The 214,561-nt window shown below is 50.9% G+C and overlaps 11 protein-coding genes, 1 long non-coding RNA gene and 9 other non-coding genes across 29 annotated transcripts in view; 8 read left to right on the forward strand and 13 right to left on the reverse strand.

The window, feature by feature from the left end:
- The window catches only part of EPOP (elongin BC and polycomb repressive complex 2 associated protein), a 9,167-nt gene extending 9,135 nt beyond the window's left edge, over positions 1-32 (forward strand). For all 3 annotated transcript variants that reach the window (XM_085561780.1, XM_085561781.1, XM_085561782.1), the window contains one exon: positions 1-32. This exon is cut by the window's left edge. The gene's annotated coding sequence lies outside the window, so the exon portion shown is untranslated.
- Positions 33-5,679: 5,647 nt separating this feature from the next.
- On the forward strand, positions 5,680-54,787 carry MLLT6 (MLLT6, PHD finger containing). 4 transcript variants are annotated; one of them, XM_085561776.1, is made up of 21 exons: positions 5,680-6,210; positions 7,582-9,048; positions 13,766-13,845; positions 14,143-14,197; positions 15,049-15,158; positions 17,123-17,226; positions 19,124-19,217; positions 20,397-20,495; positions 22,199-22,291; positions 25,893-26,061; positions 27,536-28,192; positions 29,401-29,582; positions 30,712-30,829; positions 36,113-36,179; positions 36,882-37,024; positions 38,793-38,984; positions 40,276-40,361; positions 42,154-42,503; positions 43,769-43,868; positions 46,352-46,669; positions 48,096-54,787. In XM_085561776.1, the coding sequence occupies exons 2-21, from the start codon at positions 8,940-8,942 to the stop codon at positions 48,138-48,140; spliced, it is 3,171 nt and encodes a 1,056-aa protein (XP_085417902.1). In that variant the 5' UTR covers positions 5,680-6,210; positions 7,582-8,939; the 3' UTR covers positions 48,141-54,787. The 4 variants fall into 4 exon arrangements, with proteins under 4 accessions (XP_085417902.1, XP_085417905.1, XP_085417903.1 ...); XM_085561779.1 differs by lacking the exons at positions 5,680-6,210; positions 7,582-9,048 and adding an exon at positions 9,395-13,665; XM_085561777.1 differs by lacking the exons at positions 5,680-6,210; positions 7,582-9,048 and adding an exon at positions 9,395-9,698.
- A 1,457-nt stretch (positions 54,788-56,244) lies between these two features.
- On the forward strand, positions 56,245-59,505 carry CISD3 (CDGSH iron sulfur domain 3). Its single transcript, XM_085561810.1, has 2 exons — positions 56,245-56,783; positions 57,964-59,505. The coding sequence occupies exons 1-2, from the start codon at positions 56,571-56,573 to the stop codon at positions 58,129-58,131; spliced, it is 381 nt and encodes a 126-aa protein (XP_085417936.1). The 5' UTR covers positions 56,245-56,570; the 3' UTR covers positions 58,132-59,505.
- A 636-nt stretch (positions 59,506-60,141) lies between these two features.
- On the reverse strand, positions 60,142-75,109 carry PCGF2 (polycomb group ring finger 2). Its single transcript, XM_085561805.1, has 10 exons — positions 75,017-75,109; positions 70,982-71,131; positions 70,683-70,779; positions 69,429-69,484; positions 68,747-68,797; positions 68,330-68,438; positions 67,126-67,174; positions 65,896-66,012; positions 64,851-64,931; positions 60,142-63,127 (listed from the first exon to the last, which is right to left on the reverse strand). Exons 2-10 carry the CDS (start codon positions 71,091-71,093, stop codon positions 62,789-62,791), a joined length of 1,011 nt encoding a protein of 336 aa, XP_085417931.1. The 5' UTR covers positions 71,094-71,131; positions 75,017-75,109; the 3' UTR covers positions 60,142-62,788.
- A 2,985-nt stretch (positions 75,110-78,094) lies between these two features.
- On the forward strand, positions 78,095-78,168 carry TRNAN-GUU (transfer RNA asparagine (anticodon GUU)). Its single transcript has one exon. It is a non-coding gene; the product is annotated as a tRNA-Asn (tRNA).
- Positions 78,169-80,412: 2,244 nt separating this feature from the next.
- PSMB3 (proteasome 20S subunit beta 3) lies at positions 80,413-88,529 on the forward strand. Of its 2 annotated transcripts, none has more exons than XM_085561806.1 (6): positions 80,413-80,694; positions 81,279-81,463; positions 83,456-83,563; positions 84,823-85,000; positions 86,534-86,628; positions 88,349-88,529. In XM_085561806.1, the coding sequence occupies exons 1-6, from the start codon at positions 80,428-80,430 to the stop codon at positions 88,356-88,358; spliced, it is 843 nt and encodes a 280-aa protein (XP_085417932.1). In that variant the 5' UTR covers positions 80,413-80,427; the 3' UTR covers positions 88,359-88,529. The 2 variants fall into 2 exon arrangements, with proteins under 2 accessions (XP_085417932.1, XP_077644447.2); XM_077788321.2 differs by having other exon boundaries at positions 88,405-88,529.
- A 1,276-nt stretch (positions 88,530-89,805) lies between these two features.
- PIP4K2B (phosphatidylinositol-5-phosphate 4-kinase type 2 beta) lies at positions 89,806-128,555 on the reverse strand. Its single transcript, XM_077788320.2, has 10 exons — positions 128,355-128,555; positions 111,489-111,586; positions 110,271-110,367; positions 105,925-106,077; positions 102,096-102,242; positions 101,080-101,118; positions 99,954-100,067; positions 97,753-98,011; positions 96,309-96,412; positions 89,806-95,123 (listed from the first exon to the last, which is right to left on the reverse strand). The coding sequence occupies exons 1-10, from the start codon at positions 128,535-128,537 to the stop codon at positions 95,043-95,045; spliced, it is 1,275 nt and encodes a 424-aa protein (XP_077644446.1). The 5' UTR covers positions 128,538-128,555; the 3' UTR covers positions 89,806-95,042.
- A 724-nt stretch (positions 128,556-129,279) lies between these two features.
- CWC25 (CWC25 spliceosome associated protein) lies at positions 129,280-146,271 on the reverse strand. Of its 2 annotated transcripts, none has more exons than XM_085561803.1 (10): positions 146,217-146,271; positions 144,276-144,448; positions 142,903-143,139; positions 140,644-140,713; positions 139,159-139,283; positions 138,889-138,958; positions 136,091-136,188; positions 134,046-134,132; positions 131,552-131,713; positions 129,280-129,885 (listed from the first exon to the last, which is right to left on the reverse strand). In XM_085561803.1, the coding sequence occupies exons 1-10, from the start codon at positions 146,232-146,234 to the stop codon at positions 129,771-129,773; spliced, it is 1,155 nt and encodes a 384-aa protein (XP_085417929.1). In that variant the 5' UTR covers positions 146,235-146,271; the 3' UTR covers positions 129,280-129,770. The 2 variants fall into 2 exon arrangements, with proteins under 2 accessions (XP_085417929.1, XP_085417928.1); XM_085561802.1 differs by having other exon boundaries at positions 136,091-136,194.
- A 2,503-nt stretch (positions 146,272-148,774) lies between these two features.
- On the reverse strand, positions 148,775-148,846 carry TRNAC-GCA (transfer RNA cysteine (anticodon GCA)). Its single transcript has one exon. It is a non-coding gene; the product is annotated as a tRNA-Cys (tRNA).
- Positions 148,847-149,261: 415 nt separating this feature from the next.
- TRNAC-GCA (transfer RNA cysteine (anticodon GCA)) lies at positions 149,262-149,333 on the reverse strand. The gene has a single exon. It is a non-coding gene; the product is annotated as a tRNA-Cys (tRNA).
- Positions 149,334-149,753: 420 nt separating this feature from the next.
- TRNAC-GCA (transfer RNA cysteine (anticodon GCA)) lies at positions 149,754-149,825 on the reverse strand. The gene has a single exon. It is a non-coding gene; the product is annotated as a tRNA-Cys (tRNA).
- Positions 149,826-150,444: 619 nt separating this feature from the next.
- On the reverse strand, positions 150,445-150,516 carry TRNAC-GCA (transfer RNA cysteine (anticodon GCA)). The gene has a single exon. It is a non-coding gene; the product is annotated as a tRNA-Cys (tRNA).
- A 440-nt stretch (positions 150,517-150,956) lies between these two features.
- On the reverse strand, positions 150,957-151,028 carry TRNAC-GCA (transfer RNA cysteine (anticodon GCA)). Its single transcript has one exon. It is a non-coding gene; the product is annotated as a tRNA-Cys (tRNA).
- A 1,689-nt stretch (positions 151,029-152,717) lies between these two features.
- TRNAC-GCA (transfer RNA cysteine (anticodon GCA)) lies at positions 152,718-152,789 on the reverse strand. The gene has a single exon. It is a non-coding gene; the product is annotated as a tRNA-Cys (tRNA).
- Positions 152,790-154,824: 2,035 nt separating this feature from the next.
- On the reverse strand, positions 154,825-162,172 carry RPL23 (ribosomal protein L23). Its single transcript, XM_021546842.4, has 5 exons — positions 162,144-162,172; positions 161,860-161,943; positions 159,747-159,875; positions 155,214-155,327; positions 154,825-154,947 (listed from the first exon to the last, which is right to left on the reverse strand). Exons 1-5 carry the CDS (start codon positions 162,154-162,156, stop codon positions 154,865-154,867), a joined length of 423 nt encoding a protein of 140 aa, XP_021402517.1. The 5' UTR covers positions 162,157-162,172; the 3' UTR covers positions 154,825-154,864.
- A 189-nt stretch (positions 162,173-162,361) lies between these two features.
- TRNAC-GCA (transfer RNA cysteine (anticodon GCA)) lies at positions 162,362-162,433 on the reverse strand. Its single transcript has one exon. It is a non-coding gene; the product is annotated as a tRNA-Cys (tRNA).
- Positions 162,434-162,655: 222 nt separating this feature from the next.
- Positions 162,656-162,727, reverse strand: TRNAC-GCA (transfer RNA cysteine (anticodon GCA)). Its single transcript has one exon. It is a non-coding gene; the product is annotated as a tRNA-Cys (tRNA).
- Positions 162,728-162,931: 204 nt separating this feature from the next.
- On the forward strand, positions 162,932-184,646 carry LASP1 (LIM and SH3 protein 1). 2 transcript variants are annotated; one of them, XM_085561808.1, is made up of 7 exons: positions 162,942-163,188; positions 168,440-168,534; positions 174,271-174,355; positions 178,185-178,292; positions 179,830-179,980; positions 180,832-180,923; positions 181,883-184,646. In XM_085561808.1, the coding sequence occupies exons 1-7, from the start codon at positions 163,120-163,122 to the stop codon at positions 182,054-182,056; spliced, it is 774 nt and encodes a 257-aa protein (XP_085417934.1). In that variant the 5' UTR covers positions 162,942-163,119; the 3' UTR covers positions 182,057-184,646. The 2 variants fall into 2 exon arrangements, with proteins under 2 accessions (XP_085417935.1, XP_085417934.1); XM_085561809.1 differs by lacking the exon at positions 178,185-178,292 and having other exon boundaries at positions 162,932-163,188; positions 181,883-182,104.
- FBXO47 (F-box protein 47) lies at positions 184,067-208,746 on the reverse strand. Its single transcript, XM_085561811.1, has 11 exons — positions 208,131-208,746; positions 205,856-206,023; positions 201,640-201,716; positions 200,410-200,487; positions 198,770-198,878; positions 197,132-197,308; positions 194,971-195,117; positions 193,987-194,129; positions 192,678-192,837; positions 190,373-191,655; positions 184,067-184,708 (listed from the first exon to the last, which is right to left on the reverse strand). Exons 1-10 carry the CDS (start codon positions 208,381-208,383, stop codon positions 191,546-191,548), a joined length of 1,422 nt encoding a protein of 473 aa, XP_085417937.1. The 5' UTR covers positions 208,384-208,746; the 3' UTR covers positions 184,067-184,708; positions 190,373-191,545.
- On the forward strand, positions 184,865-188,617 carry LOC146765139 (uncharacterized). Its single transcript, XM_085561804.1, has 3 exons — positions 184,865-186,322; positions 187,345-188,069; positions 188,157-188,617. The coding sequence occupies exon 1, from the start codon at positions 185,086-185,088 to the stop codon at positions 186,241-186,243; it is 1,158 nt and encodes a 385-aa protein (XP_085417930.1). The 5' UTR covers positions 184,865-185,085; the 3' UTR covers positions 186,244-186,322; positions 187,345-188,069; positions 188,157-188,617.
- LOC146765140 (uncharacterized) lies at positions 192,731-196,812 on the forward strand. Its single transcript, XR_014950212.1, has 2 exons — positions 192,731-192,868; positions 193,127-196,812. It is a non-coding gene; the product is annotated as an uncharacterized LOC146765140 (long non-coding RNA).
- Positions 208,747-214,561: the final 5,815 nt, after the last annotated feature.

Here is a 214,561-nt window from a genome sequence, read left to right on the forward strand (position 1 = left end):
AATAATCATTAAAATAAGAATTATCATCTTGATGTTAATTATGGTGATTTTCGCTTTGGTTTTTGGGGTGTTGGAGGGAATTTAAGCGACCAAAGAATAAAAAAAAAATCAATTTTAAGTAAGAAATAGATTGAGGGGAGTGGAGCTGCAGTGGGAATAGACAGAATAAAAGAAATATAAATTTAAAAATAAATGAAAATATAAAATTTTGGGCTGGTATCTCTTGGTTTGGGGGGAAAATCAGCAAATTTGGGGCAGTTTGGGGGGAAAATTTCATTTCCGGGAGAGAAATTCCCTTAAAGGGGGAGAAAAATGCAAAAATTTGGATTTTTTTTTTTTTTTTTGGTCATAAAATTCATTTTTTTGGTTGATTTTTGGTTGAGGTCAGAGGAAAGCAAAACAAAAATGGGGAAAAAAAATGGAAAATCCCAATTTTCCTCCTCTGGAGTGGAAATTCCCAATCCTTTGGGGGAAAAAAATATCTCATTTCTTTGGATTACAAATTCCCATTTTTTGAGTTCAAAATTCCCCTCCCTTTGGTTTAAAATTCTTGGGGTTTTTGGTAAAAATATCTCATTTCTTTGAGTTAAAAATTCCAATTTCCTTGAGTTAAAAATCCCTATTTCTCTGGAATAAAAATTCCCCTTTTTTTGAATTAAAAATTCCCATTTCTCTGGTTTTAAAATTCCTTTCTTTTTTGAATCAAAAATTCTCATTTTCTTGAGTTAAAAATCCCAATTCCTTCAAATTAAATATTCCCCTTCCTTTGAGTTAAAAAGTCCCATTTCCGTGAGTTAAAAATCCCTATTCCTCTGGTTTAAAAATTCCCCCCTTTTTTTTTTTTTTTTAATTAAAAATTCCCATTCCTCTGATTTAAAAATTCTCAGTTTTTAAAAATTAAAAATTCCCATTCCTCTGGTTTAACAATTCTCCCTTTTTTAAAAAAAATTAAAAATTCCCATTCCTCTGGTTTAAAAATTCCCATTTCTTTGAGTTAAAATTCCTTATTTCCCTGGATTAAAAATTTCCCCCTTTTTTTTTAATTAAAAATTCCTTCTTTTTTTTTGAGAGAGAGAATTCCCAGCTCCAGCCTGGGATGCAGGGAGGGATCGGGAGGAGCCGCGGGAACGGGAATTTGGGATGTGGGAATGATGATCCCAATGGGATGAACTGCAGGAATGGGAATCCTGGATGAGTTTTGGGAATGATGATCCCAATGGGATGAACTGTGGGATCCCATTGGGTGAACTCCAGGATGGGAATCCCAATGGGATTTACTGGGAAATGGGATCTGGGATGAATTTTGGGAATGATGATCCCAATGGGATGAGCTGGAGAATGGGAATCTGGGATGTGGGAATGATGATCCCAATGGGATGAGGTACAGGATCCCATTGGGGTGAACTCCAGGATGGGAATCCCAATGGGATTTGCTGGGAAATGGGATCTGGGATGAGTTTTGGGAATGATGATCCCAACGGGATGAACTGTGGGAATGATGATCCCAATGGGATGAACTGTGGGATCCCATTGGGATGAGCTCCAGGGTGGGAATCCCAATGGGATTTACTGGGAAATGGGAATCCGGGATGAGTTTTGGGAATGATGATCCCGAAGGGATGAGCTGGAGAATGGGAATCTGGGATGTGGGAATGATGATCCCAATGGGATGAACTGCAGGAATGGGAATCCTGGATGAGTTTTGGGAATGATGATCCCAATGGGATGAGCTGCAGGATCCCATTGGGATGAGCTCCAGGATGGGAATCCCAATGGGATTTACTGGGAAATGGGATCTGGGATGAGTTTTGGGAATGATGATCCCAACGGGATGAACTGTGGGAATGATGATCCCAATGGGATGAACTGTGGGATCCCATTGGGATGAGCTCCAGGGTGGGAATCCCAATGGGATTTACTGGGAAATGGGATCTGGGATGAGTTTTGGGAATGATGATCCCAAAGGGATGAACTGTGGGATCCCATTGGGATGAGCTCCAGGGTGGGAATCCCAATGGGATTTTCTGGGAAATGGGAATCCGGGATGAGCAGCGGGAATGATGATCCCAAAGGGATGATCTGGGAATGATGATCCCAATGGGACGAGGTGTAGGATCCCATTGGGATGAGCTCCAGGGTGGGAATCCCAATGGGATTTACTGGGAAATGGGATCTGGGATGAGTTTTGGGAATGATGATCCCAAAGGGATGAACTGTGGGATCCCATTGGGATGAGCTCCAGGGTGGGAATCCCAATGGGATTTTCTGGGAAATGGGAATCCGGGATGAGCAGCGGGAATGATGATCCCAAAGGGATGATCTGGGAATGATGATCCCAATGGGACGAGGTGTAGGATCCCATTGGGATGAGCTCCAGGATGGGAATCCCAATGGGATGCAGCGGGGCATGGGAATCCAGGATGAGTTTTGGGAATGATGATCCCAAAGGGATGAGTTTTAGGATCAGGATCCCGTTGGGATGAACTGCGGGATCAGGATCCTGTTGGGATGAACTGCGGGATCAGGATCCTGTTGGGATGAGCTGCAGGATTTGTATCCCGTTGGGATGAGCTGCAGGATCTGTATCCCGCTGGGACGAGCTGCAGGATCAGGATCCCACTGGGATGAGCTGTGGGATCAGGATCCCGTTGGGATGAGCTGCGGGATCAGGATCCCACTGGGACGAGCTGCAGGATTTCGATCCCGTTTGGATGAGCTGCAGGATCAGGATCCCACTGGGATGAGCTGTGGGATTTGGATCCTGTTTGGATGAGCTGCAGGATCAGGATCCTGTTGGGATGAGGTGCAGGATTTGGATCCTGTTTGGATGAGCTGCAGGATCAGGATCCCACTGGGATGAGCCGTGGGATCAGGATCCCGTTGGGATGAGCCGTGGGATCAGGATCCCCCTGGGATGAGCTGTGGGATCAGGATCCCGTTGGGATGAGCTGCGGGATCAGGATCCCGTTTGGATGAGCTGCAGGATCAGGATCCCACTGGGATGAGCTGTGGGATCAGGATCCCACTGGGATGAGCTGTAGGATCAGGATCCCGTTGGGATGAGCTGCAGGAACCCCTGGATCTCCTGGGGTTATTCCCAATTCTGGGAGGTTCCTCCCTTCCCCTGCAGCCCTCAGTGCCTGGGGACCCAAGGACATGGTGGGACACTTGGCAGGGACCCGAGGACACCAAGGACACCTGAGGACACTCACCTGGGGACACGAGGACACCAGGGGACACTCACCTGGGGACCCGAGGACACCTGAGGACACTCACCTGGGGACCCAAGGACAGAAGAGGACACTTGCCCGGGGACCAGAGGACATGGTGGGACACTCACCTGTGGACTGGAGACACCAAGGGACACTCACCAGAGAACCAGAGGACACCAAGGGACACTCACCGGCGTGCCAGAAGACACCAGGGGGACACTCGGACCAGAGACACTGAGGGACACTCACCAGGGGACCAGGGAACACAGGACATGGTGGGACACTCACCCAGGAACCCGAGGACACCAAGGACACCTGAGGAACATTCGCCAGGGGACCAAACCAAATTTTGGTGCTGAAAATGTTGTTTTCATTTTCGGGTCCCATCGCCCACCCCAAAACTCGGCGGCAGTAAAGGAGAAAATGTCCCAAAAAACCCCAAAATTCGTCTGGGCAGAGCAAACCCTTCAAAAATCCCTTTAAGCCAAATTTTGGTGCCGAAAATCTCAGTTTCATTTTCAGGTCCCATTGCCCAACCCAACCCCAAAACTCGGCAGCAGAAGAGGAGAAAACACCCCAAAAAACCCCAAAATTTGTCCTGGCTGAGCAAACCCTTCAAAAATCCCTTTAAACCAAATTTTTGTGCCGAAAATCTTGGTTTCATTTTCAGGTCCCATCGCCAACCCCAAAACTCAGTGGCAGTAAAGGACAAAATGCCCCAAAAAAATCCCAAAATTCGTCTGGGCAGAGCAAACCCTTCAAAAATCCCTTTAAACCAAATTTTGGTGCCGAAAATCTCGGTTTCATTTTCGGGTCCCGTCGCTATTTTGGGCGGAAGGGAGGAAGGGGACAGCGGCGAGGGTTCGTCTAAATTTGGAAATCACCCCAAAAATCTGCTGCTGTCGGCAGAGCAGCGGAACTGCTCCACGCCCTGCTGGCGTGGTTTTAATTTAGTCACGGGTTTAATTAATGCGGAGGTTAATTAAAACTGGTTTTAGAGCCCCTGGGGAATACTCAGATCCATCCCAAACTCCTTCACCCACCCCAATTTTGGGCAATTTCATCAAAATTTCCCATTCCTGGGGCTCGCAAAGCCCCCCCCAAAAAAAATATTTCAGCCTCGGGATGGATGTGAGTCAGGGCTGAGCTGATTGGTGCCACTCGTTAATTACTCATTAATTACTCATTAATTAGTTCTGATTCATGCTGGAGCAGTGCCGCTGAATTTTTTTTGGGGGGGAAAACCTCAAAGTTGTCAGAATTTGGCCGATTTTTATCTGCCAAGGGCCTTAGCCGTGATTGATTAATGGATTGATGAATTAATTAATTAATTAATCAATCCATTAATCACTCAGCAGTGATTAATTCCCAGGTCACAGCCACAGAATTCCTGATGAGCAACTGAGGGGGGTGGGAAATTCCAGCTCATCTCGATCCTGTCACTTCCTGTCCCTCCTTGTCCCCCATCCTTGTCCCCTTGTCCCTCTGTCCTTGTCCCCAGACCCTCTCCAGCTCTCCTGAAGGTCCTTGAGATCCTGGAAGGGCTCTGAGATGTCCCTGGAGCTTCTCCTTGCCAGGCTGGAGAATCCCAAGTGTCCAAAGTGTCCTGAGGGATGGATGGAGATCATGGATGGATGATGGATGATGGATGATGGATGGATGGATGATGGATGGATGATGGATGGATGGATGATGGATGGATGGATGGATGGATGATGGATGGATGATGGATGATGGATGATGGATGGATGGATGGATGGATGATGGATGGATGGATGATGGATGGATGGATGGATGGATGGATGGATGGATGGATGGATGGATGATGGATGGATGGAATCCATGGATGGATGGATGATGGATGGATGGATGGATGGATGGATGGATGGATGGATGCTGAAGGATGGAGGGACAGATGGATGGAGATCATAGATGGATGGATGGAGTCCATGGATGGAATTCATGGATGGGCGGATGGATGATGGATGAATGGAATCCATGGATGGATGGATGGAATCCATGGAAGGATGGATGGAATCCATGGATGGATGGATGGAATCCATGGATGGATGGATGGAATCCATGGAAGGATGGATGGAATCCATGGATGGATAGATGGAATCCATGGATGGATGGATGGAATCCATGGAAGGATGGATGGAGGAAGGGATGGATGGACGGATGGAGGTACAGGAGGTGACCCAGACGTGCCCCGGGAGGTTCCCCCGTGTCCCTCCGGTGTCCGGGGCCTCTCCCCCGCTCCCGTGTCCCTCCCCCACCCCCTTCCCCTCCCCTCCCCCCCGTTTCCTCCACCCCCGCAGCCCCGGGCCGGATGCGGCTCCGGGCCCGAGGGGCCGCGGCTGCTTCCTGCCCGCGCCGGGGGCGCGCCCCGGGCCCGGCCCACGCGCACCGGGCACCGGGCACGGCAACGGGCACCGGGCACGGGACAACCGGGCTGGGCAACGGGCAATGGGCATGGGACAACCAGGCTGGGCAATGGGCAATGGGAACAGGGCATGGGGCACCGGGCACGGCAACGGGCACCGGGCACGGCAGCGGGCACCGGGCTGGGCAACGGGCAATGGGAACTGGGCAACTGGGCTAGACAACGGGCAACAGGCACCGGGCATGGGACACCGGGCACCGGGCAATCGGGCTGGGCACCGGGCACCTGGCACGGGGCAACCGGGCATGGCAACGGGCAATGGGAACAGGGCAACCGGGCTGGGCAACGGGCAATGGGAACAGGGCAACTGGGCTGGGCAACGGGCAACAGGCACTGGGCATGGGGCACCGGGCACCGGGCTGGGCAACAGGCACCGGGCACGGGGCAACCAGGCTGGGCAACGGGCAATGGGCACGGGACAACCGGGCTGGGCAACGGGCACCGGGCACCAGGCTAGACAACGGGCAACAGGCACCGGGCATGGGGCACCGGGCACCAGGCAACTGGGCTGGGCAACAGGCAACAGGCACCGGGCACCGAGCACGGCAACAGGTACGGGGCACGGGACAACCGGGCTGGGCAATGGGCAATGGGCACTGGGCACGGGGCAACTGGGCTGGGCAATGGGCAATGGGCACGGGACAACCAGGCTGGGCAACAGGCACCGGGCACCGGGCATGGGGCACTGGGCACCGGGCTGGGCAACGGGCACCGGGCACTGGGCACGGGGCAACCGGGCTGGGCAATGGGCACCAGGCACCGGGAACCAGGCACCGGGCAACCGGGACTGGGGAATGGGCAACGGGCACTGGGCAACTGGGACTGGGGAACGGGCAATGAGGACTGGGCAACTGGGACTGGGGAATGGGCAATGGGCACCGGGCAACTGGGACTGGGGAATGGGCAACCGGGCATGGGGCAACCGGACTGGGCAACCGGCAACGGGCACCAGGCAAGGGGCAACCGGGACTGGGGACCAGGCACTGGGCATTGGTCACTGGTCACTGGGAATTGGGCATTGGGCACTGGGAATTGGGCACTGGGCATTGGGCACTGGGCACTGGGCATTGGGAATTGGGCATTGGGAATTGGGCACTGGACACTGGGCATTGGTCACTGGTCACTGGGAATTGGGCATTGGGCATTGGGCACTGGGAATTGGGCACTGGGCACTGGGCATTGGGCATTGGGCACTGGGCATTGGGCATTGGGCTCCGGGAATTGGGCATTGGGCTCTGGGAATTGGGCACTGGACACTGGGCATTGGGCATTGGGCATTGGGCACTGGGAATTGGGCACTGGGCATTGGGCATTGGGCATTGGGCATTGGGCACTGGGAATTGGGCACTGGGCATTGGGCATTGGGCATTGGGCACTGGGAATTGGGCACTGGGCACTGGGAATTGGGCACTGGGCATTGGGCATTGGGAATTGGGCATTGGGAATTGGGCACTGGGCACTGGGAATTGGGCACTGGGCACTGGGCACTGGGCATTGGGCATTGGGAATTGGGCACTGGGCACTGGGAATTGGGCACTGGGCACTGGGCACTGGGCATTGGGCATTGGGAATTGGGCATTGGGAATTGGGCACTGGGCACTGGGAATTGGGAATTGGGCACTGGGAATTGGGCACTGGACACTGGGCATTGGGCACTGGACACTGGGCACTGGGCATTGGGCACTGGACACTGGGCATTGGGCACTGGGCACTAGGCATTGGGCATTGGGCATTGGGCACTGGGAATTGGGCACTGGGCACTGGGAATTGGGCACTGGACACTGGGCATTGGGCATTGGGCACTGGGAATTGGGCACTGGACACTGGGCATTGGGCATTGGGCACTAGGCATTGGGCATTGCAATCCCATAAATAAATATCCCAAATATTTCAGAATTCTTTCTCTCCACTCCTTTCCTACAGGCAACATTCCAAATATTTCAGGATAATTTCTCCCTACTCCATTCCTGCAGGTGTAATCCCATAAATAAATATTCCCAAAAATTCAGGATTATTCCCCTTCACTCATTTCCTGCAGAGGCAACCCCATAAATAAATATTCCCAAAAATTCAGGATTATTCCCCTTCACTCATTTCCTGCAGAGGCAACCCCATAAATAAATATTCCTAAAAATTGAGGATTATTCTCTCCCCTCCTTTCATACAGGTGCAATCCCATAAATAAATATTCCAGGATAATTTCTCTCCACTCTTTTCCTGCAAGCACAATCCCATAAATACATATTCCCGATATTTCAGGATTTTACTTCTTCACTGCTTTCCTACAGACTCAATCCCGTAAATAAATATTCCAAATATTCCAGGATAATTTCTCTCCGCTCCTCTCCTGCAGGCACAATCCCGTAAATAAATATTCCAAATAATTCAGGATTTTACTTCCTCACTGCTTTCCTACAGACGTAATCCTATAAATAAATATCCCCGATAATTTCTCTCCACTCATTCCCTGCAGGTGTAATCCCATAAATAAATAATCCCATTATTTGAGGATTTAGGAACATTTTTCCTCCTCCCCGGGGCGCAGGGGGTTAAATCCCATTTCCAGGCCCGCTGGCGCTGCCGGATCCGGGAATTTCGGGATAATGCGATTCCCATCGGGAACGCAGCCACAGCGCCATCCAAACCGAGCGCGGCGAGGGGGGAAAAAAAACCCCAAAATCCTCATCCGAAAGCGCTGGGAAAAGGTCCAAAAAAAAAAAAAAATCCAAAAAAAAAATCAAAATATCCTCCTGGCTCAAACCCGCCCGCCCGGCCGCGCCGCGATCCGTGAACCGCAAATTTTACCGGAGCGTGCGGGCGGGCGCCGCCATGATTGTACCGGGATGGGGAGGAGGGGGGGGACACGGGGACAAACCGGGGGACACGGGGACAAACCGGGGGACAGGGACAAGCGGGGGAACGGGGATAACCGCGGGGAACGGGGATAACCGCGGAGAACGGGGATAACCGCGGAGAACGGGGGGGGGACAGACAGACAGACAGAAAGTGGGGGGGTGGATTTTGGTGGCTCGGGGCCACATCCGCCACCCCCCCACGCTGTCCCCGCGTTGTCCCCTCGCTGTCACTTCGCCCCGCCCGCCTGTGGCTTCTCGCTGTCGCCGCTGCCCCACTGTCCCTCCATCCCCGGCGGTCCCCCCGGGAGAGGCGGGGAGGAGGAGGAGGAGGAGGAGGAGGAGGAGCGCACCGAGAGTGGCGGAGGGGTGGTGGTGGTGAGGGGGGGGTTTTAGGGGGTGGGGAGGGCAGGAAACCCTCCTGGAAGTATGAAGGAGATGGTGGGAGGCTGCTGTGTGTGTTCCGACGAGCGCGGCTGGGCGGAGAACCCGCTCGTCTATTGCGACGGCCACGGCTGCAATGTGGCCGTGCACCAAGGTGAGCCCCGAGCCCCCCGAACCCCTCCGGGGGACGCGGCGGGCTGAGGATGGCGGGGCTGGGTGCTGGGGTGCTCCCGCTTTGTTTTAGCGCTATTGTTCCCAATAACGGTGTCGCCGCGGAGAGGAGGGGGACACGGTGGCGACACGGTGGGGACAGCAGCGGAGCCCCCCGCCCCGGGAGTGGCCGCAGCGGGGATTTGTCCGCTGTGCCCCCCGGTTTAACGGGGAGGGGAAGAGGCGCTGTCGCCCCCCCAGCCCGGCCCGGGGGTGTCGGGACCGGGGGGCGAAGCACCGGAGGGGGCGGCGGGGCGCGGAGCTGCGTCCTGCGAGGGTAGGGAGGGAGGAAGGCAGCCTTCCTCCTCCTCCTCCTCCTCCTCCTCCTCCTCCTCCTCCTCCGCCGCCGCCGCTCCCGGCGACACGGGCGATTTGCATTTTAAATGACTCCGAGCCCGCCCCCGCCGGCGCACGGTAACGGGCCCGGAAAGTTTGGCCTGGGCTCGGTGAACAAAACAAATCCGGATTAAAATCGCGATTCCAGGCGGCGGAGGGGCGGCGAATCCCTGCTGGCTTGCTTTGGAATGCGCCGAGGGTTCCCGGCTGCTCGGGCCGCGCTGTTTTCCCGGCCGCTGGTATCCCCTTCTCGTCCCGGTTGTTGTTATCCCGTTCCTGTCCCGGTTGTTGTTATCCTGTGCCTGTCCCGGTTGTTGTTATCCTGTCAGTTTCTCGGTTGTTGTTATCCCATTCTTGTCCCGGTTGTTGTTGTCCCGTCAATTTCCTGGTTGTTGCTTTACCCCGTTCCTGTCCCGGTTGTTATTATCCCATTCCTGTTCCAGTTGTTGTTGTCCCATTCCTGTCCCAATTGTTGTTATCCTGTGCCTGTCCCGGTTGTTGTTCTCCTGTCAGTTTCTCGGTTGTTGTTATCCCATTCCTGTCCCGGTTGTTGTTATCCCGTCAATGTCCCGGTTGCTATTATCCCATTCCTGTCCCAGTTGTTATTTTAGCCTGTGCCTGTTCCAGTTGTTGTTATCCCGTCAATGTCCCGGTTGTTATTATCCTGGGCCTGTCCCCGTTGTTGTTATCTCATCCCTGTCCCGGTTGTTGTTATCCTGTCAGTTTCTCGGTTGTTGTTATCCCATCCCTGTCCCAATTGTTGTTATCCTGTCCCTGTCCCAGTTGTTGTTATCCCGTCAATGTCCCGGTTGTTATTATCCTGTGCCTGTCGCCGTTGTTGTTATCTCATCCCTGTCCCAGTTGTTGTTATCCTGTCAGTTTCTCGGTTGTTGTTATCCCATCCCTGTCCCAGTTGTTGCTATCCCATCAATTTCCTGGTTGTTGCTTTATCCCGTCCCTGTCCCGATTGTTATTATCCCATTCCTGTTCCACTTGTTGTCATCCTGTCCCTGTCCTGGTTGTTGTTATCCTGTCAGTTTCTCGGTTGTTGTTATCCCATCCCTGTCCCAGTTGTTCTTTTAACCTGTCCCAGTTGTTGTTATCCCATCCCTGTCCCAGTTGTTGCTATCCCATCAATTTCCTGGTTGTTGCTTTATCCCGTCCCTGTCCCGATTGTTATTATCCCATTCCTGTTCCACTTGTTGTTATCCTGTCCCTGTCCCGGTTGTTATTATCCTGTGCCTGTCCTGGTTGTTGTTATCCCATCCCTGTCCTGGTTGTTATTATCCTGTGCCTGTCCCGGTTGTTGTTATCCTGTCAGTTTCTCGGTTGTTGTTATCCCATCCCTGTCCCGGTTGTTGTTTTATCCCGTTCCCGTCCTGGTTGTTGTTATCCCATCAGTTTTGTGGTTGTTGTTATCCTGTAAATTTCCCAGTTGTTGTTATCCCATCCCTGTCCCAGTTGTTGTTACCTTGTCCCTGTCCCGGTTGTTTTATCCCATTCCTGTTTTGGTTGTTGCTATCCTATTCCTGACCTGGTTGTTGTTTTATCCTCTTCCTGTCCCGGTTGTTGTTACCCGGTTATTTCCTGGTTGTTGTTATCCTGTCCATTTCCTGGTTGTTTTATCTCATCCTTGTCCCGGTTGTTGTTATCCCATTCCTGACCTGGTTGTTGTTTTATCCTGTTCCTGTCCCGGTTATTTTTTATCCTGTCCCTGTCCCGGCTGTTGTTGTGTCAATTTCCCGGTTGTTGTTTTATCACATCCCTGTCCCGGTTGTTGTTATCCCATTCTTATCCTGGTTATATTTTATCTCATCAATGTCCCAGTTGTTGTTATCCCATCCCTGTACCGGTTGTTGTTATCCTGTGCCTGTCCTGGTTGTTGTTATCCCGTGAATTTCCTGGTTGTTTTTTACCCCGTTCCTGTCCTGGTTGTTGTTTTTATCCCATTCCTGTCCCGGGTGTTTTACCCCGTTCCTGTCCTGGTTGTTGTTTTTATCCCGTTCCTGTCCCGGTTGTTGTTTTTTATCCCGTTCCTGTCCCAGGTGTTGTTTTTTACCCCGTTCCTGTCCCAGTTGTCGTTTTATCCCCTCCCTGTCCCAGTTGTTGTTATCCTGCTCCCGTCCCAGGTGTTTTATCCCGTTCCTGTCCCGGGTGTTGTTTTTTACCCCATTCCTGTCCCGGTTGTTGTTTTTTACCCCGTTCCTGTCCCGGTTGTTGTTTTTACCCCGTTCCTGTCCTGGGTGTTGTTTTTTATCCCGTTCCTGTCCCGGGTGTTGTTTTTATCCCGTTCCTGTCCTGGTTGTTGTTTTTACCCCGTTCCTGTCCCGGTTGTTGTTTTTATCCCGTTCCTGTCCCGGTTGTTGTTTTTTACCCCGTTCCTGTCCCGGTTGTTGTTTTTATCCCGTTCCTGTCCCGGGTGTTGTTTTTTACCCCGTTCCTGTCCCAGTCCATCTCCAGCCCCTTCTGTTCGCTCTCTGTTCCCGGTGCTTGGTCCTGGCTCTGGGTGTCCGTGAGTCCGGCTGTGTCCGTGTGTCCGGCTGTGTCCGTGAGTCCAGCTGTGTCCGTGAGTCCGGATGTGTCCGTGAGTCCGGATGTGTCCGTGAGTCCGGATGTGTCCGTGTGTCCGGCTGTGTCCGTGAGTCCAGCTGTGTCCGTGAGTCCGGATGTGTCCGTGAGTCCGGATGTGTCCATGAGTCCGGCTGTGTCTGTGTGTCCGGCTGTGTCCGTGAGTCCGGATGTGTCTGTGTGTCCGGCTGTGTCCGTGAGTCCGGATGTGTCCATGAGTCCGGCTGTGTCCGTGTGTCCGGCTGTGTCCGTGAGTCCAGCTGTGTCCGTGAGTCCGGATGTGTCCGTGAGTCCGGATGTGTCCATGAGTCCGGCTGTGTCTGTGTGTCCGGCTGTGTCCGTGAGTCCGGATGTGTCCATGAGTCCGGCTGTGTCTGTGTGTCTGGCTGTGTCCGGCTGTGTCCAGCTGTGTCCAGCTGTGTCGTGTGTCCAGCTGTGTCCATGTGTCTGGCTGTGTCCGGCTCTGTCAGTGTGTCCGGCTGTGTCCATGAGTCTGGCTCTGTCAGTGTGTCCAGCTGTGTCCAGCTGTGTCCGTGAGTTCGGCTGTGTCTGGCCATGTCCGTGAGTCCGGCTGTGTCCGGCTCTGTCAGTGTGTCCGGCTGTGTCCATGAGTCTGGCTGTGTCCGTGAGTCCAGGTGTGTCCGGCTCTGTCTGTGTGTCCGGCTGTGTCCAGCTGTGTCCATGAGTCCGGCTGTGTCTGGCTGTATCCGTGTGTCTGGCTGTGTCCGTGATTCCAGCTCTGTTCATGAGTCTGGCTCTGTCCGGCTGTGTCCGTGTGTCCGGCTGTGTCTGTGTGTCCGGCTGTGTCCGGCTCTGTCTGTGTGTCCGGCTGTGTCTGTGTGTCCGGCTGTGTCCGGCTGTGTCCGTGTGTCCGGCTGTGTCCGGCTCTGTCTGTGTGTCCGGCTGTGTCCTGTCCGTGTGTCCAGCTCTGTCCCGTCCGTGTGTCCAGAACAACTCCAGAGCCTCAGGAACAGTTTCAGGGCTCAGGAACATTCCAGAGGCTCGGGCTGGGTATTCCAGAATATTCCAGAACAATTTCTGAGGGACGGGAACCGTTCCGGGTTCCCAAAAACACCCCCAGAGGGGCAGGAGGAGTTTGGGATTTCCAGGAGGAGTTTGGGATTTCCAGGAGGAGTTTGGGATTTCCAGGAGGAATTTGGGATTTCCAGGAGGAGTTTGGGATTTCCAGGAGGAATTTGGGATTTCCAGGAGGAGTTTGGGATTTCCAGGAAGAACTTTGGATTTCCAGGAGGAACTTTGGATTTCCAGGAAGAATTTGGGATTTTCATGAGGAGTTTTGGATTTCCAGGAGGAATTTGGGATTTCCCAGAAGGATTTTGGATTTCCAGGAAGAATTTGGGATTTCCATGAGGAGTTTGAAATTTTCAAGAAGAGTTTGAGATTTCCAGGAGCAATTTTGGATTTCCCAGAAGGATTTTGGATTTCCAGGAGGAATTTTGGATTTCCATGAAGAAATTGGAATTTCCATGAAGAGTTTGGGATTTTCAGGAAAAGTTTTGGATTTCCAGGAGGAGTTTGGGATTTCCAGGAAGAATTTGGAATTTCCAGGAAGAGTTTGGGAAGAATTGGGAAGAATTTTGAGAGCCCAAAAAAGGAACCCTGGGGGAAAAGGAAACCACAGGGGGAGAAACAGGAAGTAAACAGGGAAAATAGGGGGGAAAATGGGAAATAAACAATTAATTTTATTTTTTTTTCCTTTTTCCCAATTTAATTTAAATTTTTTTCCTTTTTTCCAGCCTGTTATGGAATCGTGCAGGTTCCCACGGGCCCCTGGTTCTGCCGGAAATGCGAATCGCAGGAACGAGCCGCCCGGGTGGTGAGTACGGAAATCTTTTGGGGATTTTTGCCCAAATTTTGGGGTTAAATATCTCAATTTTCCCCCCCCCCAAAAAAAATCAATTAAAAAAAAAATTCCAAAATTAAAATCATTCTTCCCAAGAAAAAAATCAAATTTTTTCCAAAATAAGTTTGATTTTCCCCGCAAAAAAAGTCATTTTTAGCAAAAAAAAATTCAGTTTTCCATAAAAAAAAAGGTCATTTTTTCCCCCAAAAAATATTTCCCCAAAAAAGTTCATTTTTTCCCCAAAAAAATTCATTTTTTTCTTCCTTGCAGAGGTGCGAGCTGTGTCCCCACAAGGACGGGGCCCTGAAGCGAACGGACAACGGGGGTGAGGAAATCCCAAATCCCAAATTTCAAATCCCAAAATAAACCCCAAATCCCAAATCCCAAATCCCAAAATAAACCCCAAATCCCAAATTTCAAATCCCAAAACCCAAATCACAAACCCCAAACCCCAAATCCCAAATTTGGGATGGGGTTTTTTTTGGGGATAGAGGTTTTTTGGGATGGATGATTTTTGGGATGCAGATTTTTTGGGATTCATTTTTTTTAGGATGCAGATTTTATGGGATGCGGGTTTTTTGGGATGGAGGGTTTTTTGGGATGCAGTTTTTTTGGGATGCAGGTTTTTTGGGATGCAGTTTTTTTGGGAATGCACGTTTTTGGAGATGCAGGTTTTTTGGGATGGAGGGTTTTTGGGATGCGGGTTTTTTGGGATGCAGATTTTTTGGGATTATTTTTTTTTAGGATGCAGATTTTATGGGATGCAGATATTTTGGGATGGAGGGTTTTTGGGATGCGGGTTTTTTGAGATGGAGGTTTTTTGGGAATGTACATTTTTGGAGATGCAGATTTTTTGGGATGGAGGTTTTTTGGGATGCAGAATTTTTGGGAAGGAGGGATTTTGGGAATACACATATTTGGAGGCACGATTTTTTTGGGATGCAGATTTTTTGGGATGGAAACTTTTCGGGATAAAGTTTTTTTGGGTGGAATAACGTCCCTTTTGACACAGAACCTTTTTTAGGACCGACTTTTTTTTGCCGACAGAACCTTTTCTACCACGCAACTTTTTCAGGATGGACTTTTTCGGGACGGGAAATTTTTTCCCACTGATTTTTTTTTTTTGGGTGGGGGGGAATTTGGGACAAAATTCCCGTTTTTTCCGTATTTTTCCAGGCTGGGCACACGTGGTGTGCGCCCTGTACATCCCCGAGGTGCAGTTCGCCAACGTCCTCACCATGGAACCCATCGTGCTCCAGTACGTCCCCCACGACCGCTTCAACAAGGTAAAAACTCGGGAATTTTGGGGAATTCCGGGAATTCCGGGAATTTTGGGGAATTCTGGGAATTCCGGGATCATCCCGGCCCCTTCCCGGGTTAGCCTGATCCCAGATTCCGTTAAAAACCGAGGAAATTCCCTGGGTTCTGTGTTGGATCCTCCATATCTGGATGGGTTTTGGGGAAAAAATGGGAATTTCAGGAATTTCATGGTGGAATGATCGAATTTGCGGAATTCTGGGTTGGATCCCCCAAATTTGGATGATGTTTTGAGGAAAAAATTGGAATTTCAGGAATTTCATGGTGGAATGATTTGATCTGTGGAATTTCATGTCGGATCCTCCATATTTGGATGGGTTTTGAGGGAAAAAAATGGGAATTTGAGGAATTTCTTGGTGGAATTATTTGATCTGTGGGATTCCACGTTGGATCCCCATTATTTGGATGGGTTTTGGGGGAAAAAGGGGGAATTTCAGGAATTTCTTGGTGGAATGATTGGATCTGTGGAATTCTAAGTTGGATCCTCCATATTTGGATGGGTTTTGAGGGAAAAAATGGGAATTTCAGGAATTTCCTGGTGGAACAACTGGAGCCAGCTGGATCCATGGAATTCTGTGTTGGATCCTCCGTATTTGGATGGGTTTTGAGGGGAAAAAATGGGAATTTGAGGAATTTCTTGGTGGAATTATTTGATCTGTGGAATTCCACGTTGGATCCCCATTATTTGGATGGGTTTTGGGGGAAAAAGGGAGAATTTCAGGAATTTCTTGGTGGAATGATTTGATCTGTGGAATTCCAAGTTGGATCCTCCATATTTGGATGGATTTTTGGGAAAAAATGGGAATTTCAGGAATTTCTTGGTGGAACAACTGGAGCCAGCTGGATCCATGGAATTCCATGTTAGATCCTCCATATTTGAATGGGTTTTGAGGGAGAAAACGGGAATTTCAGGAATTTTTTGGTGGAATGATTTAATCAATGAAATTCCATGTTGGATCTGCCATGTTTGGATGGGTTTTGAGGGAGAAAATGGGAATTTGAGGAATTTCTTGGTGGAACAACTGGAACCAACTGAATCCATGGAATTCTGTGTTGGATCCTCCATATTTGGATGGGTTTTGAGGGAGAAAACGGGAATTTCAGGAATTTTTTGGTGGAATGATTTAATCAATGAAATTCCATGTTGGATCCGCCATATTTGGATGGGTTTTGAGGGAGAAAATGGGAATTTGAGGAATTTTTTTCTGGAACAACTGGAACCAACTGAATCCATGGAATTCCATGTTAGATCCTCCATATTTGAATGGGTTTTGAGGGAGAAAATGGGAATTTCAGGAATTTCTTGGTGGAATGATTTAATCAATGAAATTCCATGTTGGATCTGCCATATTTGGATGGGTTTTGAGGGAGAAAATGGGAATTTGAGGAATTTCTTGGTGGAACAACTGGAACCAACTGAATCCATGGAATTCTGTGTTGGATCCTCCATATTTGGATGGGTTTTGAGGGAGAAAATGGGAATTTCAGGAATTTTTTGGTGGAATGATTTAATCAATGAAATTCCATGTTGGATCCACCATATTTGGATGGGTTTTGAGGGAAAAAATGGAATTTTGAGGGAGAAAATGGGAATTTGAGGAATTTTTTTCTGGAACAACTGGAACCAACTGAATCTATAGAATTCCACGTTTGCTCCGATGGTGCGGTTGGGATTTCGGGGGCAAAAATGTGAAATTTTGCGTATCCCACCGCGGAACATCCCGGAATTTTCCCAGAAATCCCACCAAGTATCTGCGAAATTCCTTCACCATCCCCACACAACCTCGGGGAGGGAACGTGGGGTTGGAACTCGCCGAGCTCCAAAACCCTTCCAGACCCACCAGGAATTCCGTGAAATTTGGGGATTCCCGGTGGGTTTTTTTTTCGGAAAATGTGACTTTTCCCATTTTTTTTTGGTGTCCCTCTGTTCCAGACCTGTTACATCTGCGAGGAGCAGGGCCGGGAGAGCAAAGCGGCCTCGGGGGCCTGCATGGCCTGCAACCGGCACGGCTGCCGCCAGGCCTTCCACGTCACCTGGTGAGATCCCGGGAATTCGCCGCCGGAATCTGCCCCCGGCATTTGGGGGTTGGTCTCGGAAGGTTTTGGGCTTTGGCGTTGATCCCATGGGGTTGACCCCCCATTTTTCCCTGTTTTCCCGCCAATTTCCCCATATTTTCCCTATTTTCCCGCCAGTTTTCCCATTTTCCCCTATTTTCCTGCCAATTTTCCCATTTTTCCGATTTTTCCCCCCATTTCCCCCATTTTTCCCATTTTCTCCCCCCATTTTTCCCATTTTCTCCCCCCATTTTTGCCCAATTTTCCCCTAATTTTCCCATTTTCCCCATTTTTTTCCCATTATCCCCTCAATCTTCCCATTTTTCCCAATTTTTTCCCCATTTCCCCCATTTTTCCCATTTTTCCCCCCATTTTTGCCCAATTTCCCCCTAATTTTCCCATTATCCCCATTTTTTTCCCATTATCCCCTCAATCTTCCCATTTTTCCCAATTTTTTCCCCATTTCCTCCCAATTTTCCCATTTTCCTGACAATTTTTCCCATCTCCCCCCAGTTTTCCCATTTTTCCCTATTTTCATGCCAATTTTCCCATTTTCCACCTTCCCCTCCTCAATTTTCCCATTCTTCCCATTTTTCCCCATTTTCCCCCCATTTCCCCCATTTTCCCCATTTTTTCCCCCCATTTTTGCCCAATTTCCCCCTAATTTTCCCATTTTCCCCATTTTTTTCCATTATCCCCTCAATCTTCCCATTTTTCCCAATTTTTTCCCCATTTCCTCCCAATTTTCCCGTTTTCCACACAATTTTTCCCATCTCCCCACAGTTTTCCCATTTTTCCCTATTTTCATGCCAATTTTCCCATTTTTCACCTTCCCCTCCTCAATTTTCCCATTTTTCCCCATTTTCCCCATTTTCCCCCCATTTTTCCCATTTTCTCCCCCATTTTTGCCCAATTTCCCCCTAATTTTCCCATTTTCCCCATTTTTTTCCATTATCCCCTCAATCTTCCCATTTTTCCCAATTTTTTCCCCATTTCCTCCCTATTTTCCCATTTTCCCCACAATTTTTCCCATCTCCCCCCAGTTTTCCCATTTTTCCCTATTTTCCTGCCAATTTTCCCATTTTTCACCTTCCCCTCCTCAATTTTCCCATTCTTCCCATTTTTCCCCATTTTCCCCCCATTTCCCCCATTTTTCCCATTTTCTCCCCCCATTTTTGCCCATTTGCCCAATTTTCCCCTAATTTTCCCATTTTCCCCATTTTTTTCCCATTATGCCTTCAATCTTCCCATTTTTCCCAATTTTTTCCCCATTTCCTCCCAATTTTCCCATTTTTCCACACAATTTTTCTCATCTCCCCCCATTTTTCCCATTTTTCTCATTTCCCCCACATTTCTCCCATTTCACCCGATTTTCTCCCATTTTTTCCCCACTTCCCCCCATTTTTCCCATTTTCTTCCACCAGTTTTCCCATTTTCTTCCACCAGTTTTCCCATTTTTTCCATTTTCTCCCATTTTTTCCCATTTTCTCCCCCCAATTTTCCCATTTCCCTCCATTTTCCCCCCAATTTCCCCCATTTTTTCCCCTTTTCCCCATTTTCCCCATTTCCCCCAATTTCCCTACTTTTTCCCATTTTTTCCCCACTCTCCCCATTTTCCTTGCTTTTCCATGTTTTCCTACCAATTTCCCATTTTTCCCATTTTCCTCCAATTTTCCCATTTCCCCCCAATTTTCCCATTCTCTCCCCCCAATTGTCCATTTTTCCCCACCAGTTTTTCCCGTTTTCTTCCCCCATTTTTTCCCCATTTATTTCCCTTTTTTTCCCCATTTTTCCCCATTTTCCCCCCCAATTTCCCCATTTTTCCCCATTTCCTCCCAAATTTCCCCAATTTTTCCCAATTTTTCCCATTTTTCCGCAGTGCACAGATGGCTGGGCTCCTGTGTGAGGAGGAGGTGCTGGAGGTCGACAACGTCAAATATTGCGGCTACTGCAAATATCACTTCAGCAAGATGGTGAGCCCAAAATCCCGGGAATTTTGGGGGAATTTCGGGAATTTCGGGAATTTCCCTCGATCCGGGGAATTTCGTTTCCTTCACCAATTTCATTTCCTGCCGGCATTTTTGGTTTGCTTGGAGAATTTTTGATTTATTTTTATTTATTTCGCCTTTTTTTGGGAGTTTTTATTTCATTTGCTGGGTTGGATTTGTTTAGGAAATTTGATTTTTTTAGGGGATTTTTATTTATTTAGGGAATTTGATTCTGCAGGGAATTTCATTATTTAGGGAATTTGATTCTGCAGGGAATTTGATTTCTTTAGGAAATTTGATTCTGCAGGGAATTTTCATTTCTTTAGGGAATTTGATTTCGTTAGGAAATTTCATTTCTTTAAGGAATTTGATTTATTTGGGGAATTTTCATTTATTTAGGTAATTCGATTATTTAAGGAATTTGATTTCTTTAGGGAATTTGATTATTTAGGGAATTTGATTATTTAGGGAATTTGATTATTTTGGGAATTCTTTAGGGAATTTTAATTTCTTTAGGGAATTAGATTACTTAGGTAATTTTCCTTTTTTTTAGGGAATTTGATTTCTTTAGGGAATTTGATTTCTTTAGAGAATATGATTATTTTAGGAATTTTCATTTCTTTAGGGAATTTTCATTTCTTTAGGGAATTTGATTATTTAGGGAATTTTCATTTCTTTAGGGAATTTGATTTCTTTAGAGAATTTGATTTCTTTAGGGAATTTGATTATTTAGGGAATTTGATTATTTATTTAGGGAATTTTCATTGATTTTTCTTCCCCTTTTCTTTCTTTTTTTCCTCTTTTTCCCCCCTTTTTTCCCCTTTTTTCCCCTCCTTTCCCCCTTTTTTCCCCTTTTTTCCCCCTTTTCCCCATTTTTTCCCCCTTTCCCCCTTTTTTCCCCTTTTTTTCCCCTTTTTTTCCCCTTTCCCCCTTTTTCCCCCTTTTCCCCCCTTTTCCCCCATTTTTTCCCCCTTTTTTCCCCTTTTTTCCCCCTTTTCCCCCTTTCCCCCTTTTCTCCCTCTTTTCCCCCCATTTTCCCCCCTTTTCCCCCCTTTTTTCCCCTTTTTCCCCCTTTTTCCCCCATTTTCCCCCCTTTTTCCCCCCTTTTTCCCTCTTTTCCCCCTTTTTCCCCGTTTTTCCCTTTTTCCCCCTTTTTTCCCCCAGACCTCTCGCCATTCCGGCTCCTTCCTCCCGGGCCGCAGGAGCCGCTCGGCCTCGCCCCCCCAGGAAAAGCCCCCGGCCCACCACGAGCGGCCAAAAAAGGTGAGAAAACCCCCAAAATCCCCCAAAATCCCAAAAAAAAAACCCAAATCCCCAAAATCCCCCAAAAATTCCCACCATTCCCTCAACCCGGACCTCAAAATCCAGAATTTTCCCCCTCAAATTCGCAGTTTAATGGGTTAAAAATTCACATTTCGGGCGGATTTTTGGCATGAAAATGAATTTTTGGGAATGGTTTGGGATGGGATTATCTTTATGGGATCTGGTGCTGGAAAAGAATAGGAACAGGGATTTATTTGGGATTATTTATGGGATTTGTGCTGGAAAACAACAAAAATAGGGATTCATTTCTGGGATTTTTTAATGGGATTTGTGCTGGAAAACAAAAGGAAGAGGGGATTATTCCTGGGATTTTTTTATGGGATTCGTGCTGGGAATGGGATTTATTTATTTCTGGGATTTCTTTATGGGATTTTACTGGGGAAAATGGGATTTTTTAATGGGATCTGCCACTGGAAAGCAACAGGAACAGGGATTTATTTCTGGGATTTGCGCTGGAAAAGGGATTTATTTGGATTTATTTATGGGATCTGCCACTGGAAAACAATGGGAACAGGGATTTATTTATGGGATTTTCACTGGAAAAGGGATTTATTTGGATTTATTTATGGGATCTGCCACTGGAAAACAATGGGAACAGGGATTTATTTATGGGATTGTTTTATGGGATTTTCACTGGAAAAGGGATTTATTTGGATTTATTTATGGGATCTGGCACTGAAAAACAATGGGAACGGGGATTTATTTATGGGATTTGCGCTGGAAAAGGGATTTATTTGGATTTATTTATGGGATCTGACACTGGAAAACAACAGGAATGAGGATTTATTTCTGGGATTTGCGCTGGAAAAGGGATTTATTTGGATTTATTTATGGGATCTGACACTGAAAAACAATGGGAACAGGGATTTATTTCTGGGATTTGCGCTGGAAAAGGGATTTATTTGGATTTATTTATGGGATCTGGCACTGAAAAACAATGGGAACGGGGATTTATTTCTGGGATTTGCGCTGGAAAAGGGATTTATTTGGATTTATTTATGGGATCTGGCACTGGAAAGCAACAGGAATGAGGATTTATTTCTGGGATTTATGCTGGAAAAGGGATTTATTTGGATTTATTTATGGGATCTGACACTGGAAAACAACGGGAACGGGGATTTATTTCTGGGATTTGTGCTGGAAAAGGGATTTATTTGGATTTTTTTATGGGATCTGGCACTGAAAAACAATGGGAACAGGGATTTATTTCTGGGATTTTCACTGGAAAAGGGATTTATTTGGATTTATTTATGGGATCTGACACTGGAAAACAACGGGAACAGGGATTTATTTATGGGATTGCTTTATGGGATTTTCACTGGAAAAGGGATTTATTTGGATTTATTTATGGGATCTGGCACTGGAAAACAACAGGAACGGGGATTTATTTATGGGATTTGTGCTGGAAAAGGGATTTATTTGGATTTATTTATGGGATCTGACACTGGAAAACAACGGGAACAGGGATTTATTTCTGGGATTTGTGCTGGAAAAGGGATTTATTTGGATTTATTTATGGGATCTGACACTGGAAAACAATGGGAACAGGGATTTATTTCTGGGATTTCCTTCTGGGCTCCGGCGCTGCTCTTCCCAGCGTTGGGAATTCCGACATTCCCGAGGTTTTGGGGTTTTTTTTCCAGAGCCGGAAGGACAAGGAGAGGCCGAAGCAGAAGCACAAAAAGCGGCCGGAATCCCCCGGGAGCCTCCCCCCGGCGCCCGCGGCTGCCGAGAAGGTACCGGAAAAACGGGAATGGCGGGAAAATCCCGGGAAAATGGGAATGGCGGGAAAATCCCGGGAAAATGGGAATGGCGGGAAATCCAGTGGGAAAATGGGAATGGTGGGAAAATCCAGCGGGAAATGGGACAGGGAAGGGAAATCCACTGGGAAAATGGGAATGGTGGAAAAATCCCGGAAAAAATGGTAATGGCGGGAAAATCCAGCGGGAAATGGGAAAGGAGGGAAAATCCAGGGGGGAATGGGACAGGGAAGGAAAATCCAGCGGGAAAATGGGAATGGTGGGGAAATCCAAGGGGGAAATGGGGAAGGGAAGGAAAATCCAGCGGGAAAATGGGAATGGTGGGAAAATCCCGGAAAAAATGGGAATGGCGGGAAAATCCAGCGGGAAATGGGACAGGGAAGGAAAATTCATAGGGAAAATGGGAATGGTGGGAAAATCCTGGGAAAAATGGGAATGGCGGGGAAATCCAGTGGGAAATGGGAAAGGGAGGGAAATCCACTGGGAAATGTGGAAGAGAGGGAAAATCCACTGGGAAAATGGGAATGGCGGGGAAATCCAGCGGGAAATGGGGAAGGGAAGGGAAATTCATAGGGAAAATGGGAATGGCGGGGAAATCCACTGGGAAATGGGAATGGCGGGGAAATCCAGTGGGAAAATGGGAATGGCGGGGAAATCCACTGGGAAATGGGAATGGCGGGGAAATCCAGCGGGAAATGGGACAGGGAAGAGAAATTCATCAGGAAAATGGGAATGGCGGGGAAATCCAGCGGGAAATGGGGAAGGGTGGGGAAATTCATCAGGAAAATGGGAATGGCGGGAAAATCCAACGGGAAATGGGGAAGGGAAGGAAAATCCACTGGGAAAATGAGAATGGTGGGGAAATCCAGTGGGAAATGGGACAGGGAAGGAAAATTCATAGGGAAAATGGGAATGGTGGGGAAATCCAGGGGGGAAATGGGGAAGGGAATGAAAATTCATCCAGGAAAATGGGAATGGTGGGAAAATCCAACGGGAAATGGGGAAGGGAAGGAAAATCCACTGGGAAAATGGGAATGGTGGAAAAATCCCGGAAAAAATGGGAATGGCAGGGAAATCCAGTTGGGAATGGGGAAGGGAATGAAAATTCATCCAGGAAAATGGGAAAGGGTGGGAAAATCCAGGGAGGAATGGGAAAGGGAAGGAAAATCCACTGGGAAAATGGGAATGGCAGGGAAATCCAGTTGGGAATGGGGAAGGGAATGAAAATTCATCAGGAAAATGGGAAAGGGTGGGAAAATTCATTGGGAAAATGGGGAAGAGTGGGAAAATTCATCCAGGAAAACGGGAAAGGGTGGGAAAATCCGGGGGGGAATGGGAAAGGGAAGGAAAATCCACTGGGAAATGGGAATGGTGGAAAAATCACGGGAAAAATGGGAATGGTGGGGAAATCCAGTGGGAAATGGGGAAAGGAGGGAAAATTCATTGGGAAAATGGGAAAGGGTGGGAAAATTAATCCAGGCAAACGGGAAAGGGAAGGAAAATGCATCCAGGAAATTCAGCCAAAAAAAAACAGGGAAATGGAGCAGGGAAATCCACACAGAAAACTGGGAAAGGGAAGGAAAATCCATCCAGGAAAATGGGGAAGGGTAGGAAAATTCATCCAGGAGAATGGGAAAAGGGCAGGAAAATCCACCCAGAAAAACAGGAAAAATGGTCAGGAAAATCCACCCCAAAAAAATGGGAAAAGGGCTGGAAAATCCACCAAAAAACCGGGAAAAGGGCATTTTCACCAGACCATTCCCACCCCCAGGCCCTGCTCCCCTTCCCAAGGAAAAATCGGGATGAATTTCCACGCTCCCGCCGAGCCCATAAATCCGGGAGGGTTTTAATTCCCACATCTGGGGCTGGCAGGAGAAAATCCCTGGAATTCCCCCGTTCCCATCCCTTCAAATTCCGGGCACATCTGGCGCCTGCAGCTGTCGGGGGATTAAATCCAGGGATTTGGATCCCGGGATTTATCCCAAGGAGGGCTTGGGGGGATGTCAGGAAGGTCCCACATTTTGGGCCGTCCCATAATTACGGGAATATTTTTTAATTTTGGTCGCAGGGCGGATTTGGCGCTCTGGATTTGAGGGGATTTGGGATTTGAAGGGATTCGGGATTTGAGGGATCTGGGTTTGGGTTCATCCCTCTCTCCCTCCCGGCTGAATTCCCACAGTTCTCCCTCTCATCCCGAAATTTTGGATTTCCTGGCATTTTCACCCTCCTGTCTCCCCTGGCTCCTGCAGCTCGGCTGGAATTTGGGAATATCTGCTCCAATCCCTGGGAATATTCCCAGCCAGAGCTTTGGGATGGATGCAGGGATCCAAGGGAATCTCTGGTCCCATCCTGAGGATGAGGAAATTCCCTGGAAATTCCCTGGAAATTCCCATGGGAAACCTCTGATCCCATCCCAAGGATGAGGAAATTCCCATGGGGGATTTTCCAATCCCATCCCAAGGATGAGGAAATTCCCATGAGGAATCTCCAGTCCCATCCCAAGGATGAGGAAATTTCCCAAAAATTCCCATGGAGAATCTCCAATCCCATCCGGATGATGGGGAAATTCCCATGGGGAACCTCTGATCCCATCCCGAGGATGAGGAAATTCCCATGGAAATCTCCAGTCCCATGCTGAGAATGAGGAAATTTCCTGGAAATTCCCATGGGGAGCCTCTGATCCCATCCCAAGGATGAGGAAATTCCCATGGGGAACCTCTGATCCCATCCCGAGGATGAGGAAATTCCCATGGAAATCTCTAGTGCCATACTGAGAATGAGGACATTTCCTGGAAATTCCCATGGGGAACCTCTGATCCCATCCCAAGGATGAGGAAATTCCCATAGGGAACCTCTGATCCCATTCCGAGGATGAGGAAATTTCCTGAAAATTCCTCTGGAGAATCTCCAATCCCATCCCAATGATGAGGAAATTCCCATGAGGAATCTCCAGTGCCATACTGAGAATGAGGAAATTTCCTGGAAATTCCCATGAGGAATCTCCGATCCCATCCCAAAGATGAGGAAATTCCCATGGGGAACCTCTGATCCCATCCCAAAGATGAGGAAATTCCCATGAGGAATCTCCAGTCCCATCCCAAGGATGAGGAAATTCCCATGGGGAACCTCTGATCCCATCCCAAAGATGAGGAAATTCCCACGAAGAATCTCCGATCCCATCCCAAGGATGAGGAAATTCCCATGGGGAACCTCTGATCCCATCCCAAAGGATGAGGAAATTCCCATGGGGAACCTCTGACCCCACCATAAGGATGAGGAAATTCCCATGGAAATCTCCAGTGCCGTGCTGAGAACGAGGAAATTTCCTGGAAATTCCCCGTCCCAAAGATGAGGAAATTCCCACAAGGAATCTCTGACCCCACCATAAGGATGAGGAAATTCCCATGAGGAATCTCCAGTGCCGTGCTGAGAACGAGGAAATTTCCTGGAAATTCCCCATCCCAAAGATGAGGAAATTCCCGCTCCGGAGAGGGAAAAATCAGGAAAATGGGGGAAATCGGGGAAAAGGAGTCCTGTGGGCGGGCAGCTCCGGTGTCACCCGTGCCTGTCCCCCCAGGGCCCCGGTGGCCACCACGAGGCCACCAAGGAGGGCTCGGAGGTGGCCAGGGCGGAGGCCAAGGGCCGGAAATCCTCCAGCCACGGCAGCAGCCACAAGGGGAAGAAGACGGGAAGCGGGAAAAGCTCCGGAGGCTTCGGAGCGGCCGGAGGGAACTTCCAGGCGGCGGGTGAGGGGCAGGAGGAGGAGGAGGAGGAGGGAGGGGGATGGAGGAAGAGGAGAGGGATGAAGGAGGAAGAGGAGGAGGATGGAGGAGGAGGAAGAGGAGGATGGAGGAGGAGGGAGGAAGGAGGGGGATGGAGGAGGAGGAAGAGGAGGAGGAGGAGGGAGGAAGGAGAAAAGGAGAGGGATGGAGGAAGAGGAGAGGGATGAAGGAGAAAAGGAGAGGGATGGAGGAGGAGGAAGAGGAGGATGGAGGAGGAGGAAGAGGAGGAGGAGGAGGGAGAGGGGAGGGATGAAGGAGAAAAGGAGAGCAATGAAGGAGGAGGAGGAGGAGGAGAGGGATGAAGGACAAGGAAGAGGGGAAGGATGAAGGAGGAAGAGGAGAGGGATTAAGGAGGAGGAAGAGGAGGAGGAGGGAGAGGGGAAAGATGAAGGAGGTGGGAGAGGAGAGGAGAGGGATGAAGGAGAAAAGGAGAGCAATGAAGGAGGAGGAGGAGGAGAGGGATGAAGGACAAAGAAGAGGGGAAGGATAAAGGAGGATGAAGAGGAGAGGGATGAAGGGCAAGGAGGAGGAGAGGGATGAAGGAGAAAAGGAAAGGGATGGAGGAGGAGGAAGAGGAGGAGGAGGAGGGAGAGGGGAGGGATGAAGGAGAAAAGGAGAGCAATGAAGGAGGAAGAGGAGAGGGATGAAGGAGAGAGGAGAAAAGGAGAGGGATGGAGGAAGAAGAGGAGAGGGATGAAGAACAGTGAAGAGGAGAGGGATTAAGGAGGAGGAAGAGGAGGAGGAGGAGGGAGAGGGGAGGGATGAAGGAGGAGAAAAGGGGGAAGGATGAAGGGCAGAAGGAGAAGGATGGAGGAGAGGGATGGAGGACAGGGAAGAGGGGAGGGATTGGGAGGGAGGAAGAGGAGAACGATGAAGGAGAAAAGGAGAGCAATGAAGGAGGAGGAAGAGGAAGAGGAGAGCGATGAAGCACAGGGAAGAGGAGAGGGATGAAGGAGAAAAGGAGAGGGATGAACGAGGAGGAGGAGGAGAGCGATGAAGGAGGAGCAAAAGGGGGAGGATGAAGGGGAGAAGAAGAAGGGTGGAGGAGAAGGAAGAGGAGAAAGAGGAAGGAGAAAAGCAGAGCAATGAAGGAGGAGGAGGAGGAGGAGGAGGAGGAGAGCGATGAGGAGGAGGAGAGGGATGAAGGAGGAGCAAAAGAGGAAGGATGAAGGGGAGAAGAAGGGTGGAGGAGAAGGAAGAGGAGAAAGATGAAGGAGAAAAGCAGAGCAATGGAGGAGGAGGAGGAGGAGGAGAAGGAGGAGGAGGAGGAGAGCGATGAAGGAGGAGCAAAAGGGGGAGGATGAGGGGGAGAAGAAGGGTGGAGGAGAAGGAAGAGGAGAAAGATGAAGGAGAAAAGCAGAGCAATGAAGGAGGAGGAGGAGGAGGAGGAGGAGGAGGAGGAGGGCGATGAAGCCCCAGTGACCCCGCGTGTCCCCAGGCTCCTCCTGCGGCCTGCCCGGCTCCCAGGACTTCGCTCCTTTCCCCAAGCTGGAGCAGGAGGAGGAGAAATTCCGCAAAGCCGCCAGCTCCAGCTCGTCCTCGCGCTGCTCGCCGCTCTCCGAGGGCCCCAAGGCCGACGTCTTCGAGCAGAAGGTCATCTTCTCCGGCTTCGGCTCCATCATGCGCTTCTCCACCTCGGCCGTGGGCCCGCCGCGAGCCCGCGACGCCTCCCCCGTGGACTACAAATCCTCCTCGGCCGGCGGCGCCGCGGGTGGCACGGCGGGTGGCACGGTGGGTGGCACGGCGGGTGGCACCGCGGGTGGCACCGCGGGTGGCACCGTGGGTGGCACCGTGGGTGGCACCGTGGGTGGCACCGCGGGCGGCGGGCACAAGCGGACGGGCGCCGAGGAGGGCGAGGTGCTCAAGGAGAAGAAGCACAAGGGCAGCAAGAAGAACAAGCACGGCCCCGGCAGGCCCAAGGCGGGTAAAGGCAAAGAGGTTTTGGGGGCTCAGCTGGCTGGGTCCACCTCCACCTCCTCCTCGCCTTTCTCCGGGGGATCCCTGGTCAGCTCCAGCGTTGGGAATTCATCCCGGAGCTTCGGCCACGCCGGCAGCCTGCCCAGCCTCAGCATGGAGTCGCCGCTGCTGGGCTCAGGTGGGTTTCTCCCTGAGGGATTCGGGTGTGCTCTTTTCCGGAATTTTCCCAAATTTTCACAGAGTTTTCCAGGATTTTCTGGCCTTTTCCAGCACATTTAGCCATGTCCAGATCCAGATATCCAGTTCCATCACCCTGGGATCTCCCCCTGATCAGCTTCCCAAAAGATGAAATCTGGAGTGCAGATCTGAGCTGGGAACATCCCAAATCATTCCCGAATGTTCCCATTCCCGAGTGTTCCCATTCCTGAGTATTCCCAATCCCAAAACAAGGAATCTCCTCTCCCTGAGGATTAATGGGATAAATTGGAATCTCCTCTCCCTGGGGGTTAACGGGATCAATTGGAATCTCTTTCTGGGGATTAGCGGCACAAATTGGAATCTTTCTCCATGGGGATTAGCGGGATCAATTGGAATCTCTCCCTGGGGATATTTGGGATCAATTGGAATCTCTCCCTGGGGATATTTGGGTTCAGAAGGGATCTCTCCTGGGGATATTTGGGTTCAGAAGGGATCTCTCCTGGGGATATTTGGGATCAGAAGAGATCTCTCCCTGGGGATGTCTGGGATCAGAATGAAATCTCTCTCCCTGGGGATTAGCAGGATGAATTGGAATCTCTTCCTGGAGATATTTGGGATCAGAAAGGATCTCTCCCTGGGGATGTTTGGGATCAGAAGGGATCTCTCCCTGGGGTTGTCTGGGATCAGAAGGAATCATTCCCTGGGGATGTTTGGGATCAGAAGGGATCTCTCCCTGGGGATTAGCAGGATCAATTGGGATCTCTCCTGGGGATGTGTGGGATCAGAAGGGATCTCTCCTGGGGATATTTGGGATCAGAAGGGATCTCTCCCTGAGGATGTTTGGGATCAGAAGGGATCTCTCCCTGGGGATTAGCAGGATCAATTGGGATCTCTCCTGAGGATGTCTGGGATCAGAAGGGATCTCTCCCTGAGGATGTTTGGGATCAGAAGGGATCTCTCCCTGGGGATTAGCAGGATCAATTGGGATCTCTCCTGAGGATGTCTGGGATCAGAAGGGATCTCTCCCTGGGGATTAGCAGGATCAATTGGGATCTCTCCCTGAGGATGTTTGGGATCAGAAGGGATCTCTCCCTGGGGATTAGCAGGATCAATTGGGATCTCTCCTGGGGATATCTGGGATCAGAAGGGATCTCTCCCCGGGGATCAGCTGTCACTTCTGCCCCGCAGGGATCTACACCAGCAACAAGGACCCGATCCCGCTGGGCGCGGCGCTGCGGGCGGTCTGCAGCACCCCGCTGCCCTCGGGGCTGCTCCCGCACCAGGGCGGTGCCGCCCTGCCCCAGCTCAGCCGCTCGCCCTTCGGCAGCGCCATCCCCACGGCCTGCTCCTCCTCCGGCTCCACCACCCAGGTGGGGAGAGCGCGAGGGGGTGAGGGAGCGGGGACAGGGGAGTGGGGAAATGGGGGAGTGGGGAAATGTGGGAGTGGGGACAGTGGGAGTGGGGAAATGGGGGAGTGGGGAAATGTGGGAGTGGGGAAAGTGGGAGTGGGGACAGGGGGAGTGGGGAAATGGGGGAGTGGGGAAATGTGGGAGTGGGGAAAGTGGGAGTGGGGACAGGGGGAGTGGGGAAATGGGGGAGCGGGGACAGTGGGAGTGGGGACAGGGGAGTGGGGACAGGGGGAGTGGGGACAGTGGGAGTGGGGAAATGTGGGAGTGGGGAAATGTGGGAGCGGGGACAGTGGGAGTGGGGACAGGGGGAGTGGGGACAGGGGGAGTGGGGACAGGGGGAGTGGGGAAATGTGGGAGTCGGGAAATGTGGGAGTGGGGAAATGTGGGAGTGGGGAAATGTGGGAGTGGGGACAGTGGGAGTGGGGACAGCGGAGTGGGGACAGCGGAGTGGGGACAGGGTGAGTGGGGAAATGTGGGAGTGGGGACAGGGGGAGTGGGGACAGGGGGAGTGGGGACACGTGGGAGTGGGGATATTTTGGACTGGGGACAGTTGGGATTGGGAATACTTGGCATTGGGGACATTCAGGAATGGGTATAATTGGGACTGGGGACAGTCAGGATTGGGGACAGCCAGGATTTGGTAAAATCAGGATTGGGAATAGTTTGGATTGGGGACAGTTGGGAATGGGAATAATTGGAATTGGAGACGCTCAGGAATGGGAATAGTTGGGATTGGGGACAGTTGGGAACGGGGACAGTGGGGATTTGGAACAATCAGGATTGGGAATAGTTGGGACTGGCAACACTCAGGATTGGGAATAGTTGGGACTGGCGACACTCAGGATTGGGAATAACTGGGATTGGGGACAGTGGGAGCAGGGACAGTTGGGACTGGGGATGTCGGAATGGGGACAGCCAGGAATGGGAACAGTCGGGATTGGGGACACCCGGGGCAGGGAACACTCCCACCAGGAGGAGCGATTGCATCCACACCATTCCCAGAGCTCCCGGCTCCAAGCCAGACTCCAGGAGATATTTTTAACGCGGGAACAGCTGCGATAACCAGGATATTTCCCTGATTCCCGTGCAGGTGTTTTCCCTGGCCGGTTCCACCTTCAGCCTCCCTTCCTCGCACATTTTCGGGAGCCCGCTGACATCCGGGCTGTCCCTGAACCCCCTCCTGAGCCAGCCGGAGAGCAGCCGGGCAGGTACGTGAATTCCCAGGTATGTCCGAGTTGGCATTCCCGAGGGATCTCCTGCCAGGACGGGAGGGCACCGCTGCATTCCCGGCTTTTCCAGCTGCTCCGCCTCGGGGTGACAGCCGGGGGGACAGCAACGGCGTGTCTGCCAGCGGCACCTCGGGAGAGGCCCTGGAGGATGGGTGGCCCTGGAGAATGAATGTCCATGGATAATGAGTGTCCCTGGAGAATGGACATCCCTGGAGAATGGATGTCCATGGATAATGAGTGTCCCTGGAGAATGGATATCCCTGGAGAAGGGGTGGCCCTAGAGAATGAATGTCCATGGATAATGAGTGTCCCTGGAAAATTGATATCCTGGGAGAATGGGTGGCCCTGGAGAATGGGTGGCCCTGGAGAATGAATGTCCATGGATAATGAGTGTCCCTGGAGAATGGATATCCCTGGAGAATGGATATCCCTGGAGAAGGGGTGGCCCTGGAGAATGGATGTCCATGGATAATGAGTGTCCCTGGAAAATGGATATCCCTGAAGAATGGATATCCCTGGAGAAGGGGTGGCCCTGGAGAATGAATGTCCATGGATAATGAGTGTCCCTGGAAAATGGATATCCCTGGAGAATGGATATCCCTGGAGAAGGGGTGGCCCTGGAGAATGGATGTCCATGGATAATGAGTGTCCCTGGAAAATGGATATCCCTGGAGAATGGATATCCCTGGAGAAGGGGTGGCCCTGGAGAATGGATGTCCATGGATAATGAGTGTCCCTGGAAAATGGATATCCCTAGAGAATGGATATCCCTGGAGAAGGGGTGGCCCTGGAGAATGGGTGGTCCTGGAGAATGAATGTCCATGGAAAACTAGTGGCCCTGGAAAATTGGTGGCCCTAGAGAATGGATATCTCTGGAGAATGGATATCCCTGGAGAAGGGGTGGCCCTGGAGAATGGATGCTCCCAGAGAATGAATGTCCATGGATAATGAGTGTCCCTGGAAAATGGATATCCCTGGAGAATGGGTGGCCCTGGAAAATGGGTGGCCCTGGAGAATGAATGTCCATGGAAAACGAGTGTCCCTGGAAAACTGGTGGCCCTAGAGAATGGATATCTCTGGAGAATGGATATCCCTGGAGAAGGGGTGGCCCTGGAGAATGGGTGCTCCTGGAGAATGAATGTCCATGGATAATGAGTGGCCCTGGAGAACTGGGTGTCCCAGGACAATTGGATGTCCCTGGATCATGAGTGGCCCTGGATGATGAAGGGTGGCCCTGGAAAATGGGTGGCCATGGAGAATGGATATCCCTGGATAATTGGATATCCCTGGAGAAGGGGCGTCTCAGGAGAATGAATGTCCATGGATAACGAGTGTCCCTGGAAAATGAATGTCCCTTGAGAACTGGGTGTTCCTGGGGAATTGGGTGTTCCTGGAGAACTGGGAGTTCCTGGATAACCGGGCGGCCCTGGAGAATGGATATCCCTGGATAATTGGGCGTTCCAGGAGAATGAATGACCCTGGAAAATGAATGTCCTTGGAGAACTGGGTCTCCCTGGAGAATTGGGTGTCCCTGGAAAACGGGTGCCCATGGTTCGGGTTGGGAGGGACCCTAAAGATCATCCATGGGCAGGGACACCTCCCATTATCCCAGGGTGCTCCAAGCTGGCCTTGGGCACTTCCAGGGATGGATCAGCCACAGCTTCTCCGGGAATTCCTTCCCAGAATCCCATCTATCCCTGCCCTATCCCAGTTTAAACCCACTCCCAGTGTCCCTCCCCTCCATCCCTTGTCCCAGGCCCCTCTCCAGTTTTTCTGGAGCCCAATTCCAGCACTGGGAGCTGCTCCAAGATCTTGTATTGGGAGATTCCGGCCACATCCAGGAATTAATGGATATAATATGGATTATTCCTGCCTGGAAGAGTGTCCCAGTAGGAGATGAGGGAGTTCAGGATCCCCCCGGCTCTGTCTGGAGGAGCTGCCGAGCCCCAGCTGGGTTTGCTTGCTCCCAAATCCCGCTGGGAATTCCGGCATTCCCTGCAGGAGATTCCCGGGATTCCTGCACGCGGGAATGTGTGGAGAAGAAGAGGAAGGGTGGGGAGGCAGCTGGAGCTGGAGCCGCCACATCTGAGACGGCTCCGGGCGAGGGGAGCGAGCGTTCCAGGGATGGGAAGATAAATCTGGGATTTATCCCGGATTACCCTTGGAATGGGAGCTATCCCACACCTGTGCACAGCAGCCCCATCCCAGATTTCCTGGAGGAAAGTTCTGGATGCCAAAGCTGAGCTGGGCACTGCTGAGGCACTGCCTCAGATCCTGGGGGCAGTTTTGGGATCTTCCCAAGAAGGACGTGGAAGGGCTGGAGCGCAGCCAGGGAGGAGTTTGGAATGCCAGGAGCGGCTGAGGGGAGCTGGGAATGTTGATCCTGGAGAAAGGAAGGATCGGGATGGACCTTCTGGATCTCCAAGGGTTTGGAGCTCCAGGAACAGCTGAGGGGAGCTGGGAATGTTGATCCTGGAGAAAGGAGGGATCGGGAGAGATCTTCTGGATCTCCAAGGGTTTGGAGCTCCAGGAGCGGCTGAGAGGAAATGGGAATGTTGATCCTGGAGAAAGGAAGGATCGGGATGAACCTTCTGGATCTCCACGGAAGGGTTTGGAGTGCCAGGAGCGGCTGAGAGGAAATGGGAATGTTGATCCTGGAGAAAGGAGGGATCGGGAAGGATCTTCTGGATCTCCAAGGGTTTGGAGCTCCAGGAGCAGCTGAGGGGAGCTGGGAATGTTGCTCCTGGAGAAAGGAGGGATCGGGAAGGATCTTCTGGATCTCCATGGAAGGATTTGGAGTGCCAGGAGTGGCTGAGGGGAGCTGGGAATGTTGATCCTGGAGAAAGGAAGGATCGGGAGAGACCTTCTGGATCTCCACGGGTTTGGAGTGGCAGGAGCGGCTGAGGGGAAATGGGAATGTTGATCCTGGAGAAAGGAAGGATCGGGATGGACCTTCTGGATCTCCACGGAAGGGTTTGGAGCTCCAGGAGCAGCTGAGAGGAAATGGGAATGTTGATCCTGGAGAAAGGAAGGATCAGGAGAGACCTTCTGGATCTCCAAGGGTTTGGAGCTCCAGGAGCAGCTGAGAGGAAATGGGAATGTTGATCCTGGAGAAAGGAAGGATCGGGATGGACCTTCTGGATCTCCATGGAAGGGTTTGGAGTGCCAGGAGCGGCTGAGAGGAAATGGGAATGTTGATCCTGGAGAAAGGAAGGATCAGGAGAGACCTTCTGGATCTCCAAGGGTTTGGAGCTCCAGGAGCGGCTGAGAGGAAATGGGAATGTTGATCCTGGAGAAAGGAAGGATCGGGATGGACTTTCTGGATCTCCACAAGTCCCTGACAGGAGGGGACAGCCGGGGAAGGGGGGTTGGGCTCTGCTCCCAGAGAACGGCCTCAGGAGGTTTGGGTTGGATTTTTGGGGAATTTCCTCATGGAAAGGGTGCTCAGGCATCGGAACAGGTCCCCGTCCCGTTCCAAACCTCGCGGATGTGTCACGGCAGAGCGGGGACAGGGCCGGGCTGGGTTAATGACCTCCCTCCTGACCTTGGGGGGCTTTTCCAACCCCAACCATTCCATGAATCCCGTGGAGCTCCTTAGGGAGGAGCTCGGCGCCTGGAAACCTCCAGGAACCCGGGTTCCCTCTGGGAACAGGATCCCCAATCCCGGCCGACCTTCAAGCTCCGCTCCAGCCTGCCTCTGGCGCTCCCCGGGATTACCGGGTCCAGCCGGGGCAGGGCTTGGCACGGGATTTGTCCCTCCCCGCGGCCCCCATCTCCCCGGGACAAACCGGCCGGGGGGACCTTGCCGGGGTGACCGCCCCGATCGGGCCGCGGTGCCGGGCGGTGCCGGGTGGTGCCGGGCGGTGCCGGCGGCTCCTCCCCGGGGGACGCACCGGCGGGGCCGCCTTGCGCCACGCTCGGGGTCGGTGCTGCTCGGTGCGGTGCTGCCCGGTTCCATTCGGTGCTGCCCGGTCCAATTCGGTGCTGCCCGGTCCCATTCGGTGCTGCCTGGTCCCGTTCGGTGCTGCCCGGTCCCATTCGGTGCTGCCCGGTCCGATTCGGTGCTGCCCGCTCCCATTCGGTGCTGCCCGGTCCGATTTGGTGCTGCCCGGTCCCATTTGGTGCTGCCCGGTCCCATTCGGTGCTGCCCGGTCCCATTTGGTGCTGCCTGGTCCAATTCGGTGCTGCCCGGTCCGATTCGGTGCTGCCCGGTCCGATTCCGTGCTGCCCGGTTCCGTTCGGTGCTGCCTGGTCCGATTCAGTGCTGCCCGGTTCCGTTCGGTGCTGCCCGGTCCCGTTCGGTGCTGCCCGGTCCCGTTCGGTGCTGCCCAGCTCAGTTTGGTGAGGTTCGGTGCGGTTCGGTTCTCCCGGTACCTCTCGGTTCCGGTGCCGGTCGGTGCCTCTCGGTACCGCTCGGTTCTCCCGGTACCTCTCGGTTCCGGTGCTGCTTGGTGCCTCTCGGTACCGCTCGGTTCTCCCGGTACCGCCCGGTTCCGGTGCCGGTCGGTGCCTCTCGGTACCGCTCGGTTCTCCTGGTACCGCCCGGTTCCGGTGCCGGTCGGTGCCTCTCGGTACCGCTCGGTTCTCCTGGTACCGCCCGGTTCCGGTGCCGGTCGGTGCCTCTCGGTACCGCCCGGTTCCGGTGCCGGTCGGTGCCTCTCGGTACCGCTCGGTTCCGGTGCTGCTCGGTGCCTCTCGGTGCTCCCTGGGACCTCTTGGTGCCGGTGATGCTCGGAACTGCCCGGTGCCCCCCCGGCAGGCACAGACCGGACACAGACCGGGCACACACCGGGCACTCACCGGGCACACACCGGGCACTCACCGGGCACACACCAGGCACACACCAGGAACACACCGGACACACACCGGGCACTCACCGGGCACTCACCGGGCACTCATTGAGCACTCACCAGGCACTCACCGGGCACACACCGGACACACACCGGTCACTCACCAGGCACACACCGGGCACACACCAGGCACACACCGGGCACACACCAGGCACTCACCGGGCACTCACCGGGCACACACCGGGCACACACCGGGCACTCACCGGGCACTCACCGGGCACACACCGGGCACACACCGGGCACACACCGGGCACACACCGGGCACTCATTGAGTACTCACCGGGCACTCACCGGGCACTCACCGGGCACACACCGGGCACTCACCGGGCACTCACCGGACACACACCGGGCACTCACCGGGCACTCACTGGGCACCGCTGAGCCCGTGCCCTCTGTCCCTGTCCCCGCGCAGAGCCCGACCTGGAGGATTGCGGCTTCGGCTGCCGAGGGACGTCCCCGCAGGAGAGCCTGTCCTCCATGTGAGTGACCGGGGACAGCGGGACAGCGGGACAGCGGGATGGAGGGGACAGAGGGACAGTGGGGACAGGGAGGGGACAGAGGGGACAGAGGGGACAGTGGGGACAGAGAGGGGACAATGAGGGGACAGCGGGACAGCGAGGGGACAGAGGGGACAGAGGGGACAGTGGGGACAGGGAGGGGACAGGGAGGGACAGGGAGGGACAGGGAGGGACAGGGGCACAGCCTGGGGATAATGGAGTAGAGATGGAGCGAGAATGGAGTGGGAATGGAGAAGGGATGGAGCAGGAACGGAGCAGGGATGGAGCGGGGATGGAGCAGGAATGAAACAGGGAATGGAGCAGAGATGGAGAGAGAATGGAACAGAGAACGGAGCAGGAACTGAGCTGGACTGGAGCAGGGGTGGATCAGCAATGGAGCAGGGATGGAGTGGGGATGGATCAGCGATGGAGCAGGGATGGAGCAGGGATGGAGCAGGGATGGAGCAGGGATGGATCAGCGATGGAGCAGGGATGGAGTGGGGATGGAGCAGGGATGGATCAGCAATGGAGCAGGGATGGAGTGGGGATGGAGCAGGGATGGATCAGCAATGGAGCAGGGATGGAGTGGGGATGGAGCAGGGATGGATCAGCAATGGAGCAGGGATGGAGTGGGGATGGAGCAGGAACGGACCAGCGTCCCCCTGACGCCCCCGGCCCCCCCAGGTCCCCCATCAGCAGCCTGCCGACCCTCTTCGACCAGACCGTGTCGTGCAGCAGCAGCGGGCAGCTGGACAACGTCCCGCAGGCCACCCCCAACATCGAGCAGCTCCTGGAGAAGCAGGGCAACGGCGAGGCCGGCGTCAACAGTGAGAGCGGCCGGGGGGCGAGGGGCAATCCCGGGGCAGTTCCCGGGGCTCTCGGGGCAGTTCCCGGGGCTCCCGGGGCAGTTCCCGGGGCTCCCGGGGCAGTTCCCGGGGCAATCCCGGGGCAATCCCGGGGCAATCCCGGGGCAGTTCCCGGGGCAATCCCGGGGCAGTTCCCAGGGCTCCCGGGGCAGTTCCCGGGGCAGTTCCCGGGGCAATCCCGGGGCAATCCCGGGGCAGTTCCCGGGGCTCCCGGGGCAGTTCCCGGGGCAGTTCCCGGGGCAGTTCCCGGGGCAATCCCGGGGCAATCCCGGGGCAGTTCCCGGGGCTCCCAGGGCAGTTCCCGGGGCAGTTCCCGGGGCAGTTCCCGGGGCTCCCGGGGCAATCCCGGGGCTCCCGGGGCAGTTCCCGGGGCAGTTCCCGGGGCTCTCGGGGGTGAGGTGCAGCTCCGGGGCAGCTCCCGGGGCTCTCCAGGGTTTGTTTGGGAGCCAGCTGGAATTTTTGGGATTCTGCCCGCGGGCAGCAGAGCTGAGCAGAGCCAAAGCCCCAGTGTGTGCCGGGGGAGGAGCTGGGGCAGCGCTGTGCGGCCGCTCCCTCCCGCTCTGGGGTGCAATTATGAACTTTGTGATCCTTTTTTTCTTTTTTTCCCCCCCATTTTTCCACATCCACACCACTCTGGGATTTGACTGTGAATCCTGTCATCCCTTTTTCTTTTTTCCACCCATTTTTTCACATCCACACCGCTCTGGGTTGCAATTATGAATCCTGTCATCCCTTTTTCTTTTTCCCCCCCATTTTTCACCGCTGTGGGGCCGGTCCCTCCCTCTCTGCGGTGCGATTATGAATTTTGTGATCCTTTTATTTTTCTTTTTCCCCCCATTTTTCCCTGTCCCCACCACTCTGGGGTGTGATCATGAATCCTGTCATCCCCTTTTTTCTTCTTTTCCCCCATTTTTCCCCATCTCCACCACTCTGGGGTGTGATTGTGAATCCTGTGATCCCTTTTTTCTTTTTTTCCCCATTTTTCCACATCCCCACCGCTCTGGGATTTGATTGTGAATCCTGTGATCCCCTTTTCTCTTTTTCCCCCATTTCTCATCGCTGTGGGGCCGGTCCCTCCCTGTCTGCGGTGCAATTATGAATTTTGTCATCCCTTTTCTCTTTTTCCCCCCATTTTTCACCGCTGTGGGGCCGGTCCCTCCCTCTCTGGGCTGCAATGATGAATCCTGTGACCCTTTTTTCTCTTTTTTCCCCCATTTTTCCACATCCCCACCACTCTGGGCTGCGATTATGAATCCTGTGACCCCTTTTTTCTCTTTTTCGCCCATTTTTCCACATCCCCACCACTCTGGGCTGCGATTATGAATTTTGTCATCCCTTTTCTCTTTTTCCCCCATTTTTCCCCATCCCTGCCACTCTGGGGTGTGATCATGAATGCTGTCATCCCCATTTTTCTTCTTTTCCCCCATTTTTCCCCATCCCCACCGCTCTGGGCTGCGATGATGAATCCTGTGACCCCTTTTTTCTCTTTTTCCCCCATTTTTCCCCATCCCCACCGCTCTGGGCTGCGATGATGAATTTTGTCATCCCTTTTCTCTTTTTTCCCCCATTTTTCCCCATTTCCATCACTCTGGGCTGCGATGATGAATCCTGTGACCCTTTTTTCTCTTTTTCCCCCCATTTTTCCCCATCTCCACCGCTCTGGGCTGCGATGATGAATCCTGTGACCCCTTTTTTCCCTTTTTTCCCCCGTTTTCGGGTCCCCCCGCAGTCGTGGAGATGCTGAAGGCGCTGCACTCGCTGCAGAAGGAGAACCAGCGGCTGCAGGAGCAGATCATGACGCTGACGGCCAAGAAGGAGCGGCTGCAGCTGCTCAACGTCCAGCTCTCCGTGCCCTTCCCCGTGGTCACCGCCGGCAGCAACGGCCCCGCCGGCCAGGCCCACTACATCCTGCCCGCCAACGGTGAGCGCACCGGGCACTGGGCACCGGGCACCGGGCACCAGGGTGAGGGCACCGGGCACCGGGCACCAGGCACCGGGCACTGGGCACCAGGGTGAGGGCACCGGGCACCGGGCACCGGGCACCGGGGTGAGGGAACTGGGGTGAGGGCATTGGGCACTGGGGTGAGAGAACCAGGCACTGGGCACCGGGCACTGGGCACCAGGGTGAGGGCACCGGGCACCGGGCACCGGGCACCGGGCACTGGGCACCGGGGTGAGGGAACTGGGGTGAGGGCATTGGGCACTGGGGTGAGAGAACCGGGCACTGGGCACCGGGCACTGGGCACCAGGGTGAGGGCACCGGGCATTGGGCACCGGGCACTCGGGTGAGGGCATTGGGGTGAGGGCACCGGGCACCGGGCACTGGGCACTGGGCACTGGGGTGAGGGCATTGGGCACCGGGATGAGGGCACCGGGCACCGGACACTGGGCACTGGGGTGAGGGCATTGGGCACCGGGGTGAGGGCACCGGGCACCGGGCACTGGGGTGAGGGCACCGGGCACCGGGATGAGGGCACCGGGCACCGGGCACTGGGCACCGAGGTGAGGGCATTGGGCACCGGGGTGAGGGAACCGGGCACCGGGCACCAGGCACCGGGGTGATGGCACCGGGCACTGGGGTGATGGCACCGGGCACCAGGGTGAGGGCACCGGGGTGATGGCACCGGGCACTGGGCACCGGGGTGAGGGCACCGGGGCTGAGGGCATTGGGGATGAGGGCACCGGGACACAGGGCATCGGGGTGGTGGCACCAGGATGAGGGTACCAGGGTGAGGGCACCAGGGGTGAGGGAATGAGGGGTGACAGCACCGGGGATGAGGGCACTGGGGCTGAGGGCACCAGGGATGAGAGTTCCAAGGCTCAGGGCACCGGGGTGAGGGCACCGGGGATGAGGGCACTGGGATGAGGGCACCGGGGAGGGGCAATGGGGGTGAGGGCACCAGGATGAGCACACTGGGCACTGGGATGAGGGCACCGGGGCACCAGGACACTGGGCATTGGGGTGATGGCACCGGGGTGAGGGCACCGGGGTGAGGGTACCGGGGTGAGGGCACCGGGATGAGCACACCGGGCACCGGGATGAGGGCACCGGGGCACCGGGACACTGGGCATTGGGGTGATGGCACCGGGGTGAGGGCACCGGGGTGAGGGCACCCAGGACGTGTCCCCGCGGTGCCCGGGGGTGTCACGGGGGGCGGATCTGTCCCAGGGCCGCCTCCGGGCCCGTCGCTGACTCTGCCGTCCCCTCGCAGCGTGCGCCGGCGACTCGCTGAGCGCCAAGAGCCCCCCGTGCAAGAACAGCTTCGGCATCGAGAACTCGCTCTCCACCTCCTCCGAGGTACCGCGGCCCCGCGGCCACCGGCGCGGGTGGCACCGCGGCCCCGGGGCTCGCTAGCCACCCGGCCAAACCCGCTAGCCCCGGCTCGCTAGCCACCCGGCCAAACCCGCTAGCCCAGGCTCGCTAGCCACCCGGCCAAACCCGCTTTGGTAGCCACCCGGCCAAACCCGCTAGCCCAGGCTCGCTAGCCACCCGGCCAAACCCGCTTTGGTAGCCACCCGGCCAAACCTGCTAGCCCAGGGCTCGGTAGCCACCCGGCCAAACCCGCTAGCCCAGGCTCGGTAGCCACCCGGCCAAACCCGCTAGCCCAGGCTCGGTAGCCACCCGGCCAAACCCGCTAGCCCAGGCTCGGTAGCCACCCGGCCAAACCCGCTTTGGTAGCCACCCGGCCAAACCCACTAGCCCAGAGCTTGGTAGCCACCCGGCCAAACCCGCTAGCCCAGGGTTCAGTAGCCACCCAGCCAAACCCGCTAGCCCAGGGTTCAGTAGCCACCCGGCCAAACCCGCTAGCCCAGACTCGGTAGCCACCCAGCCAAACCCGCTTTGGTAGCCACCCGGCCAAACCCGCTAGCCCAGGCTCGGAGATCAGCTGCTCCCTGTAGCTGGGCAGCAGGAGCGCTCCCAGGGGATCCTGCACATCCAGCAGGGCTCTGAGTTTGGGGACCCCTTGGACTGGAGCCACCGGAGCCACCGGAGCCACCCTGAGCCACCTGAGCCAATCTGAGCCACCCCGAGCCCCCAAACCACCCCAAACCACCCCGAGACACCAAAACCACCCTGAGCCACCCGAGCCACCCCAAGCCACCCTGAGTCCCTCCTTTTCCCGCCCCGAGCCACCCCAAGCCTCCTGAGCCAACCCAAACCACCTGAAGCCACCCCGAGCCCCCAAACCACCCCAAACCCCCCAAACCACCCCAAACCACCCCGAGCCACCCAAACCACCCCGAGCCACCCAAACCACCCCGAGCCACCTGAGCCACCCAAGCCACCCAAGCAAACCCAAACCACCCCAAGACACCCCAAGACACCCTGAGTCCCCCAAACCACTCCAAGACACCCCAAACCACCCCAAGCCACCCCGAGCCACCCAAACCACCCCGAGCCACCCTGAGCCACCCTGAGCCACCCCAAGACACCCAAACCACCCCAAGACACCCCGAGCCACCCTGAGTCCCCCAAAGCACCCCAAGACACCCCAAACCACCCCAAACCACCCCAAACCCCCCAAACCACCCCGAGCCACCCCGAGCCACCCTGAGCCACCCCGAGCCCCCAAACCACCCCAAGACACCCAAGCCACACCAAGCCACCCTGAGCCCCCCAAACCATCCCGAGCCACCCAAACCACTCCAAACCACCCCGAGCCAACCCAAGCCACCCTGAGCCACCCCAAGCCACCCAAACCACCCCAAGCCCCCCAAACCACCCTGAGCCACCCAAACCACCCCAAGCCCCCCAAACCACCCTGAGCCACCCAAACCACCCTAAGCCAGCCTGAGCCACCCTGAGTCCCCCAAACCACCCCGAGCCACCCCGAGCCACACTGCGCCACACTGCGCCACACCAAGCCAACCCAAACCACCCCGAGCCACCCTGAGCCACCCGAGCCAACCCAAACCACCTGAAGCCACCCTTAACTCCCTAAACCACCCTGAGCCCCCCAAACCACCCTGAGCCACCCTGAGCCCCCCAAACCACCCCGAGCCACCCTGAGCCACCCCGACCCCCTCCTTATCCCACCCCGAGCCGCCCTCCGCCCCACCCCGACTCCCCGTGTCCGTCTGTCCCCCAGGAGCCCCCGTCGGGCTGTCCCAGCCGGAGCAGCTCCTCGCTGTCCTTCCACAGCACCCCGCCGCCCCTGCCCCTGCTGCAGCCCAGCCCCGCCGCGCTGCCGCTGCCCGGGGCGCAGCCCCTGAACGGCCTGGCCAGGGGGGCGAGCGGGGGGCTGGCAGCCGCCTCGGGGGCCGGCCACGGCCTCCCGGCGGTGCCCGGCGTGGTGGACGGCTTGTTGGGCAGCTTGGCCGGGGCGCAGCAGGTGCCCCTGAACGGGATCCTGGGCAGCCTGAACGGGGCGCAGGCAGCGCAGGGTGCCCCGCAGCCCGGCGGGACCCCGGCGCTGCAGCTCTCCGGGAGCCTGAGCAGGTGAGCACCCAGGGGTCCCGCAGCTCTGCAGCCTCGGGGGAGGGAGGGCAGGGAGGGACGGAGCAGGTCTGACCCTCCCCAGCCTCAGGTGAGGGAGGGACGGAGAGATCCTGCCCCTCCCCAGCCTCAGGTGAGGGAGGGACGGAGCAGTCCTGCAAGTCTGCAGCCTCAGGGGAGGGAGGGCAGGGAGGGACGGAGAGATTCTGCCCCTCCCCATCCTCAGGTGAGGGAGGGACGGAGCGGTCCTGCCCCTCCCCAGCATCAGGTGAGGGAGGGACGGATTCTGCCCCTCCCCAACATCAGGTGAGGGAGGGACGGAGTGATTCTGCCCCTCCCCATCCTCAGGGAGGGATGGATGGAGCGGTCCTGCCCCTCCCCATCCTCAGGTGAGGGAGGGATGGAGAGATCCGGCCCCTCCCCATCCTCAGGTGAGGGAGGGACGGATCCTGCCCCTCCCCATCCTCAGGTGAGGGAGGGACGGAGCGATCCTGCCCCTCCCCAACATCAGGTGAGGGAGGGATGGAGAGATCCGGCCCCTCCCCATCCTCAGGTGAGGGAGGGACAGGGCGATCCTGCCCCTCCCCATCCTCAGGTGAGGGAGGGACGGATCCTGCCCCTCCCCATCCTCAGGTGAGGGAGGGACGGATCCTGCCCCTCCCCATCCTCAGGTGAGCTGCCAAAACCACCAACGGAATAACCCTTAAAAGCAGCAGCCTGTTGCATATTCATGTAGCTCATACACGATGATAAATTCCTTGGAAAATCAGAATTTTCCTGGGTTTTGTCGGCTCCTTCCCCTTAATCCTGGTGGTTCCATAGGAGAGAAGGTGGGAGGAAATTGGTGTTTTCTGATAAGGAGTTTGTAAATCTTCAGGTTTTGTGTTGCTGTTATCTCTGTGCAAAGAGTTCCTTCATTATCTCACCCCCTTTCTTGTGCTAGTAAAAAAATATCTTACAAAAACGATGTATACATTTAAATATCTCCCAAAAGCTATTTTACCATTGCGTTACAACCTAAAATTCTATTTCGTGCGTTGCTTGGAAGGGATTCACGCAGCAATTACAAAATAACCCTCCGCAATACAGCACAAATTTAAATTGTTGGCGACAAAACACGCATTTTTCACCGAGCTGCTGAGCTCAGGCCAGGCATTTCCCAACTCCTGCTTTTCATAAATACATTTTTTCCTCGCCGCCGCGCCCGGGATGCTGCTGAGCGTGGAAGGGGATAATTTTGGGCGCCGATTTTGTGTGTTTTCCTGCAGCCTGAGCCCCCTGACGGAGCAGCAGCGGCACGTCCTGCAGCAGCACGAGCAGCAGCTGCAGCAGCTGCAGCAGCTCCTGACCTCGCAGCCGCTTAACCCGGTGAGGGAAGGGGGAAATGAGGGAAAAGTGGGAATTTCCTCCCGGCCCTGAAGCCTCGGAGCTTTTCCAGGCCGAGCCCCCGGTGGGAATTGGGAGGTGGTTCGGGAATTTGGGATTGGGGGGAGCTGGGGGCAGCGGGGGTGGCAGAGGTGGGATTTGGGTTGGTTTTGGACCAAAGGGAGGAAGGTTAATTGGAGTTTAGTTGGAGTTTAATTGGAGTTTAATCGGGGTTTAATTGGGGTTTAGTTGGGGTTTAGTCAGAGTATAGTCAGAGTTTAATTGGAGTTTAATTGGGGTTTAATTGGAGTTTAATTGGAGTTTAGTCGGAGTTTAATTGGAGTTGAGTCAGAGTTTAGTTGGAATTTAATTGAAGTTTAATTGGAATTTAGTCAGAGTTTAGTTGGAGTTTAGTCGGAGTTTAGTCGGAGTTCAATTGGAGTTTAATTGGAGTTTAATCGGAGTTTAGTTGGAGTTTAGTCAGTCAGAGTTTAGTCAGAGTTTAATTGAAGTTTAATTGAAGTTTAATTGGAATTTAGTCAGAGTTTAGTTGGAGTTTAGTCGGAGTTTAGTCGGAGTTCAATTGGAGTTTAATTGGAGTTTAATCGGAGTTTAGTTGGAGTTTAGTCAGTCAGAGTTTAGTCAGAGTTTAATTGAAGTTTAATTGAAGTTTAATTGGAATTTAGTCGGAGTTTAGTCAGAGTTTAGTCGGAGTTTAATTGGGGTTTAATTGGGGTTTAGTTGGAGTTTAGTCAGAGTTTAATCGGAGTTTAATTGGGGTTTAATTGGAGTTTAATTGGAGTTTAGTCGGAGTTTAATTGGAGTTTAATCAGAGTTTAGTCGGAGTTTAGTCAAAGTTTAGTCGGAGTTCAATTGGAGTTTAATTGGAGTTTAATCGGAGTTTAATTGGAGTTTAGTCAGAGTTTATTTGGAGTTTAATTGAAGTTTAGTTGGAGTTTAGTCAGAGTTTAGTCGGAGTTTAGTCGGAGTTTAACTGAAGTTTAATTGGAGTTTAATCAGAGTTTAATTGGAGTTTAATCGGAGTTTAGTTGGAGTTTGCCACATCCTGAGGGGGTGAGAAGATGGGAAATCAGGAGGGGGAAATTGGGAGAGCTGTTCCCTCCTGGAATCATCCCGGGATGGAAATCCTGCTGGATCCCGGGATGGAAATCCTGATGGATCCCGGGATGGAAATCCTGATGGATCCCGGGATGGAAATCCTGATGGATCCTGGGATGGAAATCCTGATGGATCCCGGGATGGAAATCCTGCTGGATCCCAGGATGGAAATCCTGATGGATCCTGGGATGGAAATCCTGATGGATCCCGGGATGGAAATCCTGCTGGATCCCAGGTTGGAAATCCTGATGGATCCCGGGATGGAAATCCTGATGGATCCTGGGATGGAAATCCTGATGGATCCCAGGATGGAAATCCTGATGGATCCCGGGATGGAAATCCTGATGGATCCCGGGTTGGGAATCCTGCTGGATCCTGGGATGGAAATCCTGATGGATCCTGGGATGGAAATCCTGCTGGATCCCGGGATGGAAATCCTGATGGATCCTGGGATGGAAATCCTGATGGATCCCAGGATGGAAATCCTGATGGATCCCGGGATGGAAATCCTGATGGATCCTGGGATGGAAATCCTGATGGATCCTGGGATGGAAATCCTGATGGATCCCGGGATGGAAATCCTGCTGGATCCCAGGTTGGAAATCCTGATGGATCCCAGGATGGAAATCCTGATGGATCCCGGGTTGGAAATCTTGATGGATCCTGGGATGGAAATCCTGCTGGATCCCGGGATGGAAATCCTGATGGATCCTGGGATGGAAATCCTGATGGATCCCACAGGTTTTTCTGGATTTCAGGGAAGTTTTCCCAGATTTCAGGGCAATTTTCCCCAGATTTTCAGAGTTCCCTGCTCTGTCCTTGCTCTGTCCCCTCCCTGTCCCTCCGTGTCCCTCCCTGCCCCTCCCTGTCCCTCGCTGTCCCTCCCTCTCCCCTCCCTGTCCCCCGCTGTCCCTCCCTCTCCCCTCCCTGTCCCTCCCTGTCCCTCCCTGTCCCTCCCTGTCCCCTCCCTGTCCCTCCCTCTCCCCTCCCTGTCCCTCCCTCTCCCCTCCCTTTCCCCTCCCTGTCCCTCCCTGTCCCTCCCTCTCCCCTCCCTTTCCCCTCCCCGTCCCTCCCTGTCCCTCCCTCTCCCCTCCCTCTCCCCTCCCTCTCCCCTCCCTGTCCCTCCCTGTCCCTCCCTCTCCCCTCCCTGTCCCTCCCTGTCCCTCCCTGTCCCTCCCTCTCCCCTCCCTGTCCCTCCCTGTCCCTCCCTCTCCCCTCCCTCTCCCCTCCCTGTCCCTCCCTGTCCCTCCCTGTCCCTCCCTGTCCCTCCCTGTCCCTCCCTCTCCCCTCCCTCTCCCCTCCCTGTCCCTCCCTGTCCCCCGCTGTCCCCCCTGTCCCGCTCTGAGCTGTCCCGGCCGTTCCCGCAGGAGCAGCAGGCTCTGGTGTTCCAGATGATGCAGCAGATCCAGCAGAAGCGCGAGCTGCAGCGCCTGCACATCTCGGGCTCGTCGCCGCTGTCGCTGCTGGCCGCCACCTCCGCCCCGCTGGGTGCCAGCCCCGGTGCCCTGCTGACCTCGGTGGCACCCAGCGGTGGCACCCTGCTGGCCTCGCTGTCCCCGCAGCAGCTCAACCCCGGCGGGGCCCTGCTGGCCCCCCAGGCCACCCCACCGCTGGCCTCGGGGCCACCCATGGCCCCCAACCCCTTCCTGAGCCTGCAGCCCGACGGCGGCGCACCCAAAGGAGCGGTGGGTGCCGGGCGCGGGTGGGGACAGAGTGGGACAGAGGGGGGACAGACACAGGGACAGCGTGGGGACAACGGGGACAGACACAGGGACAGCGTGGGGACAGAGGGGGGACAGAGAGGGGACAGAGGGGGACAGGGGGGACAGAGTGAGGACAGACACAGGGACAGCGTGGGGACAAGGGGGACAGATACAGGGACAGCGTGGGGACAGAGTGGGGACAGAGAGGGGACAGAGTGGGAACAGAGAGGGGACAGGGGGGACAGTGAGGGGACAGAGGGGGACAGGGGGGACAGTGAGGGGACAGGGGTGGGGACTGGGGGGACAGTGAGGGGACAGTGAGGGGACAGTGAGGGGACAGGGTGGGGACAGGTGGGGACAGAAGGGGGACAGGGGTGGGGACAAAGGGGACAGTGAGGTGACAGTGAGGGGACAGGGTGGGGACAGAGTGGGGACAGGGGGGGACAGGGGTGGGGACTGGGGGGACAGTGAGGGGACAGGGTGGAGACAGGTGGGGACAGAGGGGGGACAGAGGGGGGACAGGGTGGGGACAGGGGGGACAGCGTGGGGACAGCGTGGGGACAGAGTGGGAACAGAGAGGGGACAGGGGGGACAGTGAGGGGACAGAGTGGGGACAGGGGGGAGAGTGAGGGGACAGGGTGGGACAGCCCCAGGGACAGTGTGGGGACAGAGGGGAGAGTGAGGGGACAGAGAGGGGACAGCCCTGGGGACAACCTGGGGACAGTGAGGGGACAGAGAGGGGACAGCCCTGGGGACAACCTGGGGACAGTGAGGGGACAGAGAGGGGACAGCCCTGGGGACAACCTGGGGACAGTGTGGGGACAGAGAGGGGACAGGCCCAGAAACAGTGTGGGGACAGAGGGGAAAAGGAGACGCAGAGTGGGGACAGTGAGGGGACGGCAGGGGGACAGCCCCAGGGACAACGTGGGGACAGAGGGGACAGCAAGGGGGACAGGAGGGGACAGAGGGGGGACAGTGATGGGAGAGTGAGGGGACAGCTTGGGAACAGAGTGGGGACAGAGAGGGGACAGCCCCAGGGACAGTGAGGGGACAGAGAGGGGAGAGTGAGGAGACAGAGAGGGGACAGCGTGGGGACAGGGTGGGGACAAAAAGGGGACAGAAAGGGAACAAACTGAGGGCAGGAGGGGGACAGCGTGGGGATAGAGGAGGGACAAGGTGGGGACAGTGTGGGGACAGCCCTGGAGGTAGTCTGGGGACAGTGTGGGGATAGCCCTGAGGAGACACCTGGGGACAAGGTGGGGACAGCCCAGGGACAGCTCAGGGACAGTGTGAGGACAGCTGGGGAAGGACACGGTTCCTTCCTCCCCCAGTCCCTGTCCCCAGTCCCTGTCCCCCCGCTCCCTCCGTGTCCCCTCTGACGTGGCCGTGTCCCCGTTTGTCCCCGCAGCCGCTGGGTGACAAGGGCGCTCCGCTGGCGCAGGACAAGGGCTAGGAGCCCCCGGCGCCGCGCCCGCAGCCGACCCCTCCCGAGGAGCGGCCCCGAGGAGCCCGGGGCCACCAGGAGCCCCGCTGGGGCCACCAGGAGCCCCGCTGGGGCCACCAGGAACCTGCTGGGGCCACCAAGAGCCACGCTGGGGCAACGAGGAACCCGCTAGGGCCACCAAGAACCCGCTGGGGCAACGAGGAACCCGCTAGGGCCACCAAGAACCCACTGGGGCCACCAAGAGCCATGCTGGGGCAATGAGGAACCCGCTGGGGCCACCAAGAACCCACTGGGGCCACCAAGAGCCACGCTGGGGCAACGAGGAACCCGCTAGGGCCACCAAGAACCCGCTGGGGCAACGAGGAACCCGCTAGGGCCACCAAGAACCTGCTGGGGCCACCAGGAACCCGCTGGGGCCACCAGGAACCTGCTGGGGCCACCAAGAACCCGCTGGGGCCACCAAGAGCCACGCTGGGGCAACGAGGAACCCGCTAGGGCCACCAAGAACCTGCTGGGGCCACCAGGAACCCGCTGGGGCCACCAAGAGCCCTGCTGGGGCAATGAGGAACCCGCTGGGGCTACCAGGAACCTGCTGGGGCCACCAAGAACCCGCTGGGGTCACCAGGAGCCCGCTGGAGTCACCAGGAACCTGCTGGAGTCACCAGGAGCCCGCTGGAGTCACCAGGAACCTGCTGGGGCCACCAGAAGCCTGCTGTGGTCGCCTGTGCCCTGCTGGGGTCACCAGGAACCCGCTGGGCCACCAGGAACCCCCTGGGGCCACCAGGAACTCACTGAGGTCACTTGTCACCTGCTGGGGTCACCTGTCACCTGTGCCCTGCTCCACCTGCCCCACAGAGCCCCAGTGGATCCTGCCGGGAGCCTGGGGAGCCCCAAGACCCCCAGATCCTTGGGGAGGGACGTGGTGGCACCTGGAGATGTCCCAGGATGTGACCCTGGATGTGGCAGCACTGGGAAAGGACGTGGTGGCACCTGGAGGAGTCCAAGGACGTGACCCTGGATGTGGCACAGCCCAGGGAGGACGTGGTGGCACCTGGAGGTGTCCCAGGATGTGACCCTGGATGTGGCAGCACTGGGAAAGGACGTGGTGGCATCTGGATATGTCCCAAGAGCCAGTGCTGGATGTGGCACTGCTGGAGAAAGGACGTGGTGGCACCTGGAGGAGTCCCAGGATGTGACCCTGGATGTGGCACAGCCCAGGGAGGACGTGGTGGCACCTGGAGGTGTCCCAAGAGCCAGCACTGGATGTGGCACTGCTGGAGAAGGGACATGGTGGCACCTGGAGGTGTCCCAGGATGTGACAGCACTTGGAAAGGACGTGGTGGCACCTGGAGGTGCCCAAGGATGCAAGGACAGATGGATGGGGATGGACAGAGGTGGGCAGGAGGTGGCACCACCCGGGAGGACGTTGTCACCCGTGCCAGCTGCCGGAGGGGCGGGGTTGTCCTTCCCGCCTGGAATTCCCAAAGGTCTCAGCAGGAGAAGGATCCAGGCCGGGGTTGTCCAACATCAGAAGGAGCTCCTGGACCCGGGAGAGGATTCCTGGACCAGAGTTTGGAGATGGAAATTTTTGTGGGGAGGAGAATCCCAAATCCCAAATCTGTGTTTTCCAGCCTGCCAGAAATCATTCCCGCAAAATTCCTTCTTCCGGTGGTGCTGGGAAGAGCCATCTCCAAGGAATGGGACAGCGAGCACCGTCCTGAGCCTGGGATGGCAGAACTTCCATCGTTCTCCACCTTCCAACCGTGGTTCAATCTTCAGCCTGGAATATCCAACGGGAATCGATTTCCATGGATGGATGGATGGATGGATGGATGGATGGATGGATGGATGATGGATGGATGATGGATGGATGGATGGATGGATGGATGGATGGATGGATGATGGATGGATGGATGGATGGAATCCATGGATGGATGGATGGATGGATGGATGGATGGATGGATGATGGATGGATGGATGGATGGATGGATGGATGGATGGATGGAATCCATGGATGGATGGATGGATGGATGGATGGATGGATGGAATCCATGGATGGATGGATGGATGGATGGATGGATGGATGGATGGATGGATGGATGGATGGAATCCATGGATGGATGGATGGATGGATGGATGGATGGATGGATGATGAATGGATGGATGATGGATGGAATCCATGGATGGATGGATGGATGGATGGATGGATGATGGATGGATGGATGGATGGATGGATGATGGAATCCATGGATGGATGGATGGATGGATGGATGGATGGATGGATGGAATCCATGGATGGATGGATGGATGGATGGATGGATGGATGGAATCCATGGATGGATGATGGATGGATGGATGGATGGATGGATGGATGGATGGATGGATGGATGTAATCCATGGATGGATGGATGTAATCCATGGATGGATGGATGGATGGATGATGGATGGATGGATGGATGGATGGATGGATGGATGGATGGATGGATGGAATCCATGGATGGATGGATGGAATCCATGGATGGATGGATGGATGGATGGATGGATGAATGGAATCCATGGATGGATGGATGGATGGATGGATGGATGGATGGAATCCATGGAAGGATGGATGGAATCCATGGATGGATGGATGGATGGATGGATGGATGAATGGAATCCATGGATGGATGGATGGAATCCATGGATGGATGGATGGAACCCATGGATGGAGACATGGATGGATCCATGGATAGAGATCAAGGAAGGAAGGAAGGACAGTCAAGACAACTCGGGGAGGGCGACCACCAACTCCAAACCCACCGATTCCCCTCCTTGCCTCATCCCTGGGTAAATCCGGAGCTCCTGGATGCTCCAGCTGACGGAACCTCCTTTGGAGAGCCCCAGATCCCAAAAGTTGGGAATTTTGTGCCGCGTTCAGCGCGTCCCCGCTGCCCTTCCCGCTTTGCACTATTCCCAGCGGGGCTGCGCTGACGGTGCTGCCAAAATCCTCCGCTGAATTCCCTTTTTTAAATGCTCATTCTATTTTATTTTATTTTATTTTATTTTATTTTATTTTATTTTATTTTATTTTACTTTTATTTTATTTTACTTTTATTTTATTTTATTTTACTTTATTTTATTTTATTTTATTTTACTTTTATTTTATTTTATTTTATTTTATTTTATTTCATTTTATTTCATTTCATTTCATTTCATTTCATTTCATTTTATTTTATTTCACTTTGCTCTATTTTATTTTATTTCATTTTATTTTATTTTATTTTATTTTATTTCATTTTATTTTATTTTATTTTATTTCATTTCATGTCATTTTAATTGTACTTTATTTTATTTTACTTTATTCTATTTTATTTTATTTTATTTCATTTTATTTCATTTTGTTTCATTTTATTTTATTTTATTTCACTTTGCTCTATTTTATTTTATTTCATTTCACTTCATTTCATTTCATTGGCTTTTTTTCCCCTAAGGTTCACACCGCGAGGGTTGTCTAAAAAAAACAAAAAAACAAAAAAATCGGGAAAAGGAAATTTTGACCAAACCTTTTCTCCGAGCTGGGCAGAGCCGCTGGCTCGGGAATAGAACCAGAAATTCAATATTTAATGGGATTTCTCCATCCCGAGGTTTTAAGGAGCTGAGGGAGCTGTTGGGGGAGCCCAAATCCTTTGGGATCCGCGTCCCCAGACCCGCTCCAGCACAATTCCCTTCTTGCACTTTGAAATTCCTTTGGAATTTTCTCTTTTTCCCCCATCCTGAGCTGGGTCCTTCCCCTTCCCTCGGCATCCCTGGAGGTGCTGCCCAAAATCCCCCTGGAAAATCCCAAATCCCTGTTACCCCGGGATCCCAAATCCCGGCAGTGCTCCGGGATCCCAAATCCCTGCGGTATTCCAGGATCCCAAATCCCGGCTGTGCTCCGGGATCCCAAATCCCTGTGGCGCTCTGGGATCCCAAATCCCGGCTGTGCTCTGGGATCCCAAATCTCTGTTACCCCGGGATCCCAAATCCTGGCTGTGCTCCGGGATCCCAAATCCCTGCGGTATTCCAGGATCCCAGATCCCTGTGGTATTCCAGGATCCCAAATCCCGACTGTGCTCCGGGATCCCAAATCCTGGCATTGCTCCAGGATCCCAAATCCCGGCTGTGCTCCGGGATCCCAAATCCCTGTGGCACTCCGGGATCCCAAATCCCTGCGGAATTCCAGGATCCCAAATCCCTGTGGTATTCCAGGATCCCAAATCCCGGCAGTGCTCCGGGATCCCAAATCCCGGCAGTGCTCCGGGATCCCAAATCCCTGCGGTATTCCAGGATCCCAAATCCCAGCAGTGCTCTGGGATCCCAAATCCCTGTGGCACTCCGGGATCCCAAATCCTGGCATTGCTCCGGGATCCCAAATCCCGGCTGTGCTCCGGGATCCCAAATCCCTGTTACCCCGGGATCCCAAATCCCGGCAGTGCTCCAGGATCCCAAATCCCTGTGGCACTCCGGGATCCCAAATCCCGGCTGTGCTCCGGGATCCCAAATCCCTGCGGTATTCCAGGATCCCAAATCCCGGCTGTGCTCCGGGATCCCAAATCCCTGTGATACTCCAGGATCCCAAATCCCGGCAGTGCTCCGGGATCCCAAATCCCTGTGGTATTCCAGGATCCCAAATCCCGGCAGTGCTCCAGGATCCCAAATCCCTGTTACCCCAGGATCCCAAATCCCGGCAGTGCTCCGGGATCCCAAATCCCTGCGGAATTCCAGGATCCCAAATCCCTGTGGTATTCCAGGATCCCAAATCCCGGCAGTGCTGCCCGTGGCCTCCAGCCCCATTTGCAACCCCAAAAACCCCAAATCTGTGCCCAAATCTCCCAATCCTTCCCAAATCCAGCCCGGGGGATCCGGAAGGGCTGGGAAGGGAATGGATCCCCCGGGAGACCCCAAATCCCTTCGGGATCGGCCCCGGCTTGGGGCCGGTGCCCAAATCCCCTGGACAAGGCCAGGACACCAAAGGGAGCCGGATCCAGGAATTCCCAGAGCCGGATCCAGGAATTCCCAGAGCTGGATCCAGGAATTCCCGGAGCCGGATCCAAGAATTCCCAGAACTGTATCCAGGAATTCCCGGAGCTGGATCCAGGAATTCCCAGAACTGTATCCAGGAATTCCCGGAGCCGGATCCAGGAATTCCCAGAACTGGATGCAGGAATTCCTGGAACTGGATCCAGGAATTCCCGGAGCTGGATCCCTGTGATTGTCTGGGAATTCCCGGAGCTGGATGCAGGAATTCCTGGAACTGGATCCCTCTGGATTTCCAGGAATTCCCGGAGCTGGGTCCAGAAATTCCCAGAACTGGATCCAGGAATTCCTGGATCTGGATGCAGGAATTCCCGGAGCTGGATCCAGGAATTCCTGGAGCCGGATCCCTCTGGATCTCTGGGAACTCCTGGATCTGGATGCAGGAATTCCCGGAACTGGATCCCTCTGGATCTCCAGGAATTCCCCGAACTGGATCGTTGTGATTGTCTGGGAATTCCCAGAACTGGATCCAGGAATTCCTGGAGCTAGCTCCAGAAATTCCCGGAGCTGGATGCAGGAATTTCTGGGACTGGATCCCTCCAGATCTGTGGCAATTCCTGGAACAAGATCCAGGAATTCCCGGAGCTGGATCCTTCTGGATCTCTGGGAATTCCCAGAGCTGGATGCAGGAATTCCCGGAGCTGGATGCAGGAATTCCCAGAGCTGGATCCCTCTGGATCTCTGGGAATTCCCAGAGCTGGATGCAGGAATTCCCGGAGCTGGATCCCTCTGGATCTCTGGGAATTCCCAGAGCTGGATGCAGGAATTCCCGGAGCTGGATCCCTCTGGATCTCTGGGAATTCCCAGAGCTGGACCCCTGTGATTGGCAATTCCCGGAGCTGGATTCAGGAATTCCCGGAGCTGGATCCCTCTGGATCTGTGGCAATTCCCGGAGCTGGATCCCTGTGATTGGCAATTCCCGGAGCTGGATGCCTCTGGATCTGTGGCAATTCCCGGAGCTGGATCCCTGTGATTGGCAATTCCCGGAACTGGATTCGGGAATTCCCGGAGCTGGATCCCTCTGGATCTGTGGCAATTCCCGGAGCTGGATCCCTCCTGCTCCCGGGAATTCCGGGATTGGGGGATCAGGGACACAAAGCACTTACACCTCCCCCTGTGCCCGACCTTCCAAAGGCTCCCAAATCCTGGGAATTTTCCAATTCCCAGCGGGAATCCCCAAAAATCCCTTGGGCAGAGCCAGGAGCGGGAGCTGGGAAATTCCAGGTGGGGATTTTGTTTTTCCTGTGGGGAAAAAACAACATAAAAAAAAAATTAAAAAAAGCCAAAACAAAGCAAAAAAAAAGCAACAAAAAACCGGGAGATCGGGGGAAGGAGAAGGAAAAAAAAAAGGAAAAAAAAGGAAAAAAAAGGAAAATCTGGAGATTATCCACATTTCGCTTGCACTGGGGTACGTTTTTCTTTACCCATTTCCACGCTCTCCTTTAGGATGGTTGCATGTCTCCTTTTGGGGTTTTTTCCCTTTATTTTATTCGTTTTTAGGATTTTTTGTTGTTGTTTTTTTAAATATTCAACGAAAGAGAAAAATGTGTATATTTTTGGCAATTCAAGGCGATGTAGCTAAGATATATTTTTTTCACGCTGCTTGACTGGTCTTTATTATAATAAATATTAATATTAATATTATTATTAATTGCGAGGGGGGTTTTTAATGAAGGTGAGGGGGGAGAAGTTAAGTGGGAATGGGAATGAACTGGGATTGGGAACTGGGAATGGGAATTGGGATTGGGCACTGGGAATGGGAATGGGAATGGGAATGGGAATGGGAATGGGATTGGGCACTGGGAACTGGGATTGGGAACTGGGATTGGGCACTGGGAATGGGAATGGGAATTGGAAATGGGATTGGACATTGGGAACTGTGACTGGGAACTGGGATTGGGACTGGGCACTGGGAGTGGGAACTGGGATTGGGAACTGGAAATTGGAACTGGGACTGGGATCGGGGAATGGGAATGGGAACTGTGACTGGGAACTGGGATTGGGACTGGGAATGGGAACTGGAAATGGGAACTGGGACTGGGAACTGGGACTGGGAACTGGGATTGGGACTGGGACTGGGAACTGGGATTGGGACTGGGACTGGGCACCGGGAGTGGGCACTGGGATTGGGAGTGGGCACTGGGATTGGGACTGGGATTGGGAACTGGGATTGGGACTGGGAATGGGAACTGGAAATGGGAACTGGGACTGGGATCGGGGAACTGGGATTGGGAACTGGGAGTGGGAGCGGGCACTGGGATTGGGAACTGGGAACTGGAACCGGTACTGGGAACCGGGACCGGGAACTGGTCCGGCACTGGGAACCGGGACAGGCACTGGGAACCAGACCCGGCACCGGGAACCAGAACCAGTATTGGGAACTGGCACTGGGAACCGGCACCGGGAACCGGCACCAGCACTGGGAACCGGGACCGGCACCGGGAACCGGGACCGGCACCGGGAACCAGGACCGGCACTGGGAACCGGGACCAGTATTGGGAACTGGCACTGGGAACCGGCACCAGGAACCAGAACCAGTATTGGGAACTGGCACTGGGAACCGGCACCGGGAACCGGCACCAGCACTGGGAACCCGGACCCAAACTGGGAACCGGGACCGGCACTGGGAACCCGGACCAGCACTGGGAACCGGGACCGGCACCGGGAACCAGGACCGGCACTGGGAACCGGGACCAGTATTGGGAACTGGCACTGGGAACCGGCACTGGGAACCGGGACCGGCACCGGGAACTGGGACCCGAACTGGGAACCGGGACTAGCAATGGGAACCGGGACCGGCACTGGGAACCGGGACCATCACCGGGAACCGGGACCGGCACCGGGAACCGGCACCGGCACTGGGAACCGGGACCGGCACCGGGAGCGGGTGACGGGGGCGGCAGCGGTACCGAGCCGGGGCGGCAGCGGTACCGAGCCGGGGGCGGCAGCGGTACCGAGCCGGGGCGGCAGCGGTACCGAGCCGGGGCGGCAGCGGTACCGGCACCGGGACCGCAGCGCGGGGGAGCGGCTCCGCACGGAGCAGCCGCGCTCCCGCCGAGCCCGCCCGGTGCGGATCTTCCGGCGGCGGCGGGAGGAGGAGGAGCCGCGCCGGGAAGGTCACCGGGAGAGACAGACACCGGGAGAGACACCGGGAGGGGAACCGGGAGAGACACCGGGAACGACACCGGGAGCGGCACCGGGGGCGACACCGGGAGCGACACTGGGAGCGACACCGGGAGAGACACTGGGAGGGGAACCGGGAGAGACACCGGGAACAGCACCGGGAACGGCACCGGGAGGGGAACCGGGAGAGACACCGGGAACGGCACCGGGAGCGACACCGGGAGCGGCACCGGGAGCGGTACCGGGAGCGGCCCCGGGACCATGCTGTGGCGCAGACCGGCCGCGCTCGTTTCGCTGCTGAGGGCGGCGGGGGGCGGCCGCCGGTACCGGGAGCCCGGGGCGGGGGCGCGGCTCCGGGCGCTCTGCTCCGCGGCCCCGCCGCAGCCGGTGGTCGCCGCCACGGAGCCGTTCCCGGTGGAGCTGCAGGAGGGGAAAACCTACAGCTGGTGCGCCTGCGGGCACAGCAAGAACCAGGTCCGGAGAACCGGGAGAACCGGGGGGGTTCGGGACAACCGGGAGAACCGCGGGGGTTCGGGACAACCGGGAGAACCGGGGGGGTCTGGGAGAACCGGGGAATCCAGGAGAACAGGGGGATCCAGGAGAACCGGGAGAACCAGGGGATGTGGGAGAACGGGGGGATCCAGGAGAACGGGGGGATCCGGGAGAACCGGGAGAACCAGGGGGGTTTGGGACAACCGGGAGAACCGGGGGATGTAGGAGAACCGGGGGGGTCTCGGAGAACGGGGGGATCCGGGAGAACCAGGGGAGTTCGGGACAACCGGGAGAACCGGGAGGGTTTGGGAGAATCGGGAGAACGGGAGAGGCCCGGGAGAACCAGAGGGAGCTGGGAGAACCGGGGGATCCAAGAGAATTGGGGAGCCGGGAGAACCGGGAGGGTTTGGGAGAACCGGGAGAACCGGGGTGGGGCTCGGGAGAACTGGGAGGGTTTGGGAGAACTGGGAGGGTCCAGAAGAACCGGGGGGATCCAAGAGAACCGGGAGGGTTTGGGAGAACCAGAGGAGTTCAGGAGAACCGGGGGATCCAGGAGAACCGGGGGATCCACGGGATCCATGGGATGGGATGAGATGGAACGGGAATGGAACAGGAATGGGGTGGGAGGGGATTTATGGGATCCGTGGGATGGGATGGGATGGGATGGGATGGGATGGGATGGGATGGGATGGGATGGGATGGGATGGGATGGGATGGGATGGGACAGGATTGATGGGATCTCTGGGATGGGATTTATGGGACAGGACAGGATTTATGGGATTTATGGGATTTATGGGATCTCTGGGATGGGATGGGATGGGATGGGATGGGATGGGATGGGATGGGATGGGATGGGATGGGATGGGATGGGTTTTGTGGGATCTCTGGGATGGGATTGATGGGATCTCTGGGGTGGGATTGATGGGATCTCTGGGTTGGGATCTCTGGGATCTCTGTGGTGGGATCTCTGGGATCTCTGGGATCTCTGGGCTGGGATCTCTGTGATCTCTGTGGTGGGATCTCTGTGATCTCTGGGGTGGGATCTCTGTGGTGGGATCTCTGGGATCTCTGGGATCTCTGGGATCTCTGGGGCGGGAGGGGACGGTGGCGGTGGCCCCGGGGCAGCACCGGGCCGCCCGTGACCGCCGCGGTCGCGCCGCAGCCCTTCTGCGACGGCGCGCACCGGGCGGCGGCCCCGGCGCTGTCCCCGCTGCGCTTCCGGCCCGCCCGGGCCGGGCCCGCGCTGCTCTGCGGCTGCAAACGGACCCGCAGCCCCCCGTACTGCGACGGCTCCCACCGGGACCGCGCCGCGCCGCCGCCGCGCGCCTGACACCACCGGGAGAGACGGAGAGCCGGAGAGCCGGAGAACCGGAGAACCGGAGAGCCGGAGAGCCGGAGAACCGGAGAACTGGAGAACTGGGGGCAAGAGGAGAACTGGTGGCACTGGGAGAACAGGAGAACTGGGGACAACGGGAGAACCGGGGACAACGGGAGAACCGGGGGCAACAGGAGAACTGGGAGAATAGGAGAACAGGAGAACCGGGGGCAATGGGAGAACTGGGAGAACCGGGAGAACCAGGAGAACCAGGAGAACCGGGGGCAACAGGAGAACTGGAGAACAGGAGAACCAGGAGAACTGGGGACAATGGGAGAACTGGGGACAATGGGAGAACTGGGAGAACCGGGAGAACTGGGGACAACAGGAGAACCGGGGGCAACAGGAGAACCGGGAGAACAGGAGAACAGGAGAACCGGGGGCAATGGGAGAACTGGGAGAACCGGGAGAACCAGGAGAACCGGGGGCAACAGGAGAACCGGGAGAACTGGGGACAACAGGAGAACCGGGAGAACCAGGAGAACCGGGGGCAACAGGAGAACCGGGAGAACTGGGGCAATGGGAGAACCGGGAGAACCGGGAGAACCAGGGGCAACAGAACTGGGGGCAACAGGAGAACCGGAAGAACTGCAGCAATGGGAGAACCGGGAGAACCAGGAGAACCGGGGGCAACAGGAGAAACGGGAGAACTGGGGGCAATGGGAGAACCGGGAGCACCGGGAGAACCAGGAGCTCGGGGGCACCGGGAATTTGGGAGCACCGGGAACTCAGGAGAGCCGGGAGCTCGGGGGCACCGGGAGAACCGGGAGCTTGGGAACATCAGGGACTTGAGAGCACCGAATGCTCTGGAGCACCGGGAGAACCGGGAGCACCCGGAATTCGGGGGCACCGGGAATTCAGGGGCACCGGGAGCTTGGAAGCACCGGGAGAACCGGGAGCATGGGAACATCGGGAACTCAGAGCATCGGGAACTCGGGAGCACCGAATGCTCGGGAGAACCGGGAGCACCAGGAATTTGGGAGCACCGGGAGAACTGGGAACACCGGGAGCACCGGGAGCACTGGGAGAACCGGGAGCACCGGGAGAACCGGGAACACCGGGAATTCAGGAGCACTGGGAGAACTGGGAACACCGGGAGCACCGGGAATTCGGGAGCACTGGGAGAACTGGGAACACCGGGAGAACCGGGAATTCGGGAGCACCGGGAGAACTGGGAACACCGGGAGAACCGGGAATTCGGGAGCACCGGGAGAACTGGGAACACCGGGAGAACCGGGAGCACCGGGAGCACCGGGAACTGTCGAATTCCCCACAGGAATTGTTGAACTCGCTGTCGGAATTGTTGAATTTCACAGAGAAAATGTTGAATTCTCTGGAGAAATGTTTTCATTCCACGCAGGAATTGTTGAATTCCCCGCAGAAATTTTGGATTTCACACAGGAATTGTTGAATTCCCGACAGGAATTCTTGAATTCCACCCAGGAATTGTTGAATTCCCCGCAGAAATTTTGGATTTCACACAGGAATTGTTGAATTCCACACAAGAATTTTGGATTTCACGCAGGAATTGTTGAATTCCATGGAGAAGTTGTTGAATTCCTGACAGGAATTCTTGAATTTCACGCAGGAATTGTTGAATTTCCTGTAGGAATTGTTGAATTCCATGAGAAATTCTTGAATTCCCCACAGGAATTGTTGAATTCCACGTGGGAATTTTATTGAATTCCACACAGGAATTTGGAATTCCACGCAAGAATTTTGAATTTCACACAGGAATTGTTGAATTCCACACGCGAATTTTGAATTCCCCACAGGAATTTTGAATTTCACACAGGAATTGTTGAATTCCCTGCAGGAATTTTTTCCCTTCCCACACCCTCCCCTCTCCGGACCCTCCTAACCAAAGGCAACAAAATCTGATTTTTATTTTTATTTTCATTTTTATTTTTATTTTAAAATTGTTCTTTTTTTATTTTTATTTTACATTTTTATTTTTATTTTACATTTTTATTTTTATTTTAAACTTTTTTTTTATTTTAAATTTTTCTTTTTAAATTTTTCTTTTTATTTTTATTTTTTATTTCTTTCATTACAAACGCACCCGCAAGGGCAGGAGGAGAGGCTGGGAAAGACGAGACACCAAAAAATAATAAAAAAACCAAAAATTCGGGATTTTGGGAAGCTCCATCCCGACCTTTGGGTGCCCCCCAGATTTCCCTGGAGCCGGCGGGACCTCGGGAAGAGAAAATATTCCGGGGGATTTGTGCTGTCACCACCAAGCTGGAGGAAATTACCCCCCAAAAATCCCCAAAAACTCCAAAAAAAACCCCCAAAAATCCCAAAAAACTCCAAACCCCTCAAAAAAAAAATCCCAAACCCCCCAAAAAACCCCAAAAAAACCAAACCCCCCAAAAATGCCCAAACCCCAGAAAAATAAAAAAAAAAAACTCCCCCCCAAAAAATCCCAAAAATCCAAAACCAAAAAAAAACCAAAAAACCCCCCAAAAAACCCAAAACCCCCCAAAAATGCCCAAACCCCTCCCAAAAAAAAACCAAAAAAAAACCAAACTCCCCCTCTAAAAACCCCAAAAACCCCAAAACTCCCCAAAAATTCCCAAATCCCAAAATGTCCCAAAAAAACCAAACTCCCCCCACAAAAACCCCAAAAAATCCAAAACCCAAAAAAAAACCAAAACTCCCCAAAAATGCCCAAACCCCCCCAAAAAAACCAAATCCCCCATAAAAACCCCAAAACCCCAAAAATCCAAAACCCAAAAAAATCCCAAACCCCAAAAAAACCAAAAAGCCCAAAAAACTCGAAACCCCAAATAAAATCCAAAAACACGAAAACCCAAAAATACGAAACCCAAAAAAATCCAAAAACCCCAAATTTGGAAAAAATCTGAATTGAGGGTTTGGGGTTTGGGGTTTTTTTGGGGGTTTTTGTTTTTTGTTGTTTTTTTGGGTTTTAGTTGGATTATTTGGGGGGCGTTTTTTGGGGTTTTTGGGGATTTTGGGGTTTTTTGGATTTGGGTGTTTTTTGGGTTTTGGGGATTTTGGGGTTTTGGGGTTTTTTTGGGATTTTGGCGTTTTTTGGGTTTTGGGGATTTTGGGGTTTGGGGTTTTTTTGGGATTTTGGGGGTTTTGGGATTTTGGTTGTTTTTGGGGTTTTTTTGGGTTTGGGGCATTTTTGGGGGTTTTGGGGGTTTTTGGGTTTTGGGTTTTTGGGGTTTTGGGGTTTTGTGCTCGGCCTCACCCCCGTGGCCACGGCCCCGGCGGGGAGGGAGGAGGAGGAGAGGGAAAACCTCCGGAAAAAGCGGGAATGGGAAATTTGGGAATGTGGGGATTTGGGAATGTGGGGATTTGGGAATTTATGAATTTGGGAATGTGGAAATTTGGGAATTTATGAATGAGGCAATGTGGGGATTTGGGGATTTGGGAATTTATGAATTTGGGAATTTGGGAAATGGGGATTTGGGGATATGGGAATTTGGGAATTTATGAATTTGGGAATGTGGAAATTTGGGAATTTATGAATGAGGCAATGTGGGGATTTGGGGATTTGGGGATTTATGAATTTGGGAATTTGGGAATTGGGAATTTGGGAATTTGGGAATTTGGGGATGTGGGAATTTGGGGATTTATGAATTTGGGAATGTGGGGGATTTGGAGATTTGGGGATTTATGAATTTGGGAATTGGGGATTTGGGGATGTGGGAATTTGGGGATATGGGATTTTGGGGATTTGGGAATTTATGAATTTGGGAGTGTGGGAATTTGAGAATTTTGGAATTTATGTATTTGGGAATTTGGGGATTGGGGATGTGGGGATTTGGGAATTTGGGGATGTGGGAATTTGGGAATTTGGGGATGTGGGAATTTGGGGATGTGGGAATTTGGGAATTTGGGGATGTGGGGATTTGGGGATTTGGGGATGTGGGGATTTGGGAATTTGGGAATTTGGGGATTTGGAAATTTGGGGATGTGGGAATTTTGGAATTTGGGGATGTGCCAGCTCCCAGCTCCGGGGCAGGATGAGGGAGGGGCTGTGCAGCTCCCACGAGTCAAACCCGGATCTCCCGGAATCCCAGGAGGATTTTCGGAATCCCAGGAAGATTTTTGGAGTCCCAGGATGATTTTTTCGGAATCCCAGGAGGATTTTCAGAATCCCATGAGAATTTTCAGAATCCCAGGAGGATTTGGAGAATCCCAGGAGGATTTTCAGAATCCAAGGAGGATTTTCAGAATCACTGGATGATTTCCCAGAATCCCATGAGAATTTCCCGGAATCCCATGAGAATTTTCAGAATCCCAGGAGGATTTTGGAGAATCCAAGGAGGATTTTCAGAATCCCAGGAGGATTTGGAGAATCCCAGGAGGATTTTCATAATCCAAGGAGGATTTTCAGAATCCCTGGACGATTTCCCGGAATGCCATGAGAATTTCCCGGAATCCCAGGAGGATTTTTCAGAATCCCATGAGAATTTCCTGGAATCCCAGGAGGATTTTCAGAATCCCAGGAGGATTTCCGGAATCCCATGAGAATTTCCCGGAATCCCAGGAGGATTTTCAGAATCCCATGAGAATTTTCAGAATCCCGGGAGGATTTTGGAGAATCCCGGGAGGATTTTTCCAGCATCCCTGGATGTTCTTAGCTCAGGGCCGAGCCCGCGCTGCCGTTCAGGGCGGTTTTGCGGCCGCGGCCGGGTGGCACCGGGTGACATCCGGGTGGCACCGGGTGACAAGCGGGTGGCACCGGGTGACAGTTCGAGGCGGAACCGTTGAGGGCGGCTCCGGGGGTCGATGCCAGCCCGGGGGACGGTGCCAGCCCGGGGGGCGATGCCAGCCCGGGGCTCTGGGCGCTGTCGCTGCCGGACTCGGAGCCCTCGGAGGCGCCGCTGGTGTTGGTGGCCTCGGGTGGCAGCGCCGGGCACAGCCGGAGCCGCTGGCGGGAGGGTTGGACGCGGTACTTGAGCGCCAGGGGACCGCCCTGGGGACACGGGGCACGGCTGGCAGCGTGCGGGGACACCGCGGGGACACCCGGGGACACCGCGGGGACAGTGGCACTGCCACCCCCAATCCCCCAGGAACACCCGGGGACACCGTGAGGACACCACAGGGACACCGTGGGGACACCGCGGGGACACCGCGGGGACAGCGGCACTGCCACCCCCAATCCCCCGGGGACACCCAGGGACACCGTGAGGACACCACAGGGACACCGTGGGGACACCATGGGGACACCATGGGGACAGTGGCACTGCCAGCACCAGAGGGACACTGGCACTGCCACCCCCAATCCCCCGGGGACACCCGGGGACACCGCGGGGACAGCGGCACTGCCACCCCCCGTGCCCCGGGACACCCCCTAAGGACAGGTTTTCCCAGTATTCCCAGCCCAGATATTCCCAGTATTCCCAGAGCGGCATTTCCCAGTACGGATTTTCCCAGTTTCCCCCAGCACAGATATTCCCAGTTTCTCCCAGCCCAGATATTCCCAGTATTCCCAGAGCGGCATTTCCCAGTACAGATTTTCCCAATTTCCCCCAGCCCAGATTTTCCCAGTATTCCTGGAACAGATATTCCCAGTTTCCCCAGAACGGGATTTCCCAGTATGGATTTTCCCAGTTTCCCCCAGCACAGATATTCCCAGTATTCCCAATGCAGATTTTCCCAGTATTCCTGGAACAGATATTCCCAGTTTCCCCAGAACGGGATTTCCCAGTATGGATTTTCCCAGTTTCCCCCAGCACAGATATTCCCAGTTTCTCCCAGCCCAGATATTCCCAGTATTCCCAGAGCGGCATTTCCCAGTACAGATTTTCCCAATTTCCCCCAGCCCAGATTTTCCCAGTATTCCTGGAACAGATATTCCCAGTTTCCCCAGAACGGGATTTCCCAGTATGGATTTTCCCAGTTTCCCCCAGCACAGATATTCCCAGTATTCCCAATGCAGATTTTCCCAGTATTCCTGGAACAGATATTCCCAGTTTCCCCAGAACGGGATTTCCCAGTATGGATTTTCCCAGTTTCCCCCAGCACAGATATTCCCAGTTTCTCCCAGCCCAGATATTCCCAGTTGCCCCAGAACGGGATTTCCCAGTATGGATTTTCCCAGTTTTCCCCCAGCCCAGATATTCCCAGTACTCCCGGAACAGGTTTTCCCAGTTTCCCCAGAACAGGATTTCCCAGTATGGATTTTCCCAGTTTTCCCCCAGCCCAGATATTCCCAGTATTCCCAATGCAGATATTCCCAGTTTCTCCCAGCCCAGATATTCCCAATATTCCCAGCACAGATATTCCCAGTTTCCCCAGCACAGATATTCCCAGTTTCCCCAGAATGGGATTTCCCAGTACGGATTTTCCCAGTTTTCCCCCAGCCCAGATATTCCCAGTTTCTCCCAGCCCAGATATTCCCAGTATTCCCAGCCCAGATATTCCCAGTATTCCCAATGCAGATATTCCCAGTTTCTCCCAGCCCAGATATTCCCAGTATTCCCAGCCCAGATATTCCCAGTATTCCTAAACCCAGATATTCCCCGTTTCTCCAGGGCAGAAATTCCCAGTACAGATATTCCCAGTTTTTTCCCCCCTAAGGACTGGTTTTCCCAGTTTTTTCCCCCTAAGGACTGGTTTTCCCAATTTTTCCCCCTAAGGACAGATATTCCCAGTATTCCCAGCACACATATTCCTGGTTTTCCCCGTTTCCTCACCCTCCTCCAGGGGTAGATGTAGGCGATGTCCATCAGGGTGTAATATTCCTTCAGGGGCTCGTCCTCGTACAGCACCTCCACCTGGAGACGGGAAAGAGGGATCCAAATCCCGGGAAAAACCCTGGGAAAGGAGGGATCCAAATCCCGGGAAAAACCCTGGGAAAAACCCCGGGCAAGGAGGGATCCAAATCCCTGGAAAAACCCTGGGAAAGGAGGGATCCAAATCCTGGGAAAAACCCCGGGAAAGGAGAGATCCAAACCCCAGGATCCATGGATCCAAACTCAGGGATTCCCGACCATTCCCAAACAAACATTCCGGAACATTCCCAAATGAACATTGCAGAACATTCCCGACCATTCCCAACTGCTCCCAGATGAAGGTTCTGGAAGGTTGCAGAATATTCCCAACCATTCCCAGACAAAGGTTCTGGAGGATTCTGGGAGGTTCCAGAAGGTTCCCAACCATCCCCATTGGAACATTCCAGGGAGTTCCAGAATATTCCCAACCATCCCCAGAAGAACATTCCAGGGGGTTCAAGAAGGTTCCCAACCATCCCCAGAGGAACATTCCCAGAGGAACATTCCAGGGTGTTCTGGAATGTTCTCAACCATCCCCATTGGAACATTCCAGGGGGTTCCAGAATATTCCCAACCATCCCCAGAGGAACATTCCAGGGGGTTCAAGAAGGTTCCAGAATATTCCCAACCATCCCCAGAGGAACATTCCCAGAGGAACATTCCGTGAGGTTCCAGAAGGTTCCCGACCATCCCCAGAGGAACATTCCCAGAAGAACATTCCGGGGGGTTCCGGATGGTTCCCGACCATCCCCAGAACATTCCAGGGGGTTCCGGATGGTTCCCGACCATCCCCAGAACATTCCAGGGGGTTCCGGACGGTTCCTGACCATCCCCAGAACATTCCAGGGGGTTCCGGACGGTTCCTGACCATCCCCAGAACATTCCAGGGGGTTCCGGATGGTTCCCGACCATCCCCAGAACATTCTGGGGGGTTCCGGAAGGTTCCGGAAGGTTCCGGGCGGCTCACCCGGTACTTGCTGGGCACGTCCATCTTGTTGCGCAGGAACTTGGCCAGGTGCAGAACCGTCATGGCCGCGGGGCAGCGCAGGAACCGCAGCCCCGGCCCCGGCGGGCGCGGCGCCGCCTGCGAGGGACGGCGCGGGGTCACCGGGATTGGGGTGACCGGGATTGGGGTGACCGGGATTGGGGTCACCGGGATTGGGGTGACCGGGATTGGGGTCACCGGGATTGGGGTGACCGGGATTGGGGTGACACAGGATTGGGGTGACACGGGATTGGGGTCACCGGGATTGGGGTGACACGGGATTGGGGTGACTGGGATTGGGGTCACCGGGATTGGGGTCACTGGGATTGGGGTCACCGGGATTGGGGTGACCGGGATTGGGGTCACTGGGGTTCGGGGTGACCGGGATTGGGGTGACCCGGGACTGGGTGTCTGGGGTTTGGGGTGACTCGGATTTGGGGTGACATGGGTTTGGGGTGACCCAGGATTGGGGTGACACAGGATTGGGGTGACCGGGACTGGGGTGACCCAGGTTTGGGGTGACATGGGTTTGGGGTGACATAGGATTGGGGTGTGTGGAGTTTTGGGTGACCTCGGATTGGGGTGACCCGGGTTTGGGTTGACATGGGATTGAGGTGACCCAGGTTTGGGGTGATTCAGGTTTGGGGTGACCGGGATTGGGGTGACACAGGATTTGGGTGACCCGGGATTAAGTGACAAGGGTTCGGGGTAACAAGGGTTTGGGGTGACCCAGCTTTGGGTTAACTGGGTTTGGGGTGTCCAGGATTTGGGGTGACTCGGGATTGGGGTGACTCAGGTTTGGAGTGACCCGGCTTTGGGGTGTTCTGGCTTTGGGGTGTTCTGGCTTTGGGGTGTTCTGGGTTTGGGGTGTTCTGGGTTTGGGGTGTTCTGGGTTTGGGGTGTCCCCGATGCCCCGCAGGACCCCCCCAGGGCAGCGGGGCACCGAGGGCTCTGCGCCACCACGGTGCCACTACGATGCCAGCATGGTGCCACCACAGTGCCACCACAGAGCCAGCATGGTGCCACCACGGTGCCACCACAGAGCCACCACAGTGCCACCACAGTGCCACCACGGTGCCACCACAGTGCCACCACGGTGCCACCACAGTGCCACCACAGTGCCACCCCGGTGCCACCACAGAGCCAGCATGGTGCCACCCTAATGCCACCCCTCTGCCACCCCGGTGCCACCCCGGTGCCACCGGCGCTCACCTTGTCCTTGTCCAGGTCCCCGTTCTCGGTGGCTCCTCTCAGCTCCTCCCTGGGGAGGGCAGGGGACAGGGGCTGAGGGACAGACCCGGCGGGGGGGACACGCGGGGACACCCGTGGGTGACACCCAGGGCTTCACCCGGCACGTCCGCGGGCATTGCCAGGCTCTGGATCCCGTGGGTCCCCCTGGATCCCTCTGGATCCCCCTGGATCCCCCTGGGTCCCTCTGGATCCCCCTGGGTTCCCCTGGATTCACCTGGATCCCCCTGAGTCCCTCTGGGTCCCCCTGGATCCCCCTGGATCCCTCTGGGTTCCCCTGGATCTCCCTGGATCCTCCTGGATCCCCCTGGATCCCTCTGGAATGCTGCTCCAGGCGCCAGGGACATCCCCGAGGCCACCAGCAGCAGCAGCAGGAGGAACCAGGGATGGCAGAGCTGGGATCAGGGATCACACTGGGATCATGGATCATACTGGGATTTGGGATTTGGGATCAGGGATCACACTGGGATTTGGGATCACACTGGGATCTGGGATCAAGGATCACACTGGGATTTGGGATCAGGGATCCCACTGGGATCAGGGATGGCAGTGCTGGGATCTGGGATCACACTGGGGTCTGGGATCAGAGATCACACTGGGATCATGGATCATACTGGGATTTGGGATTTGGGATCAGGGATCACACTGGGATTTGGGATCAGGGATCACACTGGGATTTGGGATCAGGGATCAGGGATCACACTGGGATCAGGGATCACACTGGGATCTGGGATCTGGGATCACACTGGGCTCTGGGATCAGGGATCACACTGGGATCAGGGATCACACTGGGATCTGGGATCTGGGATCACACTGGGGTCTGGGATCAGGGATCACACTGGGATCACACTGGGATCAGGGATTCAGGGATCACACTGGGATCAGGGATTCAGGGATCAGGGATGGCGCTGCTGGAATTCAGGGGAACTGGGTGGTACTAGAGCCCTGGGCCATACCAGAGCCGGCAGTACCGGAGCCCCTGGTGGTACCGGGCCCGGGCCGTACCGGAGCCCCGGCGGTACCGGAGCTGGTGGTACCGGTGCCCCGGCGGTACCGGGCCCAGGCCGTACCGGAGCTCCGGCGGTACCGGAGCTGGTGGTACCGGTGCCCCGGCGGTACCGGGTCCGGGCCGTACCGGAGCCCCGGCGGTACCGGGCCCGGGCCGTACCTGCAGTCCCGGTGGAACTCGATGGACAGGCTGACGATCTCCTCCTCGGGCCCCGCGCCCTGGTCCCGCTCGGGCACCTCGCCTCGCTCCTCCTGAGAGCCCAGGGCAGCTGTGGGACACGGACACGGGCTGGGAGGGACACCGGGCACCGGACACCGGGACACCGGGACACTGGGACATTGTGACACCAGACACCGGGACACCGGGACACCGGGACATTGTGACACCAGACACCGGGACACCGGGACACCGGGACACTGGGACATTGTGACACTGGGACACTGGGTCCACTTGACACTGGGACACCAGGACATCGTGACACTGTGACATGTGACACTGTCCCTGTGACACTGTGACATTGACCCTGTGACCCTGTGACCCTGTAACCCTGTGACACTGTGACACTGTGACACTCACCCTCGGCCACCGGGTACATGGCGTAGAAGTCACGCCTCCTCTTCATCTCATCTGTGGGGACAGGAACAGGGACAGGGACGGGGACAAGGATAGGACAGGGATGGGACAGGGACAGGGATGGGACAGGGACAGGGATGGGACAGGGACAGGGATGGGACAGGGATGGGACAGGGACAGGGACGGGGACAGGGACAGGGACAGGGATGGGACAGGGACAGGGATGGGACAGGGATGGGACAGGGACAGGGACGGGGACAGGGACAGGGACAGGGATGGGACAGGGACAGGGATGGGACAGGGATGGGACAGGGACAGGGACATGAGCGGGGACAGCGCCACAACCAGGGGGTGACAGCAAGTGGGCCCAGGGGTCACCCAGGGAATTCCCGTGGGAGCTCCCGCCGGAGCGATCCCATAAATCCCAGAGTGACCCCCAGTCCTGAGGGGTTTTGGGTCCCCACACCCCAAATCCTGAACTTTTCCCCCATTCCGAGGAGCTCGGAGCAAATCCACGGCTCCTGCTCCCGGATTGTCCCAAAATTTGGGACGGGCGCGATGTCCGTGTGTCCTGCTGTCCCCGTGGGAATGGGAAATCCCGGGAAGGGTTTCAGCGGGGTGGGAGTGAGTCACCCCAAATTCCTGAATTCCTGAATTCCCAAATTCTCCCCATCCTTGGCTGCACCTTTGAAAAGCCCCGGGACCAGCTTGTAGACGATGTCCTGGAGGGTTTTGTCCGACCTGGAGAGGGGAAAACAGGAAAAGTGGGAAAAATCAGCGGGATTTGGTAGCAGTTCGTGCCCTGCACCTCGGGGTCCCTGCTTCCCCCAGCTCCCGTCTGGAAAATTCACATCCCAAACCCCAAATCCCCAATTCCCAAATCCCCCAAACCCCAAATCCCCAATTCCCCATCCCAAATCCCCCAATTCCCCAATTCCCCAATTCCCAAATCCCCCAAACCCCAAATCCCCAATTTCCCATCCCAAATCCCCCAAACCCCAAATCCCCAATTCCCCATCCCAAATCCTCCAATTCCCAAATCCCCAATTCCCCATCCCAAATCCCCCAATTCCCCAATTCCCCAATTCCCCATCCCACACAGCAACACCACACCCCACAAAGGGTTAAAGGTCCGGAAAAAGGACAAAACCAGCTCAGAAATCCTTGGAAATTGTGGGAATGATTTGGGGCCAGGATTCCTCCCAACAGCCAAAACAATTCCCAAAAAAACCACCCTGGGAATTCCAACAAAGCCAAATCCCAGATCAGCCAAATCTCCACAGGTTTGAATTTGAATACAGGATTATTTGGGGGTGAAAGTTTGTTTTTGGGGTTTTGATGCCCTAAAATGGGAATATCCCAAAGCAGGAACCAGGGAAGCTCCAGCCCTGTTCAAAGGCAGGATTTTCCTGGGAATTTCTGGGAATTTGGATGGATGGATGGATGGATGGATGGATGGATGGATGGATGGATGGATGGATGGATGGATGGATGGATGATGGATGGATGGAATCCATGGATGGATGGATGGATGGATGGATGGATGGACGGATGATGGATGGATGGATGGATGGATGGATGGATGGATGGATGGATGGATGGATGGATGGAATCCATGGATGGATGGATGGATGGATGATGGATGGATGGAATCCATGGATGGATGGATGGATGGATGGAATCCATGGATGGATGGATGGATGGATGGATGAATGGATGGAATCCATGGATGGATGGATGGATGGATGGATGATGGATGGATGGATGGAATCCATGGATGGATGGATGGATGGATGAATCCGTGGACAGATCCATGGATGAAATCCTGAGCCCCTCAAACCCCTCAAACCCCCCAAACCCCCTGAGCCCCCTGAAGCCCCCCGAGGCCCCCCGAGCCCCCCCAAGCCCCCCCGAGCCCTCCGGAGCCCCCCGTGCTCACCGGATGCTGAGCAGGGGCCGCGTTTTGTGCACCTGCGCGTCGCACATGGGGCAGTACTTGTTGGTCTCCAGGTAGCGAACGATGCAGGTCCTGCAGACTGCGGGGACAGGGGGTGGGGGGACACCTGTGAGCGGTGGTGGGGACAAGGAGCCAGCACCCCCGGCACCCCAAAACCAACCTGGGGACAAGCTTGGTGACGAGACCCTGCCCCGTGCAGCCCACCCTGCCCCGCATTGGGCGCCGCGGGGTTTTTGCGACGGCCGCCGGGGTGGCTTTTTGGGGACACGGGTGACACTCACACGAGTGCAGGCACTCCACGATGGTGGCGGCGTCGATGAAGTAGCCGCCGCAGAGGGCGCACATCAGGTGGGGGTTCAGCTCGGTGATCTTCACCCGCGTGGTCCCGTGCATCTTGGAGCAGCCCCAGGGCGGCTCCGCAGCCCCGGCCGCTGGAAGGGGACGCGCCGCCGACTGTCACTTGTCGCCACCCCAGCCCCGCAGCCACCCCCTTTTCACCTGCTCTGCCTCAGCCCCGCTGTCCCCAACAATTTGGAACACCCCCCGAGTGAGGACAATCCCCACCTGCGGCTGTGCACACCCCCAAAAAAACACCCCGGGTTGGGTTGTTTCCATGGAAAAGGCTCCTCCAGCCAGAATTCCATGGGTTTTCCTACACAAGGGCGGGTCGGGCACTTCCCCCGGGCGGGGACACCCCGCGGGGCACGGCGGGGGCACCGGGAGCCGCTGCTCCCGCTCCCGGTGTTTCCCCGGTGTTTCCCCGGTGTTTCCCCGCTGTTTCTCCGGTGTTTCCCCGCTGTTTCCCCGGTGTTTCCCCGGTGTTTCCCCGGTGTTTTCCCGGTTTCCGCGGTTTCCGTGTTGCCGTGGCAACCGCGACACTTGGCAGGGATGTTGGCACTGCCAGCCGAGGGCAGGCAACAGGCGACAGGCGACAGGCAACAGGCAACAGGCGACAGGTGACAGGCGACAGGCAACAGGCGACAGGCGACAGGCGACAGGTGACAGGCGCGGAGCAGCCCCGGGGTCACGGAGATGAGCGGGGCACGGCGGAAGGGACGGGGCAGCGGCGGTGGCACCGCGCGGCCACGGGGACACGCGTGTGACACACAGGGACACGTGTGTGACATGAGGAGACACACACAGGGACACGCGTGTGACACAAAGGGACACACAGGGACCCGCGTGTGAAACAACGGGACACACACAGGGACACGCGTGTGACACAGGGACAGAGGTGTGACACACAGGGACACAGACAGGGACACGCGTGTGACATGCGGGGACACAGAGGGACACAGGGACACGCACACCAGGGATGGGGACACCAGTGGGACTGGGATGGGGACACCACAGGGATGGGGACACCACTGGGCTGGGGACCTCAGGGACACCTCTGGGACCGGGATGGGGACACCGCTGGAACGGAGATGGGGACACTGCTGGAATGGAGATGGGGACACCACAGGGACGGGGACATCACTGGGCTGGGGACCTCGGGGACACCACAGGGATGGGGACACCACAGGGACCAGGATGGGGACATCACTGGCCTGGGGACGTCAGGGACACCATTGGGATTGGGATGCTGCAGGGATGGGGACACTGCTGGGACAGGGACCTCGGGGACACCTCTGGGACGGGGATGGGGACACCACAGAGATGGGGACATCACTGGGACTGGAATGGAGGTGCCACAGGGACGGGGACACCACAGGGACGGGGATGGGGACACCATAGAGACAGGGATGGGGACACCACAGGGACCGGGATGGGGACACTGCTGGGACGGGGATGGGGACACCACAGGGACGGGGATGGGGACACCATGGAGACAGGGATGGGGACACCACAGGAATGGGGACCGGGGGGACACTGCAGGGACCAGGACTGGGGACACCATGGGGACCGGGATGGGGACACCACAGGGACCAGGATTGGGGACACCACGGGGACCGGGATGGGGACCCCGCTGTGCCGAGTGGCAGCAACCGGGGGGGCTCAGGAGCCGCGGGAGGGTTTTGGGGACCCCCGGGACCCCCTCCCATCCCAGCCCCCCCCCGTACCGGGAGTCCCCCGGTGCCGTGTCCCCGTCCCCCCCACCGGGCCCCGGGGACCCCCGGCTGCATTTTGGGGACGATTCCGCCGCTTTCGGTGCAATGGCGGCCCCGGGGCTCGGCGGGAGGGGGGAGCCCGAGCCACCGGCGCAAACCGGCTCTAACAAACCGGGCGACAACGGCCGCGGTTTCCGTACCGGGGAGGGCGGGGGGACAAAGCCTCGGTCCCCCCGGTCCCCCCGGGACTCCCCCCGCCGTCCCGCCGGTGGCTCCTGCACCCCCGGCCGCGACTTTCGGGCTCTTTTGTCTCCGTGGGCGGTGGCCCGGCCCGGTGTCCCCCTCCCCGGTTCCCCGGAGCCCCGCGGGAACGGGCACGGGTGGGGAACGGGCACGGGTGGGGAACGGGCGTTTCAAAGTCACCGCGGGACCCCCGGCGGCGGCGGCGGCGAGCGCGGGGCTCGGGAAACGCCCCGGGACGGCCCCGGGCCCCGCACGGCGCCCGTGGGGACCGGAGCGCCGCGAACACGCGGGGACAGCACCGGGAACACGCGGGGACCGGAGCGCCGCGAACACGCGGGAACAGCACCGGGAACACGCGGGGACCGGAGCGCCGCGAACACGCGGGGACCGGAGCGCCGCTAACACGCGGGGACAGCCCCGGAGCGCGGCCCCGACACCCCCGGTAGTGCCCGCCGGGATCCCCCCCCAACCCCGCCGCCGTTCCCGGCGTGCGGGAGGCGGCACCGGAGCTGCGGGAGCCCCGCTGGACACGCGTGACCGCAAAGCGTGCGGGGGACCAGGACACGGGCACGCGGCACCGGGAGCGGCGGCGGGACGGGAGCGCGGGGCGGGACACCCGGGGGACACGGACACCGGGGGGAACCGGGACACCGGGGGAACCGGGACACACCGGGGACCGGGACACACCGGGGACACGGACACGGGGGGGACCGGGACACCGGGGGAACCGGGACACAGCGGGGACACGGACACCGGGGGGGATCGGGACACCGGGGGAACCGGGACACCGCGGGGACCGGGACACACCGGGGACACGGACACACGGGGGACACGGACACCGGGGGGGATCGGGACACCGGGGGGGGACACGGACACGGGACACGGACACCAGGGGGGACCGGTTCACCGGGGGGGGGACACGGACCCCGGGGGGACCGGGATACCGGGGGGGATCGGGACACCGCGGGGACCGGGACACACCGGGGACACGGACACACGGGGGACACGGACACCGGGGGTGGCCTCGTTCCGCCGGGGTGCCCGGTTGGGATGCCCGGTTGGAGAGCCCGGTTGGGGTGCCCGGTTGGGGTGCCCGGTTGGAGAGCCCGGTTGGGGTGCCCGGTTGTGGTGCCCGGTTGGGGTGCCCGGTTGGGGAGCCCGGTTGGGGTGCCCGGTTGGGGTGCCCGGTTGGGGAGCCCGGTTGGGGTGCCCGGTTGGGGTGCCCGGTTGGGGAGCCCGGTTGGGGTGCCCGGTTGGGGTGCCCGGTTGGGATGCCCGGTTGGGGAGCCCGGTTGCTCCCCCCGGCCGCTCCCGCCGCGATGGGACCGGGGGCGGGGGGATGTGGGTGCCCCGGTAGCCCCGGTGGGGCGTCCCCTCTGTACTCGGCACCGGCTGTCTCCGCCCGCCCCGGGGATGGGGTATGGGGGTCCCGGTCCCGGTGCCGGTCCCGGTGCCGCCGTGCCGGGCGCGGTGCGGGGATGGCGGCGGAGCCCTCCCGGTGCTGCCGGTGCGATCCCGGGGAGGGGTCCCGGGGCACCGAGCGGGTCTGGGGCGGCGGAGCCCTCCCGGTTCCGCCGGTGCAGCCCCGGGGAGGGGTCCCGGTGCCCCTCCCGGTTCCGCCGGTGCGATCCCGGGGACGGGTCCCGGGGAGGGGTCCCGGTGCCCCTCCCGGTTCCGCCGGTGCGATCCCGGGGCACCTCCCGGTGCTGCCGGTGCGATCCCGGGGAGGGATCCCGGGGAGGGGTCCCGGTGCCCCTCCCGGTGCTGCCGGTGCGGTCCCGGGGAGGGGTCCCGGGGCACCGAGCGGGTCTGGGGCGGCGGAGCCCTCCCGGTTCCGCCGGTGCAGCCCCGGGGAGGGGTCCCGGGGCACCTCCCGGTTCCGCCGGTGCGATCCCGGGGCCCCTCCCGGTTCCTCCGGTGCGATCCCGGGGCAGGATCCCGGGGAGGGGTCCCGGTGCCCCTCCCGGTTCCGCCGGTGCGGCCATCGCCATCTTTGGGGGGGCACCGGGGCCCGGTCCCTACCTGGTGGCGGCGGCGGCGGCGGCCCCGGGGCCGCCCCTCCGCTCCCGCGGCTCCGCTCGGCTCGGGCGGCGCTGCGGCCCTTTCTTATTTTCTTTATTTTTTTATTTTTTAATTTTTTTGATTTTTTTTCCCCTCTCTCGCTTTTTTATTTTTTTTTCCCTCCCTCTTTTTTATTTTTTTTTCTCCTTCCTCTTTTTTTTTTTTTTTATTTTTTCCCCTATTTTTTTTTCCTCTTTTTCTTTTTTTTATTTTTATTTTTTTAATTATTTTTTTTCCCACCTCCAAGCCCCGCCCGCCTCACGTGACCTCGTTTTTTTGGGGGGCTGCGGAGGAGGAGCCGAAATTTGGGGACCCCCCCCCAAACCCCCGGACCCCAAAGACCGCCGAGACCGCAGCCCCAAAATCCGCTGGAATAGCCCCAAAATTCGGTGCGCTCCCCCCACCCCACCCCAGGGTTTGGCCCCAAATTTTGACCCGGGACCGGGAAAAGGAGGGGAAAAGGAAGAAAAAAAAATAATTTTAAAAATAGAGGGAATTTCCAGCGGGAAAATGGGAAATTGGAGCGGGAGGGAAGGAAAAAATGAAATGAAATGAAATGAAATGAAATGAAATGAAATGAAATGAAATGAAATGAAATAAATAATAAAATAAAATAAAGTAAAATAAAATAAAATAAAAATAATAAAATAAAATAAAAATAATAAAATAAAATAAAAATAATAAAATAAAATAAAATAAAATAAAAATAATAAAATAAAATAAAATAAAATAAAATAAAATAAAATCAAATAAAATAAAATGGAAAAGCCGGGAAGGAAATTAAGGAGGGGGAGAGGAGGAGGAGCGGGAGGGGCTGAGGGAGCGCGGCTCCCGCATTCCCGGGATTACCGGCGGCTCCCGGGGATTCCCGGTGAGCCGCTGTCCGTGCCGCTGTCTCGGTTCCCGGGATGCCGGGGCTGGTTGTCCCATTCCCGGTGTCCCTGTCCCGTTCCCATTCCCGGTCTGCTGGTCCCGTTCCCGGTGTCCCGTTCCCGGTATCCTGTCCCTGTATCCGCTTCCCGGTGTCCCAGTTCCATTCCTGGTACCATGTTCCCATTCCCGGTCTCCCATTCCCGGTGTCCCGTTCCTGCTGTTCCGGTATTCCCGCTGTCCCATTCCCGTTCCCGGTCTCCCATTCTGGTGTCCCATTCCCATTCCCGGTATTCCCAGTGTCCTGTTCCCAGTATTCCAGTATTCCCACTGTCCCATTCCCATTCCCGGTATTCCCAGTGTCCTGTTCCCAGTATTCCCAGTATTCCCACTGTCCCATTCCCGTTCCCGTTCCCGGTATTCCCAGTGCCCTGTTCCCAGTATTCCCAGTATTCCCACTGTCCCGTTCCCGTTCCCGGTATTCCCAGTGCCCTGTTCCCAGTATTCCCAGTATTCCCACTGTCCCATTCCCGTTCCCGGTATTCCCAGTGCCCTGTTCCCAGTATTCCCAGTATTCCCACTGTCCCGTTCCTGTTCCCGGTATTCCCAGTGCCCTGTTCCCGGTATTCCCATGTTCCCATTCCCACTCCCATTCCCGCTGTCCCATTCCCATTTTGGCTGTCCCATTCCCTTCCCGTTCCCAGTATTCCTGCTCCCGTTCCCATTCCCGGTATTCCCGGTATTCCCAATGTCCCATTCCCATTCCCATTCCTGTTCCCACTGCCTGTATTCCTGTTCCTGCTCCCGGTATTCCAGTTCCTGGTATTTCCATTCCCACTGTCCCGTTCCCGTTCCCAGTATTCCCAGTATTCCCAGTATTCCCAGTATTCCCGGTGTACCATTCCCATTCCCAGTATTTCCTGGATTCCCGCTGTCCCATTCCCATTCCTGCTCCCATTCCCAGTATTCCCATTCCCATTCCCACTGTCCCAGTTCCTGCTCCCATTCCCGGTATTCCTGGTGTCCCATTCCCGTTCCCTGTATTCCCGTTCCCGTTATTCCCTGTATTCCCGCTGTCCTGTTCCCATTCCCAGTCCCGTTCCCATTCCCGGTATTCCCAGTGTCCCATTCCCGGTATTCCCGCTCCCTGTATTCCCGGTATTCCCCCTGTCCCACTCCCTGTATTCCCGGTATTCCCGCTCCCTGTATTCCCGGTATTCCCAGCATTCCCGGTATTCCAGTATTCCCGCTGTCCCGTTCACGGCATTCCTGGCATTCCCGGGATTCCCGGGATTCCCCGTATTCCCGTTCCTGGCATTCCTGCTGTCCCATTTGAGGCATTCCCGGTATTCCCGTTGCCGGTATTCCCGGTATTCCTGACATTCCCAGTGTTCCCGCTCCCGGTATTCCGGAATTCCCGGTATTCCCCTTGTCCCGCTCCCTGTATTCCCGGTATTCCCGGCATTCCGGTATTCCCGGCATTCCCAGTATTCCCGCTGTCCCGCTCCCTATATTCCCGGTATTCCCGGCATTCCCGCTGTCCCGCTCCCGGTATTCCCGGTGTTCCCGGTATTCCCGGCATTCCCGCTGTCCCGCTCCCGGTATTCCCAGTATTCCCGGCATTCCCGCTGTCCCGCTCCCGGTATTCCCGGTGTTCCCGGTATTCCCGGCATTCCCGCTGTCCCGCTCCCGGTATTCCCGGTATTCCCGGCATTCCCGCTGTCCCGCTCCCGGTATTCCCGGTGTTCCCGGTATTCCCGGCATTCCCGCTGTCCCGCTCCCGGTATTCCCGGTGTTCCCGCTGTCCCGCCATCCCGGTATTCCCGGTGTTCCCGGTATTCCCGGCATTCCCGCTGTCCCGCTCCCGGTATTCCCGGTGTTCCCGGTATTCCCGCTGTCCCGCCATCCCGGTATTCCCGGTGTTCCCGGTATTCCCGGCATTCCCGCTGTCCCGCTCCCGGTATTCCCGGTATTCCCGGCATTCCGGTGTGCCCGGCATTCCCGCCATCCCGGTGTTCCCGCCATCCCGGTATTCCCGGTATTCCCGCCATCCCGGCATTCCCGCCATCCCGGTATTCCCGCCATGCCGGTATTCCCGGCGTTCCCGCCATTCCCGGTATCCCGGTATTCCGGCGCCGAGCGTTGGCGGCGCGGCGGGCGGGCAGCGCGGTCTCTGTGGCGCAATCGGTCAGCGCGTTCGGCTGTTAACCGAAAGGTTGGTGGTTCGAGCCCACCCAGGGACGGCCGCTCCTTTTCCCGCTTTTCCCGGCGCTTTTCCCGGCGCTTTTCCCGGCGCCGCCACGGGCGGAACCGGGCACGGAGAACATTCCGGGACACCGGAGCCGCTCCCGGTGCTCCCGGCCGGGCGGAGAAGCCGCTCCCGGTGTGCCCCGGGCCGTCCCCGGGGCTCTGCCGGGAGGGGATTGGATATCCCGGATTCCATCCCGATCCCGGATTCCATCCCGATCCCTGATTCCATCCCGATCCCGGATTCCTGATTCCATCCCGATCCCGGATTCCATCCCAATCCCGAATTCCTGATTCCATCCCGATCCCGGATTCCATCCCAATCCCGAATTCCTGATTCCATCCCGATCCCTGATTCCATCCCAATCCCGATTCCTGATTCTATCCCGTTCCCGGATTCCATCCCAATCCCGAATTCCTGATTCCATCCCGAATTCCTGATTCCATCCCAATCCCACTTTGTCCATCTCAGTTCCTGATTCCATCCCAATCCCTGTTTCCATCCCCATCCCTGATTCCATCCAAATCCCAAATTACTGTTTCCATCCTGATTCCCGATTCCATCCCAAATTCTGATTCCATCCCAATCCCAAATTCCTGTTTCCATCCCAATTCCTGTTTTTCCATCCCAATTCCTGTTTTTCCATCCCAATTCCTGTTTTTCCATCCCAATCCCTGATTCCATCCCAATCCCTGATTCCATCCCAATCCCGAATTCCTGTTTCCATCCGAATTCCTGTTTCCATCCGAATTCCTGTTTCCATCCCAATATCAAATTCCTGTTTCCATCCCGATTCCTGATTCCATCCCGATTCCTGGTTTTCCATCCCAATTCCTGGTTTTCCATCCCAATCCCTGATTCCATCCCAGTTCCTGATTACATCCCAATCCCGAATCCCTGTTTCCATCCCAATTCCAATTCTGGTTTCCATCCCAATTCCTCTTTCCGTCCCAATCCCAAATTCTTGTTTCCATCCCGATTCCCGTTTTTCCACCCCAATCCCGAATTTCTCCCCAAAGTGAAGCTGAAGGATCTCCCAGGGCGAGCGTCCCCCCTCAAATGCCAGAATTCCCAAAATGCTGGAATTCCCGAAATGCCGGAATTCCCGAAATGCCGGAATTCCCGAAATGCCGGAATTCCCGTTTCAACCCGGGGATCAATCCCGGGGTTTCAAATGGAAAACCCCTCAAAAATGCAGCTTAAAAAATGGGATTTAAAAATGGGAATTTAAAAATTGGGATTTAAAATTGGGATTTAAAATTGGGATTTAAAATTGGGATTTAAAATTGGGATTTAAATTGGGATTTAGCAGCAGAGCTAACAGATCCAGACAGATCCAGCTGTTCCCATTTTCCAGCCATTCCCATTTCCAGCTGTTCCCAATTACAGCTGTTCTCCCATTTTCCCAACCCATTCCCAATCCCCACCGTTCCAATTTCCAGCTGTTTCCCCAATTCCAGCTGTTCCCAATTCCAGCTGTTCTCATTTTCCCACCCATTCCCAATTCCGGCTGTTCCCAATCCCAGCCATTCCAGTTTCCACCCGTTCCAAATCCCACCCATTCCCATTTTCCCACCCATTTCCATTTCCAGCTGTTTCCCCAATTCCCAGCCGTTCCCATTTCCAGCTGTTTCCCCAATTCCAGCTGTTCCCATTTCCAGCTGTTTCCCTAATTCTACCCATTTCCATTTCCAGCTGTTTCCCCAATTCCAGCCGTTCCCAATTCCAGCTGTTTCCCCATTTCCAGCTGTTTCCCCAATTCCAGCTGTTTCCATTTCCAGCTGTTTCCCCATTTCCAGCTGTTTCCCCAATTCCAGCTGTTTCCATTTCCAGCTGTTTCCCCATTCCCAGCCGTTCCCATTTCCCCACCCGTTCCCAGCTCCCGCCGTTCCACTTTCCGGCTGTTCCATTTTCCCGCCCATTCCCATTTTCAGCCGTTCCACTTTCCGGCCTTTCCCATTTCCCAGCCGCGGCCCCGCCCCCTCGTCGCTCCCGTCGTGCCTCGCGCGCTCGCTGTGATCGCCATTTCCGCCCCGCCCACCCTCCCCCGCCTCAGCCAATCACCAGCGCCCGTCCCGCCCACCCTCCCCCGCCTCAGCCAATCACCTGCGCGCGCCCCGGGCGGCGGCGGCGACCAATGGGAAGCGCCAAAGTGAGAGCGGCGGTCACAGCGACCAATGGGAAGCATCGCCGTGAGCGAGATGGCGGCAGCCAATAGGAAGCGGTGAGGGCGGGAGTGGCGTAGAATTGACCAATGAAAAGCGGCGGGGGCGGGAGTGGCAGTGGGATTGACCAATGGGAAGCGCCAGAGGCGGGAGTGGCAGTGGGATTGACCAATGGGAAGCGGCGGGGGGCGGGAGCGGCGGCGGCGTGGCGGGGCCGGAGCGGGACCGGGAGCGGTGACACAGCGGGGACGGGACCGGGACAGAACCGGGGCACAACCGGGACAAAACCGGGACAGAACCGGGGCAGAACCGGCACCCAGCGGGGACTGAGGCGTCACCGAGCAGCCGCAGCCATGGTGAGACCCGCGGCGGCGCCTCCGGTACCGGGAGTGTCCCGGGACATGAACCGGGGATGTCCCGGGGATGAATCCCGGTACCGGGGCTGGCCCAGGACGTGAATCCCGGTACTGGGGATGCCCCGGGGATGAATCCCGGTCCCGGGGCTGGCCCGGGAAATCAATCCCGGTGCCGGGGCTGTCCCGGTGATGGTTCCCGGTGGTGCCGGGGTTGCCCCGGTGGTCCCGGTGCTGACCCGGTGCCGCCGGTGCTGACCCGGTGCAGTCCCGATGGGGCTGGGGCTGTCCCGGTGCTGTCCCGGTGTTGACCCGGTGCCGCCGGTGCTGACCCGGTGGTGCTGAGGCTGACCCGGTGATCCCGGTGCTGACCCGGTGCTGACCCGGTGGTGCCGAGGCTGACCCGGTGATCCCGGTGCTGACCCGGTGCCGCCGGTTCTGACCCGGTGCTGTCCCGGGGCTGTCCCGTTTCTGACCCGGTGGTCCCGGTGCCGGTTCTGTCCCAGTGCCGGTGGTCCCGGTGCCGGTTCTGTCCCGGTTCTGTCCCGGTTCTGACCCGGTTCTGACCCGGTACCGGCTCCCCGCAGTCCATCCTGGCGTACAACGGCGGCGCCGTGCTGGCCATGCGGGGCCGGGGCTGCGTCGCCGTCGCCGCCGACCGGCGCTTCGGGATCCAGGCGCAGACCGTGAGCACCGACTGCCGCCGGATCTTCCCCATGGGCCCGCGGCTGCTGCTCGGCCTGGCGGGGCTGGCCACCGACGTGCAGAGCGTGTGAGCACCGGGAACGGGAACCGGGAACGGGAATGGGAATGGGAATGGGAACGGGAACGGGGAACGGGAACGGGAATGGGAACGGGAACGGGGAACGGGAACGGGAACCGGGAACCGGGAATGGGAACCGGGAATGGGAACGGGGAACCGGGAATGGGAACGGGAACCGGGAACGGGGAACCGGGGCTGGCCACGGACGTGCAGAGCGTGTGAGCACCGGGAACGGGAACGGGAACGGGAACGGGGAATGGGAATGGGAACGGGAACCGGGGCTGGCCACCGACGTGCAGAGCGTGTGAGCACCGGGAACGGGAACCGGGAACGGGAACGGGAATGGGAACGGGAACGGGAACGGGAACGGGAACGGGAATGGGAATGGGAACGGGAACCGGGGCTGGCCACCGACGTGCAGAGCGTGTGAGCACCGGGAACGGGAACCGGGAACGGGAACGGGAACTGGGAATGGGAACGGGGAACGGGAACCGGGGCTGGCCACCGACGTGCAGAGCGTGTGAGCACCGGGAACGGGAACGGGAACGGGAACGGGAACAGGAATGGGAACGGGAACGGGGAACGGGAACCGGGCAGGGGGATCGGGAACCGGGGCTGGCCACGGATGTGCAGAGCGTGTGAGCACCGGGAACCGGAACGGGAATGGGAACGGGAACGGGGAATGGGGAACGGGAACGGGGAACGGGAATGGGGAATGGGAACGGGGAATGGGAACTGGGAACGGGGAACCGGGAATGGGGAACGGGAACGGGGAACCGGGAATGGGGAACGGGAACGGGGAACCGGGGCTGGCCACGGACGTGCAGAGCGTGTGAGCACTGGGAACGGGAACGGGAACGGGAACGGGAACGGGAATGGGAACGGGAACGGGGAACGGGAACGGGGAATGGGAACCGGGAACGGGGAACAGGAACGGGGAATGGGAACGGGAACAGGGAATGGGAACGGGAACCGGGGCTGGCCACCGACGTGCAGAGCGTGTGAGCACCGGGAACGGGAACGGGAACAGGGAATGGGAACGGGAATGGGAATGGGAACGGGAACGGGGAACGGGAACGGGAACCGGGAACAGGGAACGGGAACGGGAACTGGGAACGGGGAACGGGAACCGGGAATGGGAACGGGAACGGGGAACGGGAACGGGAACGGGAACCGGGAACAGGGAACGGGAACGGGAACTGGGAACGGGGAACGGGAACCGGGAACGGGAACTGGGAACCGGGAACGGGAACCGGGAACGGGAACAGGGAATGGGAACGGGAACCGGGGCTGGCCACCGACGTGCAGAGCGTGTGAGCACCGGGAACGGGAATGGGAATGGGAACGGGGAATGGGAACGGGAACGGGAATGGGAACGGGGAATGGGAACGGGAACGGGAACCAGGAACCGGGAACGGGAACGGGGAACGGGAATGGGAACGGGAACCGGGAATGGGGAACGGGGAATGGGGAATGGGGAACGGGAACGGGGACCGGGAATGGGAACGGGAACGGGAACGGGAACTGGAAACGGGAATGGGAACGGGGAACGGGAACGGGGACCGGGGAACCAGGGCTGGCCATGGACGTGCAGAGCGTGTGAGCACCGGGAATGGGAACGGGAACCGGGAACGGGAACGGGAACCGGGCGGGGCTGCAGGGCTGGGAAATCCCTGCTAAAACCCAACTTTAACTCCTAAAACCCGACTGTCAAGCCCTAAAATTCAATTTTAACCCCTAAAATTCACTTTTCCCTCCTAAAAATCCAACTTTAACTCCTAAAACCCGACTTTTAACCCCTAAAATTCAACTTTCAACCCCTAAAATTCAACTTTTTACCCCTAAAATTCAACTTTCAACCCCTAAAATTCAATTTTAACCCCTAAAATTCAACTTTCAACCCCTAAAATTCAACTTTTAACCCCTAAAATTCCCCTTCCCCTGCTAAATCCCGACATTAACTCCCAAAATTCCCTTTTCCCCCCGAATTTGGCTCCCCAGGGCGCAGCGGCTGAAGTTCCGGCTGAACCTCTACGAGCTGAAGGAGGGGAGGCAGATCAAGCCCCAGACCTTCATGAGCATGGTGTCCAACCTGCTCTACGAGAGGAGGTGAGGCTGAGAGCGGGGCGAAAACTGCCCAAAAAATGCCAAAAAATGCAAAAATCGGGAAAAAACGGGAAAAGCTGCTGGAAAACGTAAAAAACGGGGGAAAAAACGGGGAAAAAAACGGGGAAATGGCAAAAAAAAAATCGAAGAAATGGAAAAAAGCTGGGGGAAAAAAACGGGGGGAAATGGTAAAAAAGATCTGGAAAAAAGTGGGGAAAAAACTGGGGAAAATGGCAAAAAAAAAAAAAATCGGAAAAATGGAAAAAAACTGGGGAAAAAATTGGGGAAAATGGTAAAAAAAAAATGCAAAAAACTGGGAAAAAAAGGGAAAAAACTGCAGGAAAATGCAAAAAACTGGGAAAAAACCTGAGGAAAAGTGTCAGGGATGGGATCCCCGTGACCCCAGGAGGACTGGGAGGTCCCCGTGACCCCAGGGATGACCCCAGGGATGACCCCTGACCCCAGGGATGACCCCTGACCCCAGGGATGACCCCAGGGATGACCCCTGACCCCAGGGATGACCCCGTAAGGACACAAGTGATCCCTGTGACCCGAGGAGGACAGGGAGATCTCCCTGACCCCAGGGATGACCCCTGACCCCAGGGATGACCCCAGGGATGACCCCGGAAGGACAGGGATGGTCCCCGTGACCCCAGGGATGGTCCCCGTGACCCCAGGGGTGGTCCCTGTGACCCCAGGGGTGGTCCCTGTGACCTCAGGGATGACCCCTGACCCCAGGGATGGTCCCCGTGACCCCAGGGATGACCCCAGGAGGACAGGAACCATCCCTGTGACCCGAGGAGGACAGGGAGGTCCCCGTGACCCCAGGGATGGTTCCCGTGACCCTAGGGATGACCCCAGAGGGACAGGGTGGTCCCTGTGACCCCAGGGATGGTCCCGGTGACCCCAGGGATGACCCCAGAAGGACAGGGATGGTCCCCCTGACCCCAGGGATGACCCCAGGAGGACAGGGACGGTCCCTGTGACCCGAGGAGGACAGGGAGGTCCCTGTGACCCCAGGGATGGTCCCCGTGACCCCAGGGATGGTCCCTGTGACCCGAGGAGGACAGGGACCATCCCTGTGACCCGAGGAGGACAGGGTGGTCCCGGGGATGCCCCCTGACCCCCGGATGCCCCCGGGATGCCCCCGGGATGCCCCCTGACCCCCGGATGCCCCCTGACCCCCGGATGCCCCCTGACCCCCGGATGCCCCCTGACCCCCGGATGCCCCCTGACCCCCGGGATGCCCCCGGCCGTGCCAGGTTCGGGCCGTACTACGCGGAGCCGGTGATCGCGGGGCTGGACCCGCTGAGCCTGGAGCCCTTCATCTGCTCGCTGGACCTCATCGGCTGCCCCATGGTCACCCAGGACTTCGTGCTCAGCGGCACCTGCTCCGAGCAGATGTACGGCATGTGCGAGTCCCTCTGGGAGCCCGACATGGTCAGTGACACCGGGGACACCTGGGGGGACATGGGGACACCTGGGGACACCTGGGGACATGTGGGGACACATGGGGGGACAGCTGGGACAGGCTGGGACAGCCTGGAGACACCTGCTCCGAGCAGATGTACGGCATGTGCAAGTCCCTCTGGGAGCCCGACATGGTCAGTGACACTGGGGACACCTGGGGGGACATGGGGACACCTGGGGACACCTGGGGACACCTGGGGACACCTGGGGGAACATGGGGACACCTGGGGACACCTGGGGACACCTGGGGACACCTGGGGGAACATGGGGACACCTGGGGACACACCTGGGACAGCTGCTCCGAGCAGATGTACGGCATGTGCGAGTCCCTCTGGGAGCCCGACATGGTCAGTGACCCTGGGGACACCTGGGGGGACATGGGGACATGTGGGGACACATGGGGGGACAGCCTGGGACAGCTGGGACAGGCTGGGGACACACCTGGGACACCTGGGGACACGTGGGGACACACCTGGGACACCTGCTCCGAGCAGATGTACGGCATGTGCGAGTCCCTCTGGGAGCCCAACATGGTCAGTGACCCCGGGGACATCTGGGGGGACATGGGGGGACACCTGGGGACACCTGGGGACACACCTGGGACACCTGGGGACACGTGGGGACACACCTGGGACACCTGCTCCGAGCAGATGTACGGCATGTGCGAGTCCCTCTGGGAGCCCGACATGGTCAGTGACACTGGGGACATGTGGGGACATGTGGGGACACATGGGGACACCTGGGGACACATTGAGGTAGATGAGGGGACAGCCTGGGGGACAGCCAGGGTCACCTGGGGTCATCTGGGATAGCCTGGGGACACCTGGAGACACCTGGGGACAGATGGGATAGCCTGGGGACATGTGGGGGGACAGCTGGGACAGGCTGGGGACACATGAGGGGACACACCTGGGACAGGGTGGGGTCATCTGGAATAGCCTGGGGACACCCAGAGACACCTGGGGACACCTGGGATGGCCTGGGGACAGCTGGGGACACCTGGGGACAGCTGGGGACATGTCAGGGGATAGTCTGGGATAGCCTGGGGACACTCGTGGCTTGTGGGGGACACCCAGGGACCTTGGGGACACCTGGGGTGGCCTGGGGACACCTGGGGACACCTTGCTGCACCTGGCAGGGGGAGCCTGCAGGGTTTGGGGGGGTTGGGGTCAGTTTTGGGGGGTTGGGGTCAGTTTTGGGTGGGTTGGGGTCACTTTTGGGGGGTTGGGGTCACTTTTGGGGGGTTGGGTCAGTTTTGGGTGGGTTTGGGTGAGTTTTGGGTGGGTTGGGGTCACTTTTGGGTGCGTTGGGGTCACTTTTGGGTGGGTTTGGGTCAGTTTTGGGTGGGTTGGGTCAGTTTTGGGAGGATTGGGGTCACTTTTGGGTGGGTTGGGTCAGTTTTGGGTGGGTTGGGGTGAGTTTTGGGAGGGTTGGGGTCACTTTTGGGTGGGTTGGGGTGAGTTTTGGGGTCTCTGCAGCCCAGCTGAACCCGTTCCTCCCCAGGAACCCGAGCAGCTCTTTGAGACCATCTCGCAGGCCATGCTCAACGCCGTGGACAGGGACGCCATCTCGGGCATGGGCGTGGTGGTGCACCTGATGTGAGAGCCCCGTCCTCCCCCCCCTTCCTTCCCTTCCCTCCCCTTCCCTTCCCTTCCCTTCCCTTCCCTTCCCTTCCCTTCCCTTCCCTTCCCTTCCCTTCCCTTCCCTTCCCTTCCCTTCCCTTCCCTTCCCTTCCCTTCCCTTCCCTTCCCTTCCCTTCCCTTCCCTTCCCTTCCCTTCCCTTCCCTTCCCTTCCCTTCCCTTTTCCTCTTTCCTTTTCTTTCCCCTTTCCCTTCCCTCTTTTCTTTTCCCTTTTTCCATTTCCCTTTCCTATTTCCCTTTTCCTTTTCCCTTCCCCCAGGGATCCCCAAATCCAGGGCTGGCACTGCCCTGCTTCCCTTCCTTCCAAGGATCTCCCAAATCCAAGGATCTTTTTCCTTTCCTTTCCTTTCCTTTCCTTTCCTTTCCTTTCCTTTCCTTTCCTTTCCTTTCCTTTCCTTTCCTTTCCTTTCCTTTCCTTTCCTTTCCTTTCCTTTCCTTTCCTTTCCTTTCCTTTCCATTCCCTTTTCCCTTTTCCCTTTTCCCTTTTCCTTTTCCATTTCCCGTTTTCCTTTCCTTTTCTTTTCCTCCTTTTCCTTTCCCTTTCCTCTTTTCTTTTTCCCTTTCCCTTTTTCCCTTTCCCATCCCTCATTTCCCTTTCCCTTTTCCTGTTTCCTTTTTTTCCCCTTTCCCTTTTCCTGTTTCCTTTTTTCCCTTTTCCCTTTTCATTTTCCCCTTTTCCTTTCCCCTTTCCCTTTCCCTTTCCTGTTTCCTTTCCCATTTTTCCTTTTCCCTTCCCTCAGGGATCCCCATTTCCTGCCCCTCCTCAGCCGGGCTCTGTCCCTTCCCAGGAATTTTGGAATTCCCAGTCCCCCTGCTCAGGGATTCCATGGCTGCATTCCCATGGGATTGAGATGCAGCACTAATTCCTGGAATTCCCATTGGAACTCCTGGTATTCCCATTTAATTCCTGGAATTCCCATTGGAACTCCTGGTATTCCCATTTAATTCCTGGAATTCCCGTGGAACTCCTGGTATTCCCATTTAACTCCTGGAATTCCCGTTTAAATCCCAAAATTCCCATGGGATTGAGGATCCAGCACTGACTCCTGGAATTCCAGCCCGGTTTAACCCCTTTAATCCCGGATTTAACCCCTTCAAACCCAGTTTTAACCCCTTTAATCCCAGATTTAACCCCTTTAATCCAGGATTTAACCCCTTTAATCCCGGTTTAACCCCTTCCAGCCCGGTTTAACCCCTTTAATCCCACTTTAACCCCTTCAAACCCAGCTTTAACCCCTTTAATCCCAGCTTTAACCCCTTTAATCCCGGGTTTAACCCCTTTAATCCCGGTTTTAACCCCTTCCAGCCCGGTTTAACCCCTTCCAGCCCGGTTTAACCCCTTTAATCCCACTTTAACCCCTTTAAACCCAACTTTAACCCCTTTAATCCCGGATTTAACCCCTTTTATCCCAGTTTTAACCCCTTTAATCCCGGGTTTAACCCCTTTAAACCCAGCTTTAACCCCTTTAATCCCATTTTTAACCCCTTAAATCCCGGTTTTACCCCTTTAATCCCGGTTTTAACCCCTTCCAGCCCAGTTTCACCCCTTTAATCCCACTTTAACCCCTTCAAACCCAGCTTTAACCTCTTTAATCCCAGATTTAACCCCTTTAATCCCAGATTTAACCCCTTTAATCCCAGATTTAACCCCTTTAATCCCGGTTTAACCCCTTCCAGCCCGGTTTAACCCCTTCCAGCCCGCTCTAGCAGGGCCATCCCCTCTGTCCCCGCAGAGAGAAGGACAAGGTCACCACCAGGACGCTCAAGGCCCGCATGGATTAGCCCGGCCCGGCTCTGGACCCGCTCGGGATTTTTGTACAATAAAATAAAATAAAAATAAAATTAAAAAGTACAAAAATGCCCTGGAGTCCCTTTGGGTGCCTCTGAGCAGGGCCAGCGGCCCACCCTGGCTGCCAGGACCCTGGGGTGTCACACAGGGGACCCTGGGGTGCCACCCTGGCTGCCAGGACCCTGGGGTGTCACACAGGGGACACACAGGGGACCCTGGGGTGCCACCCTGGCTGCCAGCACCCTGGGGTATCACACAGGGGACACACAGGGGACCCTGGGGTGCCACTTGGCTGCCAGGACCCAGGGGTGACACACAGGGGACACACAGGGGACCCTGGGGTGCCACCGTGGGTGCTAGGGGACACAGAGGGGACCCTGGGGTGACACACAGGGGACACACAGGGGACCCAGGGGTGCCAGCCTGGCTGCCAGCACCCAGAGGTGACCCCTGAAATGTCACCTGGGTGCCAGGACACGCAGGGGACCCTGAGGTGTCACAGAGGGGACCCTGGGGTGTCACCTGGGTGCCAGGACCCAGGGGTGTCACAGAGGGGACACAGAGGTGCCACCGTGGCTGCCAGGAGACACAGGGGTGCCACCCTGGGGTGCCACCCTGGGTGCCAGGACACAGAGGGGACCCCTGAAATGTCACCCCTGGGTGCCAGGGGACACAGTGACACCCTGGGGTGCCACCCTGGGGTGCCACAGAGGGGACCCTGGGGTGTCACCTGGGTGCCAGGGGACCCAGGGGTGTCACAGAGGGGACACAATTCCCTCCCTAAGGCAGATTTTTTAAGTGACAGCTGAAAATCCAACACATCGTTCTACAAATTAAAACAGAAATAATTAATTTTTTAATTTCATTCCAACAATCTCCGTTCCAAGCCCAGGCTCCTGAAGCCACACACGAAATAAATAAATTTTCTCCACACCTGGGGTATTTACAAGTGGGTTTGTATTGGCAGTACCCACCAAAAAATTAAGATTTTTCCCCCAAAATTTTGCCTCATTCTAACCCAAATCTTTATTTCTAAAGGTACTTACACAACATTTCTCTTTTTGGTATTCCTTATGCCAGGAGCTTCAGTAATTTGAATTTCCTCACGGCCTTTTGTACCAGGGCAGAGGTTTGTTTTTTTTTTTTTTTAAGTGACAGCTTAAAATTCAACCAATTAAAATAGAAATGTTTAATTAATTTTGAGAACTTCATTCCAACGATCTCCAGACTCCAGGGATGGATCAGCCCCCCAACAGCCCACCCCAAAATCCCATTTTTAACCCCAATTTCCCATCCCCCCCAGCCGAGGGGGACCCCTCAAAGAGCACGGCAGGGAGGGCCCAGATGTACACAAAGTTTTAATTTTATTTTATTTTTTTTCTTTTTTTTTTTTTTTGCTCTGGTTGGAGACTCATCTGGTAACATGCATGCATTTCAAAACAGCAACAGTGCCTCAAATTCTCCTAGCAAACAGACAAGCACAGAGGACCTCAAATTCCTATTTAAAAAACAGCAGTGAAAAAAACCTAGAATGTTCCTTTTTTTTACTTTTTTTCTTTTTAAATATTTTTTCTTTTTTTTTTTAATTTTTTTTGGTGTAGTTTTTAGATTAAACTTCATTTATTCACATTTTTTTTTTTTCCTTTTTCAGTTCGTTTGCGCTGATTTTTTTTTTTTTTTTAACCCTGCCCACCCCTCCTGACCTCTGTGTGTGGAATTTGCTCGCTCTGCTCCCACCCAGCTGCAGAAATTTTGGGGTGCTTTTCACTAAAAATGGGAATTTCCACAGCTCTGTCACCCCGAATTTCCATGGGATTCACCCCACGGAGGCAGACGCTGGGAGTGGCCCTGCAGGAATTTTTGGGGAATTTGGGGTTGTTTATCCCCACAGGATAAATTTTGTCCCTTTAATGGGATAAATTCTGTCCCCATGGGGTGAATTTTGTCCCTTTAATGAGGATAAATTTTGTCCCCTTAATGGGATAAATTTTGTCCCTTAATGGGATAAATTTTGTCCCCATGGGGTGAATTTTGTCCCTTTAATGGGATAAATTTTGTCCCTTTAATGGGATAAATTTTGTCCCCATGGGGTGAATTTTGTCCCCATGGGATGAATTCCATCCCCACAGGATAAATTTTGTCCCTCTAATGGGGTGAATTCCCAATTAATTCCATGATTGCGGCTCTGGATGAGCCCAGGCCGAGGTGAGGAGGGTCCGAGGGGGGCTCCGAAAGCTCCCGGGGCTGCTCCCCCAAAATTCCCAAATCCTCTGGAGCTGTTCCCCCAAAATTCCCAAATCCTCTGGAGCTGTTCCCCCAAAATTCCCAAATCCTCTGGAGCTGTTCCCCCAAATCCCCCTGGAGCTGCTCCCCCAAAATTCCCAAATCCTCTGGAGCTGTTCCCCCAAAATTCCCAAATCCTCTGGAGCTGCTCCCCCAAATCCCCCTGGAGCTGTTCCCCCAAAATTCCCAAATCCCCCTGGAGCTGTTCCCCCAAAATTCCCAAATCCCCCTGGAGTTGTTCCCCCAAATCCTCTGGAGCCGTTCCCCCAAAATTCCCAAATCCTCTGGAGCCGTTCCCCCAAAATTCCCAAATCCCCCTGGAGCTGTTCCCCCAAATCCCCCTGGAGCTGTTCCCCCAAAATTCCCAAATCCCCCTGGAGCTGTTCCCCCAAAATTCCCAAACCCCCTGGAGTTGCTCCCCAAATCCCAGCCTTCATCCCAGCCCTGGAACTCCCAGTTCCACCCCAGTTCCTTCCCAGTTACCTCCCAATTCCCTCCCAGTTCTCTCCCAGTTCCAATCTCAGTTCTATCCCAGTTCCCTCCCAGTTCCCATCCCAGTCTAATCTCAGTTCTAATCCCAGTTCTATCCCAGTTACCTCCCAGTTCCCTCCCAGTCCCATCCCAGTTCCCTCCCAGTTCCCATCCCAGTTCCCATCCCAGTTCTCTCCCAGTTCCCATCCCAGTTCTCTCCCAGTTCCCATCCCAGTTCTCTCCCAGTTCCCATCCCAGTTCTATCCCAGTTCCCATCCCAGTTCCCTCCCAGTCCTATCCCAGTTCTATCCCAGTTCCCATCCCAGTTCCCTCCCAGTTCCCATCCCAGTTCCCATCCCAGTTCTCTCCCAGTTCCCATCCCAGTTCTCTCCCAGTTCCCATCCCAGTTCCCTCCCAGTTCCCATCCCAGTTCTCTCCCAGTTCCCATCCCAGTTCTCTCCCAGTTCCCATCCCAGTTCTATCCCAGTTCCCATCCCAGTTCCCTCCCAGTCCTATCCCAGTTCCCATCCCAGTCCTATCCCAGTTCCCATCCCAGTCCTATCCCAGTTCTCTCCCAGTCCTATCCCAGTTCCCTCCCAGTCCTATCCCAGTTCCCATCCCAGTTCCCATCCCAGTTCCCTCCCAGTTCTCTCCCAGTTCCCTCCCAGTCCTATCCCAGTTCCCTCCCAGTTCTCTCCCAGTTCTCTCCCAGTTCCCCCTCTCATTTCGGGGCTGCCCCACCAGCCCGGGTGGGAATTCCCAGCCCAAAGCAGATTTTTGGGGATTTAAATCCCTCAGGAATTCGGCTCCTGCAGCTCCTCCTGCCCTCACAGGCGCTGCTCACTGATTATTTGGGGGTTTTTTGGCCAAAAAACAATTCCTGAATTCTGCTGCAAATCCTGTTCTGCAGCCAAGGAGAGGAACATCAGCAAAAATCAGAATTAAACCCACACCAGAACCAAACAAACCAGCACAAGCAGTTGTTAAACCAGAATTTAAAGGGCTGGGTTTTCCTTTTTTTTTTTTCTTTTAAATACTCGTGTTAAAAAAGTGACCTAAAACAAGATTTTAAAGAAAAAAAATAAAACAAAACAAAACAAAACAAAAACCACAACAAAACAAAGCAAAACAAAAAGAAAATGAACAGAAAGAAAAAGTCCCTTTTAAAAACAAATCAAAACATTTGCAGCTTCTCGTTCTGGAAAAGAAAAAATACTGTCTAGAAACAAAAAAAAAAAAAAAAGAGCATTTTGAAGGTAAATGCTACTTCTCCAAGTGTAAACAATATACAAAAACGCTTCTGTTAAACAAAGTTACATAGCTGGGGAAAACATTATTAGGTGAGAAAATCACATTTAATCACTTTGAACATTAATAGGAAGGGGCAGAATTTTTGTGGGACCCCCCCCCCAGATCACCCCAAATTTAATCCCAGCAGGAGTTTGGAATAAGGAAATTTTCCCTGCTCTCAGTTTTTTGTCAGATCTGTGAGGATTTTCTGGTTTTTGATTCTTTTATTCATTATTTTGCAATTCAATAAAGGAGATTTTTTTGGTTTGTTTTTTTTTTTTTTGCCATTTTCACTCCCTTTTCTCTGGGTTTGCTCTGTGGGGTTCACCCACCTCCTGCTCTCTTCCTCCCCCTTTTTTTTCTCCTCTTTATTTATTTTATTTATTTATTCTTTTTTAAACAGATGATTTCAAGAGAATAAAAATTCCAAGCTGCTTCCCCCAAAGGGAGAAGGGCAAACTTACCAGGTTAAAGTTGCAGATTCAATGCAGATTTTTTTTTTTGTTTTTGTTTTTGTTTTTTTAAAAACTGTCAGGAATAAAAAGTAATTTGTGTTCAATTCCTAATTAGCAGTAAACTTAAGTGCTTATTAAGAGAGGAAAAAACCAATATAATGCCCACAAAACGAAGCTGATGATGCCCTCTAAGTCCTTTTTAAAATATTTTTGAAGTATTTTGATTTTTTTTAAAGTATTTTTTTAGCTGCATTTGGGTTGTGGCTTTTTTCAGCTCCACACCTTAAGACAGCAAAGGGGGAACTGAAATTTGGGCCAAAAACCCTCCAAATCCCATCAGAACCCCTAATTTTTTATTTTTCCATAATTCTATTTACAGTGCACACCCTCGGGGGGGTTCAATTCCAGCCTTTCCTGAGGTGGGATTCACGTTCAGGAAGGGGATGAAAAGGAAATAAAATTAAAAAAAAAAAATTTAAAATCCCATTCAGAATCCAGCCCAAAGGCAGGGTTAATTTAGGGGAAATAAGCACCAAATTATGTCTGAAAAAAAGGACCAAAAAAAAAATTCCACACAGCAAAAAAAAGTGTCACAGCACGGGACTGACATTCCCAAAAAAAAGGCAAGTGTGAAAAACAGTTCCAAGGCAGATGAAGCAACTGCAGAGAGGTTTGTTCAAAACTCTTAAATCCTGCTTAGAAAGAGAAATGAAAATAAAATTTAAAAAAAAAAAAACCAAACAAAACCCACGGTGAGGCTGCCCAGCTTGGCTGTGAAAAGGTTAAAGGAGATAAAATAATAATAATTTTAAAAAAATGAGATTTCAGTCATTTCAAGCAGTCCTAAAATCCTTCAGGGGGGGCTGGAAATGAAATTTGGGTGGAAATTTTGTAATTTTCTCTCCTGGGGGGTTGAGCTCAGCTCTCAGCGCTCCCCCCCGGCAGCCAGGCTGTGCAAAATCACATTTTTAAAAAAAAATAAAACACCAAAAAAACCCAACCCAGTGAGCTCTGTCAGTAGCTGCTGCAGGAAGGAAGACTGGGTGGTTAATTAATTAGCTAATTAACACTGGCAGGATGGTGGTGGTGACCTCAGAGCCACTCCTGCATGAGGAAGTGGCTCAAAATCTGATCTACAGGTACAAAAATGCCTTTTTTTTTTAATTTTTAATTTTTTTTTAACTTTTTAGGAAATTTTCAGGGCTGGCCAAGTGAAATCAGCCCAGCTCTGAGCACATCAGGAGCTGAACCTCTCTCATTTCTCTGCTTGTTTTTAGTTTTTAAGAGTTCCACCTTTTGAATTTTTTTTTTCAGAGATCATCTTTGGTAGATGTTCGTTTCCCTCATCTTTCTTGTAAATCGAGTGCAGTTACAAAAAAAATGGTTTGTGTTATTTTTTCTTTCCCCGTTCCTTAAATTAACAACAACAACAAAAAAATTAATATAAAGTGTCCCAGTCTGAATTTACCTAAAATTCAGCAACTCCTCCTTTTTTTACCAGAGTTCTGTTTGCCCATCCTTGAAATGCTGAGCTGGTTTCCTTCCAATTCCTAGCGAGAGGGAAATAAAAAAAGGGGATTTTTTTGGGGGGGGGTGGGTGGTTTTTTTTGTGGTTTTTCTTTCTTTTTTTTTTTTTTCTGGACGAATCCAGTCCGATAAAACCAAAACCAACAACAACAACAACACAAAAAAACCCCAAAAAACGAGGAGTGGTTGGCGAGTCAGGCACTGCTCCGGCGTCACCCTCGGCGACGGCGTCACCCTTCTGGGGGTGGCGTCGCTGTTTTTGGGGGGACAGTGCTGGAGTTTTTGGGGTGGTGTCACCTTCTGGGGACAGTGCCAGAGTTTTTTGGGGGTGGTGTCACCTTTTGGGGACAGTGCCAGAGTTTTTGGGGTGGTGTCCCTGGGCTGGAAGGAGGCGCTCGGCTCGTTTGGAAAAAGCCCTCGGAGATTCGGGCGCCGGTGCCGCGGCGAGGATGGGTTTGGCACCAGGTGCCACTGCTGCTGCTGCTGCTGCTGCAGCGGTGCAGTCCAGCCATGCAGCCACGCAGCCGTGCAGCCCCTGCAGCCCTGCAGCTCCTCCCTATGCCAGGATGCTGGAGATGAACTCGTTGAAACGCTTCGAGTACTGCTCGGGGTTCACCGTGGAGATCTCGGCCCCGGCCTGGGGGGAGAGAGAAGGGTCAGGGGGGCACGGGGGGCATGGGGGGCATGGGGGGCACAGGGTGGCATGGGGGGCACAGGCACGGGGGTGTCAGCATGGTCAGGGTGGGCAAGGAAGGGTCAGGGGGGCATGGGGGGCACAGGCACGGGGGGGTCAGCATGGTCAGGGTAGGCAAGGAAGGGTCAAGAGGGGCACGGGGGGCATGGGGGGCATGGGGGGCACAGGCACAGGGGGGTCAGCATGGTCAGGGTGGGCAAGGAAAGGTCAGGGGGGCACGGGGGGCATGGGGGGCATGGGGGGATCAGCATGGTCAGGGTGGGCAAGGAAGGGTCAGGGGGGCACGGGGGGCATGGGGGGCACAGGCACGGGGGGATCAGCATGGTCAGGGTGGGCAAGGAAGGGTCAGGGGGGCACGGGGGGCATGGGGGGCACAGGCACGGGGGGGTCAGCATGGTCAGGGTGGGCAAGGAAGGGTCAGGGGGGCACGGGGGGTCACAGGGGGGAACAGGGGGGCAGCAGGGCATAGGAATGGGGGGCATGGAGGGGTCAGCGTGGGCAGGGTGGTGAAGGAGGGGTCAGACTGGACAAAGAGGGGTCAGGGAATTCCCTCCCTGGGAGCTGCAGAATTCCCTCCCTGAGGCTGCAGAATTCCCACCCTGGAGCTGCAGAATTCCCTCCCTGAGGCTGCAGAATTCCCTCCCTGGGAGCTGCAGAATTCCCTCCCTGGAGCTGCAGAATTCCCTCCTTTGGAGCTGCAGAATTCCCTCCCTGGAGCTGCAGAATTCCCTCCCTGAGGCTGCAGAATTCCCTCCCTGAGGCTGCAGAATTCCCTCCCTGGAGCTGCAGAATTCCCTCCTTTGGAGCTGCAGAATTCCCACCCTGGAGCTGCAGAATTCCCTCCTTGGAGGCTGCAGAATTCCCTCCCTGGGGCTGCAGAATTCCCTCCCTGGAGCTGCAGAATTCCCTCCCTGGGGGTGCAGAATTCCCTCCCTGGAGCTGCAGAATTCCCTCCCTGGGGGTGCAGAATTCCCACCCTGGGGGTGCAGAATTCCCTCCCTGGAGCTGCAGAATTCCCTCCCTGGAGCTACAGAATTCCCTCCCTAAGGCAGAGGTTTTTTAAGTAACAGCTCAGATTCAACACACCAAGTTAAAACAGAAATGCTTCATTCACTTTGTTAACCTCACCCCGTGTTTCACTGTCTTGGCAGCGTGTGCAGCTTTCTTCTTGGTGTCGTAGGGCGTGAGGATGTCGATGATGGCCATGAAATAAACTTCCTTCCTGGGGGCACCTGTGGGCACAGGGGGGCTCAGAACCCTGGGCACAGCCAGCTTCATCCCCAACTCACACCTCTCTGCCCTCCACAGCTCCCTCACGCCCTCCCTGCCCTTCTCAGCTCCCCAAAATCTCCCTCACGCCCTCCCTGCCCTGCACAGCTCCCCAAAATCTCCCTCACGCCCTCCCTGCCCTTCTCAGCTCCCCAAAATCTCCCTCACGCCCTCCCTGCCCTTCTCAGCTCCCCACAGCTCCCCAAATTCTCCCTCACACCCTCCCTGCCCTTCTCAGCTCCCCAAAATCTCCCTCACACCTTCCCTGCCCTTCTCAGCTCCCCACAGCTCCCCAAAATCTCCCTCACAGCTCCCCAAAATCTCCCTGACACCTCCCTGCCCTCCATCCTTCCTCTACAGCCCCTCGCAACTCCCCTGCCATCTTCAGCTCCCCAAAATCTCCCTCACACCCTCCCTGCCCTGCACAGCTCCCCAAAATCTCCCTCACAGCTCCCCAAAACCTCCCTCACACCCTCCCTACCCTCCACAGTCCCCAAAAACCTCCCTCACACCCTCCTTGCCCTCCATCCTTCCTCCACACCTCCCCAAAATCTCCCTCACAGCTCCCCAAAATCTCCCTCACACCCTCCCAGCCCTCCAAAACTCCTCTACAGCTCCCCTGCCCTCCCCAGCTCCCCAAAACCTCCCTCACACCCTCCCTGCCCTCCACAGCTCCCCAAAACCTCCCTCACACCTTCCCTGCCCTCCATCCTTCCTCCCCAGCTCCCCAAAACCTCCCTCACATCCTCCCTGCCCTCCACAGCTCCCCAAAACCTCCCTCACACCCTCCCTGCCCTCCCCAGCTCCCCAAAACCTCCCTCACACCCTCCCTGCCCTCCCCAAAACTTCCCTCACACCCTCCCTGCCCTCCACAGCTCCCCAAAACCTCCCTCACACCTTCCCTGCCCTCCATCCTTCCTCCCCAGCTCCCCAAAACCTCCCTCACACCCTCCCTGCCCTCCACAGCTCCCCAAAACCTCCCTCACACCCTCCCTGCCCTCCCCAAAACCTCCCTCACACCCTCCCTGCCCTCCCCAGCTCCCCAAAACCTCCCTCACACCCTCCCTGCCCTCCCCAAAACTTCCCTCACACCCTCCCTGCCCTCCCCAGCTCCCCAAAACCTCCCTGACGCCCTCCCTGCCCTCCCCACAACCTCCCTCACACCCTCCCTGCCCTCCCCAGCTCCCCAAAACCTCCCTCACACCTTCCCTGCCCTCCCCAGCTCCCCAAAACCTCCCTGACGCCCTCCCTGCCCTCCCCACAACCTCCCTGACGCCCTCCCCGCCCCGGCAGCCCCACTCACTCTCGTGGCTCTTCATGGCGTACACGTCCACGGCGGGGTCGAACTCTCCGGGCCCGAAGAAGCGCGGGAAGCTGAGCAGGTTGCCGGGGCTGTCGGGGGGGGTCCCGTAGGAGCACAGGGGGTTCCCCCCGGGGCCGTCGTTCTCGCACTCCTCCTCCTCCGCCCGCTCCTCCACCTCCATCTCCTCCTGCTCGGCCCGGTCCACGTCGTGGATGCCCACCAGCAGGCTGTAGTCCATGATCCGCAGCTGGGCTAGGAACTGCACAGAGGGGGGAATCGGCACGGGGCAGCTGCGGATGGGCACGGCCGGGGGAACTGGAATGGCTTCAGGGCACGGCCAGGGGAAATGCAGGGCATGGCCAGGGGAACCGGCAGGGCACGGCCAGGGAAAATGCAGGGCACAGCCAGGGGAACTGGAATGGCTTCAGGGCACGGCCAGGGGAACGGCAGGGCACGGCCAGGGGAACGGCAGGGCACGGCCAGGGGAACGGCAGGGCACGGCCGGGGGAACTGGAATGGCTTCAGGGCACAGCCAGGGGAATGGCAGGGCACGGCCAGGGGAAATGCAGGGCATGGCCAGGGGAATGGCAGGGCATGGTCAGGGGAACTGGAATGGCTTCAGGGCACGGCCAGGGGAACGGCAGGGCACGGCCAGGGAAACAGCAGGGCACAGCTGGGAGAACTGGCAGGGCACAGCCAGGGGAAAATGCAGGGCACAGTCAGGGAAAATGCAGCCAAGGAACTGGCACGGCCTCAGGGCACGGCCATGGAACCAGCAGGGCACAAACAGGGGAACTGGCACGGCTTCAGGGCACAGCCGGGGAAGCAGCAGGGCACAGCCAGGGAAAATGCAGCCAAGGAACTGGCACAGCCTCAGGAACTGGCACGGCTTCAGGGCACAGCCATGGAACCGGCAGGGCACAAACAGGGGAACTGGCACGGCCTCAGAGCCCAGGGGCTGAGCTGCTGCTTTACTGGAGTGTCCTACAGTACAGCCCACCACTGTTATGTTATATTAAATTTATATTATATTATATTATATTATATTATATTATATTATATTATATTATATTATATTATATTAATTATATTACATTATAGCGCAATTCTATTAAATGACACAAATTATATTATGTCTTATACTATGTTATGTACTTATGTTGTAGTACATAACATAGCATGTATTATGCTATGTTGTGTTATAGTGTAATACTATTATATTCTAATTATATTATGTTTATGTTATGGTTATCGTATTGTTATGTTATGTTTATGTTATGCTATGTTATGTTATAGTGTAATTACATTAATTATATTATGTTTATGGTATGTTATGATATGTTATGTTCTAGTGTAATTATATTACTGTTATGTTATGTTATGTTTATGTCGTGCTATGTTATGTTCTAGTGTAATTATATTATGTTATGTTCTAGTGTAATTCTATTATATATTATGAATATAATTTAATATAATGTAAAATATAATATGATATGAATGTAATATAGTATAATGTAAAATATATTATATAATATAAATATAATATAATGTAAGATATTGTAAGATATCAATGTAATGTAATATAATGAATATAATAAAATGTGATATAACGTGATATAATGTAATGTAATATAATGTCATATGATATATCATATAATATAACATAATATAATGTAAAATATGACAATATAATTATATAAATAAGTAATATAATGTAAAATATTATGTAAGTATAATACAATGTAATATAATGTAAGATATTGTAATGTAATGTACTGTACTGTAATATAATGAAATATAATGTGATATAACATGATGTAATATAATGTGATAGTACATGATATATAACATAACATACCATAGTATCATATAATGTAAAATATATAATATGATATAATATCATGTGTAATGTAATGTAATGTAATGTAATGTAATGTAATATAATATAATATAATATAATATAATATAATATAATATAATATAATATCGATTAATTATTATATTAATATTATATCAATTAATTATATTAATATGATGTAAAATGCAATATGATACGGTATAATACGAATGTAATTTATGTCACGCTATGTGACAGAATGTAAAATGTGCTATCTCTGATATATTGTATGAGCTGGGACACCGAGATTGCTCATGCTGGCGTGGCCAGGGCGGAGGCAGAGCAGGGCTGGCCCGGGAATCACCTCCACATCCCGCTTCAGCTTCTCCAGGAAGTTCTTCTTGCTCTCCTCCCCCACGTGCAGCTTCTGCCCCTCGTTCAGGAAGTCGTTGTCCTTGAACGTTGGCAGATCCTTGGCCTGCAGGAAAAATTCCCCAGGTGAAACTCCCCAGGTGGAAAGGGAATGGAAAAAGAGATACTGAAAAGGAAAAATGGGAAAGGAAAAATGGGAAAGGAAAAATGGAAAAGGGAATGGAAATGGAAAAATGGAAAAGGGAATGGAAAAGGAAAAATGGAAAAGGAAAAATGGAAAAGGGAATGGAAATGGAAAAATGGAAAAGGAAAAATGGAAAAGGGAATGGAAATGGAAAAATGGAAACAGGAATGGAAAAGGAAAAATGGAAAAGGAAAAATGGAAAAGAGAATGGAAACGGAAAAATGGAAACGGGAATGGAAAAGGAGAAATGGAAAAGGGAAAAGGAGAAATGGAAAAGGGAACGGAAAAGGAAAAATGGAAAAGGGAATGGAAACAGAAAAATGGAAAAGGAGAAATGGAAAAGGGAATGGAAACGGAAAAATGGAAACAGGAATGGAAAAGGAAAAATGGAAAAGGAAAAATGGAAAAGGGAATGGAAACGGAAAAATGGAAACAGGAATGGAAAAGGAGAAATGGAAAAGGGAACGGAAAAGGAAAAATGGAAAAGGGAATGGAAACGGAAAAATGGAAAAGGAGAAATGGAAAAGGGAATGGAAACAGAAAAATGGAAACAGGAATGGAAAAGGAAAAATGGAAAAGGAAAAATGGAAAAGGGAATGGAAACGGAAAAGTGGAAACTGGAATGGAAATGGAGAAATGGAAAAGGGAAAAGGAGAAATGGAAAAGGGAACAGAAAAGGAAAAATGGAAAAGGGAATGGAAACGGAAAAATGGAAATGGAAAAGGAAAAGGGAAAATGGAAAATGAGAAACTGAAAAGGGAAAATGGAAAAGGAAAAATGGAAACAGGAATGGAAAAGGAAAAATGGAAAAGGGAATGGAAAAGGAGAGATGGAAAAGGGAATGGAAAAGGAGGAATGGAAAAGGGAACTGAGCTGGATCTGTCTGCCCCCAAGCAGCAGGAGAAAGGAAAGGCTGGCAGGGATGGCTCCATACCTTCTCTTTATCACTTGCTTCCCTGGATACTGTTGAGCCCTGATAAAGAAAACAAAAAAAGAAAAATATCATTACTGCAAAGGGGTCACATTCCCAATGAATCCATTTAATTTCTCCATGCAGGAAAACAAGGAAAGCAAAACAAATAAAGCAAATATCATTAGTGCACTATGGGTCCCACTCCCCACGAATTCAGGAGCAGGAGAGCAGGAGACAAAACAATTCCTGCTCCAGCTGGGGCCAAGGAGAAATGATCCAAATCTCTGCCCCAGGAGCACCAACAGCGCGGGCTGGAGAGAGGAAAACCAGCAGGGTGGGACTGCACGGGTAAAGCCGGGACTGGGCAATTAACTCCAATATGCAAATGAAGGAGAAATTAGCAAAGTGACAGACCCCGTGACCTCGTCCATTTTTGTGACCATTTTGTGACCATTTGGGTCCATTTTGTGATCATTTGGGTCCATTTTTGTGACCATTTTGTGACCATTTTGGTCCATTTTAAACCATTTTTGTTCATCTTGGGTGCAGCCCTGGCTGGGCTCTGGCGCTGCCCAAGGTGGATCCACTGAGGAGATCTTTTAATGAATCCCTGCTTGGTTCTGGAACTGCCTGGACAATCTCTCATTGAGGAGATCTTTAAATAAATTTATTCTCTAACTCTGCCTGGCCAATCTCTCCATGGAGAAGATCCTTTTAATGAATTTATTCCTTAATTCTGCCTAGCCAGTTTCTCCATTGAGGAGATCTTTTAGTGAATCCCTGCTTTATTCTCTGTCTGGCCAATCTCTCATTGAGGAGATCCTATAAATAAATTCATTCTCTGAATCTTCCTGGCCACTCTCTCCATGGAGGAGATCCTTTAAATAAATTTATTCTCTGATTCTGCTTGGCCAGTCTCTCCATGGAGAAGATCCTATAAATAAATTTATTCTCTGAATCTTCCTGGCCACTCTCTCCATGGAGAAGATCCTATAAATAAATTTATTCTCTGAATCTTCCTGGCCAGAGCCGCTCACCTTCAGGTCATATTTCCTGTGCACGGTCAGCCTGTGGCTGAAGACGTTCCTGGTGACCACCATGTAGGTCTCCACACCGTCCACGGTGAGCCGGTACATGCCCAGGAACTGGGGCAGCAGCGTGTTCCCGTGGCACTCCACGATGAACTGGGGCACAGAGGCAGAGGACACAGCTGTCCCTCAGATTTTTGTCCCTCAAGGTTTTTGTCCTTCAGATTTTCATCCCTTAGATTTTTGCCCCACAGGATTTTCATCCTTCAAGATTTTTGCCCCTCAGATTTCCGCCCTCAAGATTTTCATCTCTCAGATTTTTGCCCTCAAGATTTTCATCCCTCAGATTTTTGCCCCTCAGATTTTTGTCCCTCAAGATATTTGTCCTTCAGATTTTCCCCCCTGAAGATTTTCATCCCTCAGATTTTTGCCCCACAAGATTTTCATCCTTCAAGATTTTTGCCCCTCAGATTTTCATCCCAGACTTGTCTCTCAGATTTCTGCCCTCAAGATTTTCATCCCTCAGATTTTTGTCCCTCAGATTTTTGCCCCTCAGATTTTTGTCCCTCAAGATATTTGTCCTTCAGATTTTCCCCCCTGAAGATTTTCATCCCTCAGATTTTTGCCCCACAAGATTTTCATCCTTCAAGATTTTTGCCCCTCAGATTTTCATCCCAGACTTGCCCCTCAGATTTCTGCCCTCAAGATTTTCATCTCTCAGATTTTTGCCCCTCAGATTTTCATCCCTCAGATTTTTGCCCCTCAGATTTTTGTCCCTCAAGATATTTGTCCTTCAGATTTTCCCCCCTGAAGATTTTCATCCCTCAGATTTTTGCCCCACAAGATTTTCATCCTTCAAGATTTTTGCCCCTCAGATTTTCATCCCAGACTTGTCTCTCAGATTTCTGCCCTCAAGATTTTCATCCCTCAGATTTTTGTCCTTCAAATTTTTGCCCCTCAGATTTTCATCCCTCAGATTTGCACCCCAGATTTGTCTCTCAGATTTCCCTCTCTCAGATTTTCATCCCTCAGATTTTTGTCTCTCAAACTCAGATTTTCATGCCTCAAGATTTTCATCTGCAAGATTTTTGTACCTCAAGATTTTTGCCCCTCAGATTTTCCTCCCTCAAGATACTTGTCCTTCAGATTTCCCCCTCAAGATTTTCATCCTTCAAGATTTTTGCCCCTCAGATTTTCGTCGCTGACTTCCGTCTCTCAGATTTCTGCCCTCAAGATTTTCATCCCTCAGATTGTGCCCCTCAGATTTTCATCCCAGATTTTTGCCCATCAGATTTCTGTCTCTCAGATTTCCATCCCTCAGATTTTCAGACCAGATTTCCGCCTCTCAGATTTTCATCCCTCAGATTTTCAGACCAGATTTCTGTCTCTCAGATTTCCATCCCTCAGATTTCTGTCTGTCAGATTTTCCCCCCAGATTTCCATCCCTCAGATTTCCCTCTCAGATTTCCATCCCTCAGATTTCCATCTCTCAGATTTTCCTCCCAGATTTCTGTCCCTCAGATTTCTGTCCCTCAGATTTTTGCCCCAGATTTCCATCCCTCAGATTTTTGCCCCAGATTTGTGTCCCTCAGATTTCCACCTCTCAGATTTCTATTTCTCAGATTTTCCTCCCACATTTCTGTCTCTCAGATTTCCATCTCTCAAGATTTCTGTCCCTCAGATTTTTTGCCCCAGATTTCTGTCCCTCAGATTTCCACCTCTCAGATTTCTATCTCTCAGATTTTCATCACAGATTTCTGACTCCCAGATTTCCACCTCTCAGATTTCCATCACTCCGATTTTCATCACAGATTTCTGTCCCCCAGATTTTCATCTCTCCGATTCCCATCTCTCTAATTTTCCTCCCAGATTTCTGTCCCTCAGATTTCCACCTCTCAGATTTCTATCTCTCAGATTTCATCACAGATTTCTGTCCCCCAGATTTTCATCTCTCCGATTCCCATCTCTCTAATTTTCCTCCCAGATTTCTGTCCCTCAGATTTCCACCTCTCAGATTTCTATCTCTCAGATTTTCATCACAGATTTCTGTCTCCCAGATTTCCATCTCTCAGATTTCCATCTCTCCGATTTTCCTCCCAGATTTCTGTCCCTCAGATTTCCACCTCTCAGATTTCCATCTCTCAGATTTTTATCACAGATTTCTGTCCCCCAGATTTCCATCTCTCCGATTCCCATCTCTCAGATTTTCCTCCCAGATTTCCATCTCTCAGATTTTCATCACAGATTTCTGTCCCCCAGATTTCCATCTCTCCGATTTTCCTCCCAGATTTCCATCCCTCAGATTTCCATCTCTCAGATTTTCCTCCCAGATTTCTGTCCCTCAGATTTCTGTCCCTCAGATTTTTGCCCCAGATTTCCATCCCTCAGATTTTTGCCCCAGATTTGTGTCCCTCAGATTTCCACCTCTCAGATTTCTATTTCTCAGATTTTCCTCCCACATTTCTGTCTCTCAGATTTCCATCTCTCAAGATTTCTGTCCCTCAGATTTTTTGCCCCAGATTTCTGTCCCTCAGATTTCCACCTCTCAGATTTCTATCTCTCAGATTTTCATCACAGATTTCTGACTCCCAGATTTCCACCTCTCAGATTTCCATCACTCCGATTTTCATCACAGATTTCTGTCCCCCAGATTTTCATCTCTCCGATTCCCATCTCTCTAATTTTCCTCCCAGATTTCTGTCCCTCAGATTTCCACCTCTCAGATTTCTATCTCTCAGATTTCATCACAGATTTCTGTCCCCCAGATTTTCATCTCTCCGATTCCCATCTCTCTAATTTTCCTCCCAGATTTCTGTCCCTCAGATTTCCACCTCTCAGATTTCTATCTCTCAGATTTTCATCACAGATTTCTGTCTCCCAGATTTCCATCTCTCAGATTTCCATCTCTCCGATTTTCCTCCCAGATTTCTGTCCCTCAGATTTCCACCTCTCAGATTTCCATCTCTCAGATTTTTATCACAGATTTCTGTCCCCCAGATTTCCATCTCTCCGATTCCCATCTCTCAGATTTTCCTCCCAGATTTCCATCTCTCAGATTTTCATCACAGATTTCTGTCCCCCAGATTTCCATCTCTCCGATTTTCCTCCCAGATTTCCATCTCTCAGATTTCCACCTCTCAGATTTCCATCTCTCAGATTTCCGCCCCAGATTTCCGTCCCCCAGATTTTCATCTCTCCGATTCCCATCTCTCCGATTTTCCTCCCAGATTTCTGTCCCTCAGATTTCCACCTCCCAGATTTTTGCCCCAGATTTCCATCTCTCAGATTTTCATCCCAGATTTCCATCTCTCAGATTTCCGCCCCAGATTTCCGTCCCCCAGATTTTCATCTCTCCGATTCCCATCTCTCCGATTTTCCTCCCAGATTTCTGTCCCTCAGATTTCCACCTCCCAGATTTTTGCCCCAGATTTCCATCTCTCAGATTTTCATCCCAGATTTCCATCTCTCAGATTTTCGCCCCAGATTTCCGTCTCTCAGATTTCCGCCCCAGATTTCCATCTCTCAGATTTCCGCCCCAGATTTCCGTCCCCCAGATTTTCATCTCTCCGATTCCCATCTCTCCGATTTTCCTCCCAGATTTCTGTCCCTCAGATTTCCACCTCTCAGATTTTTGCCCCAGATTTCCGTCTCTCAGATTTTCATCCCAGATTTCCATCTCTCAGATTTCCGCCCCAGATTTCCATCCCCCAGATTTCCATCTCTCCGATTCCCATCTCTCCGATTTCTATCCCACATCTCCACCTCCCACATTTCCATCCCTCACACCCTGAGCACCATTCCCCCGTTCTCCCCGGCGCCGCGGGCGGACGCGCCGTACCTGGTGGTACTTCTTGAGGATGTTGTGCATCTCGGCCACGTCCTCGCTGGACACGGCCTTGATGACGAAGCGCCTGTCGTAGGTGGTGAGGAAGCGCGCGCCGCAGCGGCCCTGGCTGTCGCTGTTCACCGGCGCGCTGCGCGTCACCGAGTTCTGCGGGACACGCGGGCACGTCGGACGGCGCCCCGAGCTGCCACCTCGCCCGGCGGGGCAGGCCCCGAAAAACCCCCGAGCAGATCTGGGAGCAGGGCCAGACCCACAGAAACCCCCGAGCAGATCTGGCAGCAGGGCCAGACCCACAGAAATCCCTGAGGAGATCTGGGAGCAGGGCTAGACCCACAGAAATCCCTGAGCAGATCTGGGAGCAGGACCAGACCCACAGAAATCCCTGAGGAGATCTGGGAGCAGGGCCAGACCCACAGAAATCCCCTGAGAGCAGGGCCAGACCCACAGAAATCCCCTGGGAAGCAGGGCTAGACCCAAAGAAATCCCCTGGGAAGCAGGGCCAGACCCACAGAAATCCCTGAGCAGATCTGGGAGCAGGGCTAGACCTGAATATATCCCCGAGCAGATCTGGCAGCAGGGCCAGCCCCACAGAAATCCCCTGGGAGCAGGGCCAGCCCCACAGAAATCCCCTGAGCAGCTCTGGGAGCAGGGCTAGACCCAAAGAAATCCCTGAGCAGATCTGACAGCAGGGCCAGACCCAAAGAAAGCCCCGAGCAGTTCTGGGAGCAGGGCCAGACCCACAGAAACCCCTGGGAAGCAGGGCCAGACCCACAGAAATCCCTGGGAAGCAGGGCCAGACCCACAGAAATCCCCTGGGAAGCAGGGCTAGACCCACAGAAATCCCTGGGAAGCAGGGCCAGACCCACAGAAATCCCCTGGGAAGCAGGGCCAGACCCACAGAAATCCCCTGGGAAGCAGGGCTAGACCCACAGAAATCCCCTGGGAAGCAGGGCCAGACCCACAGAAATCCCCTGGGAAGCAGGGCTAGACCCAAAGAAATCCCCTGGGAAGCAGGGCCAGACCCACAGAAATCCCTGAGCAGATCTGGGAGCAGGGCTAGACCTGAATATATCCCCGAGCAGATCTGGGAACAGGGCCAGATCCAAAGAAACCAGCTGGGAAGCAGGCTCAGCCCCACAGGAACCCCCTGGGAAGCTCTGAAAGCAGGAAAAGCCCCACAAGAAACCCCTGAGAAGCTCTGGAAGCAGGAAAAGGCCCACAAGAACCCCCTGAACACCTTTGGAAAGCAGGGCCAGTCCCACAGGAACCCCCTGAGAAGTTCTAGAAACAGGGAAAGTCCCACAGGAATCCCTTGGGAAGCAGGAAAAGCCCCACAGGAACCCCCTGAGAAGCTCTGAAAGCAGGAAAAGCCCCACAGGAACCCCCGAGAAGCTCTGGAAACAGAAAAAGCCCCACTGGAATCCCTTGGGAAGCAGGACCAGCCCCACAGGAACCCCCTGAGAAGCTCTGGAAACAGAAAAAGCCCCACTGGAATCCCCTGAGAAGTTCTGGAAGCAGGAAAAGCCCCACAGGAACCCCCTGAGAAGTTCTGGAAACAGGAAAAGTCCCACAGGAATCCCCTGGAAAGCAGGAAAAGCCCCACAGGACCAGCTCAGGGCTCCCACTCTGGCTGTGAACTCCAGGTTTGGCACTGCTGAGGGTAAAACCCAAATATTTAATAGTCTGGATGTGTTTTTAGGATTTCCAGCTGGGCTGTGGTTTGCTGGCAGGTTTTACTCCAACACCTGGGGTGTGATTTTGGAAGGTGATTTTTACTGAATGGTTTTCAGAGGTGTAGGACACACAGGCCAAGAGCTCTCAGTGTTTCCTCTCAGGGATTTAAGAACAGCCAGGATATTCCTAAGGCTTAAGGAAAACCAGACCAAAATGAACTGAAATGACCATCAAAAAAGCAGCTTAATCTGACTAAAATTTCAGTGTTTGGAGATTCTCCACAGGTCACACTCCACCAAAAGCCACCTTCAGGCTCTGCTACTACTCCTGGATTTACAAAATGAGTATAAACAGCTTGGTTGTTCTTTTGATAATCAACAGGTTAAGGAAAACCAGACCAAAATGAATTGAAATGGCCATCAAAAAAGCAGCTTAGTCTGACTTAGATCTCAGTGTTTGGAGATTCTCCACAGGTCATACTCCACCAAAAGCCACCCTCAGGGTCTCCTATTCTTACTCCTGGACCTACAAAATGAGTATAAACAGCTTGGTTATTCTTCTGACAACCAGCAGGTTAAAGAAAACCAGACCAAAACTACTAAAATGGCCTGTTGGCTTTTCCATCAAAAAAGCAGCTTAATCTGGCTAAAATCTCAGTGTTTGGGGATTCTCCACAGGTCACACTCCACCAAAAGCCACCTTCAGGCTCTGCTACTACTCCTGGATTTACAAAATGAGTATAAACAGCTTGGTTGTTCTTCTGACAACCAGCAGCTTAAGACTGAAATGGCCTGTTGGCTTTTCCATCAAAAAAGCAGCTTAATCTGGCAAAAATCTCAGAGTTTGGGGATTCTCCACAGGTCACACTCCACCAAAAGCCACCCTCAGGGTCTGCTACTACTCCTGGATGGACAAGATGAGTATAAACAGCTTGGATGTTCTTCTGACAACCAGCAGCATCTGCCTTTGGATCCCTGTCTCCACCCTTAGCAACCAGGCAGCGCAGCAGGGGCTGGAAAATCCCAGGAAAACTGCAGAGCAGGGATCAGTTCCCTGAGGAACGACAGCAGCTCTTTGTTCTGGTGGCAGCTCCTCCCTCAGCCCCAGCCACTGCTGCTCACACCTCGAGCTGTCCCCTGTCCCCTAGCTGTCCCCTCCACCTGCCACCACTCATTTTATCGACCAAACACCAGAATTTCATCATCAAAATGGGGAGGGCTCTGAAACACAGCAGCACCAACAGCAATCCTTGAATTTTCCAGCATTTCTGGGTTGGATTTACCAGCCCAGATTTTTGTTTCAGGCTGGATTATTTGGATTATTTTTTTTTTTATTGCTGTGTCCCCCTCGCTCAGCTCTGCCAGCACAGCCAGCTCTGAGAGAGATTTACCACGTCATGCTGCAAGTGAGCCCAGAGGTTTCCTTTCAGAATGAAGCATTTAAAGCTTTTAAAACTTTAATGAAGCAGGGAGAAAACTCTGCTGCTGCCAAGTGCTTTAGAGAGCATCAGGAAAATAAAGGCAAACAGAAAAATCCCCTTTGCTGCTCGCTGACATTTCAGAGGGGTCTGTGCCAGGCAGTTTAATCAAGCCCTCACCTCAAAACCACAGAGCTTTTCTTCTGGAGCTGGGAAGCAGAAATTGTGACCACACAGAGCAGTGCCAACCTCACAGCCCTCGGCTCCCTCCTGGCACTGCCACCTCTGGTAAATTCAGCCCCTGGCTCCCTCCCCACTCCAGCCAGCACAGTTTACCCACCTGAATTTAGCTCAATTTATATTTTCTGTTCCAGCTGGGCACTTTTAAAACAGCCTGGAGATGGGGGAAGCAACCCCTCAGAGCAACAGGGGGATGTAAATGATGAACTAAACGCAGAAGTGTAGGAAATGATGAAAAATACAGAAGTGTGGGTCACAGCTGGGGAGGGTGCCACCACACAGGGCTGTGACACGGGCACAGCAGTGTGGGAGCAGCCCTGCTCCAGCTGCTCTCCCCAGCAGGCAGGGAGCACGTGGAGGGAGCAGGGAGGCTGCAGCACTGCCCGGATCTATAGTCTACCTATATATATTGGTATATATATCTATATTCTAGATCTATCTATCTATCTATCTATCTATCTATCTATCTATCTATCTACATATATATATATATATATATATATTCTATCTATATATCTCACTCTGAACGTAATTTATATCCTATCCTTATAGAACTTGGCACGTTATTGTAAATCCAGCACAGGTAGTTTCTGGTGTATAATGCTTGTAACATCCCATTGAGGGATGTTACAACTTAAAATAAATTTACAATTTATATTGTAAATCCAGCCCAGGGAGTTTCTGGTATTTAATGCTTGTAACATCCCATTGAGGGATGTTACAATTTAAAATAAATTTACAATTTATATTGTAAATCCAGCCCAGGGAGTTTCTGGTATTTAATGTTTGTCACATCCCACTGAGGGCAGAGCCCCACACGCTGCCCTGCAGGACAGAGCTGGGCAGGGCAGCAGAACATGCGAGAGATAAACAGAATAAACAACCTGGAAACCAGCACAGATGAAATATGGCTTCTCCTTTGGCAGCGGGGCAGAAAGACAGAATTTCTACAATCTGGGAATCATCAACACCTCAGATTCTGACAGTCCCACAGGAGAAGAGGGGGTACCTGGTAGTCCTGGTCGTCGATCCCGAATCTCTCCCGCAGGTTCCGGAACACCAGCGGACAATACTCCTTGAACTTGAAGCGGCTGGGCAGGTTCTCCCTAGGGCAGGGCACAGATGTCACCGGTGCCACCCCATGCCACGCTGAGCCCCCCGTCCCTGCCAGCCCCTCAGGACATCCCAGCCCTGCTGATGCTTCCTGTGGATGGCCACAAACCCCATCTGTGCCAGGGAACCCCGCAGGAACCCGGGATGGGAGCGTGGAGAAAGCAGCTCTGAGCCCCAGCCACAACCACGACTTCAAAACTGCTCCCAAAACTGGATTTTTTTGGGAAAAGCAGACAGAAGTAACTCCAGAGAGACTCCACAGCTGCAGAGCTGCCTCCTGTGAGCAGTTTAATCCCCCAAAGGATGCAAAGGAACCACCACAGAGAATCCCAGGGACAGAATGACCACACCAGGGCATGGATCCTGACACGGTGGAGAATGCAGCTCTGAGCCCCAGCCACAACCACGACTTCAAAACTGCTCCCAAAACTGGATTTTTTTGGGAAAAGGAGACGGGTAACTCCAGAGAGACTCCACAGCTGCAGAGCTGCCTCCTGTGAGCAGTTTAATCCCCCAAAGGATGCAAAGGAACCACCACAGAGAATCCCAGGGACAGAATGACCACACCATGGAGAACGCAGCCACGACTTCAAAACTGCTCCCAAAACTGGATTTTTTGGGAAAAGCAGACAGGGGTAACTCCAGAGAGTCCACAGCTGCAGAGCTGCCTCCTGTGAGCAGTTTAATCCCCCAAAGAATGCAAAGGATCCACCACAGAGAATCCCAGGGACAGAATGACCACACCAGGGCATGGATCCTGACACGGTGGAGAATGCAGCTCTGAGCCCCAGCCACAACCATGACTTCAAAAACTGGATTTTTTTGGGAAAAGGAGATTGGGAAAAGGAGACAGGGGTAACTCCAGAGAGACTCCACAACTGCAGAGCTGCCTCCTGTGAGCAGTTTAATCCCCCAAAGGATGCAAACAGAATGACCACTCCTATCTGCCTTTTGCAACATGCCCAAAACCCTCTGATTTTAAGGAATCCCACACACACCAGGGGCTGGGCAGGGCACAGGGCACGGATCCTCCTGGCAGTACCAGCTTGGCACAACCCAGAAGGCGTCCCCCAGGCCACTGAGAGCACAGAGAGGCTTGGAAGCTCCTACTTACTTGTTGAAGAGATGATTGTCCACCTTAATCTTGCTGTAGGCTTTAAAGTCGTCGGGCATTAACATGACGGGGACGGGAACATTGCTGAGCTCATTGATCTGCAGGAGAGAGGAAAAGAGACTCAAAGCCCAGCTCCCACTGCCCTGGGGAGCTGCAGGGGTGCCCAAATCCCCAGGGGATGCACTGTGAGCCATGGGGCAGAAGGGTTTGGGATCACTGTGGTGCCAGGCTGCAGCACCAACGCGTGTGGGGAATCCTCCTGAGACAACCTTCCCCCTTCCAGCTGATAGTAAAAGGGTTTTAAAAATCATGGGGATTTAGGGTTAACAGGAAAAATAAGCTTAGCAGGCCCTGGAAAAATAAATAATCTAAGTACATGAAGAACTTGTGCTTGCTAGAGCTGCACCTGTGTAGCTGGTTACATGATAAATGGTGTAATTGTTAGGTGTGATGATTGGTTAGTAATTAAATATAATTACTGTTTAATCGTAAGAATAATCATGAGAAACTGTGGTCAGGGACCTAAGAAAGATCACGAGAAATTCACGCCAATGTATACAATAGAAGAATGTAAGTTTAATAGTGAATATGTAAGTTATATAAGGATAGAATATAAAATACGTTCAGAGTGAGATATATAGATATATAGATAGAATATAGCTATATATATGGATATATATATATATATATATATAGATAGATAGACTATAGATATATAGATAGAATATAAAGATTAAGAGTCAGATTTGGGTCTGCACCCCTGATTCCCAGAGCTCTTAATAAAAGCACCTGCATGGAATCATATCCTGTGATTCTGTGTGCTTCTAAACAATATAAGTTTAATAATTAATATATACGTGATATAAGGATAGAATATAAATTATGTTCAGAGTGAGATATATAGATATATAGATAGAATATAGATATATATATCTATATATATCTATAAATATATATATAGAATATAGATATATATCGATATATATAGATAGACTATAGATATATAGATAGAATATAAATTATGCTAAAACCCCCTTGTATAATATTATTTTTTAACTATTTTTATTATAATATTTAAATTTTTGTGACTCTTCGTTTGACTTTTAAAGTTGGTAACTTACGTTATGGTTTAAACTAAAAATTCCAGTTGTTTCTAGTTGTTTGCTAGGGTTTAAAATGTTTTTGAGTAAGGCTTGGAACTTCTAAAAATGTTTGAGGGACATTTTGAGTTCCAACACCATCCCACCTCCTCTGGAGGGATGAGTCACTCACTAGATTGTTTTAGCTCCTTTAGTCATGCGTGGCAGCCACGGGAACACGGGGAAGCAGAAAAATGAATGTTCAGCTACGGATTGTGCAGGCGGGCTCGTGCTGCAGCACCCAGCAGTGCCAGCATTCTTATTAGTAATAATAATAGTAATAATAATAATAATAATAATAATAATAACTATAATAACTATAATAATAACTATAATAAATTTATTAAATAATACGAATAAAATATTACTAATTTAATAATAATAATAATAATAACACTAATAATAACAACACTAATAATAACTATAACTATAATAATAACTATAATCAATTGATTAAATAATACTAATAAAATAATACTAATTTTATAATAATAATAATTAAATAAGCAAACAAACAAACACACAATAAAATATCCACCTCTGGACTGTGCCTGCCTGCCCTGCTCCAGTCCCTGCACTCGCTGACGAGGCTGGGCCAGAATCAAGAGGTGAATTTTGTGAGCACAGCCACAAAAATCATCCCCTCCCAGGGACTCGCCACAGCCCCAGCTCACTGAATTCCTGTTAACAGCCTGGATTTAGGAAGCAATCCCATTCCAGCTCTGTTCCAACGACAGGGAACAGACCCTGCTGTTCCCATTGTCGGAACTCCAAATGTCCCTCAGACGTTTTTGGAGGTTCCAGGTCAGAAGCATTTGAGACCCTGGCACAGCTGCAAACAGCTGGGATTTTGGATTTAAACCATGGAATGATTTACCAGCCTTGCAGGAAGGATAAGAAGTGACAAAAATTTAGATGTTATAGTAGAAGTAGTCACAAAGTAAAGGGAAGAATTTTTGAGTGCTGTACAGGAGGTTTTGGTTTTGTACATGAAGGTCAGAAGTTTTAAGATGGAAAGATTTGAGCCTATTCTGTCCTTCCTCTCTTCTTCCTCACCTCCCTGTTCTTGGTGATGTTGGCACTCACAGATTGGTTTAGAGTAGAAAGGCACCATTTAATATAGGTAATAGGCATGGGGGAAAAATATAAACATTTAACACGTAATATATCATATAAAAGATAGAAAAGCATCATTTAATATAGGTAATAGGCATTGGGGAAAAACTGTAAACATGTAACACCTAATGTACCATGTAAAAGATAGAAAAGCACCATTTAATATAGGTAATAGGCATTGGGGAAAAACCGTAAACATTTAACCTGTAATGTACCATATAAAAGATAGAAAATCACCATTTAATATAGGTAATAGGCATTGGGGAAAACTGTAAACATGTAACACGTAATGTACCATATAAAAGATAGAAAAGCATCATTTAATATAGGTAATAGGCATTGGGAAAACTGTAACCATGTAACATGTAATGTACCATATAAAAGATAGAAAAGCATAATTTAATATAGGTAATAGGCATTGGGGAAAAAATATAAACATGTAACATGTAATATATCATATAAAAGATAGAAAAGCATCATTTAATATAGGTAATAGGCATTGGGGAAAAACCGTAAACATTTAACACGTAATGTACCATATAAAAGATAGAAAAGCACCATTTAATATAGGTAATAGGCATTGGGGAAAACTGTGAACATGTAACACGTAATGTACCATATAAAAGATAGAAAATCATCATTTAATATAGGTAATAGAGATTGGGAAAAACTGTGAACATGTAACACGTAATGTACCATGTAAAAGATAGAAAATCATCATTTAATATAGGTAATAGAGATTGGGAAAAACTGTGAACATGTAACACGTAATGTACCATATAAAAGATAGAAAAGCACCATTTAATATAGGTAATAGGCATTGGGGAAAAATATAAACATTTAACATGTAATATATCATATAAAAGATAGAAAACACCATTTAATATAGGTAATAGGCATTGGGGAAAAACTGTAAACATGTAACACGTAATGTACCATATAAAAGATAGAAAATCACCATTTAATATAGGTAATAGGCATTGGGGAAAAATATAAACATTTAACACGTAATATATCATATAAAAGATAGAAAACACCATTTAATATAGGTAATAGGCATTGGGGAAAAACTGTAAACATGTAACACGTAATGTACCATGTAAAAGATAGAAAATCACCATTTAATATAGGTAATAGGAATTGGGGAAAACTGTAACCATGTCACACGTAATGTACCATATAAAAGATAGAAAAGCACCATTTAATATAGGTAATAGGCATTGGGGAAAAACCATAAACATTTAACCTGTAATGTACCATATAAAAGAGAGCAGCAGCCCTGGGCAGGGAGAGAAGAGCAGGAGAGACAGAGAGGATGTCAGGGTGTGTGTGTGCCTCTGCCTGAGCTCTGAGCAAACCACAGCAGCCCAAGGAGAAAATCTTTTAGATAATTTACAATAAACTGCCTTGAGACCAGACAACAAGAGTTTTCTTTGGAAGCAGGGTTGGAGGAGGGATTTTTCCACGACACCCATGTCCCTGCTGTGCCAGGCAGGTAGCGCAGGGGAGGGAGGCAGCTCCGGGGGCTGCTCCCCACACCAAAACCTCCAGCAGGTCGAGTGGCTCCCAGCACTTCCAGTGGGGAAAGCTGCTGGAAAAGCTCCCTGCAGGCTCGGGAAAGGGATGCAGCTCTGGGATTGCCCCTTCCCTGGAGCAGCAGGACACACACGGAGCGCTTCCGCAGGGTCCGGGCACCTCGCCGTGAGGCAGGTCCGTGTCCATCCCACCCTTTCTGCGGCGTTGCCAGGGAAATCCAGAGTGAACACACGTCAGACTGGGAAGAAAGGCACAGCCCAGTGCCAGGAGGGAAGGGGGATATTTTCAGAGCCAGCCATCCCACACAACAGACAGCAGCGGGAAGAGAAGCGGCCGCGGATCCGGAGCTCTGCAAAGCTCTGCCCTGCAGCACCCCCAAGTTTTAATTCTATTTTCCACATCCTGTATGGATGAGGGTACAGCTCTGGCTCTGCCCTGCAGCACCCCCAAGTTTTAATTCTATTTTCCACATCCTGTATGGATGAGGGTACAGCTCTGGCTCTGCCCTGCAGCACCCCCAAGTTTTAATTCTATTTTCCACATCCTGTATGGGTGAGGGTACAGCTCTAGCTCTGCCCTGCAGCACCCCCAAGTTTTAATTCTTCTATTTTCCACATCCTGTATGGATGAGGGTACAGCTCTGGCTCTGCCCTGCAGCACCCCCAAGTTTTAATTCTATTTTCCACATCCTGTATGGATGAGGGTACAGCTCTGGCTCTGCCCTGCAGCACCCCCAAGTTTTAATTCTATTTTCCACATCCTGTATGGATGAGGGTACAGCTCTAGCTCTGCCCTGCAGCACCCCCAGGTTTTAATTCTATTTTCCACATCCTGTATGGATGAGGGTACAGCTCTGGCTCTGCCCTGCAGCACCCCCAAGTTTTAATTCTTCTATTTTCCACATCCTTGACTGGGTGAGGGTACAGCTCTAGCTCTGCCCTGCAGCACCCCCAAGTTTTAATTCTATTTTCCACATCCTGTATGGATGAGGGTACAGCTCTGGCTCTGCCCTGCAGCACCCCCAAGTTTTAATTCCTTTATTTTTCACATCCTGTATGGATGAGGGTACAGCTCTGGCTCTGCCCTGCAGCACCCCCAAGTTTTAATTCTATTTTTCACATCCTGTATGGATGAGGGTACAGCTCTGGCTCTACTCTGATATCTAAACTTTTGTGACTTCTTGTCCTTCCTGCAAGGTTGGTAAATCGTTCTATGGTTTAAATCTAAAATCATAGCTGTTTCCAGCTGCCTGCCAGGGTCTCAAATGCTTCTGACCTGGAACATCCAAAAATGTCTGAGGGACATTTTGAGTTCCAACAATGGTATATTACGTGTTAAATGTTTATAGTTTTTTCCCAATGCCTATTACCTATATTAAATGATGCTTTTCTATCTTTTGTATGATATATTACGTGTCAAATGTTTATAGTTTTTCCCAATGCCTATTACTTATATTAAATGGTGCCTTTCTACTCTAAACCAATCTGTGAGTGCCAACATCACCAAGAACATGGAGGTGAGGAAGAAGAGAGGAAGGACAGAATAGGCTCAAATCTTTCCATCTTAAAACTTCTGACCTTCATGTACAAAACCAAAATCCCCTGTACAGCACTCAAAAATTCTTCCCTTTACTTTGTGACTACTTCTACTCTAATACCTAAACTTTTCTGACTTTTTGTTCTTCTTGCGAGGTTGGTAAATCGTTCTATGGTTTAAATCTAAAATCCCAGCTGTTTGCAGCTGTGCCAGGGTCTCCAATGCTTCTGACCTGGAACATCCAAAAATGTCTGCGGGACATTTGGAGCTCCGACAGAAGGGATCTCCCAGCTGGCAGCAAGGAGCTACATCCGAGTCCCACGCAGAGATCTGCAGAGATTTCCCCTCGGGGTGAGGAGAAAACAACTCAATTCTGCACCCAGACAGAGGCGCTGCCTCCAGCCACTAATTCTTGCTGTCTGCCAGGAGGGGAAGGCTGACAGCTCCTGCTCCCAGCCCTCTTCCATGGGGAAGGCACAAACAAGGCGTTAACAGCTCGGAGGAAAGGTGCTGACGGCTGGGAGGGAACAGCGATGCCGAGGCTTCCTCCTCGCTGGCAGCAATTCAGAAACAAAAAAATTCGGAGGCCTCTCTGGGCGCCCTCCATTCTGGTTTGTGCCACACAGCTCGAAGGAGAGTGTGGGGACCTGTGGAGAGGCGCCCGAGTGGCAGAAATGGTGCACCCGGGTCGTTTCGGAGGTGCCAGCCCTCCTCACGAGATGAAACTGCCCAAAAAAATCCTCCCTGTGGAAGGTTTTGCACCCTTCCAGCAGAGCTGGCTGGATCTGACTTTGGAGGAGACACGGAGAAGGATTTGGGTTGTGCTGGGCACCAGGATGTGGATGCAGGGCTGGATTTGGGATTCTGGCTCTGGAGAAGGAATGGGGCTGTGCTAGGTAAGCAGGATGTGGATGCAGGGCTGGATTTGGGATTCTGGCTCTGGAGAACACCCAGAGAAGAATTTGGGTTGTGCTGGGCACCAGGATGTGGATGAAGGGCTGGATTTAGGATTCTGGCTCAGGAGAAGGATTTGGATGTGGATGAGGGGCTGGATTTGGGATTCTGGCTCTGGAGAAGGATTTGGATGTGGATGCAGGGTTGGATTTGGGATTTTGGTTCTGGAGAAGGATTTGGATGTGGATGAAGGGCTGGATTTGGGATTCTGGTTCTGGAGAAGGATTTGGATGTGGGTGAAGGGTTGGATTTGGGATTCTGGCTCTGGAGAAGGATTTGGATGTGGATGAAGGGCTGGATTTGGGATTCTGGCCAAGGGGAACATACAGAGAAGGATTTGGGCTGTGCTGGGCACCAGGATGTGGATGAAGGGCTGGATTTAGGATTCTGGCTCTGGAGAAGGATTTGGATGTGGGTGAAGGGCTGGATTTGGGATTTTGGCCAAGGGGAACATACAGAGAAGAATTTGGGTTGTGCTGGGCACCAGGATGTAGGTGAAGGGCTGGATTTGGGATTCTGGCTCAGAAGGATTTGGATGTGGATGCAGGGCTGGATTTGGGATTCTGGTTAAAGAGAATTATTTGGGTTGTGGATGAAGGGCTGGATTTGGGATTCTGGCTCTGGAGAAGGATTTGGATGTGGATGCAGGGCTGGATTTGGGATTTTGGTTCTGGAGAAGGAATTTGGGCTGTGCTGGGCACCAGGATGTGGATGAAGAGCTGGATTTGGGATTCTGGCTCTGGAGAAGGACTTGGATGTGGATGAAGGGTTGGATTTGGGATTCTGGCTCTGGAGAAGGATTTGGATGTGGATGCAGGGCTGGATTTGGGATTCTGGCTCTGGAGAAGGATTTGGATGTGGATGAAGGGCTGGATTTGGGATTCTGGCTCTGGAGAACACTCAGAGAAAAATTTGGGTTGTGCTGGGCACCAGGATGTGGATGAAGAGCTGGATTTGGGATTCTGGCTCTGGAGAACACTCAGAGAAAAATTTGGGTTGTGCTGGGCACCAGGATGTGGATGAAGAGCTGGATTTGGGATTCTGGCTCTGGAGAAGGATTTGGATGTGGATGAAGGGTTGGATTTGGGATTCTGGCTCAGGAGAAGGATTTGGATGTGGGTGAAGGGTTGGATTTGGGATTCTGGCTAAGGGGAACATACAGAGAAGGATTTGGGCTGTGCTGGGCACCAGGATGTGGATGCAGGGCTGGATTTGGGATTCTGGCTCTGGAGAAGGGAGGGGGTTCTGCTGGATTTGGGATTCTGGCTCTGGAGAAGGGAGGGGGCTGTGCATGATTTGGGATTCTGGCTCAGGAGAAGGATTTGGGTTGTTTTGCCCACTCCTCTCCTGCGCAGAGTGGCACAGACCCCCGAGATGGCCCAGGCCAGGCCGAGGGCACCACCAAAAATTGCTTTTCACCACCAAAAATTGCTTTTCACCACCAAAAAGTGCAGAGATAAGGAATTTGGCAGAGATAAGGAATTTGGCAGACACCGGGGGAAGGGCTGGGACACTCCTGGGGGCTCTCAGCATTTCACACCGAGGCACAATCCCGATTTTCCCTGGTTTTGCCTGGTTTTCCTAAGAACAAAGGAACCATTCCCGATGTCCAGGTCAAAGCTGCCGATCCCACAGGAGCAGAGGGAAAAAGCAGCCGGATGCCAACAAAAAATCAGGGATCAAAAACATGAAGTGAGGGAGGAAAACCTCTTCCACTGCCCAGAGCCTTCATCCTCAGCTCAATCCAGTTTTGAAGCTGCAAAAACATCTCCTCCCTCTCACTTTTCCAAGCTTTTAATTCCTGGTCACTGGAATTCTCCAGCAGCAGCACTCAGAATTTTGGGCTGATGATTTCTCCACCAAAGCCCGTTCCTTCCCCAATAAAAGCCACATCAATATTCCCTGTCATTCAGGGACAGCTGTTGGGATGAACGGGCCAGGCGTAATTTTGTTTCAAAACCTGACTGTAGCCTCAAAAGCGGCAATTAGCATTAGGAAATTGATGGGGAAATGAGATTTGTTTACTAACAAGATGCAGCTGATGGGAGTGTGTGAGCCCCACTCTCAGGAATTTGCTCAGGAAAATAAAGATATTTTGTTCCCCTCCAAGCTTTCCAATCAGGCATCTCGGTGAGTATTAGTTAAAACTTCATTGTGCTCTGGGGAAGGAGGTAAAATACACACGGGAAAATCACTTTAGCATGGAGAAAAACCCACAGCTGCTGCTTAGCACAGAGCAACTGGGTGATGGTTTGAGGGAAAAACCCAGTTTTCCATCAATTAGAGCATGATTAATCAGTATCCAGGCTAACAACCCCACCGTGCAAAGGGAGGGAAGAGGGAATCTCGCAGTCAATAATTCCCCTGGGGAAAAAAAAAAAAAAAAGCATCCCCTAGTGAGAGCAGATCCATTTATTCCAGAAAAAAAAAGTCCTTGGAAAGCTGCTGGAAAGGATTCCTGGGATCAGGCAGTGCCACCCTCCTGTCCACGCTCCCAGTTCTCCCAGTCCTCTCACTGGTGGGCAGAGCTGATGCTTCAAAAAAAAAAAGGTGGGAAAAGGATCCTGGAATGGGGATTTGAATGGGAAAAATGCTCCTGGAATGGGGATTTGAATGGGAAAAATGTTCCTGGAATGGGGATTTGAAAGGAGCTGCTGGAATGGGGATTTGAGCAGGAAAAGGATCCTGGAATGGGGATTTGAGCAGGAAAAAGATCCTGGAATGGGGATTTGATGAGGAAAAGGACTCCTGGAATGGGGATTTGAATGGAAGAATGGATCCTGGAATGGGGATTTGAGCAGGAAAAGGATCCTGGAATGGGGATTTGAGCAGGAAAAGGATCCTGGAATGGGGATTTGAGCAGGAAAAGGATCCTGGAATGGGGATTTGAGCAGGAAAAGGGATCCTGGAATGGGGATTTGAATGGAAGAATGGATCCTGGAATGGGGATTTGAGCAGGAAAATGATCCTGGAATAGGGATTTGAATGGAAAAGGTTCCTGGACTGGGGATTTGAATGGAAAAGGCTCCTGGAATGGGGATTTGAATGGAAAAGGCTCCTGGACTGGGGATTTGAATGGAAAAGGCTCCTGGACTGGGGATTTGAATGGAAAAGGCTCCTGGAATGGGGATTTGAATGGAAAAGGCTCCTGGAATGGGGATTTGAATGGAAAAGGCTCCTGGACTGGGGATTTGAATGGAAAAGGCTCCTGGAATGGGGATTTGCTGAGGAGCTCTGGATGAGCCCTTGGCAGCCAGGCCCTGCCCATCTGCTGCTCTCCCCAGAGGTCAATTAGAGCTGGGTAGGGACAGATCCAGGCTGTCCCCACCGTGCCAGGAGCAATTTCTGGGATGTGAGGCTTTGATTTGTGGCAGATGCTGCTCTGGCAGCACGGAAGGCAAGGCTGCAGAGCTGGGAGCTCCATTCCCAGCTCTGCTGTTTCCCTGGAATACAAACGAGCTGCTGGCACTGCTCCTGAGGGCCTGGGAGATGGAGCTGCCTCGGGCAAGGTCCCTGCAGCCAGCAGATCTCCCCACTGCCACCAGAACGGGTTTGTGCCTTCCCCTGCCAGCAGCCAGAGCCACTGGGATCGTTTCCAGCTGAGGAACTGCCAGCAGGACCACAGCCCTACAGACACAGATCCACAATTTCCTTCCATCCCCACAGACACAAATCCACAATGCCATCTCTGGGATCCCAGAGCCTTCCATCCCCACAGACACAAATCCACAATGCCATCTCTGGGATCCCAGAGCCTTCCATCCCCACAGACACAGACCCACAATCCCATCTCTGGGATCCCAGAGCCTTCCATTCCTACAGACACAGACCCACAATCCCAGAGCCTTCCATCCCCACAATCCCAGAGCCTTCCATCCCCACAGACACAGACCCACAATCCCAGAGCCTTCCATCCCCACAATCCCAGAGCCTTCCATCCCCACAGACACAGACCCACAATCCCAGAACCTTCCATCCCCACAGACACAGATCCACAATCCCAGAGCCTTCCATCCCCACAGACACAAATCCACAATGCCATCTCTGGGATCCCAGAGCCTTCCATCCCCACAGACACAAATCCACAATGCCATCTCTGGGATCCCAGAGCCTTCCATCCCTACAGACACAAATCCACAATGCCATCTCTGGGATCCCAGAGCCTTCCATTCCTACAGACACAAATCCACAATGCCATCTCTGGGATCCCAGAGCCTTCCATCCCCACAGACACAGACCCACAATCACCTCCCTGGGATCCCAGATGGGATCCCAGAGCCTTCCATCCCTAAAGAAACAAATCCACAATCCCAGAACCTTCCATCCCCACAGACACAAATCCACAATGCCATCTCTGGGATCCCAGAGCCTTCCATCCCCACAGACACAGACCCACAATCACCTCCCTAGGATCCCAGATTGGATCCCAGAGCCTTCCATCCCTAAAGAAACAAATCCACAATCCCAGAATCCATCCCCACAGACACAGATCCACAATCCCATCTCTGGAATCCCTGAGCATCCCATCCCCACAGACACAAATCCACAATCCCATCTCTGGAATCCCTGAGCATCCCATCCCCACAGACACAGATCCACAATCCCCTCCCTGGGATCCCAGATGGGATCCCAGAGCCTTCCGTCCCCACAGACACAGATCCACAATCCCCTCCCTGAGATCCACAATCTCCTTCCATTCCCACAGACACAGATCCCAAATCACCTCCCATCCCCAAAGACACAAATCTACAATCCCATCTCTGGGATTTCTGAGCCTGTCATCCCTGCAGACACAGATCCTCAATCCCAGAGCCTTCAATCCCTACACACACAGATCCCAAATCCCCTCCCATCCCCACAGACACAGATCCACAATCCCCTCCCATCCCCACAGACAGATCCCAAATCCCCTCCCATCCCCACAGACAGATCCCAAATCCCCTCCCATCCCCACAGACAGAGATCCTAAATCCCCTCTCATCCACAGATCCCAAATCCCCTCTCATCCACAGACAGATCCACAATCTCCTTCCATCCCCACAGACACAGATCCCAAATCCCCTCCCATCCCTACAGACACAGATCCACAATCCCAGAGCCTTCAATTCCCACAGACACAGATCCCAAATCCCCTCCCATCCCCACAGACAGATCCCAAATCCCCTCCCATCCCCACAGACAGATCCCAAATCCCCTCCCATCCCCACAGACAGATCCCAAATCCCCTCCCATCCACAGACAGATCCCAAATCCCCTCCCATCCCCACAGACACAGATCCCAAATCCCCTCCCATCCCCACAGACAGATCCCAAATCCCCTCCCATCCCCACAGACAGATCCCAAATCCCCTCCCATCCACAGACAGATCCCAAATCCCCTCCCATCCCCACAGACAGATCCCAAATCCCCTCCCATCCCCACAGACACAGATCCCAAATGCCCTCCCATCCCCACAGACAGATCCCAAATCCCCTCCTATTCCCACAGACAGATCCCAAATCCCCTTCAATTCCCACAGACACAGATCCCAAATCCCCTCCTATTCCCACAGACACAGATCCCAAATCCCCTCCCATCCCCACAGACAGATCCCAAATCCCCTCCCATCCCCACAGACAGATCCCAAATCCCCTCCCATCCACAGACAGATCCCAAATCCCCTCCCATCCACAGACACAGATCCCAAATCTCCTCCCATCCACAGACACAGATCCCAAATCCCCTCCCATCCCCACACACAGATCCCAAATCCCCTCTCATCCACAGATCCCAAATCCCCTCCCATTCCCACAGACACAGATCCCAAATCCCCTCCCATTCCCACAGACACAGATCCCAAATCCCCTCCCATTCCCACAGACACAGATCCCAAATCCCCTCCCATCCACAGACAGATCCCAAATCTCCTCCCATCCCCACAGACAGATCCCAAATCCCCTCCCATCCACAGACAGATCCCAAATCCCCTCCCATCCACAGACACAGATCCCAAATCCCCTCCCATCCCCACAGACAGATCCCAAATCCCCTTCAATTCCCACAGACACAGATCCCAAATCCCCTCCCATCCCCACAGACAGATCCCAAATCCCCTCCCATCCCCACAGACAGATCCCAAATCCCCTCCCATCCCCACAGACAGATCCCAAATCCCCTCCCCGGATCCCAGCAGCAGCCCCTCACCCCCAGGTTTCCATGGCTCCCGGAGCATCGCTCTGTGTTCATCTCCTCCCTTCCAGAACCTTCCCAACTTCCCCATCCCGTGCACGTGGATCCATCCAGAGCATGGAAAACACACCTGGAGCACCTGACACCCCCCCAACCCCCAGGAGGAGCTTCCCCAGGAACCTTCCCCACCTCTGCTGCACCCAGGCTGTGACAGAAAACTCCAAAATCCACCCTGAGCCACCAAACTCCCCTTCCACACCCCTCCCCTCCGCGCTTTTCTCGTCCAAAATTCAAATTATTTGACTCACACCACCCCTGCTCACACCAGCCCCACCCCAGCCCTGCCTGGGACCATCAGGAGATGTTTTTGGAACACCCCAAACTGGAGATCCACGGGGCAGCTCTTGCTTTTGGGGTGCTCCAGCTCCAAAATCCACCCTGAGCCACCAAACTCCACTTCCACACCCCTCCCCTCCGCGCTTTTCTCGTCCAAAATTCAAATTATTTGACTCACACCACCCCACCCCAACCCTGGCTGGGAACACCAGATGTTTTTGGAACACCCCAAACTGGAGACCCACACCAAATCCAAACAATTCTGACAAAATTATTGGGTTTTTTTTTTTGATTTCTCTGTGAAGAGCTCACCCCAAGTCCAAACAATTCTGAGAAAATTATTGTTTTTTTAATTTCTCTGAAGTTCACCCCAGACCCCAAGAATTCTGACCAATTGGTTTTTTGGCTGCTTTCTCTGTGAAGAAGTTCATCCCAAACCCAAACAATTCTGCAAAATTATTGTTTGATTTCTCTGAAGAAGTTCACCCCAGACCCAAACAATTCTGACAAAATTATTGTTTGATTTCTCTGAAGTTCACCCCAGACCCAAACAATTCTGACAAAATGGTTTTTGGCTGCTTCCTCTGTGAAGAAGTTCATCCTAGACCCAAACAATTCTGACAAAATTATTGTTTGTTTGATTTCTCTGAAGTTCACCCCAGATCCAAACAATTCTGACAAAATTATTGTTTGATTTCTCTGTGAAGAGCTCACCCCAGATCCAAAGAATTCTGACAAAATTTCTTCAGAGAAATTGTTTGATTTCTCTGAAGTTCACCCCAGATCCAAAGAATTCTGACAAAACGTTTTTTTGTTTTATTTCTCTGTGAAAAGCTCACCCCAAATCCAAACAATTCTGGCAAGATTATTGTTTGATTTCTCTGAAGAAGTTCACCCCAAATCCAAACAATTCTGACAAAATTATTGTTTGATTTCTCCAAAGTTCACCCCAGACCCAAACAAACAAATTAAAGCATTTCCAACAAAAGCTTAAATACATTCCCAAATAATTCCCAAACCCCTCAGCTGGAGGCACATAATTCCAATTCCCACCTAAGCAAACCTCACCCCAGTGTGGCAGAAAACTGGAAGGGATTTCCTGGGAAATCCTTTCCAAAGGTCAGGAGGTCACAGCTGAATTTTCTCACCCCTTTTTTCCTTCCTGGCAGCAATTTCTTCCTAATACACATCGATATAATCTCATTATCAGCTTAATGTCAGCTCAGCTCTGCCCAAAATTCTCACAGCCAAGAGCTCCCAAATTTACTCTTGTCCTCATCCTCAAATTCCTGCCAGGTTCCTACTGCCCACACAGCTACAACAAAGAAAAACACACACAAAAAAAAAAAACAAACCCAAAATAAAAGGTCAATTACCAGCAAACAAACTGTCTGTAGTCGGAAAAATCCCTAAATTTCCATTTTTTTTCAGGGCTGCTAATGGCAGCACTGATCAAAGGCTGATTAAATTAATTATCTTGCTTCCTGGGCAAGGTTGGGAGCACTTGGAACATCCTTTGCCTCAAAGCTGAACCACATTTGGAAATTTTTGCAGGCCAGGAATGCAAGGAGTGTTTTTAAAAAAAAACATTCCGGATGTGTTATTTGTTTTGGGAAAAAAAAAAAAAAAAAAAAGGAGACTGAATTGCTTTCACTCTCTAGGAAACATCCACTAATCCACTGGAGAAATAGGTGTGTCTGAGCCCTAAAAGTGGATTAATTGAGGATTTTGGCTTCTTTGGCCACCAAGAACAGCAGGCAGCAGCCACATGCAAGGATCAATCCTCCATCATAAACCAGGGAGAAGTTTCCAGAGAAAACACAGGGATGGAATGAAGGAATTCCCAGCACAGACACCCCCAAGTGACCCTCTCCAACCTGGCCATGGAGAAACTGAGGCCCTTTTGGGACAAATTGCTCATTTTTGGGGGGTGGAGATGGGCACACATTGTGCAGGTGAGGCACTGTCCCCTCTGGGTTGTGACAATCCCTCCCTGGCACAGCCACAGGGACAATTTGGGGGTTGGCACAGGGGCTGGGGGTGCCAAATCCGTGTGCCCACCAGTGCCACGGCAACATCACCCAAAAATGCATCAGTGCCCCTGCCCGGTCCTGGGAAAAAAGGTGTGGGAAAGGTGCCAGGGGTGGGGACAGTGGCGGGGTCACCCCGACATGGGGGTCCCCAAAACCAGCAGAAAAGGGAGCAGAGAGAGCTGGGAGGGGCTGGGACAGGGGTGGGGACACTGGCAGGGACACCCCGACATGGGGGTCCCCAAAACCAGCAGAAAAGGGAGCAGAGAGTGGGGCTGGGACAGGGGTGGGGACACTGGGAATAAGGGACACCCCGACATGGGAGTCCCCAAAGAGCCTGGGGACACAAAACCAGCAGAAAAGGGAGCAGAGAGCAGGGAAGGGGTAGGGCAGGGGTGGAGACATTGGGAATAAGGGACACCCCGAGCTGGGGGTCCCCAAAACCAGCAAAAAAGGGAGCAGAGAGGGCAGGGAGGGGCTGGGACAGGGGTGGGGACACTGGGAATAAGGGACACCCCGACTTGGGGGTCCCCAAAACCAGCAGAGAGGGCAGGGAGGGGCTGGGACAGGGGTGGAGACATTGGGAATAAGGGACACCCCGACATGGGGGTCCCCAAATCCAGCAGAAAAGGCAGCAGAGAGTGGGGCTGGAACAGGGGTGGGGACACTGGCAGGGACACTCCAACATGGGGGTCCCCAAATCCAGCAGAAAAGGGAGCAGAGAGGGCAGGGAGAGGCTGGGACAGGGGTGGGGACACTGGGAATAAGGGACACCCCGACTTGGGGGTCCCCAAAACCAGCAGAGCCCAGGGAGGGGGTAGGACAGGGGTGGGGACACTGGGAATAAGGGACACCCCGACATGGGGGTCCCCAAAACCAGCAAAAAATGGAGCAGAGAGATCAGGGAGGGGCTGGGACAGGGGTGGGATGGGGAGGGAGGGAGGGAAGGCTGGGATTCAGCAGGGATGAGGGGAAAATGCTGCTCTGGAGGAGAGGGAAAAGGCCTGGGAAGGGTCAGGTGTGAGGGGGTCAGGCATTGCTGAGGGGAATGAGGGGGGATGGAGGGGGACATGGGAATGAGGGGAATGAGGGGAATGAAGGGGATAAGGGAATGAGGGGAACCAGGGGGATGAGGTGAATGAAGGGGATAAGGGAATGAGGGGGATGATGAGGGGAATGAGGGCATTGCTGAGGGGGATGAGGTGGAATAAGGGGGATGAAGGGGAATGAGGGGGATGAGGGCATTGCTGAGGGGGACGAGGGGGATGAAGGGAATGAGGGGGATGAAGGGGATGAGGGGAATGAAGGGGAATGAGAAGAATGAAGGGGATGAAGTGAATAAAGGGGTTGAGGGGATGAGGGGAATGAGGGGAATGGGGGCATTGCTGAGGGGGATGAGAGGGACGAGGGGGAGGAGGGGAATGAGGGGGATGAAGAGGATGAGGGGAATGAGGGCATTGCTAAGGGGGATGAGGGGTGTGAGTGGAATGAAGGGGATAAGGGGGACGAGGGCATTGCTGAGGGGGATGAGGGACGTGAGTGGAATGAAGGGGATAAGGGGGATGAGGGCATTGCTGAGGGGGATGAGGGGTGTGAGTGGAATGAAGGGGATAAGGGGGACGAGGGCATTGCTGAGGGGGATGAGGGACGTGAGTGGAATGAAGGGGATAAGGGGGATGAGGGCATTGCTGAGGGGGATGAGGGGCACGAGTAGAATGAAGGGGATAAGGGGGATGAGGGCATTGCTGAGGGGGATGAGGGGTGTGAGTGGAATGAAGGGGATAAGGGGAATGAGGGCATTGCTGAGGGGGATGAGGGGTGTGAGTGGAATGAAGGGGATAAGGGGGATGAGGGCATTGCTGAGGGGGATGAGGGGCACGAGTGGAATGAAGGGGATGAGGGCATTGCTGAGGGGGATGAAAGGGGATGAGGGGTTGAAGGGGCCGAGGCCCCGCTGCCGGGGCGCTCTGAGGGGCTCTCTCCCAGCTCTGAGGGCTCCGAGGTGGGGCTGGCTGAGGGGTGGGGGAGCCGCCGCGCCGCCCGCTCTCACCGTGTGGTTCGCCCCCCACATCAGGACGCTGAGCAGCGGCTCGGAGGCCCGGAACAGCTTCACCTTCTGACACACGAAGTGTTTCTTCTTGGTCTTGGTCTTGCTGGCGCTCAGGGCCGAGCCCACGGCCGAGCCCACGGCCGCCGCCGCCGTCCCCGCGGCCCCCGCGCAGTTCGCGGCCATGGCGGACCCCCTCCCCGCGCCCCCCCTACCCGCGCATGGTTCCGCCCGCTCCCCCCCCCATCTCCCCGCCGCAGTGGTACGGCCCGGCCCGTTCAGCTGTTCAGCTTTAGGCTCGCCGCTCCCCCCACTCTACCCGCGGTGGTTCGGTCCATGTGTGTCCCCCCCCAGCCGTGGTGGTTCGCTCCGCCGCCAGCCCGCGCTGAGGAGGCGCCAAGATGGCGGCGGGGTGAGGGGGTGCGGAGCGGGAGGCGCCATGTCCCGCCCGAGCGGGGTGGAGGGGGAGCGGTGGGTGATACCGGCGAGAGAAGCGCGGCTCGGGATGCGGCAGAGCCGCGGTAGCGCTGGGATGTGAGGGTGAACAACGGAGAGGGATAACGGGCGGATAAAGAGACAGAGAGGGGGGGAAAAAAAAAAACCCCGTTCCCTCCTCCCTCCTACTGGAGATGGTCTCGTCCAATCGCTGTGCCAGAGCCACGCCCCGCTGTGGAACGGACCAATCAGCAGCGAGGCGGCTGGATTTATGAATGGGCTGTTCCGCGCGTCACGCGCCGTCCCTTAAAGGGACCGCGCCCCCTCGGGGACCCCACCGGGACCCTCGGGGCGACAACCGGGACCCCCCGACGCCGGTCCCGGGGCTGCACACAGCCGGGAAGCGGCTGCTGCGGCCCCCCGAACCCTCACCGAGCCCTCCCACCCACCCCTGCACCTCCCACGAAGGGTGTTCAACAAAGGACAGCCAAGCTTGTTAATTAAAAATGTCAAATAAATCTACGCTGCTGTACATATACACATTACTTACATTAGAAAATCCCAGAGAAACGCTTGCCGTGCCAGCTGCGCTCTTGCTCGTTGCCCTTTTGCTCCCCACACCCCTCATAAACAGATTTTTTTGGGGTCAAATATTAATGAAATAAACGCGAGAGGGACCGAGGAGCTGCTGCCAGGGGTGGGTGCAAAGGGTGAAAGTGTGGAACAGGGTTTGAGTGCTTTTCTCAAATTCCATTTGGTGGTTCCACTGTTCTGCTCTGCATTTTGAGGATCAACAAAAATAAATCTTCGACCCTGGCACTGGCAGGAAGTTTGGTAATAATGTACAAAAGTGACACCAGCAGCTCTGCTGAGAATTAAAACACAAAATCTCCAAACTCGGAGCCCCTCAACGCTCTGGGGAGCTGGAATTGTTCCTGCAGAGCTCTCTCACCTCCGGGAACCAAAATCCAGCCAGCTCAGGCTTCACCTCTGCATAAAATTCTTTTCCAGGGCAGCAGGAGTCCTCTGCAGGGAGTGGATGTTGCGTTTGACTCGATCCTCCAGGCTGGAGGTGGAGGCACTCTCCAGCTTCAAACGGCTGCAAAAACACAAATCACAACAAGCCTGGCACTGAGGGACGGCGGATCTGCAGCAGAAAATGGAAATTGGGGTGGGATTCCTGCCTGGGAGGGGCTGGGATGGGATTCCCAGAGAGGAGGGATCGCTGGGAGGGTCCCAGGAGCAGCTTGGGATAGGGGGAGGTGGGCATGGATGGGGTTGAAGGTCATTTCCAACCCAAAATGTTCCAAAATTCTGTGATTTTGTGATCCCACCTTGGGCTGGAAGTGTCCCAGGAGCAGCCTGGGACAATGAGAGGTGGCCCTGGATGGGGTTTAAGGTCATTTCCAACCCAAAATGTTCCAAATTCTGTGATTTTCTAATCCCACCTTGGGCAGGGAATGTCCCAGAAGCAGCCTGGGACAATGAGAGGTGGCCCTGGATGGGGTTTAAGGTCATTTCCCACCCAAAATGTTCCAAATTATGTGATTTTGTGATCCCACCTTGGGCCTGGATGGGGTTTAAAGTCCTTTCCAACCCAAATTGTTCCAAATTCTGTGATTTTGTGATCCCACCTTGGGCTGGATGGGGTTTAAAGTCCTTTCCAACCCAAAATGTTCCAAATTCTGTGATTTTGTGATCCCACCTTGGGCCTGGATGGGGTTTAAAGTCCTTTCCAACCCAAAATGTTCCAAATTCTGTGATTTTGTGATCCCACTTGGGCCTGGATGGGGTTTAAAGTCCTTTCCAACCCAAAATGTTCCAAATTCTGTGATTTTGTGATCCCACCTTGGGCCTGGATGGGGTTTAAGGTCATTTTCCACCCAAAATGTTCCAAATTCTGTGATTTTGCGATCCCACCTTGGGCAGGGACAGTGGGAGGTGGCCCTGGATGGGGTTTATGGTCCTTTCCAACCCAAAATGTTCCAAATTCTGTGATTTTGTGATCCCACCTTGGGCAGGGACAGTGGGAGGTGACCCTGGATGGGGTTTAAGGTCCCTTCATGTGCAAGGCCATGATCTCAATTTTTTGGGTTGAGAGGGAAAATTTGGGAACAGTTCTGTCAGCCACAGGGAGATGGTCAAGGCCATGATCTGAATTTTAAGGCCATAATCTCAATTTTAAGGCCATGATCTCAATTTTAAGGCCATGATCTCAATTTTAAAACCATAATTTTAATTTTTTGGATTGAGGGAAAATTCGGGAACAGCAGTTCTGTCAGCCACGGGGAGATGGTCAAGGCCACAATCTAAATTTTAAGGCCATGATCTAAATTTTAAAGCCATAATCTCAATTTTAAGGCCACAATCTTAATTTTAATACTATAATCTCAATTTTAATACTATAATCTCAATTTTAAGGCCATAATCTCAATTTTAAGGCCATAATCTCAAATTTCAAACCATAATCTCAAATTTAAAGCCATAATCTCAATTTTAAAGCCATAATCTCAATTTTCAAGACAAAATCTCAATTTTAAAGCCATAATCTCAATTTTCAAACCATAATCTCAAATTCAAAGCCATCATCTCAATTTTCAAGTCATAATCTCAATTTTAAAGCCACGATCTCAATTTCCAAGCCACAATCTGAATTTTTTTGAGCGGAGGGGAAATTTGGGAACAGCATTTCTGTCAGGGAGACGATCTGAACCACCCCAAAAATCTGAATTTCCCCTTGGATGAGGAAGGAATGAAAGACTCACTGGAAGAATTTCCCATCCCTGGAGTCGAGTTTCTCCAGCTCCCTCTCCAGCTCCTCCTCCTTTCGGTGCTTCCTCAGGTTTTTGGCTCTCTCCTCCTCCCTCCACTTGGCATTTTCCATCATTTCCTGACGTTTCCTCTCCAGTTCCTCAGGAGAAATCTTCCTGTTTGCACACACAGACACATCCCTGCGTGAAACCGTTTTCACAACCACCAGATTTTGGCAGAGACAAAAACCTGCCAAGCTATAAATTAAAATAATGCACTCGCAGGAGTGAGGTTAATTAAAAAAAAAAAAAAAAAAAGCAAAAATCAGTGATTGTTTTGTTAGATTCTGAGAGGGAACAGAAGCATCACATAGAGAATTCCTACAAACCTTTAATATCCTAGTCTTTATCTTTATTAAAAGATAAAAATATCAAATATCGAGGTCAAAAATCTTCCTGAAGAGTCTATAGGGCAAATCTATTTTTATTAGAGGGAAAACTGAATGCTCATTAATTAAAATTCCCAAAGACTTATCAACACTTGTGGAAAGACATTAATTTTCTTGATCTAAATGATAAAGCCGGATGCAAAGGGGTTTTCCTGTAGTGGTGGAAATTTGGATTTAATTTTAATTTTCAAACAGTAACAGGAAATAATCTACACAGGAAAACATTTCTGGAGAGATTTTTCTGTGAAGATTTTTTCAGTGCCCCACAGCCCCTCACCTTCCTCACTTTGGGGTGGTGGAATTGTTCAGGTTGGAAAAGGTTCAGATCAACCAAATTTGCTTCAAAATCCCCCAAAATTAGGAGGATTCAACACAGGTTTGTCAGCTTGTGAGGACATTTTCTAAATGCCCATTTTTAAAATGTTCTGCCTCCCCATAACCCAGCAGGAGGCTCTTTTCTCCTTTTTGAATTTAATCTCCCTCTTGAATTTAATTTTAATCTCCCTCTTGAATTTAATTTTAATCTCTCTCTTCAATTTTATTTTATTTTCCCTCTTGAATTTAATTTTAATCTCCCTCTTGAATTTAATTTTAATCTCTCTCTTCAATTTTATTTTATTTTCCCTCTTGAATTTAATTTTAATCTCCCTCTTGAATTTAATTTTAATCTCTCTCTTCAATTTTATTTTATTTTCCCTCTTGAATTTAATTTTAATCTCCCTCTTGAATTTAATTTTAATCTCCCTCTTCAATTTAATTTTAATCTCCCTCTTCAATTTAATTTTAATCTCCCTCTTCAATTTAATTTTAATCCCTCTTGGATTTAATTGAACTCCTAATTGGTTGTAATTCCAAGATGATGCTGTCAGAATAATTTTTTTTTTTTTTCTCTGATGGGACAGAACCTCCCAATTACAGAATTTTCACAATTAGTGGGTTGGAAGAGACTTTCAGGATCATCAAGTCCAAGCCAACCCCAACAGCTCAACCAAGCCCTGGCACCCAGTGCCACCTCCAGCCTTGGTTGAACATCTCCAGGGGTGGTGGCTCCACCTCCTCCCAAGCCCCAGAAATTCCCAAAATTTCCCCAAATTCCCAAAATTCGCAGAATTCAACCACTGGGTTGGAAGAGATCTTCAAGGTCATCGAGTCCAACACCTGAACCAAACCCTGGCACCCAGTGCCACCTCCAGGGGTGGTGACTCCACCACCTCCCAAGCCCCAGAAATTTCCAAAATTGCCTCAAATACCCAAAATTCCCAGAATTACAGAACGACCATGTTGGAAGAGACCTTCAGGATCATCAAGTCCAACCCAGCCCCAACTCCTCAACCAAACCCTGGCACCCAGTGCCACCCCCAGGGATGGTTGAACACCCCCAGGGGTGGTTGAACACCTCCAGGGATGGTTGAACACCCCCAGGGATGGTTGAACACCTCCAGGGATGGTTGAACACCTCCAGGGGTGGTTGAACACCCCCAGGGGTGGTTGAACACCCCCAGGGATGGTTGAACACCTCCAGGGGTGGTTGAACACCCCCAGGGGTGGTTGAACACCTCCAGGGATGGTTGAACACCTCCAGGGGTGGTTGAACACCTCCAGGAATGGTTGAACACCTCCAGGGGTGGTTGAACACCTCCAGGGGTGGTTGAACACCTCCAGGGATGGTTGAACACCCCCAGGGGTGGTTGAACACCTCCAGGGGTGGTTGAACACCCCCAGGGGTGGTTGAACACCCCCAGGGGTGGTTAAACACCTCCAGGGGTGGTTGAACACCTCCAGGGGTGGTTGAACACCTCCAGGGATGGTTGAACACCCCCAGGGGTGGTTGAACACCTCCAGGAATGGTTGAACACCTCCAGGGGTGGTTGAACACCTCCAGGGGTGGCTGAACACCTCCAAGGGTGGTTGAACACCTCCAGGGGTGGTGCCTCCACCCCCAGGTGAGCCCCGTTTGTGATTTTTTGGAGGTTTCCCCCATCCCCCTGCTGCCACCAGAGGAAAATCTGGTGCCCAGGGCTTTGTGCCCAGCACAGGGACAAGGACAGGGTGGCACTGACCTGGTGTAGCCCGGGGGGTGCTGGCGCCTGAAGCTTTTTTTTGGGGAAGGACTCCTGCTTCTGCCTTTCTCCTCCCGGCTGCTGTGCCTGCAAAGCCCAAAATACCCACATTTTTTAGCACCAAAATCCACATTTTTAAACATTTCTAAACATTTTTAAACATTCCCTGAGGGTTTGAATAGGTTCTGAGAGTGAGGGAGCTCCCACAGCTGCAGGGCTGGTACCTGGCCATTCTAGGAACAATCCTAACGTGAATAAAATCTGAGTTTATTTTTGAATTGTTTCATCAGCAAACAACAAATTGCCTGCTTTTAGCATTTTAGCTGTATGAAATAAAGGCAATTTAACAGATTGAATGATCAGTTTGAAGAGATCTACATTTCTATCACTTGTTGCTCTTCTTCACCTTCTTCTTCCTTCTCCTCCAGGGGTTTGGGTGGTGTGTTGGAACTGGACAGGAAAGCCCACAGTGCAGGTTTTGAGTGGTCAGTTATTGGGTTAAAAGTGAAAATAATTGATTTCTTAATTGGGTAATTTAGCCTTAAAATACCTTGGAACAAGAGCCAGTTGGGCATTTTGTGCCTTGCTAGTGAGAGACTGCAGAACTGATAAGGAACAACAAACACCCGAGTTTGAACACAAAATTCCTGGTTTAGGTTGGGAATTACAGCTCAAAATATTGAAAATGTTTAACATGCTGATAAAAAGCAACAAAAACCCGAGTTTTAATGCAAAATTCCTGGTTTAGGTTGGGAATTACAGCTTAAAATATTGGAAATGTTTAACAAAATGAAAAGGAACAATAAACACCTGAGTTTGAACACAAAATTCCTGCCTTAGGTTGGGAATTACAGCTCAAAATATTGAAAATGTCTAACACGCTAATAAAAAGCAACAAAAACCCGGAGTTTTAACACAAAATTCCTGCCTTAGGTTGGGAATTCCAGCTCAAAATATTGGAAATGTTTAACAAACTGAAAAGGAACAATAAACACCTGAGTCTGAACACAAAATTCCTGCCTTGGGTTGGGAATTACAGCTCAAAATATTGAAAGTGTCTAACACGCTGATAAAAAGCAACAAAAACCCCGAGTTTTAACACAAAATTCCTGCCTTGGGTTGGGAATTCCAGCTCAAAATATTGGAAATGTTTAACAAACTGAAAAGGAACAATAAACACCTGAGTCTGAACACAAAATTCCTGCCTTAGGTTGGGAATTACAGCTCAAAATATTGGAAAGTTGTTCATGGTGGAGTTTAAATCCCCTGTTACTCACAGCTGGAGCTGATTCCTGCCTTGGCTTGGGAATATTTCAAAATATTGGAAATGTTTAACAAAATGATAAATAACAACAAACACCCGAGGCTGAACACAAACCATCCTCTCAATCCTCACCCTGAGAGAAGCAGGAAAATCAAGCAGAGATTTTTTTTTTACTCCACACATATTTGTGAAACTTTATCAAACGTTCATCTTTCCCCTAAAGGAGCAAGGATTTGTGTTTGGAGCAGGGTCATCTTTTCCGAAAGGAATATTTGGGAATTTCCATCTCCCAGCTCCCTACTCCAAGTTATTCATGGTGGTGTTTAAATCCCCTGTTACTCACAGCTGGAGCTGGGTTAATATTCCTGCTTTAGGTTGGGAATTACAGCTCAAAATATTGGAAAAGTTTAACAAACTGAGTCTGAACACAAACCATCCTCTCAATCCTCACCCTGAGAGAAGCAGGAAAATCAAGCAGAGATTTTTTTACACCACACACATTTGTGAAATTTTCTTGTCAAACGTTCATCTTTCCCCTGAAAGGAGCAGGGATTTGTGTTTGGAGCAGGGTCACCCTTTCCCAAAGGAATATTTGGGAATTTCCATCTCCCTGCACCCTGCTCCAAGTTATTCATGGTGGTGTTTAAATCCCTTGTTACTCACAACTGGAGCTGATTCCTGCCTTGGCTTGGGAATTCCAGCTCCAAATATTGGAAAAGTTTACCAAACCAATAAATAACAACAAACCCCAGCCCAGAGAGGGGCAGGAATTCCCACTCACACTCGGCTGGGCCTGGAGGGGGACGCGGAGCTCCTCTGGGGGTTCCTCCTGCTGGAACGTTCCTGGGGGGACCTGGAGGGGCTCCGGGGGCGCCTCACCTGCGACTCAGAGCGGACAGAAAGGGGGAAATTCAAATTATTCCGGGTTTCGGCTTGGAATTTGGGGTGAGGAATTCGGGATAAGGTTGTTCAGGTGCTCCTCGTTACCCATGGAATGAATACCTGGAATGATGGAATGGTTCCATTCATTCCATGTGAGTGGAACATGGTTTAATTAATTTTAGGTCCAATTTGAAGCCATCTAACCTTGAAATTCAAATTATCCCGGGTTTCGGCTTGGAATTTGGGGTGAGGAATTCGGGATATGGTTGTTCAGGTGCTCCTCGTTACCCATGGAATGAATACCTGGAATGATGGAATGGTTCCATTCATTCCATGTGAGTAGAACATGGTTTCATAAATTTTGGATTCAATTTGGAGCCATCTAACCTTGAAATTCAAATTATTCCAAACTCAGATGGATTTTTGCTTGGAATCTGGGATGTGGTTGTTCAGATGCTCCATGTTATCCATGGAATCAATCCATGGAATGGTTCCATTCATTCCATGTGAGTGGAACATGGTTTCATAAATTCTGGATTCAATTTGGAGCCATCTAACCTTGAAATTCAAATTATTCCAGGTTTCGGCTTGGAATTTGGGGTGAGGAATTCGGGATAAGGTTGTTCAGGTTTGCTCTTCGTTACCCATAGAATGAATCCATAGAATGAATCCATGGAATGATGGAATGGAACATGGTTTAATAAATTTTAGGTTAAATTAATAAATTTTAGGTCCAATTTGAAGCCATCTAACCTTGAAATTCAAATTATTCCAAGCTCAGATGGAGTTTTGTTGGGAATTTGGGATGTGGTTGTTCAGATGCTCCATGTTATCCATGGAATGGTTCCATTCATTCCATGTGAGTAGAACATGGTTTAATAAATTTTGGATTCAATTTGGAGCCATCTAACCTTGAAATTCAAATTATTCCAGGTTTCGGCTTGGAATTTGGAGTGAGGAATTTGGATAACGTTGTTCAGGTGCTCTTCGTTACCCATAGAATGAATCCATAGAATGAATCCATGGAATGATGGAATGGTTCCATTCATTCCATGTGAGTGGAACATGGTTTCATAAATTTTAGGTCCAATTTGAAGCCATCTAACCTTGAAATTCAAATTATTCCAAGCTCGGATGGAGTTTTGTTGGGAATTTGGGATGTGGTTGTTCAGATGTTCCATGTTATCCATGGAATCAATCCATGGAATGGTTCCATTCATTCCATGAGAGTGGAACATGATTTAAGAAATTTTGGATTCAATTTGGAGCCATCTAAGCCTTAAAACTCAAATTATTCCAAGCTCGGATGGAGTTTTGTTGGGAATTTGGGATGTGGTTGTTCAGATGTTCCATGTTATCCATGGAATCAATCCATGGAATGGTTCCATTCATTCCATGTGAGTGGAACATGATTTAAGAAATTTTGGATTCAATTTGGAGCCATCTAACCTTGAAATTCAAATTATTCCAGGTTTCGGCTTGGAATTTGGGGTGAGGAATTCGGGATAAGGTTGTTCAGGTGCTCTTCGTTACCCATAGAATGAATCCATAGAATGAATCCATGGAATGATGGAATGGAACATGGTTTAATAAATTTTAGGTTAAATTAATAAATTTTAGGTCCAATTTGAAGCCATCTAACCTTGAAATTCAAATTATTCCAAGCTCAGATGGAGTTTTGTTGGGAATTTGGGATGTGGTTGTTCAGATGCTCCATGTTATCCATGGAATCAATCCATGGAATGGTTCCATTCATTCCATGAGAGTGGAACATGATTTAAGAAATTTTGTTTTCAATTTGGAGCCATCTAAGCTTTAAAATTCAAATTATTCCAAGCTCGGATGGATTTTTGCTGGGAATTTGGGATAAGGAATTCAGGAATTTGGGATAAGGCTTGTTCACATGTTCCTCATTATCCATGGAATCAATCCATGGAATGGTTCCATTCATTCCATGTGAGTGGAACATGGTTTAATAAATTTTGGATTCAATTTGGAGCCATCTAACCTTGAAATTCAAATTATTCCAAGCTCGGATGGATTTTTGCTTGGAATTTGGGATGTGGTTGTTCAGATGCTCCACATTATCCATGGAATGAATCCATGGAATGGTTCCATTCATTCCATGTGAGTGGAACACGGTTTAATAAATTTTGGATTCAATTTGGAGCCATCTAAGCCTTAAAATTCAAATTATTCCAAGCTCAGATGGATTTTTGCTGGGAATTTGGGATAAGGAATTCAGGAATTTGGGATAAGGCTTGTTCACATGTTCCTCATTATCCATGGAATCAATCCATGGAATGGTTCCATTCATTCCATGAGAGTGGAACATGATTTAAGAAATTTTGGATTCAATTTGGAGCCATTTAAGCCTTGAAATTCAAATTATTCCATATTTTTGCTTGGAATTTGGGATGTGGCTCCAATCTGAACCAAATTTGGCTCCAAATTGAACCAAAATTTATTAAACCATGTCCCACTCACATGGAATGAATGGAACCATTCCATGATTCCATGGATTCATTCCATGGATAATGAGGAACAAACCTCACCCTGAATTCCAAGCAAAAATCCCAAATAATTTGAATTTCAAGGCTTAAATGGCTCCAAATTAAATCTAAAATTTATTAATTCCTCTTCCAGCTGCTGCAGCAATTCCCAAAATTCCCAATTTTCCCCCTCCCTGGGTTGTACCTGCAAACCATATCCCGGGATTTTGGAAGGAGCAGCTTTGCAGGAGGAATTCTCCAGCTTTTTCTGAGACCTAAAAAAAGAAAATAAAATCCTTTTGAAGCCAACAAATTGCAAAAATAAATCAATTTTTAGCAGACCTTAACCCACTAAATAATCATTTAATTGAGTAATTCATTAGGAGTATTAATTAGGTAAAAAGGTGAGAGAGAACGGGTGGAAAAGGAGGAGAAATGGAGGAAAAAATTAAATAAAAAATGAAATAAAATTCACTTATTTCTGGTTTTTTCCTCCTCCTCGGAGCTGGAGGTGCTGGAGCTGCGCCGTCGGTGCTTTTTGTGCTTCCTCTTCTTTTCCTTCTTCTTCTTCCTCTCCTTTTTCTCCAAACTGCTCTGAAGCTGCAGGGAAAAAAAAAAATAGAAAAAATTAATATATTTCAAAATATTTTATTTTAATTGTTGGATTTTTGTTGTTAAAGGTGGAAGAAAAAGGCTTTGCAGTGCCTGCGTTATGAATTTTAATAAATTTGTAAGTTATTTATGTTATATATTTTTAATATATTTATATAAATACCTTTAAAAATAAATAATTTTTTATATTATGTTTTACAGTTTTATATTATAATGTAATTGTATATTATAATTTTATATTCTATTTTATGTTATATATACAAAATTTATATGCGATATAAATTTTCATAAATATCTTTATAAAAATAAATACATTTTAATTTTATATTATAATTTTACATTATAAAATTAAAATATAACATAAAATTATGTTATATACATAAAATTTATATACTATATAAAATTTTATAAATACCTGTATAAAAATAAATAAATTTTTATTTCATATTATATTTTATATTATAATAAAAAATGTATATTATATTTTACATTATATATAAAAATATATTATATAAATGTTTATAAATACCTTGATAAAAATAAATAAATTTTATATTATATGTTATATTAAAACATAATTTCAGATTACATTATAATTTTATATTATGCTATAATTTTATATCCTATTTTATGTTATATATCAAATTTAGATATTATATAAGTTTTTATAAATACCTTTATAAAAATAAATAGTTTTTGTATTACAACATAATTTTATATTATAACTTTATGTAATATTTTATGTTTTTATATATAAGATTTATATATTGTATTAATTTTTAAAAATACCTTTATAAAAATACATAGTTTTAAATATTATATTTTATATTGTATTATAATTTTTATACTTTCTGTTATACATATAAAATTCTATATATTATATCAATTTTTATAAATACCCTAATAAAAATAAATAAAATTTTATATTACATTGAATGTTATATTTCATATTGTATTATAATTTTATATTATGATTTTGTATGACATTTTATGTCATATATATAAAAAATTAATATATTATATAGAATTACTTATAAAAAATTACAATAAAAATTCTGATTTTTCTGCTCAAAACCTGAGGCAAAAATATCTTTACACTGTTTACAAGAAATATAAAAATATGAATAAATTTCTAAAGATTATAGATATTTTTAATTTAAATGTATTTGTAGATTTTTTTGTATTTAAAGGTGTAAAATAATGTCTTTACAGAGAAATATCTTTATAAAAATTTAGATATTTATAAAAGTCTATAGACATTTATAAATTTCAAGGCAGAAAATTTTATTTAAGTCTGAAAATTGAGTTTCTTATTCTGATTTTTGCTCCTCCCCTGCCTCACACCTACCAAGGCTTTGATTTTCTTCATTTTCACTGGATTGTTCAAAACTTCTCTTTTCTTTTCCTCCTCCCTCTTCCTAAAGCAGGAAAAAAAATTAAAAATAAGAAATAAAAAAATAAAATAAAAAAATAAATAAATAAAAAAATAAAAAATAAAATCAGTTTTTAAATCACATTTTCACAGAGAGAATCCAGCAAGTCTAAAAATACAGAAAACAGGAAAAAATAGAAATATTGTGTATTTAGCACAAATGAGGAGGAATTTCCCCTTTCTGATTATCAATTGAACTCTTTTAGTATAGGATAATTAATAATCAATTTAATTGCTTTAATACAGGATCATTAATAGTCAATTGAACTGCTTTAATACAGAATAATTAATAATCAATTGAACTGCTTTGGATACAGGATAATTTATAATCCATTTAACTTCTATAATTAATAATCAATTGAACTGCTATTGATACAGGATAATTAGTAATCAATTTAACTGCTTTTGATATAGGATAATTAATAATCTATTGAAATGCTTTTGATATAGGATAATTAATGACCAACTGAACTGTTTTGATACAGGATCATTAATAATCAATTGAACTGCTTTTGATATAGGATAGTTAATAATCAATTGAACTCCTGTTGATACCAGATAATGAATAATCAATTTAATTGCTACCGATATAGGATAATACACATATTTATAGGATATATATTAGGCTATATCCTAATATATATACATATTAGGATATTTATAGGATATATACATTATGAGATATATATTTATAAGATAATATATATAATTAATTGAACTGCTTTTGATACAGGTAACTATTATATTTATAAGGTATATATTAGGATATACATATCCATATATATATAGATATAAAAACATATATATGATAGATATAAAAAAACATAAATGTATAAAAGGATATTTATAGGATATCTATTTATAGGATAACACAATATTTAGAATCCATTTCTATTCGCAGGACAATACAACATTCCCAAGCCATTGATCCATTTCCCATAGCAGATCATTGATCCATTTCCCATACCAGCTCATTGATCCATTTCCCATAGCAGATCACCGATCCATTTCCGACACCCAATCATTGATCTCTTTCCAATAACAGCTCATTGATCCATTTCCCATACCAGCTCATTGATCCATTCCCCATAGTGGATCATTGATCCATTCCCATAGCAGCTCATCGATCCATTCCCCATAGCAGATCACCGATCCATTTCTGACACCCAATCATTGATCCCTTTCCAATAACAGCTCATTTTGATCCATTTCCCATAGCGGATCATTGATCCATTTCCCATAGCCTATTATTGATCCATTTCCCAGAGCTGATCACTGATCCATTTCCCATAGCAGATCACCAATCCATTCTCCATAGCGGATCACCGATCCATTCCTGACACCCAATCACTGATCCCTTTCCAATAACAGCTCATTGATCCATTCCCCATAGCGGATCACCGATCCATTCCCCATAGCGGATCCCCGATCCATTCCCGACACCCAATCACTGATCCCTTTCCAATAACAGCCCATTGATCCATTCCCCACAGCGGATCCCCGATCCATTCCCCATAGCAGATGACCGATCCATTTCCCATAGCAGCTCATTGATCCATTCCCCACAGCGGATCATTGATCCATTTCCCATAGCAGCTCATTGATCCATTCCCCATAGCGGATCCCCGATCCATTTCCCATAGCAGCTCATTGATCCATTCCCCATAGCGGATCCCCGATCCATTCCCCACAGCGGATCATTGATCCATTTCCCATAGCAGCTCATTGATCCATTCCCCATACCAGCTCATTGATCCATTTCCCATAGCGGATCATTGATCTATTTCCCATAGCAGCTCATTGATCCATTCCCCATAGCGGATCATTGATCCATTTCCATAGTGGATCATTGATCCATTCCCCACAGCGGATCCCCGATCCATTCCCCACAGCAGCTCATTGATCCATTTCCCATACCAGCTCATTGATCCATTCCCCAGAGCGGATCATTGATCCATTTCCCATACCAGCTCATTGATCCATTCCCCATAGCAGATGACCGATCCATTTCCCATACCAGCTCATTGATCCATTCCCCACAGCGGATCATTGATCCATTTCCCATAGCAGCTCATTGATCCCTTTCCCATACCAGCTCATTGATCCATTCCCCACAGCGGATCCCCGACCCGTTCCCGATCCCCGATCCCTCCGCGATCCCCGCGGCGGGCACACCTGATGATGAAGAGCGGGTCCTCGCGGATCTTGGTGGCCATGTCCAGCACGGAGCCGGGCCCGGCGCGGGCGCCGCCGGAGCCGGGCGGCAGCGCCGCGTCGCCGCCCAGCTCGCCGTCCTTGTCCCCAACCTTGGCCAGGATGAACTTGTCCACGGGGCGTCCCAGCAGGTACTCGTCCCTGCTCACCATGCCCCCGGGGCCCTGGTACATCCACTCCAGCTTCTCCTCGCGCTTCCTGCGCCAAAAAATCCCAAATCCACGGAATTCAGAGGTGGGAAGAGACCTTCGGCAGCGTCGGCTTCGAGCCAGCCCCAAAACCTCAGCTCAAGCCTGGCACCCGGTGCCAGCTCCAGCCTTGGTTAAACACCTCCAAGGGTGGTGACTCCACCACCCCCCAAACCCCAGGAATTCCCAAAATTCTCCCAAATACCCAAAATTCCCCCAAATTCCCAGAATTCAATCAGTGGTTTGGAAGAGACCTTCAGGATCATTAAGTCCAACCCAGCCCAAGACCTTCAAGAACATTGAGTCCAACCCAGCCCCAAAACTTCACCTCAAGCCTGGCACCCAGTGCCAGCTCCAGCCTTGGTTAAACAACTCCAGGGCTGGTGGCTCCACCACCTCCCAAACCCCGGGAATTCCCAAAATTCCCCCAAATTCCCAGAATTCAACCACTGGGTTGGAAGAGCCCTGGATCATCGAGTCCAACCCTGCCCCAAAACCTCAACCAAGCCCTGGCACCCGGTGCCCGTGTCCCCATGCCCTCACCGCATGGTGCCCATGTCCCTGTGCCCATGTCCCCGTGTCCGTGTGCCCGTGCCCTCACCGCACGGTGCCCATGTCCCCGTGCCCATGTCCCTGTGCCCTCACCACACGGTGCCCATGTCCCTGTCCCCATGTCCCTGTCCCCTCACCGCACGGTGCCCATGTCCATGTGCTGTCACACATGGTGCCCATGTTCCCGTGCCTTCACCGCACGGTGCCCATGTCCCCGTGCCCATATCCCCGTGCCCATGTCCCCGTGCCCATGCCCTCACCACATGGTGCCCATGTCCCCATGCCCTCACCGCACGGTGCCCATGTCCCCGTGTCCCTGTGCCCGTGCCCTCACCGCACGGTGCCCATGTCCCCGTGCCCATGTCCCCGTGCCCTCACCGCACGGTGCCCATGTCCATGTGCTGTCACACACAGTGCCCATGTCCCCATGCCCGTGTCCCTGTCCCCGTGCCCTCACCGCATGGTGCCCATGTCCCCGTGCCCATGTCCATGTGCTGTCACACACGGTGCCCATGTCCCCGTGCCCGTGCCCATGTCCCCGTGCCCTCACCGCACGGTGCCCATGTCCCCGTGTCCCTGTGCCCGTGCCCTCACCGCACGGTGCCCATGTCCTCGGCATAGCGCTGCATCTCCTCGCGCGCCCGCTCCTCCTGCAGCTCCCGCTGCAGCTCCTCGATCTTCCTCCTCTCGGCCTCGTGCTTCTGCTCCGCCTTCCACACCTTCTCCACATTGCGCAGCGTCTGCGGGTGCCAGCTCTTCTTCAGGTTCTGCGGGACAGCAGGGCACCGGCGTTGGCACCGGGACCGGGATTGGCACAAGGATTGGTGCCAGGATTGGCACCGGGATCAGCACCAGGATTGGCGCCAGGACCAGCAATGGGACTGAAGTTGGCACCAGGATTGGCACTGGGAGCAGCACCAGGACTGGGATTGGCACCAGGATTGGCACTGGGAGCAACACCGGGACCGGGATTAGCACCAGGATTGGCACCGGGGCCAGCACCGGGCCTGGGATTGGCGCATGGATTAGTGCCAGGATTGGCGCCAGGACCAGCACCGGGACCAGCACCAGGATTAGCACCAAGACCAGGACCTGGACTGAGACTGGCACCAGGACTGGCACTGGGACCAGCACCAGGATTGGCACTGGCACCGGGACCAGCACCCGAATTGGCACCAGCACCGGGACCAGCACCCAGACTGGCACCAGGAATGGGACCAGCACCCAGACTGGCACCAGCACCGGGACCAGCACCCAGACTGGCACCAGGACCGGGACCAGCACCCGGACTGGCACCAGGACCGGGACCAGCACTCAGACTGGCACCAGGACCGGGACCAGCACCCAGACTGGCACCAGCACCGGGACCAGCACCCGGATTGGCACCAGGAACGGGACCAGCACCCGGATTGGCACCAGCACCGGGACCAGCACCCAGACTGGCACCAGCCCCGGGACCAGCACCCGGATTGGCACCAGGAACGGGACCAGCACCCGGATTGGCACCAGGAACGGGACCAGCACCCGGATTGGCACCAGCACTGGGACCAGCACCCGGATTGGCACCAGGACCGGGACCAGCACCCGGATTGGCACCAGGAACGGGACCAGCACCCGGACCAGCACCCGGACTGGCACCAGGAACGGGACCAGCACCCGGACTGGCACCAGGAACGGGACCAGCACCCGGACTGGCACCAGGAATGGGACCAGCACCCGGACTGGCACCAGGAATGGGACCAGCACCCGGACTGGCACCAGGAACGGGACCAGCACCCAGACTGGCACCAGGAATGGGACCAGCACCCGGACCAGCACCAGGACCGGCACGGAAGGGCCTGGGCAATGGACCCGCGGCTTCCCCTCCCACCCCCCATGTTCCCCCCCGACTCTCTCACCCCCCATGTTCCCCTCTCAGCCCCCCGGTCCCTGTTCCCCCTCATCTCCCGTGTCTCTCATCCCCCCGTCCCCCTCAATCCCCCCCGTTCCCGGTCCCCCTCAGCACCCCGGTTCCCTCTTTCCCCCGCTTCTCCTCATTCCCCTCATCCCCCCCCGTTCCCGGTTCCCTCATTCTCCCCTCATCCCCCCGGTTCCCTCATCCCCCCCCGTTCCCGGTTCCCTCATTCTCCCCTCATTCCCCCGGTTCCCTCATCCCCCCTGTTCCCGGTTCCCTCATTCTCCCCTCATCCCCCGGTTTCCCCTCAGCCCCCCCGGTGCCTGTTCCGCCTCATCTCCCGGTTCCCTCATCCCCCCCGGTTCCCGGTTCCCTTCAGCCCCGCCCGGTTCTTCCTCATTCCCCCCGATCCCCTCAATCCCACCCGTTCCCGGTTCCCGGTTCCCTCATTTCCCCTCCCCGTTTCCCCCCATCCCCAAGTTCCCGGTTCCCTCATTCTCCCCTCATTTCCCCCCGTTTCCCCTCATCGTTCCGGGTTCCCTCATTCTCCCCTCACATCCCCTCATCCCCCCCGTCCCCGGTTCCCTCATTTCCCCTCATTTCCCGCCGTTTCCCTTCATCCCCCGGTTCCCGGTTCTCACCAGGTCTCCCCCCCCCATCGCGGCCGCCGGACGAGCGCGTCCCCCGCCGCTCCCTGGACAGGAACTACGTCACCACCGCGAGACTTCCTCCTCGCGCGTCACTTCCGGCGCGCCGCTGAGGCTGCGGGGAAGATGGCGGCGCGCAGGAGGAGGAGGAGGAGGAGGAGGAAGAGGAAGAAGCGGCGGGGAGCCCCTCGGTACCGGGCTTGGGGCGTGTTTTAATCCCGGTCATGGAATCCAGAGTGGTGTGGGTGGGAAGGGACCCCAATCTCCCGGATCTCCCGGGATAACAGCATCGATTTCCCGGGATAACAGCCCTGATCTCCCGGGATAACAGCGCCGATTTCCCGGGATAACAACAGTGATTTCCTGGGATAACAGCCCTGATCTCCCGGGATAACAGCGCCGATTTCCCGGGATAACAGCCCTGATCTCCCGGGATAACAGCCCTGATCTCCCGGGATACAGCGCCGATTTCCCGGGATAACAGCCCTGATCTCCCGGGATAACAGCATCGATTTCCCGGGATAACAGCGCCGATTTCCCGGGATAACAACAGTGATTTCCCGGGATAACAGCGCCGATTTCCCGGGATAACAGCCCTGATCTCCCGGGATAGCAGCCCTGATCTCCCGGGATAACAGCGCCGATTTCCCGGGATAACAACAGTGATTTCCCGGGATAACAGCCCTGATCTCCCGGGATAACAGCTGTGATATCCCAGTTTGGAGCTTGTCGTCTCTTGGGATAACAGCCCGGATTTCCCGGGATAACAGCATCGATTTTCCGGGATAACAGCCCTGATCTCCCAGGATAACAGCAGTGATTTCCTGGGATAACAGCCCTGATCTCCCGGGATAACAGCGCCGATTTCCCGGGATAACAGCCCTGATCTCCTGGGATAATGGCAGTGATTTCCTGGGATAACAGCCTTGATTTCCCTGTTTGAAGCTTGTGATCTCCTGGGATAATGGCAGTGATTTCCTGGGATAACAGCCCTGATTTCCCGGGATAACAGCACCGATTTCCCGGGATAACAGCCCTGATCTCCCGGGATAACAGCCCTGATCTCCCGGGATAACAGCGCCGATTTCCCGGGATAACAGCCCTGATCTCCCAGGATAACAGCAGTGATTTCCTGGGATAACAGCCTTGATTTCCCTGTTTGGAGCTTGTGATCTCCTGGGATAATGGCAGTGATTTCCCAGGATAACAGCCCTGATTTCCCGGGATAACAGCCCTGATTTCCCAGGATAACAGCACCGATTTCCCGGGATAACAGCACCGATTTCCCGGGATAACAGCCCTGATTTCCCAGGATAACAGCACCGATTTCCCGGGATAACAGCCCTGATTTTCCAGGATAACAGCCCTGATCTCCCGGGATAATAGCCCTGGGATAACAGCCCTGATTTCCCAGGATAACAGCCCTGATCTCCCGGGATAAGAGCACTGATTTCCCGGGATAACAGCGCCGATTTCCCGGGATATCAGCCCTGATCTCCCGGGATCACAGCGCTGATTTCCTGGGATAACAGCCCTGGGATAACAGCACCGATTTCCCGGGATAACAGCACCGATTTCCCGGGATAACAGCCCTGATTTTCCGGGATAACGACCCTCATTTCCCACTTTAGAACTTGTCATCTCCCGGGATAGCCCCAGTCTCTCCCCTCCGGAGCCAGCCCGGCCTCGAACCCGCGGCCTCGCGCTCCCCAGCCCGGCGCGCTGCCCCTGCGCCACGGCCCGGCCGCGGGGAGGGGGGGGCGCCGGGGGGCGCGGCGGGACGGTGGCGCAGGGGCAGCGCCGCCGCCTGCGGGGCCGAGGGTCACGGGTTCGAGCCCCGGGGCTGCCCCCGGAGGAAACCGCTGAGCAAGGAACGAATAATGTTCATTATTCAGCATGGAAATTAAAGGTAATTACTCCAAAGTGGCTACTGGAAACGCGTTGTACACATAATTCACTGGGTAAATTAAGAGTAACAACTCCAACAGGAAAAACCTGAGAAGCAACTCTTGAGTTTTTGTGTTTCCTGCAGAACTCGGCGCAGCAAAGTGGGAGAAATTCAATTTTGGTAAAAAATCACCAATTAATTTCCAGCACCTCAGAGGGGTAAGGAAGGCTCCCCACATAATTCACTATTTAACACATAATTCACTGTGTAAATTAAGAGTAACAACTCCAACAGGAAAAACTCGAGCTGCAGTTGTTGAGTTTTTGTGTTTCCAGCAGAACTCAGTGCAGCAAAGTGGCAAAGGAGAAATTCAATTTTGGTAAAAAATCACCAATTAATTTCCAGCACCTGAGAGGGGTAAGAAACAATAATTCACATAATTCACTTTGTAAATTAGGAGTAACAACTCCAACAGGAAAAACTCGAGCTGCAGTTGTTGAGTTTTTGTGTTTCCTGTAGGACTCAGCGCAGCAAAGTGGGAGAAATTCAGGATTGGTAAAAAATCACCAATTAATTTCCGGCACCTCAGAGGGGTAACGAAGGCTCCCCGTGGTCTGAGTGTGAGGAATTTTTGGAGGAAAAAAAGGGGAAAAAGCAGCAAAAGAGGGGGCACCTGGAGTTGAACCAGGGACCTCTTGATCTGCAGTCAAATGCTCTACCACTGAGCTATACCCCCTGACACTTTTGCCAGGGAAATTTAAAATATTTATTGGAAAATTAAAAATTTTCCTGTCCAGGGATTGGATTTCTTCCTTTGACAGCTCCAGGGAGCGCCTGGCAAAGCTACAGGGAGTTCAAGGTGATAATTGATCTTAAAAATTACATTTTTAATAGACTTTAATAACTGAAATAAAGAATTAGTACGTAAAATCATTCACATAATTTAATAAAGAACATTTTAAATGAATTCTGGTGGTGATTTCAGAGAATGAAGCACAGAGAGGAGCACAGCCCCAAAATTTTTCCAGCAGCAGAACCTCTGTTCCTGGGATGCTGCAGCTCAGAACCAAACCCCACCAGCTCAGAGCTTCCCAGGGATTCTTCCTGTGCCAAATTTTTGGGAAAATTAAGAGGAAAATAGGAAAAAAGAGAGGGGGCACCTGGAGTTGAACCAGGGACCTCTTGATCTGCAGTCAAATGCTCTACCACTGAGCTATACCCCCTGGCACAGCACCTGCAATAGGAAAGTTCAAAATATTTATTGGAAAATTAAAAATTTTCCTGTCCAGGGATTGGATTTCTCCCCTTGACAGCTCCAGGGAGTGCCTGGCAAAGCTACAAGGAGTTCAAGGTGATCAATGATCTTAAAAATTATATATTTAATAGAATTTAATGGCTAAAATAAAGGATGAATACATAAAATCAATCACAAAATTTAATAAAGAAAATTTTAAATGAATTCTGGTGGTGATTTCAGAGAATGAAGCACAGAGCAAAGCACAGCCCCAGAATTTTTCCAGCAGCAGAACCTCTGTTCCTGGGGTGCTGCAGCTCAGAACCAAACCCCACCAGCTCAGAGCTCCCCAGGGATTCTTCCTGTGCCAAATTTTTGGGAAAATTAAGAGGAAAATAATAAAAAATAGAGGGGGCACCTGGAGTTGAACCAGGGACCTCTTGATCTGCAGTCAAATGCTCTACCACTGAGCTATACCCCCTGTCCCAACTAACAAAAAAAAATAAAAATAAAATCCCTTCAACCCAGCTCAGTTTTTATTCCCACTGCAGGAAAATCCCCGAAATTTTCTCCTAAATCTGCACAGAAACAAATGGTGAGTGTGGGCTCTGTCACCCCCCAAAAAAAAATTTGGATTTCTGCAGGATTTTTCACTCGGTTTTTAATCCTGGAGCTGCCAGCCCTTCATTGGTACACGGGAAGGAAAATGAGCACCACACAAGAGCTTTAAACATGATACAGAATTCTGTATTTTCCCCAGAAAAAAAAATTGTTTTAATTAAGAAATTAAACTATCAAGTGCTTATTTTAGTCCTCCTTGAGCCTGCAGGGAAAGAAACACCAGGCTAAGTAATGAACGGGATCAAATCCTCATCTTCATTTTACAAAAATTCCCGACCTCAGGAGATTCTCAAAGCTTCCAAAGGTAATTTCTACATTTCTTTCTCTTTTGGAAGAGGTACAAAATGCAAATTTGGCATCTAGCAAACCCCTCCAGGGATTTCTTTGTGATTTGTGTGAGCGCAGGCACTGGGGGTATAAAAAAGGAGGAATCTTCCTCATTTTTCCATGGGAAAAAAAGGGAAAAGAGGGAAAAAGAGAGGGGGCACCTGGAGTTGAACCAGGGACCTCTTGATCTGCAGTCAAATGCTCTACCACTGAGCTATACCCCCTGGCACGGCTTTTCAACAAAGAAATTTAAAATATTTATTGGGAAATTAAAAATTTTCCTGTCCAGGGATTGGATTTGTTCCCTTGACAGCTCCAGGGAGCGCCTGGCAAAGCTACAGGGAGTTCAAGGTGATAATTGATCTTAAAAATTAAATTTTTAATAGACTTTAATAACTGAGATAAAGAATTAGTACGTAAAATCATTCACATAATTTAATAAAGAAAATTTTAAATGAATTCTGGTGGTGATTTCAGAGAATGAAGCACAGAGAAGAGCACGGCCCCAAAATTTTTCCAGCAGCAGAACCTCTGTTCCTGGGATGCTGCAGCTCAGAAGCAGCACTGAGTGCACAGCTCAAGCTCAGAGTTTTCCTTCTTTCCATGGATTTTTCCTGTGCCAAATTTTTGGGAAAATTTAGAGGAAAATAGGAAAAAAAAAGAGAGGGGGCACCCGGATTTGAACCGGGGACCTCTTGATCTGCAGTCAAATGCTCTCCCACTGAGCTATACCCCCTGGCACAGCGCCTGCACCAGGGAAATTCAAAATATTTCTTGGGAGTTAAATGGGATAAAAGATGCCAAATGTGATTCCTGCCATTCCGTTTCCCAGCCCTGATCCAGCCCGGGTTTTCCCCCATTCCATGTCCTGGCTGGATCCAGTTCAGGTTTCCTTCCATTCCATATGCTGGCTGTTATCCAATCCGGGTTTTCCTCCCACCCTGATCCAGTCCAGGTTTTCCCCCATTCCAGATCGCAGCCCAGATCCAGTCCTGGTTTCCCCCCATTCCCTATTCCAGTCCCGGTTTTCCCCATCCCCAATTCCAGCCCCGATCCATTCCTGGATTTCCCCATCGCCGACCCCAGTTCCGTTTTCCCCCATCCCCGATTCCAGTCCTGGTTTTCCCCCATTCCAGATTCCATTCCTGGTTTTCCCCATTCCTGATCCCACTCTTACCTAGTCCTGGTTTTCCCCCATTCCCAATTCCAGCCCAGATCCAGTCTCAGTTTTCCTCCATCCTGGATTCCATTCCTGGTTTTCTCCACCCCCGATTCCAGCCCGGCTCCTGGTTCCTTTTCCCCCATTCCATATTCCATTCCCGGTTTTACCCCATCCCTAATTCCAGCCCCAATTTTCCCCATCCCCAATTCCAGCCTGGATTCATTTCTGGCTTTCCCCATCCCTGATTCCAGCCCGGATCCAGTCCCGGTTTTCCCCCATTGCAGATTCCAGCCCTGGTTTTCCCCCATTCCTGATTCCAGCCCGGATCCATTCCTGGTTTTCCCCATCCCCCATCCCGGTTCCTTTTCCCTCATCCCACATTCCATTCCTGATTTTCCCCCATTCCAGGTTCCATTCCCAGCCCAGATCCCGGTTCCTTTTCCCCATTATCCCCAGCATTTTTCCCACAGGGAATTCATCCCAGGGGAAACTGAGGCAGGCCCAGATTTCCCGGGATTTCTTCCTCCCACCCCACATTCCCAAATTCCCAAATCCCACAGCAGCTTCCCAACATTCCCCTCCGGAATTTGGGCAGCAGGAAAAGTTGGAAAGAAGAGGAAAAAGAGGAGAAACTCACCTGGGGATGAATCCTGATCCGCAAATCCTCTCCTCTTCCATGGGCATTCCCAGCAGGAATTCCCCGCTAATTACCACCCCGGCTAATTAATCCCAGGACATCCATCCCAAAATCCTCATCCCTTTTTTCACCTCCCCTGCTGGGAATCGCTCGGTGGGGAAAAGTTGGGAATTCTGCGCTGCCAGCCGCGTTTTTGGAGATAAAAATAGGGAATTTCTGGGGATAAAAAGGTGGAATTTCTGGGGATAAAAAGATGGAATTTTTGGGGATAAAAAGGTGGAATTTTTGGGTATAAAAAGATGGAAAAGGAGCACCCGGATTTGAACCAGGGACCTCTCGATCTGCAAATCCTCTCCTCTCCTCCTGAGCTACACCCGCCTCTTCCCCTGGGCATTCCAAGCAGGAATTCCCTGCTAATTACCACCCGGTTAATTAATCTCAGGACGTCCTCCCAAAATCCTCATCCCTTTTTTCACCTCCCCTCCTGCAGCTCTGCCCTGCTGGGAATGGCTCGGTGGGGAAAACCTGGGAATTCCGCGCTGCCAGCCGCGTTTTTGGGGATAAAAATAGGGAATTTCTGGGGATAAAAAGATGGAATTTCTGGGGATAAAAAGCTGGAAAAAGAGAGGGGGCACCCGGATTTGAACCGGGGACCTCTTGATCTGCAGTCAAATGCTCTGCCACTGAGCTATACCCCCGGCTGTGCCAGGTGGGGCTACCTGTGCCAGGTGAGCTTGTTGTGCCCAGGTGAGGCTCACCTGTGCCAGGTGAGGTTCTCAATTAAAAGATTGGCCAGGCAGAGTTAGAGAATAAATTTATTTAAAGATCTCCTCAGTGAGAGATTGGCCAGGCAGAGTTAGAGAATAAATTTAATTAAAGATCTCCTCAGTGAGAGATTGGCCAGGCAGAGTTAGAGAATAAATTTATTTAAAGATCTCCTCAGTGAGAGATTGGCCAGGCAGAGTTAGAGAATAAATTTATTTAAAGATCTCCTCAATGAGAGATTGGCCAGGCAGAGTTAGAGAATAAATTTATTTAAAGATCTCCTCAATGAGAGATTGTCCAGGCAGTTCCAGAACCAAGCAGGGATTCATTAAAAGATCTCCTCAGTGGATCCACCTTGGGCAGCGCCAGAGCCCAGCCAGGGCTGCACCCAAAATGAACAAAAATGGTTCAAAATGGACCAAAATGGTCACAAAATGGTCACAAAATGAACCAAAGATGGTCCCAAAATGGTCACAAAATGAACCAAAGATGGACCCAAAATGGTCACAAAATGGACCCCAAATGGTCACAAAATGGTCACAAAATTAACCAAAATGGTCACAAAATTGACCCAAAATGGACCCAAATGGTCACAAAATTGACCCAAAATGGACCAAAATGGTTACAAAATGGAACCAAAATGGACCATGAATCCGCAGTGACCTCAGCACAAAAACATTGGGAATGGCCCCAAATTATCAGGGATGGGCACAGAAACATCAGAGGTGGCACAAAATCATCGGGAGTGGCACAAAAGGCATCAGGAATGGCACAGAAACTCCAGGAATGGCACAAAGGGCATCAGGAATGGCACAGGAACATCAGGAATGGCACAAAGGGCATCAGGAATGGCACAGGAACATCAGGAATGGGCACAGGAACATCGGGAATGGCACAGGAATATCAGGAATGGGCACAGGAACATCAGGAATGGCACAGGAACACCGGGAATGGCACAGGAACATCAGGAATGGCACAAAGGGCATCAGGAATGGGCACAGGAACATCAGGAATGGCACAGGAACATCGGGAATGGCACAGGAATATCAGGAATGGGCACAGGAACATCAGGAATGGCACAAAGGGCATCAGGAATGGGCACAGGAACATCAGGAATGGGCAGAGGAACATCGGGAATGGCACAAAGGGCATCAGGAATGGGCACAGGAACATCAGGAATGGGCACAGGAACATCAGGAATGGCACAGGAACATCAGGAATGGCACAGGAACATCAGGAATGGCACAGGAACATCGGGAATGGGCACAGGAACATCGGGAATGGCACAGGAACATCGGGAATGGCACAGGACCATCGGGAATGGCACAGGAACATCAGGAATGGCACAGGAACATCGGGAATGGCACAGGAACACCAGGAATGGGCACAGGAACATCAGGAATGGGCACAGGAACTCCAGGAATGGCACAAAGGGCATCAGGAATGGCACAGGAACATCGGGAATGGCACAGGAACATCAGGAATGGCACAGGAACTCCAGGAATGGCACAGGAACTCCAGGAATGGCACAGGAACATCAGGAATCTCCAGAAGTGCAGCAGGGAACAGCTCAGCACCAGCTGGAGTTGGGAACTGCAGCTCTGGGAGCAGCCCTCCCCCCCCCCCACTCCTGCCAAGATTTGGGATTTTGGGATCAGGGCAGGAATTCCAGGCACTGGGAGCCCCAAAACCAGGACAAAGCCACCCCGTGGGCCAGGAAATCCCAGCTCCCACCCTGATCTCTCCTCCTTTTGCTCCACGAACACCCAGCCCAAAATCTTTTCCATTTTCAGCCCTTCCCACTCCGCTCCCAGCTCCCCTCAGACAAAGAATCACTAAAATTTAACAATTCCAAAGATTCTTCTGCCTGAAAACCAGAACTGTTAAATCCCCAAATCCCGTTTTTTTTTTCTTTTTTTTCCAGCTGCAGCTGAATAAAAAAACTTTTAGCAATGGAATCAGCAGGGAGTTGGTACAAGGAGTTTTATTTTGTGTCCCGGGGCGGGGATCAGGCGATGCTCCCGGCGTTGGAGGCGATCCTGGGCCACAGATCTGCACATTCCTTGGCCACGGGGCCAGTGATGGCCGAGCCTGGAAAACAGGGACAGCAGCCCTGAGGCCTCACCTCATCCCTGGGAGGCTGGGATGGAATTCCCAGAAAAGCTCCGACCGCCCCCGGGATGAGCTGTGAGCTCCTTTGGAACCAAACCACGCTGGAATTGCCATTTGGGATTTATAAATAAATGGGATGTAGAGCTCGCAGATGGTTCAGGGCAGCATTTCCCAGCCAAAATCCCACCCTGTGAGGGGAATGTGGAGTTTTTCTCTCTCCGGTGGGACAGAATTCCCAAGCTCACCTTTCATTTCCCCTTTGTTGTTGACGATCACTCCGGCGTTGTCCTCGAAGTACAGGAACACTCCATCTTTTCTCCTGTAGGATTTCCTCTGCCTGATCACCACTGCGGGGTGCACTGAGAGGGGAAAAAGGGTCAGAGCCCTCAGGAAAAATTCACATTTCCACAGAGATCCCAGAGAAATCCATCCCAGTGTCACAGCCCTCAGGAAAAATTCACATTTCCACAGGGATCCCAGAGAAATCCATCCCAGTGTCACAGCCCTCAGGAAAAATTCACATTTCCACAGAGATCCCAGAGAAATCCATCCCAGTGTCACAGCCCTCAGGAAAAATTCACATTTCCACAGAGATCCCAGAGAAATCCATCCCAGTGTCACAGCCCTCAGGAAAAATTCACATTCCACAGGGATCCCAGAGAAATCCATCCCAGTGTCACAGCCCTCAGGAAAAATTCACATTTCCACAGAGATCCCAGAGAAATCCATCCCAGTGTCACAGCCCTCAGGAAAAATTCACATTTCCACAGAGATCCCAGAGAAATCCATCCCAGTGTCACAGCCCTCAGGAAAAATTCACATTCCACAGGGATCCCAGAGAAATCCATCCCAGTGTCACAGCCCTCAGGAAAAATTCACATTTCCACAGAGATCCCAGAGAAATCCATCCCAGTGTCACAGCCCTCAGGAAAAATTCACATTCCACACAGATCTACAGTAATCAAATCCACAGATCCCACAGGAATCAAATCCACTGTCAGAGCCCTCAGGATAAATTCACATTTCCACAGAGATCCCAGAGAAATCCATCCCAGTGTCACAGCCCTCAGGAAAAATTCACATTCCACACAGATCTACAGTAATCAAATCCACAGATCCCACAGGAATCAAATCCACTGTCAGAGCCCTCAGGATAAATTCACATTTCCACAGAGATCCCAGAGAAATCCATCCCAGTGTCACAGCCCTCAGGATAAATTCACATTCCACAGGAATCAAATCCACTGTCACAATCCTCAGGATAAATTCACATTCCACAGGGATCCCATGAAAATCAAATCCACTGTCACAACCTCAGGATAAATTCACATTCCACAGATCCCATGGGAATCAAATCCACTGGTACAACAGGATAAATTCACATTCCAAACAGATCCCAGAGAAATCCAACCCGGTGTCACAGCCCTCAGGATAAATTCAAATTTCACAGATCCCATGGGAATCAAATCCATTGTCACAGCCCTCAGGGTAAACCCACATCCCACACTGACATGAGGATGAAAAATTTACATTTCACAATTTTAATAAAGATTTGTGGGGAAACGGCAATTTCACTTGGATTTTTCCTGCTGTAGGGATTTCCTTTTTAAAAAGGACATGTGTGCTCCTTGGGGATTTTTGATCATTTTTATCATCATGTACTAATTTAGATATATATATAGAATATTATAATAGGTTTATGTATTTTTTTATCCTGTTAAATTTTACTGTTTCATCACAGATCCCACAGGAATCCAACCCAATGTCAGTACCCTCGGGATAAATTCACATCCCACACATCCCACAGCAATTTTTGTTTTATTTAAGGTGATTTTCCCATCAAAATTGATAATAAAAGGGTTTTAAAATCATGGGGATTTAGGGTTAAAAGGAAAATTAAGCTTAGTAAGCCCTGAAAAATTAAAATAAATATCCTGGGTACATGTAGGTGCTAGAACTGCACCTGTGTAGCTGGTACATGATAAATGGTAGGATTGTTAGATGTGATGATTGGTTAGTAATTAAATATAATTACTGTTTAATGGCAATAATCATGAGAAACTGTGGTCAGGGGCTTGAGAAAGATCACGAGAAATTCATGGTTGAATAAAGTCAATGCATAGAATAGAACAATGTAAATTTAATTATCAATATTGAAGTTATATATAGAAGTTTAATAGTGAATATGTAAGTTATATAAGGTTAGAATATAAAATATTTTCAGTCAGATTTGGGTGTGCACCCCTGATTCCCAGAGCTCTCCATCAATAAAAGCACCTGCAAATAATCATAACCTGTGATTATGTATGTTTCCAAATAATGTAAATTAAATAATGAATATGTAAGTTATGTAAGGAATTAATCAGGGAATCTATCAGGGAATCAACCGGGGAATGAATCCAGGGAAGGAATCCAGGAATCAGGGAAGGATCCAGGGAATCAACCGGGAAATTAATCCAGGGAATGAATCCAGGAATCAGGGAAGGATCCAGGGAATTAATCAGGGAATCAACCAAGGAATGAATCCAGGGAAGGATCCAGGGAATGAGGGAATGATCCAGGGAAGGATCCAGGGAATCTATCAGGGAATCAACCAGGGAATGAATCTGGGGAATGAATGCAGGGAATGGATCCAGGGAATCGGGGAATGATCCAGGGAATTAATCAGGGAATCATCCAGGCAATCTATCAGGGAATGAATCAGGGAAGGATCCAGGAAATTAATCAGGGAATCATCCAGAGAATCACCCAGGGAATGAATCCAGGGAATGAATCCAGGGAATCAGGGAAGGATCCAAGGAATCAACCAGGCAATAAATCCAGGGAATGGATCAGGGAATGATCCAGGGAATCACCCAAGGAACGATCCACGGGCGCTCTCCCGCCCCAAAACAGGAGGCGCGTCCCTGCCCAGGGGATGGGATGGAAAAATCCCTTCCCACCCCATTCCAGGATTCCCAGATCCTCTGTCCCACCGCGGATTGAAGCCAGCAGCACCAGCAGCTGCCAACTTCACCCCAAAGCGGCGCCTTGGCTCTGCCCTTCCACGACAGCTCCCCGGGCCACGGCGGGGACCCGGCGAGTGCTTAGAGAAGGGGGGAGGCCTGGGGAGCCAGGTCCCAAAATGTCCCGCAGACATTTCCGGAGGCTCCAGGCCAGAAGCATTTGAGACCCTGGCACAGCTGCAAACAGCTGGGATTTTGGATTTAAACCATAGAATGATTTATCAACCTTACAGGAAGGACAAGAACTCACAAAAGTTTAGATGTTATAGAAGTAGTCACAAAGTAAAGGGAAGAATTTTTGAGTGCTGTACAGGGGGTTTTGGTTTTGTACATGGGGGTCAGAAGTTTTAAGATGGAAAGATTTGAGCCTATTCTGTCCTTCCTCTCTTCTTCCTCACCTCCATGTTCTTGGTGATATTGGCACTCACAGATTGGTTTAGAGTAGAAAATCACCATTTAATATAGGTAATAGGCATTTGAAAAAACTATAAACATTTAACACGTAATATACCATTGTTGGAACTCAAAATGTCCCGCAGACATTTTTGGAGGTTCCAGGTCAGAAGCATTTGAGACCCTGGCAGGCAGCTGCAAACAGCTGGGATTTTGGGTTTAAATCATAGAATGATTTACCAGCTTTGCAGGAAGAAGTCACAAAAGTTTAGATATTAGAGTAGAAGTAGTCACAAAGTAAAAAGAAGAACTTTTGAGTGTTGTACAGGGGGTTTTTGGTTTTATACATAAAGGTCAGAAGTTTTAAGATGGAAAGATTTGAGCCTATTCTGTCCTTCCTCTCTTCTTCCTCACCTCCCTGTTCTTGGTGATGTTGGCACTCACAGATTGGTTTAGAGTAGAAAATCACCATTTAATATAGGTAATAGGCATTGGGGAAAATCTGTAAACATTTAATATGTAATGTAGCATATAAAAGATAGAAAGATACAATTTAATATAGGAATAGGCATTGGGGAAAAACTATAAACATTTAATATGTAATATACCATATAAAAGATAGAAAATCACCATTTAATATAGGTAATAGGCATTGGGGAAAAAATATAAACATTTAATATGTAATGTACCATATAAAAGAGAGCAGCAGCCCTGGGCAGGGAGAGAAGAGCAGGAGAGACAGAGAGGATGTCAGGGTGATGATGTGTGCTCCTAAACAATGTGAATTTAATAATGAATATGTAAGTTATATAAGGATAGAATATAAAACACGTTCAGAGTCAGATTTGGGTGTGCACCCCTGATTCCCAGAGTTCTCAATAAAAGCACCTGCATGGAATCATATCCTGTGATTCTGTGTGCTCCTAAACAATATAAGTTTACTAATTAATATGTAAGTTATATAAAGAGCAGTGTAAGTTTAATAATTAATATGCAAGGTCTATAAGGATAGAATATAAAATACATGCAGCTCAAAAGCTGTGTCAGAGTCAGATTTGGGTCTGCAGCCCTCATTCCCAGAATTCTTCATGAATAAAAGCACCTGTATAGAATCATAACCTGTGATTTTGTGTTCCTGAACAATGTAAATTTAGTAATCAATATGTAAATTATGTACAGAATAGAACAATGTAAGTTTAATAATTAATATGTGAGTTATATAAGGATAGAATATAAAATATGTTCAGAGTCAGATTTGGGTCTGCAGCCCTGACTCCCAGAGCTCTTCATCAATAAAAGCACCTGAATAGAATCATATACCATGATTGTGTGTGTTCCTAAGCAATGTAAATTTAATAATTGATATGCAAATGGTCTCACCCTTCTTCCTGAGCTCGGGCTTGCCCTTCTTCACCGTGGCCATCACCATGTCGCCCACGCCGGCCGCCGGCAGCCGGTTCAGGCGGCCCTTGATGCCCTTCACGGAGATGATGTACAGGTTCTTGGCCCCTGGAAAACACCAAAACGTCCCCAGGACTCGGAAATATTTCACAATTTATTGGAGCAAAAAGAAAAACTTCAAGCAAGATGCCTGCAGGACGGGCAGGAGCAACCCCACCGAGGATGCTGCAGCGCTATCCTTGATATTCATCAATTCAGAGGGTCAAAAAATCCCTTTTTATCCTGTTTTTTTTGTCCCTCTGGATTGATTTGGTTTTAATTCTAGATTTTTATGAAGGTTTAAAGCAGTTGGTTTGCCCATTGTCCAGGCTTGGAGGTGGTGCACTTTACTTAGGTATAATATCTTACAACCACCTCTTTAAACTCCTTTTTACCAAACTAACAGCACAAACTTAACAATTACCAATTATTAACACACTTAGCAATATTAACATATTAATATACTTACCAATTATCAACTAATCTACAGTAGTTTCTAACCTATTTTTAACAGCTGTGTGAAAACTGCAGATTTTATGATTGGCTTTTCACAAATGTTACAATGAATATTATATGCATAATGTTAGAAAATTATGCTGTATTAATTCAAATATATAATTTATGTGTAATCAATGTTACAATGGATATTTTATATGCAAATATTATATATTATATGTGCAACATTACAAAGTTATGCTGTATTAATTCAAATAGATAATTTATGTGTAATGGATATCAAAATGGATATTTTATGTGTCAATATTACAATGGATATTTTATTTATTGGAAAGTTATGCAGTATTAATCAAAATGTGTAATTTACATGTAATGGACATCACAGTAACATTTGATGTGTAAATATTACAGTGAATATTATATGTGCAATGTTAGAAAGTTATGTTGTTTTAATTCAAATGTGTAATTTACATGTAATGGATATTTGATGTATACGTATCACAATAAATATTATGTGTGCAATGTTAGAAAGTTGTCCTATATTAATTCTCTTTATTATAGTAAATATAGTTTAAATAATAAAATAATGTTGAGATAGAAAATATGCATATAAAGATTTTTTTTTTTAATTAGATACTTGCTTGGAGAAACACCTAAATCTTCCAGAGAAGAGTTTATGCTTCTTTTATCAGAATAAACTTAATTTCTTCTTGCTCAGACTCGAAGATGCAGCGGGGATTAATAAAAATATTTGACAAACAACAGAATTTCTTGTTTTAAATAGAATATACACACAACCATGAAGGATATAGGAATATGCAATAAGTGAATTAATTTAAGGTGATTTTCCTTTGTTCAAAAGGGATGATTTTTGTGATTTAGCGTCCGAGAGCATCCGAAATTCTTTGCTTTTTATTCTCTTGTCATTCTAATTCGAAATTTTAGAACTTTGATCGTATTGCTGTTTTTATAATAATTTTATTATTATTACCAAACTTTAAAAATTAAAAAAAAAACCCAAAACAAGTTGTTTGCGTTTTTCACAGCCGGGAGCAGCGGCGCCGTTATGACGGGACACTGGGGTGGTGGGGGGGCTGCCAAAAATTCCCGAAAAAAAATTCCCCAAAATTTGGGAATTCATCCCGAGGGTCTCCCCCGGTTCTCCCCCGGTTCCTGAAGGGTTTCCCCGGTTCCCCAAAGGTTCCCCCGGTTCCCGAGGGTCTCCCCCTGTTCCTGAAGGGCTTCCCCGGTTCCCGGGGGTCCATCCCGGTTCCTGAAGGGTTCTCCCGGTTCCCGGGGGTCTCTCCCGGTTTTCCAAAGGCTACCCCGATTCCTGAAGGGTTTTCCCGGTTCCCCAGGGTTCATCCCGGTTCTCCAAAGGCTCTCCTTGTTCCTGAAGGGTTCTCCCGGTTCCCCAAAGGTTCCCCCGGTTCCCGAGGTCTCCCCGGTTTCCGAGGGTCTCTCCCGATTCCCGAGGGTCCCTCCCGGTTCCCCAAACGCTCTCCCTGTTCCCCAAAGGTTCCCCCGGTTCCCGAGGGTCCCTCCCGGTTCCTGAAGGATTTCCCCGGTTCCCCCCCGGCTCCCCCCCCGCACTCACCGGTGTTGTCGGCGCAGTTGATCACGGCGCCCACCGGGAGACCGAGGGAGATGCGGAATTTGGCACCGGAGGAACCTCCGCGTCCTGAGGGGAGGAGGCGAGAGGAGCGTTACGAGCCCGGTACCGCCTCACGCAGCGCCATCACCCCGCGACACCCGCCCCCGCCCGGCCTCGGCCGCCTCTCCCCGGCTCCCCGCTGCGCCGCGGCGGCCACGGAGAGCGGGGATGGCGGCGGATGGCGGCGGATGGACGCGGATGGCGGCGGAGAGCGCGGCCCGCCCCACCTCGCTTCGACATCTTGGCGCCGGAAGAGGCGGCGGATGTCACGTGACGCGGCCGCCTCGCCTCGCTCCGCGCCCCCTAGCGGAGGCGGGAAAACGTCGCGCCCTCAGCGGTACCGGCAGCACCGGGAGAACCGGGACGGGGCGGGAAGAGCCACCGGGGATGGCTGGAACGAGAAAAGTTGGGATGAAGGGAGGAGGAAAAAAAATAAAGTAAAACAAGGGGGCACCCGGATTTGAACCGGGGACCTCTTGATCTGCAGTCAAATGCTCTGCCACTGAGCTATACCCCCACTGCGTCAATGGCGGCGCTGGGTGATATTTTACGGCACATTCCGCGCATGCGCAGCCGCCGTTCCACGCGTGGAAATGGGGCAAATACGACTCGTCCCCCTCAAACCCCACGGAAATAGCGACAGAAACTGCAAAAAAACGGGGTGAAAACACGATAAAAACTGGTAGAAGCACGATAAAAACCGACCAAAGCGAATAAAAAGTACTGAAAACACTCGCTGAGGGGGCACCCGGATTTGAACCAGGGACCTCTTGATCTGCAGTCAAATGCTCTACCACTGAGCTATACCCCCGCCCGCCGCGTGCCGGCGCCAGCAGCCCCCTCTGCCGGCGCCGCCGAACCGAAGGTCGCCGGTTCGAATCCCGCCGCGCCCTCAATGCAAATTTTTTGCGGTTTTTCCGCCGTTTTTAACCATTTTTAGGGTGTTTCCGCTCGGCTCTGCCCCCTCCCACCGAGGGGCGTGCGCACGCGCGTCCCTCCCCCTTCCCTTCCCTTCCCCCCGTCCCCGCCGCCTCCTCCCCTTCCCGACTATTTAAAGTCGCGACATCGCGGGCGGCGGCTCAGTGGAAGGAGAAGAGGAAGAAGGCGGAACAGGAGGGGGGTGGGGGTGCATTTTTTAATTTTTTTTTATTTTTTTTTTATTTTTTTTTTTTATTCTACCCCCTCCACGCGAGTTTTCCAGCCATGAACCCCAACTGTGCGCGCTGCGGGAAGATCGTGTACCCCACGGAGAAGGTGAATTGCCTGGATAAGGTGAGTCCCGCACGTGGGGGGAGTGGGATAAAAATTAAGGATTTCTTTATTTCCTCCTCGCCCCCCCATCCCCGTGACGTCTTCCACTGGATCGCGTTGGTTTATTTTTTATATTTTTGCCTTTTTTTTTTTTTTTTGCGGGGGGGGGGGGGATCTCCAGCAGAATTCCTGCCCCACTTCCTTATGGGCGCTCCCCCCCCCCCCGCCCTATTCCCGGGAATATTTCCACGTTTCCCACTCCAAACCCCGATTTTCCCGGGGGTATTTCCACGCTGGATTCCCTTCGTGGAGGAACCCCTTTGTCCCGGGGGGACCCCAATTTCCCGGGGGTTTTTTCCACGTTTTCCCCCCCCCGTGTCCCGGGGGTCCCCAGGGATGGAGCTCCTTGCCCGGGGGGCTCCTCCAGCGTCCCCAGCCCTTCCTTCCCCAGCGAATATTTCGATTTTTTTGCCCTATTTCCTATTCAAAGGCGGCACATCCGTGTGGAGGCCCAAGGAAAGCAACAGTTAACGCTTCCCTGAAGCCGGGAACCTCATCTGGTTTCCATTATCGAGCTTTTTCCCCTTTTTTTTTTTCCCTACATCTTCCATCTCGTCTGCTACTTCTCCGTTCCAAAATCCCATCCCTACACTCCGGTGCCTCCCTTAAGCTGGAATATTTTTTATTTTTTTGGAGTATTTGATTTTTTTTTGGAGTATTTTTCCTCTAAAAACCAAAGCTCTGGTGGAAGGTGATGGTGGGGGCTCCATTCCCGCTGCTTTTTCCCATGGGATTTTCTTTTCCTCTCCTCCCCCTCTTCTCCCAGGCTTCTGGGACAACCAGTTTTTTTTAAAAAAAAAACACTAAAAAAAGTAACTGGGAAAAAAAAGCTCCGCTCTCCAACTGCATTCCTGAGCTCCGGCAGACCCTGTTGCTCGCATTTTTAAAGGGGTGATGCTTCTTCCTGAAAATTCCCCAAAATCCTGGAATTTGGGGCTGCCCTGGGAGCCCCCAGGTGCTGCTGGGGTTTGGGATTGGGGATAACGGGAAGGGAAAAGGGGTCGGGGATTTGGAGTTTGGGGATATTTAGAAGGGAAAAGGGTTTGGAGTTTGGATATTTTGGAAGGAAAAAGGGTTTGGAGTTTGGGGATATTTAGAAGGAAAAAGGGTTTGGAGTTTGGGGATATTTGGAAGGAAAAGGAGTTTGGAGTTTGGATATTTTTGAAGGAAAAAGGGTTTGGAGTTTGGGGATATTTGGAAGGAAAAAGGGTTTGGAGTTTGGGGATATTTGGAAGGGAAAAGGGTTTGGAGTTTGGGGATATTTGGAAGGAAAAAGGGTTTGGAGTTTGGGGATATTTTGGAACGGAAAAGGGTTTGGAGTTTGGGGATATTTTGGAATGGAAAAGGGTTTGGAGTTTGGGGATATTTGGAAGGGAAAAGGGTTTGGAGTTTGGATATTTTGGAAGGGAAAAGGGTTTGGAGTTTGTGGATATTTAGAAGGGAAAGAGGTTTTGGATTTGGGGGTATTTGGAAGGGAAAAGGGGTTTGGAGTTTGTGAATATTTAGAAGGAAAAAGGGTTTGGAGTTTGGGGATATTTGGAAGGGAAAGGGGTTTGGGAATAACTGGAAGGAAAAAGGAGTGCTGGGATTTGGGATATTCGAAAGGGAAAAGGGTTTGGGATTTGTGGATATTTGGAAGGGAAAAGGGGCTTGGGGGTTGTGACAATTTTGAAGGGAAAGGGGTTTGGAAATTGTGGATATTTGGAAGGGAAAGGTTTGGGAATAACTGGAAGGGAAGAGGAATGCTGGGGTTGTGAAAATTTGGTAGGGAAAGGGGTTTGGGATTTGTGGATATTTGGAAGGGAAAAGGGTCTGGGATTTGTGGATATTTGGAAGGGTTTGGGATTGAGAAAGTTTGGAAGGGAAAAGGGCTTTGGAGTTTGTGGTTATTTGGAAAGGAAAGTTTGGGATAACTGGAAGGGGAAAGGAGTGCTGGGATTGGGGATATTCGAAAGGGAAAAGGGTTTGGGATTTATGGATATTTGGAAGGAAAAGGGGCTTGGGGGCTGTGGATATTTTGAAGGGTTTGGGGGTTGTGGATTTTTGGAAGGGTTTGGGGTTTGGGAACAGCTGGAAGGGAAAGGGACGGCTGGGATCGTGGATGTTGGGAAGGGTTTGGGATTTGTGGATGTTGGGAAGGGTTTGGGATTTGTGGATTTTTGGAAGGGTTTGGGATTTGCGGATGTTGGGAAGGGTTTGGGATTTGCGGATGTTGGGAAGGGTTTGGGATTTGTGGATTTTTGGAAGGGTTTGGGCTTGGGGCTCACAGGAACAGGAAAGGGGTGCTGGGGTTGGGGATATTTTGGAAGGCCGTGTTCCAGCTGTGTTCCAGCTGTGGGGAGCGGGAATTGCCGTGTTCCAGCCGTGTTCCAGAGTGGGAATTGCTGTGTTCCAGCTGTGTTCCAGCTGTGGGGAGCGGGAATTGCCGTGTTCCAGCTGTGTTCCAGCTGTGGGGAGTGGGAATTGCCGTGTTCCAGCCGTGTTCCAGAGCGGGAATTGCCATGTTCCAGCTGTGGGGAGCAGGAATTGCCGTGTCCCAGCCGTGTCCCAGCCGTGTTCCAGCTGTGGGGAGCAGGAATTGCCGTGTCCCAGCCGTGTCCCAGCCGTGTTCCAGCTGTGGGGAGCGGGAATTGCCGTGTCCCAGCCGTGTCCCAGCCGTGTCCCAGCTGTGGGGAGTGGGAATTGCCATGTTCCAGCTGTGTTCCAGCTGTGGGGAGCGGGAATTGCTGTGTTCCAGCTGTGGGGAGCGGGAATTGCTGTGTTCCAGCTGTGTTCCAGCTGTGGGGAGCGGGAATTGCCATGTTCCAGCTGTGGGGAGCGGGAATTGCCGTGTCCCAGCCGTGTTCCAGCTGTGTTCCAGCTGTGGGGAGCGGGAATTGCCATGTCCCAGCCGTGTTCCAGCTGTGTTCCAGCTGTGGGGAGCAGGCAGGACCCGCCGTCACCATTTTGTCCTCCCCGGGCTCCTCTTCCTCTCCGGTCGGGCTCTCCCCGCCCCGAGCGCCTCCGGTGCCCTTTTCCCTTTTCCCGGAACGCTGCCCCGGTTCCCGTAAAACCCCGGGCAGGCCCCTGGAATTCCTTTGCTCCTGCTTTTCCTGACCCTTGGAATTCCTCTGTCCCTGCTTTTCTTGGCCCTTGGAATTCCTCTGTCCCTGCTTTTTCTCTGTCTCTGCTTTTCCAGACTCTTGGAGTTCCTCTCTCTGTCCCTGCATTTCCTGGCCCTTGGAATTCCTCTGTTCCTGCTTTTCCTGACTCCTGGAATTCCTCTGTCCCTGCTTTTCCTCTATTCCTGCTTTTCCTGGCCCTTGGAATTGGTTCTGTCCCTGCTTGGAATTGTTCTGTCCCTGCATTTCCAGGCCCTTGGAATTCCTCTATCTCTGCTTTTCCTCTATTCCTGCTTTCCCAGGCCCTTGGAATTCCTCTGTTCCTGCTTTTCCTTGGAATGCCTCTCTTCCTGCTTTTCCAGGCCCTTGGAATTCCTGTTCCTGCTTTTCCTGACCCTTGGAATTCCTGTTCCTGCTTTTATTGGCCCTTGGAATTCCTCTGTTCCTGCTTTTCCAGGCCCTTGGAATTGCTCTGTTCCTGCTTTTCCTGGCCCTTGGAATTCCTGTTCCTGCTTTTCCTGACCCTTGGAATTCCTGTTCCTGCTTTTCCCGGCCCTTGGAATTCCTCTGTTCCTTCTTTTCCCGGCCCTTGGAATTCCTGTTCCTGCTTTTCCTTGGAGTTCTCCGTCCCCACCCCGGGCAGAGTCCGAAGGCGGCCGCGGGGCCGGGCCCAGCCCCGGCTTTGGGGCAGCTGCTTTGACCCCAAACCCAGGGAAGCTCCTCTTCCCTCGGGGATTTCTGGAAAACTCCCCGCTGGCCCCCAGCGTCCCCCCGAGTGGCCCTGGGGACGTCCGTGTCCCCACGGGGACGGGGCCGCCGCTGCTCCGGCGTCCCCAGGCTGGGCCCCGAGCTTCTCCCCAAATCCCGCGGCTCCTGCTCCGGGCTTCGGGCCCAAGTTGTGGGGTTTGGGCCCACGTTGTGGGCTTTGGGCCCAAGTTGTGGGGTTTGGGCTGAAGTTGTGGGGTTTGGGCTGAAGTTGTGGGGTTTGGGCTGAAGTTGTGGGGTTTGGGCTGAAGTTGTGGGGTTTGGGCCCAAGTTGTGGGGTTTGGTCCCAAGTTGTGGGGTTTGGGCCCAAGTTGTGGGGTTTGGGCCCAAGTTGTGGGGTTTGGGCCCAAATTGTGGGGTTTGGGCTGAAGTTGTGGGGTTTGGGCCCAAGTTGTGGGGTTTGGGCCCAAGTTGTGGGGTTTGGGCCCAAGTTGTGGGGTTTGGGCCCAAGTTGTGGGGTTTGGGCCCAAGTTGTGGGGTTTGGGCCGAAATTGTGGGGTTTGGGCTGAAGTTGTGGGGTTTGGGCCGAAATTGTGGGGTTTTCCCCCCAAGTTGTGGGGTTTGGGCCCAAATTGTGGGGTTTGCTCCCCTCTCCAGGCTGTGGGGTTTCCCCCAAGCTGTGGAATTTTCCCCCAAATTTTGGGGTTTGAGCCCAAGTTGTGGGGTTTGCTCCCCATCAGGTTGTGGGATTTTCCCCCCTCCAGGCTGTGGGGTTTGGTCCCAAATTGTGGGCAGGAATGTTCTGGGAATGTGCCGGGAATGCTCTGGGAGCTTGGAAATGCCATTTTTGTAGCATTTCTTGGTATCTAGAAATCCCATTTTTGTGGCATTTCTTAATAACTAAAAAGGAGTTTGGAAATCCCACTTTTTGTAGCATTTCTTGATAACTAAAAAGGAGCTTGGAAATGCCATTTTTGTGGCATTTCTTGATATCTAAAAAATAGTCCTGAAATCCCATTTTTGTAGCATTTCTTGATATCTAAAAAGAGCTTGGAAATGACATTTTGATGGCATTTCTTAGTATCTAGAAATCCCATTTTTGTGGCATTTCTTAATAACTAAAAAGGAATTTGGAAATCCCATTTTTTGTAGCATTTCTTGATATCCAAAAAAGAGCTTGGAAATCCCACTTTTGTGGCGTTTAATATCTAGAAATCCCATTTTTGTGGCATTCCTTGATATCCAAAAAGGAGCTCGGAAATCCCATTTTTGCTGCGCAGGAACATCCCGTTTTTTGGGGTCTCTCCGCGGGGAGTTTGGGGTTCCAGCGGGGTTTTTTGGTGTCCCTGCCGCTGATATTTGTTTTTTTTTTTTTTTAATTATTTAATTTTATTTTTTGGTTGCAGTTCTGGCACAAATCGTGTTTCCACTGCGAGACCTGCAAGATGACGCTGAACATGAAGAACTACAAGGGCTACGAGAAGAAACCCTACTGCAACGCGTGAGTCGGCTGGGGGGTCTCCCTCCTCTTTGGGGTCTCCTCCTGTGGGGTCTCCTCCTGTGGGGTCTCCTCCTGTGGGATCTTCTCCTTTGGGATCTTCTCCTGTGGGATCTCCTCCTGTTTGAGGGGATCTGCAGTGTGGGGATCCATTCCTGTGGGGTCTCCTCCTGTGGGGTCTCCTCCTGTGAGATCTTCTCCTTTGGGGTCTTCTCCTGTGGGGTCTCCTCCTGTTTGAGGGGATCTGCAGTGTGGGGATCTCCTCCTGTGGGATCTCCTCCTGTGGGATCTCCTCCTTTGGGATCTTCTCCTTTGGGATCTCCTCCTGTTTGAGGGGATCTGCAGTGTGGGGATCCATTCCTGTGGGATCTCCTCCTGTGGGGTCTCCTCCTGTGGGGTCTTCTCCTGTTTGAGGGGATCTGCAGTGTGGGGATCCATTCCTGTGGGGTCTCCTCCTGTGGGGTCTCCTCCTGTGAGATCTTCTCCTTTGGGGTCTTCTCCTGTGGGGTCTCCTCCTGTGGGGTCTCCTCCTTTGGGATCTTCTCCTTTGGGATCTCCTCCTGTGGGGTCTTCTCCTGTTTGAGGGGATCTGCAGTGTGGGGATCCATTCCTGTGGGGTCTCCTCCTGTGGGATCTCCTCCTGTGGGGTCTCCTCCTGTGGGGTCTCCTCCTGTTTGAGGGGATCTGCAGTGTGGGGATCCATTCCTGTGGGATCTCCTCCTGTGGAATCTCCTCCTGTGGGGTCTCCTTCTGTGGGGTCTCCTTCTGTGGGATCTTCTCCTGTGGGGTCTCCTCCTGTGGGGTCTCCTCCTTTGGGATCTTCTCCTGTGTGAGGGGATCTGCAGTGTGGGGATCCATTCCTGTGGGATCTTCTCCTGTGGGATCTCCTCCTGTGGGATCTTCTCCTTTGGGGTCTCCTCCTGTGGGGTCTCCTCCTGTGTGAGGGGATCTGCAGTGTGGGGATCCATTCCTGTGGGATCTCCTCCTGTGGGGTCTCTTCCTGGGGGATCTTCTCCTGTGGGATCTCCTCCTTTGGGATCTCCTCCTGTGTGGGGATTTCCTCCAGGATCTCCAATGTGGGGATCCTCCTGTGTGTGGGACCTTCATTTGGGATCTCTTCTGGGATCTTCTGTGTGGGGATCTCCTGTGGGATCTCCTCCTGTGTGTGGGGATCTCCTCCCATGGGGGAATCTCCCGTGTGAGGATCTCCTCCTGTGGGATCTCCTCCTGTGTGGGACCCTCCTGTGGGATCCCTTCTGGGATCTCCTGTGTGTGGTAATCTCCTTCCATGGGGGAATCTCCAGTGTGGGGATCTCCTCCTGTGGGATCCCTTCCTGTGGGATCTCCTCCTGGGGGGGGGGGGGGACCCTTCTTTGGGATCTCTTGTGGGATCTCCTCCTGTGTGTGGGACCCTCCGTTGGGATCTCTTCTGGGATCTCCTGTGTGTGGGGATCCTCCTGTGGGATTTCCTCTGGGATCTCCTCCTGTTTGAGGGGATCTGCAGTGTGGGGATCCATTCCTGTGGGATCTGCTCCTGTGTTGGGGGGATCTCCTCCCATGGGGGAATCTCCCATGTGGGGATCTCCTCATTTGGGTTTTCCTCCTGTGAGGGACCCTCCTGTGGGATCCCTTCTGGGATCTCCAGTGGGATCTCCTCCTGTGGGAGCCCAGAGCAGGTGTGGGGAGACAACCCAGAAATTCCCTTTTTGCTGGGAACAAACCCAGAAATTCCCTTTTTTTGCGGGGAACAAACCCAGAAATTCCCTTTTTTTGCAGGGAGCAGACCCAGAAATTCCCTTTTTGTGGGGAACAGACCCAGAAATTCCCTTTTTGCGGGGAACAGACCCAGAAATTCCCTTTTTTCGGTGAACAGACCCAGAAATTCCCTTTTTGCAGTGAACAGACCCAGAAATTCCCTTTTTGTGGGGAACAAACCCAGAAATTCCCTTTCTGCGGGGAACAAACCCAGAAATTCCCTTTTTTTGCTGGGACCAAACCCAGAAATTCCCTTTTTTCAGTGAACAGACCCAGAAATTCCCTTTTTGCTGGCACAATTCCCTTTTGAGTTCCTGCTGCCACCTGGATTTCCTGGAATCCCAGGCTAAATAAAGCTGGCAGTGCAATCCTGCCTGAGGGGATGGAGGCAGGGCCTTGCTTTTTTTATCTGGGCCTTTATTTATTTTTATTTTTTTATTTTATTTATTATTTATTTTTTTTTTTTTAATTTATATTTATTTATTTTTATTTTTTCCTGGCCCTTTTTTTTTCCTTAAACCCTTTTTTTTCTGGGCCTTTTCTTTTCCTGGGCCTCTTTTTTTCCTTGAGGCCTTTTCCTTCAGGGCTTTTTTTTTTTTTTCCTTTTATTTTTTTTTTTCCTCTGGGCCTTTATTTTTTTTTTTTTTCCTTTTTATTTTTTTCCCTCTGGGCCCTTTTTTTAATTTCCTTTTTTTTTTTTCCCTCTGGGCCCTTTTTAAATTTTCCTTTTATTTATTTTTTTTTCCCTCTGGGCCATTTTTTCCTGGGCCCTTTTATTAATTCTGGGTCCTTTTTTTTTTTTTTTTGCCCTTTTTATTCCTTGAGCCCTTTTTATTTTTGGGATTGGGATTCCTTCCCTGCAGGATCAGAGGGATTTGCTGTTCCTGGAGCTGGGATTGGGATCAGAAGGATCTGCCGTGGTTCCTGGATTTGGGATTGGGGTTGGGAATTGCCGGGAGGGATGAATTCCCATCCCCGGGAATTGCCAGGATGGATGAATTCCCCGGGAATTGCCGGGAGGGATGAATTCCCATCCCCGGGAATTACCGGGAGGGATGAATTCCCCGGGAATTGCCGGGAGGGATGAATTCCCATCCCCGGGAATTACCGGGAGGGATGAATTCCCCGGGAATTGCCGGGAGGGATGAATTCCCATCCCCGGGAATTGCCGGGAGGGATGAATTCCCATTTCCCGGGAATTGCCGGGAGGGATGAATTCCCCGGGAATTGCCGGGAGGGATGAATTCCCATTCCCGGGAATTGCCGGGAGGGATGAGTTCCCATTTCCCGGGAATTGCCGGGAGGGATGAATTCCCCGGGAATTACCGGGATGGATGAATTCCCATTTCCCGGGAATTGCCGGGAGGGATGAGTTCCCATTTCCCGGGAATTGCCGGGAGGGATGAATTCCCATCCCCGGGAATTACCGGGATGGATGAATTCCCATTTCCCGGGAATTACCGGGATGGATGAATTCCCATTTCCCGGGAATTGCCGGGCTCCTCCCGCCCCTGATGCGCCGCCAGACGAGCCGTGCCCGGGGCGATTCCTCTGACCTGGTTTAGCAGCTCCACAAAAGCCTCGCCTGAGCCTCCCGGGGAGCTTTTGTGGGATTTTGTGGCATTTTTTTGGGATTTTTTTGGGGTGGAAAGGCGCCCCTCCCGCTGCCGGGTTGTGTTTGGGGTGTGTTGTGTGTGGAATCCTGGAATACTCTGAATTTAAGGGATCTCCAGCAATCCCAGCCTGGTTTAAAGTGTTGGCCAAACATTCCTGGGATTCTGGGCTGTGCAGGGATCATCAATCCAACTCCAGGTCCTGCACAGACACCCCAAAAATTCCACCTTGTCCCTGAGAGAGATATCCAAATATTCCTGGGATTTTGGGCTGTGCAGGGATCATCAGTCCAATTCCTGGTCCTGCACAGACACCCCAAAAATCCCTGAGAGCGATGCCCAAACCCTCCTGGAACTCTCGGGGCTGTGCCCATTCCCTGGGGAGCTGTTCCAGTGCCTGAGCACCCTCTGGGAGGGGATAAAAATTCCCAAAATCCAGGAATCATCAATCCCACTCCAGGTCCTGCACAGGCACCCCAAAAATCCCACCCTGTCCCTGAGAGAGATATCCAAACATTCCTGGGATTTTGGGGCTGTGCCCATTCCCAGGGGAGCTGTTCCAGTGCCTGAGCACCCTGTGGGAGGGGATAAAAATTCCCAAAATCCAGGAATCATCAATCCAACTCCTGGCCCTGCACAGGCACCCCAAAAATCCCTGAGAGAGATATCCAAACCCTCCTGGAGCTCTTGGGGCTGTGCCCATTCCCTGAGGAGCTGTTCCAGTGCCTGAGCACCCTCTGGAAAGGGATAAAAATTCCCAAAATCCATCCCGAACCCCCCAGGCACAGCTCCAGCCCTTCCCTTGTGCTGCTCCTCTCTCCCACCCCGAGGAGCTTTTCCAGCTGCATCCAGCTTTTCCTTAGGTTTCCTCATTCCCCCTGGGATCCTGTGGAGCTGCAGCTCAGGGAAGCTTTTCCTGCTCCTCCATCCCTGGGAGCCACGGGACAGTAATTCCAGCAGGGAATTGTGTGCAGCCTGCAGACAGGGATGGATCAAGGGATGGATAAAAGGATGGATTGAGGAGAGACCCCGAGGTTCCCCACCCAATCCCCCCGCCGGTCTGTTGGCTCCACTCCCAACATCTCCCAGCTGCTCTCTGTCAATCCCTGGGATAATCCCTGGGAATAATCCCTGGGAATAATCCCTGGGAATAATCCCTGTCTGGCCGGTGCTGGAGCAGCCCTGGGCTCCTCACGCCCCCCCGGGCGCTGCAGCAGCGCCAACGCAGCGTTCCCAGCACCCGCCGAAACTGGGATCCCATCCCGGAGCCCGGATCCCATCCCGGATCCCGGAGCCCTGATCCCATCCCGGATCCCTGATCCCATCCCGGAGCCCTGATCCCATCCCGGATCCCTGATCCCATCCCGGATCCCATCCCGGAGCCCTGATCCCATCCCGGATCCCGGATCCCTGATCCCATCCCGGAGCCCTGATCCCATCCCGGAGCCCTGATCCCATCCCGGAGCCCTGATCCCATCCTGGAGCCCAGATCCCATCCCGGAGCCCAGATCCCATCCCGGATCCCAGATCCCATCCCGGATCCCAGATCCCATCCCGGATCCCATCCCTGATCCCGGATCCCATCCCGGATCCCTGAAGGGCTGAAGCGCCTCCTCCCCAGGGAGCAGGTCATGGGAGCTTGGGGTGGAAAAAGCAATTCCTAATCCCGGGGAAGATCCCGAATCCCAAATTCCCGAAGGTCTGAAATGTCTCCTCCTCAGGGAGCTGGGGAAAAAGCGGTGCCCAATCTCGGGGGACAGATCCTGAATCCCAAATTCCCAAAGGACTGTGGTTCCTGGATTTGGGATTGGGGTTATTTCCCTGCTGGATCCCAGGGATTTGCTGTGGTTCTTGGATTTGGGATTGGGGTTATTTCCCTGCTGGATCCCAGGGATCTGCTGTGGTTCTTGGATTTGGGATTGGGAATGTTTCCCTGCTGGATCCCAAGGATCTGCTGTAGTTCCTGGATTTGGGATTGGGAATGTTTCCCTGCTGGATCCCAGGGATTTGCTGTGGTTCTTGGATTTGGGATTGGGGTTATTTCCCTGCTGGATCCCAGGGATTTGCTGTGGTTCTTGGATTTGGGATTGGGGTTATTTCCCTGCTGGATCCCAGGGATTTGCTGTGGTTCTTGGATTTGGGGTTATTTCTGTGCTGGATCCCAGGGATTTGCTGTTTTTACTCCTGAATTTGGGATCAGGAACGTTTCCCTGCTGGATCCCAGGGATTCGTGGCCGCTGCTGAGGCCGCGCCCCGAGTGCTGTGAATTCCAGTTGGGAATTCATCCCTCTGCTAAGGAATGTCGCCCCCAGTTCCAGAATTCCAGGTGGGAATTGCTGTGCTGGCGTTAACCCTTTCCTCCCCTCGGCAGACACTACCCCAAGCAATCCTTCACCATGGTGGCAGACACGCCCGAGAACCTGCGCCTCAAGCAGCAGAGCGAGCTCCAGAGCCAGGTGAGCCCCTCCAATTCCCGGAATTCCCACGGGAAAATCCCGCCCGGACCTTTCCCCGTGGCGTTTCTGTCCCCGAGGGTTCCGTGGTTTGGGTTTGGGAATTCCCCGTGTGTCTGATTTGGGGATTTCTCTGGGTTCCCTCTCCAGAGGGGCCCTTCCAGCCCTGACAATTCCAGGATTTTCTGGCTGATTCCCAAAATTCCAACAGGAAAATCCCACCCGGACCTTTCCCCGTGGCGTTTCTGTCCCCGAGGGTTCCGTGGTTTGGGTTTGGGAATTCCCCGTGTGTCTGATTTGGGGATTTCTCTGGGTTCCCTCTCCAGAGGGGCCTTTCCAGCCCTGACAATTCCAGGATTTTCTGGCTGATTCCCAAAATTCCCATGGGAATATCCCACCCTGACCTTTCCCTGTTTTGTTTCTGTCTCTGAGGGTTCCGTATTTTGGGATTTCTCAGTGTTTCCTCTCCAGAGGGGCCTTTCCAGCCCTGACAATTCCAGGATTTTCTGGCTGATTCCCAAAATTCCAACAGGAAAATCCCACCCGGACCTTTCCCTGTTTTGTTTCTGTCCCTGAGGGTTCCACGTTTTGGGATTTCTCAGTGTTCCCTCTCCAGAGGGGCCTTTCCAGCCCTGACAATTCCAGGATTTTCTGGCTGATTCCCAAAATTCCCATGGGAATATCCCACCCCAACCTTTCCCTGTTTTGTTTCTGTCCCTGAGGGTTCCACATTTTGGGATTTCTCAGTGTTTCCTCTCCAGAGGGGCCTTTCCAGGGAGGGTCTGGGATGGGTGACAGTGACATTGTGACAGGGATGGGTGACAGTGACACTGTGACAGGGATGGGTGACAGTGACACTGTGACAGGGATGGGTGACAATGGTGAGGTGACAGGGATGAGGGGCTACAAGGATGGGTGACAAGAATGGGGTGACAGGGACGAGGAGCTGGAGGGGTGGGGTGACAAGGATGAGGTGACAAAGATGGGGTGACGAGGATCTGCAAGGATGGGTGACAGGGACACGGTGACAGGGATGGGTGACAAGGATGGGGTGACAAGGATGGGTGACAAGGACAAGGATCTGCAAGGATGGGTGACAGGGACACGGTGACAAAGATGGGGTGACAATGATGAGGTGACAAGGACAAGGAGCTGCAGTGACGGTGACAGTGACACGGTGACAGAGACAGGTGACAAGGATGGGTAACAGGAACACGGTGACAGGGATGGGTGACAATGGTGGGGTGACAAAGATGGGTGACAGTGACACAGCGACAAAGATGGGGTGACAAGGATGAGGTGACAAGGACAGGGACCTGCAGTGACGGTGACAGTGACACGGTGACAGGGCTGGGACACCGGGCACCTGCAGGGAGGGGGTGACAGTGATGAGGAGCTGCAGGGATGAGTGACAAGGACACAGTGACAGGGACACAGTGACAGTGACACAGTGACAGGGGTGGGGTGACAAGGACACAATGACAGAGATGGGATGACAAGGATGAGGACCTGCAGTGACACGGTGACAGTGACATGGTGACAGTGACACGGTGACAGGGCCGGGACCCCGGGCACTGCAGGGATGGGGTGACAAGGACAAGGATCTGCAAGGACAGTGACGGTGACACAGTGACAGGGGTGGGGTGACAAGGACGAGGACCTGCAGTGATGGTGACAGTGACACGGTGACAGGGATGGGGTGACAAGGACAAGGAGCTGCAGTGACGGTGACAGTGACACAGTGATAGTGACACGGTGACAGGGATGGGGTGACAAGGACGAGGAGCTACAGGGATGGGTGACAAGGACACAGGGACACGGTGACAAAGATGGGCTGACGAGGACCTACAGTGACAGTGACACAGTGACTGAGACGGGTGACAAGGACAAGGAGCTGCAAGGACGGTGCCAGTGACACGGTGACAGGGATGGGGTGACAATGATGAGGTGACAAGGACAAGGAGCTGCAGGGATGGGGTGACAAGGACACAGTGACAAAGATGGGGTGACAAGGATGAGGAGCTGCAGTGCCAGTGACACAGTGCCAGTGACACGGTGACAGGGGTGGGGTGACAAGGATGGTGACAGTGACACAGTGACAGGGATGGGGTTTTTGGAGCATCCCAAAAAAACTTCCCAGGCGAGGGAATTTGGGAATTTGGGCACCGAGGGTGCGAGGGTGGCAGTGCCACTCCTGTGACACACGGCAGCAGTGTCACCTCGGTGCTGGTGACAAAAAAAGGAGCGTTTGGTGTGAGAATTTTGTTTTATTTTTTGGCTCCTTTTGGAGGATTTGTGGAGTCACAGCAGGGAGGAAATTAATTAATGAATTAATTAATAAATTAATTCATTTGATTTTTCTGCCCCACAGATGATGTTTTAAAAAACTTTTATCCCATTTTCAAATCTCACGAGAAGGGTGGGGACAATACAGATGGTATAATCCGTGTAAATCGGGATATAAATCCATATAAATCAGAAGCAAATTATTTCCTGATTACAATATAAACATTGATGCTTATAAACACAAAATTAATTAATTTGTTTAATTATTTTTGTTGTTGTCCTGGGGGTGATGCCAGGGGGGTTTTAGGGCTGAATTTCGGTGTCCTGAACATCAGCAGGGTGAAAAACCAAGGGAGATGGAGCAGGGTGGGATTGAGGAGGGTAAAAATGCAGGATTTATCCGAGGAGCTGCCCTCCTGTGCTACTGTATTTTGGGATTTCCTGGGATGTTTTTTTGGGATTTCCTGGGATGTATTTTGGGATTTTCCCTGTGCTGTTTTCTGGGATTTTCCTCTGCTGTTTTTTGGGATTTCCCCCGTTTTCTGGGGTTTTCCCTGTGCTGTTTCCTGGGATTTTCTCCCTGGTTTTTGGGATTTTCCTCTGCTGTTTTCTGGGATTTTCCCTTCTGTTTTCTGGGTGGCCGCAGGGGCTGGGCAGGCCCAGCTGTGCCCTGCCCCTGTTCCAATCCCTTTTCCTGTTCCAATTGCTTTTCCTGCCCCTTTTCCAATCCTTTTTCCTCTTCCAATGCGTTTTCCTTTTCCCATCCCTTTTCCTGCCCCTGTTCCAATCCCTTTTCCTGTTCCAATCCCTTTTCCTGCCCCTTTTCCAATCCTTTCTCCTGTTCCAATCCCTTTTCCCATCCCTTTTCCTGCCCTTTTCCCATCCCTTCTCCTGCTCCAATCCCTTTTCCTGCCCCTGCTCCAATCCCTTTTCCCATCCCTTTTCCTGCTCCAATCCTTTTTCCCATCCCTTTTCGTGCTCCAATCCCTTTTCGTGCTCCAATCCCTTTTCCTGCCCCTTTTCCCATCCCTGTATCTGCCCCTTTTCCCATCCCTTTTCCTGCCCCATTCCAATCCCTTTTCCTGCTCTTTTCCCATCCCTTTTCCTGCTCCCATCCCTTTTCCTGTTCCAATCCCTTTTCCTACTCCCATCCCTTTTCCTGCCCCATTCCCATCCCTTTTCCCATCCCTTTTCCCGTCCCTTTTCCCGTCCCTTTTCCCGTCCCTTTTCCCGTCCCTTTTCCCGTCCCTTTTCCCATCCCTTTTCCCATCCCTTTTCCTGCCCCATTCCAATCCCTTTTCCTGCTCTTTTCCCATCCCTTTTCCCGCTCCCATCCCTTTTCCTGTTCCAATCCCTTTTCCTACTCCCATCCCTTTTCCTGCCCCATTCCCATCCCTTTTCCCGTCCCTTTTCCCATCCCTTTTCCTGTCCCATTCCCATCCCTTTTCCCATCCCTTTTCCCGTTCCCATCCCTTTTCCTGCCCCATTCCCATTCCTTTTCCCGTTCCCATCCCTGTTCCCGCTCCCATCCCTCCTCCCGCCCCAGATCCGCTACAAGGAGGAGTTTGAGAAGAACAAGGGCCGAGGGTTCAGCGTGGTGGCCGACACCCCCGAGCTGCAGAGGATCAGGAAGACGCAGGACCAGATCAGCAACGTGAGCGGGACACGGACACGGACACGGACAGACGGGGGGACACGGACAGGGGGACACGGACAGACGGGGGGACATGGACACGGACAGGAGGACACGGACAGACGGGGGGACACGGACACGGACGGACACGGGGACACAGACGGACGGGGGGACTCGGACACGGACGGACAGGGGGACACGGACAGACGGGGGGACACGGACACGGACAGGGGGACACGGACAGACGGGGGGACACGGACACGGACAGGGGGACACGGACAGACGGGGGACACGGACAGACGGGGGGACACGGACAGACGGGGGACACGGACAGACGGGGGGACACGGACACGGACAGGGAGACACGGACGGGGGACAGACAGGGGGACACGGACAGGGGACACGGACACGGACAGGGGGACACAGACGGGGGGACACGGACACGGACAGGGACAGGGGGACACGGACAGGGACGGGGGGACACAGACAGGGGGACAGACAGGGGGACACGGACGGGGGGACACGGACGGACAGGGGGACATGGACACAGACAGGGAGACACGGACAGAGGGACAGAGGGACAGACGGGGACAGGGACAGGGGGACACGGACACGGACAGGGGGACACGGACAGGGGGACACGGGTGGCTGAGGTCCTGGCAGGGACAGGGGGGGGTCTGGGAGGGGCAGGGATCTCTGGGGAGGGGACAGACAGGGGGACGTGGACAGGGGGACGTGGATGGCTGAGGTCTGGGGAGAGACAGGGGGGTCTTGGCAGGGGACAAACAGGGGGACACGGGTGGCTGAGGTCCTGGCAGGGACAGGGGGGTCTGGCATGGGCAGGGAGGCTCAGGGATGGACAGGGAGGCTCAGGGATGGACAGGGATGGACAGGGGTGCTCAGGGATGGACAGGGGTGCTCAGGCATGGGCAGGGAGGCTCAGGGATGGACAGTGAGGTTCAGGGATGGACAGGGAGGCTTTGGGATGGACAGGGGTGCTCTGGGATGGACAGGGAGGCTCAGGAAGGCTCTGGGATGTGCAGGGATGGACAGGGAAGCTCTGGGAGGCAAAGGAACGGGCAGGGATTTGCAGGGAAGCTCTGGGACACTCGGGGATGGGCAGGGACGGGCCTGGAGGCTCAGGGATGTGCAGGGCTGGGCAGGGGTGCTCTGGGATGGGCAGGGATCCTCAGGGGTGGACAGGGATCCTCAGGAAGGCTTGGGGAGGCTCTGGGATGGGCAGGGATATTCAGGAATGGACAGGGAGGCACAGGGATGTGCAGGGATCCTCAGGGATCCTCATCCCAAACAATTCCTCAGCCCGGCCCCGGGGCACGGAAAGCTCTTCCTGTCCTCTCCCGTCTGCTCCTGTCCCCGTGCTCAGGGGTGGGAAAAAACCCCCCTGGGATTCCCAGGGGTGCCAAAAAGAGCCGAGCTGGGATGGGGGGGATGAAACATCCCCAAATCCTTCAGGCTGCAGCAGCAGCAGCCCACGTGGGGCAGCCCTGCCTCTCCCTTTTGGAGGAATCCCCCCGAATTGCCAATTCCCTCCCTGCAGATCAAGTACCACGAGGAGTTCGAGCGCAGCCGGATGGGCCCCGGCCCCAGTGAGGGCTCGGAGCCGGAGCGCCGGAACGCCGGCGAGAGCGGCGGCTACCGGAGAGCAGAGCAGCCCCAGCCCCAGCAGCACGGCCAGCCCGGAGGCAGCGGTGAGGGGACAGCCCCGGGGCTGCCCGGCGTGCCCCGAGATCCCAAATCCCAGTGCGGGATCCGGTGAAATCCCGGTGTGGGATCCACCCAAATCCCAGTGCAGGAGTCACTGATATCCCAGTGCAGGATCCACCCAAATCCCAGTGCAGGATTCACTGATATCCCAGTGCAGGATCCACCCAAATCCCAGTGCAGGATTCACTGAAATCCCAGTGCGGGATCCATCCAAATCCCAGATCATGGATCTGCTGAAATCCCAGTGCAGGATCCAATTAAATCCCAGTGCAGGATCCGCCCAAATCCCAGTGCACAATTCACTGATATCCCAGTGCAGGATCTGCCCAAATCCCAGTTCATGGATCCAAATCCCAGTGCAGGATCCATTCAAATTCCATGGATCCACCTGAATCCCAGTGCAGGATCCACCCAAATCCCAGTTCAGGATCCATCCTTCCCTCCACACCCCAGTTTAGGATCTGCTCCCATCCCAGTTCAGGAGCCAGCATTCCCTGCCTGTCCCAGTTCAGGACCTGCCCACGTCCCAGTTCATTCCCAGTTCCCTCCAGTCCCTCCCAGTTCATTTCCAGTCCCAGTTCATTCCCAGTTCCCTCCAGTCCCTCCCAGTTCATTCCCAGTCCCAGTTCATTCCCAGTTCCCTCCAGTCCCTCCCAGTTCATCCCCAGTCCCTCCCAGTTCATTCCCAGTCTCTCCCAGTCCCTCCCAGTTCATCCCCAGTCCCTCCCAGTTCATCCCCAGTCCCTCACAGTTCATTCCCAGTTCATTCCCAGTCTCTCCCAGTCCCTCCCAGTTCATCCCCAGTCCCTCCCAGTTCATTCCCAGTCTCTCCCAGTTTTCCAGCAGCCGTCTCCGTCCCAGTCCTTTGGCTACAAGGATCCGGCGGCTCCGGGCTCGGCCCCGCGCGGCGCCCCGGCCGGGGGTGGGGTGAGTGCAGCATCCCCCCCTTATCCTGGGGGTCCCCAGCCCCCCAACTCCCACCTCGGGGTTCCCCCAGTCCCCCAACCTATCCTGGGGGTCCCTCAGCCCCCCAATTCCCACCTCGGGGTTCCCCCAGTCCCCCAACCTATCCTGGGGGTCCCTCAGCCCCCCAACTCCCACCTCGGGGTTCCTCTGCCCCCCAGTTCCCACCCAAGGGTCCCTCAGCCCCCCAGTTCCCACCTTGGGGTTCCTCTGCCCCCCAACTCCCACCCAAGGGTCCCTCAGCCCCCCAGTTCCCACCCTGGGGTCCCTCTGCTCCCTCAGCCCCAGGAGAAGCCATTCTGGGGGGGTTGGGTGCTCGGTTCCCTGTGCCCTGGGGCTGTCCCCGTGTCCCTGTGTCCCCTGGGGCTGTCCCCATGTCCCTGTGTCCCCTGGGGCTGTGCCAATGTCCCCTGCCACTGTCCCCGTGTCCCCTGGGGATGTTCCCTGACCCCTGCCACTGTCCCCACATCCCTGTGTCCCCTGTCCCCACGTCCCCTTGTCCCCACGTCCCCTTGTCCCCATGTCCCTTGTCCCTGTCCCCTTGTCCCCATGTCCCATCCCTGTCCCCACATCCCCATGTCCCCATTCCCTGTCCCATTGTCCCTGTCCCCACGTCCCCATGTCCCCTTGTCCCCATGTCCCCTGTCCATGTCCCCTTGTCCCTGTGTCCCGTCCGTGTCCCCTTGTCCCTTTGTCCCTGTCCCCACATCCCCATGTCCCCTGTCCATGTCCCCTTGTCCCTGTGTCCCATCCGTGTCCCCACATCCCCGTGTCCCCGTCCCTGTCCCCATGTCCTCTATCCCTGTGTCCCCTGTCCCTGTCCCCATGTCCCATCCGTGTCCCCACATCCCCATGTCCCCTGTCCGTGTCCCCACGTCCCCCATGTCCCCCTGTCCCCCATCCGTGTCCCCGTGTCCCCTCAGAAGCGTTTCCGAGCCGTCTACGACTACACGGCGGCGGACGAGGACGAGGTCTCCTTCCAGGACGGCGACACCATCGTCAACACGCAGCAGATCGACGACGGCTGGATGTACGGCACGGTGGAGCGCACCGGCGACACCGGCATGCTCCCCGCCAACTACGTGGAGGCCATCTGAGCCCGTGTCCCCTCCCCGGGCCGCTGTCCCCTCCCCGGGCCGCCCTCGGAGCCGCCACGTGTCCCCACCGCGTGTCCCCACCGCGTGTCCCCACCCCGTGTCCCCACCCCGTGTCACCTCCCGGCCGGGTTCTCTCCGTGGTGGCCCCGTGGGGGTGAAAGCCTTGGGGTGTTCCTGCCGCTGTCCCCACTGTCCCTTCTGTCCCCACTGTCCCTTCTGTCCCCACTGTCCCTCCTGTCCCCCCTGTCCCACCCTCCGGAGCCTCCCAGGAAAGGGACGGAGAGGCCACACCAGGACCAAATTCCCGCTGTGGGGTGGGGGGTGAAAGCCCCAGGGTGTTCCTACCACTGTCCCCATTGTCCCCCTTGTCCCCCCTGTCCCCCCATTGTCCCCTCTGTCTCCTCTGTCCCCCCTGTCCCACCCTCTGGAGCCTCCCAGGAAAGGAGAGGCCACACCAGGACCAAATTCCCTCTGTGGGGTGGGTGACGCCACAGTGATTCACCCCAGGGTGCCCCTGCCACTGTCCCCATTGTCCCCCCTGTCCCCCCATTGTCCCCTCTGTCCCCCCTGTCCCCCCATTGTCCCCTCTGTCCCCCCTGTCCCACCCTCTGGAGCCTCCCAGGAAAGGGAAGGAGAGGCCACACCAGGACCAAATTCCCTCTGTGGGGTGGGGTGGGTCAGGGGGCCCCACCCCAGGGTGGCCACCCCGAGGGTGCCCGGGGCTGGTGGGGCTGGCAGCTCCTCCTGCTCGGCTCCTCCTCGCACCCTTGGGTGCTCAGGGCAGGAAAGGTTTCAGTTCAAACCTCCCTGCTCGCCTCCTCCTCCCCCCTGCACCCTTGGGTGCTCAGAGCAGCCCTGGGGCTTTTCCTGGGGGCAGCAGCTCTGGCTGGGGGGGCTGGGCTGGGATGAGCCCCCCAGACTGGGATGAGCCCCCCTGAACTGGGATCAGCCCCCCTGAACTGGGATGAGCCCCCCTGAACTGGGATGAGCCCCCCAGACTGGGATGAGCCCCCCTGAACTGGGATCAGCCCCCCTGAACTGGGATGAGCCCCCCAGACTGGGATGAGCCCCCCTGAACTGGGATCAGCCCCCCAGACTGGGATGAGCCCCCCTGAACTGGGATCAGCCCCCCAGACTGGGAGAAGCCCCCCGAGCTCCAGCTCGCTCTGGGCTGGGTCTGGGGGTCCCCTGGGAGAGCCTTTTCCCCCCACCCCAAATTCTCCTGCTACTTCTGGGTGCTGTGGCACCCTGGTCACTGTCCCTTGGGTGCTGTGGCACCCCTGGGTGCTGGTGGCAGCTTTTTGGGACCACTTTGGGGTCATGTAATGGACCAAAACATCCGAGCCCGTCCCTGTCCCCTCCTCCCGTCCCTGTCCCCTCCTCCCGGGCCCTTCTCCGGGGTCGGGACAAACTGGAACCGAGCGGGATCTGGGGACAGGGACAGCGGGGGTGTCCCCTGCCAGGACCTGGGGACAGCGGGGGTGTCCCCTGCCAGGACCTGGGGACAGGGACAGTGGGGATGTCCCCTGCCAGGACCTGGGGACAGAGGGGTGTCCCCTGCCAGGACCTGGGGACAGGGACAGCGGGGTGTCCCCTGCCAGGACCTGGGGACAGAGGGGTGTCCCCTGCCAGGACCTGGGGACAGGGACAGTGGGGGTGTCCCCTGCCAGGACCTGTGCCACCTTTGCCATTCCAGGAAAATTGGGAATAAAGGGACCAAAGCGGCGGGGGGGGACATCCCTGGGTCCCTGGGGACATCCCTGGGTCCTTGGGGACATCCCTGGGTCCTTGGGGACATCCCTGGGTCCTTGGGGACAATTCCTGGTCCTCAGGGGCTGGGATTGGGGTCAGGGGTTTGGGGGAGCAGCTGGGATGGGGGTCCCGGGTGGGGGTCCCATGTTGGGGGTCCCGGGGTCGGGGTCCCGGATGGGGGTCCTGGGTGGGGATTCCATGTTGGGGGTCCCGGCTGGTGCTAAAATCGGGGAACACAATCACCTCCTTGTCGGGAAATGAGAATCAATGGGAAGAAATCCTTTTTTAATGGACCAAATACCCCAGGAAATTCCCCATTTTTGGGATGCAGATTTTTTGTTTTTTTAATCTTCCAAATTGTCCCTAAATTTTTTCCCCTTCCCCTCCATGGAAACAAACCTTTTACTGCTTGATTTCTTGCCTTTTTTTCTCTCAACTTTATGCACTTTTTTGCCTTTTTTTTTTCATAGCTGGAAAAGCACCTAAACCTGTATTTAAAATAAATAAATAAAAGAGTTTAAAAAAAAAAAAATTACAAGGAGGAAGAACGATTAAAAAGCTGAATTAATTGCATCTCATCACGTGTAAAATAGAACCATCCCAGCTTCCCTGGTTGTGTCTCGGTGCTTGGAACGTGTTTTCCTCGGGATCTGGCACTCCATTGGGGTTTTGTCCTTTTGTCCTTTCTGGGCTGAGCACCCACCAGTCAAAAAAAAAAAAAAATTAAAATTATTTGGGCTTTTTATCAAAAAAAAAAAAAAAAAAACCCATGGAATGGAGCAACCCGACCAATTGTCTCGGAGCGAAAATAATAAAAGTTTTAATTTTTACCTGCTGATTGTGCTGGGTTTGATTCCGGCCGCTTTTCCTGCGTGGTTGGGACACGGGGAAATTCCAGAGCTGGGGAAGGGACACAGAGAAAATTCCAGAACTGGGAAAAGGACATGGAGAAAGTTCCAGAACCAGGGAAGGGACACTGAGAAAATTCCAGAGCTGGGGAAGGGACGGGGGAAAAATTCCAGGACAGGGAACACGGGGAAATTCCAGAACTGGGGAAGGGACACGGAGAAAATTCCAGAGCCAGGGAAGGGACAGGGGGAAAATTCCAGAACTGGGGATGGGACACGGGGAAAATTCCAGAACTGGGAAAAGGACACACAGAAATTTCCAGAATGGGGGAAGGGACACGGAGAAAATTCCACAACTGGAGAAGGAACATGGAGAAATTTCCAGAACTGGGGAAGGGACACTGAGAAAATTCCAGAGCTGGGGAAGGGATGGGGGAAAAATTCCAGAACAGGGAACACGGGGAAATTCCAGAACTGGGGATGGGACACGGAGAAGCTTCCAGAGCTGGGGAAGGAACATGGAGAAAATTCCAGAACCAGGGAAGGGACATGGGGAAGCTTCCAGAGCTGGGGAAGGGACACAGAGAAAATTCCAGAACTGGGGAAGGGACGGGGGAAAATTCCAGAACTGGGGAAGGGACACGGGGAATTTCCAGAACGGGGAAACTTCCAGAACCAGGGAAAGGACACGGAGAAAATTCCAGAACAGGGGAAGGGACAGCACGACCCCGCGGGGACAGAACGACCCCGGGGGAACAGAAAAAGCCCCGCGGGGCCAGGGCCGGGCCGGGCCGGGTTTTTTCCCTTCATCTGCCGCCGGAGAGCGGCTCCGTCAGCTCCGGCATCGCCTCCGCATCCTCCGCAGCGAGCCGCGCTCGGCCGGGGAGGGGCGGAGCAGGGGAGGCGCTGCCCAGCAGCCCCGCCCGGAGCCCCGGAGCTTCTCCCGGAGCCCCGAGCCCCGCCCGGAGCCCCGAGCCCCGCCCGGAGCCCCGAGCCCCGCCCGGAGCCCCGAGCCCCGCCCGGAGCCCCGGAGCTTCTCCCGGAGCCCCGAGCCCCGCCCGGAGCCCCGAGCCCCGCCCGGAGCCCCGAGCCCCGCCCGGAGCCCCGAGCCCCGCCCGGAGCCCCGGAGCTTCTCCCGGAGCCCCGAGCCCCGCCCGGAGCCCCGAGCCCCGCCCGGAGCCCCGGAGCCTCTCCCGGAGCCCCTCCCGGATCCTCTCCCGGAGCCTTTCCCGGAACTCCTCCCGGATCCTCTCCCGGAGCCTCTCCCGGAGCCTCTCCCGGAGCCTCTCCCGGAACTCCTCCCGGAGCCCCGGAGCCTCTCCCGGAGCCCCGGATCCTCTCCCGGATCCTCTCCCGGAGCCTCTCCCGGAGCCTGCCCCGGATCCTCTCCCGGAGCCTCTCCCGGATCCTCTCCCGGAGCCTCTCCCGGATCCTCTCCCGGATCCTCTCCCGGAGCCCCGCAGCCTCTCCCGGAGCCCCGGAGCCTCTCCCGGATCCTCTCCCGCAGCCCCGCAGCCCCGCAGCCCCTGCCCCGCCGCCTCCTCTCCCCTCCCTCCCTCCTGGCCATGCTGGACATTTTCATCCTGATGTTCTTCGCCATCCTGGGCCTGGTGCTGCTGTCCTACATCATCTACATGCTCTGAGGAGGAGGATGCGCCGCGGCCCGGTGAGCGCCCCGGCCCTTCCCCGCTGGGAATTTCGGGCCAGGACCGGGGGGCGGCTTGGGGGTCGCTGCTGTTGCTGCCGGGTTTTCCCCGCCGGTTTTATCCGCGCTCGGGAAAGCGGCTCCGGTTCCTGAGCGGGGGGAAACGGAGCTGCTCCGGGCCCGGTCCCGGTTCTCCCGCACGGAGCTGCTCCATCCCCGCACGGAGCTGCTCCGGGCCCGGTCCCGGTTCTCCCGCACGGAACCGCTCGGTCCCGGTTCTCCCGCACGGAGCTGCTCCATCCCCGGTCCCGGTTCTCCCGCACGGAGCTGCTCCATCCCCGGTCCCGGTTCTCCCGCACGGAACCGCTCGGTCCCGGTTCTCCCGCACGGAGCTGCTCCATCCCCGGTCCCGGTTCTCCCGCACGGAACCGCTCGGTCCCGGTTCTCCCGCACGGAGCTGCTCCGGGCCCGGTTCTCCCGCACGGAGCTGCTCCATCCCCGCACGGAGCTGCTCCGGTCCCGGGCCCGGTTCTCCCGCACGGAGCTGCTCCGGTCCCGGTTCTCCCGCACGGAGCTGCTCCATCCCCGGTCCCGGTTCTCCCGCACGGAGCCGCTCCGGGCCCGGTTCTCCCGCCGCTCGGGCCCGGCCCAGCCCGGTTTCCGTTCCTGGCCCGGCTCAGCCCGGTTTCCCTCCCGGGCCCGGCCCAGCCCGGTTTCCCTCCCGGGCCCGGCCCAGCCCGGTTTCCGTTCCTGGCCCGGCCCAGCCTGGTTTCCCTCCCGGGCCCGGCCCAGCCCGGTTTCCGTTCCTGGCCCGGCCCAGCCCGGTTTCCCTCCCGGGCCCGGCCCAGCCCGGTTTCCGTTCCTGGCCCGGCTCAGCCCGGTTTCCGTCCCGGGCCCGGCTCAGCCCGGTTTCTCTCCCGGGCCCGGCCCAGCCCGGTTTCCGTCCCGGGCCCGGCTCAGCCCGGTTTCTCTCCCGGGCCCGGCTCAGCCCGGTTTCTCTCCCGGGCCCGGCTCAGCCCGGTTTCTCTCCGTCTCTCCCGCAGCCTCCGCCCGGTTCGAGTCCCTCGGAGCCCTCGGGAGCAGCGTTAACCCCTGCGGGCCCGGCGCGGAGCGGCCACGGAGCCGCACGGGAATGGCGGGACAGCGAGGGGGCTCCGGGGGCTGCCCCCTGCCAGGACCCGGCTGATCCCCCTGCCAGGACCTGCGTCCTTCCCCCTGCCAGGACCCGGCTGATCGCCCTGCCAGGACCCGCGTCCTTCCCCCTGCCAGGACCCGGCTGATCGCCCTGCCAGGACCTGCGTCCTTCCCCCTGCCAGGACCCGGCTGATCGCCCTGCCAGGACCTGCGTCCTTCCCCCTGCCAGGACCCGGCTGATCGCCCTGCCAGGACCTGTGTCCTTCCCCCTGCCAGGACCCGGCTGATCGCCCTGCCAGGACCTGTGTCCTTCCCCCTGCCAGGACCTGCGACCTTCCCCCTGCCAGGACCTGTGTCCTTCCCCTGCCAGGACCTGCGTCCTTCCCCCTGCCAGGACCCGGCTGATCGCCCTGCCAGGACCTGCGTCCTTCCCCCTGCCAGGACCCGGCTGATCGCCCTGCCAGGACCCGGCTGATCGCCCTGCCAGGACCTGCGTCCTTCCCCCTGCCAGGACCCGGCTGATCGCCCTGCCAGGACCTGCGTCCTTCCCCCTGCCAGGACCCGGCTGATCGCCCTGCCAGGACCCGGCTGATCGCCCTGCCAGGACCTGCGTCCTTCCCCTGCCAGGACCTGCGTCCTTCCCCCTGCCAGGACCCGGCTGATCGCCCTGCCAGGACCTGCGTCCTTCCCCCTGCCAGGACCCGGCTGATCGCCCTGCCAGGACCTGCGTCCTTCCCCCTGCCAGGACCCGGCTGATCGCCCTGCCAGGACCCGGCTGATCGCCCTGCCAGGACCTGCGTCCTTCCCCCTGCCAGGACCCGGCTGATCGCCCTGCCAGGACCTGCGTCCTTCCCCCTGCCAGGACCCGTGTCCTTTCCCTGCCAGGACCCGTGTCCTTTCCCTGCCAGGACCCGGCTGATCGCCCTGCCAGGACCTGCGTCCTTCCCCCTGCCAGGACCTGCGTCCTTCCCCCTGCCAGGACCCGGCTGATCGCCCTGCCAGGACCCGGCTGATCGCCCTGCCAGGACCCGTGTCCTTCCCGTGTCCTTTCCCCTGCCAGGACCGGCTCCGGTCCCGTTCCCCCCCCGCTCCTCCCGGGTTCATTTCAGGAATTTCCGGACGCGGTTTTTGGTTTTGACGAGCGATGCTCGGGGAGCGAAATAAAGAGAAAGGACGGGAAAAAGAGAAAAGACGGAATAAAGAGGAAAAAAGAGGAATAAAGAGGGAAAAAGAGAGAAAAAGAGGGAAAAAGAGGAAAAGGAGAAAAGGGGGAATAAAGAGGGAAAAGAGGAAAAAAGATGAATAAAGAGGAATAAAGAGGAAAAAAGAGGAATAAAGAGGAAAAGGAGAAAAAGGGGAATAAAGAGGGAAAAGAGGAAAAAAAATGAATAAAGAGGAATAAAGAGGGAAAAAGAGGAAAAAAGAGGGAAAAAGAGGGAAAAAGAGAAAAAAGAGGAATAAAGAGAAAAAAGAGGAATAAAGAGGGGAAAAGAGGAAAAAAGAGGAATAAAGAGGTAAAAGAGGAAAAAAGAGGAATAAAGAAGGAAAAGGAGGAATAAAGAGGAAAAAGGGGAAGGACGGGATAAAGAGGGAAAAAAAGAGGAATAAAAAGGAAGGACGAAGTGCCAGAGAAAGGAATTCCAGGCTGGGGATCCATTTCCTGATCCCTGCCCTGTCTCCAGCACGGACCAGGGCCGGGAATCGCAGCCTGGAATATCCCGGCAGGAATTTTTGGGAGCCGCAAAGGGCGGGGAGGAGGGAGGAGGAATTGGCTGCGGAGAATTCCCGGGAGCTGCAGAGAATTCCCGGGAGCTGCTGTGGAGAATTCCCGGGAGCCGCAGAGAATTCCCGGGAGCTGCTGCAGAGAATTCCCGGCCTGCGGCAGTGGAAATTCGGCAGGAAAAGGGAAATCGGCGTTTTCCCAAGTATCCCTGATCGCAGGGTTTGGGGTGATCCAAAGGGGAAAAGGGGGAGCAGAATTTGGGATATTTCCCAATTTTTGAGCTGATCCAAAGGGAAAAAGGGGAAGCAGAATTTGGGATATTTCCCAGTTTGAACTGATCAAAAGGGGGAGCAGAATTTGGGATATTTCCCAATTTTTGAGCTGATCCAAAGGGAAAAAGGGGGAGCAGAATTTGGGACATTTCCCAGTTTGAGCTGATCCAAAAGGAAAAAGAGGGAGAAGGGCTGGGGCATTTTCCCAATTTTTGGACTGATCCAAAAGGAAAGGAGGGAGCAGAATTTGGAGGCATTTCCCAGAATTTGAACTGATCCAAGGAGGGAGCAGAATTTGGGGGCATTTCCCAGAATTTGAACTGATCCAAGGAGGGAGCAGAATTTGGGGGCATTTCCCAGAATTTGAACTGATCCAAGGAGGGAGCAGAATTTGGGGGCATTTCCCAGAATTTGAACTGATCCAAGGAGGGAGCAGAATTTGGGGGCATTTCCCAATTTTTGAGCTGATCCAAGGAGCGAGCAGAATTTGGAGGCATTTCCCAATTTTTGAGCTGATCCAAAGGGAACTGGAAAAGGAGGAGAAGTGCTGGGGGCATTTCCCGTTTCAAACTGGGCAGGGAAGCGGGGCTGGGCTTCACTCCTTTGGGAAGGAAAATCCCGCTGGATGAAAATGTGACAAAAAAACTCTTCCACCAGCGATGTCCCATCCCTGAAGAGCCCCAGGCCAGCCTGGATGGACAGCGGGAGGTGACACCGGTGACACCGGTGACACCGGCTGCGCTTTGATGTCCCTTGCAGGACTCCCCGAGGCGCTGGGAGTTAATACTAATTAATGAAGCCATCAATAATTGAGCAGGAGGAATAAAGAGCTCCGTCTTCCCCTGGCTGAGCTCCCATAAAGGCTCCCCCTTGAATTCCCCTGGAATTTTTTGGGTTGCTTTTGGCCGGGAATGACCCTGGGGACGGCTCCTTGTGTCCCACCTGGGATTATTGAGCCGGCCCGGAGATTCCCGGCGGTGTTTTCCCGGCGCTGCTCTCACATCCACGATGTTTCCTCCTCCAAATTTCGCCCTCGCTGGGATTTATTCCGTTCTTTTCCATGAGTGGAAAGCAGCGCGTGGAATTCCTCTCCCTTCGGAAATGGCGCACAGCACAAGGAAGGGCGGCGTTGCAGCGCCCTCCAAATGTCATTTTCCAGCATTCAGGGAAGGGGAAAAAAATGGGATGTTGGCAGCGTTTTCCAGCGTTTTCCTCTGCCACCGCCAAGGAATGTCCCGGAGGCGGATCCTGCCTGGAATTCTGGATTCCACAAACGCACAAAATTCGGAGCAGGTCCCGAGCTGCTGTGCCGCAATTCCCGAGTTAAATCTGGGAAAAGCTGGTGCCGAGGGGAGCCTGGGAGGTTCGGGAAGGGAATTTTTGGGTGGGGAAAGTGTCGCTTCAGGAATCTGGAGGCTGCAGACAGCGCAAAAGGGGTTTTTATTGCCATCACAGGGGTTTGTGTGGAAGGCAAGAGAGCAGAAAAATCCAACCCTCCTGTGAGCAGCAAACATTTATCCATTTAATGAACCAGCGTTTTAATTTAATGGGTGTCTTCAACTTGGCTAAATCCTAAAACACTTCAACAGCTGCTACCTGGGGCAGGGGGAGAGATTTGAAGTTTATTTTACTTTATAAAACCTGGAGATTGAGAGGAGGAAACGCCTTGGTTGATCAAAGCAGTGGAATTGCTTTCAGAAATCCCCTTTCCCTAAAGATCAATGCACAAACTGCGGAGCAATTCTGTCTCAGAGCCGAGCCAGAGATTTTGGCAAACTGGAAAAACGCAGCTCCTCAAATCCCACCCAGATTTCTCCTCGGATTCCCGAGAGAAAACAAACTGAAGAGCTCAGAATGTTTTGGGCGCTGGGCTGAGCCAGCTGGTGTCTGCACATCAGCTGTGGGAACCGTGCTGGTTTTATTTTGTGGGTAAAAATGGGAAAAGAATGCAGATTGTGTTCCCAGCCCTCCTGCCTGGCCTGGAATTCCACTGCCCAAACCCTCCATGAGCTGGCTCAGCTGGATGAGCCCAACCTCTGCAGCGTCTGGGGGTGGGAAATTCGGGAATAATCTGCGACTCCTCTGCCAAAGCCTCAAGGAAAAGCAGGAGGAAGCTCAGGTGCTGCTGCCCATGGCCAGGGAGAGGATTTCCTTGTGGAAGCTGGCCTGTGCGTTCAGCAGGTGGAAGAGGTTCAGGAAGCTGCTGTCCTCCTCGTCCCTGTCCCCTGCAGGAGGGGAAAGGAGGGAAAGGAAAGGAGCGCCGAAAGGCAGGAATGCAGCCCGGGAGGCTCAGCGCCTGAATTCCCCTGAGGCTCGCTCAGCCGGAGCTCTGGGCTGGGCTTATCCTCAGCCAGGACAAGGAGCTGGGCTGGGCTGGGCTGGGCTGGGCTTTATTAAACCAAAGGACCCAGATTTAGGTTTGAGTGAAGCCTTGGCCTCAAACCCAGCCTTAGGTTTGAGTGAAGCCTTGGATCCAACCCAGTTTAGGTTTGAGGTGAAGCCTTAGCCCCAAACAAAACTTTAGGTTTGAGGTGAAGCCTTGGATTCAAACCTAGTTTAGGATTGAGATTAAGCCTTAGTCTCAAGCCAAACCTTAGGTTTGAGGTGAAGCTTTAGCCTCAAACCAAGCCTTAAGTTTGAGGTGAAGCCTTGGCTTCAAACTGAGTTTAGGATTGAGGTGAAGCCTTGGATTCAAACCGAGTTTAGGATTGAGGTGAAGCCTTGGATCCAAACCCAGCTTAGTATTGAGGTGAAGCCTTGGATTCAAATCAAATTTTAGGTTTGAGTGAAGCCTTGGATCCAAACCCAGTTTAGGATTGAGATTAAGCCTTAGTCTCAAACCAAACTTTAGGTTTGAGATGAAGCTTTGGATTCCAACCCAGCCTTAGGATTGAAGTGAAACCTTGGATCCAAACCCAGCTTAGGTGTGAGATGAAGCCTTGGATTCAAATCAAATTTTGGGTTTGAGATGAACCCTTAGTCCCAAACCCAGCTTAGATTTGAGGTGAAGCTTTGGCTTCAAATCCATCTTCAGGCTTGAGGTGAAGCCTTAACCTCCAACCAAACCTTAGGTTTGAGTGAAGCCTTAGCCTCGAACCAAACCTTAGGTTTGAGGTGAATTTTTAAAGGTCTTTTTACCAAATTGAGGAGGGAAATTTTGGGGTTTTTTTGCCTTTTTAAGGAGACAAAGGATCATTTGCTCACTCTTTCACCAAGGGGCATTCCTGGAGCCCCAGCCCAGCCTTACCTGCCAGCACTGCCTGCAGCATGTCCATGAGCATGCGAGCAAAGGAGTTCTCCAGGCACTGCAGGAAGTTGTTCCTCTCCCAGGGAGTGCTGAAAACCTTGCAGACCTTCTGCATCATCCTCACCGCCCAGTCCATGTGGTACAGGTCCTTCTCACACACCTGGAGGGCAGAGGAAAGATTTAAACCACAGGTTTTATGATGGAAAATCAAATTTTTAGTATTTACGGTTCATCCATGCAGTACAGGTGCTTCTCACACACCTGGAGGTAAGAGGAAGGATTTAAACCACAGGTTTTATGGTGGAAAATCAAATTTTTGGCCTTTCCCTTCTCACACTCCTGGAGGGCAGAGCAAGGATTTAAACCACAAGGTTTTATGGTGGAAGATCAAATTTTTGGCATTTACCTTCTCACACACCTGGAGGTAAGAGGAAGGATTTAAACCACAGGTTTTTATGATGGAAAATCAAATTTTTAGTATTTACTGTTCATCCATGCATTACAGGTCCTTCTCACACACCTGGAGGGCAGAGGAAGGATTTAAACCACAGGTTTTATGATGGAAAATCAAAATTTTGGCCTTTACCTTCTCACACTCCTGGAGGGCAGAGCAAGGATTTAACCACAAGGTTTTATGGTGGAAAATAAAATTTTTAGCATTTACCATTGGTTCTGGATCAGTTGTGCCAAGGCCTGGAAGATCAGGGGTTGTGATAAGGACACAGAGGTGTTTTTTTGCTGGCACAAAGGGAATTTTGAACCTGTGGAAACCCTCCCTGATGGGCTGTGTTTACATTTTATGCCAAAAAACTACGTGTGCTGTGTTAACAGTATTGTGCCAATATCTATAATCTGTGTTGGGGCAGTGTGTCTCCACCTTAAACCAACAGAAAAGTGTCACCATCACAGCGAGACATGGAGGGCAAGAAGAAGGAGGAGATCAGGACACACCCAGATCCTTCCATCTTGTCCCCTAAAAACCCCAAAATTCCACTTTTTCACCCTGTCTTAATACAGCTCCCACACTACTCAAACCTTTGTGCTTGGAATTCCTCATATAAAGCTGGCAGTTTTTTCCACGGGTTAAAATCAAAACCACAGGAGTTTTTGACTTCGTGTCTCAAGACAGCCGGAGGGATGTCCTGGCCTCAAGGAATCAGAAATAAAACATCCAATTTTCCCCCTTTTTTCGCACCTAGTGTGAAGGTGTGAGTTATTTTTTGTCCTAGAACGACGTGGGAGCAGAGAGGAAACAACTTTTCCAAGCTGAGGCAACAAAAGTGAGGCGAAGAGGCTGAGCTGTACTCACCAGAACCATGAAGACCATGAGCCTGGCCAGCTCCAGAGCCCTGCCGTTGACAGCTTTGCTGGCCAGGAAGGTGAAGCAGATGCTGTTCCCACTCAGGAGCAGCAGCCGAGCGTTGTTCTCCATCAGCCACTCCTGGGGAACCACTTCGGAGCCAGGGGAAAGAGGATTTCAGTCAAAAAGGGGTTGGTAGGAAATTCCCCAAATTGGACAGGAGCGTGTATTTGTATGTAAGTTTTGAGATAAGGGATGTTAAACTTAGAAATGTTACAGAATAAAGCGTTGTTGGGAGAGAAGCAGAGCTAGAAATAAGTTTTAAAGGACGGTGTTATAAATTAAAATATTTTAGAGAAATGGAACTATTAAAAATGTTTTGTACTAAGACCTAATTAGCTTTAAGATATTTACAACATAGCGTGACTAAAACTGATAGGGTAAATAAACACTTATGGTGTGTTTTAATTAGGAAATTGTTGGCTTCTAATTGTAATGGGGTGAATGATAACATCTGGATTGTCTCACCCTTCTCACGAAATGAAAAATAGAATAAAAGTTTTTAAAACACCTCTCAGTTGCCCCATCTCTGGGTCAGAAAAAAGGCATAGTCCAACAATTTCTGAGCAGAGAAATTGCACAAATAATCCCTACCAGTGCTCTTGGAGCTCTCCCCACCAACCCTGGGGCACAGCCAAAACTCTCCACGGAGCTCAGGAGAATTTGCCTGAGCAAACCCTGTGTTTGGACAACGTTTCCCGAATAACTCAAGGTGAGATTTGAGCTTTAAAGCTCCGCGTGGATCCTTAAAAGATTTCTCCAAGGGTGGAAAAACATCCTGGATGCGTGAAACAAATGGGGTTTGTCTCATCCCAGCCTGGCTTGCAGGCTGTGACGAACTTTTCCAGCTCCGAGGGGAATTTGGCAGCGCGCGGCTGGGTTTGGAGGATCCACCATTGCCAGGGATTAATGATAAAAGGAAAAAAAACTCACCTGAGAGCTCATCCACGAGACTGATAACATCATCTGCTGTCCATTCTCTGGCTTCTGTGCCGTACAGCAGCTTAATTGCATCGGCTAAACCCTTCAGGCTGCTCTCATCTGTCGGGCCTTCTGTCATTTTCTGCCACACCACGTGTCCTGGGTGATAGAGCAAGCACAACTGCTGGTGACACTTTTTAAACCAAAAAAAAAAAAAAAATAAAGGTGGTAAACTGAGGCACAGGAGAGGAATTCAGGTGGCACCACTGAGGCTTTGTGGTTATTTTCCATCTGTCGCTTCAGCAGGGACAGCGAGTGCAGCTGAAAGAAATTCAGGTTTGATAATGAGTGAGGAAATGTGTTTTCCTTCAGGGAAATGGGTGTTTCTTTGAGATGGATTTGAGTCAAGTCTTCCCAAGCAGGGAGAAGAGAGGAATTTTTGATATTTATTAAATATCAAATAAATATTGATATTTAATTTCTCCATTGAATTGTAATTTACATGGGTGTTTGTGTGTATAATTTATATATTTTCTGTATTTTAATATATTCTTGTTAGATATTTAAATATTTATTTCTATAACTATATTTTCTCTATGTTAGTGACGTCTGGTTGAGCAGAGTATTTTTTTTTCCCAGGCAATGCATTGTCTCCAATGGACAGAGGGCAGGTTCAGATTGGGTTTTAGGGAGGAATTCCTTCCCTGAATTCCTCACAGGGAGGATCCTCTGAGGGTGGTGAATTTCCCAGATGATACAATTGTTAGATGTGATGATTGGTTAGTAATTAAATATAATTACTGCTTAAGAATAATCATGAGAAACTGTGGTCAGGGGCCTAAGAAAGATCACGAGAAACTCATGCTTGAATAAATCAATGTATACAATAGAGCAATGTAAATTTAATAATGAATATGTAAGTTATATAAGCATATAATATAAAATACGTTCAGAGTCAGATTTGGGTCTGCACCCCTGATTCCCAGATCTCTCAATAAAAGCACCTGCATGGAATTATATCTTGTGATTCTGTGTGCTCCTAAACAATGTAAATTTAGTAATTAATATGTAAGTTATATAAGGATAGAATATAAATATGTTCAGAGTCAGATTTGGGTCTGCACCCCTGATTCCCAGAGCTCTTCATCAATAAAAGCACCTGCATGGAATCATATCCCGTGATTCTGTGTGCTCCTAAACAATGTAAATTTAATAATTAACATGTAAATTATATATAGAATAGAACAATATAAGTTTAATAATGAATATGTACGTTATATAAGGATAGAATATAAAATAGGTTCAGATTTGGGTCTGCACCCCTGACTTCCAGAGTTCTCAATAAAAGCACCTGCATGGAATCATATCCCATGATTATGTGTTCCTGAACAATGTAAATTTAATAATTAACATGTAAATTATATATAGAATAGAACAATATAAGTTTAATAATGAATATGTACGTTATATAAGGATAGAATATAAAATAGGTTCAGATTTGGGTCTGCACCCCTGACTCCCAGAGCTCTCAATAAAAGCACCTTCATGGAATCACATCCTGTGATTATGTGTGTTCCTGAACAATGTAAATTCAATAATGAATATGTAAGTTATATAAGGATAGAATATAAAATACATTCAGAGCCAGATTTGGGTGTGCACCCCTGACTCCCAGAGTTCTCAATAAAAGCACCTGCATGGAATCGTGTCCTGTGATTCTGTGTGCTCCTAAACAATGTAAATTTAGTAATTAATATGTAAGTTATATAAGGATAGAATATAAATATGTTCAGAGTCAGATTTGGGTGTCCACCCCTGACTCCCAGAGTTCTCAATAAAAGCACCTGCATGGAATCGTGTCCTGTGATTCTGTGTGCTCCTAAACAATGTAAATTTAGTAATTAATATGTAAGTTATATAAGGATAGAATATAAATATGTTCAGAGTCAGATTTGGGTGTCCACCCCTGACTCCCAGAGCCCTTCATCAATAAAAGCACCTGCAGAGAATCACATCCTGTGACTCTGCGTGCTCCTGACCAAGATGATCTTCAATATCCCTTCCACCCCAACCCATCCCACAATTCCAACACACACAATCCCATTTTTTTTGGGTTTTCCTGCCCGGAAAATCCCCTCCCGAGGCGGGGTGGGGGGTGTCACCCTTTGCTGACCATCGCGGGAGGACACGGGCCCGAAGATGATGTAGAGCAGGCGAGCCTGGTTGACCATGGGCCAGGGCTTGAGGATGCGGGTGAGCCAAAAGGCGGAGTCGCTGCGGCGGCTGCCCGGGGACAGCAGCACCCCCCGGCAGAACAGGCGGATCCGCAGCTCCAGGCGCCGGGCGCTGCCTGCAAAACACCGCTTTGGCTCGGGATCGGCCGTGTTGGCCATTCCCAGATCGTAAAAATCCCGTCTGTCCGCCCCGCTGCCAAAGGAGAAGTCATAATTGGTCTGTGCTGGTTCCAGGTTGTTTATTCTGTTTATCTCTAACATGTTCTGCTGCCCTGCCCAGCTCTGTCCTGCAGGGCAGCGTGTGGGGCTCTGCCCTCAGTGGGATGTGACAAACATTCAATACCAGAAACTCCCCGGGCTGCATTTACAATATAAATTGTAAATTTATTTTAAATTGTAACATCAGTGGGATGTTACAGACATTATATATTAAAAATTACGTGTGCTATATTTACAATAATGTGCCAATGTAACATCCCTCAGTGGGATGTTATAAACATTATATATTAAAAATTACGTGTGCTGTATTTACAATAACGTGCCAATATCTATCATCTATATTGAACAGTGTGTCCCCAGCCTAAACCCAGTCCCCAGTTTATGGTATATAATGTTACAAACATTATATCTGGTATATAATATTACAAACATTAAACATCACAAACTACCTGTGCTATATTTACAATAATGTAACATCCCTCAGTGAGATGTTACAAACATTAAATACCAGAAACTCCCTGGGCTGGATTTACAATATAAATCGTAAATTTATTTTAAATTGTAACATCCCTCAGTGGGATGTTACAAACATTAAATACCAGAAACTCCCTGGGCTGGATTTACAATATAAATGGTAAATCTATTTTAAATTGTAACATCACTCAGTGGGATGTGACAAACATTAAATACCAGAAACTCCCTGGGCTGGATTTACAATATAAATCGTAAATTTATTTTAAATTGTAACATCCCTCAGTGGGATGTGACAAACATTCAATACCAGAAACTCCCTGGGCTGGATTTACAATAACGTGCCAATATCTGTCAGGTTGGACAGTGTGTCCCCAGCCTGAACCAACAGAAAAATGCCAACACCACAGTGAGACAAGTGATGCTTTGCATTGATAATTTTGATCTCTAATTCCTTTTTGTAGGGTGGGAAATATTCAAATAGACACAAATGATGCTTTGGATGAGAATTTTGATCTCAAATAGACACGAGTGATGCTTTGGATGAGAATTTTGATCTCAAATAGACACGAGTGATGCTTTGGATTGATAATTTTCATCTCTAATTCCTTGTTGCAAGGTAGGAAATATTCAAATAGACACAAATGATGTTTTGGATTGATAATTTTGATCTCAAATAGACACAAGTGATGTTTTGGATTGATAATTTTGATCTCTAATTCCTTGTTGCAAGGTAGGAAATATTCAAATAGACATGAGTGATGCTTTGGATTGATAATTTTGACCTCAAATAGACACGAAATTCCAAACCACCTCAAATCCCCCGGGCAGGAGGAATTTCCCCTCTCCCAGGTGTTGATTTTGGGTTTTTTGGGGCTGGGGATTACCTGGTTTGCTGCTGACCACCGTCTGCACCTTGCGGGCTAAGTTGCTGAGCTCCCAGAGGAAGTTGAACACCCGGTGGCACTCGAGCTCGTCCCAGCCCGCCGTCAGGATCTGCGGGGAATGAGGAAATTAAATCCAAATTCCCCTCCCAGGATGTAAAATAATATTATTTTATTCGGTGTTCTCCCAGGAGAGAAAGGGGAGGGTCATCCCCGAGTGCTGGAGGATTTGATAGTGGAATTGGTAAAAAAGAAATGTTCTTGCATGATTGGAAGCATTTGGAATGAAGGGATTCATATGAAGGATTTGATAGTGGAATTGGTAAAAAAGAAATGTTCTGGCATGATTGGAAGCATTGGAATGAAGGGATTCATATGAAGGATTTGATAGTGAAATTGGTAAAAAAGAAATGTTCTGGCATGATTGGAAGCATTGGAATGAAGGGATTCATATGAAGGATCTGATAGTGAAATTGGTAAAAAAGAAATGTTCTTGCATGATTGGAAGCATTTGGAATGAAGGGATTCGTATGAAGGATTTGATAGTGAAATTGGTAAAAAAGAAATGTTCTTGTATGATTGGAAGCATTTGGAATGAAGGGATTCATATGAAGGATTTGATAGTGAAATTGGTAAAAAAGAAATGTTCTGGCATGATTGGAAGCATTGGAATGAAGGGATTCATATGAAGGATCTGATAGTGAAATTGGTAAAAAAGAAATGTTCTTGCATGATTGGAAGCATTTGGAATGAAGGGATTCGTATGAAGGATTTGATAGTGAAATTGGTAAAAAAGAAATGTTCTTGTATGATTGGAAGCATTTGGAATGAAGGGATTCATATGAAGGATTTGATAGTGAAATTGGTAAAAAAGAAATGTTCTTGCATGATTGGAAGCATTGGAATGAAGGGATTCATATGAAGGATTTGATAGTGAAATTGGTCGGAAAAGAAAAAAAAGCCTTAAAAATAAACCAAACCGAACCAAACCAAACCAAACAAAAAAAAACCCCAAAAATACAAAAAAAAAAAAAACACGCAAAAAAACCCACAAAAAGAAGCAATCAAACAAACAAAACCACAAAAAACAAACAAACAAAAAAACCCAAAAAACCCCACAAAAAACCCCAAAATAAAACCCAGAAAACCCAAACAAACAAAAAACCCAACAAAAACCCACAAAAAAGCACAAAAAACCTCAAAAAAAACCCCCAAAATAAAACCCAACCCCCCCCCAAAAAACCCCACAAAAAACCCCAAAAAACCCTCCCAAAAAAACACAAGAAACCCCAAAACCCCAAACAAACAAACAAACAAACAAACAAACAAAAAACCCCAAAAAACACACAGAAATCCCAAAAACTCCCAAAACCCCACAAAAAAAACCCCAAAATAAAACCCAAAAAACCCAAACAAACAAACAAACCCAAAAAACCCCACAAAAAAACCCAAAAACCCACAAAAAACCCCCAAAATAAAACCCCCAAAAAACCCCTCAAAAAAACCCCAAAACCCCCAAAAATCCCCCAAAAAAGCGGTTTATGCTTAAAAAAAATCTTGGAAAAAGCAGAATCATTGAGGAAACCGGCTGAAATGTTATTTTTTTTCCCATTTTTCTGATTTTTGTGGGTTTTTGTGCCTACCTGGAGGAACTCGCCGTAGCAGCGCAGCCCCAGGCAGCGCAGGGGAACGGCGCAGCCGCTCAGCTTGAAACAGGAAACCTGCGGGGGAACGAGAATTAATTAATCAATGTTAATTTAATGCTTTGGATTCGAAAGACTTTGCGTTTTTAAATTAATCCCAAATATAAAAGAATAATATTTAATTTTAATATTTTACATCAAATATTTTAAATTTTTATTTTACGACTTTTAATTTTATAAATCGCAAACCTTAATTTTTTAATCTTAATTTTTACATGAATACAATAAAGATCGAGATAAAATAATACGATTTAATTTTAATATTTTATATCAAATATTTTAAATTTGAATTTTACGACTTTTAATTTTATAAATCACAAACCTTAATTTTTAAATTTTAATGTTAATGTACGACTTTTAATTTTTACATTAAATAATTAATTAATAATATTTTATGTTAATATTTTATATAACATATTTTAAATTGTAATTTTAATTTATTTTAATTTACGACTTTTAATTTTTGAATTAAATAATTAAATAATAACATTTAATTTTAATATTTTATATAACATATTTTAAATTTTAATTTTAATTTTTAAATTTTAATTTTAATTTTAATTTTAATTTTAATTTTAATTTTAATGTACTACTTTTAATTTTTAAATTAGCAATTAAATAATAATATTTATTTTAATATTTTTATATCAAATATTTTAAATGCTATTTTTAATTCTAATTTTAATTTTAATTTTAATTTTAATTTTAATTTTATTTTTAATAATATTAATTTTAATTTTAATTATAATTTTAATTTTAATTTTAATAATATTAATTTTAATTTTAATTTTAATTCTAATTTTAATTTTAATTTTAATAATATTAATTTTAATTTTAATTTTAATTTTAATTTTAATTTTAATTTTAACTTACGACTTTTAATTTTTAAATTAAATACTTAAATAATAATGTTTAATTTTAATATTTTCTATCAAATATCTTAAATTTAAATTTAAATTTTAAATTTAAACACTTAAATAACAATACTTAATTTTAATATTTCATACCAACTATTTTACATGCTAATTTCCACTTTATGCGTTTAAATTTCATCAAATCACCCTCCTTCGTTTTTTTCATTCCAATTTTTTACGTGAGCACAATAAAGATGGATGTGAAAGGAGAAAATGTGCTATTTAATGGGGAAGAAATGATTTTTATCCTCCTTACCCCCTGCAGCAGGCGCTGCGCCGAGCGGAGCCTGTCCCGGGTGGGCAGCAGCAGCGTGCAGCGCTTCAGCAGCAGCCCTGGACACGGCAGAAAATCAGAAAAAGGAGTCAAAATCCGAATTTCACCACCCGGGCATGGAAATAAATAAGAAATAATTATAATGCAGGGAGAAAAAATTAATAGAAGATAATAATGCGGTCTGGAATGGAAAGAAAATCGGATTAATGCAGCTTGGAATGGGAAAAAAATGATTTAAAAATCAGAATAATACAGGCTTGGAATGGAAAAAAAATAATTAAAAAATCAGAATAATACAGGCTGGAAATGGAAAAAAAAATCAGAATAATACAGGGTGGAAATGAAAAAAAAAAATCAGAATAATACAGGGTGGAAATGGAAAAAAAAATCAGAATAATACAGGGTGGAAATGAAAAAAAAAAATCAGAATAATACAGGCTGGAAATGGAAAAAAAATAATGAAAAAATCAGAATAATACAGGCTTGGAATGGGAAAAAAAATCAGAATAATACAGGCTGGAAATGGAAAAAAAATAATTAAAAAATCAGAATAATACAGGCTGGAAATGGAAAAAAAATAATTAAAAAATCAGAATAATACAGGGTGGAAATGGAAAAAAAAATCAGAATAATACAGGCTGGAAATGGAAAAAAAAGAATTAAAAAATCAGAATAATACAGGCTGGAAATGGAAAAAAAATAATTAAAAAATCAGAATAATACAGGCTGGAAATGCAAAAAAAAAAAATCAGAATAATACAGGGTGGAAATGGAAAAAAAATAATTAAAAAATCAGAATAATACAGGCTGGAAATGGAAAAAAAAGAATTAAAAAATCAGAATAATACAGGCTGGACATGGAAAAAAAAATCAGAATAATACAGGCTGGAAATGGAAAAAAAATAATTAAAAAATCAGAATAATACAGGCTGGAAATGGAAAAAAAATAATTAAAAAATCAGAATAATACAGGGTGGAAATGGAAAAAAAAAATCAGAATAATACAGGGTGGAAATGGAAAAAAAATAATTAAAAAATCAGAATAATACAGGGTGGAAATGGAAAAAAAAATCAGAATAATACAGGCTGGAAATGGAAAAAAAATAATTAAAAAATCAGAATAATACAGGCTTGGAATGGAAAAAAAAATCAGAATAATACAGGCTGGAAATGGAAAAAAAAAATAATTACAAAATCAGAATAATACAGGCTGGAAATGGAAAAAAAAATCAGAATAATACAGGCTGGAAATGGAAAAAAAATAATTTAAAAATCAGAATAATACAGGCTGGAAATGGAAAAAAAATAATTAAAAAATCAGAATAATACAGGCTGGAAATGGAAAAAAAAATCAGAATAATACAGGCTGGAAATGGAAAAAAAATAATTAAAAAATCAGAATAATACAGGCTGGAAATGGAAAAAAAAATCAGAATAATACAGGGTGGAAATGGAAAAAAAATAATTAAAAAATCAGAATAATACAGGGTGGAAATGGAAAAAAAATAATTAAAAAATCAGAATAATACAGGCTGGAAATGGAAAAAAAAAAAATCAGAATAATACAGGCTGGAAATGAAAAAAAAAAAAATCAGAATAATACAGGGTGGAAATGGAAAAAAAAAAAATTAAAAAATCAGAATAATACAGGCTGGAAATGGAAAAAAAAATCAGAATAATACAGGCTGGAAATGGAAAAAAAAAATTAAAAAATCAGAATAATACAGGCTGGAAATGGAAAAAAAATTCAGAATAACACAGCCTGGAATGGAAAAAAAAAAAAATCAGAATAATACAGACTGGACATGGAAATAAATAAGAAAAAATAATAATACAGAGGAAAAAATAATAGAAAATAATAATACAGCCTTTTAATGGAAATACAGATAAAAAAATTAATGAAAAATAATAATACAGCCTGGAAATGGAAAGAAAATCAGATGAATACAGCCTGGAATGGAAAAAAAAAAATCAGAATAATACAGGCTGGAAATGGAAAAAAAAATCAGAATAATACAGGCTGGAAATGGAAAAATAATTCAGAATAACACAGCCTGGAATGGAAAAAAAATAATAAAAAAATCAGAATAATACAGCCTGGAATGGAAAAAAATAATCAGAATAATACAGGCTGGAAATGGAAATAAATAAGAAAAAATAATAATTCAGAGAAAAAAAAATAATAGAAAATAATAATACAGCCTGGAAATGGAAAAAAAAATCAGAATAATACAGTCTGGAATGGAAAAAAAAATTATTGAAAATCAGAATAATACAGTCTGGAATGGAAAAAAAAAATTGAAAAATCGTAATAACAGAGCCTGAAATGGGGAAAAGTAACAAATCATAATAATACAGCTTGGAAATGGAAAAAATAATAAATAATAATAATAATGCAGCCTAGAAATGGAGAAAAAAAATCAGAATAACACAGCCTGAAATGGAAATAAATAATAAAAAAATCATAACACAGCTTGGTTGTGGAAATAGAGAAAAAAAAGTTAACAAAAAATAAGCGTTTGAGGGTTTTGGGATTTTTTGGGGTTTTCTCATAAAATTTTTTGGGATTTTTTTGCGTTTTCTCATAAGAATTTTTTGGGATTTTTTTGCGTTTTCTCATAAAACCTTCTGAGGGTTTTTTTAAGATTATTTTTTTGAGTTTCCTCATAAAACTTTTTAGGGTTTTTTGGATCTTTTTGTGTTTTCTTATAAAACTTTTTTGGGATTTTTTTGGGTTTTCTCATGAAGCTTTTTTGGGATTTTTTTTGCGTTTTCTCATAGAACATTTGAGGTTCTTTATTTTTTTGAGTTTTCTCATAAAACTTTTGAGCTTTTTAAAATTTTTTTACTTTTCTCATTAACCTTTTTAGGGTTTTTTTTTAATTTTTTTGACTTTTCTCAATAACCTTTTTAGGTTTTGTTTTTTTTTTTCTCATTAACCTTTTTAGGGTTTTTTAAATTTTTTTTACTTTTCTCATTAACCTTTTTAGGGTTTTTTTTTAATTTTTTTGACTTTTCTCATTTACCTTTTTAGGGTTTTTTAATTTTTTTTAACTTTTCTCATTAACCTTTTTAGGTTTTTTTTTAAATTTTTTTGACTTTTCTCATTAACCTTTTTAGGGTTTGTTAAATTTTTTTTTTACTTTTCTCATTAACCTTTTAAGGTTTTTTTTTTTTTTTACTTTTCTCATTAACCTTTTAAGGTTTTTTAAATTTTTTTGCCTTTTCTCATTAACCTTTTTAGGTTTTTTTAATTTTTTTTTACTTTTCTCATTAACCTTTTTAGGGTTTTTTAAGTTTTTTGACTTTTCTCATTAACCTTTTTAGGATTTTTTTGCCTTTTCTCATTAACCTTTTTAGTTTTTTTTAATTATTTTTTTTTTACTTTTCTCATTAACCTTTTTAGTTTTTTTAAATTTTTTTGCCTTTTCTCATTAACCTTTTTAGGATTTTTTTGCCTTTTCTCATTAACCTTTTTAGTTTTTTTTAATTTTTTTTTTTACTTTTCTCATTAACCTTTTTAGTTTTTTTAAATTTTTTTGCCTTTTCTCATTAACCTTTTTAGGATTTTTTTGCCTTTTCTCATTAACCTTTTTAGTTTTTTTTAATTTTTTTTTTTACTTTTCTCATTAACCTTTTTAGTTTTTTTAAATTTTTTTGCCTTTTCTCATTAACCTTTTTAGGATTTTTTTGCCTTTTCTCATTAACCTTTTTAGTTTTTTTTAATTTTTTTTTTTTACTTTTCTCATTAACCTTTTTAGTTTTTTTAAATTTTTTTGTCTTTTCTCATTAACCTTTTTAGGATTTTTTTGCCTTTTCTCATTAACCTTTCTAGGGTTTTTTACATTTTTTTTTTTACTTTTCTCATTAACCTTTTTAGTTTTTTTAAATTTTTTTGCCTTTTCTCATTAACCTTTTTAGGATTTTTTTGCCTTTTCTCATAAACCTTTTTATTTTTTTTTTTAATTTTTTTTACTTTTCTCATTAACCTTTCTATGTTTTTTTAAATTTTTTTTGCCTTTTCTCATTAACCTTTTTAGGATTTTTTTGACTTTTCTCATTAACCTTTTTAGGATTTTTTTGCCTTTTCTCATTAACCCTTTTAATTTTTTAAATTTTTTTCCCTTTTCTCATGAACGTTTGAATTTTTTCGGATGAGTTCTTCTTTCCCGTGTGTTTTTGTCGCGCGCTGTCTCACCCAGAGCCCGGTAGTGCTGCAGGATGCCGGCGGCTCCGCGGGGCGCGGGCAGCTCCTGGTGGAAGTCGCGCAGCAGCAGGCGGCGGCTCCCCGCGGCCGTGCCGATGTAGCGGACCAGGCGGGCGCTGATGCTCTTGGACACCATGCTCAGCGTGCTGATGTCCTTCACTGCCAAGCGGAAGAGCAAAACGGGGCAAAAAGTGCAGATTTTGGGATCGGCTTCTTGCAAAAATTACAATACGTATTATAGGCGCGGGGTTAGGAGGTTATGGTGTATTAATTCAAATGGGTCGTTGATGTGCAATGGATATTACAATGGATATTTGATGTGTAAGTATTACAATGGATATTATGCGTGTAATGTTAAAAGTTATTAATTGTATATATTATATATATAATAAATATTATATGGGTAATGGTAGAAAGTGATGCTGTTTTAATTCAAATGTGTCATTTATGTGTAATGGATAATACAATGGATAGTTGATATGTAAGTATTACAATGAGTGCTTGATGAGTATTACAATGGATATGATATGTGTCATGTTAAAAGTTATTAATTATATATATAATAAATATTATATGGGTAATGGTAGAAAGTGATGCTGTTTTAATTCAAATGTGTCATTTATGTGTAATGGATAATACAATGGATAGTTGATATGTAAATATTACAATGAGTGCTTGATGTGTATTACAATGGATATGATATGTGTCATGTTAAAAGTTATTAATTGTATATATTATATATATAATAAATATTATATGGGTAATGGTAGAAAGTGATGCTGTTTTAATTCAAATGTGTCATTTATGTGTAATGGATAATACAATGGATAGTTGATATGTAAGTATTACAATGAGTGCTTGATGTGTATTACAATGGATATGATATGTGTCGTGTTAAAAGTTATTAATTGTATATATTATATATATAATAAATATTATATGGGTAATGGTAGAAAGTGATGCTGTTTTAATTCAAATGTGTCATTTATGTGTAATGGATAATACAATGGATAGTTGATATGTAAATATTACGAGTGCTTGATGTGTATTACAATGGATATGATATGTGTCGTGTTAAAACTTATTAATTATATATATTATATATAATAAATATTATATGGGTAATGGTGGAAAGTGATACTGTTTTAATTCAAATGTGTCATTTATGTGTAATGGATAATACAATGGATAGTTGATATGTAAGTATTACAATGAGTGCTTGATGTATATTACAATGGATATTATACATGTAATGTTAAAAGTTATTAATTTTATATATAATAAATATTATATGGGTAATGGTAGAAAGTGATGCTGTTTTAATTCAAATGTGTCATTTATGTGTAATGGATAATACAATGGATAGTTGATATGTAAGTATTACAATGAGTGCTTGATGTGTATTACAATGGATATTATACGTGTAATGTTAAAAGTTATTAATTGTATATATTATATATATAATAAATATTATATGGGTAATGGTAGAAAGTGATGCTGTTTTAATTCAAATGTGTCATTTATGTGTAATGGATAATTGATATATAAGTATTACAATGAGTGCTTGATGTGTATTACAATAAAATCAAATTTAAAAATAAGTAAACAAAAGGTGATGTTGGGATGTCGATGATAGCGATGGGATCCTCACCTGGGAGATAATTCAGCAGCATCTGGAAGAGCTCCAAGGGAAAATCTGAAATCTCATTAAATTATTTTAATTACTTAAAAATGAGAATAAAATTTAAAAATAAGTAAACAAAAGGTGATGTTGGGATGTCGATGATTCCGACGGGATCCTCACCTGGGAGATAATTCAGCAGCATCTGGAAGAGCTCCAAGGGAAAATCTGAAATCTCATTAAATGATTTCTAACTACTTAAAAATGAGAATAAAATTAAAAAATAAGTAAACAAAAGGTGATGTTGGGATGTCGATGATTCCGACGGGATCCTCACCTGGGAGATAATTCAGCAGCATCTGGAAGAGCTCCAAGGGAAAATCTGAAATCTCATTAAATGATTTCTAACTACTTAAAAATGAGAATAAAATTAAAAAATAAGTAAACAAAAGGTGATGTTGGGATGTCGATGATTGCGACGGGATCCTCACCTGGGAGATAATTCAGCAGCATCCGGAAGAGCTCCAAGGGAAAATCTGAAATCTCATTAAATGATTTCTAACTACTTAAAAATGAGAATAAAATTAAAAAATAAGTAAACAAAAGGTGATGTTGGGATGTCGATGATTCCGACGGGATCCTCACCTGGGAGATAATTCAGCAGCATCTGGAAGAGCTCCAAGGGCAGCGTTTGGAAACGTCCCAGCGCGGACGGGGCCGGGGCAGCCGTGCCAGGCGGATCCGTGCCAGTGCCAGGGGGAGCCGTGCCAGGCGGAGCCGTGCCAGGCGGAGCCGTGCCAGCCGTGCCCGGGGCCGGGGCGCGGCCGGGCCGGCGGCGGTTCCGTCTCCGCGGCTGCCGGGGCCGCGCTCCGCGGCCGCGCTCCGCGCTCGGGGTCATCGCTGCCGCGGGCCGCGCAGCATCACCTGCGGGAAGAGGGAAAACGGAATTAAATCCGGAAAAGAGAAAACGGACTTCAATTCCGAAAGGAGAAAATTGACTTTAAATTCGGAAAATAGAAAATTGACTTAAATTCAGAACATAGACATTAAATTCGGATTTTCTCAGGGGAAAAGGCGCCCAGAGGGAGGAGATGAGGGAAAATCTCGTGAGGTGATCTGCTGAATAATTTTGGGTAGGTTAAAAAGAAAAGTGTGTTCTTGTTTATAAAAATAAATTATAATTATATAAAAGATAGAAAACAAATAATATATATATATTATAATATACTATATATTATATATATAATATACTATATATTATAATATACTATATAGATATATATCTATATATCTATATAGTATAATAACTTTGAGTATGTGAAGAATAAAATGGGTACTAACTTATGAATAATAATTTTTAAAATTATATATAATAATATAAAATATATAAAACAAATAATGTACTATATATAAATAATATAGTATAAATAACAACTTTGAGTATGTGAACAGTAAAATGTGCTCTAACTTATTTATTATAATAATTTATAATAATATATTATAATTTAATAAGAATATAATAATAACAATATAAAATATATAAAATGAATAATAAAGAAATATATATTATACTATATAGTATATACTATACACTATAATATATAGTATAAATACTAAAAATATATTAAAACAATGTATAATATATTATTGTATAAGTTATATAATAATATATTATATATTATTATATGAGTTATATATTATCATATAAGTTATTATCTATTCTATAATAGTAGTTATTATATATAGTTATTATATTGTAGTTATTATATATTATATAATAACATATAATATTATATAATGCTATAGAATAATATATAACATAGGCAATACCAAATATAAAATATAATAAATAATAAAATGTATATATAATATAATTATAATAATTTTTAAAATTTTATTAAATAAAAAATAGAAACAAATACATTTTCGCTGTCCACAATGAGGGTTCTGTTCGTGCTGAGAAATCAGGGAATTTTGGGGAAAAAAACAAGGAATTGTGCATTGAAGGGATTTTTTGTGCTTTTTTATAAATTTAGCTGTGGGATATTTCTGCCTTGTTAAAGAAAATGTGACTGCTGCTAAAATTGGTGGGTTTAGGGTTTTAGGAGTGGAAAATTGACAAAAAGCCTTGAAGAAAAATCTATAAATCTATTGATAAAATTTATAATAAATTATATAAAGAAATAAAATTATATTTTAAATATATAAAAATAGATATAAATATATAACTAAATATATAACTAAATAAAAGCATAAATCTATAAATACAATTATAAATAAAATTATATTTTAATCTAGAAATAAAATTATATTTTAAATGCTTACCTTCTAAAAGCAGGGATTTTTACACACAGAATTGTGGATTCCATATGTGTGCCACATAAAATCATTAAAATCACATAAAATCATTTAAATAATATAAAAATTCCCTTTTTATGACCAGGCACCACTAAACTTGGCTAAATCTGATGCACGTTTCTGAAACTTTAGAAATCAACTTTCTTCTCTTCCCACTCTCCTTTCTGTCTGGAGCTGTGGGGATTTTTAAAACCTTTCTTTTTTTAATTTTTTCAGTGATTTTTTTTCAAAAATCTTACCTCGGCTCTCCAGTCGTGGAAGGAAAAATAATTTACCACCAGCAGTGAGGTTTTGGGCAAAGATTTATCTAATATTTACCTTTTTCTGTCCAATCTGGTCAAAATTAAATTGATTGTCACTGTTTTAATGTGGAGCAGAGCTAGATAAAATTAATATAAATAAAAATAAGTGCAAGCAGCCAATTAAAAAACCTTTCCTGAATGCTCCCATTTGTTTCTTTTTTGTTTAAAGTGGGGTTTTTTTTTATATTTTTTTGGGAATTGAGGGGTTATGCATCTCCATCTGCTGCTGGGACATCAGTATTTGGAGAAGTGCTTAATCCATGCTGGAACTGGAAAGGTAAATGTCAAATATTTAACCAGTTAAACTCATCATATTAACTAAGAAGGGTCATCTCATTTGTGGCTATAAATTAATTTGTTTACAAGGCAGAAAGTCGCTAAACTCCTGCTAATGGAGTTAAATATTTAACCAGCTAAACTCATCATATTAACTAAGAAGGGTCATCTTATTTGTGGCTATAAATTAATTTGTTTACAAGGCAGAAAGTCGCTAAACTCCTGCTAATGGATGCATTTTAATCCTGATTTTTCTCGGAGCCCTGTGTTAGCATTTGGCAAATATTTGTTTTTATTTATGTTTACTCTGGAGATTGCTTTGGGATGTTTCCCTTCCTCATCACATAAACCCATTGGCTTTGAATATTAACTCCGTGGGACTTTTCATTTGTTTTCCCCGATTTTCTCTTGTGTTTTGTGGTCTAAAAACGAAATAAAACAGAGTGGAAGAAAATAGAAGTAAATAAAAGAATTGTGTTCAAGTATAAGCTGAAGTGGAGGATGACAAACCTTAGTTTGTCATGCAGTTACCTTGTTACCCCTAACCTACACGGAATTTTTTTTGTTTAAAAAAGATGGTTTTATTTATAATAAAGGCGCTGGATAAGATTGATGGTGCAAATCTGTCCCAAAACCTCCAAAATTGGAGAATAATATGAATATAAAGCAGAGCTGAGGCTCCCTGGCCTTGTTGATGGCCAGGCTGTGTGAGGGGACTGGCTCCCAAGAGAGGAGGAAAACACTAAAAATTCCCCTTTTTTCCCTCACTCCAGCCTGGATTTGTTGCTCAGCCATCAATATTGGATGAAACGGGTTATTTTGGGTTATTTTTGGCCTTTTATCTGTGGTTTTGGGTTAGATTTGGACGGGTTATGTCCTTTAGACCAAAGGATGGGCCAGGCTGTGTCCTCTGCCATGAGCCCTCTCCCCCAAACTACCAAATTTTGTGGCTAAAGGGCAGAAATGTGGGGACCTGCACCCCAAAATCGACATAAAATTCATAGAGGATGTCTAATAGTTGATGAAACTCATATAAAACAATTTATCAGCTGCTTTTTACCTCAGGGAAAAACTCCACAAACAGCCCCAGCTGGGTGGTCACAGCGAGCCCTGAGGGGATGGGGGTGAGGGATCTTCAACCCCCGTGTGCCTGAGGGGGAAAGAAACCCCAAAACCACCTTTTTAAACAATTATTATTGTTTAACAATTTTTATTGTTTAAATTCAACTCTTCCAAGCCTTATTTCAGTCAAATGTTGCTACCCACAGCAAGCTCTGAGAGGATGGGGGTGCGGGATCTCCAACCCCCGTGTGCCTGAGGGGGAAAGAAACCCCAAAACCACCTTTTTAAACAATTATTATTGTTTAACAATTTTTATTGTTTAAATTAGACTTTTCCATTTATTATTATTTAACAATTAGTATTGTTTAAATTCAACTCTTACAAGCCTTATTTCAGTCAAATGTTGCTACCCACAGCGAGCTCTGAGGGGATGGGGATGAGGGATCTCCAATCCCCATGTGCCTGAAGGGGAAAGAAACCCCAAACCGCCTTTTTAAACATTTTCTATTATGTAACAATTATTATTATGTAACAATTATTATTATTTAACAATTATTATTGTTTAAATTCAACTCTTCCAAGCCGGATTTCAGTCAAATGTTGCTACCCCACAGCGAGCTCTGAGGGGATGGGGATGAGGGATCCCCAACCCCCATGTGCCTGAGGGGGAAAGAAACCCCAAACCGCCTTTTTTAACATTTTTTATTATGTAACAATTATTATTATTTAACAATTATTATTATTTAAAAATTATTATTGTTTAAATTCAACTCTTCCAAGCCTTATTTCACTCAAATGTTGCTACCCCACAGCGAGCTCTGAGGGGATGGGGATGAGGGATCCCCAACCCCCGTGTGCCTGAGGGGGAAAGAAACCCCAAACCCGCCTTTTAAAACAATTATTATTATTTAAATTATTTACATATATTATTTTTTAAACTCCTCAAAGCCTTATTTAAGTCAAATGTTGCTACCTATTGCGGTTAAAAGAGGTTCTGGACGTCGGAGTGCGTACAGGCAGCACAGACGTGTTGGGGCGCCTCAGCGGGAGCAGAAATGTTGGTAAATATTAAAAACACAGACGCGTTGGAGGGAGGAAAGGATCACAGACAACAACACCCTGCCCCTTCAGCGCTGTTTCCTCCGTGTTATTGCCAATTCCGGCCCTTTTTTAGGTGAATTTTGGCGAATTTTGGGCAAGAATCACTTTCCCGCCTTTTCGCCCGCGGCTCTTTTCGGCGTGAGGGGCGAGGGGGGGGCGGGGCGCGAGCGGTTCGCGCGCGGCTTTTCCCGCCCGCGCTGTCCCCGCCCATTCATGAATATTTAAATTAAGACACGCCCCCACCATGACGAGAGGGGCGCGCTGCCTGTTATGAGGCCGCGTGGTCACGCCCCCCTCATGAATAATTAATGATGGGTCGGCTGGGTTTTGGGGCGAGGGGACATCGGGGGTCCCAGGGGGACATGGTGTCCTCAGGGCAGGGCTGGGTGGGGACGTGGGGCGGTGGGGCAGGTGTGGGCGGGGAGGCTCAGGTGTGTGGGGTGCCACAGGTGTGGGTGCTGCCAAAATGGGGTGCCACAGGTGTGGGGTGCCACAGGTGTGGGGTTCGGCAGGGATGGGGTGCCACAGGTGTGGGGTGCCTGGGATGGGGTGCCACAGGTGTGGGGTGTCACAGGTGTGGGGTACCTGGGATGGGGTGGCACAGGTGTGGGGTGCCTGGGATGGGGTGCCACAGGTGTATGGGGTATCACTGGGTTTTGGGGTGCCATAGGTGTGGGGTGCCTTGGATGTGGGGTTCAGTAGGGATGGGGTGCCACAGGTGTGGGGTGCCTGGGATGGGGTGCCACAGGTGTATGGGGTATCACTGGGTTTTGGGGTGCCACAGGTGTGGGGTACCTGGGATGTGGGGTTTCACAGAGATGGGGTGCCACAGGTGTGGGGTGCCTTGGATGTGGGGTTCAGCAGGGATGGGGTACCACAAGTGTGGGGTGCCACAGGTGTGGGGTACCTGGGATGGGGTGCCACAGGTGTGGGGTTCCACAGGTGTGGGGTACCTGGGATGTGGGGTTCCACAGGGATGGGGTTCCACAGGTGTGTGGGGTGCCTGGGATGTGGAGTTCGGCAGGGATGGGGTGCCACAGGTGTGGGTGCTGCCAAAATGGGGTTCCACAGGTGTGTGGGGTGTTGCTGAGTTTTGGGATATCACTGAGTTTGGGGTACCCCTGGGTTTTGGGGTATCACTGAGTTTGGGGTTCCACAGGTGTGTGGGGTGTTGCTGGGTTTTGGGGTATCACAGGTATTGTAGGGTGTCTCTGGGTTTTGGGGTATCACTGGGTTTTGGGGTGTCCCTGAGTTTTGGGGTGTCTCTGGGTTTTGGGGTTCCACAGGTGGGATCCCACAGGAGCGTCACGCAGGCCTGTGGACCTAAAACCCCACCACACCCTGCACGGTGGTTCTGCCTGAGCCCAGAGCTCAAACCCATCTCCAACCTTCATCTCCATCCCTCAACTCCATCCTCATCTCCATCCTCATCTCCATCCCTCAACTCCATCCTCATCTCCATCCTCATCTCCATCCTCATCTCCATCCTTCATCTTCAACCTTCATCTCCATCCCTCAAGTCCATCCTCATCTTCATCCTCATCTCCATCCTCATCTTCATCCTCATCTCCATCCTCATCTTCATCCTTCATCTCCATCCTCATCTCCATCCTCATCTCCATCCCTCAACTCCATCCTCATCTTCATCCTCATCTCCATCCCTTATCTCCAACCTTCATCTCCAACCTTCATCTCCACCCTCATCTCCATCTTTATTTCCCCCAGTATTTTTGTTTTCCTCATTATTATTTTTATTTTTCCCCCACTATTTTTATTTTTTCCCCACTATTTTATTTTCCCCCACTATTTTTATTCCCCCCTCCCAATTTTTATTTCTCCCTAATTATTTTTATTTTCCCCCACTATTTTTATTTCTCCCCTAATTATTTTTATTTTCCCCCCAGTATTTTTATGTTTTCCCCAGTAATTTTATTTTTTTCCACCGGTATTTTTATGCTTATTTTTTGGGATAGATTT

The sequence above is a fragment of the Lonchura striata genome, chromosome 27 (assembly GCF_050655825.1).
Source record: "Lonchura striata isolate lonStrDom1 chromosome 27, ASM5065582v1, whole genome shotgun sequence".
Classification (NCBI taxonomy): domain Eukaryota; kingdom Metazoa; phylum Chordata; class Aves; order Passeriformes; family Estrildidae; genus Lonchura; species Lonchura striata.

What these genes read in the sequence shown, in the direction of transcription:
- CISD3 (XM_085561810.1), top strand. Translation starts at nt 56,571, where the DNA reads ATGCTGTGGCGCAGACCGGCCGCGCTCGTTTCGCTGCTGAGGGCGGCG. An exon ending in GCGGGCACAGCAAGAACCAG is followed by an intron (nt 56,784 to 57,963) that starts GTCCGGAGAACC and finishes GTCGCGCCGCAG; the next exon opens with CCCTTCTGCGACGGCGCGCA.
- PSMB3 (XM_077788321.2), top strand. Translation starts at nt 80,428, where the DNA reads ATGAAAAGCGGCGGGGGCGGGAGTGGCAGTGGGATTGACCAATGGGAA. An exon ending in ACCGAGCAGCCGCAGCCATG is followed by an intron (nt 80,695 to 81,278) that starts GTGAGACCCGCG and finishes GGCTCCCCGCAG; the next exon opens with TCCATCCTGGCGTACAACGG. An exon ending in GCCACCGACGTGCAGAGCGT is followed by an intron (nt 81,464 to 83,455) that starts GTGAGCACCGGG and finishes TTGGCTCCCCAG; the next exon opens with GGCGCAGCGGCTGAAGTTCC.
- PIP4K2B (XM_077788320.2), bottom strand. Translation starts at nt 128,537, where the DNA reads ATGGCCGCGAACTGCGCGGGGGCCGCGGGGACGGCGGCGGCGGCCGTG. An exon ending in TCCTCAAGAAGTACCACCAG is followed by an intron (nt 102,243 to 105,924) that starts GTACGGCGCGTC and finishes TCTGTGCCCCAG; the next exon opens with TTCATCGTGGAGTGCCACGG. An exon ending in ACAGGAAATATGACCTGAAG is followed by an intron (nt 101,119 to 102,095) that starts GTGAGCGGCTCT and finishes TTTCTTTATCAG; the next exon opens with GGCTCAACAGTATCCAGGGA.
- LASP1 (XM_085561808.1), top strand. Translation starts at nt 163,120, where the DNA reads ATGAACCCCAACTGTGCGCGCTGCGGGAAGATCGTGTACCCCACGGAG. An exon ending in CGGCCAGCCCGGAGGCAGCG is followed by an intron (nt 179,981 to 180,831) that starts GTGAGGGGACAG and finishes AGTCTCTCCCAG; the next exon opens with TTTTCCAGCAGCCGTCTCCG. An exon ending in GCGCCCCGGCCGGGGGTGGG is followed by an intron (nt 180,924 to 181,882) that starts GTGAGTGCAGCA and finishes GTGTCCCCTCAG; the next exon opens with AAGCGTTTCCGAGCCGTCTA.
- LOC146765139 (XM_085561804.1), top strand. Translation starts at nt 185,086, where the DNA reads ATGGGGGAAAAATTCCAGAACAGGGAACACGGGGAAATTCCAGAACTG.
- FBXO47 (XM_085561811.1), bottom strand. Translation starts at nt 208,383, where the DNA reads ATGACCCCGAGCGCGGAGCGCGGCCGCGGAGCGCGGCCCCGGCAGCCG. An exon ending in GCTACGGCGAGTTCCTCCAG is followed by an intron (nt 198,879 to 200,409) that starts GTAGGCACAAAA and finishes CATTCCCCGCAG; the next exon opens with ATCCTGACGGCGGGCTGGGA. An exon ending in GCTGCAGGCAGTGCTGGCAG is followed by an intron (nt 191,656 to 192,677) that starts GTAAGGCTGGGC and finishes CCCCTCCTGCAG; the next exon opens with GGGACAGGGACGAGGAGGAC.
- MLLT6 (XM_085561776.1), top strand. Translation starts at nt 8,940, where the DNA reads ATGAAGGAGATGGTGGGAGGCTGCTGTGTGTGTTCCGACGAGCGCGGC. An exon ending in CCCACGACCGCTTCAACAAG is followed by an intron (nt 15,159 to 17,122) that starts GTAAAAACTCGG and finishes CCTCTGTTCCAG; the next exon opens with ACCTGTTACATCTGCGAGGA. An exon ending in GCCGGAGAGCAGCCGGGCAG is followed by an intron (nt 30,830 to 36,112) that starts GTACGTGAATTC and finishes GTCCCCGCGCAG; the next exon opens with AGCCCGACCTGGAGGATTGC.
- CWC25 (XM_085561802.1), bottom strand. An exon ending in GAGGAAAAAACCAGAAATAA is followed by an intron (nt 138,959 to 139,158) that starts GTGAATTTTATT and finishes TTCTTTTTTTAG; the next exon opens with GTCTCAGAAAAAGCTGGAGA. An exon ending in TCCCGGGATATGGTTTGCAG is followed by an intron (nt 136,195 to 138,888) that starts GTACAACCCAGG and finishes GTCCGCTCTGAG; the next exon opens with TCGCAGGTGAGGCGCCCCCG.
- RPL23 (XM_021546842.4), bottom strand. An exon ending in GCCCGAGCTCAGGAAGAAGG is followed by an intron (nt 155,328 to 159,746) that starts GTGAGACCATTT and finishes TTCCCCTCTCAG; the next exon opens with TGCACCCCGCAGTGGTGATC. An exon ending in CAACAAAGGGGAAATGAAAG is followed by an intron (nt 154,948 to 155,213) that starts GTGAGCTTGGGA and finishes CCTGTTTTCCAG; the next exon opens with GCTCGGCCATCACTGGCCCC.
- PCGF2 (XM_085561805.1), bottom strand. Translation starts at nt 71,093, where the DNA reads ATGCACGGGACCACGCGGGTGAAGATCACCGAGCTGAACCCCCACCTG. An exon ending in CGTGGAGTGCCTGCACTCGT is followed by an intron (nt 70,780 to 70,981) that starts GTGAGTGTCACC and finishes CTGTCCCCGCAG; the next exon opens with TCTGCAGGACCTGCATCGTT. An exon ending in CATGTACCCGGTGGCCGAGG is followed by an intron (nt 68,439 to 68,746) that starts GTGAGTGTCACA and finishes CGTGTCCCACAG; the next exon opens with CTGCCCTGGGCTCTCAGGAG.